The sequence below is a fragment of the Ranitomeya imitator genome, chromosome 8 (assembly GCF_032444005.1).
Source record: "Ranitomeya imitator isolate aRanImi1 chromosome 8, aRanImi1.pri, whole genome shotgun sequence".
Lineage (NCBI taxonomy): Eukaryota > Metazoa > Chordata > Amphibia > Anura > Dendrobatidae > Ranitomeya > Ranitomeya imitator.
Genome location: NC_091289.1, coordinates 101,095,209 through 101,383,566, shown reverse-complemented (window position 1 = coordinate 101,383,566; position 288,358 = coordinate 101,095,209). Strand labels below are relative to the sequence as shown.

General features: G+C 45.4%; 1 protein-coding gene across 1 annotated transcript; it reads left to right on the top strand.

Moving 5' to 3' along the window:
- Positions 1-66,026: 66,026 nt before the first annotated feature.
- On the top strand, positions 66,027-280,873 carry FAM78B (family with sequence similarity 78 member B). Its single transcript, XM_069737221.1, has 2 exons — positions 66,027-67,027; positions 278,483-280,873. Exons 1-2 carry the CDS (start codon positions 66,765-66,767, stop codon positions 279,003-279,005), a joined length of 786 nt encoding a protein of 261 aa, XP_069593322.1. The 5' UTR covers positions 66,027-66,764; the 3' UTR covers positions 279,006-280,873.
- Positions 280,874-288,358: the final 7,485 nt, after the last annotated feature.

The following is a 288,358-nucleotide window of genomic DNA, read 5'->3' as shown; positions in this document are numbered from 1 at the left end:
CAACAGTACCCCCCCCTTGAGGAGGGGTCACCGAACCCTCACGAGAACCACCAGGGCGACCAGGATGAGCCCTATGAAAAGCGCGAACCAAATCATCAGCATGAACATCCGAGGCAACCACCCAAGAATTATCCTCCTGACCATAACCCTTCCACTTGACCAAATACTGGAGTTTCCGTCTGGAAACACGAGAATCCAAGATCTTCTCCACAACATACTCCAATTCTCCCTCCACCAGCACTGGAGCAGGAGGCTCAAGAGAAGGAACAACAGGTACCTCATACTTCCGCAACAACGACCGATGAAACACATTATGAATAGCAAACGATGCCGGGAGATCCAAACGAAACGACACAGGGTTAAGAATTTCCAAGATCCTATAGGGACCGATGAACCGAGGCTTGAACTTAGGAGAAGAGACCTTCATAGGAACAAAACGAGAAGACAACCACACCAAGTCACCAACAAGAAGTCGAGGACCCACGCGGCGACGGCGATTAGCAAACTGCTGAGCCTTCTCCTGGGACAACTTCAAATTGTCCACCACATGACTCCAAATCCGATGCAACCTATCCACCACCATGTCCACTCCAGGACAATCAGAAGGTTCCACCTGACCAGAGGAAAAACGAGGATGAAACCCCGAATTACAAAAGAAAGGAGAAACCAAGGTAGCAGAACTAGCCCGATTATTAAGCGCAAACTCGGCCAGCGGCAAAAAGGTAACCCAGTCATCCTGATCAGCAGAAACAAAACACCTTAAATAAGTTTCCAAGGTCTGATTAGTTCGTTCAGTCTGGCCATTCGTCTGAGGATGGAATGCAGACGAAAAGGACAAATCAATGCCCATCTTAGCACAGAAAGTCCGCCAAAATCTAGACACAAACTGGGATCCCCTGTCAGAAACGATGTTCTCAGGAATCCCATGCAAACGAACCACATTCTGAAAAAACAGAGGGACCAACTCAGAGGAGGAAGGCAACTTAGGCAAGGGTACCAGATGAACCATTTTAGAAAAGCGATCACACACAACCCAGATGACGGACATTTTTTGAGAGACAGGGAGATCCGAAATAAAGTCCATGGAAATGTGCGTCCAAGGCCTCTTCGGGATAGGCAAAGGTGACAACAATCCACTTGCCCGAGAACAGCAAGGCTTAGCCCGAGCACAAACCTCACAAGACTGCACAAAAGAACGCACATCCCTCGACAAGGAAGGCCACCAAAAAGACCTGGCCACCAAGTCTCTAGTACCAAATATTCCAGGATGACCTGCCAACGCAGAAGAATGGACCTCGGAGATGACGCTACTGGTCCAATTATCCGGAACAAACAGGCTCTCAGGCGGACAACGATCAGGTTTAGCCACCTGAAACTCCTTCAAAGCACGTCGCAAGTCTGGGGAGACAGCAGACAAAATCACCCCATCCCTAAGGATACCAGAGGGCTCAGAATTTCCAAGGGAGTCAGGCACAAAACTCCTAGAAAGAGCATCCGCCTTCACATTCTTTGAACCTGGCAGGTATGAAACCACAAAATTGAAACGAGAGAAAAACAGTGACCAACGAGCCTGTCTAGGATTCAGACGCCTGGCAGACTCAAGGTAAATCAAATTTTTGTGATCAGTCAAGACCACCACACGATGTCTAGCACCCTCTAGCCAATGACGCCACTCCTCAAATGCCCACTTCATGGCCAAAAGTTCCCGATTACCAACATCATAATTCCGCTCAGCCGGCGAAAACTTTCTAGAAAAAAACGCGCATGGCTTCATCACTGAGCCATCGGAGCTTCTCTGTGACAAAACCGCCCCCGCTCCAATCTCGGAAGCATCAACCTCAACCTGAAAAGGGAGCGAAACATCTGGCTGACGCAACACAGGAGCAGAAGAAAACCGGCGCTTAAGTTCCTGAAAGGCCTCCACAGCCGCAGGAGACCAATTAGCAACATCAGCACCCTTCTTAGTCAAATCCGTCAAAGGCTTAACAACACTAGAAAAATTAGTTATAAAACGACGATAGAAATTAGCAAAGCCCAAGAACTTCTGTAGACTCTTAAGAGATGTAGGCTGCGTCCAGTCACAAATAGCCTGAACCTTGACGGGATCCATCTCAATAGTAGAAGGGGAAAAAATATACCCCAAGAAAGAAATCTTCTGAACTCCAAAGAGACACTTTGAGCCTTTTACAAACAAGGAATTGGCCCGCAGGACCTGAAACACCTTCCTGACCTGCTGAACATGAGACTCCCAGTCATCAGAAAAAACCAAAATATCATCCAAATACACAATCATAAATTTATCCAGATATTCACGGAAAATATCGTGCATAAAGGACTGGAAGACTGAAGGAGCATTAGAAAGTCCAAAAGGCATTACCAAATACTCAAAATGGCCCTCAGGCGTATTAAATGCGGTTTTCCACTCATCACCTTGCTTTATTCGTATAAGATTATACGCACCCCGAAGATCAATCTTAGTGAACCATTTAGCCCCCTTAATACGAGCAAACAAATCAGTCAACAATGGCAAAGGATACTGATATTTTACGGTAATCTTATTCAAAAGACGATAATCTATACAAGGCCTCAAGGAACCATCTTTCTTGGCCACGAAAAAAAAACCTGCTCCCAAAGGGACAAAGATGGACGGATATGTCCCTTTTCCAAGGACTCCTTAACATAATCCCGCATAGCAGTATGCTCTGGCACTGACAGATTGAACAAACGACCTTTAGGAAATTTACTGCCCGGAATTAAATTTATAGCACAATCGCAATCCCTGTGAGGAGGAAGCGAACTGAGCTTAGGCTCCTCAAAAACATCCCGATAGTCAGACAAAAACACAGGAATCTCAGAAGGAGTAGATGAAGCGATAAAAATCGGAGGTGCATCATCATGAACCCCCTGACAACCCCAGCTTAACACAGACACTGATTTCCAGTCAAGGACTGGATTATGAGTTTGTAACCATGGCAGACCAAGTACTAGAACATCATGCAAATTATACAGTACCAGGAAGCGAATCACCTCCTGATGAACGGGAGTCATACGCATGGTCACTTGTGTCCAGTACTGAGGTTTATTCATAGCCAAAGGTGTAGAGTCAATTCCCTTCAAAAGAATAGGGACTTCCAGAGGCTCCAGACTAAACCCACAGCGATTGGCAAATGACCAATCCATAAGACTCAGGGCAGCGCCTGAATCCACATAGGCATCGACGGAAATGGATGATAATGAACAAATCAGAGTCACAGACAGAATGAACTTAGACTGTAAAGTACTAATGGCAACAGACTTATCAACCTTTTTTGTGCGTTTAGAGCATGCTGATATAACATGAGCTGAATCACCACAATAAAAGCACAACCCTTTTTTCCGCCTATACTTTTGCCGTTCACTTCTGGACTGAATTCTATCACATTGCATTATCTCAGGTGACGGTTCAGACGACACCGCCAAATGATGCACAGGTTTGCGCTCCCGTAAACGCCGATCAATCTGAACAGCCATAGTCATAGACTCATTCAGACCAGCAGGCGCAGGGAACCCCACCATAACATCTTTAATGGCCTCAGAAAGGCCATCTCTAAACTTTGCAGCCAGAGCGCACTCATTCCACTGAGTAAGTACCGACCACCTCCGAAATTTTTGACAATAAATTTCTGCTTCATCTTGCCCCTGAGAGAGGGCCAACAAAGCTTTTTCAGCCTGAATCTCTTGGTTAGGTTCCTCATAGAGCAAACCCAATGCCAGAAAAAACGCATCTGCATTAAGCAACGCAGGGTCCCCTGGTGCCAATGCAAATGCCCAATCCTGAGGGTCACCCCGCAGGAAAGATATAATTGACTTGCTGAGCAGGGTCTCCAGAGGAGCGAGATTTCAAAGAAAGAAACAACTTGCAATTGTTCCTAAAATTCAGAAAACGAGATCTATCTCCAGAAAAAAACTCTGGGACAGGAATTCTAGGTTCAGACATAGGAGCATGTACAACAAAATCCTGTATATTTTGAACCTTAGTGGCAAGATTATTCAGGCTGGAAGCCAAACTCTGGACGTCCATGATAAACAGCTGAGATCAGAGCCATTCAAAGATTAAGAGGAGGAGGAAGTAGCCAGGCTGCAATAAGGCTAGGCAGCAAACTCTGAGGGAAAGAGAAAGGAAAAAAAAAAAAAACTTCCTCAGACTACTTATCCTCCTACTTCAGCCAATACAATTAACACTTTGTGGGCCGGTTATACTGTCATGATCCCAATGGCAGGGGATCACAAAAAGGACAAGCACAGATACAAACAAGCTCTAGGGCGATGGAACCTGAGCTGACCGCGACCCTGAACCTAACACACAAATAAAAGTAGCCGGGGAACGTGCCTACGATGATCCTAGACGTCTTGCTCCAGCCGAAGATCTAACTTCCCCTATCAGAAGAAACACAGACCTCTCTTGCCTCCAGAGAAATACCCCACAGCAAATAGCAGCCCCCCACATATAATGACGGTGAAATGAGAGGAAAGCACATACGTAGTATGAAAACAGTTTCAGCAAAATGAGGCCCGCTAAAGCTAGGTAGCAGAGGATACAAAAGTGAACTGCGCGGTCAGCGAAAAACCCTTCAAAAAACCATCCTGAAATTACTTGAACTCATGTGCCAACTCATGGTACATGAAAAGCAATTTCAGCCCACTAGAGCAACCAGCAGCAGAGAATCACATATCTGCAGGCTGGACTAAAAACCAAATTAAGCAAAACACAAAACAGGAAAATCCAAACTTAGCTTGTCCAGAAGGTTCTAGGAGCAGGGAGCAGAGGTAACAAGACACACTGGATACATTGATAACCGGCGAGGAAATGCCAGCAAAGCCAGGTTAAATAGGAAACTCCCATAAGCTGATGGAACAGGTGGAACCCAGAAACCCAGGAAAGACAAGTCACCCAGTACCATCAGTAACCACCAGAGGGAGCCCAAAAACAGAACTCACAACAGCCGCCTGTTTACTACTGTTACCAATTTTGAACTGCATTTTGACTACTTACTGATTTGGGCCTACTCACTGTGTCAGCCTCTCATTACAGTTGTCCTCCACTGAACAAAGCAATGCCGCCTGGTTAGTCCTGTTACCAATTTTGAAATGCATTTAGCCCACTTTATTATTTGGGCCTATATCTGTGTTTCCTCCTCATCCTGCCCATTGCCCAGCCAGTGCTAGATGACTCTGCTGGTACATTGACCCAGACTGCTACATTCTCCTTGCACTGTACACAGCCAGAATCTGACCCTGCTGAAAGTGAGGTTCCCCTTCCCGCATACTATACCACCTTACACGGGGGCAAAGAGGAAGGTGCAGATGAAAGTGCAGGTTCCTTCATTGGGTGGGGGGGAATACTCGTTGGCGACGTCACTGGCGCAGGGCCCCTCATAGTACGCAAAAGTGTCGCTGCCGGTGGGAGGCGCCCCCGCTGTGCAAACACACCGCCGTACTTTGAGGGTCCCTGTGCCAGTGCCAATGCGAACGAGTGGGCCCCCCCTGCTTTCTCAGGATCACAGCACTTGCAAAGTTGAAATACTTACCTCTCCCTGCTCCACTGCCGTGACGTGACATTACTTTAAGAAATGAAGGTCAGTCAGTCTGAAAAATTGGGAGAACGTTGAAAGTGTCCCCAAGTGCAGTGGCAAAACCCATCAAGCGCTACAAAGAAACTGTATCACATGAGGACCGCCCCAGGAAAGGAAGACCAAGAGTCACCTCTGCTTCTGAGGATAAGTTTATCCAAGTCACCAGCCTCAGAAATTGCAGGTTAACAGCTGCTCAGATTAGAGACCAGTTCAATGCTACTCAGAGTTCTAGCAGCAGACACATCTCTACAACAACTGTTAAGAGGAGACTTTGTGCAGCAGGCATTCATGGTAAAATAGCTGCTAGAAAACCACTGCTAAGGTCAGGCAACAAGCAGAAGAGACTTGTTTGGGCTAAAGAACACAAGGAATGGACATTAGACCAGTGGAAATCTGTGCTTTGGTCTGATGAGTCCAAATTTGAGATCTTTGGTTCCAACCACCGTGTGTTAGGGTTGACGGAACACACTGAATATATTTATTAGGGGAGATAGATGCGTTCACAACCCGGGATCCACCTGCTGCTAAGCAAGGCGGCGAAGCAAATTAGAACAAACTCTGTTACTTCACAGAGCCCATAGTAAAGAGAACGCTGTGTCCTGTTTAGCTCACAGGGGACACAGCTACTGTGTAGAGCCGACAGTGGTCATGCAGTCCAACCAACACGCAGCTCCTCTCCGGTGGAGCCCGAATTCTAATGGCTATTAGCCAGCCCTGAATTCACACATAAACTCCTCGCCGGAGGTGCCAGCATTCTAGGGGCTTATTTCAGCCGGGTCCCTGACTGCATACACACAAAACTCCTCACCGGAGGTGCCAGCATTCTAGGGGCTTATTTCAGCCGGGTCCCTAACCACACACACGACCACACTGGTGCTGAGTTCGTACATATTTGATACTAGCGCATGGCCGTGCGGTCATGAGAACCTTTTATAGCTGTAGCAACTTCAGGACCTTCCCAGAAGGACCAATGGAAGGCTGCCACAGAACTTGATCAGGTACAGGGCCTTCCTGGAGGACCAATGGAAGTTACTACAGTACCTGAGCATGTGACCCTTGATCTTCACTGAGAGATCTTACCCTGGGCATGCTCAGTGTGTGCAAAGCAGGACTTAGTCCCAGAAAAGCCTGCTCACCGCAGACCAGTGCAGGGTACAATAGCAGAGCCTGGATAGGCAGCAGTAACCCTTTGCACAGTATCAGATTCAGTGAGACGCTGGGACCGTTGTCTCCGCTGAGCAGGCTCCACTGCGGTAGATGCAGAATGGGAGACCGCAGCAGACATGGTTCGAGATTCCCGCTGTACAGCGGTGGTAACTTGACTCCTAACACCGTGTCTTTGTGCGATGCAGAAAAGGTGAACCAGATGAACTCTACATGCCTGGTTCCCACCGTGAAGCATGGAGGAGGAGGTGTGATGGTATGGGGGTGCTTTACTGGTGACACTGTTGGGGATTTATTCAAAATTGAAGGCATACTGAACCAGCATGGCTACCACAGCATTTTGCAGCGGCATGCTATTCCATGCGGCTTGCGTTTAGTTGGACCATTATCTCTTTTTCAACAGGACAAGGACCCCAAACACACCTCCAGGCTGTGTAAGGGCTATTTGACCAAGAAGGAGAGTGATGGGGCACTATGCCAGATGACCTGGCCTCCACAGTCACCAGACCTGAACCCAATCAAGATGGTTTGGGGTGAGCTGGACCGTAGAGTGAAGGCAAAAGGGCCAACAAGTGCTAAGCATCTTTTGGAACTCCTTCAAGATTGTTGGAAGACCATTCCCGGTGACTACCTCTTGAAGCTCATCAAGAGAATGCCAAGAGTGTGCAAAGCAGTCACCAAAGCAAAAGGTGGCTACTTTGAAGAACCTAGAATATAAGACATAATTTCAGTTGTTTCACACTTTTTGTTAAGTATATAATTCCACATGTGTTAATTCATAGTTTTGATGCCTTCAGTGTGAATGTACAATTTTCATAGTCATGAAAATACAGAAAAATCTTTAAATGAGAAGGTGTGTCCAAAATTTTGATCTGTACTGTACATACTATATACATACATACAACATACTACATACATACTACATACATACATACTACATACAACATACATACAACATACTATATACTACATACATACATACATAGAACATACATACAACATACTACATACATACATACAACTTGCATACAACATACTACATGCATGCTACATACATACATACAACATACTACATGCATACAACATACATACATACATACAACATACATACAGTACAACATACTACATACAGTGGGGCAAAAAAGTATTTAGTCAGTCAGCAATAGTGCAAGTTCCACCACTTAAAAAGATGAGAGGCGTCTGTAATTTACAACATAGGTAGACCTCAACTATGGGAGACAAACTGAGAAAAAAAAATCCAGAAAATCACATTGTCTGTTTTTTTTAACATTTTATTTGCATATTATGGTGGAAAATAAGTATTTGGTCAGAGACAAACAATCAAGATTCCTGGCTCTCACAGACCTGTAACTTCTTCTTTAAGAGTCTCCTCTTTCCTCCACTCATTACCTGTAGTAATGGCACCTGTTTAAACTTGTTATCAGTATAAAAAGACACCTGTGCACACCCTCAAACAGTCTGACTCCAAACTCCACTATGGTGAAGACCAAAGAGCTGTCATAGGACACCAGAAACAAAATTGTAGCCCTGCACCAGGCTGGGAAGACTGAATCTGCAATAGCCAACCAGCTTGGAGTGAAGAAATCAACAGTGGGAGCAATAATTAGAAAATGGAAGACATACAAGACCACTGATAATCTCCCTCGATCTGGGGCTCCACGCAAAATCCCACCCTGTGGGGTCAGAATGATCACAAGAACGGTGAGCAAAAATCCCAGAACCACGCGTGGGGGACCTAGTGAATGAACTGCACAGAGCTGGGACCAATGTAACAAGGCCTACCATAAGTAACACACTACGCCACCATGGACTCAGATCCTGCAGTGCCAGACGTGTACCACTGCTTAAGCCAGTACATGTCCGGGCCCGTCTGAAGTTTGCTAGAGAGCATTTGGATGATCCAGACGAGTTTTGGGAGAATGTCCTATGGTCTGATGAAACCAAACTGGAACTGTTTGGTAGAAACACAACTTGTCGTGTTTGGAGGAAAAAGAATACTGAGTTGCATCCATCAAACACCATACCTACTGTAAAGCATGGTGGTGGAAACATCATGCTTTGGGGCTGTTTCTCTGCAAAGGGGCCAGGACGACTGATCCGGGTACATGAAAGAATGAATGGGGCCATGTATCGTGAGATTTTGAGTGCAAACCTCCTTCCATCAGCAAGGGCATTGAAGATAAAACATGGCTGGGTCTTTCAACATGACAATGATCCAAAGCACACCGCCAGGGCAACGAAGAAGTGGCTTCGTAAGAAGCATTTCAAGGTCCTGGAGTGGCCTAGCCAGTCTCCAGATCTCAACCCTATAGAAAACCTTTGGAGGGAGTTGAAAGTCCGTGTTGCCAAGCGAAAAGCCAAAAACATCACTGCTCTAGAGGAGATCTGCATGGAGGAATGGGCCAACATACCAACAACAGTGTGTGGCAACCTTGTGAAGACTTACAGAAAACGTTTGACCTCTGTCATTGCCAACAAAGGATATATTACAAAGTATTGAGATGAAATTTTGTTTCTGACCAAATACTTATTTTCCACCATAATATGCAAATAAAATGTTAAAAAACAGACAATGTGATTTTCTGGATTTTTTTTCTCAGTTTGTCTCCCATAGTTGAGGTCTACCTATGATGTAAATTACAGACGCCTCTCATCTTTTTAAGTGGTGGAACTTGCACTATTGCTGACTGACTAAATACTTTTTTGCCCCACTGTACATCCATACAACATATATCCATCCATACAACATACATACAACATACATACATACTACACACATACTGCATACATACTACATACATACTACATACATACTACATACATACAAGATACATGCATACTACATACATAATACATACATACTACATACATACATACTACATACATACAACATACATACTACATACATACTGTGGGTGCTGTATGAGCTTCCCAGAGTGCGTATAGAGGCGTATGGTGGCCATAGGAATGGATGGCAATCGCAGATGTAACTGTGGTGATGAGTAAAAGTCCGGCATTATTGTGAATGGCCGGTGTATGTGTCGCAGATGAAGACACTCTGCACTGTCAGCCTGAAGTAAGGATGTTCTGGGACCTGTAGTCCTACAAATGAAGTGTGTTGTTTAACTAGGGAGGCTGGCAGGGCTAGTTCTGAGAGATGGGAGGGTCAGACTAGCCACACACACTCCCATCTAGGGGAGTGGTTACAAGCATATAATGTGACTGAGATCTGGTCACATGGGCTCTGAGTGTGGACCTGAATGGTCTGTGCTGGAAGGTCCTGGAGAGCCCCATGTGTTGGGAGTGTCATCTCCCTGAAGAGCACATGGCGGGGGCTCTGGACCTCGCACAGACCAGACTGTGGAACGGATGGAGATCCCTGTTGTACTGATCGGGGTCAGAGTGAGAATGTCAGAAGGATGCCTCTAAGGAAGAGAGGTATCCGAGAACCTGTGCAGCTGTGAAGCGATGACAGGTAACAGATGGAGATCCGTGTTGTACTGACCGGGGTCAGAGTGAAAGAAAAAGAGAGACATTGTGTCTGGGGCACCTCTGTGGCCAAGAGGTGTCCAGGAACCAGTGTAGGTTGCCAACAGGTAATGGTCTGAAAACCGTGTGTTATGCTGATCGGGATCACTGAGGTACTGTGATAAAGCTGAATATGTACAGACGGTGTTCATGCTGTTGTCAAGTTCCTGAAGATGGTGTTTATGTGGATGTGAAATAAACCTAAGAGACTGTGTTTTGTAAGAAAACCGAGCCTGTATGCGTTATTCCCGTGCCAAGCGAGTGTCCCCCTAGACCCGAAGTAAGGGAAACGCTACAATTGGTGCTCGAATGCGGGCAGAAAAACAGTCCAAGAAGCACATGTGCAGTGAGAAATTGTGTTTGTGCTGTAATGCTGTGACTCAGTGGGGTTACGAAGGTGACAAGCGTCTTGCTGTAACTCGGTGGGGTTACGAAGGTGACAAGCGTCTTGCTGTAACTCGGTGGGGTTACGAAGGTGACAAGCGTCTTGCTGTAACTCGGTGGGGTTCACGAAGGTGACAAGCGTCTTGCTGTGGATCGGCGGGTCCACGAAGTCTGCGGTGGAGCCGTACAGAGCGTTGTGGTGTGTAGCTGCAGTTGCATCAAGAGGTTCAGCAGCAGCTTGTGATCGGTAGCCGGAGGTGCCGGTGGTTTGTGACTACAGCAGGAGCTGTGGCAGTGCCAGCAGGAGCTGGAGAGGCGTTGAGAAAAAAAACATTTCGTGCAGACTCTTAAAGGGCCAGTGCAACCCAAAGTGTCCCAAATAGGGGTGCGGAAAACCTAAACAGGGATGGTTGCAAAAAAGGGTGGAGTCCAAAATGGGGCGGTAACCCAAAAGGTAGTAGTTGCCCAAAAAGGGGTTGTGACCCTAAAGGGGTGGAATCCCAAAAGGGGGCGGTTACCCGAACAAGGATGGTGGCCCAAAAAGGTGTGGAGACCCGGGGAATGCCAGTTTCCAAAAAAAGGGGCAGAGCCTCCTGAAGTTAAAGGGGTGGCGCAGACCAGTGGACCCCAGGGGCAATTGTGCTATGCAGGTCCATGCTATACTGTGAATTGCTCAGTTAATGATTTATCATGACAGTGCTCCTTTCTGTTGGATGGAGAATGTGTGATGGGACTGATAGACCCAGAGAGTAAAGTGACTTTGCTGAGAACCCCTTCTGAATGCACTGTGTCACCTGGATAGGGACAAGCGTGAATGATACAGGTGAGGGACGTTAAAGGACATTTGACAGCCTGCCTTTACATTGACATGACAGAGAAGTCCACGTACCACGATGTAAGGGTAGTCCCGTCTTACTGTACACTTTGGTAATAGGGCGAGATTTGGAAACCCTGTGGGACTGGTGAATAACAGGGAAAGTGTCTGTGGAATTAATGTGTATGAAGATTAATGCAGAGAGTGCACCCCCTATAGTTGACAGTCCTAAGTTAAGCGTGACCAAGGAAAATGGTGGACGGTCCCAACTTACGGACAGGATGTCACCTGATGTGGTAGCTAAAACGTGTGGAGCTGACACCCAGAAAGAATGTGACTTGGGGGTTCACCATACTGTGGGGTATGACACAGGCTATGCGGGTGACTGTGACTCTGAGGAAATAAGGGAGTACAGTAAAGAAGAAGCCCTTCAAGTGATGGAAGATGGCTGCCACGTTTGACCCGAAATGTGGTGACTAAAGGTCTGTTGACACAGACAGATGGTGACTTGAAGACTGGAATTCAAGACTTACATGTTGACAAACCTAGCAAGGGGGTGTGATAAGTGTTCAACCCTACGGATTTGAACAGAGGGGGGGAATATGTAGTATAGTGACCTATGTTATAGATAGGGGGCACTGTATGAGCTTCCTAGAGTGCGCATAGAGGCGTATGGTGGCCATAGGAATGGATGGCAATCGCAGATGTAACTGTGGTGATGAGTAAAAGTCTGGCATTATTGTGAATGACGTGTCTGTGTGTCGCAGAGGAGGACACTCTGCGCTGTTAGTCTGAAGTTATATTGTGTTCTGGGACCTGTAGTCCTACAAGTGAAGTGTGTTGTTTAACTAGGGAGGCTGGCAGGCTAGTTCTGAGAGATGGGAGGGTCAGACTAGCCACACCTCCACACTCCCACCCAGGGGAGTGGTTAAAAGGTATATAATGTGACCAGGATGTGGGTCACATGTTCCTGTGTTTGGATCTGAGTGGTTCAAGTGCAAGGCCCTGGAAGTCTGTGTTGGAAATCTTGGATAATAGGATTCCTGAAGAGCACATGGCGGGGCTCTGGACCTGGCACATGCCAGCCTGTGAAACGGTCTGATAACCGTAGGTAATGCTGACCAGGGTCACTGAGAACGTCTGAAGGTTACCTCTGTGGAGGAGAAGTATCCGAGAACCTGTGCGGCACCAACAGGTAACGGAAAGGGATCCGTGTTATATTGACCGGGGTCAGAGGAGAGAGACATTGTGTATGGGGCACCTCTGAGGCCAAGAGGTGTCCAGGAACCTGTGAAGGTCGTCCACAGGTAACGGATAGGGATCCGTGTGTTATGCTAACCGGGGTTAGTGACGGACTGTGGTGAAGATGAATATGTACAGATGGTGTTCAAGCTGTTACCAAGTTCTGAGGATGTGGTTTATGTGGATGTGAAATAAACCTAAGAGACTGTGTTTTGTAAGAAAACCGAGCCTGTATGCGTTGTATGTATGTAGTATATAGTATGTTGTATGTAATATGTTGTTTGTATGTATGTAGTATGTAGTATGTATGTGTTTTTTTTTTTTTTTACATTCAACACATTCGCCGGATGATGGGACTACTACTGTCCCATCATTGGCTAATGTGTCAATCACTGCCATTGTAGCAGGCATCGCCCGATGGGACTTGTAGGCCCGTACAGACCCCTGGCAGACTGCACAGACCCCCGAGAGGCCCGTACAGACCCCTGGCAGGCCGCACAGACCCCCGAGAGGCCCGTACAGACCCCTGGCAGGCCGCACAGACCCCCGAGAGGCCCGTACAGACCCCCGGCAGGCCCGCACAGACTGCCCACAGTCCCACACAGACATGCAGTCTCCACCCACGCACCGCCCACACTCTTCCCCCCCTCCGGAACAGGATGTACAAGGAAAGAAAGGGCTTATTTTCATTCTGATATTTGTGTCCCATTGACTTGCATTGGTTTCCGGTATCGGTATTGGCGATATCCGATATTTTTTGGAGTTCGGCCGATCCAATCCGATCCCGATATTTCCGAATATCAGAAGGTATCGCTCAACACTATTGATGATACTTATTATACTGGTTATTACCAGATATTCCTTCTTTTATTTTATATTACAGTGAATATCTACTTGGAATGATAATATTCTCTGCAAATCTCTTCTGAACAAGATGTAATGTCTATTACGATCTATATATATGAGGCATCGTGATTACTCGCTAATCCCGCCCCCTGCACAGTAGCTCCGCCTCCCACCACATCACCACACACAATCCCGCCCCTACCACATCACCACACATAATCACGCCCCCACCACATCACCAAACATAATCCCGCCCCACCACATCACCAAACATAATCCCGCCCCCCAACACATCACCACACATAATCCCACCCCTCACCCCATTACCACACATAATCCCGCCCCACCACATCACCAAACATAATCCCGCCCCCCCACCCCATCACCACCCATAATCTCTCCCCATCACCACCCATAATCCCGCCCCCCATCACCACCCATAATCCCACCCCCCCACCCCATCACCACCCATAATCCCGCCCCCCACCCCATCACCAAACATAATCCCGCCCCCCAACACATCACCACACATAATCCCACCCCTCACCCCATTACCACACATAATCCCGCCCCCCCACCCCATCACCACCCATAATCCCTCCCCATCACCACCCATAATCACGCCCCCCCACCCCATCACCACCCATAATCCCACCCCCCCACCCCATCACCACCCATAATACCGCCCCCCCACCCCATCACCACCCATAATCCCGCCCCCCCACCCCATCACCACCCATAATACCCCCCCACCCCATCACCACCCATAATACCGCCCCCACCCCATCACCACCCATAATCCCGCCCCCCCACCCCATCACCACCCATAATCCCACCCCCCACCCCATCACCAAACATAATCCCGCCCCCCAACACATCACCACACATAATCCCACCCCTCACCCCATTACCACACATAATCCCGCCCCCCCACCCCATCACCACCCATAATCCCTCCCCATCACCACCCATTAACCCGCCCCCCACCCCATCACCACCCATAATCACGCCCCCCACCCCATCACCACCCATAATCACGCCCCCCCACCCCATCACCACCCATAATACCGCCCCCCCACCCCATCACCACCCATAATCCCGCCCCCCCACCCCATCCCATCACCACCCATAATCCCACCCCCCACCCCATCACCACCCATAATCCCACCCCATCACCACCCATAATTGCGCCCCCCCACCCCATCACCACCCATAATCCCACCCCATCACCAAACATAATTTCATGTTAATAGCACAATTAGTGATGTGTTCAATACTTATTTCATTCGCTGTATTTCTCTGCCCCACAATAAATTTCTGTTGCCATCCATAGAAAATGTTTACTTTTCAAAGCTTCAAAGTGAAACATTACCCTCTTGTCTTCATAGAAACCAAATGTAATTATACAGTTTTCAAGCACATTATCCATGCTCTGCCAGCTGGGAATCTGACCCTTTTACTCCAGCTACATTCTCTCTCTGAAAGATGCTGGTAAGTATGTGCTGTACATGATACATCATTCTCTTATTCTCACTGTCAGCTATAAATGTGTGCTGAAGCTATGGCTGACAGCTATCTGGGACTGACAGCTCAGTTAAAGGGAACCTGTCAGCAGGAGCGTCCACCTGTGCCATTTTGATTAAAAAAAATTTTCAAACAACACTTTATGTCTAAATAAAATGAAAATACGTATAATATCCAATGTTTTTTTTAAAAACCATATTATATACAGCATGTAAACTAGGGGGCAGGTCATTGAAGGATTAGTGATCTGTCATAAGCCATACAGATGAACATGTAAGCAGAGCACCACATGAAGATCCCCCACTGGCCAACACGAAGCATGAGAATCTCATTAACTGAAAACTGCAAATAAAGATTAAACAAGAACCACAAGATGGATTTCATCAACCAATTTATCATCTTAATCAGTGTAAGGGCACCAACCTGACACTGTCCTGCTGACAGGCTCACTTTAAATAGCTGAAAAATCAAGGGAACCGGGAGCACCTTACCAGAGCTCAGCACCTCCTAGTTTCAGAATGGATGGCCAAGTTGTCAATAAACACACAGACGGCTCAGCACGCCCCTGAAGCAGACTGGCCAACTGAGCTGTCAATCACTGCAGACAGCTCAGCACTGAGGGGTGGAATCGTTACACTGTGATCCCGCCTATTCCGCAAAATATTTCTGGGGGATGGGGAAGGAGGTCCAATTTGAACTTTTGATATGGGACCTCCATGATTTCTATGGACAACTCTAGTTTGCAATGAAATGTACACAGAATTGTGGAATGTTTAGATAAAAAAATGAACGGATAGATGTTTCAGCTATTATAAATTCTAAAAATATAGAATAATGTACTGATAACCATATCCTACATAATCACTCTCCAAAGATGATTGTTAATTGTAAAGATCAATTGTGATTATGTCAAATAATAAACACAAAATATCAATACAACATATACAAAGTTATATTATCACAATCTCTTTGTATCTGGGCTGGGTAACATTCCCTTACATATATAAATACTAAAAGTTTCATGACATAATAAATTGTTCTGCTTCACATCTATTTCCAAGGGGATCCGTCCAATAACCAAATCTCCCAAATTGTGTACCTGATGCCTGCGCTGTGCAAAACGGATGTAACACGCTGGTACATTTGTAAAGAGCCCTGAAAAGCAATAATGCAGCCATACCATTTTTCATATCTGCTAGACCTGCTGGGGTGTATTCTTTCATTTTCCCTTTGGATTATTTATTATACACAGCAAGACCTATAAACCAGCAAGAAACAGGAATGTGACCAGCAAGTCATGGACAAATGGTCTGCATTGTGTCTTGAAAGGGTCGTTATTGAGAGGCTGGAATGACAGATTTGCCTCTTTACTGCTCTGAGTAGTTTCCTTTCTAAATAAAAATGTCATTTTTTTCCATTACTTGAATGAGAACGGGGAACAGAAACATTTGATGCCCAAATAATCGTGTCACTCCTCAGCTCACATTGAATATGGGATTTAGATGTGAAAAACAAAATTGTAACAAGTTAACAATCTAGATTCCCCTGATGATTGTTATTGTATTTAGTGTGTTGTAGCTGAGAAAAGACAAATTTTACTTGTACTTTTGAATTGCATCAGTCACTTTATCATTGAATGTACTGTAAAACGGGAAAGTGTGAAATTGTGAAAAAAAATCTTGTGGAACAAAAACATTATCTGAATCGTGATTCTCCAGATCAATACAATTATAGTGATACCAAACTTGTATAGAGTTTTTTTTTTTTTAAAGTCGTCAAAAAATTTCAGAAAGTTGTAAAAAGGAATTTTTGATTTGTGTCGCCATTTTCAAAGATATAACATTTTTATTTTTCCATCTATTGTGCTATCTAATGGCTTTTGTGTGCGTGACTAGCTGAAGGTTTTATTGATACCAATTTGAGGTAGATACATTTGTATCTTTTTTTGGATTTTGCTAAGGGTAGGTTGACTAGGGCGTAGGGCGTATAAAAAATCGTTCAGAGCTTCATTCAGAAAAATTAGACATTTTTTCTCTACAATGTTTTTTACAGTAGCAGTTATTAATCTACAAGGCAAATTACAGCTTCCTATGCTATAGAATTACAATGTGACCTTAAAGAACGGTTGCCATACTGTGGCTCTGTTTGGCATCTGATTCTTCATTATAAGCATCACTGAGCCAATGACATACTTTACTGTAGGTATTACTGAGCCACTGAAATGCTTCACTGTAAGCATTACTGAGCTACCGACATGCTTCACTGTAAGCAGGGTGATCTTTTCAGTATACAGTTCACTATTCCTTTTCCAGACTTACTGATTATTCGTAGGCCCCACAAATTTCAGGTTTTGTTTATCGATCCATAGAACAGAATTCCCAAACCTATGTTAAATCTTATTTACATGGTTTTTGGAACATTTGAGCCAACTTTTCTTGTGCTTTTGGGATAACGAAGATATATGTTGTAGAGTTTGGGCAGGAACACCTTCAGAGCTTAGTCACATTGCAGTGCAGTTCTTGGTGCAAGTGTTTTGCAGTCCAGGGTTTTCATCATCTGCCTCCTCAAGAATCTGGTGGCATCCTGTGATATCTTTTTATTCCTGTAATGTTTAGATAGCCTCTGGTAGTGATGCGCAAGCATGCTCGGATAAGGTGTAATCCAAGCACGCTCATGTCCTAATCGAGCATTTTTAAAGTGCAGCTAGTGATCCTTTAAAACTGAGCTTGTGAACTCTGCTTCCAGCAGTATGTCTAAGAACATTCAATAAATTTGCAATGTTTTTGTATATATTGTCTTGTTTGAGTGAGGAAATTATCTCTTGTCTTTACATCTTGACCATTCTCTTGACAACCCAATAATATTAGTGAACCATTGTGGAGCGCCTGCTAGGACACTGGGGTACCGGGGCCGGGTCCAGTGGTCATTAAAGGGGTGGTCAGTGGCAGTGACCCGGTCCGTGGCCCTGGGAGTCTAAGTTAAAGGGAAAGTCTCAAATGGGGATGTTTTAAATAAAGAATGTTCGTGATTCCAGCTGTAGTATTCAGTCAGGGATGACCGACGCTGCTTAAAGGGACACTGTCACCTGGATTTGGAGGGAACAATCTTCAGCCATGGAGGCGGGGTTTGGGGGTTTTTGATTCACCCTTTCCTTACCCGCTGGCTGCATGCTGGCTGCAATATTGGATTGAAGTTCATTCTCTGTCCTCCATAGTACATGCCTGCACAAGAAAATCTTGCACAGCGCAGGCATGTACTATGGAGGACAGAGAATGAACTTCAATCCAATATTGCAGCCAGCATGCAGCCAGCGGGTAAGGAAAGGGTGAATCAAAAACCCCAAAACCCCGCCTCCATGGCTGAAGATTGTTCCCTCCAAATCCAGGTGACAGTGTCCCTTTAAAGGGGTATAGTAGGCAAAGATGGTAGATGGTATGGTGCCAGAAAGAATTAGAGGACACAAGATTGCAGTCTCTTTACCTTTTACTGGTAGTATGCAGCCACAGTCCAGGGTACGGATCACAGGTGATGGTGAGGTTTGGCCATCGTGGAAGCGATTCAGAATCCCCCTAGCCAGGTGGGGTTGGAAGCCTTCCTTACTGTGCTGTGTTGTGGTCCTTTGCTGCCTTAGGCCTCACACAAGGTCCGCACTTTTTCTCTGTCCTATTAGCAGGACAATAATCCGTATGGTGGGCAACTCAAGCCTTTTTACAGGTGTCCCTACTTGCGGCAACTCCGGGCTCTATATGCTGCTGTGCCTTCGGATGTAATGCTAGACAGGTGACTTGAAATCTCCTGTCCGCCGGTTTCTGTTGTGGGGCATACAGTAACCCCCACAACCTCAGAATTCCAGTTTCCGATTACTTGCGCTGATTCTGGAGTGAGCCATCTCGCAGCTCCACTCCCAGTATCTTTCCTCTCCTTTGCTTCTTACAATCTGCTCTGTCCCTCTCTTCTCTTTTCAGGAGCTGCAGAACCTTGTGCCACCCACAAACTGGATCAGAGCTCCCCCTTCTGGCCTGGAGTAAGAACAGTGTTGTGTGTACGTGTCACCTGTTAAAGGGATCCTCGTCGCTTCCAAGCATGGCATCACCCTCCCAGTGAGGAAGGCAACACCACTGTGACAACCGAGCTCCTTGGTGTCACATTTGCACTTGAGGAATGGACTAAAATTCCTCAGGAACGCTATCAGAAGCAGGTTCCTAGCTATACAAAGCTCCCAACCTTCCCAGATCCAGCGAGACAGTCATGTATTTAGGCCTGTGTTCCAGGTTGTGAGACAAATGTCCCGCCCTGCCTTCATCAGGCACCAAACAGCTGAGCTCACACTGCACAGCGCTGTCCATATGACCCAACAACACTGCTAGGTGCTGTGTCCTCTGAAAAGACAGAAGCACTTTATTGCCACTTCTCTTTTGCCACGACACAGAGCTCATTGACCTTCATTTGCTGAATAGAAGCTTCAATACATGCTGCCTGCCAATTAGAGGCCAGCAACTGGTGTGCATGTGACTGGGGGTGCATGGAAGTGACATGATGCACTCCTGTCGCTTGCAGGCTTAAGTCAGCTTCTGGCTTCACAATAGGATGCAGTAGAGCAGGGGAGTGGATGGGATGTATTTATTTTTAAATACGTGAGTACACGGTGACCATACTACTACATGGATAACTATGGGCTGTGCATTATGCTTTATGGATAACTATGGGCTGTGAATTATACAGTACTTTATGGATGACTATGGGCTGTGAATTATACAGTACTTTATGGATGACTATGGGATGCATTATACTTTATGGATGACGAAGGGCTGTGCATTATACTTAATAGATGACTATGAGGGGCGCCATACTTCATGGAAAACTATGGGCAGTGCTGCACAGCCCAGAGTCCTCCATAATGTATAATGCACAGCCCATAGTCATCTATATAATATAGTACACATACCATATTCCTTCATAAAGTATAATGCACATTATACTTTATGGAGGACTATGTGCTGTGCATTATACTTTATGGAGGACTATGTGCTGTGCATTATACTTTATGGAGGACTATGGGCTGAGCATTACACTTTATGGATGACTATGAGGTGCATAATACTATATAGAGGACTATGGGCGTTCATTATACAATATGAAGGATATGGGCTGTGCATTACACTATATGGAGGACTATGGGATGTGCATTATACTATACGGAGGACTATGGGCTGTACATTATGCTTTATGTATGATTATGTGGGGCATTATACTATATGGAGGACTATGGAGGGTTCTTTATACTATATGATGGATATGTACTGTGCATTACACTATGTGGAGGACTATAGGACGTGCATTATACTATATGGAAGACAATGGGCTGTGCATTATACTATGTGAAGGATATGGGTTGTGCATTATACTAATATGGAGGTGCATTATACTATATGGAGGACTATGGACTGTTCAGTATACTATAAGGCAGGGGTCCCCAACCTGTAGCTCGGGAGCCAAATGTGGCTCGCGGTCCCATGAATTGTGGCTCACGGCTGTTTGTCAGCTTAGTGCATTAGCTCCAGGTCTAGCAAACAGGTATGAAGAGCACATCTGAAAATGATGAATTTTGTGAGCAGCTCTGCACAGAAGAGCAGATCTGGATTTACATATACTGGTCATAGGGGTTTTCAGATGATTTAAGTATGGTACGCTGGAGACAAGATGACACCACCTGTGACTGTGTCTTGGTAGTTCTTTATAGGAGAATACTGAATGGGTTGTATTGTAGGAACCCTTGGATCTTAGTATACTGCTTTGGGGTGATTGTTTTTTGTGGAAAAGCTTTGGTTACCATCATGTCTGTAATGGGGGCTTTGGTTGCCACTATTGTGAGGGGGCAGGAGCTGAATGTGGCTCACGACCCTCTCTCAAGGCTGGACGTGGCTCTCGACCTTCTGTCAGAGCCGACTGTGGCTCCCAAGGTCAGAAACGTTGGGGACCTGTGCTTAAGGTGTACTATGGGCTCTGCTTTATACTATATGGAGGACTATGGAAGTGCATTATAATTCTGCTATGATGCCCCATGACTTCTATGTCACTGGTGACTATAATGGTTTATTTGTTCTATAAATTAAAGAACAAAGGCAGAACAGGCAACATATACTAGGATGGAGGATATATATACCAGGATGGGGCCCAAGATAAGGGCATATGCCAGGATGGGATATATACCAAGATGGGGCCAGGATGAGGGACTAATATACCAGGATGGTGGGTGCATATATATACATATTCAGAATGGGGGGTCTATATCTTGCAACGTGGTCCATAAGACTCCAGTTACGTCACTTAGTACTGAGTAAATGGCCTGAGGGCAGAGAGGTGCACTGAGGAGGCGGTTTGTGAGCAAATTGAAGGGCTGAGGAAGTGGCCTGAGAGTAGAAAAGAACACTCAGGAGATAGCCTGAGGGCAGAGAGGAGTGCCCTCAGGCACCCCCATGCTTTATAGTTGGCAAGTTGTTTTTTCCTGAAATTCTGTGCTCTTTTTTTTCTTTACACATATATTTGATCATTGTGGCCAAATAGTTCTATTTCAATCTCATCAGTCCAGAGAACTTGTTTCCAAAATGCATCACGCTTGTTAAGATGCTCTTTTGCATACTTCTGATGCTGGATTTTATGGTGAGGATGCAGGAGAGGTCTTCTTTTGATGGCTCTTTCAAGAAGTCCATATTTGTACAGGTAACATAGTAACATAGTTATTAAGGTTGAAGGAAGACTTTAAGTCCATCTAGTTCAACCCATAGCCTAACCTAACATGCCCTAATATGTTGATCCAAAGGAAGGCAAAAAAAAACCCATGTAGCAAAGAGTAAGAGCCACAATGGGGAAAAAATTCCTTCCTGACTCCACAAACGGCAATCAGACTAGTTCCCTGGATCAACACCCTAACGAGGAATCTAGTATATATAACCTGTAACATTATAATTTTTAAGAAAGGCATCCAGTCCCCTCTTAAATTTAAGTAATGAATCACTCATTACAACATCATACGGCAGAGAATTCCATAGTCTCACTGCTCTTACAGTAAAGAATCCGCGTCTGTTATTATGCCTAAACCTTCTTTCCTCCAGATGTAGAGGATGCCCCCTTGTCCCTGTCTCAGGTCTGTGATTAAAAAGATCATCAGAAAGGTCTTTGTACTGTCCCCTCATATATTTATACATAAACATAAGATCACCCCTTAGCCTTCATTTTTCCAAACTAAATAGCCCCAAGTGTAATAACCTATCTTGGTATTGCTGACCCCCCAGTCCTCTAATAGCCTTGGTCGCTCTTCTCTGCACCCGCTCTAGTTCAGCTATGTCTTTCTTATACACCGGAGACCAGAACTGTGCACAGTATTCTAAGTGTGGTCGCACTAGTGACTTGTATAGAGGTAAAATTATGTTCTCCTCATGAGCATCTATGCCTCTTTTAATGCATCCCATTATTTTATTTGCCTTTGTAGCTGCTGCCTGACACTGGCCACTAAATGTGAGTTTGTCATCCACCCATACACCCAGGTCTTTTTCATTGACGGTTTTGCCCAGAGTTTTAGAATTAAGCGTATAGTTATACATCTTATTACTTCTACCCAAGTGCATGACCTTACATTTATCCCCATTAAAGCTCATTTGCCATTTATCAGCCCAAGCTTCTAGTTTACATAAATCATCCTGTAATATAAAATTGTCCTCTGTATTGATTACCCTGCAGTTTAGTGTCCTCTGCAAATATTGAAATTTCACTCTGTATGCCCCCTACAAGACCATTCATAAATATGTTAAAAAGGTGTTCATGTGTCTCTGAACAGTAGAACAATTTACCACAACTCCAGAGTCTACTAAATCTTTCTGAAGGTTTTTTGCAGTCAAGCGGGGGTTCTGATTTGCCTCTCTAGCAATCCTCACTGAAACTCACTGAAATTTTGTTTGGTCTTCTAGACTTTATTTTGACCTCCACTGTTGTGTTAACTGCCATTTCTTAATAACATTTCAAACTGAGGAAAGGTCAACTTGACAACGCTTTGCTATCTTTTTATAGCCTTCTCCTGCTTTGTGGGCCTTGATCATTTTCATTTTCAGAGTGCTAGGCAGCTGCTTAGAAGAACCCATGGCCGCTATTTTTGGCACAAGGTTAGGGGAGGCTGGGACTTTATAAAGCTGGGAAATTTGCATCACCTGGCCTTTCCTACGATGACAGTGAACAAGCCATAACCCTATCAGGCTAATTAACGTCTGAAACCTTGGTCAAAGTTATCTGAGCACACAACTTTTGCATAGGACCATTTATCTTTTTGTAATTATTAAAATGTAAAAAATGACAATATATATTTTTTGTCTAAATTACAAAAGAAATGTGTCATCTTCAACTTTAGGCCTTTTAGAGATCATTTCATCTTCAACTTGCTGTTCACAATAACAGTAATTTTGACCAGGGGTGCCCAAACTTTTACATGCCATTGTATGAAATTTTTATGACATCCAATAGCAAAATAATAATGGATTTTTATGCAGGTAGAAAATTAGAACAAACTTTTATTTCCACTGTATAAATAAGCTATAATAACGTGTACCTTTTTCTGACAAATCATCCTACAGTAATAATACTTCAAGATGATGAGGTATTAAGCGCATCTTTACGTACTAGTGTCAAGGTGAAAGTGCAGTCACTGCCATTGCCCCCACAGAACTACTGACAGAAAAGAGAACTGCACTCCTTCCAGTAAACCCTCTCAAAGTGGTATTCAAGCCTGATCATGGCACTGAACAAGGAGCAGAACCCCTTGTAACTGTCCTAGTGACATGAAGGCAAGGACTGGAGTCATTATGAAGACAACCTGGCACTAGGTCCCTAGAGCTACCTGATGTAAACATCTATAAGCACATATCACTACTACTTTGCACTAACCGTTTCCTATGCAACTTTCTATGCATGGACATAATATACCATCGTACATATGCCAGTACATTCTAATGTTAAAAATGAAAACTGAAAATACCTTTATTGGATTAAAAAGTAAACAGAATCATGTTCTGACAGAAAAAAATAAATTGCACAAAATCTTTTTAGAATATTTTTTTTTTTATTTAGCTTTCCCCCTCTTCCAATTTAATAGATATTAAACACTAACATATATGTACCCCAAACTGATTCAGTGAAAAACTAAAACCCGAAAAGATTTCATAAATGCAAAAATTAAAAGTCCCCAAATTGTGTGCAGTCCTAAGGGAAGAAAATAGCCTAAATGGGTTAATGGGGCAATGAAAAACACAAACACATGAAACAGTAAAGATAAATACATTTTATTTGTAGTTTCCCTGTAAAGAGATAAATAAATAAATCATTTTTTATTTATATAGCGCCAACATATTCCGCAGCATTTTACAATTAAGTGGGGACTAGTGTTGAGCGATACCTTCCGATATCGGAAAGTATCGGTATCGGATTGGATCGGCCGATATTCAAAAAATATCGGATATCGCCGATACCGATACCCGATCCCAATGCAAGTCAATGGGACCAAAATATCGGAATTAAAATAAACCCTTTCTTTCCTTGTAGGTTCATTCTACATGAAGGAAAACAACAAAGAATAATGCAGGATGTATTTGGGGAGGTGGCGGAGACATTAAAGTCATAGAGGTTTAGCCCAATCAAATAGAATAGCCTTATTTATTTATTTTTTTTAAAGACGTTCGTAGTGACAAAGATATTGACTATGTAATTTTTTTTTTATTTTGTCAGATATTGATGTTTCACTATTCCACGCCCTTCCCCTTTTTTTTTTTTTTTTAACTTTTCCCACACTTTCATCTTCATCATCATCATCAGCATCTTTGACATCAACTTCTTCACCTTATTCATCTTCTTCTTCATCTTCTACCTATTTTTTTTTTATTACATTCTTCATATTCATTTTATTCAACTATTATTATTCTTCCTATTCTACTTCTTCATCATATTCTCATTTGTGACAGGCATTCCCGTAGTTGTTATCTATAAAAGTTTGAAGATTACACCTTCCGTTCTGCCAGTCACAAAAGTTACATTTGTCCGCGTTCAGTTTGGCCTGCAGCATCAGGCTTTATCCAGGGGCACCACGAGGAGGAACGGACTCACCCCCATACACTGCTTAGTCTTCTTCTGCATATAATTTAGATAATCTCTTTTGCTCTGATATTAAGTGTTATGCTTAATGTTCTTCTGCTCTTTGTTCTGCAGCCTTTTGTTCTTCTGCTTCTCGGTCTTCCATGTCGTCGTCTCCAGGGTCGTCGTCTCCAGGGTCATCGTCTCCGCCGTCGTCGTCTCCGCCGTCGTCATCGGGGTGGTCTTCCGGGTCGTCGACTTTAGGGTCTTCAACTTGGAAATGTAGCAGAAGGTACAAGAAGGCTGAGAAAATGGCAAGAACCAGCTAATGGAACTGGAACTCGGATGGCTACCCGAAGGTTCAAGAGCCTATGGAACTACCGAGGACCAGCTGACGTTACTGGAACCCGGTTACTAAGCAGGAGGTACCCGTGCTAAAAAACACTACCAAGGACCGCCTGACGTTGGCGGAACTCGGATACCCAGAAGGAGGCACCTAAGCCAAAGGCTCTGCCCGGAACCAGCTGACGTTACTGGAACCAGGATGGGGAGCAGAAGGTACAAGAGCAAAAGACACTGCCGAGAACCAGCTGACGGTACTGGAACCCGGATGGGTAGCCGAAGGTCCAAGAGCCAATGGAACTACCGAGGACCAGCTGACATTACTGGAACCCGGTTACTAAGCAGGAGGTACCCGTGCCTGAAAGCACTACAAAGGACCACCTAACGTTGGTGGAACTTGGATACCCAGAAGGAGGCACCTAAGCCAAAGGCTCTGCCCGGAACCAGCTGACGGTACTGGAACCAGGATGGGGAGCAGAAGGTACAAGAGCAAAAGACACTACCGAGAACCAGCTGATGGTGCTGGAACCAGGTGGTGGACCAGAAGGTCCACAGGAGAGGAGAGAGCAGCTAGGCCGCGAGGCAGCCGCAGTTACCAAACCCCAACAGTCCTACAGGGGGAGCTTGGCCTACTGGCACTACAGAACCAGCCTTGACTACCAATTCACGCAGCCCACATAGGAAGCTCCTAAACTGGAGGCACCATGGAGTTGGCTAACCCGACCACAACACGACGGGGCAAGCATAGGCATCTCAGTGAGCTTGACACTACACGGAAACAGCTGACGGTGCTGGAACCAGGCTGGGCACGAGGGAGTACCCGTGACAAAAACACTGCAGAGAACCAGCTGGCGGTGCTGGAACCCGGATGCGTTGCCCCAGTGTGCAAGAGCCAATGGCACGACCGAGGACCAGCTGACGGTGCTGGAACCCGGTTACTAAGCTGTAGGTGCCCGCGCTTAAAAGCACTGCCAAGGACCGCCTGGCGTTGGCGGAACTCGGATACCCAGGAGGAGGCACCTAAGCCAAAGGCTCGGCCCGGAACCAGCTGACGGTGCTGGAACCAGGTGGTGGACCACAAGGTCTACAGGAGAGGAGAGAACAGCTAGGCCGCGAGGCAGCCGCAGTTACCGAACCCCAACAGTCCTACAGGGGGAGCTTGGCCTACTGGCACTACAGAACCAGCCTTGACTACCAATTCACGCAGCCCACATAGGAAGCTCCTAAACTGGAGGCACCCTGGAGTTGGCTAACTCGACCGCAACACGACGGGGCAACGCATAGGTGTCTCAGTGAGTTTGACAGTACCCGGAAACAGCTGACGGTGCTGGAACCAGGCTGGGCACGAGGGAGTACCCGTGACAAAAACACTGCTGAGAACCAGCTGGCGGTGCTGGAACCCGGATGCGTTGCCCCAGTGTGCAAGAGCCAATGGCACGACCGAGGACCAGCTGACGGTGCTGGACCGAGGTTACTAAGCTGTAGGTGCCCGCACTTAAAATCACTACCAAGGACCGCCTGACGTTGTCGGAACTCGGATACCCAGGAGGAGGCACCTAAGCCAAAGGCTCGGCCCGGAACCAGCTGACGGTGCTGGCACCAGGTGGTGGACCACAAGGTCCACAGGAGAGGAGAGAACAGCTAGGCCGCGAGGCAGCCGCAGTTACCGAACCCCAACAGTCCTACAGGGGGAGCTTGGCCTACTGGCACTACAGAACCAGCATTGACTACCAATTCACGCAGCCCACATAGGAAGCTCCTAAACTGGAGGCACCATGGAGTTGGCTAACCCGACCACAACACGACGGGGCAAGCATACGCGTCTCAGTGAGCTTGACACTACCCGGAAACAGCTGACGGTGCTGGAACCAGGCTGGGCGCGAGGGACTACCCGTGACAAAACCACTGCCGAGAACCAGCTGGCGGTGCTGGAACCCGGATGCGTTGCCTATTAAAGATTGTCTTCCTAGAGCCCCAACTAGCGGTGTTGGAGCAAAGGGTAAGCAGGGGGAGCAGAGTGTAGGCCGAAGCCTGCACTGGAGGCAGCTTTGTGTCTGCGTTGCGTTTGCAGGACACTTTGCCGGCTACACAGTGGGGGAACAGCTGGCGTTGCTGAACCCCACTGACACAATGGCGGGTGTTTTTCTCTGTGCAGCTAGCACTTCCAGGCAAAAACTAGCGGTGTTAGAGCTCAGGGGCAGCAGGAGGAGGAGAGGAGCAGAGTGTAGGCCGAAGCCTAGTTGAACCAATTTCAAAGGAAACCTTTAACCCCCCCTCAGGTGTTACAAAGTACAAGAGCCACACCTTGTGCAGTATTAATGCTGCACAAGTCAAAGGTTGCTCTATTAATTTGTCTACTTGCACACGCTGAATGAAAGACGTACACAATTTAGCCCATTCTACAGTCAAACTGTAGTGGAGGCGTGACTTGTCTTTTTAAGGAGACGCAGCACAGGTGTCCAAAATAACACCTTGGTTCTTGGCGCAGCTTCCTGAGCGTTGTTATTTGCTGTACAGGAGTCTGCGCTCTTGTGTTATCCCTTGGCAATGCCCTGTTAGCGCTGCCCGTCTTATGACCTCATTTCATGTTGGCCGGTGCGGTTAACGATGGCCATAAATCCCAGACCCACAGTGCCTTTTCATAAAGTCACACTGCGGTGCTGGGATTCGTGGCCTTGAGCAGTAAATATTTTCAACGCTCACACACGTCCTTACACCTGCTTCAGACTGGGCGGCCTCTGCTGATCCCTTCTCGCATGCCGCGGCCATGAGGCTGCATAGTCTGAAGAAGGCGGAAGGAGATGAGTGACGACAGGCGAACATATGCACTGCTCGTGCCCATAAACCACACCCTCGCTTACAAAATAAATAAGAAACCGAGGGGCGTTGTTTCGAGCAGGGCGGACGCACAGGCGCAGCCAGCTAACCAATGATGTCAAAAGACGGGAAGCGCTACCAAGGAGGGTGCTGCGTATCATTAGAAAGGAAAGTCACACCTCAGGGACAGTGGAATGGTCTCAATGAGACACGTTTTGTACGTGTTGAGTTCCACGTGGGCAATGAGAAAAAGTCAGCCACCTTGTACAAATGCAGCAGTACTGCTGTACAAGGTGGCTGTTATACATAGAAACACCTGGGGGTGGGGGGCAGGCTCCCTTCAATTTCAGTTCAGGCGCCTGCGTGGCGTTTGCAGGTCACGTTGCCGGCTACACAGCAGGGGAACAGCTGGCGGTGCTGAACCCCAATAACACATTGGCTGGTGTTTTTCTCTGTGCAGCTAGCACTTCCGGACAAAAAATAGCGGTGTTTGAGCCCAGGGTCAGCAGGAGGAGGAGAGGAGCAGAGTGTAGGCCGAAGCCTGCACTGGTGGCAGCTTTTGGTTGGTTGTGCCAGCGTGGCTTGTGCTGGTCACGATGCCTGCTACACAGCAGGGGAACAGCTGGCGGTGCTGAACCCCACTAACACATTGGCTGGTGTTTTTCTCTGTGCAGCTAGCACTTCCGGGCAAAAACTAGTGGTGTTTGAGCCCAGGGTCAGCAGGAGGAGGAGAGGAGCAGAGTGTAGGCCGAAGCCTGCACTGGTGGCAGCTTTTGGTCGGTTGTGCCAGCGTGGCTTGTGCTGGACACGATGCCGGCTACACAGCAGGGGAACAGCTGGCGGTGCTGAACCCCACTAACACATTGGCTGGTGTTTTTCTCTGTGCAGCTAGCACTTCCGGGCAAAAACTAGTGGTGTTAGAGCCCAGGGTCAGCAGGAGGAGGAGAGGAGCAGAGTGTAGGCCGAAGCCTAGTTGAACCAATTTCAAAGGTAACCTTTAATCCCCCCTCAGGTGTTGCAAGGTACAAGAGCCACACCTTGTGCAGCATTAATGCTGCACAAGTAAAAGGTTGCTCTATTAATTTTGCTCCTTGCACACGCTGAATAAAACACGTACACTATTTAGCCCATTATACTGTCAAACAGTAGTGGAGGCGTGACTTGTCTTTTTAAGGAGACGCAGCACAGGTGTCAAAATTTACACCTAGGTGCTGGGCACAGATTCCTGAGCGTTGTTATTTGCTGTACAGAAGTCTGCGCTCTTGTTATCCCTTGGCCATGCGCTGTGAGCGCTGCCTGTCTTCTGACCTCATTTCATGTTGGCCGGTGCGGTTAGCAATGGCCATGAATCCCAGACCCGCAGTGTGTTTTCAAAAATTCACACTGCGTGGCTGGGATTCGTGGCCTTGTGCAGTAAATATGTTTGCCGCTCACACATGTCCTTACACCTGCTTCAGACTGGGCGGCCTCAGCTGATCCCTTATCGCCTACCACGGCCATGAGGCCGCACAGTCTGAAGAAGGCGGAAGGAGATGAGTTAAGACAGGCGAACATATGCACTGCACATGCCCATCAATCACACCCTCGCAGCCAAAATATATGAGTCAACGAGGGGGGTTGTGTCGGGCAGGGAGGACGCACAGGCACAGGTAGCCAACCAATGATGTCAGAAGACGGGCAGCGCTACCAAGGGGGGTGCTGCGTGTCATTAAAAAGGAAAGTCACACCTCTGGGACATTGTAATGGTCTGTAATGAGACACATTTTGTACGTGTTTAATTCAACGTGGGCAAGGAGAAAAAATCAGCCACCTTGTACAAATGCAGCAGTACTGCTGTACTAGGTGGCTGTTATACATAGAAACACCTGGGGGGGGGGGGCCAGGTTCCCTTCAATTTCAGTTCAGGTGCCTGCATGGCGTTTGCAGGACACGTTGCCAGCTACACAGCAGGGGAACAGCTGGCGGTGCTGAACCCCACTGACACATTGGCTGGTGTTTTTCTCTGTGCAGCTAGCAGTTCCGGGCAAAAACTGGCGGTGTTAGAGCCCAGGGTCAGCAGGAGGAGGAGAGGAGCAAAGTGTAGGCCGAAGCCTGCACTGGTGGCAGCTTTTGGTCTGTTGTGCCAGCGTGGCTTGTGCTGGACACGATGCCGGCTACACAGCAGGGGAACAGCTGGCGGTGCTGAACCCCACTGACATATCAGCTAGTGTTTTTTCTGTGTAGACAACACTTCCAGGTGGCAACTGACAGTGTTGAAACCCAGGGAATCAAAGAGGAGCAGAGTGTAGGCCGAAGCCTGCAGTGGAGCAAGTTGAAAGGGAACCTTTAACCCCCCCCCCCCCCCCAGGCATTTGTTGCTGAATGAGGCATCTTGTACAGCAGTAATATTGCACATGGAAAATGGTGGCTCCTAAAATTATGCTCCTTGCAAACGCTGAAGTACACACTCATATAATGTGTCCCCTCACACCGTCAAACCGTCCCGGAAGTGGGACTTTCCTTTGTAATGTGACACAGCACAGCCGTCATTCCAACCCCCTTGGTGCCGTGTGCCACCTCCTCAACGTTGTTTGGTTCTGTCACGGAGCCCGCGCTGTAATATTATCCCTTGGCCATGCACGGTTAGCGGTGCCCGTCTTCTGACATCATTTAGGTGTCAGGCTGGCAGTGCCTGTGCGTCCAAGCTGCCCGAGATCCAACCTCGCAGTGTCATCTAATGTAATCCCACTGCGGGCCAGGGATCCAGGGGCATGCGCAGTGCATATCATCGCCTCTCACTCACCTCCTTCCTGCTTCTTCAGACTGTGCGGCGTCACGGCCGTGGCATGCTATTAGGGATCAGCTGACGCCGCCTAGTCTGAAAAAGCGTGAAGAAGGGGAGTGAGAGGCTAGTATATGCACTGCGCATGGCCATGGATACCAGGCCCACTGTGGGATCACATTAGACGACACTGCGAGGTGGGATTTCGGGCAGCGTGGACGCACAGGCGCAGCCAGGACGACAACAAATGATGTCAGAGGACGGGCAGCGCAAACTGTGCATGGCCAAGGGATAACATAACAGCGAAAAATAGTGAAAAACCAGCTCACCTATTAGGCATTTGTAGTGGGGAAGCCCGGATACCGTGCAGTCATCACGTGGAACGATAAGGCAAACAGGAAAAAAAAAAAAAAATCCAGCTTCCAAAAATATCAAGATTTATTGAGGATAAAATCCAAAGTCCTATGACATGGTTCACAGGAGAATGAGTAGCAGCAGGCTACGCTTCGAACAATGAGTTCTTTTTCAAAGATTTTATCCTCAATAAATCTTGATATTTTTGGAAGCTGGATTTTTTTTTTTTCCTGTTTGCCATAACATAACAGCGCCGGGTCCATGACGGAATCAAACAACGCTAAGGAGGCAGCGCACGGTGCCAAGGGGGTAGCAAAGACGGCTGTGCTGCGTCACATTACAAGGGAAAGTCCCACCTCCGGGACAGTTGGACGGTGTGAGGGGACACATTACATGAGTGTGTAGTTCAGCGTTTGCAAGGAGCATAATTTCAAGAGCGACCTTTTCCTTGTGCAGTATTAGTGCTGCACAAGGTGGCTCTTTCAGTAACAAACGCCTAGGTGGGGGGGGGGGGAGGGGACAGGTCCCCTTACATTTTAGTTGTGCCAGCGTGGCGGTCGCATGACACGTTGCCGGATACACAGCTGGGGATCAGCTGACGTTACTGAACCCCAATAACAGAGGAGCGACTGTTGACTGTGCAGACAGCACTTCCAGGCACCAACTGGCGGTGTTAGAGCCCAGGGACAGCAGGAGGAGCAGATTGGAGGTAGTGCCGCACACACAGCTGGGGATCAGCTGACGTTACTGAACCCCAATAACAGAGGAGCGACTGTTGATTGTGCAGACAGCACTTCCAGGCACCAACTGGCGGTGTTAGAGCCCAGGGACAGCAGGAGGAACAGATTGGAGGTATTGCCGCACACACAGCTGGGGATCAGCTGACGTTACTGAACCCCAATAACAGAGGAGCGACTGTTGACTGTGCAGACAGCACTTCCAGTGTCAGGTCGCCATTATCACCACCGCGGCCCCTGCTGTCCGCTTTTACTTACTGCTCCTCGGCGTCCTGGCACGCTCCTGTTCCAGCGCCGCCTTCTCTGCTCGCTCTCCCGTCTCCTGCTTCCTGTCGGGTGCGCGCGCACTAGGGTGTCCTGCGCACGCGCACTCTGCCTTCCCTGCTCCGGTCAGCCCTCTGTCTCGCTGGCAGCACTGACGTTACTAGCAGCGCTCCTGCGCGTCCACAGCGCCCTCTACTGGGAGCACTTGTATGCGCACTCTGCCTTTTTCTTTGGATACTCTTTCCCCTGCTCTCTGTGGTCCTGGAGGACCATGACCCAGAAGGTATGCTGCCACTCTGCATTTAAGGCCGCCTCTTCCTTTTGGCTGTGCCTGTCTGTCATTTGTTTTCTGGCAAATGCCTCTGGCTCCCTCGCTTCCTAGCATACCTTACGTTCTCCCTGCTGCTTGTCTCTGACTTTTCATTTCTGTGTATTATCATTAACTGTCTCTGTGCTTCCCTTGCAGCTCCAGTTCTCCTGTACCTTCGTTTCTTCCCGGTGTTCCAGATCCTCTGCCTAGTCTTTCCGCCATCGTCTCCTGCGCTTCCGTGGTCTCGTGTCTCCATCCTGTCTTCCGGTTTGTCCTTCCATTCTCTGTCTGTCTTGTCAATTCCCGTTACCCGTTCCGCTTCTCCTTCTTCGTTCTCTTTTCCGTCGTCCCTGCCCTGACCTATTCCTTTCCTTGTACTTTGGTACCGGCTGCCGTTCAGTAGTCTCCCCTGGGCCTGCTCCTAACGCTCCCTGTATAGGGGGCGGTCCACCTGGTCCACTCGTCCTGGGGAGGTTCGCTGTTTCGGTCCAGTGGGTCCACTTATCTCGCTTTCCTGGTCCCTGAGCGTAAAAGTACAGACAGGCCATGGATCCCGCTGGTACCTCTGCTTCCACCCAAAAGGAACTCTTGTTTTTACGGGAGAACCAAAGCCGGATTATGGGTTTTCTTAAATCTATGGAGTCCCATTTAGCTGCTCTTCAACCCTCCGACCCGGGGAGCGCAACCCAGCTGGCCAGTCTCCAGCAAGAGCTCGCCCAGCAACGTGATACCCAGGGCCACATACTGAGTTACATGGCTTCCGTGGATAATCGTCTGCTCGCCCTTCAAACTGCCACCTCAGCCCCTGCCCAGGCTCCGGCTTCGCACCCTCCTCCTCGTCTGGCTAGGCCGCCGCGATACGGGAGAGATCCTAAATTGTGTCGAGGTTTCCTAAACCAATGCCAGATGCACTTTGAACTTCTGCCACAACAATACCCCACTGACCGAGCTAAGGTGGCCTTTATTGTGTCTCACTTGGAGGGTGTGGCCCTGGCCTGGGTTAACCCCCTTTGGGAACGTGATGATCCTCTCGTCTGCCAACTCTCTTCTTTTCTAGAGACCTTTCGTAAGGTCTTCGATGAGCCGGGACGGTTGGCTTCTACTACCGAGTCTCTTTTTAGTCTCCGCCAGGGTACTCTTTCTGTCGGCCAGTACGCCATTCAATTTCGTACCTTGTCGTCCGAGCTGGGCTGGAACAATGAGGCTTTGGTTGGGGCCTTCTGGCGCGGTCTGTCTGGTCGAATTAAGGACGAGTTGGCGGGTAGAGACACTCCTACAATTCTGGAGGATCTGATTTCCCTGGCGACCCGCATTAACTTGCGTTTTCAGGAACGTCTCCGTGAATCGGCCAGGGAGAGGAGACCGCCTCGTCCAGTCCGATCTTCTCGCAGTCCTCCTCGCTCTCCTCAAGTCTCTCCTTCTGTGGTATCTGCTCCTGAACCTATGCAGGTGGACCGTATCAAGCCGGCGGAGCAGCGTCGTAAGGAGAGACTGGCACAGGGTCTCTGCTTTTACTGTGGCAGTGCCTCCCATCTTCTGCGTTCCTGTCCGGTGAGGCCGGGAAACGCTTCCGCCTAGGTCAGGTAAGGGAGGCTTACCTGGGTGATAGTGATTCCTCTCTACCTTTTTACTCTTTCAGTTCAGTTGCATATCGGTTCCGCTCGCTTTTCTGAAGTAGCATATGTTGATTCTGGAGCGGCTGGAAATTTTATTCAACTCGAGGCGGTCAGTAGGTTTCAAATTCCTGTCAGATCCTTGGAGTCTCCTCGGCAGTTAGCTTCAGTGGACGGTCGGCCCTTGCAGGAGACCGCTACTTTGGTCACAGAAGAAGTGGAACTGCAAATCGGAGCTTTACATCGGGAGAAGATTGCCTTCTACGTATTGCCATCTTTATCTCATACATTTCTCCTGGGTCTTCCGTGGTTAAGAATACACGAGCCAGTTTTAGATTGGCGTTCTGCTGATGTCCTCCGTTGGGGTAATTCCTGTCAAACTAAATGTCTACGTCCTGTTCTTCCTTTAAGGTCATCCATGTCTACTTCTCCTCCGGCAGGTTTGCCTTCAGCCTATCACTCCTTTGCTGATGTCTTCGATAAGAAAGAAGCGGAGAACTTGCCACCGCATCGCCCATATGACTGCCCGATCGACCTCGTTCCTGGTTCAACTCCACCCAGAGGACGAATCTATCCACTGAATCTTCTTGAGTCTCAAGCCATGTCCGAGTATGTTCAGGAGAATTTGGCCAAGGGTTTGATCCGGAAGTCCTCCTCACCCGCAGGTGCAGGTTTCTTTTTTGTTAAGAAGAAGGACGGAACCCTCCGTCCCTGCATCGACTACCGTGGTCTTAATTGTATTACTATTAAGAACAAGTATCCACTGCCTCTTATTCCTGAACTTTTTGATCGGCTACAGGGAGCTCGAATTTTTACTAAGCTGGATCTTCGCGGGGCCTACAATCTTATCCGAATTCGTTCCGGAGATGAGTGGAAGAACGCTTTCAACACCAGAGATGGTCACTACGAGTACCTCATCATGCCCTTCGGCTTATGCAATGCCCCCGCGGTATTCCAAGAATTTGTGAATGACATTTTCCGTGATCTTTTGTATTCTTGCGTGGTGGTATATCTGGACGATATTCTCGTTTATTCTCCTGACCTGTCTACTCACAGAAGGGACGTTCGTCTTGTTCTTTTGCGTCTGAGGGAGAATCGTCTATTCGCCAAGATCGAGAAATGCGCCTTTGAGCAGTCATCTCTTCCTTTCCTGGGATACATTATCTCCAACTCTGGTCTATGCATGGATCCGGAAAAGGTGTCCGCCGTGCTCAACTGGCCATGTCCTCTTGGTACCAAAGCTATCCAGCGATTCGTCGGTTTCGCGAATTACTACCGACAATTCATTCCTCACTTTTCTTCTCTAATCAAATCCATCATCTCCTTGATTCACAAGGGATCCGATCCTCACATCTGGACCCCTGAAGCTGAAGATGCCTTTCTTTCTTTGAAACAAGCCTTCTCCACAGCTCCCGTACTTCATCGTCCTGAAGTCAATAAACCTTTTATTCTCGAAGTGGATGCTTCTGCAGTAGGAGCAGGGGCAGTACTGTCTCAAGAATCCTCGTCTGGGCGATTTGTCACCTGCGGTTTCTTTTCCAAGACCTTCTCTCCTTCTGAGCGAAACTATTCTATTGGTGACAGGGAGTTATTGGCCATAAAGTTGGCTCTACAAGAGTGGAGATACCTTTTGGAGGGAGCTGTTCACCCGTTCAGGATATATACGGACCACAAGAATCTAGCTTATATTCGTTCAGCTCAGAGACTTAATCCCCGGCAAGCTAGATGGTCCCTTTTCTTTGCTCGTTTTAATTTCGAGTTACATTTTCGTCCTGGCAATAAAAATCTTAAGGCCGACGCTCTCTCCAGATCCTTTTTGCCTATCGACTCAGAGGAAGAGGCTTCGCATATTCTGGATCCCCCCAAGGTCATCATAGTAGCTCCCGTCAATCTGTCTTCGCTGCCTCCGGGCAAGACCTTCGTCTCTGAGTGCAACAGAAGGCAAGTTTTACGTTGGGGCCATGCCTCCAAGTTTGCTGGTCATGCCGGTCTTAAGAAGACGCTCTTGCTTCTTTCCCGCTACTACTGGTCGCCGACTCTTTCCCAGGATGTTCAAGATTTTGTTGCTTCTTGTCCGTCTTGTGCCAAGAACAAGATTCCTAGATGACGGCCCTCAGGACTTCTTCATCCGCTGCCAGTTCCTTCAGCTCCGTGGCAACACATTGCAATGGATTTCATCACCGATTTGCCTTGCTCTTCCAGCTGCACGGTCATCCTTGTTGTTGTGGATAGGTTCTCCAAAATGGCTCATTTTTTATCCCTTCCTGGTTTACCCTCTGCACCTGAACTGGCAAAAATTTTTGTCCGCCATATTTTTCGTATTCATGGCTTTCCTCAACATATCGTTTCGGATAGAGGAGTTCAGTTTACATCTCGGTTCTGGAGAGCGCTCTGTAAATATATGAACATCTCACTTGACTTCTCTTCTGCCTACCACCCTCACTCCAACGGTCAAGTGGAACGCACCAATCAGACTCTGGTAACTTATCTTCGTCATTTTTCCAATGCACATCACAGTGACTGGTCTGATCTTCTTCCTTGGGCAGAATTTGCATACAACAACCATCCCAGTGAATCTTCTTCCAAGTCGCCCTTCTTTATCGTCTACGGTCAACATCCTGGTGTACCTCTACTGGTTCCTCCTGTCTCGGGGGTGCCGGCGGCTGATCTTTTGTCCGGGGAGTTCTCCAGGATCTGGCAGGAGACCAAGACCGCTCTTGAATTTGCGCGAGACAGAATGAAGAGACATGCTGACAAGAGGCGCCTAGACCCTCCGTTATATCATCCCGGTGATAGGGTATGGTTATCCTCTAAATTTGCTCGCTTAACGATTCCTTCTCGTAAATTGGGTCCTCGTTATATTGGGCCTTTTGAGATTCTGACCCGTATTAATGATGTCTCCTACAAGTTAAAGCTGCCCTCCTCGCTACGCATTCCTAATTCCTTCCATGTTTCCCTTCTGAAGCCACTTGTTCTCAATCAGTTTCATGCCTCTACTGCGCCTTCTTCCCGGCCGATCTCCGCTAATGATGTTTTTGAGATTAAGGACATCCTTGCCATGAAGAGAGTGAGGGGGAGGACCTTTTTTCTGGTAGACTGGAAGGGTTTTGGTCCAGAGGAGAGATCCTGGGAGCCTCGGGAGAACATCCAAGCTCCTCGAGTTTTGGCTAGATTTCTTTCTGGTCTTAGAAAGGGGGGAGGTAAGAAGAGGAGTACTGTCAGGTCGCCATTATCACCGCCGCGGCCCCTGCTGTCCGCTTTTACTTACCGCTCCTCGGTGTCCCGGCATGCTCCTGTTCCAGCGCCGCCTTCTCTGCTCGCTCTCCCGGCTCCTGCTTCCTGTCGGGCGCGCGCGCACTAGGGTGTCCTGCGCACGCGCACTCTGCCTTCCCTGCTCCGGTCAGCCCTGTGTCTCGCTGGCAGCGCTGACGTTACTAGCAGCGCTCCTGCGCGTCCACAGCGCCCTCTACTGGGAGCACTTGTATGCGCACTCTGCCTTTTTCTTTGGACACTCTTTCCCCTGCTCTCTGTGGTCCTGGAGGACCATGACCCGGAAGGTATGCTGCCACTCTGCATTTAAGGCCGCCTCTTCCTTTTGGCTGTGCCTGTCTGTCATTTGTTTTCTGGCAAATGCCTCTGGCTCCCTCGCTTCCTAGCATACCTTACGTTCTCCCTGCTGCTTGTCTCTGACTTTTCGTTTCTGTGTATTATCATTAACTGTCTCCGTGCTTCCCTTGCAGCTCCAGTTCTCCTGTACCTTCGTTTCTTCCCGGTGTTCCAGATCCTCTGCCTAGTCTTTCCGCCATCGTCTCCTGCGCTTCCGTGGTCTCGTGTCTCCATCCTGTCTTCCAGTTTGTCCTTCCATTCTCTGTCTGTCTTGTCAGTTCCCGTTACCCGTTCCGCTTCTCCTTCTTCGTTCTCTTTTCCGTCGTCCCTGCCCTGACCTTTTCCTTTCCTTGTACTTTGGTACCGGCTGCCGTTCAGTAGTCTCCCCTGGGCCTGCTCCTAACGCTCCCTGTATAGGGGGCGGACCACCTGGTCCACTTGTCCTGGGGAGGTTCGCTGTTTCGGTCCAGTGGGTCCACTTATCTCGCTTTCCTGGTCCCTGAGCGTAACATCCGGCACCAACTGGCGGTGTTAGAGCCCAGGGACAGCAGGAGGAGCAGAGGAACAGAGTGTAGGCCGAAGCCTGATTGGAGCAAGTTGAAAGGGAACCTTTAACCTCCCCCCCCCCCCAAGACGTTTGTAGCTGAAAGAGCCATCTTTTAATTATGCTCCTTGCAAACACAGAAGTAAACACTAAGAATGTGTCCACTTATACCGTAAAACCGTCCCGGAGGTGGGAATTTCCTTCGTAATGGGACGCAGCACAGCTGTCATTCCTATCCCCTTGGTGCCGTGCGCTGCCTCCTCAGTGTTGTTTTAAGCTGTCACGGAGCCTGCGCTGTTCTGTTATCCCTTGGCCATGCCCAATTAGCGCTGCCTGTCTTCTGACATAATTTGGTGTCAGGCTGTCAGTGCCTGTGCGTCCACGCTGCTCCAGATCTCACCTCGCAGTGTCGTCTATTGTAATCCCACTGCGGGCCTTGGATCCATGGACATGCACAGTGCATATCCTCGACTCTCACTCCCCTCCTTCCCTCTTCTTCAGACTGTGCGGCGTCACGGCCGTGGCATGCTATTAGGGATCAGCTGACGGCGCACAGTCTAAAGAAGGCGGAGGGAGATGGGCGAGAGCCCGAGGTGAAGATATGCACTGCGCATGCCCATGGATCCCAGGCTCGCAGTGTGATTCAATCAGAAGACACTGCGAGGCGGGTTCTCGGGCAGCGCGGGCGCACAGGCGCTGCCATCCTGACACCAAATTATGTCAGAAGACAGGCAGCGCAAACTGGCCATGGCCAAGGGATAACAGAAGAGCGCAGGCTCCGTGACAGCTTAAAACAACGCTGAGGAGGCAGCGCATGGCACCAAGGGGGTAGGAATGACGGCTGTGCTGCGTCACATTATGAAGGAAAGTCCCAGCTCCGGGACGGTATAACGGTATCAGTGAACACATTTTATAAGTGTTAAGTTCTGCGTGTGCAAGGAGCTAAAATAAAAGAGCTACCTTTTCCTTGTGCAACATTACTGCTGCACAAGATGGCTCTTTCAGTAACAAACGCCGAGGCGGGGGGGGGAGGGGGACAGGTTCCCTTACATTTAGGTTGTTGTGCCAGCGTGGCGGTCGCAGGACACATTGCCGGCTACACAGCTGGGGATCAGCTGACGTTACTGAAACCCAATAACACTGGGTCGTATGTTTAGACTGTGCAGCCTGCACTTCTGAGCCGCAACTGGCGGTGTTGGAGCCCAGGAGTAGCAGTTCAGGTGGTAGAAAGATGAACACATCAGGAGACCTGGATGACACCCAATTACTTAATCAGGCAGAGGAGTGGCAAATTCCTGCGAGATCCAGGCCTGGTTCATTTTCAGGAAAGTAAGCCGGTCAACGTTATCGGAGGATAGTCGCATGCGACGGTCTGTTAGTACACCACCTGCGGCACTAAAGACACGTTCCGATAAGACACTAGCCGCAGGGCAAGCCAGCACCTCCAATGCATACTGGCTTAGCTCTGGCCATGTATCCAGCTTAGAGACCCAAAACTTGAACGGGGAAGAGCCGTCTGGGAGTACACTAAGAGGGCAAGCCATGTAGTCTGTCACCATCTGACGGAACCGTTGCCTCCTGCTGACTGGAGCCGCCGGTGATGGTGTAGACATTTGGGGCGGGCACACTAAAGTTTTCCACAGTTGTGCAATACTTGGCTTGCCTTGGGCAGAGGCACTGCTTCTGCTCCCTCTTTGTGCAGAGCCTCCTCCTCCACTGCCTCGATGCACTGAGCTGCTTTGTAAAGCACTAGCAGCACTCCTCTCAGTTGGACTGGAGAAGATGATGGAATTCACCAGTGTGTCGTGGTACTCCCGCATTTTACGCTCCCGTGTCAACGCCGGGATGAGGTTTTGGACATTGTCACGGTAGCGAGGATCGAGGAGGGCGTACACCCAATAATCAGGCACGTTGAGATTGTGGTCGATGCGGCGGTCATCTCTCAGGCACTGCAACATGAACTCAACCATGTGCTGCAGACTGCCAACTGGCCCAGAAACGCTGTCCCCTGCTTGAGACATGATCTCTGCCCGCTCTTCATCACCCCACCCTCGCTGTACACACTGACCACTGGACAATGGTGTAACTCCCTTCCTCTGGACTTAGCTCTTCCTCGTCCATTGACTCCTCCTCATCCTCCTCACAAAGGGTCCCCTGCCGACCCCTTTGTGAGGAACCACGTGGCGCTAACTGTCCAGAAGCTGATGGAAAAGGTGACTCCTCATCCTCCACCTCTTCCACATCATCCCTTATCCCTTGCAGGGTTTCTTGAAGCAAGCAGATAAGGGGGACAGTCATGCTGACTAGTGCATCATCTGCACTTGCCATCCGCATGGAATAATCAAAAGGACGCAAAACCTGGCAGACGTCCTTCATAGTGGCCCACTCTGTGGTTGTGAAGTCTGAGCGGCGCTCACTGCGACTTTTTTGCACCTGATGCAGCTGGTACTCCATTACTGCTTGCTGCTGCTCACACAACCACTCCAACATATGTAACGTGGAATTCCACCTGGTAGGTAGGTCACATATGATGCGATGTTCAGGAAGGCGAAACCGACGCTGCAGAGCAGCAATGCGGGATCTTGCCAAGCTGGAACGCCGCAAGTGAGCACACTCTAGGCGGGCCTTGTGCAGAAGTGCATCAAGATTCAGATAGTCCCTCAGAAAACTCTGCACAACCAAATTGAGCACATGTGCCAGACATGGGATGTGAGTGAGGTTGCCAAGGCCTAAAGCTGCCACCAGATTTCGGCCATTGTCACACACTACCATGCCTGGCTGGAGATTCGCTGGCACAAACCACACATCGCTCTCCTGCTTTAGGGCATTCCAGAGCTCCTGCGCTGTGTGGCTTCGATTCCCCAAAGAAACTAATTTCAAGACGGCCTGCTGACGTTTGGCCACGGCTGTGCTCATGTCAGTCGTAACAGGTAAACGTTCACGGGCCCATGTGGAGGTGGACTGTGATGGATCCTGCAGCGATGAATCTGAGGAACTGGTGTAAGAGGAGGAGTCAATGCGTACAGACTGGATTCCTGCAATCCTTGGAGTGGGCAGGACACGTCCTGCGCCACTCGCACGGTCTGTACCCGGCTCAACAACATTAACCCAATGGGCAGTGACGGAAAGGTATCGCCCCTGTCCATGTTGACTGGTCCACGCATCGGTGGTGAGGTGGACCTTGCTACTGACGGCGTTCAGTAGCGCATGTTTGATTTGTCCCTCCACATGCTTGTGCATGGCAGGGACAGCTTGCCTGCTGAAGTAAAAGCGGCTGGGCACCTTGTACTGTGGGACTGCCAATACCATCAAGTCACGGAAGCTGTCAGTCTCCACCAGCCTGAGAGCATTTCCAGGGACAGAAGTTTGGCAATGCCTGCATTCAGAGCCTGTGCTCGGGGGTGGTTTGCCGAGAATGCCCGCCTTTTCTCCCATGCCTGTACTACCGATGGCTGTAGACTAGGCTGGGAGTGTGAGGATGACTGGGAACGTGGTGCTGTGGGTGGAATTACACTAGGTCTCTGGACAACAGTGCCAGAGGTTCTTCCATGGCGATCCAAGGAGGAAGGCGAACCAGCTGTGCGTGAGCTGGAGGAAGAAGCAACACGAGCTGAAGAGGTGGTAGCTGCCGCTGTTGGTTGGCCTAGGTCTTCAGTGTGTTTTTGGAACTCCACCGCGTGCCTGGTCCGCACATGTTTCCACATATTTGTGGTATTGAGGTTGCTGACACTTTTACCTCTTTTTACTTTCTGATGACACAGCTTGCATTTGACAAAACAAATGTCATCTGCAACTGTGTCAAAAAAGGACCAGGCACTGCAAGTCTTGGGAGCGCCCTTTTTGGCTTTTGAAAGAGACAGGCTCCTAACTGGTGCCAAAGTGGAGGCTACAGGCTCCGCAGTCTTCCCCCTCCCTCTCCCTCTTTGGCCCGTTAGGGGAATCTCTTCCTCTGAGCTGCTCCCACCACCTTCCTGTTCCTCACGCCACGATGGGTCAAGGACCTCATCATCTCCACTACCCTCTGCCACCAACTGCTCCTCCTGGGTAGTCTCGGCAGCACAGTACGCACCAGAAAGCGGCACCTGAGTTTCATCATCAGATGCGTACTGCGCTGTGGTCACCGCAGGCACTGACCCACCCGCCTCTTCAGAGTCAGAGAGACAAAGCTGTTGGGCATCACTGCACACTGCCTCTTCTTCCATTTCTCCAATACTGCTTGGCTGGCCCCCTGTTTCCAAGCCAAGAGATTCAGAGAACAGAAGTAGAGACGGCTCCTGTCCTGGGCTCTCTGACTGCCTGGCCAATTTGGCAGGTGGTGAAGAGACAGATGGCTGCTCTCCAGTGGTCTGTGCCTGAGAGGATGTGGCACTAATTGAAGTCGATGCGTTAGCTGCCATCCATCCGACAACGGCTTCAATTTGATCTTCACGCAGCAGCGGTGCACGGTGCTCTCCGACAAAGCTGCGCATGAAGGACTGTTCCCTGCTGAAACTGGGTGATGGTGAGTCACCGATGCCCGCAGCAGGCACAGAATCACCACGTACTCTCCCTGCTCCTCTCCCTGCTCCACGCCCACGACCCTTACTCCCTGCCCTCTTCATGTTGGTTGACAGATAAAGATAAGCAGAAAAGTACTAAGGCCTTAGTGTGCTTATTCCTGAAATGCTCCTCCTAACAGGTGTAAGAAACACTAATGTTGTAAAGTGTGGACTAGACTTTATTATTGATAAAATGTGGCCTACACAAGTGTTAAGTGGTGTTTGGTGAACTTTACTTTTTTTTTGGGGGGCAGATCGGGCTACAGAGCGAGTTTAACTCACACGGAGACCGTCCAGACAGCCGTAAACGGCGCTGCAAGGCCCAAAAACCCTCCTCTAGGTTATCCTATCTAGTGTTTTTCCACTATTTAGCTGGAGACGGGTGGAAAGACACTAATAGGAATTTTTTAAATAATTTTTAAACAGGCTGCACTAGTTGAAAAAAGGACAAGTTATTTTACAGTATGAGGCAGTGACAAACCCTGAGCTGAATACAACGGGCTGTGGCTGCACACAGACTACAGGGTGAGCTGTGCTCACACGGAGACTGTGCAGACAGCCGTAAACGGCGCTGCAAGGCCCAAAAACCCTCCTCTAGGTTATCCTATCTAGTGTTTTTCCACTATTTTGCTGGAGACGGGTGGAAAGACACTAATAGGAAATTTTAAAAAAAAATTTCAACAGGCTGCACTATTTGAAAAAAGGACAAGTTATTTTACAGTATGAGGCAGTGACAAACCCTGAGCTGAATACAACCGGCTGTGGCTGCACACAGACTACAGGGCGAGCTGCGCTCACACGGAGACCGTGCAGACAGCCGTAAACGGCGCTGCAAGGCCCAAAAACCCCCCTCTAGGTTATCCTATCTAGTGTTTTTCCACTATTTGGCTGGAGACGGGTGGAAAGACACTAATAGGAAATTTTAGAAAAAATGTGCAGCAGGCTGCACTATGAGCAAAAAAGGACAATGGATAGAACTGTGTGAGGCAGTGTGAACCCCCCCTGAGCTGAATACAACCTGGTATATGGCTGCACACAGACTACAGAGTGAGCTGCACACACACACACACACACTGAGACCTTGCAGAACGCTGTTAAAACAGCGCTGCAAGGCAAGAGCAAGGTGAACTGAACAGTGAACACAGCGTTTGCTAAATTAGCCTTGGAAAAGCAAAATAAAGCAATTAGCTATCTCAACTGGCCCTCAGTTAGAACACAGCGTCCTGTCCCTAACTGAAATCACAGAAGAGTGAGCGCAAAATGGCGGCAGCGTTTTTTATAGTGCAGAGTGACATCATTTCAGCAGCCAATCACAGCCTTGCCAGTACTTACATGCCCACCATGCTAAACAGGATGTGCCCACACTTCCATTCATTCCTCATTGGCTGCTGCGTTCAGTTTGAATTCTGGGAACTTCCGATTCCGGTATCCGATACGCAGGAAGCATCGGAATTCGGTATCGGAATTCCGATACCGCAAGTATCGGCCGATACCCGATACTTGCGGTATCGGAATGCTCAACACTAGTGGGGACACGTACAAACAATAAATTCAGTACAAGTTAAGACAATTTAAACAGTGACATTAGGGGTGAGGTCCTTGCTCACAAGCTTACAATCTACAAAGAAATGGGGGGTACACAATAGGTCAAAAGTGCTTGTTATTTCAGGTCTGGCAATTATAATAAATAGGGATTTTCATATAAAGCTGCATGATCCGGTCATCAGCCCGTGTGTTTAAGTGCAATAGTCAAGTATCAAATGCAGCTGTCATGTGCATGGAGGGTGTGGAGACAGATGAATAGTAGGGTGTAGATTCAGAGTAATTTTTGGAAGGAGGGAACAGGACAAAGTTAGTTTACTGAGTAGTTGATGTGGTAGGCTTGTTTGAAGAGATGGGTTTTTAAAGCACGCTTGAATAGGTCGGCGCTAGGTATCAGTCTGATTGTCTGGGGAAGTGCATTCCAGAGAGCTGGCGCAGCACGAGAGAAGTCTTGGAGACGGAGGTGCGAGGTTCGGATTACAGGGGATGTTAGTCTTAGGTCATTTGTAGAACGGAGGGCACGTGTAGGGCGATAGACAGAGATGAGAGAGGAGATATAAGGCAGTGCAGAACTGTGGAGAGCTTTGTGGGTGAGAGAGATGAGTTTATACTGGACCCTGTAGCGAATGGGTGGTCAGTGTAATGACTGGCACAAGATGGAGGCATCGGTGAAGCGGCTGGACAGAATTATGACTCTGGCTGCAGCATTCAAGATGGATTGGAGAGGAGAAAGTTTGGTAAGAGGGAGACCGATCAGAAGAGAGTTGCAGTAGTCCAGACGAGAATGAATAAGAGCGACAATAAGAGTCTTAGCAGTTTCAATGGTGAGAAAAGGTCGGATTCTGGAGGTTTTTAAGATGCAGGTGACAAGAGCGAGTGAGTGATCGGATATAGGGAGTAAAGGAAAGTTTGGTGTCGAATATGAACCCAAGACAGCGGGCATGCTGCTTGGGAGTTATGGTTGAACCCTCAAGGGTAATTTCGATGTTGGGTAGAGTGAGGTTAGTAGAAGGGAGAAACACAAGAAGTTCCGTTTTGGAGAGATTTAGTTTCAGGTAGAGGAAGGACATGATGTTAGAGACAGCAGACAGACAATCCTTGGTATTTTGAATTGGGGTAGGGGTGATGTCGGGGGAAGAAATGTATAATTGGGTATCATCAGCATAGAGATGATACTGGAACCCAAATCTGCTGATTGTTTGTCCAATAGGGGCAGTGTATAGAGAGAAGATGAGGGGCCTAGGACTGAGCCTTGCGGAACCCCGATAGTAAGGGGACGAGGAGAGGAAGAGGAGCTGGCAAAAGATACAGTGAATGAGCGGTCAGAGAGGTAGGAGGAGAACCAGGAGAGGGCTGTGTCCTTGAGGCCTATGGAGCGGAGTATAGTGAGAAGGAGCTGGTGATCCACAGTGTCAAATGCGGCAGAGATCCAGGAGAATCAGCAGATAGCAATGACCTTTGGATTTAGCTGTTATCAGATCATTAGAGACTTTAGTGAGCGCAGTTTCAGTGGAGTGTAAAGAGCGGAAACCAGATTGTAAGGCAGGGGTGGGCAATTAATTTTGCCATGGGGCCGCATGAGAAATTGGGATGGTTTTAGAGGGCCGGACTAATATATTTAACTCATTTTCACCCAATACTGTAGTATACATATGCTATCTTTTCATAAACAAACAGACAGGGATGGCTCTGCTTTTGGAGTAATGCAGCCATGTTTTCCTAATCTTGGACAACCCCTTTAAGACTGTGTACTAAAACAGCAAATCCACCCACTGTAACATAAAAGCACTATGGATTTTCCAGTTGGGGTCTCATCACTGCTTAAAAAAGGGAAACCTACCCCCAGTGACTGGATGACAAGGTAAAATGCTTAAAGGGGCCCGTCAGCGCGTCTTTACACCTGGCAGTAGGAATATTGCTGTGGAGGAGCTTTTTGTCCCCAATAACAATACACCTTTTGAATAGCAATCCAACGGACCAATATTGAGAAATCTAGTATAGACGTCACATGCAAATCGGGCTGGACGTGCACTGGGGGCGTGTCACTGCAGCAGTATTGTCTTTTAAGTGTATTGACATGCCCACAGTGCACTTTTTGCATGATTTGCATATGGTTTCTATGCAAGATTTCTCAAGATTAGCACATTGGATCATTACAAAAAAGTCTCATTTTTTTATGGGGGGACAAGCACTGACACATTTATACCACTGCTTCCATATTTAAAAGAAAAAACATCCAGGAAGTTCCCTTTTAAAGGGGTTGGCCCGTGAAGAGCAATTATGACCCCTCTACAAGAAAAGAGCTGTCTGTCTGATCACAGGAGGGATCGTCTGCTCACAAGATCCTGTGCCCAAGTGGTGGAACACATATGTACAATGGCTATGGGGCTGACGGGAGCCCCAAGTGCTGAGGTATCTGTAACAGCCTCATAGTGTCCTGGGGGACCACCCAAACACTGAAATGGGGTCTCCGCACCCCCCGAGATCACACATGCAGCACTAGATGTACAGAGTTTGTATCTGTTTGAGCAGGAATCAGGAACCTGGCGGCGCTGCTGCATCCTCCTGCACAAGGGAACATGGCTTCTCATCAACCGCAGCTCTTCTCACACAGCACAGGGGAACATGGCTCCTCATCACCCTCAGCTCTGCAAGCACAGTTCCGACAGCGTGTGGATGAGCTCGGAGCCTTCACTCCAGCCGCCAGTGGTCCTCAGAAGCGGCTGGCCGAGCGGTGCCGGGGGCGGCTGTCAGAAGTGACAGCTAGCTGGCGGGCCGTTTAAAATCATCAGGCGGGCCGGATGCGGCCCTCGGGCCGCATCTTGCCCAGGTCTGTTGTAAGGGGTCAAGAAGAAAGTTATCTGAGAGATAGCGGATTAGACGGAAGTGGACCAAGCGTTCCAGGAGTTTAGAGATGAAGGAAAGGTTAGAGACAGGTCTGTAGTTAGCAGAGCAGTCCTGGTCCAGGGATGGCTTTTTAAGTAAAGGGGTTATAATGGCATGTTTAAATGAGGAGGTAAAGATACCTGAAGAAAGAGAGAGGTTAAATATTTTAGTCAGGTGAGTGGTGACCACTGGTGAGAGAGACTGCAGGATACGGTGCCACACAAAAGGTTGATACATAAAATGAGAATAATGGGGATAGGGGAAAATATGTGCAAGTGGGTTGAGAGCTGGCTCAGGGATAGGAAACAAAGGGTGGTTATTAATGGAGCACACTCGGACTGGGTAGCGGTTAGCAGTGGGGTACCACAGGGGTCAGTATTGGGCCCTCTTCTTTTTAACATATTTATTAATGACCTTGTAGGGGGCTGTTATGATTAGGCAATTCAGTACCACAGTGAACATAGAGGTCAGAGCACATACAGTGATCTGACAATAATCCAAAAACATAGAACGAGCTCTGAGACGTGGGAACTCTGTTGACCGCAATCCCTGATCCTCTCCAACAACACTAAAGGCAGCCGTGGATTGCGCCTAACGCTACCTATGCAACTCGGCACAGCCTGAGAAACTAGCTAGCCTGAAGATAGAAAATAAGCCTACCTTGCCTCAGAGAAATACCCCAAAGGAAAAGGCAGCCCCCGACATATAATGACTGTGAGTAAGATGAAAAGACAAACGTAGAGATGAAATAGATTTAGCAAAGTGAGGCCCGACTTTCTGAACAGAGCGAGGATAGGAAAGGTAACTTTGCGGTCAACACAAAACCCTAAAAACCACGCAAAGGGGGCAAAAAGACCCTCCGTACCGAACTAACGGCACGGAGGTACACCCTCTGCGTCCCAGAGCTTCCAGCAAACAAATAGATAAGCTGGACAGAAGAAAAGCAAACAAAATAGCAAAGGAAAACTTAGCTATGCAGAGCAGCAGGCCACAGGAACGATCCAGGAGGAAAACAAGTCCAATACTGGAACATTGACAGGAAGCCAGGATCAAAGCACTAGGTGGAGTTAAGTAGAGCAGCCCCTAACGACCTCACCACATCACCTGAGGGAGGAAACTCAGAAGCCGCAGTACCACTTCCCTCCACCAACGGAAGCTCACAGAGAGAATCAGCCGAAGTACCACTTGTGACCACAGGAGGGAGCTCTGCCACAGAATTCACAACAGGGGGCATTCAGAGTAGAATTTCAATATTTGCAGATGACACTAAACTCTGCATGGTAATCAATACAGAGGAGGACAATTTTATATTACAGGATGATTTATGTAAACTAGAAGCTTGGGCTGATAAATGGCAAATGAGCTTTAATGGGGATAAATGTAAGGTCATGCACTTGGGTAGAAGTAATAAGATGTATAATTATGTGCTTAATTCTAAAACTCTGGGCAAAACCGTCAATGAAAAAGACATGGGTGTATGGGTGGATGACAAACTCATAATCAGTGGCCAGTGTCAGGCAGCTGCTACAAAGGCAAATAAAATAATGGGATGCATTAAAAGAGGCATAGATGCTCATGAGGAGAACATAATTTTGCCTCTATACAAGTCACTAGTTCGACCACACTTAGAATACTGTGCAGTTCTGGTCTCCGGTGTATAAGAAAGACATAGCTGAACTAGAGCGGGTGCAGAGAAGAGCGACCAAGGTTATTAGAGGACTGGGGGGTCTGCAATACCAAGATAGGTTATTACACTTGGGGCTATTTAGTTTGGAAAAACGAAGACTAAGTGGTGATCTTATGTTAATGTATGAGGGGACAGTACAAAGACCTTTCTGATGATCTTTTTAATCATAGACCTGAAACAGGGACAAGGGGGCATCCTCTGCGTTTGGAGGAAAAAAGGTTTAAGCATAATAACAGACGCGGATTCTTTACTGTAAGAGCAGTGAGACTATGGAACTCTCTGCCGTATGATGTAATGAGTGATTCATTACTTAAATTTAAGAGGGGACTGGATACCTTTCTGGAAAAGTATAATGTTACAGGGTATATACACTAGATTCTTTGATAGGGCATTGATCCAGGGAACTAGTCTGATTGCCGTATGTGGAGTCGGGAAGGAATTTTTTTCCCCAATGTGGAGCTTACTCTTTGCCACATGGTTTTTTTTTGCCTTCCTCTGGATCAACATGTTAGGGCATGTTAGGTTAGGCTATGGGTTGAACTAGATGGACTTATAGTCTTCCTTCAACCTTAATAACTATGTAACTATGTAATATGTGACGGAATGGGGTCACTGTTGCAGGTTGTAGGCCGAGCAGAAGTGAGGAGCTTGGAAACTTCTTCTTCTGAAACAGGCTCAAAGATGTCTAGTGAGCTTGAGGTGTGGCAGGGAAGGGGATCTAGGCACTGAGGAGATTGCACTGAGATATTCTGATGGATGTGGTTGATTTTTTTCTAAGAAATAAGTGGCCAGATCCTCACCGCTGAGGTTGGTGATGGGAGCCTGTACTTTAGGTTTCAGGAGGGAGTTTAAGGTTTCAAAAAGTTGATTTGGGTTGTTGGATAGTGAGGTGATGAGGGTGGTGAAGTAGGATTGTTTGCCAGATAAAGGGCAGAGTTATAGGTTTTGAGAGATCTTATAAAATTAAGATATTAGTTATTTATACGGGATAAATCCCACTTTGTTCTGAAAACAATGTAGAAAAATTATTGAAAATCCAGTTACATTGAAAGGGAACCTATCACCATCAGAAATTAGATTATCTGTAGATAAAAGCAATTACATAACCCAGAAAAAAAAATAAGTGCAATGACACTTCATTAAGTAAAATACAATTAGTTTCTTAAATATATTTAAAAACATATGAACTTATTAAAAGCAGGTTGAAAGCGGGAAGCAGGATGAAACGTGCGTCGGGGCCTAGGACTCCATTATCAGGCCACATCTCAATAGGAATGTAACCAATGGATATTACTGCAGGATTGACAACTTCTCTCTGTTACCTTGGTACCTAGACCTACTATTTTATTAGTACACAGTTATTATTCACAAGGACTTGGTAAAATGGATTGAATACCAGCTATGGTTGTTGTTTTTTATCTTTGTTGCTGAAATTTCTGACTGATTTAATATTAAATTCTATCCATTACTAATTGGCATTGGCCCATTTTGCAACCGATTTCCCTTGCTCCTTACTTGGATAAAGCTAATATAGTGTTAGTTGTACACTTTTTCGGCTGTGGATTACAGCTTCTAATGCTAGTGTACCTCATCTTTGCAGGCTGAATTAGTATGCCCCATATCAGTTTATATTTTGCCTGATCAATTTGTGTCCTATTGAGGTGGCCCTGCCTTTTTAATAAGTGCTTTTCATATATTTTTAAATACGTTTAAATAAATCATTGTATTTTGCTTAGTGGAGTGTCATTGCAAATATTTTTTCCTTCTGGGTTACCCCCGTGGGATAATGTATTGCTTAAATCTATAGGGTGCATCCCTCCTGAGTTTATAGGAATTAGGATTGTTGCTAGTTGATATATAGGGTAAATCTGCAGGTAAATATATTGTTTACATGCAGTCTCGCCTGATTACTGCGGCGGCTACAGGGGTAAAATGAAGTTATACCCTCCCTGCAGCCGCTTGCTTCCAGCCACTGAGGCAGTGCAAGTTCTGTCATAGTCAACACTCACTACTCAGACTTCCAGAATGTCTGAAAGTACATAGCATTTGCAGAGGTGACAGTTTGCCATTAGTATATTGCTCATATGACATGTCATAGATGTCCAGCTGCAGGCCTTCTCCCGATGTAAGAGTAAGAAAGCTATAAATCAGGGTCTGGAGGGAAGGCTGGCTGTACCCCTGACTCTTGAATACCGAGGGCTTGACTCTTATTTATTACACACGACAGACTGATGGAATCAGTGTCAGCACTCGGGGAGGGCAGCTTCACTTTGCCCACTGGGCGCAGTTAGAAATCAGTGACTGAGCCAGTAGTTTTTGTTGTTTTTTTTAAATGGAGACCAATTTACTGGATGTGTGCCAAATACTCAAAACTGTTGTGAAGATGTCTGCAAATACTTATTTTTGGAGCCTACGGTGTCACACGTAGCGATTATAGTCAGCTTCAGTCATGGAGAAGTAAAATTAATTTTAGTTTGTGTTTCATGCACAAAACACTGCAGTCCAGTAAACTCATTCTTCCTCAGCCAGTCCACTCCAGACCTCTTGGAGCAGATCCTGGAGGTATCGGATGGAGCAGGACACATTCCTCGCTATTTATACTCTGTCAGAAGATGCTGGGAAGATTCCACCATGACTTGTAGACTTCTCAACTTCTCATTACAGTCCTCTAATCTCTAAACTCTCCATGCGCATCAGTAAAGCTGGCAAACAGCGGTCTACAGTGTAAAAGCAGTGTCCTACATGTACAGTGAATGTGACGTAATGACAACCTGCAGGGACCGGGCTCTGCCCCAGCAAACAGCAGGCAGCGCCGTAATCAAGCTTCACTGATATAGAGGTTCATCAAGACAGGAGCTTCATCCACCCAAAATATGCCGGGTAGGGATGAACTGGCTCTGCCATAGTGTTGTGCTACTTGTCCTAGTGATGAGCGAGGGGCAAAGACCCCCCTACCAATCACACTGTGCTGGCACTTTCTTAGGCTGTCCATACATGTTGGAGAAGGCACAACTGCATGTTGTTTCACTATGAGCTACAAGTTTCCTGTGTTTTTTGGCCATGCAGGTTGTTTAGCGAAACCCCTGCTCCATTCTCTTCTCTGGGTGTGATGGGGTGGTCATTTCTATAAGTCCTGTAGAAGTGAATGGAGCACCTGGCACATATTTGCACCACCGCTCCTACACAGTGGACATTGTGATCCCAATTCTTGGGTCTCAGCATTTGAACATTCTCCAGCAATCATACATTTATCATCTGTCCCATTGAGAACAACACATGTAGGGAGATGCAGATACAGCTCTGGCAAAAATTAAGAGACCACTGCAAAATGTTCAGTTTGTCTGATTTTTCTCTTTATAAGTATATTTTTGAGCAAAATGTAAATTGTTATTTTATTCTATAAACTTCTGACATGTCTCCAAATTTCCAAGCAATAAATTCTGTATTTTTTTTCTGACCTCAAACAATGCAAAGAAAACAAGTTCATAATCATTTAGATACAACAATACTAATGTTTTAACTCAGGAAGAGTTCAGAAATCAATATTTTGTGAAATAACCATGATTTTTAATCACAGCTTTCATGCGTCTTGCCATGCTTTCCACCAGTCTTTCACACTGCTTTTGGGTGACCTTATGCCACTCCTGATACCAAAATGTAAGCAGGTCTTCTGTGTTTGGTGTCTTGTGACTATCCATCATCCTCTTGATTATATTCCAGAGGTATTCAATGGGGTTCAGGTCTGGAGATTTGGCTTCCCGTGACAGGGTTTTGATGTGGTGGTCTCTTAATTTTTGCCAGAGTACACGACATCTCACTCAATTTCTCATGGGAAAACTAATTTTGGGAACGTTCCATTTCTGATGACCATCTGCAGTAAAGAAATAAAGCACTGCTGGTATCGTGGGCAAATCTTTACATTAAGGCTGCTTGCTCACAATCAGGAATTTTGGATGTAGTGTATTTTTGCTGTGTCCACAACGCTGCGTTCTACATTACGCTCTTGTCTTTTGGAACAAAGCAGATTCACCGCATCTAATGGCAATTTATTATTAGGGAAAACACACAGATGAGACTAGCGTCTCCGCTACAGAAATTGACATGCTGTGTGTGATAACCCAGTCTCCAAGTGAGTTTACGCAGCGTTAAAAAGAAGCACAGTGGGAATGGGACTTCTATAAATCCCATCCACTGAGATTGAATGTAGAACGCAGCGTTTTGGACTCAGTGAAAATACTCTGCATCCAGAACACCACTATTCCTTATCATGGGCATGTAGCCTTACAACCAGCTTTATTGGAACCTATCAGCTGAGTCATGCTTCCCAAACCTCAGGCGATATGAATCTCGGGCTCCTGCACTGCTTTACTCTCTATCTCTGCATTTCAGCAGAAAGCACAACCAGGTAACTAGTCCTAGATTCAGGTCCCTGGCGGCTTTTCCCTGCCTCCCAGCTAGTCTGACAGCTTTCCTGTTATATGTGTGTATTGGGAGATAGCGGACAGTATAGCTGAGCAAGTGAGGAGAAGCCACCGAGCACCTGACTGTTGGGCTTGTCACCTCATCCCCAGACAATCTTTCAGCTATATTTTTATGAGAGGAGCATGGATGTTTAGAATGCAGAAGCCGGCCTGTGATTCATACTGCCGAGGTTTCGGTGTCATGACTCACCTGACAGGTTCCCTTTAAATTGTCTAACGATCTGATTGAAACGATGACTGATGTACAGGGACAGCAGAAGGCAATGTGTATGACATGAAGTTGTCACAGTGAAAGGGTATGTTTCCACAAGGCGTGATCTCTGTGCTTTGGATGCAGCGGATACCCCGCTCCGCCCAAAGCGCCGCCCCCTGTTGTACGCGCGGTGATTCCAGGTGTGTTCATTGAACACCTGCGGAATCACGGCATCGTATTCATAGAATGGGTTAGACTGTGGAGACCTGGGTGTCGTAACCAGTGCCTTCCCCCTCCCATCACTCCCGTAATGAAACACACTCAGTTCTAGGTGGGTTGAACAGGTCGGTCACATTTTATTAACTAAATAAGAAGAGAAAGGCAATTACATATCGTAACGGGTGGCTCACGCCGAGCTCCTGTCCGTGATCCACAGGGGAATTGGCCCAACGAGCGGTTACGACCTTTGCCCTCCTCCGCTTCTTCCGCTGTGACTTAATAAAGATTACTATGGTTAGTTATATCCACATACGTATATACTTTTTTTTTAATATATATATATATATTGCAATAGAATTTACAAATTTACATTATCACGCCGGTTAGTATCGCCATTAGCCCTTAAAAGGGAGGGGGGGTGGGACAAAAGCTTCCAGGTGTCCGCCGGGAGGAAAAGAGGAAGTTCCCGGCCTGACACCTGGATTTAACCCCTGTAGGAGTGGGGCCATAGGACCCCTCCCCTCTAGTGACCACTGGCCGGCAGGGGGTCTCCTAATTAGTGCATCACCAAGGGGGAGTGATGCTAGGGGGGAACTGGGCACTGCCATCATTTTAATGCTGCTCTCTCTGTGTGCTCCCCAGTCAGAGGCACGCACCTTATTCAGTATCGCGCCTGCCAGACTGTGGAGACCTGGGTGTCGTAACCAGTGCCTTCCCCCTCCCATCACTCCCGTAATGAAACACACTCAGTCCTAGGTGGGTTGAACAGGTCGGTCACAGTTTATTAATTAAATAAGCAGAGAAAGGCAATTACATATCGTAACAGGCGGCTCGCGCCGAGCTCCTGTCTGTGATCGACAGGGGAATTGGCCCAACGAGCGGTTACGACATTTGCCAATCCTCCGCTTCTTCCGCCACGGCGGATCCCGTGTATTACCTACATGGGACTCCGACCCCACCCATCAATTTAGGGCCTGTTCAACCCCATCCTGTAATCCAGACAGAAAAATATCGAGGCCAATGTCCGTTAGGTGAACTCCGTCCGGTCTTAATAGTTTTGTGTTATCCCCTTGCAGCTGGTGGTGACGAATCACGATACCGCCTCTTCCTCTCACATATTTTCCAATGCGAGCATTGAATTTACTCCTTGTCTGCTCTATGGCTTTTTTATCTCTTGCTCCTTGCCATACGGCCCGAGGTATTATATCAGACGACACCAGAATTATGTTCTCGAATAGACAGCTGAACCGTTCCATATCCATTGTCATCCATTTGTACAATTCGGCCACCTTTTGTTTGCCTAGGTCATTGCCACCCGCGTGTAACACCATTATCACTGGGCGCTCTGCCCTCCTTGCTATGCCAACCATCTCATTGAACACCTGTTTCCACTGGAGGCCTCTGATACCCCTCCAGCTAACTTTTATTGCCGGGAGGCAAAGATTTGTTCCTCCTGGCCGCAGTTTGGCCCTCTTTTCGGCCCAGTATACGTAGGAATGTCCTACAACCCAAACTTCAACCCCTGTAAGAGACAACATATGTTAATTAAGCAAGTCAGGTCTTATGTATCTGGCGAAACATGCGGACTTCCAACGACCCATTCTCTGCACTTCGGCCTCTGACACTCCTGCCCTAGCTGCTTCTGTGGCCGTCCCTATCCGGAACGAATATGTTCCGTACTCCTTTGGGTTTGCGCCGGTTTTTTCCAAGCATAGCTTGAACATTGCCTGGAATTGGTACTTGGTCAGTGGGACCCGTCTGTATGAGTGAAGGAAAATCTAGCTGCGTGTCTTATTACGGAGTATCTTTTAACAATTGTTAGCGGGCAAACTGGGCCATCTGTAGAGTTAACCAGGACCCATGTGCCCCTACCGGTGGGATCGCATTTGGATTTCCTAACCCTGATGCGCAGGGCATCGCTGCATATAACTATGTCCTCATTAATTAGGCCTCCTTCCGACGCTTTTTTTGACCGCGGTAGCAATTCACTAATGCGCAGTGCTCCAAAAAAGGCGGTCGCAAAAGCTGCCAATATGAGGGCCGCCTCATATTGCAATGAGCAGACTGACGGGGATATCGAAATCAGGTCGTGCAATAGTCTCAGTGAAATGGGGCGGCGACATTCTTGGCTTGGCTTAAGCCTTTTCCAACCTTTAATGGCTTGTTTTATGCAGAAGGACTTAGTTACTTCTACCCATCACAATAATTGAAAGAAAAATGCTAGCCCCGATAATTTCCGTTGTGCCGAGGTGCCCGACGCCCCACCTTCCCTCATCCGTAATAGAAAATCAGTCGTCACCGCGCTTCGTACTCGGTCGCATTTATCAACTCGCCTACCCTGAATCATTGAGCACCACTCCTCCCAAGCCTTACCATACACCTGCCAGGCAGCTGGCGAAACGGAGGCCCGGATTAAGGGCATCAATGATTGGCCACTGTGTCCCACAAGGACAGTGGACACAGAATACCCCGGGGTTGCCCGTTGGGCTGCTGAATTCTGAAAGCCTGTCAATTGGAAAATAAGTGGGTTAATGATATTATCATCTACTTCCGCCACCACGGTGGCTCTACACCAAATATTGTTTTCTAGGCATATCAGCACTAGCCGGCGCAAGAGAGCGAGTATGGGCAAGGATGAAGAAGACATGTGATTTAGACTCCTTGCTGTTTTTGCATTTTTTGTTTGGAAACGAATGTTCATGTTTCTCAAATGATCGACCCATATCTCCAGCGCTGCTACTACCGCAAACAATTCCAATAGGGCTGGGTGTCGCCCCCACTTTGCTGTCTTCCATTGCTCCGGCCAATCAGATTTGCACCATTGTTTTTTATAAATTGCTGTAAAACCCACTTTTTTGTTCCACCCTATTGTCAGCCCTATTTCCTTGCTTGCGATCTCTCTAGCCATGACGCACGTGTGACCGTTGTACAATTGCAGGAACGTCTGCCATACTAGCAGATCTGCTTTTAGCGAACGAGTGAGCCTAATTCTATGGCCGGGCTGAGAAGCGCCTTTTGTTGCCAAAGATAGTCTGTGTGAGAATGCTCTGCCAACCGGCATTACGCGGCAGGCGAACGTCAGTAGGCCCAATAATGCCTGCATTTGCTGTAGGGTTACCTTGTTAACTTCGCGAAAGCCTTTCAACATTTGCTGGGTTTTTAGTATTTTATCCTTTGGTAAGCGGAAAACCATTGAATTGGTATCTATTTCGATGCCCAAGAAAGGCAATACATTACATGGTCCCTACGTTTTCTCCAGTGACAATGGTACACCGAATTTGTGTGAGATAGATTTGAATTTTTCTAGTAGATCGGAGCAGAGTTTAAAATTTCTGGGGCCGATGAACAGGAAATTGTCGAAGTAGTGAATTAGGGATTTGCTGCCCGTCTCGTACTGAACTACCCAATCTAGGAAGGTGCTGAATAGCTCGAAATAGTGACATGAGATGGAACATCCCATCGGGAGGCACATATCGAAGTAATAATGCTGGTCCAATTTGCAGCCCAGAAGGTGGAAACATTCGGGGTGCACGGGTAGTAAACGGAATGCCGGTTCTATGTCGGATTTGGCTAGCAGGGCGCCGGGTCCGGCTGCCAGGACTAATTCTACCGCCTTATCGAAAGACGCGTATGAGACAGAAGCTTCTTCTGGGGAAATTGCGTCGTTAACCGAATCGCCCTTTGGGTGAGATAAATGATGAATTAGTCGGTATTTACCGGGTTCCTTTTTTGGTATAATGCCTAACGGTGATATTTTAATGTTTTTGAAGGGGAGCGACTGAAAGGGGCCTGCTATTCTACCCAACTCTACCTCCTTTTCTATTTTTTGTCTAAGTATTTCAGGGAATTCGCGAGCAGATTATAGGTTATCGGATAGGGTTGGCGTTCTTGTAAACCTGAAGGGGATAAAAAACCTATCGGAGAATCCCGCTTGCAGCTGCTGTGCCGCTTTCTTCTTGGGGTAGAGATTTAGCCAGGGGGCCATCGCGGTTACGCTCATTGGGGTTCTGCCTTGTAGGCGCTTTGTATGGCTGACGAGTGCGCCTTGATGCTGGGTGTCCCAACCCCCCCCCCCCCCGCAAGTGGAGCAATCATGTCTGAATTTGCATAATGCGTGGAAACGGCAGTTTCCCTCACTGAATAACCAGCAGGCCCCGGGTTTTCGCACGACCACTGAGTTCTGACCTGCGGAGTAATTAGTTGTCATGGCTGAAAAGGGGGGCTGTTTTTGGGACAGCATCAGTCGAACCACACGTCTGTTGCTTTAACTCCCCAGCCTAGATCGGGCTGTAGGGCCAGACGCCTGCGGAACTCCTCGTCAAACCGCCGCCAGGCTGAACCGCCATGCGACTTGTACGAACTATATATGATCTCTTGATATATAAACAATTCGGAGCAGTGTTCCGGATGTTTCTTGCCCATAATACAGCCCAACACTGCGAAGGCCTAGAGCCAATTATTCATGGTTAATGCGATTTTTGATCTACTCCTATCGTAACCCCTTTTGTTAGCTTTATCCACCGTTTGTTGGTCCGCTGATAACAGCGACCATAAGTCAATATAATCGTTGCTCCAGATTTTCTGTCTAGTTTCCTGATCTATGTGAGCGCCTAGCGGGCTCATCCCGCAGAAGAAGGCGTCTTTGTGTAGATTAGCTGACTGGGGTGTTGTATTGTTCACCACTTCTTCGCTCTAGTGTGATAGTTGTAGGATTAACTCCTTTATCGCAGAGGTTAGCTCTATTTCCTTTAAGTTAATCCCGTAGCGTAACATTTCCTCGCTACCCTAGGAACACTCATCGCTGTGTGACTCTGGACGAGTGTACTCCGATCCTGGAGGAACCCCGGCTCCCGCTGATGTCGACGGGGTGATGTCACAGGACGGGGAATCTCTGGCTCCCACTACAGCGAGGGACTGGCCGATGCGCTGACTATCGTGCGTTGGAGCCTGATTACAACCACGTAGTGGCGGATTAATGGCTCTGTCTTCAGCAACTGCATGGCAGTTGTTGTGGCTGGAAGCCGCGGGGGATTGTTCTCCCCGGCCGATAGCCCTAGCATGTGCATGTGATTGAAAGGATTTGTCACGTGCACGATAACTCCTATCCGGGCTCTGCGATACTTCGGACCCCTCGGATGTTGCTGATGCCATCCTGAGGCCCGCGATCTGCGTCGGCTCCTATGGGAGCTGCGTCTGCGTCGGTGATGGAAGGGGCGTCTAGAGGGGTAGCGCGAATGGCGATGGGAGTTACCAGAGGATTGGGAGGACGTTTGGTATCTACGCCTTCGTCCGCCGTTACTAATCGGTCTAATGGGGGGATTCTAACATTATTCCGAGGGGGATTATTGGCAGTAGTCGGTCCCGTTGTGCTACTTAGAAGGGGGGGGGGCGTTAGGAGGTAACTGTATTCAATCCTATTGCTGGGATTTGACGGGGCAGCGGTTAACGGATAATCTTTATTAGGAATTTGGGCTGTGGGAGGAGGTGTAAATGTGTCCGTGTTTGATGCCATTACTGATATTTCGCAGTGATTCGTGCTGTGCAGCTGTGGACCGAACAATGCACTCTTCAGCTGCCCTGTGACCCTTACGGCCTGACCCCTGATACCCCCGTGTAGGCGTCAGTGCTGCGTCTGCCGGGGGTAGGCTGGAGGTCAGGCCTGGTGGGTTTGACCGATCAGCGTGCTCTGGGGACTGTGTGGCGTTACTGCCAGTCTTCTGATTACCCCCTGGGGGCGGCATATATGTACCCGCAGAGAAGGTAATGGAGGACTGGCCAGCGCTGGCCTCCGCATTAAGATGCGGTGACCGGAAGTGGCTTGGTCGAGCCCGAAGCAGGAAGCCGCCTGCAGCTGCTAGGCGGCGAGGCCGCCCCCTCCCCGACCTGGAGCCGCTCTGGAGCGCGGGGTAGGCGGGCGGACCGCCTTTCCCTCTGTACCTTTTGCAGCCTCACTGGAGCGATGCCTCTAGCCGCCTGGCGCAGCCCGCCGGCACACCGCCTGCAACAGGAGGGGAAAGGGGCGGCGCCGCGCGCGGCCTGGCGCGACCTGACACCACCTCCACAGGGGAACCGCCAACGTTTTTCCATCGGGTGCAGAGGGCAGCATTAGGGGTAGGTTACAGGGCAGCACTAGGAGTAGGTTATATAGGACATTAGCGGTAGGTTATATAGGATAGCACTAGCGGTAGGTTATATAGGGTAGCACTAGGGGTAGGTTATCTAGGACAGCACTAGTGGTAGGTTATATAGGGCAGCACTAGGGGTAGGTTATCTAGGGCAGCACTAAGGGTAGGTTATCTAGGACAGCACTAGCGGTAGGTTATATAGGACAGCACTAAGGGTAGGATATATAGGGCAGCACTAGGGGTAGGTTATATAGGGCAGCACTAAGGGTAGGTTATCCAGGACAGCACTAGCGGTAGGTTACTGGACAGCACTAGGGGTAGGTTATATAGGGCAGCACTAGGCGTAGGTTACATAGGACAGCACTAGGGGTAGGTTATATAGGACAGCACTAGGGGTAGGTTACAGGACAGCACTAGGGGTAGGTTATCTAGGGCAGCACTAGGGGTAGGTTATATAGGATAGCACTAGTGGTAGGTTATATAGGACAGCACTAGGGGTAGGTTACAGGGCAGCACTAGGGGTAGATTATATAGGGCAGCACTAGCGGTAGGTTATATAGGGCAGCACTTGGGGTAGGATACAGGGCAGCACTAGGGGTAGGTTATGTAGGACAGCACTAGCGGTAGGTTATATAGGGCAGCACTAGGGGTAGGTTACAGGGTAGCACTAGGGGTAGGTTATATAGAACAGCACTAGCGGTAGGTTATATAGGACAGCACTAGCGGTAGGTTATATAGGACAGCACTAGGGATAGATTATATAGGGAAGCACTAGCGGTAGGTTATATAGAACAGCAGTAGCGGTAGGTTATATAGGACAGCACTAGCGGTAGGTTATATAGGACAGCACTAGGGGTAGGTTATATAGGACAGCACTAGGGGTAGGTTATATAGGACAGCACTAGCGGTAGGTTATATAGGGCAGCACTAGCGGTAGGTTACAGGGCAGCACTAGGGGTAGGTTATATAGGGCAGCACTAGGGGTAGGTTACAGGGCAGCACTAGGGGTAGGTTATATAGGACAGCACTAGGGGTAGGTTACAGGGCAGCACTAGGGGTAGGTTATATAGGACAGCACTAGGGGTAGGTTATATAGGATAGCACTAGGGGTAGATTATACAGGGCAGCACTAGGGGTAGGTTATATAGGACAGCACTAGCGGTAGGTTACAGGGCAGCACTAGGGGTAGGTTATATAGGACAGCACTAGGGGTAGGTTATATAGGACAGCACTAGGGGTAGGTTACAGGGCAGAACTAGGGGTAGGTTATATAGGACAGCACTAGCGGTAGGTTATATAGGACAGCACTAGGGGTAGGTTATATAGGGCAGCACTAGGGGTAGGTTATATAAGACAGCACTAGGGGTAGGCTACAGGGCAGCACTAGCGGTAGGTTATATAGGACAGCACTAGCGGTAGGTTATATAGGGCAGCACTAGGGGTAGGTTATAAAGGACAGCACTAGGGGTAGGTTATATAGGACAGCACTAGCGGTAGGTTATATAGGACAGCACTAGCGGTAGGTTATATAGGACAGCACTAGGGGTAGGTTATATAGGGCAGCACTAGGGGTAGGTTATATAGGACAGCACTAGCGGTAGGTTATGTAGGACAGCACTAGGGGTAGGTTATATAGGGCAGCACTAGGGGTAGGTTATTGTTGTGAATTCTGTTGTCGAGCTCCCTCCTGTGGTCGTGAATGGTACTTCGGTGAGTTCTGTCCGTGGGCTCCCTCTGGTGGCTGTGAGTGGATCTGCTGCTTCTGAGGTTCCTTACACAGGTGACGTGGTTTATCCTTTGGTTGGCTGCTCTATTTAACTCCACTTAGATCGTTACTCCATGCCAGCTGTCATGTTTCTGCATTTGTTCAGTTCGCTCTTGGATCTTTCTCGTGACCTGTCTACTCCAGCAAAAGCTAAGTTCCTGATAGTATCTAATTTGTTCATTGTTTTCTTGTCCAGCTGGATATCATGATTTTGTCTTGCTAGCTGGAAGCTCTGGGATGCAGAGTGGCATCTCCGCACCGTTAGTCGGTGCGGAGGTCTTTTTGCACACTCTGCGTGGTCTTTTGTAGTTTTTTGTGCTGATCGCAAAGCTACCTTTCCTATCCTCTGTCTATTTAGTAAGTCTGGCCTCCCTTTGCTGAAACCTGTTTAATTTCTGCGTTTGTGACTTTCATCTTTACTCACAGTCAATATATGTGGGGGGCTGCCTTTTCCTTTGGGGAATTTCTCTGAGGCAAGGTAGGCTTTATTTTCTTTCTCTAGGGCTAGCTAGCTCTTAGGCTGTGACAAGGCGCCTAGGGAGCGTCAGGAGCGCTCCACGGCTATTTCTAGTGTGTGTGATAGGATTAGGGATTGCGGTCAGCAGAGCTCCCACATCCCAGAGCTTGTCCTGCGTGAGTTTTAACTATCAGGTCATTTCGGGTGCTCCTAACCACCAGGTCATAACAGGTTAAATAGGGCAGCACTAGGGGTAGGTTATATAGGGCAGCACTAGGGGTAGGTTATATAGGGCAGCACTAGGGGTAGGTTATATAGGGTGACACTAGGGGTAGGTTATATAGGACAGCACTAGCGGTAGGTTATATAGGGCAGCACTAGGGGTAGGTTATATAGGGCAGCACTAGCGGTAGGTTATATAGGGCAGCACTAGCGGTAGGTTATATAGGACAGCACTAGCGGTAGGTTATATAGGGCAGCACTAGGGGTAGGTTATATAGGGCAGCACTAGGAGTAGGTTATATAGGGCAGCACTAGGGGTAGGTTATATAGGACAGCACTAGCGGTAGGTTATATGGAACAGCACTAGGGGTAGGTTACAGGGCAGCACTAGGGGTAGATTATATAGGACAGCACTAGGGGTAGGTTATATAGGGCAGCACTAGGGGTAGGTTATATAGGGCAGCACTAGGGGTAGGTTATATAGGGCAGCACTAGCGGTAGGTTATATAGGACAGCACTAGCGGTAGGTTATATAGGGCAGCACTAGCGGTAGGTTATATAGGACAGCACTAGCGGTAGGTTATATAGGGCAGCACTAGGGGTAGGTTATATAGGACAGCACTAGCGGTAGGTTATATAGGGCAGCACTAGGGGTAGGTTATATAGGGCAGCACTAGCGGTAGGTTATATAGGGCAGCACTAGGGGTAGGTTATATAGGGCAGCACTAGGGGTAGGATATATAGGGCAGCACTAGGGGTAGGTTATATAGGGCAGCACTAGGGGTAGGTTATATAGGACAGCACTAGGGGTAGGTTATATAGGGCAGCACTAGCGGTAGGTTATGTAGGACAGCACTAGGGGTAGGTTATGTAGGACAGCACTAGGGGTAGGTTATGTAGGACAGCACTAGGGGTAGGTTATGTAGGGCAGCACTAGCGGTAGGTTATGTAGGGCAGCACTAGCGGTAGGTTATATAGGGCAGCACTAGCGGTAGGTTATATAGGGCAGCACTAGGGGTAGGTTATATAGGGCAGCACTAGGGGTAGGTTATATAGGGCAGCACTAGGGGTAGGTTATATAGGGCAGCACTAGGGGTAGGTTATATAGGGCAGCACTAGCGGTAGGTTATATAGGGCAGCACTAGGGGTAGGTTACAGGGCAGCACTAGCGGTAGGTTATATAGGGCAGCACTAGGGGTAGGTTATATAGGACAGCACTAGGGGTAGGTTATATAGGGCAGCACTAGCGGTAGGTTATATAGGGCAGCACTAGGGGTAGGTTATATAGGACAGCACTAGGGGTAGGTTATATAGGGCAGCACTAGCGGTAGGTTATATAGGGCAGCACTAGGGGTAGGTTATATAGGGCAGCACTAGGGGTAGGTTATATAGGGCAGCACTAGGGGTAGGTTATATAGGGCAGCACTAGGGGTAGGTTATATAGGATAGCACTAGGGGTAGGTTATATAGGGCAGCACTAGGGGTAGGTTATATAGGGCAGCACTAGCGGTAGGTTATATAGGGCAGCACTAGGGGTAGGTTATATAGGACAGCACTAGGGGTAGGTTATATAGGGCAGCACTAGCGGTAGGTTATATAGGGCAGCACTAGGGGTAGGTTATATAGGGCAGCACTAGGGGTAGGTTATATAGGGCAGCACTAGGGGTAGGTTATATAGGGCAGCACTAGGGGTAGGTTATATAGGGCAGCACTAGGGGTAGGTTATATAGGGCAGCACTAGCGGTAGGTTATATAGGGCAGCACTAGGGGTAGGTTATATAGGGCAGCACTAGGGGTAGGTTATATAGGGCAGCACTAGGGGTAGGTTATACAGGACAGCACTAGGGGTAGGTTATATAGGGCAGCACTAGCGGTAGGTTATATAGGGCAGCACTAGCGGTAGGTTATATAGGGCAGCACTAGGGGTAGGTTATATAGGGCAGCACTAGGGGTAGGTTATATAGGACAGCACTAGGGGTAGGTTATATTGGGCAGCACTAGGGGTAGGTTATATAGGATAGCACTAGGGGTAGGTTATATAGGGCAGCACTAGCGGTAGGTTATATAGGGCAGCACTAGGGGTAGGTTATATAGGGCAGCACTAGGGGTAGGTTATATAGGGCAGCACTAGGGGTAGGTTATATAGGGCAGCACTAGGGGTAGGTTATATAGGGCAGCACTAGCGGTAGGTTATATAGGGCAGCACTAGGGGTAGGTTATATAGGGCAGCACTAGGGGTAGGTTATATAGGGCAGCACTAGGGGTAGGTTATATAGGGCAGCACTAGGGGTAGGTTATATAGGACAGCACTAGGGGTAGGTTATATAGGGCAGCACTAGGGGTAGGTTATATAGGACAGCACTAGGGGTAGGTTATATAGGGCAGCACTAGCGGTAGGTTATATAGGGCAGCACTAGGGGTAGGTTATATAGGGCAGCACTAGGGGTAGGTTATATAGGACAGCACTAGGGGTAGGTTATATAGGGCAGCACTAGGGGTAGGTTATATAGGACAGCACTAGGGGTAGGTTATATAGGGCAGCACTAGGGGTAGGTTATATAGGACAGCACTAGGGGTAGGTTATATTGGGCAGCACTAGGGGTAGGTTATATAGGACAGCACTAGGGGTAGGTTATATAGGGCAGCACTAGGGGTAGGTTATATAGGACAGCACTAGGGGTAGGTTATATAGGGCAGCACTAGCGGTAGGTTATATAGGGCAGCACTAGGGGTAGGTTATATAGGGCAGCACTAGGGGTAGGTTATATAGGACAGCACTAGGGGTAGGTTATATAGGGCAGCACTAGCGGTAGGTTATATAGGGCAGCACTAGCGGTAGGTTATATAGGACAGCACTAGGGGTAGGTTATATAGGACAGCACTAGGGGTAGGTTATATAGGGCAGCACTAGGGGTAGGTTATATAGGACAGCACTAGGGGTAGGTTATATAGGGCAGCACTAGGGGTAGGTTATATAGGACAGCACTAGGGGTAGGTTATATTGGGCAGCACTAGGGGTAGGTTATATAGGACAGCACTAGGGGTAGGTTATATAGGGCAGCACTAGGGGTAGGTTATATAGGACAGCACTAGGGGTAGGTTATATAGGGCAGCACTAGCGGTAGGTTATATAGGGCAGCACTAGGGGTAGGTTATATAGGGCAGCACTAGGGGTAGGTTATATAGGGCAGCACTAGGGGTAGGTTATATAGGGCAGCACTAGCGGTAGGTGGTTATCCGACACTACTGCAGACAGGCTCCATTGACTGCATGCAGGGAGCTCCCCCTGGTGGCGGCTGATACCGACCGGTCATGTGTAGGATGCGGCAGTGTGAGGCTCAGTAGTCAGCCCCGTGCCGCACAGCCGCCTCCCGGTAACGAGGTAGCGCACTCCCGGCTCCACCAGTAATGGCCGCATGTCATGTGTCCCCGTGTACTGAGCGCGTCCTCCACACACACGACCTGCGTGTGTCAGCAGCCGGGGATTACACCTAATCTTACCGCGGCCGAGAAGGGCCAATCTGAGGCCAGTAATCGCGCTGCTGCTGCTCGGGGAGTGAGGACCGGTGAGACCCCGGAGGCGGCTGCTGGGGATGCGCTGCAGTCTCCCGCACACAGAGCCGCATCCTGCCAGCACGATCCCCGGTCCTGATGCGGTGACAGCTCCTCCTCCCCGGCTGCACACAGCGGCTGCCCGCACAGTGCAGGGCGCCGGCTCCTGCCACCTGGGACATGGCACGTCCTGGCGAGCCGGGCGGGGGGCACAGGTGGCACCGGGGATCAGCATGGCAGTGAGGAGGAGGAGGGGCGGGGAGGGGGGCCTGCATCCATCAGTGTGCGGCTGGCTAGTATTACCGCCTGCACTCTGCAGCCTCCCAGGACTACTCCTCATCATCCTCACCATCCTCCGCGGGGTGCACGGAGCACTGTCACACATGACACCGGACGCGGCGGCCGGAGCCCACTCTGCTGCCTCCATTGTTTGCCACCGCGGCGATCGCCCTGTTCCGTGGAATTGATGCCTCTGCCCTCCTGCCCCCGAGCGAAGCGGCGATCATGGGCTGTCTGCAGAGCCTCACCTGCAAGTCCCGCATCCGGAGGGAGAACATCACCGTGTATGACGTGTGTGCCACCATAGACCAGTGCCCGACCTCCATAGAGGAGAACTCGCCCATTGTCTTAAGGTACAAGACCCCGTACTTCAAAGCCTCGGCCCGGGTGGTCATGCCGCCCCTGCCCAGGAATGACACCTGGGTGGTGGGATGGATCCAAGCCTGCAACCAAATGGAGTTCTTCAACATGTACAGCGACCTGGGCATGTAAGTCAGCTGGATGGCATGTGCCAGTCACCATGTATGCTCCTACCAGGGTTATGTGACAGACAGGGACCCCGCAGCATGTGCAGCTCTGGAGGGCATGTGTGCCCCATCAGCCAGGCAGCGATACTTGGCATCTCCGGGCCAACTCTTCCCATATAGCCAAAGTTATGGTCATGGCCTCCAAAAGGTTACCAAGTGCCAACATCTGGATGTGAGAGCGAGTCTAGCAGCAGGGGTCCTACCTGTGCCCACCCAGATGATGGCGCTGGGTAATGCTACTGAAGCTGCTTGGAGATTGCCATACCTTTAGAGCTGCTCTGTTTTGTGCCTCAGTGACAGCTCCAGACTGTGGAACACCCCTTTAAGAGATGTATTGTCAGGTTGTCTAGCCATTCTGTGGTAGTGGGCCACGTGCCCTATGTGTAGACAGGGTGAGGCTGGCGTCCCCAGTGTCCCAGTGAGTGGGGTGGTACGCCGTGATCCAGCACAACGCACCTGTCTAATACCTGGACGTCTCGCTGCCCCCGTGGCAGAACAGTAGTGGGCCACATATGCCCTATGTGTAGGCAGGGTGAGGCTGGCATCGCGGTGTCCCAGTGAGTGATGGGGTGGTACGCCGTGATCCAGCAGAACGCACCTGTCTAATACCTGGACGTCTCGTGCCCCTGTGGCAGAACAGTAGTGGGCCACATGCCCTATGTGTAGACAGGGTGATGCTGGCGTCCCGGGTGTCCCAGTGAGTGGGGTGGTACACCGTGATCCAGCAGAACACACCTGTCTAATACCTGGACGTTCCGGTGCCCCCTTGGCAGAACAGTAGTGGGCCACATGCCCTATGTGTAGGCAGGGTGATGCTGGCATCCCGGGTGTCCCAGTGAGTGGGGTGGTACGCTGAGATCCAGCAGAACGCACCTGTCTAATACCTGGACGTCTTGGTGCCCCCGTGGCAGAACAGTAGTGGGCCACATGCCCTATGTGTAGGCAGGGTGAGGCGGGTGTCCCAGTGAGTGGGGTGGTACGCCGTGATCCAGCAGAACACACCTGTCTAATACCTGGACGTCTCGGTGCCCTCATGGCAGAACAGTAGTGGGCCACATGCCGTATGTGTAGGCAGGGTGAGGCGGGTGTCCCAGTGAGTGGGGTGGTACGCCGTGATCCAGCAGAACACACTTGTCTAATACCTGGACGTCTCGGTGCCCCTGTGGCAGAACAGTAGTGGGCCACATGCCCTATGTGTAGGCTGGGTGAGGCTGGTGTCCCAGTGAGTGAGGTGGTACGCCGTAATCCAGCAGAACACACCTGTCTAATACCTGGACGTCTCGGTGCCCCTGTGGCAGAACAGTAGTGGGCCACATGCCTTATGTGTAGGCAGGGTGAGGCCAGCATCTCGGGTATCCCAGTGAATGGGGTGGTTCGCCGTGATCCAGCAGAATGCACCTGTCTAATACCTGGACGTCTTGGTGCCCCCGTTGCAGAACAGTAGTGGGCCACATGCCCTATGTGTAGACAGGGTGATGCTGGCGTCCCGGGTGTCCCAGTGAGTGGGGTGGTACGCCGTGATCCAGCAGAATGTACCTGTCTAATACCTGGACGTCTTGGTGCCCCCGTGGCAGAACAGTAGTGGGCCACATGCCCTATGTGTAGACAGGGTGAGGCGGGTGTCCCAGTGAGTGGGGTGGTACGCCGTGATCCAGCAGAGCACACCTGTCTAATACCTGGACGTCTCGGTGCCCCCGTGGCAGAACAGTAGTGGGCCACATGCCCTATGTGTAGGCAGGGTGAGGCTGGTGTCCTGGGTGTCCCAGTGAGTGGGGTGGTACGCGGTGATCCAGCAGAACACACCTGTCTAATACCTGGACCTCTCGGTGCCCCTGTGGCAGAACAGTAGTGGGCCACATGCCCTATGTGTAGGCAGAAGACACAAAAGAGCATAGTAAAACCAAAAACACTCAGTTTCAAAAAATCACAGTAATCCGCAAGTGCTAGTAAAAAGATGTAAAAAACAGGGTATTTGGTTGATACGTTTTTTGCAAAAAATGTATACTAAGCTGCTCCACCAAACGTCAAGGTATACCCATATAGAGCAGTTCTAACTGATGTATGCAATCCCTATCTGATGTATTTAAAAACCTGATCATCTGTATATTACCTGTGTGAACAGGGTTCAGAAAGGAAATGTCCATGTGGACACGCTGAGTGGAACAGCTTTTGTGCAGATAGCCCACAGGAATGGTGGTGGGTAACTCCCTAGTTTTGTAGACACAAGAGAACAATTATGGACACAGGAACACATGGGCTACTTGCACAGTGAACAAGTCTGTAGGAACATGTTCACACACCACCAAGAAACTTGAAGACACAAAAGAGCATAGTAAAACCAAAAACACTCAGTTTCAAAAATCACAGTAATCGGCAAATGCTAGTAAAAAGATGTAAAAAACGGTATTTGGTTGATACCTTTTTTGCAAAAAATGTATACTAAGCTGCTCCACCAAACGTCAAGGTATACCCACAGTAGTGGGCCACATGCCCTATGTGTAGGCAGGTTGAGGCTGGTGTCCTTGGTGTCCCAGTGAGTGGGTGGTACGCCGTGATCCAGCAGAACACACTTGTCTAATACCTGGACGTCTCGGTGCCCCTGTGGCAGAACAGTAGTGGGCCACATGCCTTATGCGTAGGCAGGGTGAGGCCAGCATCTCGGGTGTCCCAGTGAATGGGGTGGTACGCCATGATCCAGCAGAACGCACCTAATACCTGGATGTCTCGGTGCCCCCGTGGCAGAACAGTAGTGGGCAACATGCCCTATGTGTAGGCAGGGTGATGCTGGTGTCCCAGTGAGTGGAGTGGTATGCTGTGATCCAGCAGAACGCACCTGTCTAATACCTGGACGTCTTGATGCCCCCGTGGCAGAACAGTAATGGGCCACATGCCCTATGTGTAGGCAGGGTGAGGCTGGTGTCTTGGGTGTCCCAGTGAGTGGGGTGATACGCCGTGATCCAGCAGAACACAACTGTCTAATACCTGGACATCTCGGTGCCCCCGTGGCAGAACAGTAGTGGGCCACATGCCCTATGTGTAGGCAGGGTGAGGCTGCTCCACTGGGTGTCCCAGTGAGTGGGGTGGTACGCCGTGATCCAGCAGAACACACCTGTCTAATACCTGGACCTCTTGGTGCCCCTGTGGCAGAACAGTAGTGGGCCACATGCCCTATGTGTAGGCAGGGTGAGACGGGTGTCAAAGTGAGTGCCCGGTGGCAGAACAGTAGTGGGTGGGCAGAGAACGCCATGTGGAATAAGTTACTGGTTCAGGTTCACCTTTATACCAGAGCTAAGAGTAACCCGCGCCACACCAGACCCTGATATATGTATGATAATAGGGCAGGGAGTCCCATCCCCTGCTGATGGTTCCCATGTGGTCAGAGGCCTAGCTGTCCGTTGTCACTGATGGGGGCCACATTTGGGCACAATATTCACTTGCTGCTAGTAGCTTTTCCTGCAGACCCTTCCCACAGAATGGCTCTTTGCTCGGCCTCATTACTGGAGAGCTGCCAGGACACCCGTCCTCCAGGTGGAGCAGAATCCAGGCCGCTGTTTCTGGAGGCCTGCATTCTGCACGTGGTGAGGACATGCTGTTGCCGGAATGCTGTTAGCGCTCCGCAATCCTTGTGGAAACATTTGGAAGATTGCTGTAGCGGACATTTCGGCGTCTCCCTGCCTGTGAGCGCCCCTGTCCTTCATTTGCTGGCTGTATGATTTACATAAAATGTCATCTCATTGGGGTCGCTGCCATCCATCTCTCACATCCAGGGAGCCGCTCTCTAGTGACCACTGCACTGGCCAGATCAGCGGCTTCTTTCTTGGTCTGAGTGTCCACCTGAAAAAAATCATATTTCAGATGAGACTCGCCTGTACAAGACTTTGGATGCTCAATGAAGAATGGATCCCATGTGGAAGAACTGCGTAGCATCCAATTTCTTTGGACACAGTGCAATTCTTTCACCTGGGAGTCAGTATTTGGTCTTGTAAATGTTAATTAGTGTTGATGTGTAAAATCTGATGCCGTACAGATAATAATCTTTATTTTTATATAGCGCTAACATATTCCGCAGCGCTTTACAGTTTTGCACACATTATCATCGCTGTCCACATTGGGGCTCACAATCTAAATTCCCTATCAGTATGTCTTTGGAATGTGGGAGGAAACCGGAGTACCCGGAGGAAACCCACACAAACACGGGGAGAACAAACAAACTCTTTGCAGATGTCGTCCTTGGTGGGATTTGAACCCAGGACTCCCGCGCTGCAAGGCTGCTGTGCTATCCACTGCACCACCGTGCTGAGAAACATCTGATATTTCTGGATCAAGTTCGGACAGTTTTTGGGTGTCTAGGAGGTGACGGACATCTCTTGTGAGAGCTGTAGTGTCAGACATGTTAGTTATCTCTCAGCACCTGTAGAAATATAATAATAAGGACTGACAATACATAGCTTTATTCTGAAATCAACATGCACTTTAAAGGGGCTATCTGGTTATTTGAAATTGATTGCCTGTACTTAAAGGGGTTGTCTGGCCTTAGGCTGCAAGTCTGCAGTCACTCTGCAGTGAGCGGTCATGTGACCACAAGTTTGCGATTTGCATAGTCCCAGCCACATTTCGACTAGACTGCAGCCTCGCTCAATACACTTGCATTGAGTAAAGCTGGATACAGTCCAGTAAGCACAAGACCGCATGTATGCAAATCTAATATTTGCGTTCACGTGTCCGCCACTGGAGAATCCTCATAGCACCCAGTGCACATTATGTGAGGATTCACAAGTCTGCAGTCACATAGAGTGACTGCAGACTTGTAGTTTTAGATGGACAACTCCTTTTAGAAAGTCCATCAATATCATATGAGTGGGCATCCAGCTCGCTACACTTACACTTACCAATCTGTTGTAAGGGGCTGTGTCCCCTTTTCATTGTTACCAGGTACATCAAGTAGTAGCTCTCAAAAAAAGTTTACTGCACCGAGCTGTTTCTTGTAGGCAATGAAGGGGGCACAGCCCCTCGAACTGCAGGCGAGGGCAAGAGAGCTATGCCATCTTTGACCAGCTGCTCAATAGGGTCTAGCTTGTCTGAAGACTGTTCAAACCAGGCACATAGAACAGGGGACACAGACTAGAGAAAGCACTGGGCACCCCATAGTAATTTGCCACTAAATCAGATGTATTCTTCAGTAACTCACAGTGATGACGTTTCGTTCAGTAACGGACCTTCATCAGAGGCAATGATGGCAGGTAGAGATGGTCTGAAGCTAGTCGGCAGCACCGTGGGCCGAGCCCTGATCACGAGACCTTTACTCTCCACATCTGTTGCTTCGTTTTCCAGAAATGATTTTGTGTTCATGTTTGCTAATGAGTTCGGCGCAGTTTTGGCCGAGCCGTTCTGCGCACCTTCTCCATCCTCCTATGGCAGGGGTGAGGAACCTCAGGCCCCCGGTCCATTTACGGCCCTCGATGACCTTTTATCAGGCCCTCGAGCAGATTCTCAGGGACCGCATTCTTGGGCAAGGGGTGTATTTTGATTACAACCAGCTCATTAATTTCTTCTTGCTCTGTTAGCACACACACACCGTGTTCACTACTGAACACTGAAGGGTATGCAATGAAAGATTACGTCCTGACACCAGTGCCACTGTCAGGATGTACTTTATGGGTGGAGTTTGTACGGCCCCCGAAGGATGGTATAAATATCCAAATGGCAGAAAAAAGATTCCCCACCCCTGTCCTATGGCTTCTGTAGAAGGTGTAAGTACGTAGATGCAAACTGAGTAGGTGGGAGTGGGCTCAGCCTGGACCATCTCATTAACTGATCCTAATAAAGAAGAACTTCTGGGAGACCCAGTAATGGAGCTGTACCCTAAGGATGCACCTACATGGGCCCCTTTATGGGGTACAAGCGTTCCTGCCTAAGCAGATTGTCGGGAGCCCAGCGAAGAACAGGGCTTACTGCCAAGAACAATATAATTTATGTGCACAGAGCAGTTGTATTAATGAATGATTGCTCTTTCTGCATGGAAGTGTGGTCAGCTTTACTAAACCATCTATCAAATGGCTGTCAATTAATGGCCGCAGGGGAGTCAGTGTATGTGCACAGAACGATCATCATTACAATTGTTCTGTGTGAATATAATACACTAGATGGTGGCCCGATTCTAACGCATCGGGTATTCTAGAATATGTATGTATGTATATAGCAGCCACATAGTATATAGCACAGGCCACGTCTTATATAGGAGTACTATGTGGCCTGTAGTATATACCATGTGGCTGCTATATACATACATACACATTGTAGAATACCCGATGCGTTAATATAGGCCACACAGTAAATAACAGCCCACGTAATATATAACACAGTCCACACAGTATATAGCAGCCACGCAGTATATAGCAGCCACGCAGTATATAACAACCCACGTAGTATGTAACACTGGCCACATAATATATAACACAGCCCACGTAATATATAGCACAGCCCACATAGTATCTAACAGTATAGAACACAGCCACGTAGTATATAACACTGCCCACGTAGTATATAGCAGCCATGTAGTATATAAGGCTACGTTCAGATTGCGTTAGTGCAATCCGTTTAGCGCCTAGCGCTAGCGGATTGCGCTAACGCACTGTGTTTTAAAGGGGTCGCGTTAACGTCCCCGCTCTCGCAGATCTCCGATCTGCGAGTGCGGGGAACGGACCGCGGGTGCGCCTCGGACGCTGCAAGCAGCGTCCGCGGCACGCCACAAAACACCGGCACATCGCTAGCGCGTGCCGAAAATGGCACGCGCTAATGATTCGCGTCCCCATTGCTGTTAATGGGCGCGCTAACGGACGCGTTGCACGGCGTTAATTTCGCTGTGCAACGCTGTCCGTTAGCACGGTCCCATTAACGCAATGGGAACCTAGCCTAACGCAGCCCACGCAGTATATAACACTGGTCATGTAATATATAGCACAGCCCACGCAGTATAGAACACAGCCCACATAGTATCTAACACTGGCCAGGTAGTATATAGCAGCCACGCGGTATCTAACACAGCCCACGTAGTATTTAGCAGTGTAAGCACCATATCCCTGTTAAAGAAAATAATTAAAATAAAAAATAGTTATATACTCACCCGGCGGGATCCAGCAAACCTTTGGCGATGCGTGCGGTTGCCGCCATCTTGCATTCCCAGGATGCATTGCAAAATTACCCAGATCACTTAGCGGTCTCGCGAGACCGCTAAGTCTTCTGGGTAATTTTGCAATGCATCTCTGGGACCGGAAGCCGGCAGCAGGCGTGAGCGCATCGTCGGACTACGGAGGGTGAGAATAGCAGGTTTTTTGTTTTTTTATTAATTTTAACATTAGATCTTTTTACTATTGATGCTGGATAGGCAGCATGAATAGTAAAAACTTGGTCACAGGGTTAATAGCGTCGGTAACGAAATGAGTTACCCGCGGCATTAACCATGTGTGAGCGGTGACCGGAGGAGAGTATGGAGCAGGCGCTGACTGCGGGGAGTATGGAGCGGGTGCCAGGCATTGACTGCGGGGAGTATCGAGCGGGCCCCGGGCACTGACTGCGGGGAGTATGGAGCGGGTGCCGGGCACTGACTGCAGGGAGTATGGAGCGGGCCCCGGGCATTGACTGCGGGGAGTATGGAGCGGGCGCAGGGCACTGACTGCAGGGGAGTAGGGAGGGACTAATCGGACTGTGGACATTGCTGATTGGTCGCGGCAGCCATGACAGGCATCTGGCGAGACCAATCAGCGACTTGGATTTCCATCACAGACAGAGGCCACGACCAATGAATATCCGGGGGCAGGACAGACAGACAGACAGACGGAAGTGACCCTTAGACAATTATATAGTAGAGGGTTATCTGCAGCACATGTCTAGTTTACACAGGGCTGTGCTGCCGAGAATGATGATTTTTAAGCCAATTTATTTATTTTTTCTCACAATGAACAAGCATTTCTGTCTTTCCTCAGGTGACTGGCGCCTGTTTAGGTCCTGTGAATGTACTGTTATGGCTATGTCCCTGACAGGGTGCTGTGCTTAGCAATTCCACTGACAAACTCCCTTTAAACATGCCGCATAGTAGTCAAATACGTGATGGATGCCACACTCATCTGTCTGTCTTCACTTACCACACATGTAGCCAGCTTTTCCCTGCCTGTACAGTAAATCAGGTTCTTTACACATAGTCTGAACAGGGATTTATTCTTAAAGGGAACCTGTCACCCCGAAATTCGCGGGTGAGCTAAGCCCACCGGCATCAGGGGCTTATCTACAGCATTCTGTAATGCTGTAGATAAGCCCCCGATGTTACCTGAAAGAGGAGAAAAAGACGTTATATTATACTCACCCAGGGGCGGTCCCGCTGCTGGTCAGGTCAAACGGGCGTCTCCGGTCCGCTGCGGCGCCTCCCATCTTCATTACAAGACGTCCTCTTCTGATCTTCAGCCACGGCTCCGGCGCAGGCGTACTTTGCTCTGCCCTGTTGAGGGCAAACAAAGTACTGCAGTGCGCAGGCGCCGGGCCTCTGACCTTTCCGGCGCCTGCGCAGTGCAGTACTATCCTCTGCCCTCAACAGGGCAGAGCAAAGTACGCCTGCGCCGGAGCTGAAGATCAGAAGAGGACGTCTTGTAATGAAGATGGGAGGCGCCGCAGCGGACCAGACGCCCATCTGACCTGACCAGCAGCAGGACCGCCCCTGGGTGAGTATAATATAACGTCTTTTTCTCCTTTTTCAGGTAACATCGGGGGCTTATCTACAGCATTACAGAATGCTGCAGATAAGCCCCTGATGCCGGTGGGCTTACCTCACCCGCAAATTTCGGGGTGACAAGTTCCCTTTAATACATGGTGACCACCAATATGTCTTTTTACTGACGTGTGGGGGCTCCCTCCTTAACCCTATCAGCACGCTGAGATCTTGATTGTGTTGTCTTGATGTTTGCTATGACAGTACATGACCAAATAATGGCCTTAAAGTCTGCCAGCTACAGAGGCCTGTTCACAAGATATCAATAAATGTCTTCATTCCTGTTATGGCATTTTGCATTAACTCCTGAAAAGCACCCGAAGGGTTAATAAACTACCTGAAAGCAATTTTGAATGTGTAGAGGGGTGCTGTTTTTAAAATGGTATCACTTTTTGGGGTTTACAATATATAGGACCCCCAAAGTCACTTCAAACCTTAATAGATCGCTAAAAATAAGTTTTGTAAATTTCCTTGAAAAAAATTAAAAATTACCGCTACATTATTAAACCTCCTAAAATGCTAAGAAAATAAAACATTTTACATATGGTGCTGATGTAAAGCCGACATGAGGGAAATGTTATTAATGTTTTTGCATGGTATGACTGTGGATTAAATTATAATCATTCAGAGTTCGAAAATTGCAAATTTTTTGAGTTTTTTTTTGTAACATTTCTGATATTTTTAAAAGTAAAAGCAGAAAATATTGACATCAACTTACCATTATCATAAAGTACAATATGTCAAAAAACACATGGCAACACAAGTCTCATTCATACTAAAATAATGACCCAACAAAATATTGTGGAATAAAATTGGCCGTGATGTTTATTCTTGGGTAACTTAAAAATATAACAGTAAACCTACCAATTGAACGATTCATATAAATAACCAAACATTCCAAGACTCCATTAACCAATCCATCCAGGAACTGGATGATTTTCCCACAATATAAACATCACGACAAAGAGAACAGCTCAAGGGAGAAAGAGTGCCTAAAATCTGCCAAGACTGGCTTTAAATACACCCGCAACAGCCCAGCATGAGACCCCCCTTTATTCCCTAATTCTTATGGGGGGGGGGGGGGGGGGCTGCCATACTCAGAATCAGTGAGATCCGTTGAAGCGTTCCAGAGTTATTACCACATAAAGTGACACTGGTCAGAATTGAAAAATTTGGCCCAGTCACTAAGGGGTTAATGGATAATCATTCAAGGAAAAGTTTAGCCAGGCATTCTCTTATTGTCCAGGGCACTCGTTCTCTCCTGGCACACGGCATCCCTGTACCATGGGGCAGACTGATGGAGACAGTGGGAGCAATGACTCGGAAAAGTCAAGGTTGAAGGGTGATGCTGACTCCTTGGCTGAGGGTTTTCTTACTATGGAAAGGGGAATTCAGGAGCTCTAGGTTAACAATCTAAGCTACCTGCAGGAAATGTTCTAAAATAAACCCTTCCCTTTAGTCCCTGACCGTCTTTATATGTTCCTGGAACTTTGGTATCAGCACGTGAGCCCTGCACCAAGTCACTGGTCAAGGGGGCCATGGGATCATCAGCGCTGGATCTTAATCTGATGTTTCCATAACAATGTTGGATCTGGTGTTTTTACTCTCTGAGGAGGAATGTGGGAACTACATATCTCCCAAATGCTGCCTCCAGCAGTCGGAAGGAGCGCTGGCCGGGAACCATTGCTCAAACAGCACATTCTGATGGCTACTGTAGAATATGTTCATTATAAGCCCATTACAATTCATGTCCTGCCCAGGTCACACTCAAGGACCACATTGTCCTACACTCTGAAGTGGTGTGACTAAGCCGTAGAATTTGTGGTGCTGCCTCTACATAGGTTTCCTTGAAGACTATCTGCCATCAGTCCTTCCGGCAGAGCTTGTACTGTAAATCTTGTCACCAGATGATCGCTCTCCGCCTGCATGCTCCTTTGCTGTCAGGGATTCCTATGACTCAGTTTGCCACCTCCATACTGCATTGAATACTTTTCCGATGTCTGCATCATCTCCCCATTACTTAAACTGTTTGACTCTTCTGGATCCATTGATGTGTCCAATTCTCCTGGCAGCAGAGATGTTCTGAGAAGTCATTAGAATTATAATTCTGGGGAATCCAAATAATCTTTAGTCCGGATTATCCAGACTGGCATTTTATACGGCTGGAGAAAGATATGCCAAAGCCTTTACCAGGAGTGCAGGGCTTAATGAATTTGCTGCATCTTTTAGCTGTAATGTGCCAACATAAGAATTGTGCCCTGGTCACCAGCTGAAATCCAGGTGCATCTCACAAAATTAGAATATCATCAAAAAGTTAGTTTATTTCAGTTCTTCAATACAAAAAGTGAAAGTCATATAGAGTCATTACAGAGTGATCTATTTCAAGTTTTTATTTCTGGTAATATAGATGATTATAGCTTACAGCCAGTGAAAACCCAAAAGTCATTATCTCAGTGAGGGCTCATACTCACTTCCGTGAAATACGGCCGAGTCTCGCATGTTAAAACCCGGCTGTGCCGCCGGCACTCAAGAGCGGAGCGTGCGGCCACATAGCAATACATGGAGCTGCACGCTCTGCTCCCAAGTGCCGGCGGCAGAGCCGGGTGTACCATGCGAGACTCGGCCGTATTTCACGCGAGTATGAGCCCTAAATTAGAATACTTTATAACACCAGCTTGAAAAAATGATTTCAAAATCTGAAATTTTGGCCTACTGATATGTATGTTCAGTAAATGCACTCAATACTTGGTCGGGGCTCCTTTGGCATCAACTACTGCATCAATGTGGCGTGGCATGGAGGCGATCAGCCTGTGGCACTGCTGAGCTGTTATGGAAGCCCAGGTTGCTTTGATAGCAGCCTTCAGGTTGTCTGCATTGTTGGGTCTGGTGTCTCTCACCTTCCTCTTGACAATATCCCATAGATTATCCATGGGGTTAAGGTTAGGTGAGTTTGCTGCCAATCAATCACAGTGATACTGTTGTTTTTAAACCAGGTATTTGTACTTTTGGCAGTGTGGACAGGTGCCAAGTCCTGCTGGAGAATGAAATTTCCAACTCTAGAAAGTTTGTCGGCAGAGGGAAGCATGAAGTGCTCTGAAATTTCCTGTAGATGGCTGAGCTGACTTTGGTCTTGATAAAACACAGTGGACCTACACCAGCAGATGACATGGCTCCCCAAACCATCACTGATTGTGGAAACTTCACACTAGATCTCATGCAGCTTGGACTGTCTGCCTCTCCACTCTTCCTCCAGAATCTGGGACCTTGATTTCCAACGTCTAGTGTGAAGTATCCACAATCAGTGATGGTTTGGGGACCCATGTCATCTGCTGGTGTAGGTCCACTGTGTTTTATCAAAACCAAAATCAGTGCAGCCGTCTACCAAGAAATTTTAGAGCACTTCATGCTCCCCTCTGCCGACAAGCTTTTTGGAGATGGAAATTTCATTCTCCAGCAGGACTTGGCACCTGTCCACACTGCCAAAAGTACCAATAAATGGTTTAAAAACAGCAGTATCACTGGGCTTGATTGGCCAGCAAACTCGCCTGACCTTAACCCCATAGAGAATCTATGGAGTATTGTCAAGAGCAAGATGAGAGACACCAGACCCAACAATGCAGACGAGGTGAAGGCTGCTATCAAAGCAACCTGGGCTTCCATAACACCTCAGCAGTGCCACAGGCTGATCGCCTCCATGCAGGGCCGCATTGATGCAGTAATTGATGCTAAAGGAGCCTCGACCAAGTATTGAGTGCATTTACTGAACATACATTTCAGTAGGCCAACATTTTGGATTTTAAAATCATTTTTCAAGCTGGTGTTATAAAGTATTCTAATCTATATATATAATTGTCTAAGGGGTACTTCCGTCTTTCTGTCCTCAACTTCCGTAACGGAAATCCCGCGTCGCTGATTGGTCTTGGCAGCTGCCTGTCATGGCTGCCGCGACCAATCAGCAATGGGCACAGTCCGATTAGTCCCTCCCTACTCCCCTGAAGTCTGTGCCCGGCGCCCGCATACTCCCCTCCAGTCACCGCTCACACAGGGTTAATGCCAGCGGTAACAGGCCACGGGTAACGCACTCCGTTATCGCTGCTATTAACCCTGTGTGTCCCCAACTTTTTACTATTGATGCTGCCTATGCAGCATCAATAGTAAAAATATGTCATGTTAAAAATAATAATAAAAAAAAAACTGCTATACTCACCCTCCGTCGTCCGACGATGCGCTTGCTAAGTCTTCTGGGTAATTTTGCAATGCATCTCTGGGAACGGAAGATGGCGGCAGGTGTGAGCGCATCGTCGGAGCTTCGTTGGATTCCAGGGGGTGGGTATATAACTATTTTTTACTTTAATTATTTTTCTTTTACAGGCATATGGTGCTCACACTGCTACATACTGCGTGGGCTGCGTTATATACTACATGGCTGCTATATACTACATGGGCAGTGTTATATACTACATGGCTGCTATATACTACATGGGTAGTGTTATATACTACATGGCTGCTATATACTACATGGGCAGTGTTATATACTACATGGCTGCTATATACTACATGGGCAGTGTTATATACTACATGGCTGCTATATACTACATGGGCAGTGTTATTTACTACATGGCTGCTATATACTACATGGGCAGTGTTATATACTACATGGCTGCTATATACTATATGGGCAGTGTTATATACTGCGTAGGCTGTGCTATATACTACATGGGCAGTGTTATATACTGTGTGGGCTGTGCTATATACTATGTGCCCTGTGTTATATACTACGTCGCCTGTGTTATATACTGCGTGGCTGCTATATAATGCGTGGGCTGTGTTATATAGTACGTGGGCTGTGTTATATACTGTTTGGGCTGTATTATATACTGTGTGGCCTGTATTAACGCATCGGGTATTCTACAATATGTATGTATGTATGTATATAGTAGCCACATAGTATATAGCACAGGCCACGTAGTAATTGTCTGCTATATACTACATGGCTCCTATATACTATGTGGCCTGTGCTACATACTATGTGGCTGCTATATACATACATACATATTCTAGAATACCCGATGTATTAGAATCGGGCCACCATCTAGTTTACTGATATAATGACACTGGGGTTTTCATTGGCTCTAAGCCATAATCATCAACATTAACAGAAATGAACACTTGAAATAGATCACTCTGTAATGACTCTATCTACTATATAATTGTCTATGGTCCACTTCCGTCTTTCTGTCTGTCTGTCTTTCTGTCTGTCTGTAACGGAAATCCCAAGTCGCTAATTGGTCAAAACAGCCATGAAAAATCAGCAACAAGCTTAGTCCGGCCGTGTAACATACGGGCCTCGGAATTCTGGGAGTTGTAGTTTGCTTACGCTCATAGGCCATGTAGTATTCTGCATTTTAACTACATTTCCCAGAGGCAGGGAGTACAGTGCGCAGAGAAAACAGAGAAGTGTCTGCATGGCTGCTATAGCGCAATAATGGTCTCCCTCTATGTCGCGGCCGTCTATGGTGGTCTTTGGCGGCTGGCCAAGAGGTAACTGGGCAGCGGAGTCCCGGAATAAGCCCCTGAAGCAGTGGACCCTCATCGTGCACCCACTGAGCAGCTTGCAGGTGAAGCTGCCATGTAACGTGCGGCTGAGACCCCAAGACCCGCTCACCTATCCGGACGTGGACCGGGTGTTCGTCATGGTGAGCGGGTGTCTTCCCTTCTCCCTGCAGAAGACACTGAGGCTCTGTATCTGTACTGCAGGTCTCTGCTGCGACCCAGTGTCTGAGCTGAGGCTGGAAACACAGCAAGGCTCAGACTCCAGTAGGTACAAGTGGCTGATGAGAGAGGGCAGGGTAAAGTGTGCAGGGTATGATGGGCAAAGTTCGGTGTGCAGGGTACGGTGGAAAAGGTACGGTGGGCAAGGTGCTGTGTGCAGGGTATGGTGGGCAAGGTACGGTGGGCAAGGTACGGTGTGCAGGGTACGGTGGGAAAGGTACTGTGGGCAAGGTGCTGTGTGCAGGGTACGGTGGGCAAGGTACGGTGTGCAGGGTACGGTGGGCAAGGTGCGGTGTGCAGGGTACGGTGGGCAAGGTACGGTGTGCAGGGTACGGTGGGCAAGGTACGGTGTGCAGGGTATGGTGGGCAAGGTGCGGTGGGCAGGGTATGGTGTGCAGGGTACGGTGGGAAAAGTTCCAGTAGGCAAGGTGCTGTGTGCAGGGTATGGTGTGCAGGGTACGATGGACAAGGTGCGGTGGGCAAGATACGGTGTGCAGGGTACGGTGGGCAAGGTGCAGTGGGCAGGCTATGGTGGGCAAGGTACGGTGTGCAGGGTACGGTGGGCAAGGTACGGTGTGCAGGGTATGGTGGGAAAGGTACGGTGGGCAAGGTGCTGTGTGCAGGGTATGGTGTGCAGGGTATGGTGGGCAAGGTGCGGTGGGCAGGGTATGGTGTGCAGGGTACGGTGGGAAAAGTTCCAGTGGGCAAGGGGCTGTGTGCAGGGTATGGTGTGCAGGGCACGATAGGCAAGGCGCGGTGGGCAAGGTATGGTGTGCAGGGTACGGTGGGCAAGGTGCTGTGTGCAGGGTATGGTGTGCAGGGTGCGGTGGGCAAGGTACGGTGGATAAGGTGCGGTGGGCAGGGTATGGTGTGCAGGGTACAATGGGCAAGGTGCGGTGGGCAAGGTACGGTGGGCAAGGTACAGTGTGCAGGGTACAGTGAGAAAGGTTTGGTGGGCAAGGTGCTGTGTGCAGGGTATGGTGTGCAGTGTATGGTGGGCAAGGTGCAGTGGGCAAGGTACGGTGGGCAGGGTATGGTGTGCAGGGTACAGTGGGAAAAGTTCCGGTGGGCAAGGTGCTGTGTGCAGGGTATGGTGTGCAGGGTACGGTGGGCAAGGTGCTGTGTGCAGGGTACGGTGGGCAAGGTATGATGTGCAGGGTACGGTGGGCAAGGTACGGTGGGTGGGCAAGGTGCTGTGTGTAGGGTATCGTGGGAAAGGTACGGTGGGCAAGGTGCGGTGGGCAAGGTACGGTGTGCAGGGTATGGTGGGCAAGGTGTGGTGGGCAGGGTATGGTGTGCAGGGTACGGTGGGAAAGGTACGGTGGGCAAGGTGCTGTGTGCAGGGTATGGTGTGCAGGGTACGATGGGCAAGGTGCAGTGGGCAGGGTACAGTGGGCAGGGTATGGTGGGAAAGGTACGGTGGGCAAGGTGTTGTGTGCCGGGTACGGTGTACAGGGTACGGTGGGCAAGGTACCGTGTGCAGGGTATGGTGGACAAGGTGCGGTGGGCAGGGTATGGTGGGAAAGGTATGGTGGGCAAGGTGCTGTGTGCAGGGTACGGTGGGCAAGGTGCGGTGGGCAGGGTTTGGTGGGAAAGGTACGGTGGGCAAGGTGCTGTGTGCCGGGTACGGTGTGCAGGGTACGGTGGGCAAGGTACGGTGTGCAGGGTACGGTGGGCAAGGTGTGGTGGGCAAGGTACGGTGTGCATGGTATGGTGGGCAAGGTGCGGTGGGCAGGGTATGGTGGGAAAGGTACGGTGGGCAAGGTGTTGTGTGCCGGGTACGGTGTACAGGGTACGGTGGGCAAGGTACCGTGTGCAGGGTATGGTGGACAAGGTGCGGTGGGCAGGGTATGGTCGGAAAGGTGCTGTGTGCAGGGTACGGTGGGCAAGGTGCGGTGGGCAGGGTATGGTGGGAAATGTACGGTGGGCAAGGTGCTGTGTGCCGGGTACGGTGTGCAGGGTACTGTGGGCAAGGTGCGGTGGGCAAGGTACGGTGTGCAGGGTACGGTGGGCAAGGTGCGGTGGGCAAGGTACGGTGTGCAGGGTATGGTGGGCAAGGTGCGGTGGGCAGGGTACGGGGTGCAGAGTACAGTGAGCCATCTCACGAGGATCTCATCTCCTGATGGTCCTACATGGGGTTCCAACCCCTGTGCAATACTAAGGAAATCCTGAAAACCTGCACTGTTGGCGGCCCTCGAGGCCTGGAGTTGGGGACCACTGCTCTAGGAGAACTGATCTGTTCTGTAATGCAGCAGTTGGCATTAATGTGGCTGTTTTTCTCATCCCCCCTTTGGCACATTTGTGCCTATCTGATGCTTTTGTGACCAGATGTGCAATGTTAGTAAAAGAGGATTACTTTTAGGATATGCCGTGTGTATCACATGGGTGAAGGCCATACCGCTGTGGTCTAAGGATGAGCAGATTCTCTCCAATCACCCCGAGACATTTGGTGAATCAAATGTGCAGTATTCTACTCTGAGGTCCAGTGCTATATACCCCTGTGTGTATGGTGGGGGTTCTGCACACCCCTCACCTGCCGCCGTGGGCACAGAGGTTAGTAGGGTGATGGTGCCCTGGGGTCACACTGTGATTACACTGAGGCAGCTATGTAGTCTGATCGCTTTACATGCGGACTGTGCTGTGGTTTGCAGTGCGGGTTTCTCTAGGTGCTCCTCCATCAATGGAATTCCCTTCAATCTGCAGTGTGTTTTCTGCGACTGTTTATTTTACTCACTTACATAGCGCCATTAATTATTATTATTTATTTATATAGCGCCATTCCATGGTGCTGTACATGAGAATGGGTTTACATACAGGGTTATATATATCGTTTACAGTAAACAAATTTACAGTGACGGACTGGTATAGAGGGGAGAGGACCCTGTCCTTACGGACTTACAGTCATTAATTCCACAGCGCTTTACAGACATCATCATCACTGTCCTCATTGGGGCTCACAATCTAGATTCCCTATTTGGAGTACTGGAGGAAATCCCTGCAAACACGGGGAGAACATATAAACTCCTTAAAGATGTTGTACTTGGTGGGATTTGAAGCCAGGACCCCAATTCCACTAAGCCACCGTGCTGCCCTATGTGTTATATGGTGGCCACTGATATGATCATCTATCTATATAATCGTCTAACGTCCACTTCCGTCTCTTTATCTGTCACGGAAATCCCGTGTCGCTGATTGGTCGTGCCTGGCCGGCCATGACCAATCAGCGACAGGCGCAGCCCGGCCGCGAATTGGCGCTGGATTTGAACCACACTTCGCTGATCGGCCAGCCGGGCGCGACCAATCAGCGATATTGGCACGAAATGTAACCCCCACTCACAGCACAACGTACGTACATACATACATACATACATATTCTAGAATACCCCATGCGTTAGAATCGGGCCACCATCTAGTATAATACATGAGTTTCACTTTTTGTATTGAAGAACTGAAATAAATTAACTTTTTGATGATATTCTAATTTTGTGAGATGCACCTGTATGTTTCTGGCATGTTTTCTGCCACTTTTATGGAATAAATTACCATGAATTTGTGATCCTTGCTTGCTTGATTATTCCTCTTGGCTAAGTTCTGCTCAGTTTGCAAATAGTTGGCCCGGACTGGCATAAAAACATCGAAAGTTGCAGAACTTTAAGCACTTTTACTTTAGAACTAGTGTCGTAAACTACTTGATTAATTGTCGTATTTGAGCCCATGAGCAGATACCAGGATTAGGAAGGAAATGTTTGCTGATCACATGGTTGTGCTGTGAAATTGCAGGCAGGACTAGCTCCGCGGGCAGTTCTGGGTGCTAGTCCCCATTGCAGACGGGTGCCAGATGGCATGCATTATTCTGGTGGGTAAAATGGGTCCGAATAGTCAGAAATGTTTCCAGTCAGTAAGCGCTGGCTATGATCAGTCCATGTACGCTCCCCGTGGGGCCCATGAGCAGCACATGGACCAGTTATGTTCTCCTGTGAACAAGTCCTTACTTGCACTGACACTTGTCCTGGGATCATCACCACATATTTGTATGAACAGGACTCCGGCCTGTGCACCAGCTCCTGGGATGCCGTAGGATGGCAGGTGGGAATGCCGCGTGGTGGCGGAGGAATGCGCCCACACTGCAGGAATGTTGCTCTGCACCATATACCGAGCAGGTGATTGCTATATCCATGGAATGCCCAGTGAGCAGTAGGGCTGTGTCCGCCTTGTGATATAGTAGGAAATGTAGCTAAAATTGGCTTGGTAAAAATAGAGAAGCTCAGATTTAAGGCACCATCATCACTCTTCAGCTAACTTGTGGTATGGGATAGATAGGAAAAATGTGACCATCTACACTATCAAGGATCATTATATGGGCTCGCTCACACCACCGTATTAATTGGACGAGTGCCATCTAATTTTTTATCAGATAACACTCAGACCACTGTTATACTATCGGGCAGTGCTGATCAACATTTTTTTTCTCATTAAGATTTTGCATGAGAAAACAAGCTCTGCATTCTGTGTAATTCGGATGAGACTCGCCCATTCAAGTTTATGGTTGGTTGAAAACATTGGATTGCACTCGGATGACATCTGAGTGCAGTCCAATTTTCGCAGACTCATAGAATGGGGAAGATGGATAAATTTTGTTCTCCTTCTTTTCCTGGCAGTGTACTACAGTTCTCTCATCTGAAAGAATCCGATCACACTTAGCTGACACTCAGATCATACTTTGATCAGAGTGCCACTAGCAGAATCGCCCCGATTCTGTCGAATGAGAGACTCTACGGTCAGGTGACCCTGGCCTATAAAGGACTATTCACATGTAATACATTTACAGAATACCCACAGGATATGTGTGCTCGCCTCAGAGAAGATCAAGACGTACGAGCGCAGCCTCCACGCTACAGACGTCTATGCAGAGCAATCCCCTGGTGTGAATCCAGCACCTAGCAGGCATTTTTGGGATATGCTGTTGATATATTTATCTAAATATATTTATCATATCTATGGGATAGGTGTTAAATGTGTAAAGACTTTGGATCTGTCCCCTAGGCCCACCACTGCTCCGAAGAACAAGGGTCTCAGTGTCTCATTTGTGAATAACTATTTCCATCAGACCCAAACGAGTGAATATGGTGGTGGTTAGACATGTACACAAATGCTCCATTGACTCAAGATTTGGGAACTGCTTCTATGGGATATATGTATCTAGTGGGGAAAAACCCTTTAATGAGAATCTCCCTTTAATGGTCTGATAATTTAGCATACGACTTAAGACATGTTCCCTTCTATACAGATCTAATACAGGCCGAAAATCTGGCTGTGTGAATCCTAATTTTGTCTAACGCTGAATTAGCGGATTCTCTGGACCACTGGATGATTGACGTTTGGTGCTGTATTCTATTACCGCTACCTTCTGTATTGTATTTCGGTGCAGCAGGAGTACGCTGCGTCACATTCACATACATTACAGAAGGAAGCAAACAGGTTTGATAACTGGTATATAAATGTAAAATATCTAAATTGTCCTATTTGTACCAGTAACATACACTCCCTGACAGGAGTTATGTCGCTTATCCATGTTATGTAAATAAAACCTGACGTTAAATTCATCCATTGGTTGTATAAATTATTCTTTTGAAAGCTGAAACCCTCCGAAATGTGGTTTAAGTTAAGAAAATAAATTGTCATCAATGCAAAAATATTGATCAGTTAATGGACACAGAATGGTCAGATTTTGGCAAGATAAAAGTTTTGTCGCCCACAGAAAGTAATGTGATATTCAAGCAAATAATTAACTTAAAATCCAAATATATGTTGCATAACATTGGTGAATGAAGTTGTGGTGCTATTAGAGTCATATTTAATATTTTGTGTGACTTCCATGAGCTTGAAGGACTGCCGCCAGCTTCCGTTCCCAGAGATGCATTGCGAGATTACCCAGATGACTTAGCAGTCTCGCTGTGGCTGCTATATACTAGGTGGCTGCTAAATACTATATGGCTGCTATATACTACGTGGCTGGGCAATATACTATGTGGCTGCTATATACTACGTGGCTGTGCTATATACTACGTGGCTGTGCTATATACTACGTCGCTGTGCTATATACTACGTGGCTGTACTATAGACTATGGGCTGTGCTATATACTACGTGGCTGCTATATACTACGTGGCTGCTATATACTATGTGGCTGTGCTATACACTGTGGCTGTGCTATATACTACGTGGCTGTACTATAGACTACGGGCTGTGCTATATACTATGTGGCTGCTATATACTTCGTGGCTGTGCTATATACTATGTGGCTGTGGTATATACTACGTGGCCGTACTATATCCTGCACCCCGAACCCCCGACATCCTGCGACCAATCAGTGACAGACGCAGTCCAGCTACGAACTGACGCGGGATTTAAACCACACTTAGCTGATTGGTCGGCCCGGCCAGCCGCGACCAATCAGCGATATTGGTACGCACAGGATTTAAACACCGCTTCAGTGATTGGTAGCTCACGGCCGGCTGCGACCAATCAGCAATATTGGCGCAGTATTTAAACACCGCTTCGGTCATTGGTCGTGGCCGGCCGGCCGCGACCAATCAGCGACAGGCGCATTCCGGCCACAAATTGGCGCCAGATATTGGCGCGGAATTTAACCCCCACTCACAGCGCGACGTACATACATACATAATACATACATACATACATACATATTCTAGAATACCCGATGCGTTAGAATCGGGCCACCATCTAGTCAGGAGATAATTATCAGGGGCCCCCTTCAAACGTTAATGTCTTCAGTCCATTTGGTGACAGTTTTCACACATACTTGAAGCACTCATGCAGACCCATTCAAATGTATGGGTCTGCGCACATGTCAGTGTGTTCTTGCGGGCCGTGTGTCTGATTGCAAAACACGTAGACATGTCCGTTTTTTTCCGACAGCCCGGTTTGCAATACGTCCCTTACACATGCATATCGATGACATCTGTATATCATCTGTGTGACACGTGTCGGCACTGGGTGCTGACTACAACAACTGTCATCCTCGTTTGGTCTCCCTGCGATCAGCAAGATCAGGTGACGCTGATAACAATTGTAGTTAGCACATTAAATCAATTTTAAAAAATGGCATGAGCTCCCCATATTTTTATTAACCAGCTGAGGGAAAGCAAACAACTGGGGGCTAATGTTATTGTTCTGGGAAGCTGCCAATATTCATTAAAGTTCCCAGCCTATTAATATCAGCTCACAGCTGTCTGTGTAGCTTTTACTGGTTGTTAAAAAGGGGGACCCAAAAAAAGACTTGGGTCCCTTTTATTTTTAATAACCAGCAAAGGCTAAATAGACATAGATATAGGCCCCCTCCCAGCCATCCCAGAAATGACCCATCCTTTAGATGCACCAATTCTGGCACTTAGCTTCGGCTCTTCTTGCTTGCCCTGGTGCTTTGATAAGCTGGGTAATGGTTTTGGGGTTGATGTCAGGTGTGTAATATTCGCTGACATCAATTCCAGAGGTTGGTAATGGAGAGGCATCTGTCAGACAATTACTAACCCCACAGTCAAAAGTAATAAACACACGCGAAAAAATCACTCCCCTAACCTTCTTTTACCCATTTATTACAATACAAAGCAAAAATATTCCAAAGTGGTCAGCCGTAAATCAGTCCCATGACAATCCCCAACTCTGATACATTAGGATGCTGTTTTGAGCGGCAATGTATTATACTAGTGATCAGAATAATACAATTTAAAGTCTAATAGAGAGACTAAGTAAAAAAAAGCTAAAGAGAATTGTAAAACTATTTAGAAAAAAAATCATAAACAAAGAACAAAAAAAGAAAAAAATATTATACCACTTAATACAGTGGGGGAAATAAGTATTTGATCCCTTGCTGATTTTGTAAGTTTGACCACTGCCAAAGACATGAACAGTCTATAATTTTAAGGGGAGGTTAATTTTAACATTGAGAGATATAATATCAAAAATAAAATCCAGAAAATCAAATTGTATAAATTATATAAATGTATTTGCATTTTGCAGTGAGAAATAAGTATTTGATCCCCTACCAACCATTAAGAGTTCTGGCTCCTACAGGCTAGGTAGACGCTCCTAATCAACTCGTTACCTGCATTAAAGACAGCTGTCTTACATAGTCACCTTTATAAAAGATTCCTGTCCACAGACTCAATGAATCAGTCAGACTCTAACCTCTACAACATGGGCAAGACCAAATAGCTTTATAAGGATGTCAGGGACAAGATCATAGACCTGCACAAAGCTGAAATCGGCTACAAAACCATAAGTAAGACGCTGGATGAGAAGGAGACAACTGTTGGTGCAATAGTAAGAAAATGGAAGAAATACAAAATGACTGTCAATCGCCATCGATCTGGGGCTCCATGCAAAATCTCACCTTGTGGGGATCCTTGATCATAAGCTGGGACCACAGTCACCATGAAAATTATTGGTAACACATTACCCCATAAAGGTTTAAAATCCTGCAGTGCCCACAAGGTCCTCCTGCTTAAGAAGGCACATGTGTAGGCCCATCTGAAGTCTGGCAATGAAAACCTGGATGATTCTGTGAGTGATTGGGAGAAGGTGCTGTGGTCAGAGGAGACAAAAATTGAAGTCTTTGGCATTAACTCAACTCCCAGTGTTTGGAGGAAGAGAAATGGTGCCTATAACCCAAAGAACACCATCCACACTGTCAAGCATGGAGGTGGAAACATTATGTTTTGGAGGTGTTTCTCTGCGATGGGCACAGGACTACTTCACCGCATCAATGGGAAAATGGATGGAGACATGCCCTCCTCCAGGACATTAAAATTGGGTCGTGGCTGGGTCTTCCAGCAAGAAAATGACCCAAAATATACAGCCAAGGCATCAAAGGAGTGGCTCAAAAACAAGCACATTAAGGTCATGGAGTGGCCCAGCTCGTCTCCTGGCCTTAATCACATAGAAAACTTATGGAGGGAGTTGAAGCTCCAAGTTGCCAAGTGACAGCCTCAAAATCTTAACAATTTAGAGATGAACTGCAAAGATAAGTGGACCAAAATTCCTCCTGACATGTGCGCAAATGTCATCATCAACTACAAAAAACATCTGAATGCTGTGCTTGCCAACAAGGGTTTTGCCACCAAGTATTAAAGGGAATCTGTCACCCCATTTTGGGCCTATGAGCTGCGGCCGCCGCCATCAAGGGCTTATCTACAGCATTCTGTAATGCTGTATATAAGCCCCCTATGTAACCTGAAAGATAATAAAAACAAGTTAGATTATACTCACCCAGGGGCGGAATAATTGTTCCCAACAAAAGCTTCAACTGAATCCACAATAAAGCAAGTTTTGTGGTAAAAATATAATTATTTTTTCCTTACTGCCCAATGGCATAAAAATCTGTGACACACTTGTGTCAATATGATCTCTGCACTCCTAGATGAATTTATTGAGAGGTATAGATTGTATAATGGGGTCACTTATGGGGGTTTCTGCTGTTCTGCACCCCTTGAGGCTCTGCCAATGTGACATATCACCCGCAAACCATAACAGCAAAATCTGTTCTCCGATATGGCGCTTCTTCACTTCTGAGCTTTGCACTGTGCCTCAAAAGTAGTTTTCAACCACGCATGGGGTATTGGCGTACTCAGGAGAAATTGTGCAACAAATTTTATGGTCCATTTTCTCCTATTATCCCTCTTGAAAATTAAAAACTTGGGACCAAAGCAACATTTTAGTGGAAACCATAGTAGTTTTCCATTAATTCAGCCCAATGTTACACAATTCTGTGAATCGTCTGAGGATTAAAAATGCTCACTACATCCCTATATGAATTCCCCAAGAGTTGTAGTTTCCAAAATGGGGTGAATTGTGGGGGTTTCTGCTGTTTTGGATGATAGGGGCTCTTCACATGTGACATGGTATCCGCTATCTATTCCAGCCAAACTTGCACTCTAGAATTCAGTTGGTGTTCCTTCCCTTTCAAGCCCTGCCGCTCAAAATAGATTTTCCCAACATTTATGGTATCAATGCTTACTTCTAGTCCTCCCATTCTGTAGATGTAATTTTTGTTTTTCTTGCCCAGATGTAGAATCTTGCATTTCTCCATGTTAAATACCATTCTATTAGTCGCTGCTTATCTAGATCCTTCTGAATCCTTTAAATGTCTTCACTAGTTTTAGCTAACCCCTGACTAAATCTTAGTCAATTGGTGGCCACTGCCCATGAAGAAAGGGCTAAGATTCCTCAGGAATGCTGGTATCTGGCTATGCATCAGGTTTTGTGCAGGTCACAACAGCCAGAGGTGTTCTTCTACATACTAAAGGTACTTATCATGACGGGGTGAATAATTCTGAGACTGCAGTAGTCAGAAAAATTGTCTTTTTAACTACATTCGGAGAAACCTCTTGTTATACTGTTTGTGCTGAGCTATTTGCATTGGTTTATTTTAAGCAGCAGAAGGATTGTACAATTTGCTAATAAACTAATTTGCAATGAGGGAGGAATAATCTGTATAGTGGAATATTGCTGTGTTGAGTCTGTCATATGATAGTATTGAATGGCTCCCTAAGGTCCCATTGACTTACATAGGGTTCCATTGAGTTCTTCATTTTGAAGCCAACAATAGTATTGTATGCTGTACTTTTTTTGCAACGAAAGTGTAATCCCAGCAGAATGTATTTACTGGGTATTTACTAATGATACCCAGTATTCAGACCCATGATTAAGGTTCCATAGGGAATCGGTGAATAGACAGAAAGCCTTTACTCTAGTCCAGGGGTGGGGAATCTTATTTTCCGAGGGCCGTCTGGATATTTAGGTCTTTCTTCGGGGGCCGTACAGATTGTGCACTGTCTCCGCCCACAAAGTATGTCCTGATGCTGCACTGGTAGCAGAACATAATCTTTCATTGCACGCTCCTCGGCGTTCAGCAGTGAACACATTACTAGCGTAACAGCAAGAAGAAATTAATGGGCCTGCAGCCGGCAAAATACAGCTGCCGGCCCAAGAATATGCCCGGGGGCTGGATAAAAGGTCATCGAGGGCCGTAAACGTCCCGGGGGCCTGAGGCTCCCCACTCCTGTTCTAGTCACGTATTGTCGGTCGTACTTTTATATTTTATATACAGATTATTATTACAATTATTATTATTATTGTGCTACACATAAAAATAATGTGAAATTTGGGAAACATCTTCCTCACACATTCAGTCTTACAGTGTCATTATTGGCCATGGTATTGTGAAAGACTCCTTCTCCCAGGTCACAAGGAGCTTCCTGGCTTTTCTTAGATTCTCGGTCCGGGTGGGACCTGCTGAGCTGTTGGATAGTGTGCGTTTTCCGAGGCTTGGCGTGTAGCTCCATGGCTCACATGCTTACCATCTTTAGCTGCAGTCATGCAGGATGCTGGTGCCAAGTAGCCGACGCTGCTGTTATTTCTGCTCTGCTATTTACGTGGCTGTGATAAAGGAGTCATCTTTAATTGCCTCTTGATTCGTGGAGTAGTAATTTCAGTGCTGGGAATGAAAGCTACACTATTGCTTTGTAGTGTCCTTTCTATGGGAGCGATACAGTAATCTGATACTAATGCTGTGGATGCGGCTTAGACTCTTTAGCTTATACCTGTATATCTGTTATGTGAGTACATGGAGTATTCTGACATTAAAGGGGTTGTTCCACTTCACTAAAAGGGAATCCCTGACTGCAGAACAATATCAGGAAGCTGCTCCCGGGGTCTGGCTTTGTCGCTGTCTACATGTCGTGTACTAGAAAACGGGAAAAAAGTGCCGTGAAATTGCAAAAAAAAGCGTTTTTTTGCTTGGCTTTTTTTGCTAGGTCCACTAAATGCTAAAACTGACCTGCCATTATGATTCTCCAGGTCATTACGAGTTCATATCAAATTCCAAAATATTCCAAAAATATTTACTTAAATATATTACGAGTTCATAGACACCAAACATGTCTAGGTTCTTCTTTATCTTAGGCTGGGTTCACATTGCGATATGGCAGTCCGTTAGATGTTACGTTACACCGCGGCATAACGCGGTGTAACGTAGTCCTCTAACGCTGCCATAGACTCCAATGTCGGACACATCGCTAGTGCACGCCCACAATGGGCTTGCTCTAGCCATGTGCCATCATTGAGTGACGGGCCCGGAGATGCGGGCCTCAGCTTTTCCGGGTCCGTGACTGCTAGCGCAGATAGAGCTAGCAGATGCTCTATCTGCGCTAGCGATGTGCCAAAGTTGGCACTTGTGTTCCAGCAGCCCGTTTAACGTATATGTTGAACGGGCTGCTGTAACGCAGTGTGAACCGGGCCTAAGTGGTGAAAAAAAATTCCAAACTTTGCTAAAAAAAAAAAAAAAAAATTCCAATACCCATAGCGTCTCCATTTTAGGTGATGAGGGTGGGTGAGGGCTTACTTTTTGCATGCTGATCTGAAGTTTTTAATGATACCATTTTGGTGCAGATACGATCTTTTGATCGCCTGTTGTTGCATTTTAATGCAATGTCGCAGCGACCAAAAAAAGTAATTCTGGCGTTTTGACTTTTTCTCTCGCTACGACATTTAGCGATCAGGTTAATCCTTTTTTTTATTGATAGATTGAGCGATTCTGAACGTGGCGATACCAAATATGTGTAGGTTTGATTTTTTTTTGTTTTATTTTGAATGGGGCGAAAGGGGGATGATTTAAACTTTTATTTTTTTCATATTTTTAAAATAATTTTTTTTTAAATTTTGGCATGCTTCAATAGTCTCCATGGGAAAATAGAAGTTTCCATAACTCGATCGGCTCTGCTACATACAGGCAATGCTTAGATCGCCTCTATGTAGTAGAATTACAGCATTGCTATGAGTGCCGACCACAGGGTGGCAATCTGGCATCAACAACCATAGAGGTCAGCAGGAGACCTCTGGTTGTTATGCCGACACACTGATGACTAGTGTTGAGCATTCTGATACTGCAAATATCGGGTATCGGCCGATATTCGCTGTATCGCAATTCCGATATCGAGTTCCGATACTTTTGCGATATCGGATACCGGAATCGGAAGTTCAAATAGTGCAATGATGCACAATAATGGAGTGTGGGCGGTGCGTGGGCGGAGACTGCGTGTGTGTGTGCGGGTGGGGTCTGTGCGGGCCTGCCGGTGTCTGTGCGTGCCTGCTGTGTGGACTGCCGGGGCTTTGTGCGTGCCTGCCGGGGCTCTGTGCAGCCTGCCGGGGATCTGTGCCTGCCTGCCAGGGGTCTGTGCGGGCTGCCGGAGGTCTGTGTGGGCTGCCGGGGCTCTGTGTGGGCTGCCGGGGCTCTGTGCAGGCTGCCGGAGCTCTGTGTTGGCCTGCTGGGGCTCTGTGCGGGCCTGCCGGGGCTCTGTGCAGGCTGCCGGGGCTCTGTGCGTGTGTGCAGGCATCGTCCGATGGGACTACAAGTCCAATCAGACTATGCCTGCTACAGTGACAGTGATTGACACATTAGCCAATGATGGGACAGTAGTAGCCCCATCATTCAGCGAATGTGTTGAATGTAAAAAAAAAATACTACATACATACTACATGCATACTGCATACATACTACATACATACTACATACATACTACATACTACATACATACATACTACATACAATACATTCATAAATTACATACAATACATACATACAGTACATAAAACATTGAGTACATACTCACCATCACTTGTCACTTTGTTCCCCAAAGCCAGTGTCATCTTTAAAAAAGATTAAAATAACAAACAATCAATATACTCCCTGTCCGCAGAAATCCACGAGTGTCCCACGACGATCTCCCATGGAGAACGGCAGAATCAGCTGATGCGACCGCTCTCCAGGGGCTCCAGGAATCCAATGACAGAGGAAGGTATCCTTCCGCACTGTATTCCTCCACCGCTTTAAAAAAATAGTCCCTAGTCTCACTTTTGGCATTGCTGTGTGAGAAATTTTCCCACGCAACAATTGCCATAAAGTGAGACTTTGAACTATAGTAACCTCAGTGATGCACTGCAGGAGCCATTGTCTCCTGTCAGTGTGTCACTGACGGTCCTATAGAGCAGTGACATCACCCGATGTCACTGTTCTATAGGGTAGATCGTCGTGGGACACTCGTTATTAATTGGACTCCGGCGGACAAGTAGTATACGGTTTATTATTTTACGTTTTTTGCAGGCGCTGAAGTATGGTAAGTATGGTTAAATGAAGAATATTAAAATACTTTTTTCCTAATGTGTGCATGTTTAATTAACCCTTTATTACTATTGGATTAATAATGGATAGGCGTATTGTTGACGCCTCTCCGTTATTAACCCGGCTTAATGTCACCTTACAATAGCAAGGTGACATTAACCCCTTATTACCCCATATCCCACCGCTACACAGGAGTGGGAAGAGAGGGGCTAAGTGCCGGAATTGGCGCATCTTACAGATGCCATTTCTGGGGCGGCTGCGGACTGGTATTTGTAGCTGGGGGGGGGGGGGGGGGGGCAAATATCCATGGCCCTTCTCTAGGCTATGAATATCAGCCCACAGCTGTCTGCGTAGCCTTTCTGGCTCTAAAATATAGGGGACCCCTCGTAATTTTTATTTTGGGGTCCCCCTATTTTAATAGCCAGTAAAGGCTACGCAGACAGCTGCGGGCTGATATTCATAGCAGGCTACAAATATTGGCCCCTGGCCGTCGGCTTTCCCCCACTGGCACAGAAAATTGCACGGGAGCCCATGTCATTTTTTAAAAAAAATTAGACGCTCATTAAGGCCTCTTTCACACTTGCGTCGGTGCAGGTCCGTCGCTATGCGTCGGGCCGACGTACCGACGCACGTTGTGAAATTTGTGCACGACGTGGGCAGCGGATGCAGTTTTTCAACGCATACGCTGCCCATTCTGAATTCCGGGGAGGAGGAGGCGAAGTTTCGGCCGCACATGCGCGGTAGAAAATGGCGGATGCGACGGACAAAAAAATGTTCACTTGAATGTTTTTTCGTGCCGACGGTCCGCCAAATACGACGGATCAGTTGCACGACGGACGCGACGCGTGGCCATCCGTCGCTAATACAAGTCTATGGGTAAAAACGCATCCTGCGAGCACATTTGCAGAATCCTTTTTTTTCCTAAAACGACGGATTGCGACAGATTGCTAAAAACGCAAGTGTGAAAGTAGTCTTAGAAACATCGGCCTTTCTATTATATATCTATGGATATATCTATCTATAGATATATTTATAGATAGATATATCTATAGATACATAGATATATCTATCCATATATCTGGCTGCTTTCACACATCAGGTTTTTGCATTAAGGCACAATCCAACAAGTTTTGAAAAAAACGGATCCGTTTTTTTCCGCCAGATCCGTTTTTTCCGCAGGATCCGTTTTTTTCCGCCAGATCCGTTTTTTCTGCCAGATCCGTTTTTTTCCACCGGATCTGTTTTTTTCCGCAGGATCTGTTTTTTTTCCACCGGATCCGTTTTTTCCCACCAGATCTGTTTTTTTCTGCAGGATTTGTTTTTTTCCACCGGATCCGTTTTTTTCCTGCCGGGTCCGTTTTTTTCTGCTGGATCCATTTTTTTCCACCGGATCCGTTTTTTCCCGCCGGATCCGTTTTTTTCCGCCGGATCCGTTTTTCTCAAAACTCGCCTGATTGTGCCTGACGGCAAAAACCTGATGTGTGAAAGCAGCCAGATATATGGATAGATACATCTATGTATCTATAGATATATCTATCTATAAATATATCTATAGATAGATATATCCATAGATATATACGTAATAGAAAGGCCGATGTTTCTAAGGCTACTTTCACACTTGCATTTTTAGCAATCCGTTGCAATCCGTCGTTTTGGGAAAAAAACGCATCTGCAAATGTGCTCGCAGGATGCGTTTTTTACCCATAGACTTGTATTAGCGATGGATTGCAACGGATGGCCACACATCGCGTCCGTCGTGCAACGGATCCATCGTGTTTTGGCGGACTATCGGCACGAGAAAGCATTCAAGTGAACGTTTTTTTGTCCGTCGCGTCCACCATTTTCTACCGCACATGCGCAGTTGAAACTCCGCCCCATCGTCCCCGGACTTCAGAGTGGGCAGCGGATGCGTTGAAAAACTGCATCAGCTCCCACGTCGTGCACAAATTTCACAACGTGCGTCGGTAGGTCGGCCCGACGCATAGCGACGGAACCGTACAGACACAAGTGTGAAAGAGGCCTTAATGAGCGTTTAAGTTAAAAAAAAAAAAAACAGAAAAAAAAACGGCGTGGGCTCCCGTGCAATTTTCTGCGCCAGAGGGGGAAAGCCGACGGCTGGGGGCCAATATTTGTAGCCTGCTATGAATATCAGCCCGCAGCTGTCTGCTTAGCCTTTACTGGCTATTAAAATAGGAGGACCCCCCCAAAAAATGACGTGGGGTCCCCCTATATTTTATAGCCAGAAAGGCTACGCAGACAGCTGTGGGCTGATATTCATAGCCTAGAGAAGGGCCATGGATATTTGCCCCCTCACTCCCCCCCGGCTACAAATACCAGTCCGCAGCCGCCCCAGAAATAGCATCTGTAAGATGCGCCAATTACGGCACTTAGCCCCTCTATTCCCACTCCCGTGTAGCGGTGGGATATGGGGTAATAAGGGGTTAATGTCACCTTGCTATTGTAAGGTGACATTAAGCCGGGTTAATAACGGAGAGGTGTCAATAAGACGCCTATCCATTATTAATCCAATAGTAATAAAGGGTTAATAAAACACGCACACATTAGGAAAAAAGCATTTTAATATTCTTCATTTAACCATACTTACCATACTTCAGCGCCTGCAAAAAACGTAAAATAATATACCATATACTACCTGTCCGCCGTAGTTCAATTAATAACGAGTGTCCCACGACCATCTCCCCTATGGAACAGTGACATTGGGTGATGTCACTGCGCTATAGGACCCTCAGTGACACACTGACAGGAGACAATGGCTGCTGCAGTGCATCACTGAGGTTACTATAGTTCAAAGTCTCACTTTATGGCAATTGCTGTGTGGGAAAATTTCTCACACAGCAATGCCAAAAGTGTTGGCAATTACAGCTTCGGAGGAATACAGTGCGGAAGGATACCTTCCTCCCGTCATTGTGTTCCTGGAGAGTGTTCACATCAGCTGATGCTGCCGTTCTCCACAGAAGATCGTCGTGGGACACTCGTGGATTTCTGCGGACAGGGAATATATTGGTTGTTTGTTATTTTAATATTTTTTACTGGTGACACTGGCTTCGGGGATCAAAATGACAAGTAATTGTGAGTGTGTACTATATGCTTAATGTACTGTATGTCTATATGTATGTATTGTATGTAATGTATGAATATACTGTATGTAGTATGTATGTAGTATGTACGTAGTATGTATGTTTTTTTTTTTTTTTATTCAGCACATTAGCCGGATGATGGGACTACTACTGTCCCATTATTGGCTAATGTGTGAATCACTGTCACTGTAGCAGGCATCGTCTGATGGAACTTGTAGTCCCATCGGACGATGCCTGCACACACGCACAGAGCCCCGGCAGTCCGCACAGAGCCCTGGCAGCCCACACAGAGCCCCGGCAGCCCACATAGAGCCCAGGCAGCCCGCACGGAGCCCTGGCAGGCCGCACAGAGCCCCAGCAGGCCCGTACAGACCACCGGCAGCCCGGACAGAGCCCCGGAAGGCCCGCACAGCCCCGGCAGGCTCGTACAGACCCCCGGCAGCCCACACATAGCCCCGGCAGCTTGCACAGAGCCCGGCAGCCCGCACAGAGCCCCTGCAGGCCGCAAAGAGCCCCGGCAGGCCCGTACAGACCCACGGCAGCCCGCACAGAGCCCCGGCAGGCCCGCACAGAGCTCCGGCAGGCTTGTACAGACCCCCCCCGGCAGCCCGCACAGAGCCCTGGCAGCCCGCACAAAGCCCCAGCAGGCCCGTACAGACCCCCGGCAGGCCCGCACAGATCCCGCCCACACACACAGACACGCACAGTGTCCGCCGACGCACCGCCCACACTTTTCCCCCCTCCGGAACAGGATGTAGAAGGACAGAAAGATCTTATTTACATTCCGATAATTGTGCCCATTGACTTGCATTGGTTTCAGGTATCGGTTTCGGCGATATCCAATATTTTTTGGATATCAGCCGATCCAATCCGATACTGATACTTTTGGATATCAGAAGGTATCGCTCAACACTACTGATGACCCCTAATCATGTGATTGGGGTCACTGGTGCGTGCATTTCCGTCCGGATGGCCTGAAGCGGTTGTTAAATGCTGCTGTCAGAATTTGACAGCGGCATTTAACTAGTTAATAGGCGGGGTGGATCGCGATTTTGCCTGCGCCTATTGCGGGCACATGTCAGCTGTTCAAAACAGCTGCTATGTCCTGGCTTTGATGCGGGCTCACCACTGGAGCCCACATCAAAGCGGGGGTTCTGCCATTGGATGTACAATCCCGTCCGATGGCAGAAAAGGGTTATGCTTGATATTTTATTGAAAGTCTCCATCCAACCCTGCATGTATTCTAATCAAAAAATGTCATCTCATCTATATGAAGAAGTGCTCTCCAGAGTAGATATGATGGATGATGCAGAGGAAATATTTCACCATACAGATGACCTGCAGAGGAAAATGCCTGTATGTGTGTGCGTGTATGTATGTGTGTATGTATTCATGTGAGTGTATGTATGTGTGTGTGTACATGCATGTGTACATACTTTTGTGTTCATGCATGCATGTATGTATGTATATATATATCTAACAGGAGAAACAAGAGTAACCAGGTACAATAGATAAAAATATATTTTATTGAAAGTTCAAAAAATATGCCAAATTACCACAAATAATCACCAAAAACAACCATAAACATGACACATCAGCAGAAAAAGAGACAGAAAAGCCAAAGAGTCACTAATTGCACCTGTCCGATTAATAACCAGTAGTATTAATCTAAGGTGCTTGTGCACTATAGAGCGTGGTAAGAGAGCTCCTCCAGCAAGTCCAGTCAAAAAAACCCCTAAGGAAGGAGAGAACTTACCACGGGCAGAGGCAAAGAGACCCCAGTACGGTGTTAGATGACCCCGGCGCGCATTTCGCGTGTTCAAACCACCGCTTTATCAAGGGGAATAAGAAAATATAGCAGCAAGGACCTTTTATGGTCACATGGGGAGTCACATGGTACAATTGAGGCCAATCAGCGCGGTTAGAAGCGGCGCATGCGCAGCGCGTCTCCCAGGTCCTGGCAGATACATCTCGGCATCATGTGTTACTGTGCACGCGCGGGGGGGGGGGAAAGGGGTATTGTCCCCGTGCGTGCGATTAAAACCAAAAGACGCGTTGATGTTCACCAGGGAGCCTGAGTAGTGGTACGCATACACACAACCACTGTGCCACCAATATAAAATCTAGATGACCATTTCAGTGCCATAATATTGCAATCAAATGGCATAGTTTATCAAAGAAACATCAATCTTAAACCTGTACTATGTAAAAGACGTCACACATATATGCCATAAGAATTTAGAAAAAAATATATATCATAATGACACAGTGCATAAATCACATGCTCAAAAATGTATAGATGTCATGAACACCGTTGGCCAATTGTGTAGGTGATAGGATGAATAATACGTCTGTAGTTCCAGCATCCGTAAAAGATCACAGAATCAGTCCCGCTGCAAAGATTATAAGGAGAGAATAAAAACCATTAAAATACAAAAAAATCACACATAAAACACTAACACCATACATGGGGGAATATGGAAACAATGGACAAATCTCAGAAGTCCCAGGAGAACGGAAGCACATTAGGGATGCATTATCACACTAGATCATAAAAAAGATGCAAATGATAATGACTAATTTAGACCCCTAGGGGTCAGAGCACAATCCATTTAGCTTCTACTTGGGCAAGAATTTTTTTATACTCACCACCCCCCCCCCCCCCCGATCCCTAGATGAATAATATAAATCCCCCTCAGCTTAAACGAAGATGGATCACTATTGTGATACTGTCTAAAGTGACAAGGGATCGTCTTGAGGAGGGTAATGGCGGTCGTTGTCTTGGCTGCACAAATGTCCCGCACAGGCTCCCGCACGCATACTCTCAGCTCTTTTGATGTGAGTCCAATATAAATTTTTGGGCAGCCGAAGGTCACATAATAGATGACATTCATGCTGCTGCACGATATTTGATGTTTAATATAGAATTGTTTCTTACCATCAGAAGAGCCGAATGTGGTGCAGCGCAGAACATTTGGGCAGTCAAGACAGCGACCGCATGGTATAGAACCAGGTATTGGGCCCCTAGAGCCAAATGGATGATTAAGAGTGGGAATATAGTGGCTACTCGCTAAGAGATCTTTAAGATTTTTTGATCTTCTTGCAGTCATAGAGGGATAGTCACCAAGAGATGTTCCCAGGGAGGGCTCAGTACTCAGAATAGGCCAATGCTTTTTAAGAGTCTCAATAAAGGACTCAGACCACTCCAGGATTGGTGAGTGCTGCCGCATTTTTTCTGTGTTCCAGTGCTTTTTAAGAATCTGTCTCATATCCTCCCATCCGTGATGAAACGTAGATATAAACCTTATTGGTCCATCTGTTATGGCTGGCAATCAGGCAACACAGCGTGCAGTAATCAGCGCACATACAGAGATCTGGCAATAACCAAAAACAATAGGACGAGCTCTGAGACGTGGAATCTCTGTAGACTGCAGTACCTGATCTATCCTCACACAACTATAAGCAGCAGTGGATTGCGCCTATCACTACCTATGCAACTCGGCACTGCCTGAGGAGCTGACTAGCCTGAAGATAGAAATACAAGCCTGACTTACCTCAGAGAAATACCCCAAAGGAATAGGCAGCCCCCCACATATAATGACTGTTAGCAAGATGAAAAGACAAACGTAGGAATGAAATAGATTCAGCAAAGTGAGGCACGATATTCTAGACAGAGCTAGGATAGCAAAGAGAACTATGCAGTCTACAAAAAACCCTAAAACGAAAACCACGCAAAGGGGCAAAAAGACCCACCGTGCCGAACTAACAGCACGGCGGTGCACCCCTTTGCTTCTCAGAGCTTCCAGCAAAAGTTAATAGCAAGCTGGACAGAAAAAACAGAAAACAAACTAGAAGCACTTATCTAGCAGAGCAGCAGGCCCAAGGAAAGATGCAGTAGCTCAGATCCAACACTGGAACATTGACAAGGAGCAAGGAAGACAGACTCAGGTGGAGCTAAATAGCAAGGCAGCCAACGAGCTCACCAAAACACCTGAGGGAGGAAGCCCAGAGACTGCAATACCACTTGTGACCACAGAAGTGAACTCAGCCACAGAATTCACAACAGTACCCCCCCCTTGAGGAGGGGTCACCGAACCCTCACCAGAACCCCCAGGCCGACCAGGATGAGCCACATGAAAGGCACGAACAAGATCTGGGGCATGGACATCAGAGGCAAAAACCCAGGAATTATCTTCCTGAGCATAACCCTTCCATTTGACCAGATACTGGAGTTTCCGTCTAGAGACACGAGAATCCAAAATCTTCTCCACAATATACTCCAATTCCCCCTCCACCAAAACAGGGGCAGGAGGCTCCACAGATGGAACCATAGGTGCCACGTATCTCCTCAACAACGACCTATGGAATACATTATGTATGGAAAAGGAGTCTGGGAGGGTCAGACGAAAAGACACCGGATTGAGAATCTCAGAAATCCTATACGGACCAATAAAACGAGGTTTAAATTTAGGAGAGGAAACCTTCATAGGAATATGACGAGAAGATAACCAAACCAGATCCCCAACACGAAGTCGGGGTCCCACACGGCGTCTGCGATTAGCGAAAAGCTGAGCCTTCTCCTGGGACAAGGTCAAATTGTCCACTACCTGAGTCCAGATCTGCTGCAACCTGTCCACCACAGAATCCACACCAGGACAGTCCGAAGACTCAACCTGTCCTGAAGAGAAACGAGGATGGAACCCAGAATTGCAGAAAAATGGAGAGACCAAGGTAGCCGAGCTGGCCCGATTATTAAGGGCGAACTCAGCCAACGGCAAAAATGACACCCAATCATCCTGGTCAGCGGAAACAAAACATCTCAGATATGTTTCCAAGGTCTGATTGGTTCGTTCGGTCTGGCCATTAGTCTGAGGATGGAAGGCCGAGGAGAAAGATAGGTCAATGCCCATCCTACCACAAAAGGCTCGCCAGAACCTCGAGACAAACTGGGAACCTCTGTCAGAAACAATATTCTCAGGAATGCCATGTAAACGAACCACATGCTGGAAGAACAAAGGCACCAAATCAGAGGAGGAAGGCAATTTAACCAAGGGCACCAGATGGACCATTTTAGAAAAGCGATCACAGACCACCCAAATGACCGACATTTTTTGAGAAACGGGAAGGTCAAAAATGAAATCCATCGAAATATGTGTCCAAGGCCTCTTCGGGACCGGCAAGGGCAAAAGCAACCCACTGGCACGTGAACAGCAGGGCTTAGCCCTAGCACAAATTCCACAGGACTGCACAAAAGCACGCACATCCCGTGACAGAGATGGCCACCAGAAGGATCTAGCAACCAACTCCCTGGTACCAAAGATTCCTGGATGACCGGCCAGCACCGAACAATGAAGTTCAGAGATAACTTTACTAGTCCACCTATCAGGGACGAACAGTTTCTCGGCCGGACAACGATCAGGTTTATTAGCCTGAAATTTCTGCAACACTCTCCGCAAATCAGGGGAGATGGCAGACACAATGACTCCTTCCTTGAGGATACTCGCCGGCTCAGATAACCCCGGAGAGTCGGGCACAAAACTCCTAGACAGAGCATCCGCCTTCACATTTTTAGAGCCCGGAAGGTATGAAATCACAAAATCAAAACGAGCAAAAAATAACGACCAACGGGCCTGTCTAGGATTCAAGCGCTTGGCAGACTCAAGATAAGTAAGGTTCTTATGATCAGTCAAAACCACCACGCGATGCTTAGCACCCTCAAGCCAATGACGCCACTCCTCGAATGCCCACTTCATGGCCAGCAACTCTCGGTTGCCCACATCATAATTACGCTCAGCAGCAGAAAATTTCCTGGAAAAGAAAGCACATGGTTTGAACACTGAGCAACCAGAACCTCTCTGTGACAAAACCGCCCCTGCACCAATCTCAGAAGCATCAACCTCGACCTGGAACGGAAGAGAAACATCAGGTTGACACAACACAGGGGCACAGCAAAAACGACGCTTCAACTCCTGAAAAGCTTCCACGGCAGCAGAAGACCAATTAACCAAATCAGCACCCTTCTTGGTCAAATCGGTCAATGGTCTGGCAATGCTAGAAAAATTACAGATGAAGCGACGATAAAAATTAGCAAAGCCCAGGAATTTCTGCAGACTTTTTAGAGATGTCGGCTGAGTCCAATCCTGGATGGCCTGAACCTTAACCGGATCCATCTCGATAGTAGAAGGGGAAAAGATGAACCCCAAAAATGAAACTTTCTGCACACCGAAGAGACACTTTGATCCCTTCACGAACAAGGAATTAGCACGCAGTACCTGGAAAACCATTCTGACTTGCTTCACATGAGACTCCCAATCATCTGAGAAGATCAAAATGTCATCCAAGTAAACAATCAATAATTTATCCAGATACTCACGGAAAATGTCATGCATAAAAGACTGAAAAACAGATGGAGCATTGGCAAGTCCGAACGGCATCACCAGATACTCAAAATGACCCTCGGGCGTATTAAATGCCGTTTTCCATTCATCTCCCTGCCTGATTCTCACCAGATTATACGCACCACGAAGATCAATCTTAGTAAACCAACTAGCCCCCTTAATCCGAGCAAACAAGTCAGAAATCAATGGCAAGGGATACTGAAACTTAACAGTGATCTTATTAAGAAGGCGGTAATCAATACACGGTCTTAGCGAACCATCCTTCTTGGCTACAAAAAAGAACCCTGCTCCCAAAGGTGACGACGATGGGCGAATATGTCCCTTCTCCAGGGACTCCTTCACATAACTGCGCATAGCGGTGTGTTCAGGTACGGACAAATTAAATAAACGACCCTTAGGGAATTTACTACCAGGAATCAAATCGATAGCACAATCACAATTCCTATGCGGAGGTAGGGCATCAGACTTGGACTCTTCAAATACATCCTGAAAGTCCGACAAGAACTCTGGGATGTCAGAAGGAATGGATGATGAAATAGACAAAAATGGAACATCACCATGTACTCCCTGACAACCCCAGCTGGTTACCGACATAGAGTTCCAATCCAATACTGGATTATGGGTTTGTAGCCATGGCAACCCCAACACGACCACATCATGCAAATTATGCAGTACCAGAAAGCGAATAACTTCCTGATGTGCAGGAGCCATGCACATGGTCAGCTGGGCCCAGTACTGAGGCTTATTCTTGGCCAAAGGTGTAGCATCAATTCCTCTCAACGGAATAGGACACCGCAAAGGCTCCAAGAAAAATCCACAACGTTTAGCATAATCCAAATCCATCAGATTCAGGGCAGCGCCTGAATCCACAAACGCCATGACAGAATACGATGACAAAGAGCACATTAAGGTAATGGACAAAAGGAATTTGGACTGTACAGTACCAATAACGGCAGAGCTATCGAACCGCCTAGTGCGTTTAGGACAATTAGAAATAGCATGAGTAGAATCACCACAATAGAAACACAGTCTGTTCAGACGTCTGTGTTCTTGCCGTTCTACTTTAGTCATAGTCCTGTCGCACTGCATAGGCTCAGGTTTACTCTCAGACAATACCGCCAGATGGTGCACAGATTTACGCTCGCGCAAGCGACGACCGATCTGAATGGCCAAGGACATAGACTCATTCAAACCAGCAGGCATAGGAAATCCCACCATTACATCCTTAAGAGCTTCAGAGAGACCCTTTCTGAACAAAGCCGCTAGTGCAGATTCATTCCACAGAGTGAGTACTGACCACTTCCTAAATTTCTGACAATATACTTCTACATCATCCTGACCCTGGCATAAAGCCAGCAGATTTTTCTCAGCCTGATCCACTGAATTAGGCTCATCGTAAAGCAATCCCAGCGCCTGGAAAAATGCATCAACATTACTCAATGCAGAATCTCCTGGTGCAAGAGAAAACGCCCAGTCCTGTGGGTCGCCGCGCAAAAAAGAAATAATAATCAAAACCTGTTGAATAGGATTACCAGAAGAATGAGGTTTCAAGGCCAAAAATAGCTTACAATTATTTCTGAAGCTCAGGAACTTAGTTCTGTCACCAAAAAACAAATCAGGAATCGGAATTCTTGGTTCTAGCATCGATTTCTGATCAATAGTATCTTGAATCTTTTGTACATTTACAACGAGATTATCCATTGAGGAGCACAGAGCCTGAATATCCATGTCCACAGCTGTGTCCTGAAGCACTCTAATGTCTAGGGGAAAAAAAAGACTGAAGACAGAGCTAAGAAAAAAAAATGATGTCAGGATTTCTTTTTTCCCTCTATTGGGAATCATTGGGAGGCTCCTTGTACTGTTATGGCTGGCAATCAGGCAACACAGCGTGCAGTAATCAGCGCACATACAGAGATCTGGCAATAACCAAAAACAATAGGACGAGCTCTGAGACGTGGAATCTCTGTAGACTGCAGTACCTGATCTATCCTCACACAACTATAAGCAGCAGTGGATTGCGCCTATCACTACCTATGCAACTCGGCACTGCCTGAGGAGCTGACTAGCCTGAAGATAGAAATACAAGCCTGACTTACCTCAGAGAAATACCCCAAAGGAATAGGCAGCCCCCCACATATAATGACTGTTAGCAAGATGAAAAGACAAACGTAGGAATGAAATAGATTCAGCAAAGTGAGGCCCGATATTCTAGACAGAGCGAGGATAGCAAAGAGAACTATGCAGTCTACAAAAAACCCTAAAACGAAAACCACGCAAAGGGGCAAAAAGACCCACCGTGCCGAACTAACAGCACGGCGGTGCACCCCTTTGCTTCTCAGAGCTTCCAGCAAAAGTTAATAGCAAGCTGGACAGAAAAAACAGAAAACAAACTAGAAGCACTTATCTAGCAGAGCAGCAGGCCCAAGGAAAGATGCAGTAGCTCAGATCCAACACTGGAACATTGACAAGGAGCAAGGAAGACAGACTCAGGTGGAGCTAAATAGCAAGGCAGCCAACGAGCTCACCAAAACACCTGAGGGAGGAAGCCCAGAGACTGCAATACCACTTGTGACCACAGAAGTGAACTCAGCCACAGAATTCACAACATCCATCTTTTACTTTACAAGGTCGGGCACTGGAAGATTTAAAAAGATCGCTCCGTGGAGTTGCCGTTGCTCTCTGATATCCCTGTTTGATGCACTGGTTAGAATAACCACGTGCCGCAAACCGGGATCTTAAATCAGAGGCCTGTTTTTCAAATTTGGCATCGGATGAACAAATCCGCCTCATCCTAAGGAACTGTCCGACCAGGACAGCCCTGATCGTGGACGGATTGTGAGCAGAGGACGCATGAATCAGAGCATTTACAGATGTCAGTTTACGATAAACATCCGTCTGGATACGTCCCGACTGATCAACCTCAAAACTGACATCCAGGAAGTTAACCCTCCTGACGTCATATGTGTATGTGAGGCGGATGTTTAAAGAGTTCTGATTCAATGTTCCCATAAACTTCCTGAGCTGCTGCGTCGTCCCGTCCCACAAGAAGAAAATATCTATGTATCTGTGCCAGCACAGCACATGGGAGGCGGCCAGTGGGCCCCCGTCGCCGTAAAGGAATCTCGCCCAGGAAGATATTTGCATACGAGGGCGCACAGGCCGCGCCCATGGCTGTGCCGCGCTTCTGTAAATAGAAATGATCTTTATAGACAAAAAAGTTGCGGATCAGGACACAGGACATAGCGCAGCAGCTCGAGGATAAATGTCACTGAGGTATTTGTGTTTGCTATGTATGTATGTATGTATGTATGCATGGTTGTGTATGTATGCTTGTGTGTATATACAGCTCTGGCAAAAATTAAGAGACAACCATTTCAAAACCCTGTCATGGGCAGCCCAATCTCCAGACCTGTACTCCATTATTGAAAACCTCTGGAATGTAATCAGGAGGATGATGGATCGTCACAAGCCATCAAACAAAGAAGAACTGCTTACATTTTTGTACCAGACGCAGTGTGAAAGACAGGTGGAAAGCATGCCAAGACGCATGGAAGCGGTGATTAAAAATCATGGTTATTCCACAAAATATTGATTTCTGAACTCTTCCTGAGTTAAAATATTAGTATTGTTGTTTCTAAATGAATATGAACTTGTTTTCTTTCCATTATTTGAGTTCTGAAAGCACTGGTTTTTTTTTGGTTTTTTTTATTTTGACCACTTCTCCTTTTCAGAAAAAAAAATACAAAATGTATTGCTTGGAATTTCGGAGACATGTTGTCAGAAGTTTATAGAATAAAAGAACAATTTACATTTTACTCAAAAGTATACCTGTAAAGAGAAAAATCAAACAAACTGAACATTTTGCAGTGGTCTCTTAATTTTTGTCAATGCTGTATGTATGTATGCATGCATGTGTGTACGTGTATGTATGTGTGTGTGTGTATGTATGTATATGAACATGCACGCATGTGTATGTGTGCGTGTTTATATGTATGTGATTTTATGTATTTGTGTATGCATGTATGCGTGTGTATGTTTGCATGTGTATGTATGTTTGTGTGTGCATGCATGTATTTATGTGCATGTATGTATGCACGTGTGTATGGGTGTGTATGTATGTGTGTACATGCATGGGTGTGTATGCATTCATGGTTATGCATAGGTATGTATGCCTGTGTATGTATGCGTGTGTATGCATGCATGTGTATGTACGTGTGTGTGTGTATGTATGCGTGTGTATGTATGCATGTGTATGTATGCATGTGTGTGTATTATGCGTGTGTATGTATGCATGTTTATGTAGGTGTGTATGCATGCATGTGTGTGTATGTATGCGTGTGTATGTATGCATGTGTATGTGTGTGTATGTATGCGTGTGTATGTGTGTGTATGTATGCATGTGTATGTATGCATATGTGTGTATTATGCGTGTGAATATATGCATGTTTATGAATGTGTGTGTATGTATGCATGTGTATGTATGCGTGTGTATGACTGCATGTGTTTGTGTGTGTATGTATGCGTGTGTATGTATGCATGGTTATGTATGTGTAGACTTGCATGGGTGTGTATGCATGTGTATGCATTCATGGGTATGTATGCCTGTGTATGTATGCATGTTTATGCATGTGTGTATATATGTGTGTGTGTTTATGCGTGTGTATGTATGCATGTTTATGTATGTGTGTATAGCAGTGTTTTGTTCAAGTTTTATCATACACAATGTTATCCTTTCTGTGGATGTGATAAAACCTCTTGTGACGTGACAGTGGAGAGTTTTGAGTGATTGTGTACACACATATGACTGCCTGCTGTATATGTGTGAAACGATGCCTGTTTAATTGACCTTTTATCGCAAAAAAAATCAGCATTTTTACCACTTAAATGGTCATACAGCGGGGCAAAAAAGTATTTAGTCAGTCAGCAATAGTGCAAGTTCCACCACTTAAAAAGATGAGAGGCGTCTGTAATTTACATCATAGGTAGACCTCAACTATGAGAGACAAACTGAGAAAAGAAAATCCAGAAAATCACATTGTCTGTTTTTTTAACATTTTATTTGCATATTATGGTGGAAAATAAGTATTTGGTCAGAAACAAAATTTAATCTCAATACTTTGTAAAATATCCTTTGTTGGCAATGACAGAGGTCAAACGTTTTCTGTAAGTCTTCACAAGGTTGCCACACACTGTTGTTGGTATGTTGGCCCATTCCTCCATGCAGATCTCCTCTAGAGCAGTGATGTTTTTGGCTTTTCGCTTGGCAACACGGACTTTCAACTCCCTCCAAAGGTTTTCTATAGGGTTGAGATCTGGAGACTGGCTAGGCCACTCCAGGACCTTGAAATGCTTCTTACGAAGCCACTCCTTCGTTGCCCTGGCGGTGTGCTTTGGATCATTGTCATGTTGAAAGACCCAGCCACGTTTCATCTTCAATGCCCTTGCTGATGGAAGGAGGTTAGCACTCAAAATCTCACGATACATTGGCCCCATTCATTCTTTCATGTACCCGGATCAGTCGTCATGGCCCCTTTGCAGAGAAACAGCCCCAAAGCATGATGTTTCCACCACCATGCTTTACAGTAGGTATGGTGTTTGATGGATGCAACTCAGTATTCTTTTTCCTCCAAACACGACAAGTTGTGTTTCTACCAAACAGTTCCAGTTTGGTTTCATCAGACCATAGGACATTCTCCCAAAACTCCTCTGGATCATGCAAATGCTCTCTAGCAAACTTCAGACGGGCCCGGACATGTACTGGCTTAAGCAGTGGGACACGTCTGGCACTGCAGGATCTGAGTCCATGGTGGCGTAGTGTGTTACTTATGGTAGGCCTTGTTACATTGGTCCCAGCTCTCTGCAGTTCATTCACTAGGTCCCCCCGCGTGGTTCTGGGATTTTTGCTCACCGTTCTTGTGATCATTCTGACCCCACGGGGTGGGATTTTGCGTGGAGCCCCAAATCGAGGGAGATTATCAGTGGTCTTGTATGTCTTCCATTTTCTAATTATTGCTCCCACTGTTGATTTCTTCACTCCAAGCTGGTTGGCTATTGCAGATTCAGTCTTCCCAGCCTGGTGCAGGGCTACAATTTTGTTTCTGGTGTCCTTCGACAGCTCTTTGGTCTTCACCATAGTGGAGTTTGGAGTCAGACTGTTTGAGGGTGTGCACAGGTGTCTTTTTATACTGATAACAAGTTTAAACAGGTGCCATTACTACAGGTAATGAGTGGAGGAAAGAGGAGACTCTTAATGAAGAAGTTACAGGTCTGTGAGAGCCAGAAATCTTGATTGTTTGTTTCTGACCAAATACTTATTTTCCACCATAATATGCAAATAAAATGTTAAAAAAACAGACAATGTGATTTTCTGGATTTTTTTTTCTCAGTTTGTCTCCCATAGTTGAGGTCTACCTATGATGTAAATTACAGACGCCTCTCATCTTTTTAAGTGGTGGAACTTGCACTATTGCTGACTGACTAAATACTTTTTTGCCCCACTGTATGTGATCCTACTGATCATTCCATTAGACTCAGTGATGGATTGGATGACCAGAGATTAAATATTTAGCTGAGCCGAGCTCCCTGCAATAAGCGGGTGTATTGTAGTGTTATTTCACTTGAAATCCCATTCCCGACCCTATAATGCCTAGGGGTTGTGCAGTTAAATGAGGGGAATTCAGGGCGGCCTTCTTGTCAGCTTGAAAGGTTATTAGAGGCAGTGGTACAGCCGGCACAAGAACATGCGCTATTTCTTCCTTGTGCATTGGCTCTGACAGGTGGTAATTTAGGACTATAATATCCCCAGCAGTATAGTTTACAGGCATGTTCTATAAATATATTGTAGCTCCAAGTTATTTATATTTCCCAATATTCCCTGTGTTATTAACACATTAGTAATCAGATGGGATTTATAGCCGTTCACCTTCCATAGGAAGTGACATGATCAGGAGCTCATCTTTCACTATCAGCATCATTTTACCAGCTTCGATGTAATTCCTGAGGGATTGTACACATTAGAGCACCACCAGCTGGACTGGACAACTAAGTACCTGATCACATTGCGTTTTTGCAGTGCATTCATGCAATCATTCAGGTGACCACTCATGAAAAATGGACTCAGACGTGTTCCTGACAGAAGCATTGAATAAAATAAACCAAATTCTAACTGTGAGACTTTGGGCTCTGTTTGCTTATCTTTCTAGCAACACCCATTTTTCCAGGCATTGTTCTTGTGCTCTCATGAAAAGATGGACACCACCAAAAAGGAGAACAAACGGAGTTCAAAGCTACATAATTTGAAGTTTTTTGGTCTCATTGTCCTTACCAGCTCCCATTTTTGGGTGGATTAAAAGGTTCCCTTGATGTAGGTTCAAGAATCTTTGTTGTGGTTCCCGTGAGGAAGAGGTCAGTTCGACCTAGAGACGCATTGGGAATAAGCTACAGTCTATTTCTATTCATCTGTGTCCTGTGAATTCCTTACCAGCAGTACAGCATACCCCATTTCTCCCTTTGATAGATATCGATGTTGGCTTAGACAACCATCAGAGCAACAGCAGCTGGGGTGTTGGGGCATTGCTATCAAAGGCTATTCAATTGCGGTGGTTTCACAGCAATACAAGGTTAGCGCAAAAAAACACAATAAAATCATGTGCTATTTTGGTGTAAGGTCCTATGTGCGCTGTTTCTGAATCACTAGTCTTTTTTCATGAATGGCTTTGTGAGGGATTATTTAGGCATAGCAAACTGACATTGGATGTTTTGAACATTTTTTATTGCATTTTTTGGGACTACTGAAAAATGGTAATACCCGTGTTTCAGTTTTTAACTATACAGCTAAATAATTTAATATTTAAAATTAGATAGATCAACAGATCGGACTGGAACAAATGCGGTGGTACCAAATATGTTTAGTTTTTATTTATTTATAAACTGGGAAAAATCAAGGAATTTTGACTTTTAGATATCCTTTTTTTATTTTTACTTTTTACCTTATTTTTAGTCCCTTTAGGGGACTTGAACTTGTGATCGCTTCTTCTATATACACTGCTCAAAAAAATAAAGTGAACACTAAAATCCCACATCCTAGATATCACTGAATGAAATATTCCATGAAATGGTCCCAGTGCTGCTCCAAAGCCCTTGTGATGTTGTTGAGGGAGGATCTAAAGTGATCCTTCACGGTTAACTCAGTGATTTCCAAATTAATCTACAGGGCGTTGCCGGCAACTGAAAATGACCAGACGGAGATGAATGTCTCTGTTTGGGGAGGATCAAGCAGATCTCTGGTTTTGTCTGACTTTTCATAGTCATAGAAATTATACTTCAACCAATCAGCATAAGAACACATTCACGGTTCTTAACCTATAAGAATGCAGGAACAGTCTGTACGTCAAAGTCTCGTAGAACAATACACCCTCAGTCTCATGTTCTGCCCAGGTTGCAACAATCAAGGTCTCATCAAGGTCTCATAACAGCTGTAAATTTTAGCCTACTAACAAAATTTATATTCAAAACAACAAAATGGAGTCGAAAAGCACAAAATGGAGAATCCTTCTTAATATGTTCCTTCACATTCCCCCCTAGATAAATTTTGTTAACTAATGTCAAGCATCAGAGGTACTATCCCAAGCTATAAGCTCGAGGGGTACTGGTCTTCACATGACTGGTGCCATGTTACCAGCCATGGCTGTTGCAGCGTACCCGTCCCCCCTGTATACTAGAATTTACGAATAACAATTATTGATAACAGTGATTGGGATCTTTTGAAGATAGCCATGCGCTTGGCTTCAACATCTTCATCAGCTAACTTTGTGAAATTGGTGTAGAGAAGAGCAGGGGTGGCAACGCTTTTGGTTTCATCATTAGTTGTCTTAGTGCAGAATTTTCTAATACATACAGAAATACACCAAAAAACAAGTTTTAGTATTACATACATGACAAAGATAAAGGCAGCGATGTGTAACAAACTTTGCAAGATTCCAGCTATCCAGTCCCCAAGTCCCTCAAACCAATTGGCTGGATTAAGAAAAGAGAAGGTGTCTGCCCACCAACTGTCCTCATTATGGTCATTGTCTTTATCATATTGATCTCTGAGTCTTTGAATGTTTTCTAACTTTAACTTTAGAGTACTATTGGGATCTATATAATGACAGCAAGCGGGTCCAATAATCTGACACATACCACCCTGTGCTGCTGTTAAGTAGTCCAGTACTACAGTATGTTGATTAGTGACTATGATAAGTTGGTTTTGGACAGCAACAGTAGTATTAAGTATATCCAATATATCCCAAATTTGATCATCTAGATAATCTGTGGCCCTAAGCAATTTATCCCATATTTGTGTAATCATAGGGTAAATGAAAATAGAACTGACAATTTTATTGGCTATACCCATCTGTACTACTAATCTTTCATGATATTGTACAAAGTTATTATTCAAGGATGTTGGGGAATTTAGGCTGTCCCATTCGGTTATCAATATTATTATATGGAAATACGAAAAACCAAAACATTATGTCCCCTTGTTTGCTACTAGTCTGTTTGACCAGCTTGCAGTGCGATGCGTGGATACACGTCGGCCTTCCTTCCAGCTTTACTGACATAGGAGTGATGAGGAGGACTTGGTAGGGACCATCATACAAGGGTTCTAGTCCGTGTTTTCTGACATAGCTTTTCACGACCATAAAACCACCAGGCTTCAAGTTGTGACAAGTGTCGGTTTCTGCTTAATCTGGAAGGGAAGAAAAAAACTAAAACATGGGTGTTAGCAAGATTTTTACGAAGCTGAATAACATATTGAACAGCACGGTCAGTTTCTCCTGACAACTACTGAGACTGGAAATTTGCAACTGAGGACCTAGCACCAAACAATATCTCATTAGGGGACAGGCCATGTTTTGCCTTAGGGGTAGTACGAATGTGGTACAGTACAATGGGTAGGAGCTCTGGCCATGGAGCCGTAGTCTCCTGCATCATTTTGGTCAATTGTCCCCTCAGTGTGCCGTTCAGCCTCTCAATTTTCCCACTAGATTGTGGATGGTACGGAGTATGGAGGGCTACAGTGGATCCAAGCATTGTCAGAACCTCCTGATACACATGAAAAGAAAACGCCGGGCCTTGGTCACTTTCAACAACTTCTGGAACACCATATCTGCATATAAGTTCCATCACCAGTTTCTTCGCTGTGGTCTTTGCAGTCATGTTGGTAACAGGGAATGCTTCTGGCCAACTGGAGAACATGTCGACAACCACCAGACAATATTCATACCTTCCAGACTTAGGCAACATGATGTGGTCCACCTGGAGCCTTTGGAAAGGATAGTCGGGCTTAGCAAGGTGCTTCGGGGGTACACGTTGAAGTTGACCGGGATTGCAGACAGATATTACATGCACGGTTGAGTGCTGTCAGGACTGTAGAAATACCTGGAGTCCAGTAGAATTTTTGTACCAGGGCTAGGGCCTGTTTTTTCCTCGATGCGTGGGCCCATGTGCCCACATGGCAATAGCAGGGTACATCCGCTTAGGGAGACACACAAGTTGGTCCTTTTTCCAGAGACCATGTCCATACATGCTCCATCAGCCTTCCACTGCGTCACTTCTTCCTTTGGGGACATTCTCTGCATCGTCATTAAACGGTCTCGCGGGGTCCGACAGAAAACCTCAGTCTGGCATAGATCATCAGGTTCCTGTAGAGTCAGTGTTTCTTGTAACTGTTTACGCTGAGAGCGTGTGGTCACCATAGCTGGTATGGTCTGTTCAACGGGTAGGAGAGCAGCAGCTTTTGCTTGCATATCCGCAAAGGTGTTACCAACAGTCTGTGGACTGTTCCTAGGACCGTGCTCCTTAACTTTGATAATAGCCACCTGGGTAGGTAATTTGATTGAGTCCGTGAGGGTTTTAACAGCTTCAGCATTCTTCACTGGAGTCCCGGCAGTAGTAATAAACCCTCGATTGGCCCATAGGGCTCCGAAATCATGAGCAATGCCAAATGCATACTGTGAGTCCGTGTATATATTAGCCCGCCTGTCTTTGGCCAGAACACATGCAGTAGACAGATCCTGAAGTTCTGCTTCTTGTCCTGACAGGGAGGGAGGGAGTGCAGCTCCGTGCAACACAGTATCTTCCGTAGTAACAGTGTATCCGGTGTGGAATCTGCTAAAATCATATCTTGAACTGTCTTTCAGGGCCTTGTAGAGAGGCTGCATTATGCGGGATGCGTCCGGTATCCACTGACACAATAAGTACATAGTCCAAGAAAACGCTGGAGTTCAGTCTCATCTTTTAGGAAAGGAAGGGAGCTGACGGCTATTTTTTTTTTTTTCTCTGTGAGGTGTCTGGCACCCTGAAGGAGACAGTGACCCAAAAATATCACTTGACCAAGGCAGAACCGAAGTTTCGAGGCCGAAACCTGACAGTTCAGATCTGCCAGATACTTGAGGAGACTAACAGTGGCAACAATGGCTTCCCGCTCTGTCCGTGCACACAACAAAAGATCATCCACATACTGAAGCAGCGTGACATAAGGATATTCTAACTGCCAGGGTAAAAGACACTCGCCCATATTTTTTGCAAACTGATTGGGAAAGGGCGTGTAGGATACACATCTCATTATGTTCATCTGCATAGGGGTTATATAACGTAAATACCATCTGACCATCATCTTGGAATTATATTCTGGAGCGGAACTGTGATAATAAATCTGCCCCCAGTAAATTTACCGGACATGAGGGAGAGATTACGAACTGAGCAGTAACTTCAGGGAAAGGTCCCACAGGGATGGGTTTTGTGAGAGTATGTTTATTCGGCCTGCCATCTACTCCAATTAAAACAAGCTCTTGGTCTGCGAATTGAATAGGGATATACGTAGGTACATCTGATGACTTGATTATGGAATTGGCCGCCCCAGTGTCTACCATAAACTTGACAAGGGTGTCCCCGACAGGAAGCGTGACGGATGAGCATGCCCCAGGCTTGGTGGAGGACATTGTGATGGCAGACCCTGGTTGGCCACCCCGTCAGTATGGGCGATTATCAGGATTTTGAGACTGTCTATAACCAGAGTATCCCCCAGAGTTCCCAGTATTCAGATTACGGGTAGAAGGGGGAACTGGAAGGTAACATCTGTCAGCAGAGGTATGACAATCTCTCTGAAAGTGACCGGGCCGGCCACAGCGCCAACACTGCAAGCGAGAATTGGCAGGGCGGGGCTGGAGAGTGAGATTCCTGGACATAGGGTTAAAAGGAATACTGGAGTAGAGAGCTGAATTCGTGTATGGTGGGAGGACTGGAGCTGAAGTCTGTTGTGTGTCCAACTGATAAGGAACCAGCTGCGACCTTGTTCCTGGGGTGGGGGCTAGAGTTGGAGTGGAAATCGCTGTGGCTACTGGTTTAACCTTTGCCTTTCCTGCTGATGCAGAACGGGCTAAGTTCTTTTGAAAACTCTTTACTATTTTTAATGCATCATCTGGAGTGGAAGTCTCAATGTCAGGTCTGACTGACATTATTGCCTCTTTCAATTCAGATTTAAGGCTCGGACGTCAAAGCTACTGCAAAAAGGTGTGAATGGACTTTATTATACAGTGAAAACCCCAGATCTTTAAACACTACCATAAGACGCCCATAAAACTTCTCGGCAGTCTCCCCCTTGTCCTGTGTGACATCTGTGAGGGAGGTAGCTTGGTCCGCTAATCTATCTTGTGCCCAAACTTTAAAGCATTACAGAAATCAACACCACTCTCATAGGTTCCCCCGTCCAAATTCACATTATAGGTTATGCCACCCTCAATAATTGGAAAATATCCCTCCCCAGCCTTCACCTGGAGTAAGTGTAACAGATCTCTCCGGGGAGTGGAATAAATCTCTCGATTCGCTGCGATTTGTCTATAGAAGGCCATGGGGGAGGTTTCTGGGTCTGGTAACTGGTTACAAAGGGTGTTTATCTGGGATGGAGAAAAGGGGGTATACTTTGGCCTGTCAGGAGTAGTTTCCACATCATCTTCTTCAAACTCTGATATCACTGACTCGGAGGCGGGAGGAGGTGGCGGTAGTACGGGCACAAGGGGCATCTGCTGCAGAAGCGGGGCAGGAGGCTCTGTTACAGTTACAAATTGTATTGCCTGATGGGCCGTTAGGTGGCTATCGAGAACAAATCGGACCTCCTCCAATTTTATGGGGTTTTCCTGTATACAGCGCTCTATTGCTGATACTATGACCATAGCGGCATCCTTCCTGGGATATTGAAAGATACCGGCAGAGATTAATGGTATGGCCATTGTACGTTGAGGCATCGTACCGGGGGGAACAGAGGAGGCATACAGGATTGCATTCTGGACAGCCTCGGTAAGTAATTGTTGGGATCTTGGGATAGTGGTAGGATTATATCGTGGTCCCACTGCATGTATCACATATTGGCACGGCAGCTGTCCTGCTCTGGTTGCTGCGACCTGTCCTGTTTCTACCTGGCCATAAGTTTGTATATACGAATTAGATTCTTCCTGTATCATGGGTCCGCCTTTCTGTGAAATCATTGCAGCCAGTCCTCCAGCATGGTGGAGTTGATTGTTTGCGGCATTTACTATGGCCCCAACATGTTGTCTTGTGAGATCCCCTGTCCCTATCCTAAAAAGAGCACATCATGGCTGTGGGGTCCAGGAATAACATTAGAATACATTTCCTGGAAATCTTCTATCTCCTCTGTATATCCTGTCTCTGACCGAGTGACTAAGGTAGGTGGGGGTGGATACTCATAACCACTCGCAATACTAGGCATAACAGGAGCTGGTGCTGGCGGTGGCCGATAATAGGTGCCGTCAGCGTTTAGCAAGGGAAAGGTGGGGGCTACGACCCCGGGTCTCCTCGCTCCACAATTGTAACAGACCTGTCTCCACTGAGAATTAGTAACTCCACATACATCACAAATCCACCCGGCAGGATCATAGGGTGGGGGCGCACTGAGTTTTGGCAACCCAGTATATATTGGTGCTTTGGGATTGATGGGCACGGAGTTTACAGTCGGGAGGAGAGTCTTGATTTCCTGGGGAGGGACCATATCATCTAACAGGGAGCCCCCCTGTTTCAGATTATTATTTTGAATTATTTGTCTTTCTAACACATTACCCTCAATCACTTTCTCAATTCCTTCCTGCACCACAAAACATTCAGCCACTTTCTCAGTCTTTGTCATAGTAGTAGACAGCTTGCCTTTTTCAACGTAACGGTAACAAAAACAACTAGAATTCACTTCCTCTTCCACTTCCACATAATCTTCATCACACAATTCATGTGCCAGACCACGGAATTCCTCAGCGTCTTTAAGCAAACCATTATCAGTTAACTTTCCCTTGTTCTTTCTGATACCTTCATCCCATAATGTAGGCTGTAGCCTCCCGCCCTTAGGAAAACCCATGATTGAGAATATTTTTCCTGCATTCCTGACAGATTTCTTTCCCCGTCTTTGAATCATGAGACTAATAGTATCAGTTCCATCACACAAATTCAAATTTTTCTTTTTCTTCCATAATGAAAACATGATTCTCCTTTAGAGCTAAATATCCTTACTTAGTCGTGCACAATACCAGAGCGGCCGTATTAGTTTGTTCCACTGGGTTTACCTGTCCCCCTCTGGGACAACCCAAAAACGCGGTACTCAGCAAAAGGAGGAGGGCGTTTCAAACTTTCCCTCCGGATACCTCTAGAAATACACATATATATCTATATATTCCTGAGTTACGCATCCTACCCATCTTCGATCACCTCACCGCGCCTGATTCTAACAGTGATCAGGAATTCAGGATATTTTGACTATAAAGAGAATTACATCACTGCTCAATCCGGGGTGTCCGTCCCTTATGAGGTACGGTTCGAGCACTGGGCTCCCAACGGAACTACACCTCTATATGATTCCACCCAAAAATCATCCCACCATCGGGGACAAACCTCAGATCCTCTTTGCAGCACAAACACAGGAAAACCACACCAAACGGTCAGTCTGGACAGTGTAACTGCCAACTTACCGTGGTTGTTGTGGGGGATGATCAGCCCCAATTTTCCAGTGCCTGTGTCCGGTCCGAGGGTCCTTTGTCTTTTTGTCCTCCGGGGGGCTGATCCAACTTCCGTGGAAATGCCTCAAGATAAGGAAATGATGCTCAGTAGTGTTTGTGGCCTCCATGTGCCTGTATGATCTCCCTACAACACCTAGGCATGCTCCTGATGAGGCGGCGAATGGTCTCGTGAGAGATCTCCTCCTAGACCTGGACTAAAGCATCCGCCAACTCCTGGACAGTCTGTGGTGCAATGTGACGTTAGTGGATGGTGCGAGACATGGTGTCCCAGATGTGTTCAATCGGATTCAGGTCTGGGGAATGGGCGGGCCAGTCTATAGCTTCAATGCCTTCATCTTGCAGGAACTGCTGACACACTCCAGCCACATGAGGTCTGGCACTGTCCTGCATTAGGAGGAACCCAGGGCCAACGGCAGCGGCATATGGTCTCACAAGGGGTCTGAGGATCTAATTTCGGTACCTAATGGCAGTCAGGCTACCTCTGGCGAGCACATGGAGGGCTGTGAGGCCCTCCAAAGAAATGCCACCCCACACCATTACTGACCCACTGCCAAACCGGTCATGCTGAAGGATGCTGCAGGCAGCAGATCGCTCTCCATGGCGTCTCCAGACTCTGTCACGTCTGTCCAGTGTGCTCAGTGTGAACCTGCTTTCATCTGTGAAAAGCACAGGGCACCAGTGGCGAATTTGCCAATCCTGGTGTTCTGTGGCAAATGCCAAGCGTCCTGCACGGTGTTGGGCTGTGAGCACAACCCCCATCTGTGAAAGTCATGCACTCAGACCATCCTCATGGAGTTGGTTTCTAACCGTTTGTGCAGACACATGCACATTTGTAGCCTGCTGGAGGTCATTTTGCAGGGCTCTGGCAGTGCTCCTCCTGTTCCTCCTTGCACAAAGGCTGAGGTAGCGGTCCTGCTGCTGGGTTGTTGCCCTCCTACGGCCCCCTCCACGTCTCCTGTTGTACTAGCCTGTCTCCTGTTAGCGCCTCCAACCTCTGGAAACTACGCTGACAGACACAGCAAACCTTGCCACAGCTCGCATTGATGTGCCATCCTGAATGAGCTGCACTATCTGAGCCACTTGTGTGGGTTGTAGAGTCCGTCTCATGCTACCACAAGTGTGAAAGCACAACCAACATTCAATAGTGACCAAAACATCAGCCAGAAAGCATTGGTACTGAGATGTGGTCTGTGGTACCCACCTGCAGAACCACTCCTTGATTGTGTCTTGATAATTGCAAATAATTTCCATCTGTTGTCTTTTCCATTTGCACAACAGAATGTGAAATTGATTGTCAAGCAGTGTTGCTCCCTAAGTGGACAGTTTGGTTTCACAGAAGTTTGATTTACTTGGAGTTATATTCTGTTGTTTAAGTGTTGCCTTTATTTTTTTGAGCAGTGTACTTTGATATCACAGTATTGTAGTACTTTGTGAAAGTGATGTTCTCCTGACTGGGTTATGATTATGAAAGAGTATAAAGAGGTGAGAGGTGGATGCCGATTATCTAACCAAAGCGGCACCTGCCTGAATCTCGATTTAACTGACAGCTGGGCTTCTTCAGCAGCAGTCAGGGTCTGTTTCAGCACCAGTTTTGGATGTTTACTTTCTAGATTCAGTGGTAAGTAGCAAACACAGCATCTAGTTGGTTGTGAGAAGGTGAGGACTTTGTCCCTCACATTCCCAACCACACTGTTGCGCGATTGCAGGGTGTCAATCTAAGCAGCGGCTTATAGACAATGCCCGCTACGTAACGGTGGCCTGTGTGGCCCTGCATAAGCAGACTTTGACAGGCCATATTTCAGTATGAAATTGACAGGTCTACATAAATTTTTAAGTTTATTAGACGATTGATAAAAGGTTAAAGTGGTCAAGTAAAAAATTTGTAAATTAGTAAAAAAAATAAAGCACAACAAAATCATTGAAAATTGTTTTGTCATTAAAAACACAATTTTTATGTAAAAACGTAATAAACAAAAAATTACACGAAATTGCTATCATGGTGTCCGGAATGATTCAAGCTATCAAAAACTCTTAAGTTGAAAAGCGTGATGTGATGGAAGCGATAACTCTTCCTGCAAAAAAACAAAACCGGATGTGACTTTGTTAGGAAAAAAAAATTGAGTTATAAATTTCATAATAAAAACAATTTCAAAACAAAACCAAATAATTTTTCATAAAATTTTTTTTTAGCATGCTAAATAAAGTAACAAGACATAAATAACCTATATAAATCTGATATCGCTGTGTTCCTCCTGACCTGAAGAATAAAGCCGTCTTATTACATTTAACACACAGTGATTTGTGTAACAAAGAAATAAAAAGGATTCTTGATCTATTTGTTCATTCTGCTTCCTAAAAGTGAGAATAAGGCTCGCTTCACATTTATTCTGTGCATTATGCTGAGCATTTATGTTAGAATTTCTGTCTACATTAGAAATAAGCATAATGCAGATGAATTCCCTGACAGAACCATCAATATATATATAATTGTCTAAGGGTCACTTCCGTCTAGTGTCTGTAACGGAAATCCCGTGTCGCTGATTAGTCGCGGCCGCTAGGCTGCGACCAATCAGAGATGGGCCCAGCACGGCTGAGAATTAGTTCCTCCCTACTTCCGTCCAGTCAGTGCGCGGCGCCCGCTCCATACTCCCCTCCAGTCAGCGCTCACACAGGGTTAATGGCAGCGCTAATGGACCGCGTTATGCTGCGGTGTAACACGCTCCGTTAACGCTGCTATTAACCCTGTGTGACCAACTTTTTACTATTGATGCTGCCAATGCAGCATCAATAGTAAAAAAATCTAATGCTAAAAATAATAAGAAAACAAAAAACCTGATATTCTCACCTTCCGTCGTCCGCTGATGCGCGCGCGGCTGCCGCCAGCTTCCGTTCCCAGAGATGCAGTGCGAAATTACCCAGAAGACTTAGCGGTCTCGCTTCGCTGGACGCTGGAGGGTGAGTATATTACTATTTTTTTTCTTAATTAGTTTTTTTTAACAGGGATATGGTGCCCACAATGCTATACACTACGTGGGCTGTGTTATGTACTGCGTGCAGGGCCAGCTCCAGGTTTTCGAGGGCCCCGGGCGAAAGAGTCTCAGTGGGCCCCTCCTTTAACACATACCCCGATTTATGATGCACAGATACGGCAGAGAAATGTATAGTACAATGCCAGATTTCACTTCTTACATGAGTGACAGCTATTGTAAATTCTGCAGTGTATATATATAGGACAGGAGGAGTGGTACTGTGCAGTGTATATATACAGGAGGAAAGGTGCTGTGCAGTGTATATATACGGGAGAGGTGCTGTGCAGTGTATACATACAGGAGGAAAGGTGCTGTGTAGTGTATATATAGGACAGGAGGAAAGGTGTAGTGTATATATACAGGAGGAGTGGTACTGTGCAGTGTATATATACAGGAGGAAAGGTGCTGTGCATTGTATATATACAGGAGGAGCGGTACTGTGCAGTGTATATATACAGGGGGAGAGGTGCTGTGCAGTGTATATATACAGGAGAGGTGCTGTGCAGTGTCTTGAGCAGGGCGTTGTTGTATCAGAAAATCTTTTCTGTTTTGAGTTTTTCTATGAAACAAAGACTTTTCTACATAAACAACGTTGTTTTGGTTTTGCGGCCCCAACAGATCTGTGCTACAAAGTAACAAGCGGCTCGGGCGGGCATTAATGAGGGACCTGATGCTGAATCATTGCCACAAACCCTAATAACCCAATTAGTGCCCCGTCATTAGAAGCTCATTAAACGCCTCCCTGTCCCGAGCAGTCATGTACAGTATGGGGGGATCCTGCAGCCCACCCCCTGACTGCTCCATACCATACACTGCCCTCTGTCGCGCTCACTATTATCCTGTGCATTTCTTTCTCCGTCATCGTTACCCCATGTTACACTTGTCACCCCCTACTACAGAGTAGCAGGGCAGCCAATGTCACCCACTCCCGGATCCTAATGGCAGCAGGAAATGTCTACTCCTCTACTGGGTTGGAACCTGATTTAATCAAGGAATAATGTGGATTTGTTGCCGGTGGCTGCAGGGGAAGCTGCTGGGACCTGGACAGAGACAACCAATGTTGCTGTGACTGCACAGTGTGACCTGGAGGAGAGAAGCTGAGACTCCGGAGCAGAAATCACCCACATGCCAGCCCTGGGCAGAGTCCCTCCAGTCACCAGCCTGGGGCCACGGGGCCCTAACGTACAGCCCACAGCTCAGTTTTATCCATGGCAGTAGCTCCCCTTCCTCCTGGCATCTGGTTAACCCCATTTATGCGGGTCGGATTGTTATCTTTAAGGTTCAGCAATAACCTTCATACAGATGGGAAGGGGTTAAGCTTCTTCCTACCCCACTGGTGCAGGTTCGCGTGGGGCATGCATGTATTCTGGGGTCCTGGGTGAGCAGGGCGGCTGCAGGTTGCAGGCTGCACCCCACCAGCTGCTCCTCCAGACATCACCCACATTTTTAGGCAGCGGAGACAGACAGCAGCAGACTGAGCCACAAGTCCAACTGCAACCACTGCTGGATACCTTTGCACTCACTCAGGCACTGGTAGCAGCTCCTCTGGAATCTGCCTGATAAGTTCAGCACTGCAGCCAGCCAGGGGCCAGAGCAGAGCAGGAGAACATGCTCTCTCCGCCCACAAACAATGTCACACTGGCTGCCTTCTCTTAACCCCTATGTGCCTGCCTGGCTGCACTGACTGAGTGAGAAGATGCTTGTGTCAGAGCTGGCACATAGGGGTTAAGAGAACGCAGCCAGCAGTGACTTTGTGGGCGGAGAGAGCATGTTCTCCTGCTCTGCTCTCCCAGCTGTATCTATGACAGCGTGAGTGGGCCCCCCTCTCACCAGGGCCCCGGCACTTGCCCGGGTGCGCCGGGTGCTGACGCCGGCCCTGACTGCGTGGCTGCTATGTACTACATAAACCAACAGAAAAAAAGCAGCATAAAGTCCAGGTAAATATGTAGAACAAACTTTATTAGTAATAATACCAGGTTTAAAAACGACAGGGGGAAATAATCCCCGTGCTGTACTCAGCACGCACCTACATGAACACGGGACAGGTTCCTACGGTAAAAATACATCCACATTGTAACCGAGACAGGTATCACAGGGAATCAAAATGACTATGCAAGTGAATAAAGTATATATATCTGAATTAGACACATTGGTCCAAATCACGGGGGGGACAGGGGTGAGGTGCCATTCTACGCCGTGATTTTTTCCATATTGACCGGTATGTATATCAGTTGCATTTACTGTGTATGCGCTTTTATATACAATCTCTTGGACCAATGTGTCTAATTCAGATATATATACTTTATTCACTTGCATAGTCATTTTGATTCCCTGTGATACCTGTCTCGGTTACAATGTGGATGTATTTTTACCGTAGGCACCTGTCCCGTGTTCATGTAGGTGCGTGCTGAGTACAGCATGGGGATTATTTCCCCCTGTCGTTTTTAAACCTGGTATTATTACTAATAAAGTTTGTTCTACATATTTACCTGGACTTTATGCTGCTTTTTTTCTGTTGGTTTTTGTCGATTTGAGTGCAGTGGTCCAATATAGTCCTTCCTTTGGTCCCATTTTTTCTGGATTGAATATACCCTATGTGGGTTGAATTATGATGCTGGTGACCTTACACTGTTCCACCTTAGTGTTCTACTTATATACTACATGGGCAATGTTATATACTGCATGGGCAGTGTTATTTACTGCGTGGGCTGTTATATACTGCTTGGCCACTGTTATATACTGTGTGGCCTGTGTTATATACTGTGTACGCTGTGTTATATACTGCGTGTCCTGTGTTATATACTGCATGGGCTGTGTTATATACTGCGTGCCCTGTGTTATATACTGCATGGGCTGTGTTATATACTGCGTGCCCTGTGTTATATACTGCATGGGCTGTGTTATATACTGTGTACCCTGTGTTATATACTGCATGGGCTGTGTTATATACTGCGTGGCTGTTATATCCTGCGTGCCCTATGTTATATACTGCGTGGCTGTGGTATATATTGTATGGCCTGTGTTATATACTGCGTGGGCTGTGCTATATATTATGTGGGCTGTGCTATATATTGCGTGGGCTGTGTTATATAATGAGTGGGCTGTGTTATATACTGCTTGGGCTGTGTTATATACTGCGTGCCCTGTGTTATATACTGCGTGGCCTGTGTTATATACTGTTGGCTGTGTTATATATTGCGTGGCCTGTGTTTATACTGCGTGGGCTGTGTTATATACTGCGTGGGCTGTGTTATATACTGCGTGTGCTGTGTTATATACTGCGTGGGCTGTGTTATATACTGCGTGTGCTGTGTTATATACTGCGTGGGCTGTGTTATATACTGCGTGGGCTGTGTTATATACTGCGTGGACTGTTATGTACTGCGTGGGCCATGTTATATACTGCGTGGCCTATGTTATATACTGCGTGGCCTGTGCTATACATTACGTGGGCTGTGTTATATACTACGTGGCTGTGTTATATACTGCGTGGCTGCTATATACTACGTGGCTCCTATATACTACGTGGCCTGTGCTATATACTATGTGGCTGCTATATACATACATACATACATACATACATATTCTAGAATACCCGATGTGTTAGAATCGGGCCACCATCTAGTTGACTATAATGATGAAGGACGGAGTCACTTTAGACCCTCTTTGACTTTAGTTCCCACAGTGTATAGTCTTTTTAGGAATATACAAAAGTGTGGTCGACCATTCTTCTGTTCACACCTATAAAGATGAGACATTGCCGGTATAGTGGTCAGACAGAGTCCAGAGTCACTCCATGTGTGATCCAAATGAATAATGATTTTTGATGATTTACGTCTAAATCTCGATGTAATTGTTCATCATAGAGCACAAGATAAACGTGAACATAGCGTTAAAAGAAAACAAAAAATGTTATGTTACCCAAAATGGTGCCAATAAAAACTTCCAACTCATCCCACAAAAATCAAGTCCACAATTATGACCATCACCTATCAATGCAAAATTTGTGGTTTCTGTGATACTGGTAGCACAAAGGCTCTATAAAAGCGACATAGCTCCTTCTAAAAAATATCCCCCAAAATCAACTCTCTCAAAGCCAAGCAGCCCTCCTCCTTTTTGAGCCTAAATCACAATTTATGGAGAGTGTGTCTCTGGAAGCACAAGCTGGGCAATAAAATAGAATATTTTCAATTTTCATTCTGCAACGTTCACTGGCTTTTTTATGGAAAACATTTGCATCCAAGAAATAGTCGCCGCACCCATAGATGAATTTCAAGAGGGGTGTCATTTCCAAAATAGGGTTACTTTGTGCGGTTTCCTGCTGTTCTGGCTCTTCAGGGGCTCTGCAAATGGCACATGCAAACTTTCCCAGCGAAATCTACCCTCCAAAAGTCAAACATTGTTCCTTCTCTTTTGTGTCGTGTGCATAAACAGTAATTTATGACTATGTATGGAAAGAATAAAAGAAAGGAAAAGCGCACCTTGCTCAGATCATACTAGCAAGAACTGAACAGTGTAGGAAGTTCTCACCTGATCCAGTTGTGCAAGAGCAGGCACAACACTATTATAGGAAGATTAGGGGGGAAATGTCTACTCCATCCAAATGGCTGCTGCTCGACTCCATGAAATCCAAATGGAAATCTAAGGAAGGGGAATAAAAAGGTGTTGGTTTGGGATAGCGCTGCCACTGGTATGAATAGGTTTAAAACTTGGGGAATTGTATAAAAACTTTATTTATTGCTACTCATTTCGGAGCCGGTCTAGCTCCTTCATCAGGCTAGTGTACGTACATGATTTTATAGTCTCCTATAGAATGTTTGACAGTTGAATTCAACACATGATTGGTTGGCAAATCAACTGCCACTTGGGTTGTGCGCCGCCTTGGTAGCAGCAGGAAATAGAATAAAAACACAAATTTAAAGAGCATACACTGAAAATCCTCTTTGTCCAGGTGCACAAAAGCTTAATGAGATTTTAGGAATTTTGGGGGGGATTTTTTTTATTTTTCCAATTGTATTATTAATTTTTTTAAATTAATTTTATTTGTGTTGATCCCCTTCTTGGAAAGGTACCACTGGTGAACCACCACAAAAAGAACAAGAAATAATAATATTTACCGTAATCTATCTAATCATGTCTTAAGTCACAATGAGGTCCAAGTATTGAACAGAGAACTTTCTTTTTGCGAAAGCGAGCCCCTTTGACATATTTTTTTTTACGTCAATTCCTTTGTCAGAAAGCTAACGCTCAACAGACATTTTCTAATAAAAGAAAAACAATAAATTCAAGGGCATCCAATTCCTCATCCACCCAGACGGACACAGATATATCTGCTCAATATGTAGATGTCAGACTGAAATCTCAATTCTATCCATTACACCACAAAGGGAGCTACATTGAAAACTTCCATGATTTGGTACTAAAGGAAATGAGGAACATGCCCAACAAGCTAGAGAGGGATAACCTCACCAAAGGCGAATGGACAGCCATGGTTTCACTTCAGAGCAATCCGCACATCACCTTGAGGGCAAAAGACAAGGGAGAGAGGTGTTCATTATGAATAGGGAAGCTTCCTAGAAAAAGGGTACAGAATTTTAAATGACAAACACTATTATGCAAAATGAATTCCATTGTGAATATTTGTCTCTAATAGAGAGAGCTAATTGTAACAATCTTCTAAGTAAAAAAGAAAAAAGATTTTTAATTGTTAAACAATGCCAGTTACCTTTTTGCAGACTGATCGCTTGGAAAGCATAGCAAAGTAGGGTCATTGCAATGCTTTATAAACTTTCAGCGCTACACTGACAGACAAACTTGCTACACCATGATCTGAGCATGCTGTAGCAAGTTTGGGTCACGATATTGGGTCACCATGGCAACTATCAGGTGCCCGCAATGATGTAGTGTGGGTGCCGATCGGTGGGCAAAGGGGGCTCCCTCCCACCTCATGCCTGCTAAATGCGTCAGGAGGTCGAAACCGCGTTTTTAAGCAGTGAAACGCACGTCAGGCTGTTCCCTACCCCCATTGTCATGATCCAGGCCGGGTTTTGTTTCTTGTTATTCTTTCCCCAGTCTGGTCATGTGGGAGTTAACCCTCTCTGTTTCGTTCTGGGTTCTGTGTGGATATTTCAGTCTGCTGTGGCCTGCAGGCCAATGTCAGTGATAGTTCATGCTTCCAGGCTAGAGCAGCTGACCCCCTTGATACCATGTTTGTCCTCTGCCCATTTACTCTGTTCCCGTGACCTCCCTTTGCTGCTTTCCCGCTTGTCTTAGTGTTCGCTCCCTGTTCTTGGTCCTTTTGTTATGTGACCCGGCTTGTCTTCTGACCTGTTTTACTGTCTCTCGTCTCGGTTATATCTGTATCCGTCTGGCTCTGACTTCTGGCTCGTATTTGACCACATGCATTGCTGTGACCTCTGGTACTTCTTGTCCTGACAGTTTCTGACTCGGCTCATCTGACCACTCTTTCGCCACCAGGTGGCGCTAGCGCTGCTGCTCGATGGTATTACGCTGTGTGTGCAACCTCTCTTCCCTCACCAGCATCCCCTGGTGGAGGTTGGCTATACTGCACTGCAGCAGCATTACATCTGTTCTTGCATACACCATGACTATGGCTAATATACATTTTACTGCTAATATTGCTTGAATCTGTTTTTAGCATTAACCCCTTAAGCCCTGAGAGTGGTTTGCACGGTAATGACCGGGCTAATTTTTACAATTCTGACCACTGTCCCTTTATGAGGTTATAAATCTGGAACGCTTTAACGGATCCCGGTGATTCTGACACTGTTTTCTCGAGACATATTGTACTTCATGTTAATGGTAAAATTTATTTGATATTACCTGCGTTTATTTGTGAAAAAAATGAAAATTTGGCAAAAATTTTAAAAATTTCGCAATTTTCCAACTTTGAATTTTTATGCCCTTAAATCACAGAGATATGTCACACAAAATACTTAATAAGTAACATTTCCCACATTTCTACTTTACATCAGCACAATTTTGGAAAACATTTTTTTATTTTTGTTAGGGAGTTATAAAATTTGACCAGCAATTTCTCATTTTTACAACACCATTTTTTTTTAGGGACCACATCACATTTGAAGTCATTTTGAGGGGTCTATATGATAGAAAATAACCAAGTTGTGACACCATTCTAAAAACTGCTCCGCTCAAGGTGCTCAAAACCACATTCAAGAAGTTTATTAACCCTTCTGGTGCTTCACAGGAATTTTTGGAATGTTTAAAAAGAAATGAACATTACATTTTTTTCACCAAAAATGTATTTCAGCTCCAATTTGTTTTATTTTACAAAGAGTAACAGGAGAGAATGGACCCCAAAAGTTGTTGTACAATTTGTCCTGAGTACCCCGATACCCCATATGTGGGGGGTAAACCACTGTTTGGGCGCATGGCAGAGCTCGGAAGGGAAGGAGTGCCATTTGACTTTTCAATGCAAAATTGGCTGGAATTGAGATGGGACGCCATGTTGCTTTTGGAGAGCCACTGATGTGCCTAAACATTTAAATCCCCCACAATTGACACCATTTTGGAAAGTAGACCCCCTAAGGATCTTATCTAGATGTGTTGTGAGAGCTTTGAACCCCCTAGTGTTTCATTACAGTTTATGACGCAGAGCCATGAAAATACAAAATTCTTTTTTTATCCACAAAAATTATTTTTTAGCCCCCAGTTTTGTATTTTCCCAAGGGTAACAGGAGAAATTGGACCCCAAAAGTTGTGCAATTTGTCCTGAGTATGTTGATACCCCATATGTGGGGGGGTAACCACCGTTTGGGCACATGGCAGAGCTGGGAAGGGAAGGAGCGCCATTTGACTTAGAAGCGCCATGCAGACTTAGATGGAATTGTCTGCAGGTGTCACGTTGCATTTGCAGAGCCCCTGAGGTACCTAAACAGTAGAAACCCCCCGAAGTGACCCCATATTGGAACCTAGACCCCCTAAAAAACTTATCTAGATGTGTTGTGAGAACTTTGAACCCCCAAGTATTTCACTACAGGTTATAACGCAGAGCCGTGAAAATTAAAAATCATTTTTGTCCCACAAAAATGTTTTTTTAGACCACCAAATTTTTATTTTCCCAAGGGTAACAAGAGAAATTGGACATCTGAAGTTGTTGTCCAATTTGTCCTGAGTACGCTGATACCCCATATGTTGGGGTAAACCCCTGTTTGGGCACACAGGAGAGCTCGGAAGGGAAGGAGCACTGTTTTACTTTTTCAATGCAGAATTGGCTGGAATTGAGATCGGACGCCGTGTCGCGTTTGGAGTGCCCCTGATGTGCCTAAACAATGGAAACCCCCAATTCTAACTGAAACCCTAACCCAAATACACCCCTAATCCAAACCACACCCCTAACCCCAAACCTAACCACACTCCTAACTCCAACACACCCCTAACCCTAATCCCAACCATAACCCTAACCACACCCCTAACCCTGACGCACCTCTAACCCTAATCCCAACCGTAAATGTAATCCAAACCCCAACCCTAACCCTAGCCCTAACCCTAATGTGAAAATGGAAATAAATACATTTTTTAATATTTTTTCTTTTTTCGTAACTAACGGGGAGCTATCACACACTAAAAGATGCTTTTTATTGCAAAAAATATTTTTTTGCATTGCCACATTTTGAGAGCTATAATTTTTCCATATTTTGGTCCACAGAGCTATGTGAGGTCTTGTTTTTTGCGGGACGAGTTGTCGTTTTTATTGGTAACATTTTCGGGCACGTGACATTTTTTGATCACTTTTTATTTCGATTTTTGTGAGGCAGTATGACCAAAAACCAGCCATTCATGAATTTCTTTTGGGGGAGGGGTTTATACCGTTCCGCGTTTGGTAAAATGGATAAAGCAGTTTTATTCTTCGGGTCAGTACGAAAACAGCGATACCTCATTTAGATTTTTTTTATGTTTTGGCGCTTTTATACGATAAATCTATTTTATAGAAAAAAGAATTATTTTTGCATTGCTTTTTTCTGAGGACTATAACTTTTTTATTTTTTCACTGATGACGCTGTATGGTGGCTTTTTGCGGGACAAGATGACGTTTTCAGCGGTTCCACGGTTATTTATATCTGTCTTTTTGATCTCGAGCTATTCCACTTCTTGTTCGGCGGTATGATAATAAAGGGTTGTTTTTTGCCTCGTTTTTTTTCTTTTTTTTAACGGTGTTCACTAAAGGGGTTAACTAGTGGGACAGTTTTATAGGTCGGTTCGTTACGGATGCGGCGATACTAAATATGTGTACTTTTATTGTTTTTTTTATTCAGATAAAGGAATGTATTTATTGGAACAATATATTTTTTTATTTATTTAGGAATTTTTTATTCATTTATTTTTTTTCACATATAATTTTTTTTTTTTAAACTTTTTTACTTTGCCCCAGGGAGGGGGGCATCACATTATACTGACAGACCGCTGATCTGACACTTTGCTGTGCACTGTGTCAGATCAGCAATCACACAGGCACAGCAGGGAGGCTTCCTGGCGACTGTTCTGAGAAGCTGCTGGTAAGCCACCTCCCTGCAGGACCTGGATGCAGCCCCGCGGCCATTTTGGATCCGGGCCTGCAGGGAGGAGGAGGTAGGAGACCCTCAGAGCAACGCGATCACATCACGTTGCTCCGTGGGTCTCAGGGAAGCACGCATGGAGCCCCCTCCCTGCCCAATGCTTCCCTATACCGCCGGAACACTGCGATCATGTTTGATCGCAGTGTGCCGGGGGTTAATGTGCCGGGGGCGGTCCGTGACCGCTCCTGGCACATTGTGCCGGATGTGAGCTGCGAAAGTCAGCTGACACCTGGCCGCGATCGGCCGCGCTCCCCCCGTGAGCGCGGCTGATCGCACTGGACGTACTATCCCGTCACTGGGAATTAAGTCCCAGGTCACATTGATGGGATAGTACGTCCAATCGGATTAAGGGGTTAATACACAGTGAATGTTTAGTATAGCTATCTACTTGTGGTGGTGTTTTGTATCTACAGTATTATCATCAGTGGCGTAACTACCGCGGTCGCAGCGGTCGCCAGTGCGACCGGGCCCGGCAGGTCAGGGGCCCGGGCCCGGCAGGCAGGCTCGGACTGGCAGTGCCTCCCCCCGCTCCAGGGCCTCCCCCCCCTTCCCCGCCGCCGCCGCCGCTGCCTTGAATACTCACCCTGCTCCAAAAATGGTCTCGGCGTCTGCACTGCAGCTCGTTCCTGCTTGAGCGGTCATGTGACACCGCTCATTAAGATCATGAATATGCGCATATTCATGATCTTAATGAACGGTGTCACATGACCGCTCAAGCAGGAAGAAGGTGCTGCGCCGGCGCCGCCGTCTGGAGTCGGGACAGAGCGCGAGGGATGTCGGCACGGCCGTGCAGTGGGAAGACAGGTGAGTATGAGGAACGGGGGAACGGGGGAACGGGGGGGGGGGGATGAAGGAGGACATAAGCCGGCGCGCCGAGCAGGAGCGGAGAGCTAAGCCTGCATACAGGGGGGAATATGAGCCATGCAGGGGGGAATATGAGCCATGCAGGGGGGGATATGAGCCATGCAGGGGGGAATATGAGCCATGCAGGGGGGAATATGAGCCATGCAGGGGGGAATATGAGCCATGCAGGGGGGAATATGAGCCATGCATACAGGAGGGGTAATATGAGCTATGTATATGGGATAGGAGGGAGATGAGCCATGCATACAGGAGGGGGGTCATTATACAGTATTGAGCATCATGTGTGGCCGTTATACAGTATGCAGCATCATGTGTGGCCATTATTCTATGGGGGTTACATTGAGTTGTATGGCAGGGCTGCAGGGGGGGGGCCCCATTTGGAAGTTCGCACCGGGGCCCCTAACTTTGTAGTTACGCCACTGATTATCATCTTACTACTCTGCATGCTGTTTATGTGGACTATTGATTTAACACACAATAGAGATGTTGTTCTAGGTAATTATGCATAATCTTATTATTATGTGTGTTAGCTATTTATTATATCTACTAGATGGTGGCCCGATTCTAACGCATTGGGTATTCTAGAATATGTATGTATGTATGTATATAGCAGCCACATAGTGTATAGCACAGGCCACGTACCAAACAGTATATAACACAGCCCACGCAGTATATAACATTGCCCACGTAGTATATAACACTGCCCACGTAGTATATAGCACAGTCCATGCAGTATATAACACAGCCCATGCAGTATATAACACAGGCCACGCAGTATATAACACTGCCTATGTAATATATAGTACAGCTCACGCAGTATATAACACGCCACATAGTATATCACACAGCTCACGCGGTATCTAACACTAGCCACGTGGTATATAGCTGCCACGCGGTATATAACACAGCCCACGTAGTATATAGCAGTGTGGGCACCATATCTCTGTTAAAAAAAATAATTACATTAACCACTTAGTGACGGAGCCAAATTTTTTAAATCTGACCAGTGTCACTTTATGTGGTAATAACTCTGCAACGCTTCAACAAATCCCAGTGATTTTGAGAATGTTTTTTCGCTACACATTATACTTTATGATAATGGTAAATTTAGGTCAATATGTTTTGTGTTTATTTATTAAAAAAAATCAAAAATTTGAGAAAAATGTTAAAAAATTAGCAATTTTCAAACTTTGAATGATTATCCCTTTAATCCAGATGGCCATACCACAGCAAACCATTAATAAATAACATTTCCCACATGTCTGCTTTACATCAGCACCATTTGTAAAATGTTATTTTATTTTGTTAGCATTTTAGGAGGATTAAAAATGTAGCAGCAATTTTCCATTTTTTCAAGGAAATTTACAACATTTATTTTTTTTAGGGACTTATCCATGTTTGAAGTGACTTTAGGGGTCTCATATATTGGGAAACCCCAAACGTGATACCATTTTAAAAACAGCACCCCCAGACATATTGAAAACTGCAGTCAGGTAGTTTATTAACTCTTCAGGTGCTTTACAGGAATTAATGCAAAGTGTCATGATGGAATGAAAATGTGCATTTTTACCACCTACTGTAAATGTCTCTAACTTCTGAACAGATTACTACAGCAATCAGACTCTAAGGCCGCTATTTGGTCATGAATTGCCATGGTAAACATCAGGACCACAAAATCAAGATCTGGGGGCACCAATTTGGTTAAATCGGAAGCCCCCACACTCTGTTAACCATTTATAATGATGTAGTCACTATTGACAGCAGCATCTATGGGGTTAAACAGAGTTGGACGGTGCAAACACTGATCGTGTCTGATGCAGCAAGTTGTCAGCTATAGTGGACAGCCGAAAGCTACTGGATAGGCACCTGCATGGGGAGGCTATTCTCTTATATCTCAGGTCAGTTAAAAGACGTATTGGCTGTCATTAAGGGGTTAAAAAATAGTTCTATACTCACCCTTCGGCGTCCAGCGAAGTTGTCCCGATGCGGGCGCGGCTGCCGCCAGCTTCCGTTCCCAGGATGCATTGCGAAATTACCCAGATGACTTAGTGGTCTTGCGAGACCGCTAAGTATTCTGGGTAATTTCGCAATGCATCTCTGGGAACGGAAGCTGGCGGCAGCCGCGCGCACCTCGGCAGACGACGGAAGGTGAGAATAGCAGGTTTTTTGTTTTTTTTATTATTTTTAACATTATATCTTTTTACTATTGATGCTGCGTAGGCAGCATCAATAGTAAAAAGTTGGTCACACAGGGTTAATAGCAGCGTTAACGGAGTGCGTTACTCCCGGCATAACGTGGTCCGTTAACGCTGTCATTAACCCTGTGTGAGCGCTGACTGGAGGGGCGTATGGAGCGGGCGCCGGGCACTGATTGGACGAAAGTAGGGAGGGACTAATTCTCGGTCGGACTGTGGCCGTCGCTGATTGGTCGCGGCAGCAGGACAGGCAGCTGGCGAGACCAATCGCGACGCGGGATTTCCGTGACGGAAGTTGCAGACAGACAGACGGAAGTACCCCTTAGACAAATTATATAGATGATTGTTTACATACTCAGGACAATGCACGCCTACAGTATATAATAGTGAGGTGAATTGATTTAATTGCTATTATTTATTCATGTGGTTGCCTTTTAGGTATACCAGTGTATGTATTATTATGAATTAATATATTTTTGTATCATTTGGATCCCATTATCTCTTTTTGGACTCAATAGGTTCTTATATGTTCTTATATATGAGGGGATTACATTTATTTTAGAGGACTATTAAATGTTATATAGTGATATTACTTTGCTAGGTGAAGAGAATGGGGCATCAGACTGTGCTGCTCGCCTGTCAGGATAATGTACCGGAGAAGTCCAAGTAGATGTAATAGAGAATAGACTTTATTTCTATGCGTTTCGTGGTGATCACACCACTTCCTCAGGACAGACTAGTTCTCCAATGTTGGCTCTAAACACAATATGTGGTTGAAGATGGTTCCTGTAGGTGACAAGGACACGTTTTCAGAACACTTTGCATGTGTCATGTCTTCATGCTTTCATTATGTGCAGTAAATGTAGCAATTATACACAGGCTGTTTGATTATTTTCATCTAATTTCCATGTATTTTGGTGTGCTGAAAACGAAAAAAATATTGAAAAAAATCCTGGACGTCAGGATTTGCCACAAAATGCAAAATTCTCTTCAAATTTAGTATATTTTTCTCAATATACTAAATTTGAAGAGAATTTTTCTCAGTTTTTGTTATTTTTTTTTTCTCTTAGGGTTTTGAAAGTCAAAATTACTATTAATGAATTCACATCAATGCATTGAAGATATACAAAGCCAAAAAATATAACTTTAAAAGAAAAGAACTTTCAGAGTGAGCTAATGAAACCAGCATCAACATGTTGCAAGCTGAACGAGGAGGCTCTGACATGCTCCGGCTTGATTCAATTGTTTTATCTTGGTTCTCGCCTGTTCACATTTTTTCATCTCAGTTCGTTTTAGCTCGTCATATTCAACCGTGTTTCCCAAAATTAGCATTATGGCTCAGCGGAAGTATATTAATTCAGAGGCGTAGCTAGAGCTTTTGCCGCCCGGGGCTGTTCCCGAGTTTGGCGCCCCCCCCCCCCCAGCAGAAATAAGACCTCAGATGAACAAGTTAAATTGTTTCGCCGGTGAATGTTACCATCACATGATCGGGACTGCAAAAAAAACCAAGTTCTGCTCACCTAACCGCGCTCCTGCTCTCTCCACGCAGCTGAAACGTGCACTCGCCGGCGACTGACAATGATGTCAGACGCCGGCGACATGCACACTGGGACTGACGTCAGCTGCCAGCCTCAGATTGGCTGGCGGCTGTTAACTATTGACGTGCGGGCGCGTCAATAGCGTTAAACAGCTGCAGAGCCGGCCGCGGCCCGGTGACCCACCCCCAGGGCTGGCTCCAGGTTTTTGAGGGCCCCGGGCAAAAGAGTCTCAGTGGGTCCCCCCTTTAACACATACCACGATTCATGATGCCCAGATACGGCAGAGAAATCTAGGTATAGTACAATGCCAGATTTCACTTCTAACATGAGTGACAGCTATTGCAAATTCTACAGTGTATATATACAGGATAGGAGGAGTGGTACTGTGCAGTGTATATATACAGGAGGAGTGGTACTGTGCAGTGTATATATACAGGACAGGAGGAGTGGTACTGTGCAGTGTGTATATACAGGGGGAGTGGTACTGTGCAGTGTATATATACAGGACAGGAGGAGTGGTACTGTGCAGTGTGTATATACAGGGGGAGTGGTACTGTGCAGTGTGTATATACAGGAGGAGAGGTACTGTGCAGTGTGTATATACAGGAGGAGAGGTACTGTGCGGTGTATATATACAGGGGAGAGGTACTGTGCGGAGTATATATAGAGGGGAGTGGTACTGTGCGGTGTATATATACAGGGGAGAGGTACTGTGCGGAGTATATATAGAGGGGGGTGGTACTGTGCATTGTATATATACAGGGGAGTGATGGTACTGTGCAGTGTATATATACAGGACAGGAGGAGTGGTACTGTGCAGTGTATATATACAGGAGGAGTGGTACTGTGCAGTGTATATATACAGGACAGGAGGAGTGGTACTGTGCAGTGTGTATATACAGGGGGAGTGGTACTGTGCAGTGTGTATATACAGGAGGAGAGGTACTGTGCGGTGTATATATACAGGGGAGAGGTACTGTGCGGAGTATATATAGAGGGGAGTGGTACTGTGCGGTGTATATATACAGGGGAGAGGTACTGTGCGGAGTATATATAGAGGGGGGTGGTACTGTGCATTGTATATATACAGGGGAGTGATGGTACTGTGCAGTGTATATATACAGGACAGGAGGAGCAGTACTGTGCAGTGTATATATACAGGGCAGGAGGAGCGGTACTGTGCAGTGTGTATATACAGGACAGGAGGAGCGGTACTGTGCAGTGTATATATACAGGACAGGAGGAGCAGTACTGTGCAGTGTATATATACAGGACAGGAGAAGTGGTACTGTGCAGTGTATATATACAGGGGAGTGATGGTACTGTGCAGTGTATATATACAGGACAGGAGGAGCGGTACTGTGCGGTGTATATATACAGGGGGAGTGGTACTGTGCAGAGTATATATACAGGACAGGAGAAGTGGTACTGTGCAGTGTATATATACAGGGGAGTGATAGTACTGTGCAGTGTATATATGCAGGACATGGGGAGTGGTACTGTGCAGTGTATATATACAAGGGGAGTGGTACTGTGCAGTGTATATATACAGGGGAGTGATGGTACTGTACAGTGTATATATACAGGACAGGAGGAGTGGTACTGTGCAGTGTATATATACAGGGGAGTGATGGTACTGTGCAGTGTATATATACAGGACAGGAGGAGCGGTACTGTGTGGTGTATATATACAGGACAGGAGGAGTGGTACTGTGCAGTGTATATATACAGGACAGGAGGAATGGTACTGTGCAGTGTATATATACAGGACAGGAGGAGCGGTACTGTGCAGTGTATATATACAGGACAGGAGGAGCGGTACTGTGCATTGTATATATACAGGACAGGAGGAGTGGTACTGTGCAGTGTATATATACAGGACAGGGGGAGTGGTACTGTGCAGTGTATATATACAGGACAGGAGGAGCGGTACTGTGCATTGTATATATACAGGACAGGAGGAGTGGTACTGTGCAGTGTATATATACAGGACAGGAGGAGTGGTACTGTGCAGTGTATATATACAGGACAGGAGGAATGGTACTGTGCAGTGTATATATACAGGACAGGAGGAGCGGTATTGTGCAGTGTATATATACAGGACAGGAGGAGCGGTACTGTGCATTGTATATATACAGGACAGGAGGAGTGGTACTGTGCAGTGTATATATACAGGACAGGAGAAGTGGTACTGTGCAGTGTATATATACAGGACAGGAGGAGCGGTACTGTGCGGTGTATATATACAGGACAGGAGAAGTGGTACTGTGCAGTGTATATATACAGGACAGGAGAAGTGATACTGTGCAGTGTATATATACAGGACAGGAGGAGTGGTACTGTGCATTGCATATATACAGGACAGGAGGAGTGGTACTGTGCAGTGTATATATACAGGACAGGAGGAGTGGTACTGTGCAGTGTATATATACAGGACAGGAGGAGTGGTACTGTGCATTGTATATATACAGGGGAGTGATGGTAGTGTGCAGTGTATATATACAGGGGAGTGATGGTAGTGTGCAGTGTATATATACAGGGGAGTGATGGTAGTGTGCAGTGTATATATACAGGACAGGAGGAGCGGTACTGTGCAGTGTATATATACAGGAGGAGCGGTACTGTGCAGTGTATATATACAGGGCAGTTGTACTGTGCAGTGTATATATACAGGGCAGTTGTACTGTGCAGTGTATATATACAGGGCAGTGGTACTGTGCAGTGTATATATACAGGGCAGTGGTACTGTGCAGTGTATATATACAGGGCAGTGGTACTGTGCAGTGTATATATACAGGAGGAGTGGTACTGTGCAGTGTATATATACAGGACAGGAGGAGCGGTACTGTGCAGTGTATATATACAGGGCAGTGGTACTGTGCAGTGTATATATACAGGGCAGTGGTACTGTGCAGTGTATATATACAGGGCAGTGGTCCTGTGCAGTGTATATATACAGGGCAGTAGTACTGTGCAGTGTATATATACAGGGCAGTGGTCCTGTGCAGTGTATATATACAGGGCAGTGGTCCTGTGCAGTGTATATATACAGGGCAGTGGTACTGTGCAGTGTATATATACAGGGCAGTGGTCCTGTGCAGTGTATATATACAGGGCAGTGGTACTGTGCAGTGTATATATACAGGGCAGTGGTACTGTGCAGTGTATATATACAGGGCAGTGGTACTGTGCAGTGTATATATACAGGGCAGTGGTCCTGTGCAGTGTATATATACAGGGCAGTGGTACTGTGCAGTGCATATATACAGGGCAGTGGTACTGTGCAGTGTATATATACAGGGCAATAGTACTGTGCAGTGTATATATACAGGGCAGCGGTACTGTGCAGTGTATATATACAGGGCAGTTGTACTGTGCAGTGTGTATATACAGGGCAGTTGTACTGTGCAGTGTATATATACAGGGCAGTGGTACTGTGCAGTGTATATATACAGGGCAGTAGTACTGTGCAGTGTATATATACAGGGCAGTGGTACTGTGCAGTGTATATATACAGGGCAGTGGTCCTGTGCAGTGTATTTATACAGGACAGTGGTACTGTGCAGTGTATATATACAGGGCAGTGGTCCTGTGCAGTGTATATATACAGGGCAGTGGTACTGTGCAGTGTATATATACAGGGCAGTGGTACTGTGCAGTGTATATATACAGGGCAGTGGTCCTGTGCAGTGTATATATACAGGGCAGTGGTACTTTGCAGTGTATATATACAGGGCAGTGGTACTGTGCAGTGTATATATACAGGGCAGTGGTACTGTGCAGTGTATATATACAGGGCAGCGGTACTGTGCAGTGTATATATACAGGGCAGTTGTACTGTGCAGTGTATATATACAGGGCAGTTGTACTGTGCAGTGTATATATACAGGAGGAGCGGTACTGTGCAGTGTATATATACAGGGCAGTTGTACTGTGCAGTGTATATATACAGGGCAGTGGTACTGTGCAGTGTATATATACAGGACAGGAGGAGTGGTACTGTGCAGTGTATATATACAGGACAGGGGGAGTGGTACTGTGCAGTGTATATATACAGGACAGGAGGAGTGGTACTGTGCAGTGTATATATACAGGACAGGAGGAGTGGTACTGTGCAGTGTATATATACAGGACAGGAGGAGTGGTACTGTAAAGTGTATATATACAGGACAGGAGGAGTGGTACTGTGCAGTGTATATATACAGGACAGGGGGAGTGGTACTGTGCAGTGTATATATACAGGGCAGCGGTACTGTGCAGTGTATATATACAGGGCAGTTGTACTGTGCAGTGTATATATACAGGGCAGTTGTACTGTGCAGTGTATATATACAGGGCAGTTGTACTGTGCAGTGTATATATACAGGAGGAGCGGTACTGTGCAGTGTATATATACAGGAGGAGTGGTACTGTGCAGTGTATATATACAGGGCAGTGGTACTGTGCAGTGTATATATACAGGAGGAGTGGTACTGTGCAGTGTATATATACAGGGCAGTTGTACTGTGCAGTGTATATATACAGGGCAGTGGTACTGTGCAGTGTATATATACAGGGCAGTGGTACTGTGCAGTGTATATATACAGGACAGGAGGAGTGGTACTGTGCAGTGTATATATACAGGACAGGAGTAGTGGTACTGTGCAGTGTATATATACAGGGCAGTGGTACTGTGCAGTGTATATATACAGGACAGGGGGAGTGGTACTGTGCAGTGTGTATATACAGGACAGGAGGAGTGGTACTGTGCAGTGTATATATACAGGACAGGAGGAGTGGTACTGTGCAGTGTATATATACAGGGCAGTGGTACTGTGCAGTGTATATATACAGGGCAGTGGTACTGTGCAGTGTATATATACAGGGCAGTGGTACTGTGCAGTGTATATATACAGGGCAGTGGTACTGTGCAGTGTATATATTTCAGCAGCGGCCCAGGCCCCCAGCACCTGTCCTGTATATATATTATATATACTGTCATACAGGCTGTATAGATACAGTATATACATATACAGGACGGGTGCTGGGGGCCTGGGCGGCTGCTGAAGTATATAATATACAGTATATCAGCTGTGGCCGCCCCAGGTCACCCAGACTGTCAGAATAGAGAATACCTCAGGGCGGCAAGGAGGAGCTCCTCCTGAATCTGCCTGTCCTGATTAAGTTCAGCAGCCAGAGAGGGGTGGGCGGGAGAGCAGAGCAGGAGAACTCTCCGCCCACAAACAATGTCATGCTGGCTGCGTTCTTAACCCTTATGTGCCTGCAGTGCCTGGCCCTGCACTGACTGAAAAGATGCTTGTGCCAGCAGGGCTAGATGCCCGCCCCCCGCATTGTGCCGCCCGGGGCGGCCCGCCCCCCCCCCCCCCCCTCACCCCCCTTCCTACGCCACTGTATTAATTCGCCTGACAGGTTCTGTTACATTTGTGGTGAATATCCTCAAAAACATTGGTGGTTTGCATTTAAAGAGGTCGTAGAGAAATTTTTAGGCAATAACAAAGACCCTGACTACAAAAACATTGTCGGCCGAATGCTGGAAGCATTTCAAGCTTTAGGTTGCCTGATGAGTTTGAAGGTGCATTTCCTCCATTCCCACCTTGACAACTTTCCTGAAAATTTGGGAGCTGTGAGTGAAGAGCAAGGTGAATGATTCCACCAGGACATTAAAGAGATGGAAAGAAGGTACCGGGGAAGATGGAGCATTACAATGATGGCAGACTACTGTTGGACGCTTCAGAGAGACATTCCAGATACTACTCACAAGCGTAAATGTACCAAGAGAAGCCTCACAGGGAAGAAGAATTGATTTTAGTGTGTGTTAGTGAGCTCATTGCAGTTAAAAAATGATTTTCATGAAACATTTGTAGTAAAAAATTAATTTTATGGGTCTATTTTCATTTATTTTGAGGTATTGTCTTATTTAACATAGTTACTTAAATTGTCAGAAAACGTGATGTCCTATGACAAAACGGAGGTAATTTTCTGCCTTTAAACAATTCTGGACTGCCCATATGATGCTGTCATGTGTGTGGAAAATGCTGATAGTTTTTTTTTTTGCAACATCAGAGTTAATTAGAGACACACCTGTGGATGTTTTTTAATGCACACCTGAAACACACTGATTCTTTGTGTATTATCACGGGAAAGTCTCAAGAAATCATTCAAGATATCAGAAAGAGAATTGTGGACTTGCACAAGTCTGGCTCATCTTTGGGTACAATTTCAAGATACCTGAAGGTGCCTTGTTCATCTGTACAAACAATTATAAGCAAGTACAAACAAGATGGGAATGTCCAGCCAAAACATGGCTCAGGAAGGAGGCAAATTTATTCTGATTTCATGTCATGTATTGAGAAAAACATGCATATGTGTCTTTTTATATAGCGTATGTAAACTTCTGTTTTCAACTGCATATATATACAGTGGGGCAAAAAAGTATTTAGTCAGTCAGCAATAGTGCAAGTTCCACCACTTAAAAAGATGAGAGGCGTCTGTAATTTACATCATAGGTAGACCTCAACTATGGGAGACAAACTGAGAAAAAAAAATCCAGAAAATCACATTGTCTGTTTTTTTTAACATTTTATTTGCATATTATGGTGGAAAATAAGTATTTGGTCAGAAACAAACAATCAAGATTTCTGGCTCTCACAGACCTGTAACTTCTTCTTTAAGAGTCTCCTCTTTCCTCCACTCATTACCTGTAGTAATGGCACCTGTTTAAACTTGTTATCAGTATAAAAAGACACCTGTGCACACCCTCAAACAGTCTGACTCCAAACTCCACTATGGTGAAGACGAAAGAGCTGTCAAAGGACACCAGAAACAAAATTGTAGCCCTGCACCAGGCTGGGAAGACTGAATCTGCAATAGCCAACCAGCTTGGAGTGAAGAAATCAACAGTGGGAGCAATAATTAGAAAATGGAAGACATACAAGACCACTGATAATCTCCCTCGATCTGGGGCTCCACGCAAAATCCCACCCCGTGGGGTCAGAATGATCACAAGAACGGTGAGCAAAAATCCCAGAACCACGCGGGGGGACCTAGTGAATGAACTGCAGAGAGCTGGGACTAATGTAACAAGGCCTACCATAAGTAACACACTACGCCACCATGGACTCAGATCCTGCAGTGCCAGACGTGTCCCACTGCTTAAGCCACTACATGTCCGGGCCCGTCTGAAGTTTGCTAGAGAGCATTTGGATGATCCAGAGGAGTTTTGGGAGAATGTCCTATGGTCTGATGAAACCAAACTGGAACTGTTTGGTAGAAACACAACTTGTCGTGTTTGGAGGAAAAAGAATACTGAGTTGCATCCATCAAACACCATACCTACTGTAAAGCATGGTGGTGGAAACATCATGCTTTGGGGCTGTTTCTCTGCAAAGGGGCCAGGACGACTGATCCGGGTACATGAAAGAATGAATGTGGCCATGTATCGTGAGATTTTGAGTGCAAACCTCCTTCCATCAGCAAGGGCATTGAAGATGAAACGTGGCTGGGTCTTTCAACATGACAATGATCCAAAGCACACCGCCAGGGCAACGAAGGAGTGGCTTCGTAAGAAGCATTTCAAGGTCCTGGAGTGGCCTAGCCAGTCTCCAGATCTCAACCCTATAGAAAACCTTTGGAGGGAGTTGAAAGTCCGTGTTGCCAAGCGAAAAGCCAAAAACATCACTGCTCTAGAGGAGATCTGCATGGAGGAATGGGCCAACATACCAACAACAGTGTGTGGCAACCTTGTGAAGACTTACAGAAAACGTTTGACCTCTGTCATTGCCAACAAAGGATATATTACAAAGTATTGAGATGAAATTTTGTTTCTGACCAAATACTTATTTTCCACCATAATATGCAAATAAAATGTTAAAAAAACAGACAATGTGATTTTCTGGATTTTTTTTTCTCAGTTTGTCTCCCATAGTTGAGGTCTACCTATGATGTAAATTACAGACGCCTCTCATCTTTTTAAGTGGTGGAACTTGCACTATTGCTGACTGACTAAATACTTTTTTGCCCCACTGTATATACATATATATATATATATATATATATATATGTGTGTGTGTATGGTCGATCCAGATAGAAGCCAGCCATAGGAGACAATAGGAGGGTGCTACTTGTTACTAGAGCATATTGTTGCTATGCTGTTACATTTTCTAGTTGGTATGTTTACCTGTTGCTATGACGGAGGAGTTAGCAGGCTTATCACTGATCCTTTACAGCAGGTCCCTCGCTTTATGTTATTTCTACATCTTTTACAGATCAGGACAGTGATATGAGATTCTCCCAGAGTTCACAGATAGTTAAAGGTCAAGATCTGTGTTAATGAGCGTCACGGCGGGGTGCTCGCTCGCTCACTTGCTGGCAGATTGTTACAGTCTCAGGATATGTGTTCTGTTCTGTGTCAGATGCATTCCCATAGTGACGCCGCGCTTACTGTCTTCATCCTCAGGGTTGACGCCATAGTAGTAGTAACCACAGCATTTATTAGAATTAAGAGTCAACCTCTAAGAACGGGCCCGGAGGCTGGAATATTTCCTGTTCCTTGTATGGGCGCGATCCTCTTAAGTAGATGGTCGTCCGCTCCCACCAAAATCGCTGTACTCTAATGTCTGTGGCTGGGGTGTACTATCAGCACGATTCACGACTTGTTCATAGGCCTTTTATAAATAGTTTTAATAAAGATTTCAATGAAAATATTGGTTTATTCTGATAGATTATATAAAATGTAAGCTTTCAGATGGAAAAATTTGTATCCAAAAAAGGCCTGGGTTTCTAAACAACAGCTCACTGGTGTTCATGTGCTGTGTTCAAGTGTTGGTAGTCACACAGGCTCAGCAACAGTCAACTGGTGGCATCTTCATGCTCCCAGGTGGTGGATGGTTTCCTGCTCTCACAGGCCATCCAATTTAGTGATGGGCAGTCTGGCTCTTTTTAGTGATCTGAATCACTTTGCTCCACTCACCAACTAGAGCCGGCCCTTTAGGGTCCTAAATAGATCTCTATTAAAGATGTATTAACCACAGGTGAACACACATTTAAGATGACATTTAAGTCACCTGGTCCCAGTGAGGCCAGGGCATTAACATTATTCCCTTGTCCATGACTGGCCTAACCCTGATCCTGAATCCTAGAACAGCGTACATGACCCCTGTGGTCGGCAGCTGCAGTACCAGGTTCTGCCCAGGAGTGGTATCAGGCGCTACCTGCCGCACAAGCCTGACCTCACCACTAGAGGCTCTAGTAAACACCAAGGTAGCTGCTTAGTTGTGCCCCTACCTGGGTAGGCCCAGCCCTGTAGCATTGAGGGTTCACATGCGCCACAGTTTGACGTAACAGTCTTCTCAGCCCAGCCATGGTCACAACATTGTTTGGGTGTGTGGACAGGTGTCTTTTATACAGGTAATGAGTTCAAAGAGGTACAATAATAGAGGTAATGAGTGCAGAGCAGGAGGGCTTCTTAACCCCTTAGCGACCGCCGATACGCCTTTTAACGGCGGCCGCTAAGGGTACTTAAACCACAGCGCCGTTAATTAACGGCGCTGTGGAAAAAGTGTATAGCGCCCCCCACAGGCCGATTTTCTCCGGGGTCTCGGCTGCCGAGGGTAGCCGAGACCCCAGAGAACATGATTCGGGGGGTTTTTAACCCTCCCCGCATTTGCGATCGCCGGTAATTAACCGTTTACCGGCGATCGCAAAAAAAAAAAAAAAAGCGATCTCTTTTTAATTTCCCTGTCCTCCGATGTGATCGCACATCGGAGGACAGAGAAAAGGGGTCCCAGGTGGCCCCCCAATACTCACCTAGCTCCCCCGATGCTCCTCGTGTCTCCCGGTGGGCGCCGCCATCTTCAAAATGGCGGGCGCATGCGCAGTGCGCCCGCCGGCCGGCACCGGGAGAATCTTTGGGGTCTCGGCTGCCTGGGGTAGCCGAGACCCCAAAGAGCATGATCGGGGGTCGGTTTTAGCGACCCCTGTTTTGCGATCGCCGGTAATTAACTGTTTACCGGCGACCGCAAAAAAAAAAAAAAAAAAAAAAAAAGTAAAGTGTAATTCTCTGTCCTCTGATGTGATCGCACATCAGAGGACAGAGAAATAGGGGGATTCGGGGACCCTAGCATACTCACCTAGGTCCCTGGATCCTCTTGCTGCTCCTCCTGGCCGCCGGCAGAAGAACATGGCGGACGCATGCCCAGTGCGCCCGCCATCTGTCTCCATCTGCCGGCCGGCAGGAGAACAGCGGTTAGGGCTAAAATTAGGGTTAGGGTTAGGGGTAGGGTTAGGGGTAGGGTTAGGGGTAGGGTTAGGGGTAGGGTTAGGGGTAGGGTTAGGGGTAGGGTAGGGGTAGGGTTAGGGTTAGGGCTAGGGTTAGGTTAGGGGTAGGGTTAGGGTTAGGGGTAGGGTTAGGGGTAGGGTTAGGGGTAGGGTAGGGTTAGGGCTAGGGTTAGGTTAGGGGTAGGGTTACGGCTAGGGTTAGGTTAGGGGTAGGGTTAGGTTAGGGTTAGGGGTAGGGTTACGGCTAGGGTTAGGTTAGGGGTAGGGTTAGGTTAGGGGTAGGGTTAGGTTAGGGTTAGGGGTAGGGTTAGGGTTAGGGGTAGGGTTAGGGGTAGGGCTAGGGTTAGGGCTAGGGTTGGGGCTAGGGTTGGGGCTAAATTTAGGGTTAGGGTTGGGGCTAAATTTAGGGTTAGGGTTGGGGCTAAATTTAGGGTTAGGCTTCTTTCACACTTACGTCGGTACGGGGCCGTCGCAATGCGTCGGCCCGACATACCGACGCACGTTGTGAAAATTGTGCACAACGTGGGCAGCAGCTGTAGTTTTTCAACGCATCCGCTGCCCAATCTATGTCCTGGGGAGGAGGGGGCGGAGTTACGGCCACGCATGCGCGGTCAGAAATGGCGGATGCGACGTACAAAAAAACGTTTCATTGAACGTTTTTTTGTGCCGACGCTCCGCCAAAACACAACTGATCCAGTGCACGACGGACGCGACGTGTGGCCATCCGTCACGATCCGTCGGCAATACTATGGGCAAAAAACGCATCTTGCGGGCACATTTGCAGGATCCGTTTCTTGTCCAAAACGACGGATTGCGACGGAATGCCAAACAACGCAAGTGTGAAAGTAGCCTTAGGGCTAGGGTTAGGGTTGGGGCTAAAGTTAGGGCTAGGGTTGGGGCTAAAGTTAGGGTTAGAGCTGGGATTAGGTTTAGGGTTTGGATTAGGGTTGGTATTAGGGTTAGGGTTGGCATTAGGGTTACGCTTGGGATTAGGGTTAGGTTTGGGATTAGGGTTAAGGTTAGGGTTGTGATTAGGGGTGTATTGGGATTAGGGTTAGGTTTGAGGTTAGGGTTGAGATTAGGATTAGGGGTGTGTTGGATTTAGGGTTTTGATTAGGGTTATGGTTAGGGTTGACATTAGGGTTGTTTTGGGGTAAGGGTTGTGATTATGGTTAGGGTTAGTGATTAGGATTATGGATCAGGTTGGGATTAGGGTTAGGGGTTGGAGCTAGAATTGGGGGGTTTCCACTGTTTAGGTACATCAGGGGGTCTCCAAACACGACAGCCAATTTTGCGCTCAAAAAGTCAAATGGTGCTCCCTCCCTTCTGAGCTCTGCCGTGCGCCCAAACAGTGGGTTACCCCCACATATGGGGCATCAGCGTACTCGGGATAAATTGGACAACAACTTCTGGGGTCCAATTTCTCTTGTTGTAAAAACTTGGGGGCTACAAAATCTTTTTTGTGAAAAAAAAAAATATTTTTTATTTTCACGACTCTGCATTCTAAACTTCTGTGAAGCACGTGGGCATTCAAAGTTCTCACCACACATCTAGATAAGTTCCTTGGGGGTCTAGTTTCCAAAATGGGGTCACTTGTGGAGGGTTTCTACTGGTTAGGTACATCAGGGGCTCTGCAAACGCAACATAATACCCGCAGACCATTCTATCAAAGTCTGCATTCCAAAACGGCGCTCCTTCCTTCCGAGCTCTGCCGTGCGCCCAAACAGTGGTTTACCCCCACATATGGGGTACCAGCATACTCAAGACAAATTGGACAACAACTTTTGGGGTCCAATTTCTCTTGTTACCCTTGTAAAAATAAAAACTTGGGGGCTACAATATCTTTTTTGTGGAAAAAAAAAATATTTTTTATTTTCACGGCTCTGCATTATAAACTTCTGTGAAGCACTTGGGCATTCAAGGTTCTCACCACACATCTAGATAAGTTCCATGGGGGGTCTAGTTTCCAAAATGGGGTCACTTGTGGGGGATTTCTACTGTTTAGGCACATCAGGGGCTCTCCAAACGCGACATGGCGTCCGATCTCAATTCCAGCCAATTCTACATTGAAAAAGTAAAACGGCACTCCTTCTCTTCCAAGCTCTGCGGTGCGCCCTAACAGTGGTTTACCCCCACATATTGGGTATCAGCGTACTCAGGAGAAATTGCACAACAACTTTTGTGGTCTAATTTCTCCTGTTACCCTTGTGAAAATAAAAATTTGTGGGCAAAAAGATCATTTTTGTAGAAAAAATGCGATTTTTTTTTTTCACGGCTCTACGTTATAAACTTCTGTGAAGCACATGGGGGTTCAAAGTGCTCGCCACACATCTAGATAAGTTCCTTAAGGGGTCTAGTTTCCAAAATGGTGTCACTTGTGGGGGGTTTCCACTGTTTAGGCACATCAGGGGCTCTCCAAACGCGACATGGCGTCCAATCTCAATTCCAAATACTTATTTCATGCAATAAAATGCTAATTAATTATGTAAAAATCATACAATGTGATTTATTGTTTTTTTTATTTTTAGATAATGTCTCTCACAGTTGAAGTGTACGTACCATAAAAATGACAGACCTCTCCATTCTTTGTAGGTAGGAAAACTTGCAAAATGGGCAGTTTATCAAATACTTATTTTGCCCACTGTACCTATTCTATCTATTGTATTCTAATGGGTCATGCTATGAATTTACTATACTTGGCTGATAAAATGTCTGGTTTTCTAGGAGCTGGGTGCATAAAATTCGGATGGTGTCCCAAATCGACTCACTTAAGTCCAATGGACGACAAAACGACCAACAACGGGGATGGAAATGGGGAGAGGAAGGCCATACTGATAGGGAATGATGGATGGGACACCTCCTGAGCTCCAACCTGAGCCTGTCCCTGAATTTCCCTAACACCCTAAGAGGGTACTTCCCCCCCCCCACCGTGATCACAAACCTCGTCCATCGCTGTCACCTCGCACTGCCCTGGCTAGTGCACTGGCCAGCAAAGGAAGCTAGCCTCACTACTGCAGTTGGTACAACACGGGGTGGTGACAAACATGAAATAGACAAGGTATAAACACAACACTTAGTTTTCAAGCTGCTGCTGCAAACTCCACTCAGCAGAGGATACAAAACCAGGACCCCAAACAGCTGATACATGCTAACACCAGAGAGCACATCACTCATCGGCTGGACTCCAGAGAAACTCTATCACCCTCAGGTGTCCATTTAAAGAATGATGGGAGTGGTCACCACCCACATCAGCTGACCTAGCAACTCTGCAGTTGCAGCAGGCTTCCAGCAAGTGAAACTGACATTAACCCCTGCTGGCCTGAAAGGAAAAAATGCTACATTTAAATTATAGTGGAACCTGCTCTGCCACGCATCCAAAAATGGATTGTGACAGATGGCATATGCATGGTCGGTGAGTCGTGCAATTTTTTTCTCGCACCCATTGACTTGCATTAGCGAGTCTCGTCTTATATATGCGGCCACTTGCAGCATGCTGCAATGTTTTTCTCAGTCCAATCCGAGTTGAGGAAAAATGGCAAATGAGTACTGAATCATTGTCCGCTGCGGTTTCCATGGGAAAGCCTCCCTGCCTCTGTTTACATGAATCCAAAATAAAGGATAATGTATGGGGGATGGTAAGTGCCATGCGTTCTTACACATGGTGAATTTATATATGCGGCCACTCGCAGCATGCTGCAATTGTTTTCTGAGTCCGATCTGAGCTGAGAAAAAAAATGGCAAATAAGCACTGAATCATTGAATCACTGTATAGCATTAGAGTGCAATCCATTTTTTTTATCAGATTGCACCCATCCATTTTTAACGCAGATGAGTATGAGCCCTTACTCTGCCTGTTGCTGGCTGCAGAATCCATTAACAGTGTCGGCCACGCTGTCTTTACTTTATCAGATGTGTTGGAGATATGTGTTTGTGCCACTTACTATTATATGGGTATGACAGGTTCTCCTCCTGCTTTTGTTAGTGCAGCTTTCCTCTCAGACAGCATGGCTGTTGATAGAGGAGCATGTGACCAGATCTATCCATACGCCTTGTCCAATTAAAAACCACCTCTAATGGGAAAACTGCTTTTCTATTGGAGGAGGCTGATGGACAGGTCTGGTCACATGTTCCTCCAAAGACAGCCATGTTATGGACAGGAGAGCAGTGTAGTCTGAGAGGAAAACTGCACTAAGAAGAGCAGGAGGAGAACCTGTTTATCTATAATATAACGCTGGGAGCGTCACTCTGTCCGAAGCCTTTATAGACTGCGCAGGCGCAAGCGCCGTCGCAGTCTGGCCCCCACAGAGTGACGCTCCCAGGAGATCGCGGTATGCGTAAGCACTGAACGCATACCGCGATCTCCACCGGAGAGTCAGGGACCGTGGACGCGCCAGGAGGGAGGGTAAGTATATTCACCTGTCCTCCGTTCCAGCGCTGCGTGCGGCTCCGTCTCCCGGCTCCTCTGCTGTGACAGAGTCCAGTCACAGGCAGAGGAGCCGGAGTGTGTGTTCAAGAAAATGGCGCCGGAAAGCGCGGACTGCGCAGGCGCCGATTCCTGCTGCCGGAATCGGCGCCTGCGCAGTCCGCGCTTTCCGGTGCCATTTTCTTGAAGACACACTCCGGCTCCACTGCAGGTGTGTCTTCAAGAAAATGGCGCCGGAGAGCGCGGACTGCGCAGGCGCCGATTCCTGCTGCCGGAATCGGCGCCTGCGCAGTCCGCGCTTTCCGGCGCCATTTTCTTGAAGACACACCTGCAGTAGAGCCGGACGATAGGTGAGTATGGTATTTTTTTTTTTAATATGGCAGCAGCATACGGGGGCATACACACTGGAGCGTCTTATGGGGGGCATATAATAGAATAGTGGCGCAGGATGGGAGCAGCACATGACAGAACGGGCGCAGGATGGCAGCAGCACATGACAGAACGGGCGCAGGATGGCAGCAGCACATGACAGAACGGGCGCAGGATGGCAGCAGCACATGACAGAACGGGCGCAGGATGGCAGCAGCACATGACAGAACGGGCGCAGGATGGCAGCAGCACATGACAGAACGGGCGCAGGATGGCAGCAGCGCATGACATAACGGGCGCAGGATGGGAGCAGCACATGACAGAACGGGCACAGGATGGCAGCAGCGCATGACATAACGGGCGCAGGATGGCAGCAGGATGGGAGCAGCACATGACAGAACGGGCGCAGGATGGCAGCAGCGCATGACAGAACGGGCGCAGGATGGCAGCAGCGCATGACAGAACGGGCGCAGGATGGCAGCAGCGCATGACAGAACGGGCGCAGGATGGCAGCAGCACATGACAGAACGGGCACAGGATGGCAGCAGCACATGACAGAACGGGCGCAGGATGGCAGCAGCACATGACAGAACGGGCGCAGGATGGCAGCAGCACATGATGGAGACCATATACCAATATAAATGCTCGCCACCCGGGCGTAGAACGGGTTCAATAGCTAGTACCTATATAATAGTAAGTGCCACAAAATCATGTCCTTAACACATCTGTTAATGTAAAGTGACAACCCCCTTTAAACTTTAATTTGTAGAAGGTGTGCCTGACCTAATTTTGTGTTTGGATAACACTTTTAGCCACCATCTAAGATCAATTATTATGGATTTTTTTAATGAAAATTTTATTTTTTAACAAAAATTTCATGAAATTGGTTTTCTGTATAAAGTCATGAGTGAAATTTTGACTATGTGCTAGATGTCGACTTTCAGCAAATATGGAGTTTAAATTAGATTTTTTATTTCGCAATTTATACAGCTTTGGCTAAATTAAGAGACCACTGCATCAAAACCCTGCCATGGGCAGCCCAATCTGCAGACCTGAGCCCCATTGAAAACCTCTGGAATGTAATCAAGAGGATGATGGATAGTCAAAAGCCATCAAACACAGAAGAACTGCTTACATTTTTGCACCAGGAGTAGTGTGAAGGACTGGTGAAAAGCATGCCAAGACGCATGAAAGCTGTGATTAAAAATCATGGTTATTCCACAAAATATTGATTTCTGAACTCCTCCTTAAATAAACATTAGTGTTGCTGTTTCTAAATGATCATGAACTTGTTTTCTTTGCATTATTTGATGTCTGAAAGCACTGTTTTTTTAATTTTTACCATTTTTCTTTGTCAGAAAAAAAAATACAAAATGTATTGCTTGGGAATTCAAAGACATGTTGTCAGAAGTTTATAGAATAGAAGAACAATTTACATTTTACTCAAAAATATACCTATAAAGAGAAAAATCAGACAAACTGAACATTTTGCTGTGATCTCTTAATTTTTTCCAGAGTTGTATTTGTACTTGTGAAATGTGCATTTTTCAATTTATGTTAACATTTTTTATGGAATAAAACGTTTAAAAAAAAATCTGAAGAAATGTCATAGACTATGTGTGCAGGGGCATTAGACAAGTGGGTATTCGTCGCCTGGGTACTTAATGAATGGAGCTAAAAGCTGTCTCTGACTTGAACTTCATCATTTCATTTACACCTCCGCCATATGAAAATGATGTATCTACAGTATGAAACGTGGCAACTTGTATCTGTGTGGACTGTTGTGTCACCCATGGGCCTTGTGCCCATGACAGGCTTGTATTTATATTACGTACTCCTGCTGACCTATACAGGTCCTCACTCATCAGATGACAAGCTGTGCAGTCTGCAGGAATTGCCTATCAATTACTCAGCCTTACAATTGATTTCTCAATCGTGTAGTAGTGCTGCGTCAGACCTCGTTTTACAGGAATTCCTTATATAGCTGTTTGCTGTCTGAGCCTAGGGCTAAATAGCAAAGAGCTTTCACCTGACACATCTCCTACCATCAGTAGAGTACATGACCTCGGCACAGCAAGATATTCATGCTATGTTCTCATCAGACATCCAGGTCAGCAGAAAACACAGCTGAGGTGTCTATTTGGTTTCACAACTAACAAACTATTGAGACAATGCAGTGTTATACCAGACATACACATTATATGGCTGTTGGCAGAATAATTTTTTGGCAGATTGTTCAACTGACAGCTATCTCCGCTTGCTCTTCTATAAACAGGAGCAATCTTTCAATCAATTGCGCCTGTGTTGTCTATGAGAAAGTCGTCGCCAGACATGTCTGGTAAAAGTTTACCTTCGGAAGATCAAAGTGAATGGCAGTCTGAAATTGGACATGCCCGATCAACATCTCCCTCTACAATCAGCTGTCCGAGTCCCCCTAAACATTAGACTAATGTTCGGTTAACATTAGTTTAATGTGTGTGGGGGCCTTTACTTGGGTCATAATACAACAAGTCACAGGATATGACAAAGGCAAAGACAATATGTAGGCCCTTTGCAGTCCAGTGGGCCCCGTACCTCTTGGGCCTCTGTACGGCTTCACAGATTGCACCGATGGTATGTCCACACCTGAAATAAACCCAGAGATTCCCTCATTACCTTGCACATTCAAATACATTTTGAAAAGATTATGCATAAAAGTGATGAGCCACTCTATATCCATTGGCAAGAACAGTCGAATGTTCAAAGATAGGTTGGAAAGGTGTATTCCAATCTTTCTAATTGGTTTAAACCCTAAGTGAAAAAGTATAAAAAAAATTGACATTAGGGCTCATGCAGATGTCTATGTAGCATTGTCAGAGCATGGACCACAATGCATGGACTGGCCAGGGGTCTTCTGACCTAAGTGTGGCAGCCTCATAGAATTGTATGAAGCCATCACACTCTGATTGGGAGCCCCGTGGCCAGTCCATGGATTGCGGTTGTATGTGCAGGTGTTGCTGGATATCTACATGAGCCCCTAGGGTGTCTGCATAACCTAAAGAAGGACCAGGGTCGGCCATTAATAATCTAATGTCTTTGTCATAGACAAGTGCAAATTTTCATGTAGACTTCCTTATTGCCCCAACTTAAGTCCGTTCACATCGGCGTTAATGACTTGTTGTATTCCAACAATGAGGAAGAGCAATGAGAGTAAAACCACTGATGGGCAGAGTTACAGAATACCTACGATTATACACATTGTATCAAACCCTTATCATTGTGTTTATCTGTGTACTTTCAAGTTTTAGTGGCAAGAACAAAGATAAAGGTTTCACTTACAAGTGAGTCCAGAGTTATGTTACAGAGGCGTTCTCTTACTGAAATTAGACAACAGAGTGAGTTGTAGAAGTGACATCGTGGCCCCGATTCATCATTGCTGTATCATGTTGTCTGGAGTAACTCACTCTTCATTTTTTTTTTTTTTTTTATCTCAACTGCTCTGCTTATCCAGGTGTTTTAGACAGAATTATGAAATGCCAGTTTTTCCAAATGTCAAATTTTTATGGCTCATCTCACTCCAGTCTCTGCCTCCTAAGGTTTTTGGTGGAGTTTTTACTTTGATACAGTTGAAGACTTATGAACGACAATTTAAAGGAGCATTTTTTTAATTTTGTGACAAATTCATGAACCTTCTATTCTCCATTTGATGAGCTTGACACAAAAAATCTCCTCCTGCCTGTTGGTACCTTTGGATCTTTTGATTTATAGGCCCGGTGTTACCCTTATGAAAATGCTAAATTTGGAGCTAAAAAAGATTTTTGTGGGAAAAATTAGATTTTTTTTATTTCCACGGCTCTACGTTATAAACTCCTGTGAAGCACCTGTGGGTTCAAGGTGCTCAATACACACCTAGATAAGTTCCCTAAAGAGTCTAGTTTCCAAAATGGAGTCACTTGTTGGGGTTTTTCACTGTTTAGGCACATCAGCGGCTCTCCAAATGCGACACGGCAACCGCTAATTATTCCAAAAAAATTTACATTCAAAAAGTCAAATGTCGCTCCTTTCCTTCTAAGCTCCCAAACAGTTGTTTTCTTTCACATATTGGGTATCTGCGTACTCAGGAGAAATTGCACAACAAATTGTTTGGAGCAATTTCTCCTGTTACCCTTATGAAAATGCAAAATTTGGAACTAAAAAAGATTTATGTGGGAAATATGTGATTTTTCTCTTTCCCCCATGGCGGCACCATGGAGAGGGGGAATCCACCCATCAAAGACAGGAAACCTACAGATAAAAAGGGCGGTACCTTTCTGCCGCATCAGTTGGTTTCCTGTCCCTGATGAGGAACCTATAGTCGACACAAGGAACATACCTGAGGATCATTGTGGGATGCCAGGCCCGGCCAGACTGATCCAGGCAGCGGGGGTTCCCTGCCTTGGCTGGCTCTGGGGTCAGTGAGCCTTCAGGGTGTGCAGGGAGAGGTGGCAGAGAGGAGGATTACCGCATGCTGCCTCTCCCAGAATCTTCTCCAGAGCTGCCACCAACGCTGAGGATCCGGCAGTTCGCGCACGTGCGGCATGGGCGTGCCCCTATGATGCAAGCAGAAGCTGTGGTGCATAACTGGGTAATCCAGTTGGGGCGCACATGGAGGCGCTGAAATGCATGACTGCGTAATCCAGTCGGAACAGGCATGCATCGTATCACCAAGTCACCTCCTCATGAAAGGATAATTATAGTAATAAGGGGCAGGCGGCTGGGGGAGGTGCCAGGAGCATATTTATACAACAGAAAGCACTAAGAGAAGTGCTTCTAATTGAGTTCTGGCAGCTTCCCCCTAGCCATGAGCCAGGCTCTGCAGGTCCGGTCACCTCAGCAGCGGCAAAAGGGGAAATAATCAGAATGGGACCCTTCCCATCGCCAGAAACGTGGTAACAGTGGAAGTGGGCATTCGGGCGGATCATCCCAGCGCAGCAAGGACTCCAGTGTGACACTGAGTGCAAGTGAGAATCCATCTACAAGAATGGTTTCTCCTCCAAACCCGGTACCCCTTGTTCTAAGTAAGAATGGTAAGTGATCTACGTGAAAGCCCACCTTATAATTAGGGTCCCTCTGTTCTTTTTTTTAGGGAAGGAAAAGTGCGGGCAAAACTAAGCATAGGATCTGTGCACTTTGTACTGAAGAGTTACCCACTACGTGGGAAAAAAGACTCTGCAGCTCCTGCATGGAACAGACAATTTGTGAAAAGACCCCGGGAGTTGCCTCAGATCTTAGGTCTTTAATTAAAACTCAGCTAGAAAATACCTACAGATCCCTTCAGGATGGGGGGGGAAAGGCGCAAAACCAGAGACAGGTCCTCTGAAACCGGATCTAGTAGTACAGAGAGTGAGGGAAGGGACTCTGATACATCCAGTTCATCATCATCATCGTCTTCCGGGGGTAGGAGTGGTCGCAGCTGTATTCCTTTAGAGGAAACAGCTTCGTCAAGGCGGTCAGAGCCACCATGGGACTGGTAGACCCTCGCCACAAAAAATTAGTACTGGACATTATGTTCGTTGGGCTAGAGCAAAAAAAAAAGAGATCTTTTCCCCTAAATGAGAAAATCCAATAACTTTTTAAAAAGGAGTAGAAAAAAAGCAGAAAGCATGGGCCTTCTATCCTTGAAAAGGAAATATCCATGTCACGATTCGAATGGCGAGTGACCTGGGACCAGGGGGCTCCTTTCCTGGCCCTAACACTAGGGGGCACCCTAGCTCGCCCTGTTCCCTGGGATACTTCAGATGGTGGGGCCTCCGCCCTTTCCCTGTGCTGTGACTAGCGGTGGATTCAGCGTCTCTGCCTGCCACGCCGGCACGCTGCCCTGCTTTGGCTCCTCTAATTTGATGACTACATTAAATCACAAACAAGCTCTGCTTAAGTTGAGTGCCAAGACTAGACCCATCCCCTCTCAGAGTACTCCTCCTTGGGATTTAAACTTGGTCCTTACAGCCCTAACCAAATCTCCTTTTGAACCCCTGACAGAGGCTTCACTGAGAATCCTGTCCCTTAAAACATCACTTCTAATAGCTTTCACATCAGCTCGTAGGGTCACTGACATTCAGGAATTGTCGGCCAGCTCTCCCTTCACACAAATCTTAGAGGATAGGGTTATTCTTAAGACTGCACATGTAAAGAGAAAGCCAGCTCACCTAGTACTTGAAGTCCAGCTTGCACGGTACCAGGTGGATCCATACCAGATAATATGCTCAAAGAAAAAAAAAAAGGTTGTTGTTCCAGCGTCTGGTAAAATAGTTCTTTCTTTATTTTAAGTCCATTCATAATTACAAAGGTTGCATAGACAGAGCAAGGGAGCAAGACGCGTTTCAAACGCTCACTTGCATTGTTTCTCATAGCTGGATCTAGTCTCTTCTTCAGACCTTACCTTTGGTAAAAGGGTTCTGGATGCGGTAGTCCCTCCCTAATGTACAATCTCTGCAATTCCCTCTGTGGTGCCGTCATGGAGGAAGGAGTAAGATATAGTTACTTAGCGGTAATGGGATTTCTCAGAGCCCATGACGGCACCAGTAAGTTTCCTCCCTTCTGGTGTGGGTGTACACACTTATTTACATTAATTTTATTACTTATATGTAGTCACACAGTGTTTCTATTAAGCTTCATAGTAATGTTAAATATTATGTTAAGGATCTGGAGGACCTCTCATGCTCTGTAAACAGCTGATGCAGGAGAGAGGTACCGCGCTTTTTATCTGTAAGTTTCCTGTCCTTGATAGGCGGATCCCCTCTCTCTGTGGTGTCGTCATGGGCTCTGAGAAATCCTGTTACCTGTAAGTAACTACGTCTTTATTTATTTTTGCGGCTTAATATTATAAACTTCTGTGAAGCACCTGTGGGTTCAAGGTGCTCAATACATATCTAGATAAGTTTCCAAAGGGGTCTATTTTCCAAAATTATGGCACTTTTTGGGTGTTTCCACTGTTTATGCACATCAGGGCTCTCGAAACATGACATGGCATCCGCTAATTATGCCAGCTCCTTTCCTTCCGAGCCCTGCTGTGTGCCCAAACAGTAGATTTCCCCCACATATGGGGTATCGACATGCTCAGGAAAAAATGCACAACAAATTGTGTGGTCCATTTTTTCCTGTTACCCTTGCGAAAGTAAAAAGAATTAGGTCTAAAAGAAAATTTTTGTGAAAGAAAAATAAATGTTTATTTTTTCTTACCACATTCCGAAAATTCCTGTGAAGCACTTGAAGAGTTAATAAACTTCTTGAATGTGATTGTGAGTACCTTGAAGGGAACAGTTTTTAGACTGGTGTCACTTTTTGGTATTTTCTGTCATATAGGCCCCTCAAAGTCACTTCAAATGTGAGGTGGTCCCTAGGAAAAATGGTTTTGCAAATTTTGTTGTAAAAATCAGAAATCGCTGGTTAACTTTTAACCTTTATAACTTCCTATCAAAAAAGAAATGTTTTAAAAATTGTGCTGATGTAAAGTAGATATGTGGGAAATGTTATGTATTAGCTATTTTGTTCGATATGACTCTCTGATTTAAGGGCATAAAAATTAAAACTTTAAAAATTGCGAAATTTTCGCCAAATTTCTGTTTTTTTCACAAATAAATGCAAGTTATATCAAAGAAATTTTACCACTATCATAAAGTACAATATGTCACAAGACTCAGTGGGATCCATTGAAGAGTTCCAGAGTTATGACCTTATAAAGTGACCTTGGTCAGAATTATAAAAATTGGCCTGGAAAACATGCTTCTGGGTGAAGGGGTTCAAGCATGACACACCAAACAGAAACAAAAAACACAGTGTCAAATACACAATACTAATCACTGGCATGAGTAGTCTGTGTTCTCAAGGACTAGCAGACTGCGGGTTATTGGATTACATACAGGCCACCTAGGGATTGATCTTGTTACTATGTATAAATGAATCCATCGGACTCCCGAAGCATTCTCTTTTACTGAGTATAACCAGCCATCCTCTATGTTGGAGGAACAAGATGTTAGGTGCTATTAGCATTTATGATGTGAGCAGTTATTGTCCCGTCTACCATTGTGATAAAATATATTTTTGGCTTTCATTCATAAATAATATTATATGAGCAGTTTTCAGTACTAGAAAATTTTAATAGTGGTGATTGGAAGGCATCCGCCATTGATGTTTTTAGAGTGCTCGAATCATCAATGCAAACCTTTTATCAAAGGAAGCTGTCAATACAAAGCAGCGATTGGTCATAATATCCTTCACAGCGGTAATATAGAATTACATACTAGCCCTTCATATGAATGAGTAAGCATGTGAGAGGTACTTAAATCAGGACCTGCACAATCACTGGGCGGTCACCTTCATCTGGGCGGCACTGTGCCCTGGAATCGTAATGGAGCCCAGTTTATTACACCGTTGGTATCTTATTTACGGTACTTCCCATATTGCCTGTAAAATCATTACCAGCCATCCCAAAATGCTGGTCCTGCACAGTACAGAATGGTTTCTCATGATAGTCGTGATAATGACCTCCAGCCAGAGGCGTAGCTAGGGTTTTGGTTCAAGGGGGGGGGGGGGGGGCGAAGCTTCTGAGTGGGCCCCTAACCATGTAACCTTGATTACAATTCGGTGATGCGCCCTAATAGTGGAGGAGAACCAACATGGATATTACCACCATACGGTCAGTGGTAAATACAGTCCTACAGAACATATAAGAGATCACAGCACAGTTACAGATAATGTCTTACCGCTGATGTTCTCTGATGGAGTCGTTTACTTTTCCCGTCTTTTCCATCTGGCCCAGACCGACATGACAACTTCTTCCAGCCAGGACTCGGCTGCAGAGATTACAACAAAGACACATTTCACTTCTCATATTCCAACCCCATCATCATCTATTCCCAACCTGCACAAACTCCTCATCCTGCTGATATCTCAATAATGAGCCGCTGCTGCCGTATGTGTCCCTATTACTACAACTGATACCCCAATACTGAGCCGCTGCTATTGTATGTGTCCCTATTACTGCACCTGATACCCCAATACTGAGCCGCTGCTGCCGTATGTGTCCTTATTACTACAACTGATACCCCAATACTGAGCCGCTGCTGCCGTATGTGTCCCTATTACTGCACCTGATACCCCAATACTGAGCCGCTGCTGCCGTATGTGTCCCTATTACTACAACTGATACCCCAATACTGAGCCGCTGCTGCCGTATGTGTCCCTATTACTGCACCTGATACCCCAATACTGAGCCGCTGCTGCCGTATGTGTCCCTATTACTGCACCTGATACCCCAATACTGAGCCGCTGCTGCCGTATGTGTCCCTATTACTGCACCTGCTGTGTAAATTCTAAAGCACCCGCTCTATAATATAGTAATGCCAGGTTCAAGTGCCCTAGAAAACACTGCCCATATTTTGCCCCCTAGAAAGTATTATTGCCCTGTGTGCCCCTTTGATAGTCACAGTAACCCGAGTTCCCATATAACAATAATTGCACACTTTAAATGTAATAATGTCCCGAGTCTCCCCCTGTACAGCTCCCCTATACACAGTATGATGCTCTCATATACACAGTATAATGCTCTCTCACTGTATAGTACCACCCACACAGTATAATGACCCCTTAGTAGACTCCAAACTGTTTGATGGCTCCAACACTGTATGATGGCCCCATAGATAACCTCCATATAGTATAATGTGCCAAATAGTCCTCAATATAGTACAAGACAGTATCCCTATAGGCAGACCCTGTAGTATAAGGCAGTACCCCTATAGGCAGACCCTGTAGTATAAAGCAGTACCCCTATAGGCAGACCCTGTGGTATAAGGCAGCACCCCCCCATGGGCAGATCCTGTAGTGTATAAGGCAGCCCCCTATAGTCAGATCCTGTAGTGTATAAGGCAGCAGCCCCCCATAGTCAGATCCTGTAGTGTATTAGGCAGCAGCCCCCCCATAGTCAGATCCTGTAGTGTATTAGGCAGCAGCCCCCCACAGTCAGATCCTGTAGTGCATTAGGCAACAGCCCCCCATAGGCAGATCCTGTAGTGTATTAGGCAGCAGCCCCCCCATAGTCAGATCCTGTAGTGTATAAGGCAGCCCCCCCATAGTCAGATCCTGTAGTGTATTAGGCAGCAGCCCCCCATATTCAGATCCTGTAGTGTATTAGGCAGCAGCCCCCACCCATAGTCAGATCCTGTAGTGTATTAGGCAGCAGCCCCCCCATAGTCAGATACTGTAGTGTATTAGGCAGCAGCCCCCCAGATTCATATCCTGTAGTGTATTAGGCAGCCCCCCCCATAGTCAGATCCTGTAGTGTATTAGGCAGCAGCCCCCCATATTCAGATCCTGTAGTGTATTAGGCAGCAGCCCCCACCCATAGTCAGATCCTGTAGTGTATTAGGCAGCAGCCCCCCAGATTCATATCCTGTAGTGTATTAGGCAGCAGCCCCCCATATTCAGATCCTGTAGTGTATTAGGCAGCATCCCCCCATAGTCAGATCCTGTAGTGTATTAGGCAGCAGCCCCCCCATAGTCAGATCCTGTAGTGTATTAGGCAGCAGCCCCCAGATTCAGATCCTGTACTGTATTAGGCAGCATCCCCCCATAGTCAGATCCTGTAGAGTATTAGGCAGCAGCCCCCACCCATAGTCAGATCTTGTAGTGCAATAGGCAGCAGCCCCCCATAGGCAGATCCTGTAGTGTATAAGGCAGCCCCCCATAGTCAGATCCTGTAGTGTATAAGGCAGCAGCCCCCCCATAGGCAGATACTGTAGTGTATAAGGCAGACCCCCCATAGTCAGATCCTGTAGTGTATTAGGCAGCAGCCCCCCATAGTCAGATCCTGTAGTGTATTAGGCAGCAGCCCCCCCCCATAGTCAGATCCTGTAGTGTATTAGGCAGCCCCCCATAGTCAGATCCTGTAGTGTATTAGACAGCGGCCCCCCATAGTCAGATCCTGTAGTGTATTAGGCAGCAGCCCCCCCCATAGTCAGATCCTGTAGTGTATTAAGCAGCCCCCCCATAGTCAGATCCTGTAGTGTATTAGACAGCGGCCCCCCCATAGTCAGATCCTGTAGTGTATTAGACAGCGGCCCCCCCATAGTCAGATCCTGTAGTGTATTAGGCAGCCCCCCATAGTCAGATCCTGTAGTATATTAGGCAGCAGTCCCCCCATAGTCAGATCCTGTAGTATATTAGGCAGCCCCCATAGTCAGATCCTGTAGTGTATTAGGCAGCCCCCCATAGTCAGATCCTGTAGTGTATAAGGCAGCAGCCCCCCCATAGTCAGATCCTGTAGTATATTAGGCAGCCCCCATAGTCAGATCCTGTAGTGTATTAGGCAGCCCCCCATAGTCAGATCCTGTAGTGTATAAGGCAGCAGCCCCCCCATAGTCAGATCCTGTAGTATATTAGGCAGCAGCCCCCCCATAGTCAGATCCTGTAGTGTATAAGGCAGCAGCCCCCCCCATAGTCAGATCCTGTAGTATATTAGGCAGCAGCCCCCCATAGTCAGATCCTGTAGTGTATTAGGCAGCAGCCCCCCATAGTCAGATCCTGTAGTGTATTAGGCAGCCCCTATAAAAAAAAAAACCACAATACTCACCTCTCTTCCTCCTTGTTCCAGCGGTGCTCCCTGCTCCCACTTTTGTCCTGACAGCAAGCGCAGGGCGGTGATGTCACCGCGCCCACTGTCAGTGTCGGCGTCTGCGAGTGACGTCAGACGCCGACAGGGGAATGATGGGGGAAGGAGCGCAGAGCTCCTTCCCTCATCAATGCGGTGAGCTGTATCGGCTAGTTGCCGCTCACCATGCGATGATGGCGGGGGGCCCACTGCTAGCACCGGGCCCCCGCCTGCTCAGGGCCCCCATAGCAGCAGAGCAGGGAGATTGATTCTCCCTGCTCTCATAGAAGGTAACTGTATTGGCGCGCTGCGCGTGCTGATGCAGTTACAGTAGCGTAGCTCCGGGTGGGCCCCCTCAGTGCGCGGGGCCTGGGGCGCCCGCACCCTCTGCTCCCCGGTAGCTACGCTACTGCCTCCAGCATTTTTATTTTTGTCTGAAACAGTTTTATTTAGTCTCAGCACCCAGTGCATGAAGAGTGCGAGTATCATGGTGTTATTTGCCTGTCCTGGCTCAGGCACTGGCTCTTGGTTCTTTCACCTTTGGCCAATGCCTTCTGTGTAAGTCAGCGCTGACTTACTATCTTTGACATAATCACCCATCACATTTAAGACCTAATCAGCTAGCTAGCCAGTGCTGTTTCAGTATTCAGTAAACCTGTACTTCAAAAGTCTGCCCCACATTTCTCTCAGCTGGATTATCATCTCTTCAACAAACTCCTACATGTTCATCATCTATCTGCACTTACTTCCTGGCTCAGTCCTGCAGTGAACCATTTGTCTGCTACAGAGTAACAAACTATTTTCTACTAATACTGGTGCTGTTCACACTACAAGGCTGCTGTAACAGTATGCAAGGCTAGTTTCACATTTGCGTTTAAAAACGCAGCGTTTAAAACGCATCTGCAGGTGTTAAAAAAAAGCATGTAAACGCGTACAAACGCTGCGTTTTTTAGACGCATGCGGTAAAAAAACGCCGCGTTTTTACGCGTTTACATGCGTTTTTTCCTGTGTTTGCGTTTTTGATACGCATGATGAGAAATTTCACAAGAGAAAAATCAAGATCCAGACACCGCCAATGGGACTACAGAGGGCGTGTGACATGACTCTGTGGACCAAAATATGGAAAAATTGTAGCTCTCAAAATGTGGCAACGCAAAAAAAATTTTTGGGAACAAAAAGCGTCTTTAGTGTGTGACAGCTGCCAATCATAAAAATCAACTAGAAAACCCACTATAAATAGAAATGGCTAGGGTTAGGATTAGGGTTAGGGTTTGGATCCCTAGGGTTAGGGGTAGGGTTAGGGTTAGGATCCCTAGGGTTAGGGCTAGGGTTAGGGTTTGGATCCCTAGGGTTAGGGGTAGGGTTAGGGCTAGGGTTAGGGTTAGGATCCCTAGGGTTAGGGTTTGGATCCCTAGGGTTAGGGGTAGGGTTAGGGTTAGGATCCCTAGGGTTAGGGTTAGGGGCTAAGGTTAGGGTTAGGGTTTGGATCCCTAGGGTTAGGGCTAGGGTTAGGGTTAGGGTTTGGATCCCTAGGGTTAGGTTAGGGTTTGGATCCCTTTATCACCTTGATGGTGAGGGGTGGCTTATCAGTGTGTAGACTTGTTTTTTCTATTGAAACGCATGCGTTTAAAAACGCAACCAAACGCATGTGCTTAAAAACGCATGCGTTTACATAGACAGCAATACTTTTTTTGCCGCAAAAAACGCCTCTAGAAATTACTACATGTTGCATTTCTGCAAAAAAAGCAAGCATAGAAACAACGCATGCGTCGTCAAACGCGGCCAAACACGTACAAAAAAACGCATGCGTTTTTAATGTTAAATATAGGGGAAAAAAACGCATGCGTTTATATGCGTTTAAACGCAGCGGCAAAAAACGCAAATGTGAAACCAGCCTAATCAAGCAAGAATTCAGCTTGCCTGTACATCACTGCTGCCTGGTGTTAACCACTTGTTTCATGATTGCCTATAACTCTGACATTGACCATACATTTTCTTTGTATTTTAGGCAAAAAGATCTGAAACCTTGATCAAAGCTATCTGAGCACACAAATCTGCAAGGGTGCCCAAACTCTTTCATTTTCCAATTTTTCTTTTTGTAATTTTTAAAATGTAAAATATGAAAATATATATTTGTTTCTGCCTAAAATGCAAAGGAAATGTGTCATCTTTAACTTTAGATGTTTTAGAGATCATTTCATCTTCAACTTGCGTAACTGTTCACAATAACAGTACGGTAATTTTGACCAGGGGTGCCCACACGTTTACATACCACTGTACAAGGGGCGTTCATTAAAGATTTTCCCTGACCCACTTCCTGTGGACTGAGAGCAATGAAACTTGGCACAGTTATTAGTCCTTCTCTGCATAGGTGCCACCTAGGGACACACACTTCTCCCATCACATTAAGCAACTATGAATACCTCAATTGTAGAAGTCGACAGGTTGCTCCAAAAGCAACGTTGTGACTTTGGAAATCAGAGTCTCATCATCTGGAAAATGCTTGCCCATCAAAAATAACTTCATTGTTGGAAAGAGGTGGAAGTTCTATGGTACGAGGTCAGGTGAATAAGGGAAATGCAGCAGAATTTCAAAGCCACAGGAGCATGCTTCCATTTGGGCAACATGTGAGTTGTGAACTGGTGCATTGTTTTGCATAAGGCGGACACCTTTGGTGAGTATGGTAAGTCTCTTGGTTTTGATGGCCTCCCAAAATTTCAGCAGCAGTGAAGAATAGGATGTCCCAGTGATCTTGGCACCCTTTGCTAGGAAATCCATCAATGCTACTCCCAAAATACTGTGAGCATGACCTTGCCTGCCGAGGGTTAGGCACGTTCCTTCTTTAGAGGCGGTGAATCATGATGCTTCCGTTCCATCAACTGGACTTTCGTCTCAGGATCATAATGATGGACCCAGCTTTCATCCTGTGTGATCAGTCTGTTGAAAAAGTCCTCTTGATTTACATGGCACATCGGCAATAGAACCTCAGAGCATTCAACTCGTTCCTGCTTCTGGAAAGGTGTGAGACTGGGGTCGCCCTTGAATTGGGGCTGTTTGCACCGAAGTCTGGCCACATTTGAATTGACGATGCCAGTTCTTAACTACATTATATAATGGGGAGTCACCATCATAAACCTCTTTCATCTCATCGAACATCTCCTCTGATGTGCAGCCTTTCAAATAAAGGAACTTGATGACTTCTCTGTATTCCACTGGGTCCATTATCAAACCTCACACCACTTCAGCACCTGTAAAATCAAGACCGTTATCAGTTCTGAGCTGCAAATTGGCACACAACCTATAGAGACTTATATCATTATGCATGTGCAGTTTCAGCATCCTGTGATAAATAAAAGTGAGTCAAGGGAAATCTTTAATGAACGCCCCTGCTATGTCTGCTGATAAAAGTTAATAGCTAAGTTGTATTCTGTTTGCTGCAAGTAAAGAGCAGACTATACATCTACAGCTCCTGACTTATCCACACTTCATGTATATATCCACACTTGTTGCCGACAGCCCTTGCTGACTCATCTGCCACCTGGCAAGTTCTGCCTGGTGTGCCATTGCCTCCTGCCTTGAGGTTGTCATTATAGACCAGACACCTTGACAAAGAATAAAGCTATAAAGACAATTACACAATGGCAAGAGTTGAGGGAGTACAATTAAGTGACACATTCCTTTGACATAATTAGGTCAAGAAAATTATTTGCTCCTATGATTGCTGCTATATAATATGACAAAACTATTAACTTCCATATTTATCATTAATGAGCTTATTTTTAATTGGTACAGGTTTTTACTTACTCTTGTATTGTGACCTAAAAGGATTGAGTATCTGCTTGATCAATGAGAACCATGTATAGTATCACAAAGAATTCACTTTACTGAAGGCATATATAAGATGTCTGCCTTGAATGTGACATTGTGTATCATCTTCAGCGTTAATTATCTCTCTACGTAGGCATTACTGCTGTGTGCAGAATACTAACCCTTGGACATATTGTGTGCTGGCAGATTGCCATGTCGGCACGCAGCATGTATATTTCATGTGTGTCCTCCCTCTAGCAGATGATGTAACATGGATCGCTTTCTGCTACTATTGATCTGGAGACATTAGCTCTCCTAATTTGTGGATTATATGAAATGTATATACATTAAGCAGGAGTTTAATAAGGACTAAGCAGTATGAGGTTAGACGTTTCAGGCCACTCACAATGGCTGGGTCACATTTAGCTTGCTCCCTTGTATAACCCTGAGCAGCTGCCTGTCATGGTCTCCAATGTACACTATCATTAGATCTACATATTAGGAAGGGGAGGATCCGTTTCTTTGTCCCCCGTCGTTCTTACTGCTCGTGAGGACAATTACTGCTTAATCATTCAGCATTTGGATTCCACTTGAAAGGTCCTGCAGTAAAGATGAATACATGGGGGGTAAATCACATCCATCTCTATGTCATCTTGGGCTATATTCACACTGGCGTTCATCTACAGCTCTGGCAAAAATTAAGAGACCACTGCAAAATTTTGATTTTGTCTGATTTTTCTCTTTATAGGTATATTTTTGAGCAAAATGTAAAGTTGTTATTTTATTCTATAAATTACTAACAACATGTCTCCGAAGTTCCAAGCAATACATTTTGTATTTATTTTCTGAAAATGAAAAATGGTCAACATAACAAAAAGATGCATTGCTTGCAGATCTCAAATAATACAAAAAAGGTTCATAATCATTTAGAAACAACAATACTAATGTATTAACTCAGGAAGAGTTCTGAAATCAATATTTTGTGGAATAACCATGATTTTTAATCACAGCTTTCATGTGTCTTGGCATGCTTTCCACCAGTCTTTCACACTGCTTTTGAGTGACCTTATGCCACCCTGGTACAACAATTTAAATAGTTCTACTTGGTTTGATGGCTTGTGACCATCCATCTTCCTCTTGATTATATTCCAGAGGTTTTTGATGGGATTCAGGTCTGGAGATTGGGCTGCCCATGACAGGGATTTGATGTGGTAGTCCTTCATCCACACCTTGATTGACCTAGGTGTGTGGCATGGTGCATTGTCCTGCTGGAAAAAAACAGTCCTCTGAGTTGGGGTACATTGCTTGAGCAGAAGGAATCAACTGTTTTTCCAGGATACCCTTTGATGTTGATTTCTGAACTCTTCCTGCCTTACAACATTGGTATTGTTGTTTCTAAATGATTATGAACTTGTTTTCTTTGTATTATTTGAGGTCTGAAAGCACTGGTATTTTTTTTAATTTTGACCTTTTCTCCTTTTCAGAAAAAAATGCAAAATTTATTGCTTGGAAATTCGAAGACATGTTGTCAGTAGTGTTGAGCATTCCGATACTGCAAATATCGGGTATCGGCTGATATTCGCTGTATCGAAATTCCGATACCGAGTTCTGATATCGGATACCAGAATCGGAAGTTCCCATAGTCCAATGATGCACTATAATGGAGTGTGGGTGGTGTGTGGACGGAGACTGCGTGTGTGTGTGCGGGGTCTGTGCGTGACCGTGCGGGGTCTGTGCGGGCCTGCCGGGGGTCTGTACAGGCCTCTCGGGGGTCAGTGCGTGCCTGCCGGGGCTCTGTGCGGGCTGCTGGGGGTCTGTACGGGCCTCTCGGGGGTCTGTGTGTGCCTGCCGGGGGTCTGTGAGGGCTGACTGGGGTCTGTGTGGGCTGATTTCCGCCAGATCTGTTTTTTTCCACCGAATCCCTTTTTTTCCACCAGATCCGTTTTTTTCCACCGGATCCGTTTTTTCAAAACTCGCTGAATTGTGCCTGATGGCAAAAACCTGATGTCTACATGGATATTGGCCCCCCTGGCTACAAATACCAGTCTGCAGCACCCCAGAAATGGCGCATCTGTAAGATGCGCCAATTCCGGCACTTAGCCCCTCTCTTCCCACTCCCGTGTAGCAATGGGATATGGGGTAATAAGGGGTTAATGTCACCTTGCTATTGTAAGGTGACATTTAACCGATTTCATAACGGAGAGGCGTCAATAAGACGCCTATCCATTATTAATCCAATAGTAATAAAGGGTTAATAAAACACGCACATTAGGAAAAAAGTATTTTAATATTCCTCATTTAACCATACTTACCATACTTCAGCGCCTGCAAAAAACAAAAAAATAAACCGTATACTACCTGTCCGCCGTAGTCCAATTAATAACGAGTGTCCCACGACGATCTCCCCTATAGAACATTGACATCGGGTGATGTCACTGCTCTATAGGACCCTCAGTGACACACTGACAGGAGACAATGGCTCCTGCAGTGCATCACTGAGGTTACTATAGTTCAAAGTCTCACTTTATGTAAATTGCTGCGTGAGAAAATTTCTCACACAGCAATGCCAAAAGGGAGACAAGGGACTATTTTTTTTACAGCTGTGGAGGAATACAGTGCGGAAGGATACCTTCCTCCCATCATTGTGTTCCTGGAGCCCCTGGAGAGCAGTCGCATCAGCTGATGCTGCCGTTCTCCACGGGAGATTGTCGTGGGACACTCGTGGATTTCTGCGGATCAGGGAGTATATTGGTTGTTTGTTATTTTAATTTTTTTACAGGTGACACTGGCTTCGGGGATCAAAATGACAAGTAATGGTGAGTATGTAACCTATGTTTAATGTACTGTATGTCTGTATGTATTGTATGTAATCTATGAATGTATTGTATGTAATGTATGAATGTACTGTATGTAGTATGTATGTATGTAGTATGTATGTTTATTTTTTTTTTTTTACATTCAACACATTAGCCGGATAATGGGACTACTACTGTCCCATCATTGGCTAATGTGTCAATCACTGTCACTGTAGCAGGCATCGGATGATGCCTGCACACACGCACAGCCCCCCAGCAGCCCACACAGACCCCCGGCAACCCGCACAGACCCCCTGGCAGCCCGCACAGACCCCCTGGCAGGCCCATACAGACCCCCGGCAGGCCCGCACAGACCCCCGGCAGCACGCAAAGACCCCCGGCAGGCACGCAAAGACCCCCGGCAGGCACGCACAGACCCCTGGCAGCGCACACAGACCCCCGGCAGGCCCGTACAGACCCCCGGCAGCCCGCACTGACCCCCGGCAGCCCGCACAGACTCTCAGCAGGCACACGCAGACCCCCGGCAGCCCACACAGACCCCCGAGAGGCCCGTACAAATCCCCGGCAGGCCCGCACAGACCCTGCCCGCACACAGACACACACAGTGTCCGCCCACGCACCACCCACACTCTTCCCCCTCCGGAACAGGATGTAGAAGGACAGAAAGGGCTTATTTACATTCCGATATTTGTGTCCCATTGACTTGCATTGGTATCGGGTATCGGTATCGGCGATATCCAATATTTTTGGGATATCAGCCAATCCAATCCGATACCGATACTTCTGGATATCGGAAGGTATCGCTCAACACTAGTTGTCCAAAGTTTATAGAATAAAAGAGCAATTAACATTTTACTCAAAAATATACCTAGGAATAGAAAAATCAGACAAACTGAACATTTTGCAGTGGTCTCTTAATTTTTGCCAGAGCTGTATAAGAGAAGCCATGGTCTTGTGACAGATGCATTATATTTCAGATCCAGAGTGACAGTGAGATTCTATAGTTTCATAATGGGGTGGTAGCTTCCACTACAGATGTGAGCATAGCCCGATAGCTTTAGTGTTTGGGCAATGATTTTGATCACAGGGTTGATATCACAGTGCTATTCATATGGAGACAGATGTTACGTCTGTTAACTTTTTTCTAGCACAGCATAAAAATGTATATTAGCAAACAGAACTGAAATAATCACTGTTTTTATTCTGCAATAGGCATCAGTATCATTAGTCAGCTGCCTCTTCCAGGACCTGGCACTGAGCCTCTGCCAATCAACAATTCACATTTATTTTCTCGCCTGCACCAGCATTAGAATTACTGTAATCTGATCAGAATCATATCTTCTAAATGAAACCAAGCTGGGTGCAGCATTCAGGAGGCAGCACTGTTACCGCCTGGGAGCAGCATGGAAAGTGTGCAAGGCAGGAGTCGCTATGGGGGAGTAGTGAGTGACAGTAGGAGGAAAGATCACAGACCCTGTTACTGGTATCTGTGTGTACCCTGCAGGGGGGCTTTTCTTCATGTTATCACCTCTTACCAATCAGGGAGGGTATGTGACCTCTAATTTCTACTATTTCTAGTAAAGGTACCGTCACATTAAGCGACGCTGCAGCGATCTAGACAACGATGTCGATCGTTGCAGCGTCGTTGTTTGGTCGCTGGAGAGCTGTCACACAGACAGCTCTCCAGCGACCAACGATGCCGAAGTCCCCGGATAACCAGGGTAAACATCGAGTTACTAAGCGCAGGGCTGCACTAAGTAACCCGATGTTTACCCTGGTTACCATTGTAAAAGTAAAAAAAATAAACACTACATACTTACATTCCAGTGTCTGGTCACGTCCCTCGCCTTCAGCTTCCCGCACTGACTGAGCGCCGGCCGTAAAGCACAGCGGTGACGTCACCGCTGTGCTTTGATTTACGGCTGGCCGACGCTCACAGTCAGTGCGGGAAGCTGAAGGCGAGGGACGTGACCAGACACCGGAATGTAAGTATCAATAAACATACTGATCAGCTAACCAGTTATTAAACTGCACGCTAAATCAAGGAGTGTTTAAATTTTTTTTATAAAAAGTTAAAGCTTTATTAAACAAACAAATACAGAAAATACAAAATATAAAAGCAATGCCTCAAAACCATAAGTCAAATGGCAGGTAGGCGTAGGACAGGTATAAATACTAGCAGGGGAGCAATAGATAAAAAATAACCATTCCTGAAAAGATCAAATCCTCTTGAGCAACAGAGCATGCTGAGAAAATACTTCTCAAATAGTTGTATATAGCTATCCAAATCAAGCTCAAACCGCATGCTCCGTTGTTCAAAAAAACCAGGCAAATCCCGTCATGTGCAACATAAGGTGCTGTCAAATCTATGCACTTTGAAAATATAGTCTATTTCATGCACACACCCGTTATAAAATTACCAGTTGCTACAATACAAGAGATCCAAAGTTTCGATTATATACAGGTTTTTCAATTTGCGCACATGCTCATTAGAATGTTGGGGTCAGTTGCATGAATCTAAAAAAAGGCACACTAATTGAAATTTAGTCTAATGGGAAATAGTTGATGTAACATAGTAGCAACAATTATTGTGTATAATATTACGGCTTCATTGTATTAAGTCAAAAAGTTAAATCATATATAAAACAGAAACAATACTATCATACAAAGACCAAAGTGCACCTTTTAAGCAACTTGAACCACATTCAATATCGGTCAGGTTATGCATATTATATAGGGTGTAGCACAACAGAACGTCCACCACAGATCGTCCACCTACCAATCTAGACCGACTTGATGTTTATGCATATCACACCCTGCATGTACATGTACGTAACAGTACACAGGATAAAGAAACCCAATGGTACATATTACCACTGGAATGCGGTGCTCCCCGCTGAACATCCACGTGGCACGCCGATTCCTGCTGAACCCCGACGCGCGTTTCGCGATAGCTTCCTCCTGGGGGCGTGTCTATGGGGAGGCGTCATAGAGCTTTTAAGGAGCCGAGAACCAATGCGGTTACTGATGTAGACTTCCACCTGGGATGTGGCCGCCGCTGTGTTCAGTGGTTTTTCTGTAGCGGGCGGATTCTGTATATATGACGGGACGAATATCTCCGCCCTCCTGGTACCGCATTGGTTCTCGGCTCCTTAAAAGCTCTATGACGCCTCCCCATAGACACGCCCCCAGGAGGAAGCTATCGCGAAACGCGCGTCGGGGTTCGGCAGGAATCGGCGTGCCACGTGGATGTTCAGCGGGGAGCACCGCATTCCAGGGGTAATATGTACCATTGGGTTTCTTTATCCTGTGCACTGTTACGTACATGTACATGCAGGGTGTGATATGCATAAACATCAAGTCGGTCTAGATTGGTAGGTGGACGATCTGTGGTGGACGTTCTGTTGTGCTACACCCTATATAATATGCATAACCTGACCGATATTGAATGTGGTTCAAGTTGCTTAAAAGGTGCACTTTGGTCTTTGTATGATAGTATTGTTTCTGTTTTATATATGATTTAACTTTTTGACTTAATACAATGAAGCCGTAATATTATACACAATAATTGTTGCTACTATGTTACATCAACTATTTCCCATTAGACTAAATTTCAATTAGTGTGCCTTTTTTTAGATTCATGCAACTGACCCCAACATTCTAATGAGCATGTGCGCAAATTGAAAAACCTGTATATAATCGAAACTTTGGATCTCTTGTATTGTAGCAACTGGTAATTTTATAACGGGTGTGTGCATGAAATAGACTATATTTTCAAAGTGCATAGATTTGACAGCACCTTATGTTGCACATGACGGGATTTGCCTGGTTTTTTTGAACAACGGAGCATGCGGTTTGAGCTTGATTTGGATAGCTATATACAACTATTTGAGAAGTATTTTCTCAGCATGCTCTGTTGCTCAAGAGGATTTGATCTTTTCAGGAATGGTTATTTTTTATCTATTGCTCCCCTGCTAGTATTTATACCTGTCCTACGCCTACCTGCCATTTGACTTATGGTTTTGAGGCATTGCTTTTATATTTTGTATTTTCTGTATTTGTTTGTTTAATAAAGCTTTAACTTTTTATAAAAAAAATTTAAACACTCCTTGATTTAGCGTGCAGTTTAATAACTGGTTAGCTGATCAGTATGTTTATTGATTGAGTAGGGTGTTACCCACCCCTTGGATAGGGTAATGGGTCAGGGTTATATGTTGACACCGGAATGTAAGTATGTAGTGTTTTTTTTTTTTTTACATTTACAATGGTAACCAGGGTAAACATCGGGTGACTAAGTGCGGCCCTGCGCTTAGTAACCTGATGTTTACCCTGGTTACCAGTGAAGACATCGCTGTATCGGCGTCACACACGCCGATTCAGCGATGTCTGCGGGAGATCCAGCGACAAAATAAAGTTCTGGACTTTCCCCAGCGACCAACGATCTCCCAGCAGGGGCATGATCGTTGGTCGCTGTCACGCATAACAATTTCGTTAACGATATCGTTCCTACGTCACAGAAAGCAACGATATCGTTAACGATATCGTTATGTGTGACGGTACCTTTAAGAGCTAAAAGGTAAGAAGTTAAACATTTAATCACCTCCGAGGGCAGCATGGTGGCTCAGTGGTTAGCACTGTTACTAGGAAGCGCTGAGGTCCTGGGTTCAAATCCCACTAAAGACAACGTCTGCAAGGAGTTTGTATGTTCCTCTGATTTCCTCCCACACTCCAAAGACAAACTGATAGGTAATGTAGCTTGTGAGCCTCATGGGCACAGTGATGTTGATATCTGTGCTATATAAACAAAGCATAACCACTTCTTACTTTCAAAAACTAGATGGGGTATGATATGACGTTTTTTATTTAAAAATTTAGGTTTAATTGGTTATTCAAAGTGTGAAAATTGTCCCGTCAGCAAAGAGGTTAAACTTCAGTTCCATACGTTGTAGTTGATAGCGCATAAGATTTTCTTTTAGGCCGGTTTCACACGTCAGTGGCTCCGGTATGTGAGGATAATTCCGGTACCGATTTTTCCGGTACCGGAATTATCTGGACGTGTGAGACTGCCCTAATATGAACTGATTTAAGGAAATGTACCCATATTCCGGCTGTCTCACCTACAAGACAAGGTTTTAACATATTTAAAGCATGATCTTGTTGACCTGTTACTTTCTGGTTCTGGATTAGACACCACTGATTTCTGTAAATGTTGCTATAACAAAATATTTCATACTAGTGACTGGATGGTTAACACAAAGGACCTTTCACTAGTTTTAGCATGTTAAGCTGGACACATCATGGATAGTGGCTGCAGAGCGGAATACAGTGTTTGTTTATTTTAAATTTCTCACCTCCATTGTGGAGATATTTGCTTGTAAAGTTTAGGTTATCATTTATGATGAACTCAAAGGAGTGTGTACTTTTCCCCTGCATGACATTGATCAATCATAAACAGGAGGTGTCAGATGTAGGAAAATTGAACATGCCCCTAGATAATCATAGAAGTGTGTAACATATGTATTGATAGACAGCCATTCTCTCAGCCCTGCCCTCTACAGCTACATAAAATAGAACTGAGTGTGATTACAAACACCTCTACTTTCCATCAGCAGTCAGTATGGGGGGCAGGAGACATACTGACTGCTGTGAGAGGAAAGCTGGAAGTGTATGTAACCATGCTCGGCTCTGCTGTATCATCCTCATCCCACACTGACTTCCCTGTAAAGAGATCTGCAGGTGAATGTAATCACAGTCACAATTAGGGTTGAGCGAAACGGGTCGTTCATTTTCAAAAGTCTCCGACTTTTGGCAAAGTCGGGTTTCATGAAACCCGATCCGACCCCTGTGCGGGGTCGGCCATGCGGTACGCGACTTTCGCGCCAAAGTCGCGTTTCAATGACGCGAAAAGCGCCATTTCTCAGCCAATGAAGGTAAACGCAGAGTGTGGGCAGCGTGATGACATAGGTCCTGGTCCCCACCATCTTAGAGAAGGGCATTGCAGTGATTGGCTTGCTGTCTGCGGCGTCACAGGGGCTATAAAGGGGCGTTCCCGCCGACCGCCATGTTACTGCTGCTGATCTGAGCTTAGGGAGAGGTTGCTGCCGCTTCGTCAGAAGCAGGGATAGCGTTAGGCAGGGTCCATTAACCACCAAACCGCTTGTGCTGTAGCGATTTCCACTGCCCAACACCACCTTCGGTGTGCAGGGACAGTGGAAGCTACATTTTTTTTTTTCCCCCTCAGCGCTGTAGCTCATTGGGCTGCCCTAGAAGGCTCCCTGATAGCTGCATTGCTGTGTGTACGCCGCTGTGCAAACCAACTGCTTTTTTCAAAGCACAAATCCTCTTGTTCCTTCCTTTCTGCACAGCTATCTTTTTGGTTTGTACACACTTTTTATTTAATTTGTGCATCAGTCCACTCCTTATTGCTGCCTGCCATACCTGGCTGAGATTACTGCAGGGAGATAGTAATTGAAGGACACTCCCTGTTTTTTTTTTTTTTTTGTGGGAGATTAAGATTGACATTTCTGCTAGAGTGCCATCCCTGTCTGTGTCATCTCTCACTCAGTGGGCCATAGAAAGCCTATTTATTTTTTTGCTTGATTTGGGTTATAAAATCTACCTGAAAAAATCACTACATCAATCAGTGGGAGAAAAATATTGGCCTCAGGGCTTGTGTGCCACTCTTGACTCCTGTGTGCATCATCACTCACTCAGTGGGCCATAGCAAGCCTATTTATTTTTTTGCTTGATTTTGGTTCTAAAATCTACCTGAAAAAATCACTACATCAATCAGTGGGAGAAAAATATTGGCCTCAGGGCTTGTGTGCCACTCCTGACTCCTGTGTGCATCATCACTCACTCAGTGGGCCATAGAAAGCCCTTTTTTTTTTTTTTTTTTTTGCTTTATTTGGGTTCTAAATTCTACCTGAAAAAATCAATAAATCAATCAGTGGGAGATTAATATTGGCCTTTGGGCTTGTGTGCCAGTCCTAAGCGTGCCATCTCTCTCTCTCAGATAGTGGGCCATAGAAAGCCTATTTATTTTTATTTTTTTTTAATGGGTTTATAAATTTTCCCTGGAAAAAAAAAAAAAAGTGGGTGATTAATATTGGCCTCTGGGCTTGTGTGCCAGTCCTGAGCGTGCCATCTCTCTCACAAATAGTGGGCCATAGAAAGCCTATTTATTTATTTTTTTTTGGTTTTATAAATTCTCCCTTAAAAAAAAAGGGAGATTAATATTGGCCTTTGGGCTTGTGTGCCAGTCCTAAGCGTGCCATCTCTCTCTCTCAGATAGTGGGCCATAGAAAGCCTATTTATTTATTTTTTTTTAATGGGTTTATAAATTTTCCCTGGAAAAAAAAAAAAAAGTGGGAGATTAATATTGGCCTCTGGGCTTGTGTGCCAGTCCTGAGCGTGCCATCTCTCTCACAAATAGTGGGCCATAGAAAGCCTATTTATTTATTTTTTTTTTTGTTTTATAAATTCTCCCTTAAAAAAAAAGGGAGATTAATATTGTCCTTTGGGCTTGTGTGCCAGTCCTAAGCGTGCCATCTCTCTCTGTCTCTCAGATAGTGGGCCATAGAAAGCCTATTTATTATTTTTTTTATTGGGTTTATAAATTTTCCCTGGAACAAAAAAAAAAAAGTGGGAGATAAATATTGGCCTCTGGGCTTGTGTGCCACTCCTGACTCCTGTGTGCGTCATCTCTCACTCAGTGGGCCATAGAAAGCCTTTTTTTGTTTTATTTGTTTTCTAAATTCTCCCTGAAAAAATCATTTTATTTTCTTTGGTTTCTAAATTCTTCCTGAAAAAATCATTTTATTCTTTTTTTTTTTTTTCCTAAAGTCTCCCTGAAAAAAAAAAAAAAAAAAAAACAAATCAGTGGGAGATTAATATTGCCCTTTCTGTTTGTGTGCCAGTCTTGACTCCTGGGTGTGCCATCTCTCTCTCTCTCTCCAATTGTGGGCCATAGAAAGCCTATTATTTTTTTTAGCTTGATTTGGGTTCCAAAATCTACCTGAAAAAATCACTACATCAATCAGTGGGAGATAAATATTGGCCTCTGGGCTTGTGTGCCACTCCTGACTCCTGTGTGCGTCATCTCTCACTCAGTGGGCCATAGAAAGCCTTTTTTTGTTTTATTTGTTTTCTAAATTCTCCCTGAAAAAATCATTTTATTTTATTTGGTTTCTAAATTCTTCCTCAAAAAATCATTTTATTCTATTTTTTTTTTTTCCTAAAGTCTCCCTGAAAAAAAAAAAAAAAAACCAAATCAGTGGGAGATTAATATTGCCCTTTCTGCTTGTGTGCCAGTCTTGACTCCTGGGTGTGCCATCTCTCTCTCTCTCTCTCCAATTGTGGGCCACAGAAAGCCTATTATTTTTTTTTAGCTTGATTTGGGTTCCAAAATCTACCTGAAAAAATCACTACATCAATCAGTGGGAGATAAATATTGGCCTCTGGGCTTGTGTGCCACTCCTGACTCCTGTGTGCGTCATCTCTCACTCAGTGGGCCATAGAAAGCCTTTTTTTGTTTTATTTGTTTTCTAAATTCTCCCTGAAAAAATCATTTTATTTTATTTGGTTTCTAAATTCTTCCTGAAAAAATCATTTTATTCTATTATTTTTTTTTCCTAAAGTCTCCCTTAAAAAAAAAAAAAATCAAATCAGTGGGAGATTAATATTTACATTTGTGCTTCAGAGACAGTCCTGCGTGTGTGGCATCTCTCTCATTTGTTGCCACCAACAACAGAGTGTGTAACATTGTGCCTGATTTTCGTTGTGGTCTCACTCACCTGTAAAGGGGTAGCTAAATCATACTGAAGTTATAGCTCACCGTGTAATTTGTGTGACAGCAACAAATACCGTTAGTTTGTTTACGTTTTTAAAACAATGAGGAAGTATGGTGGAAGAGGTCGTGGCCGGGGGCGTTCATTGTCAGCTGGTAATGAGGGTAGTGGTAGTGGTGGAGCATCAGCTGGTCGTGGGAAAAAAAATATTGCACCTAAGTCTGGAGCTGTGGAGCCAGGTTCGTCGTCTGGCTACACAAGGCCTCGAACGCTCCCTTTTCTGGGAGTAGGAAAACCGCTTTTAAAGCCGGAGCAGCAAGAGCAAGTTTTGGCTTATCTTGCTGACTCAGCCTCTAGCTCTTTTGCCTCCTCTCGTGAAACTGGTAAATGTCAAAGCAGCGCGTCGATAGTGGATGTTCACGGTCAGGGACAAGTCGCTTCCTTGTCCTCTTCAGCAAAAACAACAACAGAGAAGAATGCAGCAGGCGACACAACGGGTTACTCCATGGAGCTCTTTACACATACCGTCCCTGGCTTAGAAAGTGAAGCAGTTAACAGTCCATGCCCATTACAAGTTGAATCTGACATGGAGTGCACTGATGCACAGCCACAGCCAGACTACTATGCTGGTCCTTTGACTCAGACCACAACATTGCCCTCGCAGGGTGCTGATCAAGAATCAGACCCTGATGAGACTATGTTGCCCCATCACGAACGCTATACCACCGACCGACACGGTGACACAGACGAAGTTGCACACGAGCTACAAGAAGAGGTAATAGATGACCCAGTTCTTGACCCCGATTGGCAGCCATTGGGGGAACAGGGTGCAGGCGGCAGCAGTTCTGAAGCGGGGGAGGAGGGGCCGCAGCAGGCATCAAAATCGCTACAGGTTCCATCTGCCGGGCCCGTATCTTGCCCAAAACGCGTGGCAAAGCCAAAACCTGTTGGAGGACAGCGTGGCCATCCGGTTAAAGCTCAGTCTGCAATGCCTGAAAAGGTATCCGATGCTAGAAAGAGTGCAGTCTGGCATTTTTTTAAACAACATCCAATTGATCAGCGCAAAGTCATCTGTCAAAAATGTTCAACTACCTTAAGCAGAGGACAGAATCTGAAAAGTCTCAATACAAGTTGCATGCATAGACATTTAACCACCATGCATTTGCAAGCCTGGACTAACTACCAAACGTCCCTTAAGGTTGTAGCACCCTCGGCCAATGAAGCTAGTCAGCAACGCAACATCCCTTCCGGCAGTGTAGGGCCACCATTTTCCGCACCACCTGCAGTATCTGTACAGGTTTCTTTGCCAGGCCAAAGCAGTCAGGGTCAGGGAATCACCAGTTTCGTGGTAGGAAACACTGCATCTAGGGCACCGGTGGCAACAATACCATCTCCCACCGTCTCTCAGTCTGCCATGTCCACCGTCACCCCCGCTAGTTCCACGATCTCCAGCTCTCCAGTCCAGCTCACCCTACATGAGACTATGGTTAGAAAAAGGAAGTACTTAGCCTCGCATCCGCGTACACAGGGTTTGAACGCACACATAGCTAGACTAATCTCGTTAGAGATGATGCCCTACCGGTTAGTTGAAAGCGAAGCTTTCAAAGCCCTGATGGACTACGCTGTACCACGCTACGAGCTACCCAGTCGACACTTTTTTTCCAGAAAAGCCATCCCAGCCCTCCACCAGCATGTTAAAGAGCGCATCGTCCATGCACTCAGGCAATCTGTGAGCACAAAGGTGCACCTGACAACAGATGCATGGACCAGTAGGCATGGCCAGGGACGTTACGTGTCCATCACGGCACACTGGGTAAATGTGGTGGATGCAGGGTCCACAGGGGACAGCAAGTTTGGGACAGTTCTGCCTAGCCCACGGTCTAGGAAACAATTGGCTGTAGCCGTTCGCACCCCCTCCTCCTCCTCTTCGTCCTCCTGCAGAAGCGAGAGCTCGTCCACAGACCGCGGTCGCACAACCACTCCATCCGCAGCTGCCACTGTTGCACACCAGGTCTCCCATTATGGGGCAGCTACTGGCAAACGTCAGCAGGCTGTATTGGCTATGAAGTGTTTGGGCGACAACAGACACACCGCGGAAGTTCTGTCCGAGTTCTTGCAGAAAGAAACGCAGTCGTGGCTGGGCACTGTAGATCTTGAGGCAGGCAAGGTAGTGAGTGATAACGGAAGGAATTTCATGGCTGCCATCTCCCTTTCCCAACTGAAACACATTCCTTGCCTGGCTCACACCTTAAACCTGGTGGTGCAGTGCTTCCTGAAAAGTTATCCGGGGTTATCCGACCTGCTCCTCAAAGTGCGTGGACTTTGCTCACATATCCGCCGTTCGCCCGTACACTCCAGCCGTATGCAGACCTATCAGCGTTCTTTGAACCTTCCCCAGCATCGCCTAATCATAGACGTTGCAACAAGGTGGAACTCAACACTGCACATGCTTCAGAGACTGTGTGAACAGAGGCGGGCTGTTATGTTTTTGTGGGAGGATACACATACACGGGCAGGCAGTAGGATGGCAGACATGGAGTTGTCAGGTGTGCAGTGGTCGAAGATTCAAGACATGTGCCAAGTCCTTCAGTGTTTTGAGGAATGCACACGGCTGGTTAGTGCAGACAACGCCATAATAAGCATGAGCATCCCCCTAATGCGTCTGCTGATGCAAAGTTTGACGCACATAAAGGATCAGGCGTCTGCAGCTGAGGAAGAGGAAAGCCTTGATGACAGTCAGCCATTGTCTGGCCAGGGCAGTGTACAGGACGAGGTAGCGGGCGAAGAGGAGGAGGAGGACGAGGAGGATGATGGGGATGATTATATTTTTAATGAGGAAGCTTTTCCGGGGCCACTGGAAATTGGTGGCGCGGCAAGGCCGGGTTCTGGTTTTTTGAGGGACACAAGTGACATGGATTTGCCTGAAACTGCCCCTCAACCAAGCACAACCGCAGATTTGAGAACTGGAACTTTGGCCCACATGGCGGATTATGCCTTACGTATCCTCAAAAGGGACACACGCATAACTAAAATGATGAATGATGACGATTACTGGTTGGCCTGCCTCCTTGATCCTCGCTATAAAGGCAAATTGCAAAATATAATGCCACATGAGAACTTGGAACTAATATTAGCAACCAAACAATCAACTCTTGTTGACCGTTTGCTTCTGGCATTCCCTGCACACAGCGCCCGTGATCGTTCTCACACGAGCTGCAGGGGCCAGCAGACCAGAGGAGTTAGAGGGGCAGAAATCAGAAGTGGCGTTGGCCAGAGGGGTTTTCTGACCAGGTTGTGGAGTGATTTTGCTATGACCGCAGACAGGACAGGTACTGCAGCATCAATTCAAAGTGACAGGAGACAACATTTGTCCAGTATGGTTACAAACTATTTTTCATCCCTTATCGATGTTCTCCCTCAACCGTCATTCCCATTTGATTACTGGGCATCAAAATTAGACACCTGGCCAGAATTGGCAGAATATGCATTGCAGGAGCTTGCTTGCCCGGCAGCTAGTGTCCTATCAGAAAGAGTATTCAGTGCTGCAGGTTCAATACTAACAGAAAAAAGGACTCGTCTGGCTACCCAAAATGTAGATGATCTAACCTTCATTAAAATGAACCACAACTGGATTTCAAAATCTTTTGCCCCACCTTGCCCGGCTGACACCTAGCTTTCCTATGAAAAGGTCTTGCCTGTGGACTATTCTGAATGCCTTTTCCAATCTCGTAATTTTCTGCACCTGATTGTCCAGCATATGACATGTTTACACCTCACTAAATGGCCAAACTCCCCACACGGGGCCGTGGTATCGACACTTGGCGACAGCACCCGTGAGAGTGCAGTTTGTCTGAAGAGGTGGGTGAGCCCGCTTTTGGTCGACGGCACTGCCACTGGGTCCCTCCTAGTACAATAAAGTGTCTCTGGCGGTGGTGGTGCGCACCCAACGTCAGACACACCGTTGTAATATGAGGGGCCCTGGGCCTGTACCGCCGGCCACAAGACAGTTTCCCCCCACCCCAGCTCAAACAGTGCTCTACCACTTGCAAAATTATCTCACAGCTCCACCAATGTTTAGTCTATGCGCTGACATCCTTCAATGCCTGCCACTGACAATACCATTGTATTGACATTTTTGTTATGTTAGGCCTTCGATGCCTGTCTGTGGTCACTCCTTCCACTAGGCCTCCACTGACCACACCACTGCTGCCCGTGTACCCCTGTAACCAATTTAAAATTGCCTACAGCCATGTGTTATTATTTTAGGCCTTCGATGCCTGTCTGCGGTCACTCCTTCCACTAGGCTTCCACTGACCACACCACTGCTGCCCGTGTACCCCTGGAACCAATTTAAAATTGCCTACAGCCATGTGTTATTATTTTAGGCCTTCGATGCCTGTCTGCGGTCACTCCTTCCACTAGGCCTCCACTGACCACACCACTGCTGCCCGTGTACCCCTGGAACCAATTTAAAATTGCCTACAGCCATGTGTTATTATTTTAGGCCTTCGATGCCTGTCTGCGGTGACTCCTTCCACTAGGCCTCCACTGACCACACCACTGCTGCCCGTGTACCCCTGGAACCAATTTAAAATTGCCTACAGCCATGTGTTATTATTTTAGGCCTTCGATGCCTGTCTGCGGTCACTCCTTCCACTAGGCCTCCACTGACCACACCACTGCTGCCCGTGTACCCCTGGAACCAACATCAGAAAATATAAAAATAAGTATTTTGCTTATAAAAAAGAAAATACTGGAGAGATATCAAATGCAGACATTTTAACATTAAAAACAAACACATACAACAAAAATCTGGTACAGTACTAAAAATGGCCACCAGCTACAATAACTTTCTCCTGCAAGTAGTTAACTGAAAGGTTTTTTCAATTTTAAACACAGATATGGCATCCACCGAGTGTTGTCCTGTCGCGTCTTCTTTATATTATTGCCAAGAAGATGCAAAACAATGAAAATAATAAAATCATTATTTACCAAAAAAATAGAGTAAGTCAAAACCACATTGCAAATAAACATTCATTACAAATAAAGAAGCAGGGCGCGTCCGAGGGTGAGTATATACCTAATAAGAATATAATCACCCTCGGACGCGCCCTGCTTCTTTCCGACAGCCTTCCTTCCTAAGAATCAGCCCTTCCGTGGTGTAGAGAGAGGGTTTGTTACACTCCAAGGTGTTCCCCAGGTTGCCTTTCCTGAGCTTCGATCTTCCGGCTCTCGTTTAGTAGTTGTTGGAAACTACGCTGCATTAGGCCTACAAATTGGGTATGGGGTGTAGAGAGATGGTGTGTTACACTCCAAGGTGTTCCCCAGGTTTCCTCTCCATTGCTTCGATCTTCCGGCTCTCGTTTAGTAGTTGTTGGAAACTACGCTGCATTAGGCCTACAAATTGGGTATGGGGTGTAGAGAGATGGTGTGTTACACGCCAAGGTGTTCCCCAGGTTTCCTCTCCATTGCTTCGATCTTCCGGCTCTCGTTTAGTAGTTGTTGGAAACTACGCTGCATTGGGCCTACAAATTGGGTATGGGGTGTAGAGAGATGGTGTGTTCCACTCCAAGGTGTTCTCCAGGTTGCCTTTCCTGAGCTTCGATCTTCCGGCTCTCGTTTAGTAGTTGTTGGAAACTACGCTGCATTAGGCCTACAAATTGGGTATGGGGTGTAGAGAGATGGTGTGTTCCACTGTAGAGAGATGGTGTGTTCCACTCCAAGGTGTTCCCCAGGTTTCCTCTCCAATGCTTCGATCATCATGCTCTCGTTTAGTAGTTGTTGGAAACTACGCTGCATTAGGCCTACAAATTGCGTATGGGGTGTAGAGAGATGGTGTGTTACACTCCAAGGTGTTCCCCAGGTTTCCTCTCCATTGCTTCGATCTTCCGGCTCTCGTTTAGTAGTTGTTGGAAACTACGCTGCATTAGGCCTACAAATTGGGTATGGGGTGTAGAGAGATGGTGTGTTACACTCCAAGGTGTTCCCCAGGTTTCCTCTCCATTGCTTCGATCTTCCGGCTCTCGTTTAGTAGTTGTTGGAAACTACGCTGCATTAGGCCTACAAATTGGGTATGGGGTGTAGAGAGATGGTGTGTTACACTCCAAGGTGTTCCCCAGGTTTCCTCTCCATTGCTTCGATCTTCCGGCTCTCGTTTAGTAGTTGTTGGAAACTATGCTGCATTAGGCCTACAAATTGGGTATGGGGTGTAGAGAGATGGTGTGTTACACTCCAAGGTGTTCCCCAGGTTTCCTCTCCATTGCTTCGATCTTCCGGCTCTCGTTTAGTAGTTGTTGGAAACTACGCTGCATTAGGCCTACAAATTGGGTATGGGGTGTAGAGAGATGGTGTGTTCCACTGTAGAGAGATGGTGTGTTCCACTCCAAGGTGTTCCCCAGGTTTCCTCGCCAATGCTTCGATCATCATGCTCTCGTTTAGTAGTTGTTGGAAACTACGCTGCATTAGACCTACAAATTGGGTATGGGGTGTAGAGAGATGGTGTGTTCCACTCCAAGGTGTTCTCCAGGTTGCCTTTCCTGAACTTCTATCTTCAGGCTCTCTTTAAATTGTGGTTAAACGGAACAACTGCATTTGGCGTACTAGTTGGTTTGGGGCCTACTATCGGTGTCTGCCGCTCCTTGCTGTTCTCCTGGTTTCCTGTCCTGAAATTCCGTTTTCAGGCGCTCGTTAAGTAGTTGTTAATGTTAGACTGCATTTGGCCTACTAGTTGGGTTGGGGCCTACTATCGGTGTCTGCCACTCCTTGCTGTTCTCCTCCACTGAACAAAGTTGTGCCGCCTGTTTACTACTGTTGCCAATTTTGAACTGCATTTCGACTACTTACTGATTTGGGCCTACTCTCTGTGTCAGCCTCTCATTCCAGTTGTCCTCCACTGCAATGCCCCCTGATTAGTCCTGTGTTACCAATTTTGAACTGCATTTAGCCCACTTTATTCTTTGGGCCTATATCTGTGTTTCCTCCTCATCCTGCCCATTGCCCAGCCAGTGATAGATGAGTCTGCTGGTACATTGACCCATAACGCAACATTTCCCGTGCACGCTACACTGCAAGATTGTGACCCTGCTGAAAGTCAGGTCCCCCTTCCCGCATACCATACCACCTTACACGGGGACAAACAGGAAGGTGCAGATGAAAGTGCAGGTTCCTTCATCAGGTGGGGGGAGGAATACTAGTTGGCGACGTCACTGGCACAGGGCCTCTCATGGTACGCAAAAGTGTTGCTGCCGGTGGGAGGCGCCCCCGCCGTGCAAACACACCGCTGTACTTTGAGGGGCCCTGTGCCAGTGCCAATGCCAACGAGTGGGCCCCCCCTGCTTGCTCAGGTTCACAGCACTTGCAAAGTTGAAATACTTACCTCTCCCTGCTCCACTGCCGTGACGTGGTCCAGATTTCCTGGGCCCACTAATTACTTGAACCAGCCCTACCCACCACAACTTTAGCCAAATGACCCCCAATTTCAAATGCCTTCCAATTATTATAAGGTAAATTACGCTTGACAAGCTTCATTAAGAAGAATGGATGGTTTTGACATTAAAATGGGCACTCTAGGTGTTTTCCTGGCCCCCACTCACTGCCGACTATGCTGCCCCATTGACTTGCATTGGGTTTCGTGTTTCGGTCGATCCCGACTTTACGTCATAATCGGCCGATTTCACTCGACCCGACTTTTGAGATAGTCGGGTTTCGCGAAACCCGGCTCGACTCTAAAAAGGTCAAGGTCGCTCAACTCTAGTCACAATGATATATTCCAAAAAGTACACTGCCCCAGAGACGAATCTTGGAAACGCACTAAATTATAACTTGAACTTCAAAAGTTAATATCTCTGCAACATAGAGGAGAATTTAAGCAATAAAACTATGTTTTACTCAGCCATATAGCCTCTATCCCATGATGTGGCCAGCTAGACTTGCTCAAACAGGTGAAAGGTGTTCATTAAATCTGTGACTTCAGTTTATAATAATGCTGCATATACAATTTTGCATTGAAAATATAAGCAATGCTAAACTCTTTGGGCCAATTCATCAAGATAACTCATATCCCATGTGAAGTGCATTTCTATTGGAGGAAACTGATGGACAAATCTGGTCACATGTCTGCCACCAGCAGCCATTGTATGGACAGGTCTAGTCACATGCTCCCCCAACAGCAGCCATTGTATGGACAGGTCTGGTCACATGTCCTCCACCAGCAGCCATTGTATGGACAGGTCTGATCTCATGCTCCTCCACCAGCAGCCGTTGTATGGACCGGTCTGGTCACATTTCCTCCACCAGCAGTCATTGTATGGACAGGTCTGGTCACATGTCCTCCACCAGCAGTTATTGTATGGACAGGTCTGGTCACATGTCCTCCACCAGCAGTCATTGTACGGAGAGGTCTGGTCACATGTCCTCCACCAGCAGTCATTGTACGGAGAGGTCTGGTCACATGTCCTCCACCAGCAACCATTGTAGTGACAGGTCTGGTCACATGTCCTCCACCAGCAGCCATTGTATGGACAGGTCTGGTCACATGTCCTCCACCAGCAGCCATTGTATGGACAGGTCTGGTCATATGTCCTCCACCAGCAGCCATTGTAGTGACAGGTCTGGTCACATGTCCTCCACCAGCAGCCATTGTATGGACAGGTCTGGTCATATGTCCTCCACCAGCAACCATTGTAGTGACAGGTCTGGTCACATGTCCTCCACCAGCAGCCACTGTATGGACATGTCAGGTCACATGTCCTCCACCAGCAGCCATTGTAGTGACAGGTCTGGTCACATGTCCTCCACCAGCAGCCATTGTATGGACAGGTCTGGTCACATGTCCTCTACCACCAGCCATTGTATGGACAGGTCTGATCTCATGCTCCTTCACCAGCAGCCATTGTATGGACAGAATAGTCAATAAGTCCCTAAATGTAACCACAATGGCACTTCAACAATGCATACCACAGAATAGACTTACTAATAGAGTAGTCAAAAGAAGCGAACCATAATGTTAAAACCATCAATATTTATTTAAACTTTAAAAAAAAAAACATGCGACAAAAAACATGATCATACAAAAACATCCAATAGCAGGGGCTCCTGAGAGTATGATGGCTAACCTAATCAAAGATGGTAAATATGCAGCTCTGCTGTAACACTGAAATAGTGGCCAGTGATATAGAGGATATTAATCCATTCTATAACGCAGTGTTCCCCAAATCCAGTCCTCAAGAGCCACCAACAGGGCGTGTTTTAAGGATTTCCTTAGTATGGCCCAGGTGATGGAATTGTTGCCTATCTAGATGATGGAATTCTCACCTGGACAATACTAAGAAAATCTTGAAAACATGACCCGTTGGTGGCTCTTGAGGACCGAACTTGGGGAGCACTGCTATAACGGGTAGTATGTTTTCAAATATACCTATATACTATATAAAAAAAACAACCTAGAGCTGAAAGATCACACACTGGCACGTGTCCTTGCAATATAAATTAACGCAGTCCCAATACTCAGGGCATAGCCACCAATTTAAATCTTGTGGGAGGTACCGTATTTTTCGGACTATAAGACGCACCGGACTATAAGGCGCACCCAGGTTTTAGAGGTGGAAAATAGGGAAAAAAAATATTTGAAGCTAAAAAATGTGGTAAAATATTTAATAACATAAATGACATACTATTATATGTGGTGTTATTATATATAATAGTATGTTATTATGTTTGAAGCTGCGGGACAAGTGTGGTGTCTGTACAGTACTATATGAAGATGCTGGAGGTTGAGTATAAGAATGGGGGCACAGGGCTTATATTTAAGGCACCACTCCAGCACTGCAAAATAACACTGGAGTGCTGCTTTAAAATCCCATTTGAGAACTATAACTCCCAGCATGTCCTGCAGATCCTATGACATGCTGGGAGTTATAGTTCACCAAAGGAGTGGCAGAGTGCTTTATTGTGTTTTGTAAAGACTAACCTCTTAAATGTGGCAGCCAGCCACACTATGGTGAGGTTAAAGCTGGAGCATCCCATTACTGTGCACAGAGCAGTCCCTCTTTCATTTCCATAGCACAGGTTATGAGGAAGCTGCAGTGGAGACTGGAGAGCCTGAAGGACCTGTGATGATGTCAAGAAGAGGGAGGGCTCTGAGCTGCCATGTGATGCTCCAGCCCGCCCACTCCTGACATCATCACAGGTCCTCCTGCACAGAACTCAGCGTCCAGCCCAGGCATAGCAGGCAGGTATGCAGCCATCTCCTCTCTCCCTTGGCCCCTGCTGCTGCCTCCTCTCCCCCAGACACACAGACCTGCCCAGCTGCTGCAGGAATCAGCGCTGGAGAAGCCATGTGTGTCCCTGCTTAAGCATTTGCTGCTCCCGGCTCACCGCTCAGCTGATAGGTGGGCGGGGAGCCGCTAATGAATATTCACTGCACTTAATCGTCGGGAGCACATGGTTTCTCCAGCGCTGATTCTGGGCAGCGGGGACATCCTGAAGTGGGATAACAGTGCGATCCCACTCACTGCTGCCTCCCTCCCCACATGCTACATCCGTACAATAAGACGCACCCACACTTTCCTCCCAAATTTGGAGGAAAAAAAGTGCGTCTTATGGTCAGAAAAATACGGTAATAGATAAAAGTGAAAATAGCATATATTATGTACCTAAGGAAACTATCACTCACAGTGGTAGTGATGCATAGTTTCTGATGGGGTGTGTGAAATCACCGTTATATTACCTTTCAAGGTGCTGCACAGCAACAGTGCCAGTATGGATGCCAAGACCCTCCTCACCCCAACGCACGTTTTGCCCTGGCTTCTTCCGGGGGCGTGGTTAAATAAATATTGATGGTTTGCTATTCTGTGGTTATGCATTGTATGGACAGGTCTGGCCACATGTCCTCCACCAGCAGCCATTGCATAGACAGGTCTGGTCACATGCTCCTCTACCAGAAGCCATTATATGGACAGGTCTAGTCATATGCTCCGGTCACATGTCCTCCACCAGCAGCCATTGTACGGACAGGTCTGACTATATGTACTCCACCATCAGCCATTGTAGGGACAGAAAAAACACAAAAATTGAGCTTGGATTAAGTTGGTATACATGCAGTACATAAACGCATGTTTACATTGGCAATAAAGCATACAAAATGTACAAGAAGCAAAATGAGCAAAAACCCTGCTGTAACTAAATAAGTAAAAAGCAAAAGTGCATTTAAATAACACAGGGTTCTTAGTAATACTGTTTTTGATCAAAAATAGCATAAAAGCCATCAAAGTTCCCCATATTGGGACAGAACCTACACTAATATTAAAAACCTTACCATGTGTCAAAGTTTACCTCAGTGTGCGAATAAGGGCAGACAAAAGGACTGGGTCCCTATCAATGGACACCAGTCTGGGGAAGCTTTTAAATGCAATTACTAGCTCAGGAAAAAGAGGCCACGCTCCGGCTTGCTTATTTTTGATTAAAAAAAACAGTGTTACTAAGAACCTTGAGTTATGTAAATGCACTTTTGCTTTTTACTTATTTAGTTACAGCAGGATTTTTGCTAATTTTGTTTCTTGTAGGTTTTGTGTTCATTGTAGGGACAGGTCTGGTCACATGCTCCTTCACCAGCAGCCATTGTATGGTCAGGTCTGGTCACATACTCCTTTACCAGCAGCCATTGTATGGTCAGGTCTGGTCACATGCTCCTTCACCAGCATTGACTATGGACAGGTCTGGTCACATGTCCTACACCAGCAGTCATTGTACGGACAGGTCTGGTCACAAGTCCTCCACCAGCAACCATTGTATGGACAGGTGTGGTCACATGCTCCTTCACCAGCAGCCATTGTATGGACAGGTTTGTTCACAAGTCCTCCACCAGCAGCCATTGTATGGACAAGTCTGGTCACATGTCCTCCAGCAGCAGCCATTGTATGGACAGAAGGCTTGAGAATTCTGTGACTGTGGCTTAGCTAAGAAGTGCAGGGCAGGAGTAGAACCTGTAATATATAAACCATATTTTTCAGACCATAAGATGCACTTTTTTTCCTCCAAATTTGGGAGGAAAGTGTGGGGTGCGTCTTATGGTCCAAATGTAGCATGTGGGGAGGTGGAGTGGGATCGCACTGGGATACCACTTGAAGGAGGCAGGAAAATGTCCCAGCTGCAGGAATCCGGCGCTGGGGAAACCACGTGGTCCCGAAGCTTAAAGTGAAGGAATATTCATTAGCCGCTTCCCCGCCCACCTGTCAGCACCGAGCAATGAGCGGGGGAGCAGCAAATGAATATTCCTTCACTTAAACAGCGGACCTACATGGTTTCCCCAGCTGCCTGATTCCTGCAGCGGCTGGGGAGATCATGCGTCTGGTGGAGGAGGGGGCAGGAGCAGGGTGCCACAGGAGGGATCGCCGCATACCTGCTCTGCTGAGTGCTCCCATTTAGGACCTGTGTGAGATCATAAAGAGGGCGGACTGGAGCATCACATGACAGCACAGAGCTCTCCCTCTTCACTATGTCATCAGGCCCTGCAGACACTGTACTGAAAACAATGCAGCTTCCTTGGTTGTGATGCTCCAGCCCATTACCTGTCACCACAGCGTGGCTGGCTGCAGGACCTGCACAGCCTATACAAGTTAGTATTAAATAAAAGTTTATTAATTACAACACATAAAAATGCACTCTGCCACTCCTGTGATGAACTATAACTCCCAGCATATCATAGGATCTACAAGACATGCTGGGAGTTATAGTTCTCTCATGGGATCTTAAAGCAGCACGCCAGTGTTATTTTTCAGTGCTGGAGTGGTGCTTTAAATATAAGCCATGTGCCCCCAATCTTATACTCACCCCCCAGTGTCTTCATATAGTACTGTACAGACACCACACAGGTCCCGCAGCACCATCTTCTACCCGTAGCTTCCAACATAATAACATACTATTATGTATAATAACACCACATATAATAGTATGTTATCTATGTTATTAAATATTTTACCTCATTTTTTGCTTCAAATATTTTTTCCTTATTTTCCACCTCTAAAACCTATGTGCGTCTTATAGTCTGAAAAATACGGTACCGTATATTCGTAAGTGCTACAAAATGATGTCCCCAACACATCTTTTAATATAAAAGCGCCAATCCCTTTAAGACAGAATTTCTGCCATTAAATCCATTCTGATAATATAATTATCCCTATAGAAACCTGCGTTTAAGCATCCTATTTTTAGAGTATTACTTCTTTGTAAAGAAGAAATGGAAATATAGGAAAATTGTTAATGTTAGTCAGATATCTTGTGTGTTCAGTTGATCTTTATTTCTTTCAGTTACTTAATCTACGCTCTCAGTTACCAATAGAAGGATGGATGTACTTATGATGAGAGCTTTCTTTTTTCCACATTACCTATGGCTTTATTGTAGACTAATGTCCAGGGAAAATCAGAGCAATTGTGTTATTCACACACAAATAATTTGTGTTACATCCAGTGTGTGCAGTGAGTGGTAAAAGCTTAATCTCATTGGGACCAAGTTCTATATATGGAGCTGCACCTGTCAGACAATGAAGGGGACACATTGCTTGCAGCCCACAGCACCTGCACATCTAAATCTGCTGGGCTGCTGAGGGTCCTAAGAGCAGTCCAGGTGTGGACAATGATGGCTTGGGGCCCCTGTGCAAGAAATGTGTCTGCCACCCCCCCTCCCCCCCTCCTTTCATGGCAACAAAGCTCTATACTGTATATACAGCTCTGGCAAAAATTAAGAGACCACCGTATCAAAACCCTGTCATGGGCAGCCCAATTTCCAGACCTGAACCCCATTGAAATCCTCTGAAATGTAATCAAGAGGATGATGGAGAGTCACAACCATCAAACAAAGAAGAACTGCTTACATTTATGCGCCAGAAGCCGTTTGAAAGACTAGGGGAAAGCATGCCAAGAAGCATTAAATCTGTGATTAAAAATCATGGTTATTCCACAAAATATTGATCTCTGAACTCTTCCTGGGTTAAAACATTATTATTGTTGTTTCTAAATGATTATGAACTTGTTTTCTTTGCACTATTTGAGGTCTGAAAGCACTGGTATATTTTTAAAAAATTAGATTTTTTCTCCTTTTCAGAAAAAAAAATACAAAATTTATTGCTTGGAAATTCAGAGCCATGTTGTCAGAAGTTTATAGAATAGAACAATTTACATTTTACTCAAAAATATACCTATAAAGAGAAAAATTAGACAAACTGACAATTTTGCAGTGGTCTCTTAATTTTTGCCATAGCTGTATATATATATATATATATATATATATATATAGCCCCACACACACATGCGTATATATACATATTACATAGTCTCCTTTATTATGTATATTGCCATCCCTTATTACACAGTGCTCTCTCTTATTATGTACAGCATCGTTCCTTACATATGGGATTATATAGAGCACTGTTCTTTATTACATACTGTCCTGTCTTGTTATATGTATAAAGCAATGATGGCTGATGGAGCATGGGAAAGCTTCTTTTCTAATGGAGGAGCTGATGGACTGGTTGTCTTGTCACTGGCTGCTCCATCAGCAGTCATTATATCTCACAAGAGAGGGGCGCTGTGAATAACAAAAATAACATGAAGACACTATGTAAGAGACAGTATTGTACATAACAGCAGAGGAGGCTATATAATAAGGGACGGCACCATATATAACTAGAGAGGATGGTACGTAATAAGGGATGGTGTTATATATAATTAAAGAGGAAACTGTAGCTAAGGACTGTGTTATACATAATAAATGAGTACACTATATACTAAGGGACTGTGTTATACATAATAAGTGAATACACTATATACTATGGGACTGTGATATACTTAATAAGTGAGTACACTATATTCTAAGGGACTGTGCTATACACAATGAGACTACATCCCTGTATCTGTGTGCAGTGTTGGTGTGCTCCCCGCTTTTACAGATGCATTGAGCATGTCCTATTCTGGTCCTCAAAATCGGATCAGAAAAGAACATTCTCTGACACTCACAGATCTCATTCTCAGATCCATGGTTATCATGTTCATGTATGTGTGAATGTACCTATAAAACTCTATGAGTCCGTGTGCCATCCGATAAAAAAATCTGGAAGCACACGGACATTTCCCATTTCACACAAATGTGAGAATGTAGAATAAGGGATTTTACAGATAACATTATCACACCACATCACGCAGTGCAGGTACAGAATAATGTCTACATCCAGGCACTTACCGCTGACGTCTCGTCTGATTAGAGCCTTTTTCTCCTGTTTCTTCTCCATCTGTTCAGACCCTCCTGTCAACATCTCCCAGCCACAATTCATCTTGTCATGATGATCTTTATTAATATAAACTAAAAGCACCACCATATATTGAGGCTGAGAGCATTGTGTGCCAGCTCTCCCAAAATGACAAAGAGGTGTAAGTTCAACAGGACCGCTCCAAATAAATAACAACAGAAAAGAAAAATAGAGCAAAAATGTCCCAAACAACATCATAGAAGTATAAAAAGATTCATTTATTAAGAAAATCACATACAAAAGTCATTTAAATATACAAATTATATATCAAAGAAATTTGACCAGAGGAGAACTGCAGATATGCGGGACTGAAGGAGAGCAATACAATACACCCCTGGGAAGCAAATGTGTAAAAATATAGAAAGAAAGATCTACTGGCTTTTAACAATTAAAACAACCCATAATACCACAGTGGGTTATAAGCCAGTTCAGACCAAAAATAAATCCAAGAGTATGCTTACCCATTATTAGTCAGGGGAATGTCCCCCCCTCGCCCCACAGTCCCTGACGCACGTTGAAAATCCCCTTTTGAAAAAGCTGAAATGCGAAACGCGCGTCAGGGGCTGTGGGGCGAGGCAGGGACGTTCCCCTGACTAATAATGGGTAAGCATACTCTTGGATTTATTTTTGGTCTGAACTGGCTTATAACCCACTGTGGTATTATGGGTTGTTTTAATTGTTAAAAGCCAGTAGATCCTTCTTTCTATATTTTTACACATTTGCTTCCCAGGGGTGTATTGTATTGTTCTCCCTCAGGCCCTCATATCTGCAGATCTCCTCCGGTCAAATTTCCTTGATATATAATTTGTATATTTAAATTACTTTTTGTATGTGATTTTCTTAATAAATGAATCTTTTTATACTTCTATGATGTTGTTTGGGACATTTTTGCTCTATTTTTCTTTTTTGTTGGTCATGATGATCTTTGCAGCCCTGAAAATGTCAAATACAATGTATACATACATGTGTCTTCCCCCGAATACAGATATGTACCCCACCATTAGTATACTATTAGCCACGCACCATTAAAAATATAAAGTGTTAAGCAGCATTGTGCCCCATTAACTATAATCTCTAACTAGCAATAATACAAATTATTCAGCCTGTGACTCTCCCCAATTAACTGTAAGGCTATATGCACGCTGAATATTTTCAATGATTTACAGTACAGGAAAAGAGAATGAGATGTATGAAGTCTCATGCACATGCTATTTTTTTCCTTACAGATTTGCAGCAGATTAAAATCTGCAATAATGTCAATTCTTACATCGTATTTCACACGTACTAGTGGGAAAAAATACGTAACAAAAGCATGGCAAAAATGTGGAAAAAAGTAATGTATTTTACTAAACTTTCTTTTTTCCTGCCAACACATTAGGATATGCACATTGCCAGTAAAACTATTTTTATTTATTTATTAATTCATTATAAATATAGCATTAAAGAAATGTAAACAAAGTGAACTGCTAACCAAGCCTAAGTCCATTATAAGTCCCCCTTCCTCCCATCCCAATCTCCCACATCCCTCATTGTCCTCCTCCCCCGAGCATCCCATCATTGTCTTCTTCCCCACTTCCATCATTGCCATCTCCATCACATCCATAATTGCCCTCTCCATCCCTCATCATTGCTGTCTCCATAACCTTCATCATTGCCCTCTCCACCACCCCAATCATTACCCTGCCCCATCACCTCCATCATTGACCTGTCCACCACCCCATCATTGCCCTTTCCACCACCCCTATCATTGCCCTTTCCACCACCTCCATTATTGCCTTCTCCCCTCCCCCATCATTGCCCTTTCTACCACCTCTATCATTGTTTTCTCCCTGACCACCCCATCATTGCCCTTTCCTCCACCTCTATCATTGCTTTCTTCCCCACCACCCCAGCATTGCCCTTTCCTCCACCTCCGTCATTGCCTTCTCCACCACCATCCCATCATTGCCCTTTCCACCACCTCTATCATTGATTTCTCCCCCACCAACCCTAACATTGCCATTTCCACCACCTCTATAATTGTTTTCTACTCCCACCCCTCATCATTGCCCTCTCCAACACACACACACACACACCTCTCCGCACATACAAACATGACAAACACACACCACTCACCTCTCTGCATGTTCCCCGCAGCATCGTTGTCACTGGCAGTTTTCTATCTGACACAGAAGTTCACTGAATGCTGAAGTCATCCAGCCCTGCTGCTGTGTCAGACAGGAAGCGCAGGCAGGAAGGATGGATCCCTGCAGCTCCGCTCTGCTGCCATTTTCTCCTGTAGGCAGCGGACATGCAGGGATTGCTCCCTGCCTACCGCACATGAGGACAATCTGGACAGTGGCCCCCTCAGAGCCTCAGGGACAGATAAACAGGCCACATTGCTCTCAGTGTTAGCCACCCTGCAGGGTCCGCCCTCCGCCTCTGGGCCCCAGTGCAGCCACATCAGCTGCACATGCGGTATATCCTCCCCTGGAGCAGTCCATTACCTTAAAATCTTGCATAAACTATTAAGAGGCAATTGTTCTAACAGTAGTCACTTGAGGGCTATGGAAGCCTGAGCTCTTGACCTATTCTCTGAATTTACACTTCCCTTTGCTCTTTTTCCTTGATCTTTATTCCCTTCCCATGTTTGTGCATGTGCATGCAAATCCTTGTATTCGGCTTGATTGGTTTAGTATAAAAGGGACATTGGCTAAAGTAGAAATACCCAATAGACAGCTCACAGCCACGCTGGGAGGCAGCAGTGCAGTCTTCTAGCTATTTTTTTGCTTATATAGCACGAGCATAATCCGGAGTGCTGCACTCATTGTAATCTCTCACGGAAGTCCCTGTCCTTGGGGGAGTTTACCACCCAATCTCTATACAGGTCCTTCTAAAAAAATTAGCATATAGTGTTAAATTTCATTATTTACCATAATGTAATGATTACAATTAAACTTTCATATATTATAGATTCATTATCCACCAACTGAAATTTGTCAGGTCTTTTATTGTTTTAATACTGATGATTTTGGCATACAACTCCTGATAACCCAAAAAACCTGTCTCAATAAATTAGCATATTTCACCCATCCAATCAAATAAAAGTGTTTTTAATAACAAACAAAAAAACCAACAAATAATAATGTTCAGTTATGCACTCAATACTTGGTCGGGAATCCTTTGGCAGAAATGACTGCTTCAATGCGGCGTGGCATGGAGGCAATCAGCCTGTGACACTGCTGAGATGTTATGGAGGCCCAGGATGCTTCAATAGCGGCCTTAAGCTCATCCAGAGTGTTGGGTCTTGCGTCTCTCAACTTTCTCTTCACAATATCCCACATATTCTCTATGGGGTTCAGGTCAGGAGAGTTGGCAGGCCAATTGAGCACAGTAATACCATGGTCAGTAAACCATTTACCAGTGGTTTTGGCACTGTGAGCAGGTGCCAGGTCGTGCTGAAAAATGAAATCTTCATCTCCATAAAGCATTTCAGCCGATGGAAGCATGAAGTGCTCCAAAATCTCCTGATAGCTAGCTGCATTGACCCTGCCCTTGATGAAACACAGTGGACCAACACCAGCAGCTGACATGGCACCCCACACCATCACTGACTGTGGGTACTTGACACTGGACTTCAGGCATTTTGGCATTTCCTTCTCCCCAGTCTTCCTCCAGACTCTGGCACCTTGATTTCCGAATGACATGCAAAATTTGCTTTCATCAGAAAAAAGTACTTGGGACCACTTAGCAACAGTCCAGTGCTGCTTCTCTGTAGCCCAGGTCAGGCGCCTCTGCCGCTGTTTATGGTTCAAATGTGGCTTTACCTGGGGAATGCGGCACCTGTAGCCCATTTCCTGCACACGCCTGTGCACGGTGGCTCTGGATGTTTCCACACCAGACTCAGTCCACTGCTTCCTCAGGTTCCCCAAGGTCTGGAATCGGTCCTTCTCCACAATCTTCCTCAGGGTCCGGTCTCCTCTTCTCGTTGTACAGCGTTTTCTGCCACATTGTTTCCTTCCAACAGACTTACCATTGAGGTGCCTTGATACAGCACTCTGGGAACAGCCTATTTGTTGAGAAATTTCTTTCTGGGTCTTACCCTCTTGCTTGAGGGTGTCAATGATGGCCTTCTTGACATCTGTCAGGTCGCTAGTCTTACCCATGATGGGGGTTTTGAGTAATGAACCAGGCAGGGAGTTTATAAAAGCCTCAGGTATCTTTTGCATGTGTTTAGAGTTAATTAGTTGATTCAGAAGATTAGGGTAATAGGTCGTTTAGAGAACCTTTTCTTGATATGCTAATTTATTGAGACAGGTTTTTTGGGTTATCAGGAGTTGTATGCCAAAATCATCAGTATTAAAACAATAAAAGACCTGACAAATTTCAGTTGGTGGATAATGAATCTATAATATATGAAAGTTTAATTGTAATCATTACATTATGGTAAATAATGAAATTTAACACTATATGCTAATTTTTTGAGAAGGACCTGTATATCAGACACGTTTGTCGACTAGGGCTATTTCCAAGTAAAGTCTTGCAGTAGCCGAAGTTAATGGGATCTGTCATTAGATTCCTACTGCTTGATCCTCACTCTGCATGAGTCAGACATTGGCTACATGATTACATCCAGTTGTGTTTTACTCAGAAATGCTGCTGTCCAAGGACTACGGAGAGAGACCCGACTAGTCTAGCACACTTAAGGTACCTTCACACATAACGATATTGTTAACGATATCGTTGCTTTTTGTGACGTAGCAACGATATCGTTAATGAAATCGTTATGTGTGACAGCGACCAACGATCAGGCCCCTGCTGGGAGATCGTTGGTCGCTGAATAAAGTCCAGAACTTTATTTCGTCGCTGGACTCCTGCTGACATCGCTGGATCGGTGTGTGTGACACCGATCCAGCGATGTCTTCACTGGTAACCAGGGTAAACATCGGGTAACTAAGCGCAGGGCCGCGCTTAGTAACCCGATGTTTACCCTGGTTACCATCCTAAAAGTAAAAAAAAACAAACGCTACATACTTACCTACAGCCGTCTGTCCTCCAGCGCTGTGCTCTGCACTCCTCCTGTACTGTCTGTGAGCGTTGGTCAGCCGGAAAGCAGAGCGGTGACGTCACCGCTCTGCTTTCCGGCCGCTGTGCTCACAGACAGTGCAGGAGGAGAGCAGAGCACAGCGCTGGAGGACAGACGGCTGTAGGTAAGTATGTACTGTTTGTTTTTTTTTACTTTTAGGATGGTAACCAGGGTAAACATCGGGTTACTAAGCGCAGCCCTGCGCTTAGTTACCCGATGTTTACCCTGGTTACCGGCATCGTTGGTCGCTGGAGAGCGGTCTGTGTGACAGCTCTCCAGCGACCAAACAGCGACGCTGCAGCGATCCGGATCGTTGTCGGTATCGCTGCAGCGTCGCTAAATGTGAAGGGGCCTTTAGGAGAGACCTGTCAATCAATTGGAGCAGGGCAAGGAGGAGTCGGCTGGGGACTCGACTAGTCCAATGAGGTCCCCGGCTGGCTTCTATCCACCACACCTCCTCCTCTTCTTGATAGGCACGTCTCTTCCATGTGTGTATATAGGGAGATAATTGGATGGCCGAATCTGGATGGGGGCTGGACCAGACTCCTCAGGTCTCTCCCTATAGTCACCAGCTTGATCTTCAAACTGTTTCCTTTGAAACACTACAGTGTTTCAGAGAACGGTAAATCATACTTGGCTGCAATTGCACAACCTAACTGATTCATGCTGCTGTTCAGTCAAATGTAATGACAGGTTTCCTTTAGGAATGGAGTAAATCAGAAGGGGAAGGAACCAAGTTATATGGCGCTTGAACTCAAAATAACCGAGGATCCAGAGGTTTGAGTCAACTGAATCTTTAATTGTTAAAATACTGTAACATGGAATTGCTAGAGAATGTGAAAAAGATTCAAAACATTATAAAAACACAACACATTTTGGCTAGCCAGCCTTCATCAAGTGTATATCTTAGGATGCAGGCAGCAGAATGTTCTTCACGGTGACTTCAGACTGTCACATCTGTCACATGTGCTCAGTGTGAACCTTCTCTCATCTGTGAAGAGCACAAGGTACCAATGTCAAATCTGCCAATGTTGGTGTTCTCTGGCAAATGCCAATCATTCTGCACGGTGTTGCGCTGTAAGCACAACACCCACTCATGGACGTTATGCCCTCATACCACCCTCATGCAGTCTGTTTCTGACAGTTTGTGCAGACACATGGATGTTAGTGGCCTGCTGGAGGTCATTTTGCAGGGCTCTGGCAGTGCTCCTCCTGTTCCTCCTTGCACAAAGAAGGAGGTAGTGGTACTGCTGATGGGTTGTTGCTCTCCTACGGCCCCCTCCACAACTCCTGGTGTACTGACCTGTCTCCTGGTACCTGCTCCGCTCTGGACACTGATGACAGACACAGCTATCCTTCTTGCCACAACTCGCATTGATGTGCCATCCCGGATGAGCAACTTCTGTGGGTTGTAGACACCACCATATGCTACTGTACAGTACCTCTAGGAGTGAGAGCAATGACAAAATGCAAGTGACCAAAACAGCCAAAAGAATGAGAAAAGAGAAATGATCTGTGGTCACCCCCTGCAGAACCACTCCTTTTTAGGGGTTGTCTTGCTAATTGCTTATCATTTCTACCTCTTGTCTGTTCCATTTGTACAACAGCAGGAGAAATTGATTCGCAATCAGTGTTGCCTCATAACTGGACAGGTTGATTTCACAGAAGTGTGATTAACTTAGAGTTACATTTTGTTGTTTAAGTGTTCCCTTTATTTTTTGAGCAGTGTATGTCTTTTATAAAAACATGGATAAAAAATAATAACAGATTGGTATATATTCCAGGAGCAAATCAAGTATGAATATTAACAATCCAACAAGGAAAATGACAGTTGTATTTTGATCATCTGATCATATATGTGTATATTTTTATACTGCCAAAGGGGTTTGTATATTTCTAAATTTTGTAATTGTATAAATCTAGGAGTCGGAAACAGTGCGCACAATAGGGTGATGCCCTATGGAAGGATAGGCACAAATCCAATGTAGGTATAAACTAAAATAGTTGCTGCTGCTCCGTGGCTGGTGGATAAGGTCTCCAGGAGATATTGGATCCAGTTGGATAAACACGTGGGTGGGCTGCGCTGCTGAGGTGAATCAATTCTTCAGAAAAGATGATGAGGAAAAGAAAAGGTTTTTTATTCACAACACGTTTCTACGCTGTAGCACCATCTTTTTCAAGTGAAAAAACATGACAAGAGATGGCCCAAAATGGATTCCAATTACATACAGTAGGGGAAATACGTTTTTGATCCCTTGATGATTTTGTAAGATTGCCCACTGACAAAGACATGAACAGTATAATTTTAAGGGTAGGTTACTTTTAGGCTATGTGCACACGTTCAGGAATTCATGCAGAAAATTCCTGTGAAAATCCGGACATTTCTGCCAGATTTCCACATGAAATCCGCATGCGTTTTTTGCACGGTTTTGACACGTTTTTTGCAAGTTTTTTGCACGTTTTTTCCCGGACATTTCCCAATGCATTAGACAGTGGGAAATCCGCGAAAAAAACGCAAAATTAATGAACAGGTTCATTATTTTTCCGCAATGCGTTTTTCATGCGGAAAAACGCACATCATGTGCACAGAAATTGCGGATTCCATTATAAATGATGGGATGCTTAATGTATGCAGATTATTTGCGGTTTTATAGCGTTTTTATAGAGCAAAAACGCTAAAAAACCGCAAATAATCTGCAACGTGTGCACATAGCCTTAACATTGAGAGATAGAATATCAAAAATAAAATCCAGAAAATCACATTGTGTAAATTATATAAATTTCTTTGCATTTTGCAGTGAGAAATAAGTATTTGATCTCTCTGGCAAACGAGACTTAATACTTGGTGGCAAAACCCTTGTTGGCAAGCACAGCAGTCAGACGTTTTTTGTAGTTGATGATGAGGTTTGCGCACATATCAGGAGGAATTTGTAGATCTTTGTAGATCATCTCTAAATCATTAAGATTTTGACGCTGTCACTTGGCAACTCAGAGCTTCAACTTCCTCCATAAGTTTTCTATGGGATTAAGGTCTGGAGACTGGCTAGGCCACTCCATGACCTTAATGTGCTTCTTTTTGAGCCACTCCTTTGTTGCCTTGGCTGTACATTTTGGGTCATTATCTTGCTGGAAGACCCAGCCACGACCCATTTTTAATGTCCTGGCGGAGGGCAGGACGTTGTCACTCAGGATTTTACGGTACATGGCTCCATCCATTCTCCCATCGATTTGGTGAAGTAGTCCTGAGTCCATAGCAGAGAAACACCCCTAAAACATGTTTTCACCTCCATGCTTGACAGTGGGGATGGTGTTCTTTGGGTCATAGGCAGCATTTCTCTTCCTCCAAAGACGGCACCTTCTCCCAATCACTCACAGAATCATCCAGGTGTTCATTGCCAGACTTCAGACAGGCCTGCACATGTGTCTTCTTGAGCAGGGGGACCTTGCGGGCACTGCAGGATTGTAAACCTTTATGGTGTAATGTGTTAGCAATGGTTTTCTTGATGACTGTAGTCCCAGCTGCCTTGAGATCATTAACAAGTTCCTCCTGTGTAGTTTTAGGCTGATCTCTCACCTTCCTCATGATCAAGGATACCCCATGAGGTGAAATTTTGCATGGTGCCCCAGATCGATGTCAATTGATAGTCATTTTGTATTTCTTTCATTTTCTTAATATTGCACCGACAGTTGTCTCCTTCTCACCCAGCGTCTTACTTATGGTTTTGTATTTCATTTGCATTTCAACTTTGTGCAGGTCTATGATATTTTCCCTGACATCCTTATAAAGCTCTTTGGTCTTGCCCATGTTGTAAAGGTTAGAGTCTGACTGATTAATTGAGTCTGTGGACAGGAGTCTTTTAGGCTGTGTGCACACGATGCAGATTTGGTGCAGAATTTTCTGCATAAAATCTGCACTAAATCTGCATCTCCTGGCAGAATCCGCAGGTGCGTTTTTTATGCGTTTTTTGTGCAGATTTTACCAATGGATTTCTATAATGGAGGGGTGCAGAAACGCTGCAGAACTGCACAAAAGAAGTGACATGCACCTCTTTGAAATTTGCAGCGTTTCTGCGCAGATTTTTCTGCACCATGTGCACAGCTTTTTTTTCACATTGATTTACACTGTATTGTAATCACAGTGCAGTTGTGCAGCGTTTCTGCTGCAGAAAAATCTGCTGCAGTTCTGCACTAAATCTGCATCGTGTGCACATACCCTCAAGGTGACTATGTAAGATAGCTGTCTTTAATGCAGGTAGCAAGTTGATTAGAAGTGTCTAACTTGTCTATAGGAGCCAGAACTCTTAATGGTTGGTAGGGGATCAAATACTTATTTCTTAGTGCAAAATGCAAATACATTTATATACCGTAATTTATACAATGTGACTTTCTGGATTTTCTTTTTGATATTCTATCTCTCAATGTTAAAGGGAATCTGTCACCCCAAAAATCGTATATGAGCTAAGGCCACGGCATCAGGGGCTTATCTACAGCATTCTGTAATGCTGTAGATAAGCCTCCGATGTAACCTGAAAGGTAAGAAAAACAAGTTACCGTATATTATACTCACCCAGAGGTGGTTCCAGTTCTTTTCGGTTCCGATGGGCATCGCAGTCCGGCGCCTCCTAGCTTCATACGCTGACGTCCTCTTCTTGTCTTCTTGCCGGGGCTCCGGCGCTGGCATACTTTATCTCTCCTGTTGAGGGCAGGGCAAAGTACTGCAGTGCGCAGGCGCCGGGCATCTCTGACCTATCCTGGCGCCTGCACACTGCAGTACTTTGCTCTGCCCTCAACAGGAAAGAAAAGACAAGAGGAAAAGGTGATACAAAAAAGGAACTATACATATGAAAAAGGACAGAAAGTGTGGGCGAGAAAGGAGTGAAAAGAGAATTATTTTCTCAAAGAGAATTTCTTTTCTTTCTTTTTTTGCAAATGGGTGAGATCTATTCGGGAAAGGTGGTCTATTTTGCATAGGTATATACTTTTGAAAACAAAAAGAGGGTTAAAGAGGGGGACAAAAATGGGGATTCAAATTTGCATAAATCCGAATTTATGAGAAAAAAATATTAAAGCAATGGATAGTTTAAAATCAAGAATATTAAAACTAAAAGAGAATAAGATAAATTGGATGCAAGACCATGTGCATATTCATTATTTGGAATAAGACATATGTGATATATAGAATTGAATTAAAAATAGGGATATTAATGCAGTGTATATTAAAATGAAAATCAGAACGGTATTAAAATACATAGGAAAGGTGATTAGTGACCCAATGGCGTGACTGTGCAGATAAAAAATATTGTGTGAACATAAATAGAATACAATAAATAATTAAATAAAAATCTCAGAAATTTCATTGAGTCCATGGGGTCTCATATATACAGTATATACAGGATGTACATTGGATATACATCCTGTATATGCAATATACAGGTGCTTCTCACAAAATTAGAATATCATGAAAAAGTTAATGTATTTCAGTTCTTCATTACAAAAAAGTAAAACTCACATATTATATAGAGTCATTACAAACAGAGTGATCCATTTCAAGTGTTTATTTCTGTTAATGTTGATGATTATGGCTTACAGCCAATGAAAACCCAAAAGTCATTATCTCAGTAAATTAGAACTGTTTTGTGATAAAGTCTTAGTTTTCTGATAAGCGCGCTTGATAAGTCCTTTGGGGTAACTTTGCCTATGAATACACTAATGCAGGATATTGGCTTGTGATTCAAAATCAACCTCATTGCTGCAGTTCAGTTTTATCCATTGAATCTTTTTAAAAGGGACTCTCTCAAGTGGTGAGAGAGTGGTCAGACAAGCCGAGTCAAAAAACAGAGGCAGAAGTGCTAAAGGGATCAAAAGTACACGTGGTCAGGAACAAGCTAGGAGGTTCAGCAACGGTCAGGAGCGGATCAGACAAAGTCAGAAGACAGAAGCAAGTCCGAATACAAGCCAAGTCAGAAACCAGAGAATCAAACCGACAAACAGGGAAACGTTGGGAAAAGGGCAGACAGAGGGAGTCAACAGACATGGGGCAAGTCAGGGATCACAGCAGGACAAATCAAGGGCTACCAGAGTCAGGTTCACACGCCGAAGCAGAACTATAGCTGACACCGCCAGCAGGATGCATAGGAGCTAAATAGCAAATCTGAACCCAAGAATGAGGCAGAGCAAAGTTAAAAAGAAAAAAAAAGCATGAACCGCACATCCCAAAATCATACGTTGATCTAAAGCCGCTAGGAAAAAATTTATATAACTGAACATGAGGTTTTCAGTTTAACATTCTGATCAGACTGTATGAAGCCCACTGCCACGTCACGGCATACCTTGTAGTGGGTCCTACCGCCCTAATGGAGCGGAGCCATGCGGCGCCCACCGCCACAGCGCGAAACGCACCAGCAGGGCAGACGGCCTGTTGCCCCACAGCACCCATGCTGCAAGACTGAGTCCACATGACTCCAGACCGCGCCGCCCCACCATCACAAAGCCACAGCAACAATGGCCGCCACACAGCACCAACACCAAAATGAAAGGAGCACTGAAACTCACCTTCCTCCAGCTCTTCAGTGAGAGCAAAAATGGGCTAGACCCCTTACTTTGCAGTCTCCTGCTAATAAAAATCACCTGTGCCAAATGGGAGGAGTGCTGGTCCAAGAAGAAGACTAGAACATGCTTTGCAAAAAAGAAAAAAAAGAGCATGAACCGCACATCCCAAAATCATACATTGATCTAAAGCCGCTAGGCTTTAGTCATGGGTGCTCAGTCTCGCAGCATGGGTGCTGTGGGGCAACAGGCCGTCCGCCCTGCTAGTGCATTGCCGCTGTGGTGGTGGTCGCCGCACGTCTCCGCACCGTTAGGGCGGTAGGACCCACTACGAGGTTTGCTGTGACGTGGCAGTGGGCTTCATACAGTCTGATCAGAATGTTAAACTGAAAACCTCATATTCAGTTATATAAATCTTTGCCTAGCAGCTTTAGATCAACTTATGATTTTTGGAGGTGCGGTTCTTGTCCTTTTTTTTCCTTTTTGTGCAGCGCAAAGTTAACCCTTGACATGATCTGCCTGGAAAAAGGGCAGACAGGATTAAACCCTGGAATGGATGATGACACAATTGTTGTCCAGCTAGTGACTACAGACGCGTCATACTTGTCGCAGCTAGTGTAGGGTGGTTCATTCATTACCACCTATGGACACAGGTACATGGGGGATGGGTAATGGGGGAAGTGCAATTCACTTTTTGATAGGCTTGTCAATCTGTCCACCCCCCGGCCAACTCAAACAATAGTGAAAATTATAAATAGGCATTATGGACTATAACAGATATATACCTGATGAAGGTTGGATAGCTGAAACGCGCTGTTTTTTTAAATATTTTGAACCTTTTTCAAATTCTCTAGCAATGACATGTTAGAGTATTTTAACAATAAAAGATTCAGTTGACTCACACCTCTGGATCCTCGGTCACATTGAGTGGAAGCTCCCTATAGCTTAGTTCCTTCTGATTTATTTCCTGCACATTGTAACCCTTCCAGGGAATTGTCCACGTTGTCAGCAAACCACCACTAAGGATCTTCACTGGAGATTCCTTCCTTCCAGATTTGTGCCTGCTTGCACAACTCTTCAAGGTCAGGAAAACTTCTCTCACCATTTTATGGTTACTCTACTTTTAATACTATGCTAGATTGCTCTCCCGCATTTCCTTCCCAGGTTACACCCTATTACCTTTAAGAATAAAGAAGATTCACCATCTAAAATGGCAATTACAAATATGAACACTCTGGAGTGGGGAAATGTTTGGCTAAAACTCCCACAATAGGTCATAAAACCTTTCCAGAATCATAAAACCACCTAGGGCACGAGCATTACAGCGGAAAAGTACTTATGGATGTGCCTGAGAATGGATGGGATGAGTAATGACAATGTACAATACACAAATGCACGGACGGCGTTCCCTGCTGAGAGCGTGCACGTGTGTGAGTACATCTATATATATGGTAATTGTGTGTGTCTATATTCGTATGTGTGTATGTATATGTGTCTGTTTAGGTGTACATGTATATACACACACACACATATATATATATATGCACCAACAGGACCACATTTCCTGCGTCTGTGCCTTTTTGCATCCATCTGTCTGTAGCTTCCCACCTCCATCACCGCCATCCAAGGCAAGGATTCATCTTCTGTCTCAGATATTAAGGCGCTTATAGCCGGGATATTGGACAGCAGCAAGAATTCCAAGCATTTTCAGCATTTGGCCAGCTCCTGTGCCACCAGCTGACTATGACAGGGGGTGGGGGAAACAGTGAGAAAAAGCACAGTAAGTAGTAACTCTTTCCTTCCTCAGTGTACAGCAGGCACAAAATCTGTTATTTCTGCTCATTAGCCGGGCTGCCTGTCACATTCCTTTATGACGGCTGTAATATTTTCAAACTTTTTTCAAATACCATCAAATTGCGCACGTAAATTAGGCTGATAGGACGGGGTTATCAGAGACTGGGCTGTGCCTGATTAGATTTTTTGGTCTATTTAGTGCTATTGTAAATATTGGAATTTTTTTTACATTCTTTCCTGTATTTCCGTACAATTTCCTAAGCTGTGATGTTTAAGAAGATAAGATGTAATGATGACTACATAGAGACAAACTAAAGGAAAATACTTGCCTAAATGTTGGCTGCCACTAATATAATCACTTATTTGTCACTTGTTCTATGAATCACCTGTATTAATGGATCTTGGCCTCTCTTCTCCCCGGAAAAGGAAATCCAAATTCTATCCCTGGTTTAAAAAAAAACATAAAAATGGATCCAGCAAAAAAACGGATCTGTTGCATCAGTTTTTCACATTTTTCGCCGGATCCGTTTTTTTAAAAATTCTACGGATCCTACCTGAAGTCAAAAAACTGATCTGGGAAAGTAGCCTTATGCTGCTTTCACACATCAGTTTTTTGCCATCAGGCACAATCTGCCGAATGTTGAAACAAATGGATCCGTCGCAGATTGTGAAAAACTGATGCAACGGATCTGTTTTTTCGCCGGATCCGACTAGCTGATCCGGCTAATTGGATCCTAAAAAAATTTGAGCATGTTCAGTTAAAAAAACGGAATCTGTCGCCATAGGGTTACACAGTAGCAAACGATGGACAGCGACGAATCCATCGCTGTCCGTTTTTTCAACGGACACAAAAAACATTACTATGTCCATTTTTTCCGGCCACCGGAAAACCAATTTTCGACGGATCCGGCAAAAAACGGATGAAATGTGAGGTCATCCGTTGCTAATACAAGTCTATGAGAAAAAAACGGATTCGGCGGCAAATTTTGCTGGACCCAATTTTTTCAAAATTCGCCAGATTAAGACTGACGGCAAAAAACTGATGTGTGAAAGCAGCCTTACTGCCATGGGCGTGAGTAAGGACTGATGCTGTATGAAACAGGTCGCCTAGGCCAGTGTTTCCCAAACTCCGGTCCTCACGGCCCCCAGGATTTCTTTAGTATTGCACAGGCGATGGAATTATTATTATGGCTTCAGAAATTGCCAAAGGTTCTCTCACTTGTACAATACTAAGGTAATCCTGAAAACATGATGTGTTGGGGCCATGAGGAAGGGGTTGGGAAACACTGGCCCAGACCATACACATGAGCGATTTTCGTATGGTTTGAATGTTTTTTCGTTCTGTCTTCTTGCGCGGTACTGATTCCTCCATCCCTCCTCCGTACATATGAGTGATTGGTATAACTGATGGGGAGAGGGGAGTAACTTCTGCCAGACTCCATGGAGAATAGAAGGATCTGGAGCTGCAATGTAACAATTCTTCTCTCTCCTGACACGGACCTGTGCACTATGGTAGTCTCTGACTACTGTCTATGTGGGATTGTCGTCTTGTTGATACTACAGTGGCAATAACTTGGTTCCTTTAGTATGGTTACATCAACGAAAGTCTTAGTTCATGGAATGTGTCCTGTGATATCCTCATTTCTTTGCATTCGCGACAAGGGGGATTCTATTACTGGACACCACCTCTTATAGGGAATCTGTCACGATCCGTCCATACAGGCACTTGATAATCCAGTATTTTATTCCAGAGAAATCCATGTTTTTCTTAATATGTAAATTAGCTGATAAGATCTATGGGCCGGACATAGTTCTCCCTGAGAATCTGCCTCCAGAGATTATTTTACATGAAAAGAGGCAGGGCCGGCATCAGTCTTCAGTGAAGACAAGTGCCAGGGCCCGGAGCAGGCGGGGAAGGGCACACTCGCTGTTGGGGGTCAGGGCCCCGCTACTTGCAATACTTACCCCTCCCGCTCCAAGCCGAGGTCAGGATGCTGGTCTTCTGAATGGCCATGCATTTAGGAGTCTGTGTATATCACTGGATTTCTGAAAGTTTGTTATCTCGGCTTTGGGAAAATGGCCGCCACGATCTCTTCTGCGCACGCGCGGCTTCCCGCGGCCATTTTCCTGAAGCCCCGTGCAGCAGAGCACTCCATCTGCGCACGCGCGGCCCCAGGAAGATGGCCGCCCCCACCGATGACAGGGGGTAACAGCGCAGATCGTGCGCTGCTTCTTCACGTGCGCGCAGTGGATTCGTCACTGCGACATGCGCACACCACTACGCCACCAACGGAAAGCTGGGGAAGAAAAGAGCGATGTCACCACGCCCACCTGACCTGACCTGCCTGATTGACAGGCGAAAACGGCGACTTTGGTAATGTATTTCTCAGCATAGGTGGGGAATCAGGGTACACTACATACACTATAGTAACGCACAGCGCAGGCCCTATTTAACAGTATTTATATCTCAATCTGAAAAAACGGGGTGACAGGTTCCCTTTAATTGACCAAATAAACATGAAAATGACAGGTTCTGTTTAAATGTGTGTACCATGAGGACAAGTTCTTAGAGAATGTACTAGATATTGTGTACAGTCTTTCTCTTAGAATCAGTTTATGTTAAATGTCTCATCTGTAATTTTAGAATTTTGCTGGCACTGTGCGGAGAGCAGAGAAGAACTTGGCAGCAGTCATGCCATGCCGTTCGCCATCTCAGCCTACATTCACAGAATTTTCTTCAAATAAATGAAGGTGGAAAACCTCTGTAACTTTTTGAATGTCAATTATTTGCCACAGGGGCGGACATATCATTGGTGCAACCTGTGCAGCCGCAGAGGGACCCCAGAAGTAAGGGGGCCCATTTCCACCTCAAAAGTAGGAGAAACTTTACATTATGATGAGCCATTGGACTGGAAAGGGCCCATATACTGTTCTTGCACAAGGGCCCTTTTCTGTTTGCATCCACTAGCAAAGTTCCTTAAAGGGAATCTGTCACCCCTGTAAGCTATTACTATGGGTGTACAGGTAATAGAATGGTAAATAGTCTTGCCTGTATGCCTCATAGCTGCAGTGTAGGATGTTGAGAAATTGAGTTTTAATCTTTTATGTTAATGATTTCTTCCAGGCTCCGGAGCGTGCGCTGCCTGGAAAAAATCCCTGACTCCTCTTTTCATTACAATACCACCCCCCTCCCATTCACTTGACACTGACCTGTGACATACAGTTGTGGCGTTGTAATCCCACACCTGCACCCTGCACTATTATCCGTACATTATCCGCGCGTCTATGGGCAGTGTCTTCGTCCATCAACTGCGCAGGCACTGGCGAGTCACTGCGCAGTAGCGCTGTAGAAATAGCATAAAAGCATCCCATGGGTGACAAATTCCCTTTAATGCTAACACGGTTAAATACGACAATATGACACATGGAGCTGTCATGTGTCGTAGAGCTTTTTGTTAGTGATATGAGGATTGTGGAGACACGGGGATCAACGGGAGCTCTAGTCTGCTAGCTGAAACCGCCTGGACCAGGGCCCATCCCACCCAATGCCCGCTCTCCTTATACCATGAGCATAATACTACTCAAACAACACAGCGTGAGGGTAAACCAGTGTAGCAATACTTTATTGAACTACAACACAGACAAATAACACATAGAACAGTTCTAGCAAAATACCAAAGATGGTGCAAAATTACAGAGTCTCGCCCTTCCGCTGACTCTCTGGGATAAGAGCAGCTGTGACTTCAGAGCTTCCAGGGCCAACTACCCCCACCTATGGCTTACACAGAGAGGAGTTACTGACAGGCTTAGGAAGCTATCAGTCCATTGAGGTACAAGGCCAGGTGAGCAGCCATTCACAACCTGGCTTCCCCGAACATCTCCATGGAGCTAGGTGACCGGTGGGTCCCAATCTTAACTTTCCCAAATGTATCAATGGGGCTCAGGTGATTGATGGGTCCACATCCTGACTACCCCAAACATATCCATGGGTTCAGTAATGGTCAATGGAGCAGATCTGTATTCTATCAGTCTGGGCTGTGTTCCCCTAAGCTGGCATTCTGTAGAATGTCAAATCTTTGTCCCTTGTGATGGAGCCATGATCTGGCAGCTATCCTGTAGAGAGTTCCTGGCTGTGGTTTTGTAAAGATTCTCTGGTTCTTTGGATCTGTGGATTTCTTGCCTGTCTGGATGTATATTATTAGAGGCATAGCCCACTTATATATCTCATAACTGTTGTCCTTCAAACCAGCATCCAGAGGTCAAGAGGAACTTGCGTTATTTGACTATTCAATTTGCATAGATATTACTCCTTTTACTGTTTTTCAAGTCAACAAGCTTGCTGTCCTGGACAATGTGTAATCGGCATATCAGCAAACATCATTGTTCAATTACTCCGTGTCTCTGTCATCCAGGATAACAGCACAATAAAACAAACACATAAATTCAAAAGTCAGCATATACATAACAGTCTATTCCTCCTGGCTTACTAAAAATGGATGTCTGGTAAATTAAGATAAAATGTTGTGTCGTAACAGAGATTTTTGGAGAAATAGTCTCAGGACACACTTTTTAAAGTCTCTGTCTGGCTGAGATTTGCAAAAATCAGTTTCACTAGAATGGGCAGTTGGTACCTAATTGGACACAGAAAGCATAGAGACACTTGGTTGGCCAGCCAGTTCATCTTCGATGTATCCTGCCATTCCTCCACATAAAATTGCCAGTAATGCCTTCTTGTTCCACTAGACCTCACAAGCCAAGATTCGAAATGTAATGGTGCTTTGTGCTATAGGTTTTAGAAACGGTGACCTGAGGTCAGCTTTACCTGTTGGAGCTCCTGCTTTTAACTAAAATACAAACTATTTATGTTGGACCTACCACAGATTTTTCTGACAGGCTTAAAGGAGTTGTCTGTAAAGTGAGAGCTGCTTTGCTGATCAGCTGATTTAAACAGCCCTATCATACAGGGCCTGGGTTATCCTGATGAGGCAGCTCCTTTAGGAAGGGCTTAGATCCACTATTGGAGAGTAGAAAGGACAAATCACTAAAGATAGTGCTCTAGTTCTACGATGTGAATCCAAACTCCAATCCGGACTACACGACTGAATGCGGTGCCAGGTAGTTGTGTTTCTATGGACTCAGTAGTAAAATGGTAAATGAATGAGATATTCTCTTGTCCAGTTTCAATAATTGTTCCATAGCGAGACAGCAACACTCAGAAGCTCCTCGTATCTCCCATCACTTAGCTGGTTGCTGAAGGCGTTATAAATAAATAAAAGAAAAATAATCTAGAAAATTGCTATATTTCCTGTTAGCACTGCTAATAAATCATACTGTCAGGGAGTGAACAAAAAGAGCGCGAAGAAAAGCACTAGAAAGGCAGAGCATGACAACACCATGGAGCTGTGCATTGTGATACATGGTGCAAATCTGTGCACACCGCGAGCAGCGTGTCCTCAGATGCCCTCAGTCATTACCAGGCTGCATGTGATGCTGTGCCTCCCCAGTGACTGCTGTGTCCTGTCTGGGCAGCACGTCAGATTAGAGGGAAGCCTGCGCGACTGCCCAGCACAATCCAGTGTTCCTCATAATGATGATATCAAGCTGCCTGAGGTGAGGGGACTCCTACCTGCATTTCTCAGAACCATAAAGCAGGATTAGTAGATGCTGAACACTACAGCTAGTCCAAGTCACACTCTAGATCCCCGCACTGTCAGAGCCACATGCATCTGGACAAGATGGCCGACTCCTGTGTCCTACAATTATGTGTTACAATCACCTCATGGTTGTCTCATCCTTTGAAAATGACTACAGAAAAGTTCCACCTGATCTTTCCCTCTTGAAATGAGAGAGATCTCCCAGATTTTCATGTGAAGTCCACAACCGCTCTGCTGTGGATGTGAAAGGCGGCGGCAAATCTGTCCTCTTGCTTTCCAAAGCGTCCATGCTAGGCTTCGTTGCCACAATGAGGATTTGGTGAATTTTTGATGCTGCAAATTTCAGCAGCATTACTGCACCTTAATTAGGTTACATGTGTTTTTTCATTGCTTTTTTAGTGCATTTTTATATGTGTTTTTATCACTTTTATCGCTATCGCTATGATCATGTGACCACAGGGGGCAGGGCTTAGCGTCCTGCTGCTGGAGATGAGTGCAGGATTCTACAGGGAACCTGAAGTAGAGGAGAGGGGATCTCAGGTCGGACAGGCGGGGGTCATACACGTAGAGGGCGGCGCGGTACAGACAGGGCGAGCAGAGAATAGTCAGGACGTAAGCAAGCAGGGCAGTACAGGAGGGACAGGCAGAACTCTAAACAGGGCAGAACCAGATCAGAACCAGACAAGCATAAAGTAGAATGGGCACAGGTACAACAGGGTCACACACACGCGGCCAAGGAATGAGCAAACAATGAGGCTATAAGAAGCCTCCCAGAATCCCATAGTGATGCCGTCCAGATTAACCTCTGAACTGCCTAATCCCACAAACTATGCAGATCATGACAAGTATAGATAAATTGATATAATAATGGATATAGATAGATAGTATATAGATAGATATGGATAAGATATATAATTTGTGCAATGCAAGTGTCACTCAGGCTAGGTTCACATTAGCGTTTCTGTGCGCAGCGTATCATCTGCATGTGCAAACGCATGTTTATGCAGCATTTTTTATCCGCATGAAGGCAAAAAAACGCTGCGTGTGCATGCATTTGCGTTGTTTATGTGCATGCGTACGGTATTTCCCAATGGGCGTGGCTTCTGGTATTTCTATATATATAGACCTTGCACAGATGAAATCCTCTTCTTTTGATGCTGTATCCTGCTGCAAGATGGATCTTACTGTTACTGTACATCTTTTAACCCTTTCGCTCCAGAGCCTGTTTTCACCTTCCTGACCTGGCCAATTTTTTCAATTCTGACCAGTGTCACTTGATGTGGTAATTAGGGTTGAGCGAAACGGGTCGTTCATTTTCAAAAGTCGCCGACTTTTGGCTAAGTCAGGTTTCATGAAACCCGATCCGACCCCTGTGCGGGGTCGGCCATGCGGTACGCGACTTTCGCGCCAAAGTCGCGTTTCAATGACGCGAAAAGCGCCATTTCTCAGCCAATGAAGGTAAACGCAGAGTGTGGGCAGCGTGATGACATAGGTCCTGGTCCCCACCATCTTAGAGAAGGGCATTGCAGTGATTGGCTTGCTGTCTGCGGCGTCACAGGGGCTATAAAGGGGCGTTCCCGCCGACCGCCATCTTACTGCTGCTGATCTGAGCTTAGGGAGCGGTTGCTGCCGCTTCGTCAGAAGCAGGGATAGCGTTAAGCAGGGTCCATTAACCACCAAACCGCTTGTGCTGTAGCGATTTGCACTGTCCAACACCACCTTTGGTGTGCAGGGATAGTGGAAGCTACATTTTTTTTCCTCAGCGCTGTAGCTCATTGGGCTGCCCTAGAAGGCTCCCTGATAGCTGCATTGCTGTGTGTACGCCGCTGTGCAAACCAACTGCTTTTTTCAAAGCACAAATCCTCTTGTTCCTTCCTTTCTGCACAGCTATCTTGTTTGTTTGTCCACACTTTTTATTTAATTTGTACATCAGTCCACTCCTTATTGCTGCCTGCCATACCTGGCTGAGATTACTGCAGGGAGATAGTAATTGAAGGACAGTTCCTTTTTTTTTTTTTTTTTTTTTTTGTGGGAGATTAAGATTGGCATTTCTGCTAGAGTGCCATCCCTGTCTGTGCCATCTCTCACTCAGTGGGCCATAGAAAGCCTATTTATTTTTTTGCTTGATTTGGGTTCTAAAATCTACCTGAAAAAATCACTACATCAATCAGTGGGAGAAAAATATTGGCCTCAGGGCTTTTGTGCCACTCCTGACTCCTGTGTGTGCCATCTCTCAGTCAGTGGGCCATAGAAAGCCTATTTATTTTTTTGCTTGATTTGGGTTCCAAAATCTACCTGAAAAAATCACTACATCAATCAGTGGGAGAAAAATATTGGCCTCAGGGCTTGTGTGCCACTCCTGACTCCTGTGTGCATCATCACTCACTCAGTGGGCCATAGAAAGCCTATTTTTTTTTTTGCTTTATTTGGGTTCTAAATTCTACCTGAAAAAATCAATAAATCAATCAGTGGGAGATTAATATTGGCCTTTGGGCTTGTGTGCCAGTCCTAAGCGTGCCATCTCTCTCACAAATAGTGGGCCATAGAAAGCCTATTTATTTATTTTTTTTTGGTTTTATAAATTCTCCCTGAAAAAAAAAGGGAGATTAATATTTGCCTTTGGGCTTGTGTGCCAGTCCTAAGCGTGCCATCTCTCTCTCTCAGATAGTGGGCCATAGAAAGCCTATTTATTATTTTTTTTATTGGGTTTATAAATTTTCCCTGAAAAAAAAAAAAAAAAAGTGGGAGATTAATATTGGCCTCTGGGCTAGTGTGCCAGTCCTGAGCGTGCCATCTCTCTCACAAATAGTGGGCCATAGAAAGCCTTTTTTTTTTTTTTTTTTGGTTTTATAAATTCTCCCTGAAAAAAAAAAGGGAGATTAATATTGGCCTTTGGGCTTGTGTGCCAGTCCTAAGCGTGCCATCTCTCTCTCTCTCAGATAGTGGGCCATAGAAAGCCTATTTATTATTTTTTTTATTGGGTTTATAAATTTTCCCTGAAAAAAAAAAAAAGTGGGAGATTAATATTGGCCTTTGGGCTTGTGTGCCAGTCCTAAGCGTGCCATCTCTCTCTCTCAGATAGTGGGCCAAAGAAAGCCTATTTATTATTTTTTTTATTGGGTTTATAAATTTTCCCTGAAAAAAAAAAAAAAGGGAGATTAATATTGGCCTTGGGCTTGTGTGCCAGTCCTAAGCGTGCCATCTCTCTCTCTCAGATAGTGAGCCATAGAAAGCCTATTTATTTTTTTGGTTGATTTGGGTTCTAAATTCTACCTGAAAAAATCAATAAATCAATCAGTGGGAGATAAATATTGGCCTCTGGGCTTGTGTGCCACTCCTGACTCCTGTGTGTGCCATCTCTCACTCAGTGGGCCATAGAAAGCCTATTTATTTTTTTACTTGATTTGGGTTCTAAATTCTACCTGAAAAAATCACTACATCAATCATTGGGAGAAAAATATTGGCCTCTGGGCTTGTGTGCCACTCCTGACTCCTGTGTGCGTCATCTCTCACTCAGTGGGCCATAGAAAGCCTATTTTTTGTTTTATTTGTTTTCTAAATTCTCCCTGAAAAAATCATTTTATTTTATTTGGTTTCTAAATTCTTCCTGAAAAAATCATTTTATTCTATTATTTTTTTTTTCTAACGTCTCCCTGAAAAAAAAAAAAAACAGTGGGAGATTAATATTGCCCTTTCTGCTTGTGTGCCAGTCTTGACTCCTGGGTGTGCCATCTCTCTCTCTCCAATTGTGGGCCATAGAAAGCCTATTATTTTTTTTCCTTGATTTGGGTTCCAAAATCTACCTGAAAAAATCACTACATCAATCATTGGGAGAAAAATATTGGCCTCTGGGCTTGTGTGCCACTCCTGACTCCTGTGTGCGTCATCTCTCACTCAGTGGGCCATAGAAAGCCTATTTTTTGTTTTATTTGTTTTCTAAATTCTCCCTGAAAAAATCATTTTATTTTATTTGGTTTCTAAATTCTTTTTGAAAAAATCATTTTATTCTATTATTTTTTTTTTCTAAAGTCTCCCTGAAAAAAAAAAAAATCAGTGGGAGATTAATATTGCCCTTTCTGCTTGTGTGCCAGTCTTGACTCCTGCGTGTGCCATCTCTCTCTCTCTCTCTCCAATTGTGGGCCATAGAAAGCCTATTATTTTTTTTGCTTGATTTGGGTTCCAAAATCTACCTGAAAAAATCACTACATCAATCATTGGGAGAAAAATATTGGCCTCTGGGCTTGTGTGCCACTCCTGACTCCTGTGTGCGTCATCTCTCACTCAGTGGGCCATAGAAAGCCTATTTTTTGTTTTATTTGTTTTCTAAATTCTCCCTGAAAAAATCATTTTATTTTATTTGGTTTCTAAATTCTTTTTGAAAAAATCATTTTATTCTATTATTTTTTTTTTCTTAAGTCTCCCTGAAAAAAAAAAAAATCAGTGGGAGATTAATATTGCCCTTTCTGCTTGTGTGCCAGTCTTGACTCCTGGGTGTGCCATCTCTGTCTCTCTCTCTCCAATTGTGGGCCATAGAAAGCCTATTATTTTTTTTGCTTGATTTGAGTTCCAAAATCTACCTGAAAAAATCACTACATTAATCATTGGGAGAAAAATATTGGCCTCTGGGCTTGTGTGCCACTCCTGACTCCTGTGTGCATCATCTCTCACTCAGTGGGCCATAGAAAGCCTATTTTTTGTTTTATTTGTTTTCTAAATTCTCCCTGAAAAAATCATTTTGTTTTATTTGGTTTCTAAATTCTTCCTGAAAAAATCATTTTATTTTATTTTGTTTCTAAAGTCTCCCTGAAAAAAAATAAAAAAAATAAAAAAAAACAGTGGGAGATTAATATTTACATTTGTGCTTCAGTGACAGTCCTGCGTGTGTGGCATCTCTCTCATTTGGTGCCACCAAAAACAGAGTGTGTAACATTGTCCCTGATTTTCGTTGTGGTCTCACCCACCTGTAAAGGGGTAGCTAAATCATACTGAAGTTATAGCTCACCGTGTAAGTTGTGTGACAGCAACAAATACCGTTAGTTTGGTTATGTTTTTAAAACAATGAGGAAGTCTGGTGGAAGAGGTCGTGGCCGGGGGCGTTCATTGTCAGCTGGTAATGAGGGTAGTTGTAGTGGTGGAGCATCAGGTGGTCGTGGGAAAAAAAATATTGCACCTAAGTCTGGAGCTGTGGAGCCAGGTTCGTCGTCTGGCTACACAAGGCCTCGAACGCTCCCTTTTCTGGGAGTAGGAAAACCGCTTTTAAAGCCGGAGCAGCAAGAGCAAGTTTTGGCTTATCTTGCTGACTCAGCCTCTAGCTCTTTTGCCTCCTCTCGTGAAACTGGTAAATGTAAAAGCAGCGCGTCGTTAGTGAATGTTCACGGTCAGGGACAAGTCGCTTCCTTGTCCTCTTCAGCAAAAACAACAGAGAAGAATGCAGCAGGCGACACAACGGGTTACTCCATGGAGCTCTTTACACATACCGTCCCTGGCTTAGAAAGTGAAGCAGTTAACAGTCCATGCCCATTACAAGTTGAATCTGACATGGAGTGCACTGATGCACAGCCACAGCCAGACTACTATGCTGGTCCTTTGACTCAGACCACAACATTGCCCTCTCAGGGTAATGATCAAGAATCAGACCCTGATGAGACTATGTTGCCCCATCACGAACGCTATACCACCGACCGACACGGTGACACAGACGAAGTTGCACACGAGCTATAAGAAGAGGTAATAGATGACCCAGTTCTTGACCCCGATTGGCAGCCATTGGGGGAACAGGGTGCAGGTGGCAGCAGTTCTGAAGCGGAGGAGGAGGGGCCGCAGCAGGCATCAACATCGCAACAGGTTCCATCTGCTGGGCCCGTATCTTGCCCAAAACGCGTGGCAAAGCCAAAACCTGTTGGAGGACAGCGTGGCCATCCGGTTAAAGCTCAGTCTGCAATGCCTGAAAAGGTATCCGATGCTAGAAAGAGTGCAGTCTGGCATTTTTTTAAACAACATCCAATTGATCAGCGCAAAGTCATCTGTCAAAAATGTTCAACTACCTTAAGCAGAGGGCAGAATCTGAAAAGTCTCAATACAAGTTGCATGCATAGACATTTAACCACCATGCATTTGCAAGCTTGGACTAACTACCAAACGTCCCTTATGGTTGTAGCACCCTCGGCCAATGAAGCTAGTCATCAACGCAACATCCCTTCCGGCAGTGTAGGGCCACCATTTTCCGCACCACCTGCAGTATCTGTGCAGGTTTCTTTGCCAGGCCAAAGCAGTCAGGGTCAGGGAATCACCAGTTTCATAGTAGGAAACACTGCATCTAGGGCACCGGCGGCAACAATACCATCTCCCACCATCTCTCAGTCTGCCATGTCCACCGGCACCCCCGCTAGTTCCACGATCTCCAGCTCTCCAGTCCAGCTCACCCTACATGAGACTATGGTTAGAAAAAGGAAGTACTTAGCCTCACATCCGCGTACACAGGGTTTGATCGCCCACATAGCTAGACTAATCTCGTTAGAGATGATGCCCTACCGGTTAGTTGAAAGCGAAGCTTTCAAAGCCCTGATGGACTACGCTGTACCACGCTACGAGCTACCCAGTCGACACTTTTTTTCCAGAAAAGCCATCCCAGCCCTCCACCAGCATGTTAAAGAGCGCATCGTCCATGCACTCAGGCAATCTGTGAGCACAAAGGTGCACCTGACAACAGATGCATGGACCAGTAGGCATGGCCAGGGACGTTACGTGTCCATCACGGCACACTGGGTGAATGTTGTGGATGCAGGGTCCACAGGGGACAGCAATTTTGGGACAGTTCTGCCTAGCCCACGGTCTAGGAAACAGTTGGCTGTAGCCGTTCGCACCCCCTCCTCCTCCTCCTCGTCCTCCTGCAGAAGCGAGAGCTCGTCCACAGACCGCAGTCGCACAACCACTCCATCCGCAGCTGCCACTGTTGCACACCAGGTCTCCCATTATGGGGCAGCTACTGGCAAACGTCAGCAGGCTGTATTGGCTATGAAGTGTTTGGGCAACAACAGACACACCGCGGAAGTTCTGTCCGAGTTCTTGCAGAAAGAAACGCAGTCGTGGCTGGGCACTGTATATCTTGAGGCAGGCAAGGTAGTGAGTGATAACGGAAGGAATTTCATGGCTGCCATCTCCCTTTCCCAACTGAAACACATTCCTTGCCTGGCTCACACCTTAAACCTGGTGGTGCAGTGCTTCCTGAAAAGTTATCCGGGGTTATCCGACCTGCTCCTCAAAGTGCGTGGACTTTGCTCACATATCCGCCGTTCGCCCATACACTCCAGCCGTATGCAGACCTATCAGCGTTCTTTGAACCTTCCCCAGCATCGCCTAATCATAGACGTTGCAACAAGGTGGAACTCAACACTGCACATGCTTCAGAGACTGTGCGAACAGAGGCGGGCTGTTATATTTTTGTGGGAGGATACACATACACGGGCAGGCAGTAGGATGGCAGACATGGAGTTGTCAGGTGTGCAATGGTCGAAGATTCAAGACATGTGTCAAGTCCTTCAGTGTTTTGAGGAATGCACACGGCTGGTTAGTGCAGACAACGCCATAATAAGCATGAGCATCCCCCTAATGCGTCTGCTGATGCAAAGTTTGACGCACATAAAGGATCAGGCGTCTGCAGCTGAGGAAGAGGAAAGCCTTGATGACAGTCAGCCATTGTCTGGCCAGGGCAGTGTACAGGACGAGGTAGCGGGCGAAGAGGAGGAGGAGGACGAGGAGGATGATGGGGATGATTATATTTTTAATGAGGAAGCTTTTCCGGGGCCACTGGAAGTTGGTGGCGCGGCAAGGCCGGGTTCTGGTTTTTTGAGGGACACAAGTGATGTGGATTTGCCTGAAACTGCCCCTCAACCAAGCACAACCGCAGATTTGAGAACTGGAACTTTGGCCCACATGGCGGATTATGCCTTACGTATCCTCAAAAGGGACACACGCATTACTAAAATGATGAACGATGACGATTACTGGTTGGCCTGCCTCCTTGATCCTCGCTATAAAGGCAAATTGCAAAATATAATGCCACATGAGAACTTGGAACTAATATTAGCAACCAAACAATCAACTCTTGTTGACCGTTTGCTTCTGGCATTCCCTGCACACAGCGCCCGTGATCGTTCTCACACGAGCTGCAGGGGCCAGCAGACCAGAGGTGTTAGAGGGGCAGAAATCAGAAGTGGCGTTGGCCAGAGGGGTTTTCTGACCAGGTTGTGGAGTGATTTTGCTATGACCGCAGACAGGACAGGTACTGCAGCATCAATTCAAAGTGACAGGAGACAACATTTGTCCAGTATGGTTACAAACTATTTTTCATCCCTTATCGACGTTCTTCCTCAACCGTCATTCCCATTTGATTACTGGGCATCCAAATTAGACACCTGGCCAGAATTGGCAGAATATGCATTGCAGGAGCTTGCTTGCCCGGCAGCTAGTGTCCTATCAGAAAGAGTATTCAGTGCTGCAGGTTCAATACTAACAGAAAAAAGGACTCGTCTGGCTACCCAAAATGTAGATGATCTAACCTTCATTAAAATGAACCAAAACTGGATTTCGAAATCTTTTGCCCCACCTTGCCCGGCTGACACCTAGCTTTCCTATGAAAAGGTCTTGCCTGTGGACTATTATGAATGACTTTTCCAATATCGTAATTTGCTGCACCTGATTGTCCAGCATACGACATGTTTACACCTCCCTAAATGGCCAAACTCCCCACACGGGGCCGTGGTATCGCCACTTGGCGCCAGCACCCGTGAGAGTGCTGTTTTTTTCTGAAGAGGTGGGTGTGCCCGCTTTTGGTCGACGGCACTGCCACTGGGTCCCTCATAGTACAATAAAGTGTCTCTGGCGGTGGTGGTGCGCACCCAACGTCAGACACACCGTTGTAATATGAGGGGCCCTGGGCCTGTACCACCGGCCACAAGACAGTTTCCCCCCCAGCTCAAACAGTGCTCTACCACTTTCAAAATTATCTCTCACAGCTACACCAATGTTTAGTCTATGCGCTGACATCCTTCAATGCCTGGCACTGACAATACCATTGTATTGACATTTTTGTTATGTTAGGCCTTCGAAGCCTGTCTGCGGTCCCTCCTTCCACTAGGCCTCCACTGACCATTGTACTGCTGCCCGTGTACCCCTGGAACCAATTTTAAATTGCCAACAGCCCAATTTTGTTATGTTAGGCCTTCGAAGCCTGTCTGCAGTCCCTTCTTTCTACTACTACTACACTGACCAGACCACTGCTGCCCGTGTACCCCTGGAACCAATGTTAAATTGCCTGCACCCCTATTTTTGTTATGTTAGGCCTTCGAAGTCTGTCTGCGGTCCCTCCTTCCACTAGTCCTCCACTGACCATTGTACTGCTGCCCGTGTACCCCTGGAACCAATTTTAAATTGCCAACAGCCCAATTTTGTTATGTTAGGCCTTCGAAGCCTGTCTGCAGTCCCTTCTTTCTACTACTACTACACTGACCAGACCACTGCTGCCCATGTACCCCTGGAACCAATGTTAAATTGCCTGCACCCCTATTTGTGTTATGTTAGGCCTTCGAAGCCTGTCTGCGGTCCCTCCTTCCACTAGGCCTCCACTGACCATTGTACTGCTGCCCGTGTACCCCTGGAACCAATTTTAAATTGCCAACAGCCCAATTTTGTTATGCTAGGCCTTCGAAGCCTGTCTGCAGTCCCTTCTTTCTACTACTCCTACACTGACCAGACCACTGCTGCCCGTGTACCCCTGGAACCAATGTTAAATTGCCTGCACCCCTATTTTTGTTATGTTAGGCCTTCGAAGCCTGTCTGCGGTCCCTCCTTCCACTAGGCCTCCACTGACCATTGTACTGCTGCCCGTGTACCCCTTGAACCAATTGTAAATTGCCAACAGCCCTATTTTTTTATGTTAGGCCTTCGAAGCCTGTCTGCGGTCCCTCCTTCCACTTGGCCTCCACTGACCATTGTACTGCTGCCCGTGTACCCCTGGAACCAATGTAAAAGTGCCTACAGCCTGTCCAATTTGTTATGTTAGGCCTTCGAAGCCTGTCTGCGGTCCCTTCTTTCTACTACAACTACACTGACCAGACCACTGCCGCCCGTGTACCCCTGTAACCTATTTTAAAGTGCATACAACCAATTTTTATTCTCTATTTTACAATTATAAAGCCCAGATGGACTACGCTGTACCACGGTAAGAGCTACCCAGTCGTCACTTCTTTTGCGAGAAAAGCCATCCCAGCACTACAGCATCATGTAAAAATCTGCATTGTCCATGCTCTCTGGCTATCTAATAGTAGAAAGGTGCACCTGACAACAGATGCATGGACCAGTAGGCATGTCCACGAAAGGTTAGATGTCCATTACGGCGCACTGGGTTAATGTTGTGGATGCATGGTCCACAGGGGACAGCCTACAAAGTCTGTCTGCAGTCCCAAATATAAATTGTCCTCCGCTTACCACACCAATGCTGCCTGTGTACCCCTGGAACATTTCATAAACTCCATTGACCAAAATTTGGGGTTTACAGCCTACTACCAGTGTCTGCCGCTCCAAGGTGTTCCCCGGGTTGCCTTTTCTGAGCTTTGATCTTCAGGCTCTTCTTAAGTAGTTGTTGAAAACAACACTGCATTCGGCCTACAAGTTGGGTCTGGGGTGTAGAGATGGTGTGTTCCACTCCAAGGTGTTCCCCAGGTTTCCTCGCCATTGCTGCGATCTTAATGCTCTCGTTTAGTAGTTGTTGGAAACTGCAGTGCATTAGGCCTACAAATTGGGTATGGGGTGTAGAGAGATGGTGTGTTCCACTCCAAGGTGTTCCCCAGGTTTCCTCGCCATTGCTGCGATCTTAATGCTCTCGTTTAGTAGTTGTTGGAAACTACAGTGCATTAGGCCTACAAATTGGGTATGGGGTGTAGAGAGATGGTGTGTTCCACTCCAAGGTGTTCCCCAGGTTTCCTCGCCATTGCTTTGATCTTCCTGCTCTCGTTTAGTAGTTGTTGGAAACTACACTGCATTAGGCCTACAAATTGGGTATGGGGTGTAGAGAGATGGTGTGTTACACTCCAAGGTGTTCCCCAGGTTTCATCCACATTGCTTCGGTCTTCCGACTCTCGTTTAGTAGTTGTTGGAAACTACAGTGCATTAGGCCTACAAATTGGGTATGGGGTGTAGAGAGATGGTGTGTTCCACTCCAAGGTGTTCCCCAGGTTTCCTCGCCATTGCTGCGATCTTAATGCTCTCGTGTAGTAGTTGTTGGAAACTACAGTGCATTAGGCCTACAAATTGGGTATGGGGTGTAGAGAGATGGTGTGTTCCACTCCAAGGTGTTCCCCAGGTTTCCTCGCCATTGCTTCGATCTTCCTGCTCTCGTTTAGTAGTTGTTGGAAACTACACTGCATTAGGCCTACAAATTGGGTATGGGGTGTAGATAGATGGTGTGTTACACTCCAAGGTGTTCCCCAGGTTTCCTCTCCATTGCTTCGATCTTCCTGCTCTCGTTTAGTAGTTATTGGAAACTACAGTGCATTAGGCCTACAAATTGGGTATGGGGTGTAGAGAGATGGTGTGTTACACTCCAAGGTGTTCCCCAGGTTTCATCCACATTGCTTCAGTCTTCCGACTCTCGTTTAGTAGTTGTTGGAAACTACACTGCATTAGGCCTACAAATTGGGCATGGGGTGTAGAGAGATGGTGTGTTCCACTCCAAGGTGTTCCCCAGGTTTCCTCGCCATTGCTGCAATCTTAATGCTCTCGTTTAGTAGTTGTTGGAAACTACAGTGCATTAGGCCTACAAATTGGGTATGGGGTGTAGAGAGATGGTGTGTTCCACTCCAAGGTGTTCCCCAGGTTTCCTCGCCATTGCTTCGATCTTCCTGCTCTCGTTTAGTAGTTGTTGGAAACTACACTGCATTAGGCCTACAAATTGGGTATGGGGTGTAGAGAGATGGTGTGTTACACTACAAGGTGTTCTCCAGGTTGCCTTTCCTGAGCTTCTATGTTCAGGCTCTCATTAAATTGTGGTTAAATGGAACAACTGCATTTGGCGTACTAGTTGGGTTGGGGCCTACTATCGGTGTCTGCCACTCCTTGCTGTTCTCCTGGTTTCCTGTCCTGAAATTCCATTTTCAGGCTCTCGTTAAGTAGTTGTTAATGTTAGACTGCATTTGGCCTACTAGTTGGGTTGGGGCCTACTATCGGTGTCTGCCACTCCTTGCTGTTCTCCTCCACTGAACAAAGCTGTGCCGCCTGTTTACTACGGTTGCCAATTTTGAACTGCATTTCGACTACTTACTGATTTGGGCCTACTCTCTGTGTCAGCCTCTCATTCCAGTTGTCCTCCACTGCAATGCCCCCTGGTTAGTCCTGTGTTACCAATTTTGAACTGCATTTAGCCCACTTTATTCTTTGGGCCTATATCTGTGTTTCCTCCTCATCCTGCCCATTGCCCAGCCAGTGATAGATGAGTCTGCTGGTACATTGACCCATAACGCTAAATTCCCCGTGCATGCTACACAGCAAGATTGTGACCCTGCTGAAAGTCAGGTTCCTCTTCCCGCATACCATACCACCTTACACGGGGACAAAGAGGAAGGTGCAGATGAAAGTGCAGGTTCCTTCATTAGGTGGGGGGAGGAATACTAGTTGGCGACGTCACTGGCACAGGGCCTCTTATAGTACGCAAAAGTGTTGCTGCCGGTGGGAGGCGCCCCCGCCGTGCAAACACACCGCTGTACTTTGAGGGGCCCTGTGCCAGTGCCAGTGCCAACGAGTGGGCCCCCCCTGCTTGCTCAGGATCACAGCACTTGCAAAGTTGAAATACTTTCCTCTCCCTGCTCCACTGCCGTGACGCGTTCCAGATTTCCTGGGCCCACTAATTACTTGAACCAGCCCTACCCCCCACAACTTTAGCCAAATGACCCCCAATTTCAAATGCCTTCCAATTATTATAAGCTAAATTACGATTGACAAGCTTCAGTAAAAAGAATGGATGTTTTTGCCATTAAAATGGGCAGTGTAGGTGTTTTCCTGGCCTCCACTCACTGCCGACTATGCTCCCCCATTGACTTGCATTGGGTTTCGTGTTTCGGGCGATACCCGACTTTTCGCGATAATCGGCCGATTCCACTCGACTCGACTTCTAAGATAGTCGGGTTTCGCGAAACACGACTCGACTCTAAAAAGGTCAAGGTCGCTCAACCCTAGTGGTAATAACTCTGAGACTGTTTTTTTGAGACATATTGTGCTTCATGTTAGTGGTAAATATTTTGGGGGTTTATTTGTAAAATATCAGAATTTTGGTAAAAATTTAACAATTTTCAAACTTTTAAATTTTATGCCTTTAAACCAGAGAGTTGTACCACACAAAATTGGTACAGTAAGAAATAACATTTTCCACATGTCTATTCTACATGTTAATCATTTTTTAAACATTTTTTTTCTGTTAGGAAGTTGGAAGGGTTAAACGTTGATCAGCAATTTCTTATTTTTCCAACAAAACTTAAAATACCAATTTTTGGGGGACCACATCACATTTGAAGTGACTCTTGAAGTGCCTTTGTGACAAAAAATACCCAAAAGTGACATCATTTTAAAAGCTGCACCCCTCAAGGTGTTCAAAACCACATCCAAGAAGTCTATTAACCCTTCAGGTGCTTCACAGGAATCTAAGTAATATAGATGGAAAAAATTATTGCCCATAAAAGTTACTTTGGCCCCAAATTTTGTACTTTCACGCAGGTAACAGGAGAAAATGGACCATACAATTTGGTTTGTGGCAAGGTCCTTGCCACGAACTCGGACACCCTGGAAACCCGCACTTCCGAAGATACAAGTATCTCTTGATAAAGGCTTGAGAAAACCGAAACGCTGATTTATGTACCTGTCTTACTTGAATCATTTTGGTTACTGAGTGTTGAAATAAATTGCGTTATTTTTTTCTTGGACTTTAGGTGTGGCTGAGTTTTTGTGTGTATATATATATGGTAATTTTTCTCCAGAGCACCCACTACAGTGAGCACCCCCTATATTTTCTAAATACGTCATAAGTAGTCGAAAATTACTTTTGAGCCACAGTGCAAAGATCAGAAGGGAAGGAGCGCCATACTGGATTGCAGATTTTTCTGTTATGGTTTACGGGTGCCATGATCCACTGGAAGAGCCCCTGAAGTTCCAGAGCAGTAGAACCCCCCAAAAGTGACCCCATTTAACAAACTACTCCCCTCAATGAATTTAAAGGTGTAGTGATGATATTGACACCAGTTTGTCACAAAATGTGATATCATTGGGCAGTGAAGATAACATGATTATAATTTTACCACAAAAATTTTGTTTTAGCTTTAGATTTTACATTTTCTCAAGAGTAAATGGGTAAAAATGGCACCAAACTTTGACATACAATTGATGCTGAACATGGTAACACCCCATATGTGGCCGTATAGTACAGCATAGCCACCCAACGAGAGTTGTGAGGGAAGGAGCGCTATTTGACTCTTAGAGAACAAATATTTTTAGAGTCATGACAGCTCTGACCGCAACCATTTTTCTGATCTATTATGGAACAAATATTTGTAAGAAAATTTGCGGACTCCATATGCAGATGATTTGTATTTAGCCACGTTGAAATCAGACCTTTATTCCCACGGACAGAGAACGGACTCTGCAGAATCCACCAGAGCCGATGAGAATCCTTTTTCATCCCGTCCAACTTCATTACAGTGTAATTCTCCTCTCTGACATGGTTTTTACATTTCTACATTCCACCAGGCATGGATCCTCTTTTACTTCTCTCTTTATTCACATTCTGCCTAACAAATTACTATTATTATTGTACAGTAGATTGTAAAGTCACATTCTTTGAGTTTAGAATAGTCATTTAGTAGAAAAAGACACTGTCCTTGAAATCCTTTAATATATAAAAATGTGTACTTTTATATTAAACATTTCACTGGGTAACCGCAACAGAGAGGAGCCAGAAGACCGCAGCGTCAGAAGCACTTCACCTTTTTAAATGGTGTTAATTTCTTTTGGCAGAACAGGGGTTAATCGGCCATGTTGGAAACTCAGGGAGTCTGAGCTCTCAGCTGCGCTCGATTAGCCATTCCCAACTCTTTTATAATTTGGGTCCTAATTGAAACCCATGTCAGAGCTAGCTTATGCTACATGGCTTGGAGGAGAGGTGTTTATATAAGAAGGAGTTTGGAGGAGTTATCTGTGACTGTTGTGTGGGTTTGTAAGTGTGATAATTTCCTTCCCTTCTCTTATTTTAGTTTATCCCCATCTTCCACTCCCTGATGCATTCCTCTATTATATGTGAGTGAATATTTGTATGCCTGGCATTTTCATTTGTCCTTGTTCATGTTGCCTTGATCATCAGGTTGGTGTACTGCGGTGCATGGTAGCGCCCGTCTTCCCTGGGTGGGGAAGAGAACCCACGGAGGGCTGATACAGGAGATAAGGCAAGGGTTGCGGCCCCAGTATCTTCACCTTCAGAAGTATCCCCGGATTAGGGCAAGCGAGGGCGTCCCCTAGTGTTAGGGACAGGGAAGAAGCCCCTGGTCTTGGGTCACCCGACAGCTGAGTCATGACATTAGCTCTGACCGCAACCATTTTTTCTGATCTATTATGGAACAAATATCTGTAGAAAAGTTTGCAGACTCTATATGCAGAGCCCTTAGTGCCAGACAGTAGAATAGCCCCTCAAGTGACCACATTTTGGAAATTGCCCCCTCTGGGTGTACTGATGATTTTTACTGCTTGTGTGTTTTCCAGAAGCAAGCAGCAATGGGTGTTGCTGAGTGAAAGTCTGCCATTGTAGTACCCATTCATTGTAGTGCCCAGTATGTTATGCCCAGCCTGTACTTTAGAAGAGACATGGACCCCATAACTTAAACGGGCTCTAATCGCTACAGAAATACCAAACCCGTGGATGCTAAATGTGGTTTAGGAACACTGTAAGGCGCAAAAAGGAGAGGGAGCATTTGGATTTGGGAGAGCAGAATTTGCTGGATTTCTTTTGGGGGGTGAGGAGCCATAGTGCTTTTTCAGAGCCTTTGTGCTACCAGTAACATGGAATTCCCCTATATTTCTATTAACAGATCACAGACCTGAGTGGGGACTTGGTAGCATTTTGGGATACAGAACATTTCAGATCACATTTATCCTGGGTTCTACGCTGAGCACTTCCATCTAAATCTCAGAGTGGCATGATTCAGATGAAACACCTGAAAGATCCATTCACTATAATAAAGCAGCAGAGTTACTCTGGACTCTACTTGGCCTCTGTTTGGTTTTGTCCTTCTTTTCAGATGTGCACAAAACTGTGGCAGACCATTTTTATATGCATGCCTAAAAAGACGGACACTGCCGGATCATAGGCCAGACTGAATCCATAGTGCCTCCATCTGCCTCATTATAGGGAATCTACTCAATCGCATATTTCAGAGATTTACAAAGAAACCCCGGTGTAGAGCACAGTATGAATGTGAGCTGAGCCTTACTGCAATCTTTGGGAGGCAGAATGAACAAATTATCAACAGGTGAAGAATTGGTTTTATTTATTATTTATGCCATTCCTCATGCAGTATAAGTGTTTAGGCAACTTTATTCTTCGGGTCGGTGCGACCCAAAGACGGTGCAATATCAGATTTATATAGTTTTTTTGTGTGTGTGTGTTTGGCTGCTTCCACACACTAAAAGACACTTTTTATACAAAAAAAAATTTTTGCATCCCCATAGTTTGAGAGCTATAATTTTTCTGTATTTCTGCTGTAAGTCATGTGAGGGCTTGTTTATCGCAGGGCGAGTTGACATTTTTATTGGTACCACTTTCAGACACATGACATTTTTTGATCGCTTTCTATTCAGATTTTTGGACTGTAGAATGGACAGAAATCAGTAATTCTGGATCTGTCTTTCAATGTTTTTTTTATGCCGTGTACCATGAAGTAAAAGTGGTAACGCAGATTTATTCTTGGGGTACAATACAGCGATAACACATTTCTATTTTTTTATGTTTTGCTACTTTTACACAATAAAAACTATTTTATAGAAAAAAGAATTGTTTTTGCATTGATAAATTCTGAGAGCTATAGTTTTTTATTTCTCCACTGATAGACCTGTATGGCAGCTTGTTTTTTTGCGGGAGAAGATGTTGTTTTCAGCGGTACCATTTTTATTTACGTTTGTGTTTTTTATCTAATTTTATGCAACGTTTTTATGGTTTTTTAAGGTGTTCACTTCAGGAGTTAACTACTGTGAAAATTTGGTAGATCGGGTCATTCCGGACATGGTGATAACAAATATATATACTTTTTTTTATTTTTGTTTTTACATAACTACGGTATATTTATTTATTGGTTCCATAGGCTTTGCCAACACTTCCAGGTCAACTAGCACTGCATGAGACGCGAAAAAGCGGTAATTAGACTGTATGGACTATCTCCCCAGCCACTTCCAGTGAATATGATGGAGCTGCAATACCAGACACTGATAATGCACTATTTTGTTATTATGATTATTCTTAGTTTAATGTTTTTATATTAGTTAGAATTCTTTTTTTCAGTTTTAGTTCTTGCAACTGGCACCTCAAACCTATTATAATTCTTTTTATTACCTGTATATTTTTCCTTTTGGAACCTGCCTTAGTTGCATGAACCCACATCCCTGATAATGTGACATCTGTTCACAAAGGCACTTCTGCCTTATGTATTGTCACTGCTTGATTCTCTATGCAGCCGCTGTTCAATAGCGCAATGTTTTTATGGGATAAAGAGGAGCAAGGTCGTTAACTGTCACTATAATAGCACTGTAGGTGATCGTTAAAGGGTTACACATATCGCCCATTGGGAGGACTAGCCGCATTGTCAGATTTAGTAAAATGCCTATTACATAAATATAAATTATATTACCTTTTTATTTGAAATCATTTTAGGAATGGATCACTGAGATGAGCATACACAAAGGGCTTGTGATTTGTCACAATTCGGTGCTATTCTCACTTGTTGGTTTGCAGCCTCGATGGTTTGTATTTAGCCACATTGAAATCAAACCTTTATTCCCAGGGACAGAGAAAGTACTCTGCAGAATCCACCAGAGCCGATGAGAATCCTTACTCATCCCATCCACCTTCATTGCAGTGTAAGGGTATGTTTCCACCGTCCGTAATGACGGCGCTTTGGACGGAGGGAAAACTCACTCTGCCCAAAGCGCCGCCCCCTTCTGTACGGGCGGTGATTCATAGGGTCCTGTGATTTACCTTGCAGCAACGGAGCGTTGCCGACAGGTAAACAGACATGCTGGAGTCTAAAAAGATGTGCTGCGTGTCCATAAACGCAGGCCCGCTGGGTGCGTGTTCGCACGCATAGTGGAGACGAGATTTCATAAAATCCCCTCCACTATGCTGTAACATCTGGATGCTGCGGGTTGAATGCTGCGGTTGTACAGAGTGTGCAATCCGCAGCTATTCCGGATGTTATCCTGAACGTGGACACATATCCTAATTCTTCTGACTACATTCCACCAGGCATGGATCCTCTTTTACTTCTCTCTTCATTCACATTCTGTCTCACAAATGACTATTATTATTTTACAGTAGATTGTAAAGTCACATTCTTTGTGTTTAGAATAGTCATTTAGTAGAAAAAGACACAGTCCTTGAAATCCTTTAATATATGAAAATTTGTACTTTTATATTAAACATTTCACAGGTATACCACAACCGAGAGGAGACAGAAGACCGCAGCATCTGATTACTCCTACTCCTGCACTGAAAAGAAGCGCTTCACCTTCTTTTCTCAGAGCTAGCTTATGCTGCATGGCTTCGAGGGGAGGTGTTTATATGAGGAGTTTGGAGGAGTTATCTGTGACGTGTGTGAGTTTGTAAGTGTGATAATTCCCTTCCCTTCTCTTACTCTGGTTTATCCCCATCCTCCACTCCCCGATGCATTCCTCTGCTATATGTGAGTGAATATTTGTATGCCTGTTATTTTCATTTACCTTTGTTAGTGTTGCCTTGTTCATTGGGTTGGTGTACTGCGGTGCACGGTAGCGCCCCTCTTCCCTGGGTGGGGGAAGTGAACAGACGGAGGGCTGGTATAGGAGATAAGGCAAGGGTGGCAGCCCGGGCATTTTCACCTTCAGAATTATCACGGGGAATAAGGCGAGCTGTGGCACCCCCTAGTATTAGGGACAGGGAAGGAGCCCCTGGTAACAGGTCACAGGACAGCTGAATCGTGACAAAACAGTTACCATACCATTGCAAGAAATACAGCAATCAACAAAGATCTTTCCTAAAGACAAAGGTTACCTTCGTAACAGAACTGATTTTAGTGACAAACGCCCCATTTTCAGATGACTGTCAATGGTTTTCAGCTCATATGTCCAGTGATAGCCATTGAAAATGGTTCCAATAAATAAAAAACTGGATCATTTTCACATTGATAAAAAATTTAAAGACAGAACAACACTACTTCATCACCAATGAATGAGCCTCCATGGGGACGTGTGTGCCTTGTTCCACCACTTTGAATACTCCACCATAATGGCCAGCACTGATGATGCCATCATGAGATTTATTATACCACTTACATTCCTGCTGGAAAAAAACTATTCAGGATGGATGAGGTGGTGGCACAGGAGGAAGAGGAGCAGGGCCAATTCATACCGTTATCAGGCTCAAAGGGTTGGTTACTGTCCCAACAGCGGCCAGGTACTCAACTGTACAGCTAGGGGACAGTTTGGAAGGAGGAACAACCGTGTTCACAGCAGGGTGGCACTCAGAGTAGCTCACGGGCATCACTGGAGCATGGCTGGGTGGATATAGAGTACCTAGAAGATAAACCTCGCAGCAAGGAAAGCTTGTCGTTGCCTCTGGGCAGCATGACAGACATGAGCCAATACATGATTCTGTTCCTGCGCAATGACCGCTGTAAGACTCATGCTGGTGTGGTAGATGGAGGCAGGTATATCTCGCCCAGGTGTTTGTCCTATGTGAATTAGGCCACTCAGTATCTTCAGGGTGCTAATGGGTTAATGATTGCAGGAATAAAAGATGACCAGCTGGGTGTTTCCAGTGTCTGCCTGGGGCACACAGATTGCCTGCCTGTGTGAGACAAACGTGAGTGAAGAGCTCTGCTCAAGATCTGTATGATGTTAGCTGGGTGGGAGAAGCCCCCCCAGTTGTTGAGATAGCAACGTATTTGTTTAGTTAGTGCCGGACAGGCTAGGGTTTATTTTTATGTTTTGTTTTTTGTGTTGCTTTCACGTTAATAAATCTGACCTGAGGTCAGCCTGCTCAGAAACCTGCTGTACGCCTCAGATTCAATGCACAAACCACGTGTCCTTTGACCCCAGCAAAGGCGATCCCAGAGTGTTTTGTCACATTGTGGTGGAGAACGCGGGCATACCGTGGCACAGGCGACAGCATGGAAGACGTGGTGAAAGCCTTAGTACAGTCCACTGCCGTACAGCAGCAGGCCACTGCCGCACAGCACGAAGCTAATCGCTTGATGGCCGCACAGCTGAAGGAGTTACTGGACATGACGGTTGCAGACCGCCAACTTCTCCAACAGGTGGCGCAGCGCCTGGTGAGCATGCCTGACGCTGACCCGGAAGCAGAGTCCAGAAGGATCCATGTGAGTCGATACTGGCAAAAGCTGACTGCAGAAGATGACGTCGAGGCATATCTGACAACTTTTGAGCGGACGGCATTGAGAGAGAAGTGGCCGAAGGCACGATGGGCCGATTTGATTGCCCCATTTCTCTCCGGCGAGGCCCAAAAAGCTTACCATGATTTGGACCCGGAGGTCGCTCAGGACTTTGAGAAGCTGAAAGCTGAGATCCTGGCCCGGCTGGGTGTGACGACGGCTGTCCGTGCACAGAGGGTACATCAGTGGACATACCAGCAAAATAAGCCAGTGCGGTCTCAGATGTTCGACCTGATCTACTTGACAAAGAAATGGCTGCAACCCGAGGTACTGACAATACCCGAAATAATCCAGCGGGTTGTCCTGGACAAGTACCTGAGAGTACTACCCCCAGCGCTGAAAAGGTGGGTAAGCCAAGGAAATCCCACGACAGCGGATCAACTTGTGGAGTTGGTCGAGCGTTATTCCGTGGCAGAAGGACTTCCCGACGACACCGCCAAACCCCGGACTGTGCCTCCTCCTCGTGGATCCGGTAAGACTGTTCCAGGGACCACGGGTGAAGGAAAATCGCTTAAAACTGTGGGGGAGGAGTCCGGGACTGCTCGCACTCCGAGACCAAGAGTATTGGATGGTGGTCTCAGTAGGGGACCTGTTAGGTGTTTCCGCTGCCATGAGAAGGGTCATGTTTCTGCGAACTGTCCTGTTACCGCTGAACCCATGCAGTGCGACGTTATAGACTCTAGAAAACGCATGTCTTTAGTTACACAGCTAGTGAGTGTGAATGCGGGTCAAAATGATACAGTGAAACACCTGTGTGAATTATCTGTTGATGGGAAAAATGTTGTGGCATTACTAGACTCTGGAAGTGTGGTGACTCTGGTGAAAGCTAGTCTGGTGGCACTTCCGTCTGGTCCGTCTGACAAGTTTTCTGTGACGTGTGTGCATGGTGACACCCGCTCGTACTTAACAGCGGTCATATGGATTTCTACTCCCTATGGGTCAGTGCAGCACAAAGTGGGACTCGTTCCCGCATTGTTACATGATGTAATCCTGGGCAGGGATTTTCCCTATTTCTGGCAGTTGTGGGAGAATCAGTTACTCCTTCACGGTAGCTGTACCTGTGAATCTTCTCCCATGCCATCTGGAGGTCCCGAGTCCCTAGAGGAGACCCCACAGGAAGATGTTGCTGGGGAGGTTAGTGAATCTAACCTTCAGTACCCCTTCTCCGTCATGGCGGGGGAAACAGAGGAAACTGAGGAACCTCAGCGAGAGGCGGAGGCAGACAGCCATCCGGCACCCTGCCTGCCAGATTTGGGAGTCCAGGTGGATGACTTCCACAGCGAGCAAATGAAAGATCCTACCCTGACTCCGGCTAGGAAAAATGTAAAAATGATAGATGGGGTACCCGTAGAACCTGACACTAGGCTAGCGTACCCGTATATGGTTCTTGAAAATGATTTGCTCTACCAGGTAGAAAAAAAAGGGGAAGACACAGTGCAACGGTTAGTGGTACCCAAACCTTATCGGCGGAAGGTACTGGATTTGGCCCACGGACATATAATGGGGGGACATCTGGGGGTACAGAAAACCACAGAAAGGATATTGCATTGTTTTGTGTGGCCTGGAATACATTGTGATGTGCGTAACTATTGTGAGTCCTGTCCAGAGTGCCAAATCGCGGCCCCTAAATCTCAGTTCCGTAGCCCTTTGGTACCCCTTCCTATCATCGGGGTCCATTTTGAGAGAATTGGGATGGATTTGGTTGGGCCCCTTCCCCGATCCGCACGTGGGCACCAACATATCCTCGTCATCGTGGACTATGCCACTCGTTACCCGGAAGCCGTCCCTTTGCGTAACACAGCTACCAAGACGATCGCCAAGGAATTGGTACAAGTGTTTAGTCGGGTGGGAATTCCAAAACAGATACTCACCGACCAGGGGACTCCCTTTATGTCGAGGGTAATGAAGGAGCTCTGCAGGCTCTTACAAATAGACCCGTTGCGTACGTCTGTCTATCACCCTCAAACAGATGGCCTGGTTGAGCGCTTCAACAAAACCTTAAAACAGATGCTCCGGAAGGCGATAGACAAAGATGGGAAGAACTGGGATTACTTGTTACCCTATTTGCTGTTTGCCATTAGGGAAGTTCCCCAGTCTTCCACAGGATTTTCGCCTTTCGAACTGTTGTACGCCCGTCGTCCCCGGGGACTGCTGGACGTCGCAAAAGAAACCTGGGAAGGTCAAGTCACTCCCTTTAAAACGGTGATCGACCATGTAACACAAATGCAGGATCGTATTGCCGCTTTCATGCCCATTGTTAGGGACCATATGTTACAGGCCCAGGGAGCCCAGAGGCAAAGTTATGATAGAGGCGCTAAGGTCCGTACATTTGCACCCGGCGATAGGGTGTTGGTCCTAATCCCTACGGTGGATAGTAAATTCCTGGCGAAATGGCAGGGCCCATTTGAGGTCCGAGAAAGAGTTGGGGAAGTGAACTATAAAGTGTACCAGCCGGGTAAGAGAAAACCGGAACAGATTTATCATGTGAATCTGATAAAATCCTGGAAAGACCGCTCTGCCCTAACGGCGGATCTGCCCCGTCCGGTTTGTTCACCTACTGTACCAGAGGTGCAGGTTGCTGAGACTCTCTCAGAACGACAAAAATCTGAGGTTAAGCAATTTTTGTTACAGAACCGACAGTTTTTCTCCGAAAAACCTGGCCGGACGAAGTTGGTGAAACATGAGATTGTCACAGAGCCTGGCGTCACTGTTCATGTGAAGCCCTACCGGATTCCGGAAGCCCGCCGTGAAGCCGTCTCCCGGGAAGTGATGGCAATGTTGGACTTAGGAGTCATTGAGGAGTCACACAGCGCCTGGTCCAGTCCAATTGTGTTGATACCTAAACCGGATGGCTCCATCCGGTTTTGTAATGACTTTAGGAAACTGAATGCAGTTTCTAAATTTGATGCGTACCCTATGCCCCGGGTCGATGAGTTGATCGACCGGCTTGGTAAAGCCCGATACATTACGACCCTGGATTTAACAAAGGGGTACTGGCAGATTCCTCTGGCCGAGGCGGCCAGAGAGAAGACGGCATTTGCTACACCGGAAGGTCTGTTCCAGTATGTCTATATGCCGTTTGGACTTCACGGAGCTCCCGCAACGTTCCAGAGATTGATGGATCGAGTCTTGAGGCCTCACAGACAGTACGCTTCTGCCTACCTGGATGACATCGTAATTTACAGCATGGACTGGGAAACTCATCTCCAGAAGGTACAAGCCGTGATTGATGACCTGCGAGATGCAGGTTTAACGGCAAACCCCAAGAAATGCCACATCGGGCTTGAAGAAGCCCGATACTTGGGCTACGTGATTGGCCGAGGAGTGGTTAAACCCCAGATCGACAAAATACAGGCAATTCAGGGCTGGCCACAACCAGTGAACAAGAAACAAGTGCAGGCTTTCCTGGGGATTGCCGGCTATTATCGCCGGTTCATACCCAATTTTGCAGCCATGGCTACTCCCTTGACGGATCTTACCAAGGGGAAGGGTTCCGTCATGGTAAAATGGACCTCAGCTGCTGAAGAGGCCTTCCACAGCCTGAAACGGGCGTTGTGCTCTCAGCCCGTACTAGTGACTCCTGATTTCAGCAGCGAGTTTGTGGTACAAACTGATGCCTCTGATACTGGTGTCGGAGCTGTACTTTCCCAGGTGAGGGACGGAGTCGAACACCCGGTCCTCTATCTCAGTCGGAAACTGAATGTACATGAGCAGAGGTATGCCGTGGTTGAAAAAGAGTGCCTAGCCATTAAATGGGCTCTCGACTCCCTCAAGTATTACCTGGCTGGTAGGAAGTTTAGGCTGGTCACAGACCATGCCCCTCTCAAGTGGATGCACCTCCACAAGGACCGTAATAGTCGGGTAACCAGGTGGTTCCTTGCCCTGCAGGCTTACTCTTTTACGGTGGAGCACCGACCTGGGGTGCAGATGGGGAACGCCGATGCCCTATACCGAGTGCACTGTTTCAAAAGTGTTCTTGCTCGACCGGAGTGGTCTGAGCAAGGGGGGGGATATGTAAGACTCATGCTGGTGTGGTAGATGGAGGCAGGTATATCTCGCCCAGGTGTTTGTCCTATGTGAATTAGGCCACTCAGTATCTTCAGGGTGCTAATGGGTTAATGATTGCAGGAATAAAAGATGACCAGCTGGGTGTTTCCAGTGTCTGCCTGGGGCACACAGATTGCCTGCCTGTGTGAGACAAACGTGAGTGAAGAGCTCTGCTCAAGATCTGTATGATGTTAGCTGGGTGGGAGAAGCCCCCCCAGTTGTTGAGATAGCAACGTATTTGTTTAGTTAGTGCCGGACAGGCTAGGGTTTATTTTTATGTTTTGTTTTTTGTGTTGCTTTCACGTTAATAAATCTGACCTGAGGTCAGCCTGCTCAGAAACCTGCTGTACGCCTCAGATTCAATGCACAAACCACGTGTCCTTTGACCCCAGCAAAGGCGATCCCAGAGTGTTTTGTCACACCGCCGAGTTGCCCGTATTGTTACAAGTGCAGATTGCTGGTTGGCCACCCTGGTGGATCCCCTCTACAAGGACAACATACCATCATAACTTACGTCACTGGAACGTAATCGCAAAATGCTTAAATACAAGCACATGCTGGTAGACAAACCACTGATGGCCTCCACACCTGACAGTGGGGACTCAGTGGAAAAACAAGACAGAGGAGGAAGTTGCCAATGCAGCTGGGGCACCACCACCTCAAAAGGCAGGCTTAGCATGGTCGAAATTTGGCAAATCTTTGAGCACGTCACAACATCTGGCACCACCATCTGATACGGTCCATATTAGCAGAAGGAAGCATTACAAAAACATAGTGGAAGAGTACTTGTCCACATGTCTCCACGTACTATCTGATGGATCTGCCCCATTTACTGTAACTTCTGGGTCTCCAAATTGGACACATGGCCTGAGCATCCACCTGTCCACATTCAACGTGGGACAGCTAACATTTCTTAAAATGAACCAGGTGTGGATCCCACAGGACTTGTCAATACCTTTGGATGACTTGATACTATACCACCTGCACCCAGCCAGTCTTCAACTCTATTTGCCATTCTTTTCATTTGGATCCTTCCTCCCCAAATAAAAACCCAATAAATTGTGTTTGCTATCTCCTTTCAGCCTCTTCCACCTACACCGCCACGTCCACCTCCTCCTCTAGTTGGACCTCTGGTTCATTCTATGTTCTTTTAAGTCAGTTCCCTAAAAACACAAAAAAAAACAAAGAGAAAAAAATATACAAAAAAAAAATTTGTTTTATGTCAGTTCCATAAAAGAACACACTGAAATAAAAATAACAAAATAACGCAAAAAACAGTGTTGGATTACACCTCCCTTGCTTCTTTCAGCTATTACGCCACTTCCACCTCTTCCTCCACTTGGACCTATGCCTTCTGGCTCTAGATTGCTAGTTTTAGTTTTCTCAATGCTAGGTTGTTTAAAGTCAGTTTCATATAAAAGAATTAAAAAACTGAAAAAAGAAAAAAAAATACAAAAAACAGTGTTGGATTACTCATCCCTTGCCTCTTGCACCTATTGCACCTATACCGCCACGTTTACCTCTTCCTCCAGTCGTACGTTCCCCCCTTGCTAGTTTTAGTTTTGTTAATTCTAGGTTGTTTTAAGTCAGTTTCATTAAAAACATTAAAGAAAATTAAAAAAACACTGAAAAAAAATGAAAAATAAATAAAATAACAGTGTTGAATTACCATATTTTTCAGACTATAAGACACAATTTTTCCTCCAAAAACGTGGAGGAAAATGGGTGGTGCATCTTATAGTCTGGGGAGCTGCAGCAGCGGAGCAGCGGGTCACGGGAGGCAGGAGCTGGCTGCTGCCGCTAACACTTGTGCTAACTCCTGTGCCCGCTGCTAAAGAAAAATGAATATTCACTGCATTCCATGCCCATGGGAATGGAAAGCAGTGAATATTCATTTCTCTTTAACCCCTTAACCCCCAAGGGTGGTTTGCACATTAATGACTGGGCCACTTTTTACAATTCTGACCACTGTCCTTTTATGAGGTTATAGCTCTGGAACGCTTCAACGGATCCTGATTATTCTGACACTATTTTCTCATGACATATTGTCCTTAATGATAGTGGTAAAATTTATTTGATATTACCTGTGTTTATTTGTGAAAAAAACGGAAATTTGGCAAAAATTTAGAAAATTCGCAATTTTCCAACTTTGAATGTTTGTGCCCTTAGATCACAGAGATATGCCACACAAAATACTTAATAAGTAACATTTCCCACATGTCTACCTTACATCAGCACAATTTTGGAACCAAAATTTTGTTAGGTAGTTACAGTATAAGGGTTAAAAGTTGACCAGCAATTTCTTATTTTTACAACACCATTTTTTTTAGGCACCACATCACATTTTAAGTCACTTTGAGGGGTCTATATGATAGAAAATACCCACGTGTGACACAATTCTAAAAACTGCACATCTCAAGGTGCTCAAAACCACATTCAAGAAGTTTATTAACCCTTCAGGTGTTTCACGGGAATTTTTGGAATGTTTAAAAAAAAAACCGAACATTAAATTTTTTGTCACAAAAAATTTACTTCAGCTCCAATTTGTTTTATTTTACCAAGTGTAGCAGGAGAAATTGGACCTCAAAAGTTGTTGTACAATTTGTTCTGACTATGCTGATACCCCTTATGTGGGGGTTAACCACTATTTGGGCGCATGGCAGAGCTTGGAAGGGAAGGAGCACCGTTTGACTTTTCAATGCAAAATTGACTGGAATTGAGATAGGATGCCATGTTGCGTTTGGAAAGCCCCTGATGTGCCTAAACATTTAAACTCCCCACAAGTGACACCATTTTGGAAAGCAGACCCCCAAAGGAACTTATCTAGATGTGTGGTGAGCACTTTGAACCTCCAAGTGTTTCACTACAGTTTATAAGCATAGCCGTGAAAATAAAAAAACATTTTTTTCCCCAAAAATTATTTTTTAGCCCCCAGTTTTGTATTTTCCCAAAGGTAACAGGAGAAATTGGACCCCAAAAGTTGTTGTCCAATTTGTCCTGAGTACGCTGATAACCCATATGTGGGGGGAACCACCTTTTGGGTGCATGGCAGAGCTAGAAACTCCCCACAAGTGACCCCATATTGGAAAGTAGACCACCCAAGGAACTTATCTATATGTGTTGTGAGAACTTTGAACCCCCAAGTGTTTCACTAAAGTTTATAACGCAGAGCCGTGCAAATAAAAAATATTTTTTTTCCACAAAAATTATTTTTTAGCCCCCAGTTTTGTATTTTCCCATGGGCAACAGGAGAAATTGGACCCCAAAAGTTGTTGTCCAATTTGTCCTGAGTAAGCTGATACCCCATGTGTTGGAGTAAACCCCTGTTTGGGCGCATGGGAGAGCTCGGAAGGGAAGGAGCACTGTTTTACTTTTTCAACGCAGAATTGGCTGGAATTGAGATCGGACGCTATGTCACGTTTGCAGAGCCCATGATGTGCCTAAACAGTGGAAACTGTTGTGAATTCTGTGGCAGAGTTCACTCCTGTGGTCACAAGTGGTACTTCGGCTGATTCTCTCTGGGATCTTCCGTTTGTGGAGGAAAGTGGTACTGCAGCTTCTGAGTTTCCTCCCTCATGTGATCTGGTGAGCTCGTTAGCTTCTTCTCTACTTAACTCCACCTGATGCTTTGATCCATGCTTCCTGTCAATGTTCCAGTGTTGGACTTGTTTTTTCCCTGGATCATTCCTGTGGCCTGCTGCTCTGCAAAGCTAAGTTTTGCTTATGTTATTTTGTTGCTATTTTTCAGTCCAGCTTGCTTTATTGGTTTTTCTCGCCTGCTGGAAGCTCTGAGACGCAGAGGGACCACCTCCGTACCGTTAGTCGGTGCGGAGGGTCTTTTTGTCCCCTCTGTGTGGTTATTTATAGGTTTTTGTGCTGACCGCAAAGTTATCTTCCCTATCCTCGTTCTGTTCAGCTAGTCGGGCCTCACTTTGCTAAATCTGTTTCATCTCTATGTTTGTGTTTTCATCTTACTCACAGTCATTATATGTGGGGGGCTGCCTTTTCCTTTGGGGAATTTCTCTGAGGCAAGGTAGGCTTATTTTTCTATCTTCAGGACTAGCTAGTTTCTCAGGCTGTGACGAGGCGCCTAGGTTCTGGTCAGGAGCGCTCCACGGCTACCTTTAGTGTGGTTTGATAGGATTAGGGATTGCGGTCTGCAGAGTTCCCACGTCTCAGAGCTCGTTCTATTATTTTGGGTTATTGTCAGATCACTGTATGCGCTCTGACCTCCATGTCCATTGTGATTCTGAATTGCCTTTCATAACAGTACAGGAAGCCAAAAGTGCTAATGATTCTCAATAGAGGGAAAAAAGAAGTTCTGAGACCATTTTTTTTTCTTTGCACTGTGTTTTGTCTTTTTTTTCCCCTAGACATTTGGGTGGTTCAGGACACAGGTGTAGCAATGGATATTAAAGGTCTGTCTTCATGTGTGGATCAGCTCACGGCAAGAGTTCAAAATATTCAAGATTTTGTGGTTCAGAATTCTTTGCTAGAACCGAGAATTCCTATTCCAGATTTGTTTTTTGGAGATAGAACTAAATTTCTGAGTTTCAAAAATAATTGTAAACTATTTCTGGCTTTGAAACCTCGCTCTTCTGGTGACCCAATTCAACAGGTTAGGATCGTCATTTCTTTTTTGCGCGGCGACCCTCAGGACTGGGCGTTTTCTCTTGCGTCAGGAGATCCTGCATTGAGTAATATCGATGCGTTTTTCCTGGCGCTTGGGTTGCTGTACGATGAGCCTAATTCAGTGGATCAGGCAGAAAAAAATTTGCTGGCTCTTTGTCAGGCTCAGGATGAGATAGAGGTATATTGTCAGAAATTTAGAAAGTGGTCAGTGCTCACTCAATGGAATGAATCTGCGCTGGCAGCAATATTCAGAAAGGGTCTCTCTGAAGCCCTTAAGGATGTCATGGTGGGATTTCCTATGCCTGCTGGTTTGAATGAGTCTATGTCTTTGGCCATTCAGATCGGTCGACGCTTGCGTGAGCGTAAATCTGTGCACCATTTGGCGGTATTACCTGAGTTTAAACCTGAGCCTATGCAGTGTGATAGGACCTTGACCAGAGTTGAACGGCAAGAACATAGACGTCTGAATGGTCTGTGTTTCTACTGTGGTGATTCCACTCATGCTATCTCTGATTGTCCTAAGCGCACTAAGCGGTTCGCTAGGTCTGCCACCATTGGTACTGTACAGTCAAAATTTCTTCTGTCCGTTACCTTGATCTGCTCTTTGTCATCATATTCCGTCATGGCATTTGTGGATTCAGGCGCTGCCCTGAATTTGATAGACTTGGAATATGCTAAGCGTTGTGGGTTTTTCTTGGAACCCTTGCAGTGTCCTATTCCATTGAGAGGAATTGATGCTACGCCTTTGGCCAAGAATAAGCCTCAATACTGGACCCAGCTGACCATGTGCATGGCTCCTGCACATCAGGAGGTTATTCGCTTTCTGGTGTTGCATAATCTGCATGATGTAGTCGTGTTGGGGTTGCCATGGCTACAAGCCCATAATCCAGTATTAGATTGGAAATTCATGTCGGTGTCCAGCTGGGGTTGTCAGGGGGTACATGGTGATGTTCCATTTCTGTCAATTTCGTCATCCACCCCTTCTGAGGTCCCAGAGTTCTTGTCTGATTACCGGGATGTATTTGATGAGCCCAAGTCCAATACCCTACCTCCGCATAGGGATTGTGATTGTGCTATCAATTTGATTCCTGGTAGTAAATTCCCAAAAGGTCGATTGTTTAATTTGTCCGTGCCTGAGCACACCGCTATGCGCAGTTATATGAAGGAATCCCTGGAGAAGGGGCATATTCGCCCGTCATCGTCGCCATTAGGAGCAGGGCTCTTTTTTGTAGCCAAGAAGGATGGTTCGCTGAGACCTTGTATAGATTACCGCCTTCTTAATAAGATCACGGTTAAATTTCAGTACCCCTTGCCATTGTTATCTGATCTGTTTGATCGGATTAAGGGGGCTAGTTGGTTCACAAAGATAGATCTTCGTGGTGCGTATAATCTGGTGCGAATTAAGCAAGGCGATGAATGGAAAACTGCATTTAATACGCCCGAGGGTCATTTTGAGTATCTCGTGATGCCGTTCGGACTTGCCAATGCTCCATCAGTGTTTCAGTCCTTTATGCATGACATCTTCCGAGAGTACCTGGATAAATTCCTGATTGTGTACTTGGATGACATTTTGATCTTCTCGGATGATTGGGAGTCTCATGTGAAGCAGGTCAGAACGGTTTTTCAGGTCCTGCGTGCTAATTCTTTGTTTGTGAAGGGATCAAAGTGTCTCTTTGGTGTGCAGAAGGTTTCATTTTTGGGGTTCATCTTTTCCCCTTCTACTATCGAGATGGATCCTGTTAAGGTCCAAGCCATCCATGATTGGACTCAGCCGACATCTCTGAAAAGTCTGCAAAAGTTCCTGGGCTTTGCTAATTTTTATCGTCGCTTCATCTGCAATTTTTCTAGTATTGCTAAACCATTGACCGATTTGACCAAGAAGGGTGCTGATGTGGTCAATTGGTCTTCTGCTGCTGTGGAAGCTTTTCAAGAGTTGAAGCGTCGTTTTTCTTCTGCCCCTGTGTTGTGTCAACCAGATGTTTCTCTTCCGTTCCAGGTCGAGGTTGATGCTTCTGAGATTGGAGCAGGGGCTGTTTTGTCACAGAGAGGTTCTGGTTGCTCAGTGATGAAACCATGCGCTTTCTTTTCCAGGAAGTTTTCGCCTGCTGAGCGAAATTATGATGTGGGCAACCGAGAGTTGCTGGCCATGAAGTGGCCATTCGAGGAGTGACGTCATTGGCTTGAAGGAGCTAAGCATCGCGTGGTGGTATTGACTGATCATAAGAACTTGACTTATCTCGAGTCTGCCAAGCGCTTGAATCCTAGACAAGCTCGTTGGTCGTTGTTTTTTGCCCGTTTTGACTTTGTGATTTCGTACTTTCCGGGCTCTAAAAATGTGAAGGCGGATGCTCTGTCTAGGAGTTTTGTACCTGACTCTCCGGGTTTATCTGAGCCGGCGGGTATCCTCAAGGAAGGAGTAATTGTGTCTGCCATCTCCCCTGATTTGCGGCGGGTGCTGCAAAAATTTCAGGCTAATAAACCTGATCGTTGCCCAGCGGAGAAACTGTTTGTCCCTGATAGGTGGACGAATAGAGTTATCTCTGAACTTCATTGTTCGGTGTTGGCTGGTCATCCTGGAATCTTTGGTACCAGAGAGTTAGTGGCTAGATCCTTTTGGTGGCCCTCTCTGTCACGGGATGTGCGTACTTTTGTGCAGTCCTGTGGGATTTGTGCTCGGGCTAAGCCCTGCTGTTCTCGTGCCAGTGGGTTGCTTTTGCCCTTGCCGGTCCCGAAGAGGCCTTGGACACATATCTCTATGGATTTTATTTCTGACCTTCCCGTTTCTCAAAAGATGTCAGTCATTTGGGTGGTCTGTGATCGCTTTTCTAAGATGGTCCATCTGGTACCCTTGTCTAAATTGCCTTCCTCCTCTGATTTGGTGCCATTGTTCTTCCAGCATGTGGTTCGTTTGCATGGCATTCCAGAGAATATTGTTTCTGACAGAGGTTCCCAGTTTGTTTCGAGGTTTTGGCGAGCCTTTTGTGGTAGGATGGGCATTGACTTGTCTTTTTCCTCGGCTTTCCATCCTCAGACTAATGGCCAGACCGAGCGAACCAATCAGACCTTGGAAACATATCTGAGGTGCTTTGTTTCTGCTGATCAGGATGACTGGGTGTCCTTTTTGCCTTTGGCTGAGTTCGCCCTTAATAATCGGGCCAGCTCGGCTACCTTGGTTTCACCGTTTTTCTGCAATTCTGGGTTCCATCCTCGTTTCTCCTCTGGACAGGTTGAGTCTTCGGACTGTCCTGGTGTGGATACTGTGGTGGACAGGTTGCAGCAGATTTGGACTCAGGTAGTGGACAATTTGACCTTGTCCCAGGAGAAGGCTCAACTTTTCGCTAATCGCAGACGCCGTGTGGGTCCCCGACTTCGTGTTGGGGATCTGGTTTGGTTATCTTCTCGTCATATTCCTATGAAGGTTTCCTCTCCTAAGTTTAAACCTCGTTTTATTGGTCCATATAGGACTTCTGAGGTTCTTAATCCTGTGTCTTTTCGTCTGACCCTTCCAGATTCTTTTTCCATACATTACGTATTCCATAGGTCATTGTTGCGGAGATACGTGGCACCTATGGTTCCATCTGTTGAGCCTCCTGCCCCGGTTTTGGTGGAGGGGGAATTGGAGTATATTGTGGAGAAGATTTTGGATTCTCGTGTTTCAAGACGGAAACTCCAGTATCTGGTTAAATGGAAGGGTTATGCTCAGGAAGATAATTCCTGGGTTTTTGCCTCTGATGTCCATGCTCCCGATCTTGTTCGTGCCTTTCATGTGGCTCATCCTGGTCGGCCAGGGGGCTCTAGTGAGGGTTCGGTGACCCCTCCTCAAGGGGGGGTACTGTTGTGAATTCTGTGGCAGAGTTCACTCCTGTGGTCACAAGTGGTACTTCGGCTGATTCTCTCTGGGATCTTCCGTTTGTGGAGGAAAGTGGTACTGCAGCTTCTGAGTTTCCTCCCTCAGGTGATCTGGTGAGCTTGTTAGCTTCTTCTCTACTTAACTCCACCTGATGCTTTGATCCATGCTTCCTGTCAATGTTCCAGTGTTGGACTTGTTTTTTCCCTGGATCATTCCTGTGGCCTGCTGCTCTGCAAAGCTAAGTTTTGCTTATGTTATTTTGTTGCTATTTTTCAGTCCAGCTTGCTTTATTGGTTTTTCTCACCTGCTGGAAGCTCTGAGACGCAGAGGGACCACCTCCGTACCGTTAGTCGGTGCGGAGGGTCTTTTTGTCCCCTCTGCGTGGTTATTTATAGGTTTTTGTGCTGACCGCAAAGTTATCTTCCCTATCCTCGTTCTGTTCAGCTAGTCGGGCCTCACTTTGCTAAATCTGTTTCATCTCTATGTTTGTGTTTTCATCTTACTCACAGTCATTATATGTGGGGGGCTGCCTTTTCCTTTGGGGAATTTCTCTGAGGCAAGGTAGGCTTATTTTTCTATCTTCAGGACTAGCTAGTTTCTCAGGCTGTGACGAGGCGCCTAGGTTCTGGTCAGGAGCGCTCCACGGCTACCTTTAGTGTGGTTTGATAGGATTAGGGATTGCGGTCTGCAGAGTTCCCACGTCTCAGAGCTCGTTCTATTATTTTGGGTTATTGTCAGATCACTGTATGTGCTCTGACCTCCATGTCCATTGTGATTCTGAATTGCCTTTCATAACATGAAACCCCCAATTCTAATTGAAACCCTAACCCAAACACACCCCTAACCCTAATCCCAGCTCTAACCATAACCCTAACCGCACCCCTAACCCAAACATGCCTCTAACCCTAATCCCAACCACATCCCTAACCCCAACACACCCCTAGCGCCAACGCACCCCTAACCCTAATCCCAACCCTAACTACACCCCTTACTCCAACACACCCCTAACCCTAATCCCAACCATAACCCTAACCACACCCCTATCCCTAATCCTAACTGTAAATGTAATCCAAACCCTAACTTTAGCCCCAACCGTAACCCTAACTTTAGCCCCACCCCTAAGCCTAACTTTAGCCCCAACCCTAATCTTAACTTTAGCCCCAACCCTAACTTTAGCCCAACCCTAAACCTAACTTTAGTCCCAACCCTAACCTTAACTTTAGCCCCAACCCTAACCCTAACTTTAGCTCCAACCCTAACTGTAGCCCCAACCCTAACCCTAACTTTAGCCTCAACCCTAACCCTAACTGTATCCCCGAACCTAACTGTAGCCCCAACCCTAACTGGAGCCCCAACCCTAACTGGAGCCCCAACCCTAACTGTAGCCCTAACCCTAACTTTAGCCACAACCCTAACTGTAGCCCCAACCCTAACATTAGCCCAACCCTAACCCTAATTTTAGCCCCAACCCTAACCCTATCCCTAATGGGAAAATGGAAATAAATACATTTTTAGAATTTTATTATTTTTCCCTAACAAAGGGGGTGATGAAGGGGGGTTTGATTTACTTTTATAGCGGGTTTTTTAGCGGATTTTTATGATTGGCAGCTGTCACACACTAAAAAACGCTTTCTATTGCAAAAAATAGTTTTTGCATCTCCACATTTTGAGAGCTATAATTTTTCCATATTTTGGTCCACAGAGTCATGTGAGGTCTTGTTTTTTGCGGGACGAGTTGACGTTTTTATTGGTACAATTTCCCGGCACGTGACATTTTTTGATCGCTTTTTATTCTGATTTTTGTGAGGCAGAATGACCAAAAACCAGCTATTCATGAATTTCTTTTGGGGGGCGTTTATACCGTTCCACGTTTGGTAAAATTGATAAAGCAGTTTTATTCTTCAGATCAGTACGATTACAGTGATACCTCATTTATATGTTTTTTATGGTTTGGCGCTTTTATACGATAAAAACTATTTTATATTAAAAATAATTATTTTTGCATCGCATTATTCTGAGGACTATAACTTTTTCAATTTTTTGCTGATGATGCTGTATGGTGGCTCGTTTTTTGTGGGACAAGATGACGTTTTCAGTGGTACCATAGTTATTTATATTCGTCTTTTTGATCGCGTGCTATTCCACTTTTTGTTTGGCGGTATGATAATAAAGCATTTTTTGCTTCGTTTTTTTTACTGAAGGGGTTAACTAGTGGGACAGTTTTATAGGTCAGGTCGTTACGGACGCGGGGATACTAAATATGTGTACTTTATTTTTTTAATTTATTTAGATAAAGAAATGTATTTTTTGGAACAATATTTTATTTTTCTTTATTTAGGATTTTTTTTTTTTACACATGTAAATATATATTTTTTTACTTTATAAAATTGCCCCGGGGGGACATCACAGTATAGTGTCAGATCCCTGATCTGACACTTTGCAATAAACTGTGTCAGATCAGCGATCTGACAGGCGCTGCAGGGAGGCTTGCCGGCACCTGCTCTGAGGAGGCGCTTGTAGGCCACCTCCCTGCAGGACCCGGAAGCAGCCCCGTGGCCATTTTGGATCCAGGGCCTGCAGGGAGGAGATGCTCGGTACAACGCGATCACATCACATCGCGTTGTACCGAGTGTCTCGGGAAAGCACACAGGGAGCCCCTTCCCTGCGCGATGCTTCCTTATGCCGCCGGAATGCTGCGATCATGTTCCGGGAGTTAATGTGACGGGAGCGGTCCGTGACTGCTCCTGGCACATAGTGCCGGATGTCAGCGGTAACAATCAGCTGACACACGGCGGCGATCGGCCACGCCCCCCCCAGGAGTGTGGCCGATCGCCTATGACGTACAATGCTGTGCAAATTAATTGGGACAAAGTAAAAAAAAACATATTTTTGAATATTTAATAATAAAATGTTATAATGCACTGTTACATACTAATTCTCAAAATTACCTTTTTCCACTGGCTAGTTGACCAAGATTTATTTATTATATATTAAAACTGGTTTGAATCACTGACTCGTAAGCAACTTACGATTTTACTTAAAAAATGCTTTGTCCCAATTCATTTGCACAGCACTCTACCATCCTGTCTCTGGGAATTAAGTCCCAGATCACCTCGATGGGATAGTACATCATACGGGATTAAGGGGTTAATAGCGGACACTCTGTTAGCCTCAGCAGCCGGCTTCCTGCAGCTACTGGGCATTTGCGTGTGCTCACTACTTAAGTGAATATTCTTTCCCTTTAGTAGTGGGCACCTGTGAATACCTGGCAGCGGCAGGAAGCTGACGGCTGCGGCTGACATTGTGCGTGCTATTAAAGAGCAATGAATATTCACTGCTCTCCACGCACATAGTCCCGGCGTGGGGAGCAGTGAGTATTCCAGCAGCTGTCCTTTGGCTTGTAAGCAGTGCATGCTGTCCCTGCCATGCGCTGGTTACAAGCATAAAGCATCTGCTAGCATCAGAACAAGATGTTGGGAGAAAGCACAGCAAGGTAAGTATAATGGTTTATGTTTTTGTTTAAGGTTTTTCTGATGGGGCCATACATACCAGGATGGGGATGGGGGCCAATCATACCAGGATAAGGATGGATGGGGTCATGCATATCAGGATACCAGGATAGGGATGATGGCCCTGCATACCAGAATAGCGATGAGGGGGCCATGCATACCAGGATAGAGATGAGGAGGCCGTGCATACCAGGATGGAGATGGGGGCCCTGCATACCAGGATGGAGATGGGGGCCCTGCATACCAGGATAGGAATGAAGGGGCAAAGCATACCAGGATAGGGATGAGGGGGACCATGCCTACTAGGATAGGGTAAGGGTGACATGCCTGCCAGGCTAGGAAATGGACCATGTATACCAGGATAGGGATGAGGAGGCCATGCATACCAGGATAGGGATGATGGCCCTGCATACCAGAATAGGGATGAGGGGGCCTTGCATACCAGGATAGGGATGAGGAGGCCGTGCATACAAGTATGGAGATGGGGGCCCTGCATACCAGGATGGGGATGAGGAGGCTGTGCATACCAGGATGGAGATGGGGGCCCTGCATACCAGGATGGGAATGAGGAGACCGTGCATACCAGAATGGAGATGGGGGCCCTGCATACCAGGATGGAGATGGGGGCCCCGCATACCAGGATGGAGATGGGGCCCTGCATACTGGGATAGGAATGAAGGCGCCATGAATACCAGGATAGGGATGAGGGGCCATGCATACCAGGATAGGGATGAGGCCATGCATACCAAGATAATGTTGGGGAGGCTATGCATACCTGGATATGGATGAGAGGGCCATGCATACCAGGATAGTTATGGGGGCCGTGCATGCCAGGATAGGGATGAGGAGGCCATACATACCAGGATAGGGATGAGGAGGCTGTGCATACCAGGATGGGGATGGGGGCCTGCATACCAGGATAGGGATAAGGGTGACATGCCTGCCAGGATAGGAAACGGGCCATGCATACCAGGATAGGGATGAGGAGGCCATGCATACCAGGATAGGGATGAGGCCATGCATACCAAGATAATGTTGAGGAGGCTATGCATACCTGGATATGGATGAGAGGGCCATGCATACCAGGATAGTTATGGGGCCGTGCATACCAGGATAGGGATGAGGAGGCCATACATACCAGGATAGGGATGAGGAGGCCGTGCATACAAGGATGGAGATGGGGGCCTGCATACCAGGATGGAGATGGGGGCCCTGCATACCAGGATAGGAATGAGGGGGCCATGCATACCAGGATAGGGATGAGGGGCCATGCATACCAGAATAGGGATAAGGGTGACATGCTTGCCAGGCTAAGAAACAGGCCATGCATACCAGGATAGGGATGAGGAGGGCATGCATACCAGGATAGGGATGAGGAGGGCATGCATACCAGGATAGGGATGAGGCCATGCATACCAAGATAAGGTTGAGGAGGCCATGCATATCTGGATATGGATGAGAGGGCCGTGCATACCAGGATAGTTATGGGGGCCCTGCATACCAGGATAGGGATGAGGCCATGCATACCAAGATAAGGTTGAGGAGGTCATGCATACCTGGATAGTTATGGGAGCTATTCATACCAGGATAAGGATGAGGGGGCCATGCATATCAGGATGGGAGTTTGGGCTATACATACCAGAGTAGGGATGAGGGCGCAATGCATATCACGATAGGGATGGGAGCCATGCATACCAGGATAGGGATGAGGAGGCCATGCATACCAGGATAATGATATGGGGGGCATGCATACCAGGGTAGGAATGAGGGGGCAATGCATACCACGATAGGTATGAGTTATCCATGCATACCAGTATAGGGATGAGGGGGTCATACATACCAGGGTAGGGATGAGGGGGCCATGCAAACCAGGATAGGGATGAGGGGGCCATGTATACCAGGAACTGGGATGAGGGGGCCATACATACCAGGATGGGGATGAGGGGACCCGATATACACGGATAGGGGATATTAGTACAGAATTCACCACATTTTTTGCTTCAATTTTTTTCTAATATCCTCCTCTAAAACCTAGGTGTGTCTTATGGTCCGGTGTGTTTTATAGTCCGAAAAATATGGTACTCCTCCCTTGCCTCTTCCACCTGTACGACCACATACACTTCTTCCTGCACTTGGACCTACGCCTCCTAATTCTAGATTGATAGTTTTAGTGTCCTAAATTGTAGGTTGTTTTAGTTCTATAAAATAAAAAAATGAAAATAAATTGAAATGAAAAAAAAAAGAAAAAAAAACAGAACAGAAAGCAGTGTTGTTTACTCCACTGTTGCCTCTTGCACCTACACCGCCACATCCATCTCCTAATCCACATAGACCTGTTCCTCCTGGTTCAAGATTATTATTATTTATTTCTGCTCTGCTTAGTGTAGGGACGCAGCCGTAGTGAGGGATAGTATTAGATTTTGTGTGTGTGCAGTTTTCCAAAAACTCTCTTTTTGTGTAGTATGCACCCGTGTCTCTGATATTCTATGCATCTAATAGTACTGTGGGTAAGAAGAACAAATGTTTCTACTCTTTTGTACCTACTGTATGTCTGATAGTACTGTGGGTAAGGACAAATGTTTCTACTTTTATACACCTATGTCTGATAGTACTGTGGGTAAGAACAATTTTTTCTACAGTACTCTTATGCATCTACAGTTGTGCTCAAAAGTTTACATACCCTGGCAGAATGTTTGCTTTCTTGGCCTTTTTTCAGAGAATATGAATGATAACACCAAAACCTTTTCACCATTCATAGTTAGTGGATTGGTGAAGCCATTTATTCTCAAACTGCTGTGTTTTCTCTTTTTAAATCATAATGACAACCGAAAACATCCAAATGACTCTGATTAAAAGTTCACATACCCCATTTCTTAATGTTATGTATTGCCCCCTCTAGCATCAATGACAGCTTGAAGTCTTTTGTGGTAGTTGTGGATGAGGTTCTTTATTTTCTCAGATGGTAAAGCTACCCACTTTTTTTGGCAAAAAGCCTCCAGTTCCTGTAAATTCCTGGGCTGTCTAGCATGAGCTGCGTGCGTGAGATCTCCCCAGAGTGGCTCAATGATATTGAGGCCAAGAGACTGAGATGGCCACTCTAGAACCTTCACTTTGTTCTGCTGTAGACAATGTCAGGGCGACTTGGCCTTGTGTTTTGGATCCAGGCTGATGAGTGCAAATTTGCCTCCATTATTTGCTGATAACGTGCTGTATTTATCTTTCCTTCAACTTTGACCAAGTTTCCTGTGCCTTTGTAGCTCACACATCCCCAGTAGGAATGGTGTTCCTTTCATCATAGGCCTTGTTGACCTCTCTCCAAATGTAACTTTATGGTTGTGGCCAAAATGTTCAATTTTGGTCTCATCACTCCAAATTATCTTGTTCCAGAAGTTTTGAGGCTTGTCTCTGTGCCTTTTTGCGTATTGTAGGCAAGATACTTTGTGGTATTTGGGCAGGAATTGCTCTCTTCTGGAGACTCGACCATGCAGGCCATTTTTCTTCAAGTGCCTCCTTACTGTGCATCTTGAAACAGCCACACCGCTAGTTTTCAGAGAGTCCTGTACTTCAGCTGATGTTATTTGTGGGTTTTTCTTTGCATCTCGAACAATTTTCCTGGCAGTTGTAAATGACATTTTTGTTGGTCTACCTGACCGTGATTTTGTTTTTACAGAGCTCCTGATTTTCCATTTGTTAATCACAGTTTGAGCGCTGCTGACTTCTTGGCCATTGTCAGCTGTGCTGCTGGAAAAAAAAATAGACATACAGTATCTCCGTCTGTTTTGCATGGACACATGGTTTGTGTAAAAACAAGGACATGTGCAGAACACCATAGGATATAATAGGAACATGTGGTATCTGTGAAAAAAATGGATGCCAAACATACAAGAAACACAGAAATGTGAAGGGGGCCTCATGTTCCCATGTCCAGATGTCACAGTTTTTATCGGTATCAGTATTTAAAAAAAAAAAAAAAGGATCTGTTACAAATCGAGAAAATCAGATTTGGCTTTTGTTATGGGTCTGTTTATGTTCCATTTGTAATGTCTGTTTTACAGGAGGGGTCTGCGTTCTGAGCATGCACAGCGTTTAAAAATCAAATTAGTTGATGGATGATATAACATTTGACCATGCGTTATGATTAGGGATGAGGGTATGTAGACCAGTAGAAAAAAGAGCAATAGGGTCTTAACTAGTGTTGAGCATTCCAATACTGCAACATCGGGTATCGGCTGATATTCGCGGTATCGGAGTTCCGATACTTTTACAATATCGAATACCGGAATCGGAAGTTTCCATAATGCAGTGAGCCAGTTGAGGATCCTAAGAAGTGTGGGCACATCCTGTTAGGCAGCCATGTTAACTAATGGCATGGCTGTGATTGGCTGCTGAAATAATGCACTATAATGGAGTGTCTGCGTGTGCGGGCGGGGTCTGTGTGTGACCGTGGGGTGTCTGTGCGGGCCTGCCGGGGGTCTGTGCAGGCCTGCCGGGGGTCTGTGCAGGCCTGCCGGGGGTTGTGTGTGTGTGCAGGCATTGTCCGATGGGACTACAAGTCCCATCGGGCTATGCCTGCTGCAGTGACAGTGATTGACACATTAGCCAATGATGGGACAGTAGTAGTCCCATCATTCGGCTAATGTGTTGAATGTAAAAAAAAACAAACAAACATACATACTACATACTACATGCAACATACTACATACATACTACATACTACATAAATACTACACACATACAACATACATACTACATACATACTACATACATACAACATACATATATACAACATACATACATACTACATACATACTACATACATACATACAACATGCAACATACATACAACATACATACATGCAACATACTACATACATACTACATACATGCATACAACATACTACATACATACTACATACATGCAACATACATACTACATACATACACACTACATACATACAACATACTACATACATACAACATACATACAACAAACATACATACTACATACATACAACATACTACGTACATACTACATACATACAACATACTACATACATACTACATACATACAACATACATACAACATGCAACATACATACAACATACATACATGCAACATACTACATACATACTACATACATACATACAACATACTACATACATACTACATACATGCAACATACATACTACATATATACTACATACATACAACATACTACATACATATAACATACATACAACAAACATACATACTACATACATACAACATACTACGTACATACAACATACATACAACATACTACATACATACTACATACATAACACATACATACTACATACATACAACATACATACTACATACATACAACATACTACATACATACTACATACATATTACATACAATACATTCATACATTACATACAATACATACATATAGACATACAGTACATATAATATAGAGTACATACTCACCATGACTTGTCACTTTGTTCCCCAAAGTCAGTGTCATCTGTAAAAAATATTAAAATAACAAACAATATACTCCCTGATCCGCAGAAATCTACGAGTGTCCCACGACGATCTTCTGTGGAGAACAGCAGCATCAGCTGATGTGACTGCTCTCTAGGGGCTCCAGGAATACAATGACAGGAGGAAGTTATCCTTCTGCACTGTATTCCTCCGCCACTGTAAAAAATAGTCCCTAGTCCCACTTTTGGCATTGCTGTGTGAGAAATTTCCCACACAGCAATTGCCATAAAGTGAGACCAGTGAACTAAGGTAACCTCTCAGTGATGCACTGCAGGAGCTATTGTCTCCTGTCAGTGTGTCACTCAAGGTCCTATAGAGCAGTGACATCACCCGATGTCACTGTTCTATAGGGGAGATCGTCATGGGACACTCGTTATTAATTGGACTGCGTCGGACAGAGAATATACGGTTTATTATTTTACGTTTTTGCAGGCGCTGAAGTATGGTAAGTATGGTGAAATTAAGAATATTTAAATACTTTTTTCTGGCTGTGTCTTTATTTTGTTTTTAACTCTTTCACTACTCTAGGATTAATAATGGATAGGCGTCTTATTTACGCCTCTCCGTTATTAACCCGGCTTAATGTCACCTTACAATAGCAAGTTGACATTAACCCCTTATTACCCCATATCCCACCGCTACACAGGAGTGGGAAGAGAGGGGCTAAGTGCCGGAATTTGTGCATCCTACAGATGCGACATTTCTGGGGCGGCTGCAGACTGGTAGTTGTAGCCGGGGGGCAATATCCATGGCCCTTCTCTAGGCTATGAATATCAGCCCGCAGCTGTCTGCGTAGCCGTTCTGGCTATAAAATATAGGGGGACCCCACATCATTTTTTTTTGGGGGGTCCCCCTATTTTAATAGCCAGTAAAGGCTACGCAGACAGTTGCGGGCTGATATTCATAGCCTGGGAGGGGCCATGGGTATTACCCCTTTCCAGGCTACAAATATTGGCCCCGGCCGTCGGCTTTCCCCCTCTGGTGCAGAAAATTGTGCGGGAGCCCACGTCGTTTTTTTTCCCCATTTTTTTCTTTATGTTCATTTATCAACGGCCTATCTATGGATATATCTATCTATAGATATATCTATAGATACATAGATGTTTCTATCCATATATCTATCTGGCCAATTTCACATATCAGGTTTTTGCCGTCAGGCACAATCCAGCGAGTTTTGAAAAAAAATGATCCGTTTTTTTTCTGCTGGATCCGTTTTTTCTCATAGAGTGATATTAGCGCCGGATTGCGCCTAATGGCCACATGTTTCATCAGTTTTTTGCCAGATCCTTCAAAAAAGCTGTTTCCGCTGGACGGGAAAAACACATACTGAGGAACGGTTTTTCTGCCCGGCGTAAAAACTGTCCCTGATCATGTTCTCCAGGGTCTCAGCTACTCCCGGTAGCTGAGACCCCAAATATTTTGTTATGATGTGGGGCACTATACCCTTATTTCTCAGCGCCGTTTAAAAGTGGCGCTGAGGAATAAGTATCCTTAACTAAAATGGTTGAAAACTCATAAAGATAGTGCATGCCGTGACAGTATGTTTTTATTTTTCCAACTCCCAGAACTCTGTGAAATTTAAGTGTGATAAATGTGCCCCGTGTATCACACGTGCATATTATACTACAGTGTCACATACCCAGTGTCTGTGGTTACTAGAAGCGCTTTGCTCCTCTCTGCAATGTGACTGGCTGCCTATAAATGAGGTGATAGATGGCATTATTTGCAAAACTGTAGCATTTATGGTGTCAGATTATTACTTGTTTGTACTGAGATAAACAGGCAAAAATACTCTTGTGCAAAATAGCTTGTAAAGGGAAAATGTCATGCTTCACCATGGTACATAGGAGAAAAAAAAGAGATGGAAATTGTAACTCAAAAGGATAATAGTCATTGAAGCACAAACTTTCTATAGCACATATTTAATAAACCCATCCATCACTGCCTAGTCAGCTCATATTACTATCAAAATGGCCTGCTGACTGCTTGTTCTATCCATTTATTCCAGGGTCAGCAGTGTAACCTTCAAAAGAAAGCGCTTACCACATACTGGATCATCATTTGGGCTTATTACCAGATTCATGAAACCATGGTGCTGTCAGAGAAGAAAATCCTAATAGTAGGAATACTTCCACAATGTGAGCTTGTCCGCCGAAATAATGATGTGGTCCGTCCGATCACATCAGCTCTGGTTACTTGTCACAGAGTCCGCTGTCAGGGAACAACTAATTGGTCAGTGGCCTCTAAATCTGGGCCTTTATATTTATAGACCTCCGATCTTCTTACTGAATGCCCCTTCCTTCTAAGCTCAGACATTCCTGATTTTGGGTAAGGGGGAATACAGAATGGAGACTAGATCACTGTAACGTGAGTCTAACATGAGACAGGGCATAGCTCTCGTACTGTTAATAAAGGGGTTTTCTTTTTTTTTTTGCTTAAATACATGTATTTTGAGATGAAAAATCATTTTTGCATTTGGAATTCATTCAATTTTTTTGCTTTATTTCCCTCTATAGCCTATGTGCTTCACTATCTGTTACTGGCTGCAGAATGAATTAACTGAGGACCTGTCAGTGAGCTCATTGTAGCTCTTTTATCCCTCATTTTTTCACCTTCTATCAGCTGATTTATGGCTGTAGACTACATAAAGTTGAATGCGAAGGGAAATAAAGAGCCTATAAAAGCAAAACGATGCAGCATTTTCAATGAAACCCAATTGCAAAAATTATTATTAGCCTGATATTTATGTCTTTGGGAGACAAAGAGTCCGGTGAATGGCAGTAGTACGGGACAAGAGTTGAAGCTGTAACTGTATCTGTTGCTCTCATACTATGGACTGTGAATTCCAAAGGCTACATGCTGCGTCTGGACGTGTTACTTGCGTCATGTAATCTGCGTAGTGGTGGGCACTTTGGACATTCAGAATCCCTGTGCTAATATGAGTAGATGGGACCAACATGTGCAGGATTCTTTTAGGTTTTAGAGAAATATAAAATTATTGTTGAAAACTAAGAATTGAAGTACATCTAAGCTGTAGTAGAAATGCAAACACTGCTATGTACTGAAAACTATTGGTCAGGGAAACTCCTCGGTCTCACATACAGCGATGGTGTCACATACATGTGCAGCGCCCCAGAGACCTGGTCGTTGCAGTATGGCCCCAAGGCGAGTAGCGGTACATCCGATGGCTCTAAAGAGTTCTCCTGACCAGGTATCACCAGAACACATTACACTTCACACTCCGGCCACTAGGGGGAGCAAAAGGCTTTATTTATTGGGCCACTCCTCACACTGGTAAAACTAGGGGCTGGGGAGTAAGTTAGTCAGAAGCTGACTGGGTTGGAACCAGGCAACATCCCGTGGCAGGGGGTGTTGCGGGGAGAAGACACAGGGGGGTCCCTGTCAGGCGTGGGAACCTGGCAGGTGCCTAGCGAACAGAACAGAACATTACGGAACCGCGCCTGCACACCTTGCGGCGGTATCCTAAGAAAGAGACAAGAGGGGAAGAATATTGTGGAACAGTGTAAACGAGATCAGCACAAAGGAGAGCCAGTAAGAGTCGTGCCGAGAGAGGAAGGCAACATCTTACTGAGGCGCGTAGTCGGTGGCCGGATCACCGTAGGAGTAACTGACTTCATGCATTACTTCAAATTCCGCTGGACAGTCAATTATAGGTTGGCTGTCTACCTTCTACACCTACGAAGACATAGGGGGCAACATTGGGAGAGGGGCGTCTCTAGGGTCCCGGAAGACCTCCAAGCCTTCCCGTCAAACGGGTGGCGTCCTAGCCATACTACATCTGGGGGACGTTAGAAACTAGCAACATCTGGAACCAAAGAACGAGAGAGAGAAAGCTGTAGAGAACGAACGAAGGAGAACAGCAGTTGTGAGGACTATTCCGAATGCTCAGCAGGATAGGACTACAACACACAGGCGCTATTGGTAGGCAACGATTTCCATCTGCGAGGGAAACTCTGGATGTGCCCATCGGACCGGCCGGTCTCTGATAGCCCGGTTGAATGCGCTCTGGACTGAGTGTACTGAAGCCTTCAGTAAAAGGTAAAGAGACTGCAACCCTGTGTCCTCGTTATTGCCTGCACCTCACACCATCACCATCCACCTTACTGGGAAGCCCTGGGGACATACTTCACCTGTGGGAAGGTATACCATCCGGCTGCCATTCCATCACCCCAACGGACTCCACGGCAGCATCGGTCACCCTGACCGAACACCACAGGTGGCGTCACGAACTCCTGACAGACTGTACTACCACCTTCATTGGACACCCTTTAGCAGGGTCACGACCGGGTCCAGCCACCGTGACAACCGCATAACCGAACCAGAGAGGCCCGGTACCGAAACGTCGTGGCCCTGTGTCTGGGGGCGCTCCAAATGCATGTAAAGGAATGGAGTCGCTGCCCGTAAACTATACAGGAGTGATACTGGTAATGGTTATTAGGACACTCACATACCAAAATTATGTAATAAGGTCAAAACCAAACCAGGAATTCAAGATGGATGTAGACTATCCAAACCATGGTATTAGGCGACATATGAGAAGATTGATGGTCGCTGAATAGCCTGTTTAGACAGGCCAGCTGTATTTCCATATGCGCAGATCGATCAGTAAGGCTGGGTTCACATTAGCGTTTCTGTGCGCAGTGTATGATCCGCATAGATATGCATGCGTCACATGCGTACATATCTTTAACATGGTGTACGCAGGGACATACGCATGCGGCGGTGACCGGCGAATGCAACATGTTGCATTTTTTTGAGGAGTCAAATATTGCACAATCATGCTCACGCAGATGAGTGCGTAAAAAAAAAATGCATTACTGTCTATGTGAACGCATTGGTAATCAATGACATGCGTACACATGCGTTCGATATGCATGCATACTTTAGACTGCGCATGTCCAGGAAATGAAGTCACCAACTCCACCATGCGCATAAAAAAACGCAAACGCATGCACACACAGCTGTTTTTTTGCGTCATGCGTAAGATGATGTGGAGGCGTAAGCAGGCATTTGCATGCGTTTTGGCATGCGATTGTGCATGCAGATGATACTCTATACACAGAAACGCTAATGTGAACCTAGCCTAACACAATCATTCTGTGCGGACACACTGTCATTTTTCTTGGCAGCATATGTTCTCTTTACACAGGATAATGTGCAGCCTGAAATGATGATTTTTAAGCAGGCCAAAATATTATTCCACCTGATGGACGATCGTTTTCCTTGTTCGTCAGTTGACTGACAGCCTGTTAACACTGACCAATTATCGGGAAATGAGCTTTCATAGGTGCACTCAAGGCCGGCGTTAGAGGCAGGCAGACCAGGCAGCAGCCTAGGGCCCACGCTCCTCCAGGGGCCCCCAGCCACTAATAGTGCCACACCATGCAGCTGCTATGGGGCCCCTGAGTAACAGGGGCCTGGTGCCGCACCCCCCGTCGCGCATTCAACTCATAGATGTCAACACAGTTGAAAGCAGTGATGGACGAGAAAGCATCATGTGATGCTCCCTATCCCATCACTCCCCCTCAGCCTCTGACTCAGCGTGTGCCAGCAGGGGAGCTGATGAGACACTGAGACACTCTGCAGAAGTCATAGCAGCAGGGGAATGAGGAGGAGAGGTAAGTATCGTGTGTGTATGCATTATTGTGTGTGTGTATTTGTGTGTGTGATGGGGGGACTGCACTATACTGTCTGTGGTTGACTGCATTATACTGTGTTTGGGGGGCTGCACTATACTGTGTGTGTGTTTGTGGGGGGGCTGAATTATCTTGTGTGTGTGGGAGGGCTGCAATATACTCTGAGGGGGCTTATTTATACTCTGCGGGGCTGCATTATACTTTGAGGGCGCTGATTTAGACTCTTAGAGGGCTGCATTATACTGTGTGTTGGGGTCTGCATTATACTGTGAGGGGTTTACATTATACTCTGAGGGGGGTTGCATTATGCTCTGAGAGGACTACATTATACTCTGAAGGGGCTGCATGATAGTCTGAAGGGGGCTGCATTATACTCTGAGGGGGGCTGCATTATGCTCTGTGGGGACTACATTATGCTCTATGAGGGGGGCTGGTGTGAATGCAACCTTAGTACAAAGGGATTAAATAAAGTGTGATATATTGTTTGAAATAAAAATTCCTCCAATGTTCTAGCAGTTGCGGTCCCATGTGGAACACACTGATAAGACTATTAACTGTTGAGGACAGTTTTTGGGGTCACTCTGCTGGAATTGTTTCTGATGGTCCTTTTTGACATTGTATATGGTGTCTATGGGTTATGTCTGGTAAGGGAGCTCAGGACCATTGAAGTGAATAGAACTGACCTGTAATACCAGACACAACTGTGGATAGTATCCCTATTTCTAGAGGACAGCCGTACCTTTCCCACCTCATACAACCCCTTTATAATTGACATAGAGCTATTACAGTTGTATAACTGAGCACTGTGCTGAATGAAACACTGCATCCTTGGGTTTCATGGCAAAAGTTTTCATCTTTTAGCCTGTATTGTAAGATTTATGTTGCTCGGTTTAATGGATGACAAAGATGTCACATTAAAGTGATTTTTGTGTGCTTGTCTATTTCAATGTTTTATACTTCAGCATCTGATTATTGAGAAAAGGGTCAAATCGGAATCCAATTCTTTACTATGTTGCCAAAATTCGCTTTAGACCCGAATCCATGTCTTATCAAATGGGTCAATTGGTACTTTGTTATTCAAAAAGATGATCCTCAACATTTCAAAGTGCATTAAGCAAGACTGTGTAAGATCAGGGATACATTTTTTACTTGTAATTCATGTACCAGAGACAGTATTAAAGGGATCCTGTCAGCAGGATTGTGCACAGTAACCTACAGACAGTGTCAGGTCGGCGCCGTTATACTGATTACAATGAGCCCTGGGTTGATGAATTCTGTCTTGTGGTTGTTGTTTAATCTTTATTTTCAGCTTTTAGTTAATGATATGCTCGTGCCCCGGGGCGGCATGTGGTGGGTCTTCATGTGGTGCTCTGATTAGGTATTCATAATGCAGACTGCTGACAGGTCACTGATCCCTCACTGACCCGCCCCCTAGTTTACATAATGAATATTCTATACAATGATAATGCAGCAGGCAGGTGCTGCAGCATGATCAGATGTAAAATGTGCATATAATTCAATTATTTGATGCTGTAAGTAAATTCATTTAAAAAAATGTCTCAAAATGGCAGTAGCAGCTATTGGCGATAAGATGGCACCGCCGACTCCTGTGCAGTAGCATCTATCAGATCGCAGGCACTGTTGGCAACATTTTGAGACACTTTTTTTAATGATTTTATTTATAGCATCAAATAAAAGAATTGTATACACATTTTACATGTGATCATGCTGCAGCCCAGGCAGTATATAGAATATACATTATGTAAAAAAGGGGACAAGTCAGTGACCTGTCAGAAGCCATACAGATGAATAGCTTATCAGGGCACCACATGCAGACCGCCCAAACCCCCTCTCCCCCCCCCCCCCCACAGGCCGCCCCGGAGCACAAGCATATCATTAACACAAAACTGAAAATAAAGATTACACAATAACCACAAGATGGACTTGAACAACCAAGGTATAATTGTAATCAGTATAACGGCGGCAGCCTGACACTGTCTGCAAGTTACTGTGCACAATCCTGCTGACAGGTTCCCTTTAACTCTGCTAAAGTGCAATTTCTGAAAGGGTGTAAATGTAGTAGATTATAGACAGTTATTTATTTGGTGAAAACAATTCTGAAGCTATTAAAACAATTTCTAAAATTAAATATTACATTTTAATTTTTTGTAGGTATACCAGCTAGAAACTATAACAGATTCTTGGTTTATCGCTTTGTTTGGTAATTCTGGACAAATATTTTCAAGTTTGCATAAAAGCAGTATCATATATGTATGTTAGCTAGTATCAATTATACTTCTATAAGAGAATCGTCCTCACTTGCACCATCAGTAAAAATAATTGACTTGATTTCAAATTCTACGGTCCCTGTCACTCCTTTTAACCACTGTTATGATTCGCTCGGAAAAATAGGTAACACACTAAAAACTGCAACTGACCCTGCAAGTTACTGTACAGACTAGAGATCCTGACCCCACAGTCCCTAGTGGTTCCTGTGTGAGCTGAGATAGTGCTAACCACAGACTAGAAGATGGTGGCAAAGACCGATGCTGCCTGAAAGCCATTGAGCGCTTCAATTTACTCCTAAAGCGCCAGAGGTCAGAGCAGAGTGCAAGTTACCTACAGAAGGGAAAGTGTGCTGAAATAGAAAGCGATCCTAGAGTGAGTAAAACAAAATAAAGGTATACGTATGTACTGTTAGAGGATGTGCTCCCTACTTCCTAAAAAGAAACAGAAGATAGGTGCAAGGTAATAAACATAAACACCAGAGCGATAAACCCTAGATGGTCTTTCACTGACTGGCTTAAAAGACAGCAGTATGGCTGGACAACCACATGAGACTATATCAGCAGGAAATACCAGCTGGTGGAAAGTATATAAAGCCGCACCTGAAAGGTGACAGGGCAGGCAAATGAGTAAGTGAAAACACCTGTTACCCTAAAAAGACTGAAGCAAGGATAACAGAAACTAAACACCCAGAGAAAAGGTTTATCTGCTGTAGCTCGGCGAACAGAGAAGCCAAGCACAGGCTCAAAGGTTTGAACCCTGACACATGGCAACCATAGTTAATAGAAGTGACGTAAGAAGGGACATGTGCAGAGTAATGTTGTTTTGACATTGCTGTGCACAGTTTGTTTTATTGGCCATTGTTGTGTGTGCACGTACCCTTGGACAGTTTTTCAGTTTTCCTAAATTTGCTCCTGTACACATGTCCTTGTATTCTCGGCGGAATATCTAGGTATGCATGGGGTCTGGCAAAGTCCATTTTTCAATGCACAGATCCTGTACGACTTCGTTCTCAAGGAGCCCAGTAGTAGGTTTCTTACTGACACACTCTTTCAAAGCTCACTCAATAGTTAAAATATGCTTCGTGCTTCCATGCTGTGATATGAGATCCTCGCTGTGCTAATTGAGTAAGATTGTGTGCAGGTGGATATGCTGGCGTGTATAAATAGCGGTGGAGAACACAGAGTTGATCCAACACTTGATTAGACAGCAAGGAGGGGGTCCTGTTTACTGGATACTTAGAAGAAAAGATATGACAGCACAGACATTAATCAAGAGACAAGGGAGTCATTAACTTATCAGAGCTTTTGTAGGTGAGCAGGTTAAACTGTCTTACAATAATCAGTAGAAGCCATTTAAAGTGTAGTCTTTTTAGCTACCCAAGGGTTTCCTGGATTATAATTGAGTCACAGGAAAGTCAAAGCCATTGATATCAACAAATGTGGCCAACAGTTTAATGTGTTCGCGAGCATTGGACATTTTATTGCCTGGAAAAAAAAATATTGATCCTGCAATGTCTAATTTCGAGCTGCTGATTGGATTGTCTCCCGGAGATAAGCGAACACCAGACATGTCTGGCGATGGCTCTATGATGGAAAACACTGGAAAGCTTGGCCGAAAAAGTACTTCTATTTGTGGGAGAGAAGGCTGTTGGACCAAGAATCGGCCCAACCATGTTCTTGGATCCTGAGCAGTGCCTAAAGCAGCGCCTCTATGACTGAAAGCCTGATGCTGCCATGAGGGATAAAGTTAATTTCCTCACTGTTGCAGGGCTTTCAGTGTAGCAGTCACATGGCTTCTGAACCCTTGAAACTGTAGATTAATAACTTATTTGCAGGTTTATAACAATTTTTGACCTTACAGCTTCTCTTTAAAGGGAATCTGTCAGCATGTGTTTGCTATAAAATCTGAGACAAGCATGTAGGGGCAGATGCATATGGTTGGGGTATAGTGAGTAGTCTGCCTGTTCTAAACATTATAATACCATGGCCTGCAGCATCTTCAGTGATGTAGGGGCAGATGCATATGATTGGGGTATAGTGAGTAGTCTGCCTGTTCTAAACATAATACCATGGCCTGCAGCATCTTCAGTGATGTAGGGGCAGATGCATATGATTGGGGTATAGTGAGTAGTCTGCATGTTCTAAACATCATACCATGGCCTGCAGCATCTTCAAACTTGTCTCCTATTGAGCACATTTGGGACATCATTGGCCAGCAATTGCAAAGGTAGCTGCCAACGCATGATCTAGATGATTTGTGTGTCCAAGTGCATTCAGCATGGCAGAACATTCTCCTGAAAACCATTAATAACTTAATTTATAGCCGGCAATGTGTTCAAGTTCGGCCATTTCTGCCTGTGGAGCTCATACTCGTAACTGAATAAATTGAGATGTTTTGAAAATTTCTTTCCATGTATTCATCATTTGCAGATCTTTAACATGTCTGTCCATTCTGTGATTTCCAGACTTCCACATATTTTCCTTTGTTGATTTTGCAATTTCAATGTTGAGGAATGTGTGTGATTAGTAATTGTCCTCCAAATCATATACAGTGGGGAAAATAAGTATTTGATGCATTGTCGATTTTGAAAAACATTAGTGATGAGCGAGTATACTCGTTGCTCGGGTGGTCTCCGAGTATTTGTAAGTGCTCGGAGATTTAGTTTTCGTTCCGGTAGCTGAATGATTTACAGCGGGTAGACAGCTTGAATACATGTGGGGATTCCCTAGCAACCAGGCAACCCCCACATGTATTCAGGCTGTATTGCAGCTGCAAATCATGCAGCTACGGTAACAAAAACGAAACCTCTGAGCACTTACAAATACTCGGAGACCACCCGAGCAATGAGTATACTCGCTCATCACTAGAAAACATATAAATTGCAGAACAGAACACCATTTAATCTAATTTAAATATATACATCCACTTATGTAAAGTCCATGTAAAAGTTAAATCCTTCCAAAACCTGAACTGTATTAATAATAGCATCTAAAATATTGTTGGGCCTCATACCTTGGGGCTGGCATATTTGTACAGTAATAAAAACATTCAGCATTTCTTTCTCCCTGATCATCAGTTTCTGTTGTTTTATCACGCATTGATCAGAATACTCTTTAAATTGAAAAGTGAAATAAACAGCATCTTTCTGGTGCATGTCACTGAAGGATTTTAGTGCGGAAACACTAAAATGATAGTTTGTAACATTTGATAAATGACTTGACCTGTAACGTCAATTGATTTACCCACATCTTGTAGTACTAGATTCAATAGAATCTCTAATTCTCATGAAAGAATATGCAGCATACTTCTACTAGCCACAGTTGGAAAATCTGGAAATACAGCTCTGGCAAAAATTAACCCCTTTACCCACAAGGGTGGTTTGCACGTTAATGACCGGGCCAATTTTTACAATTCTGACCACTGTCCCCTTATGAGGTTATAACTCTGGAACACTTCAACGGATCCTGATGATTTTGACACTGTTTTCTCGTGTCATATTGTACTTCATGATAGTGGTCAAATTTATGTGATATTACTTGCGTTTATTTGTGAAAAAATGGAAATTTGGCAAAAATGTTGAGATATGTCACACAAAATACTTAATAAGTAACATTTCCCACATCTCTACTTTACATCAGCACAATTTCGGAACCAAAATTATTTTTTTGTTAGGGAGTTATAAGGGTTAAAAGTTGACCAGAAATTTCTCATTTTTACAACACCATTTTTTTTAGGGACCACATCACATTTGAAGTCACTTTGAGGGGTCTATATGATAGAAAATACCCATTCTGAAAACTGCACTGCTCAAGGTGCTCAAAACCACATTCAAGAAGTTTATTAACCCTTCATATGTTTCACAGGAATTTTTGGAATGTTTAACAAAAAATGAACATTTAACTTTTCTTCACAAAAAAATTTACTTCAGCTCCAATTTGTTTTATTTTACCAAGGGTAACAGGAGAAATTGGACCCCAAAAGTTGTTGTGCAATTTGTCCTGAGTACGCTGATACCCCATATGTGGGGGTAAACCACTGTTTGGGCGCATGGCAGAGCTCGGAAGGGAAGGAGCGCCATTTGACTTTTCAATGCAAAATTGACTGGAATTGAGATAGGACGCCATGTCGTGTTTGGAGTGACACCATTTTGGAAAGTAGACCCCCTAAGGAACTTATCTAGATGTGTGGTGAGCAACTTGACACACCAAGTTCTGACCACAGAAGTTTATATTATAGAGCCATAAAAATAAAAAATCATATTTTTTCACAAAAATGATTTTTCGCCCCCAATTTTTTATTTTCTCAAGGGTAACAGAAGAAATTGGACCGCAAAAGTTGTTATGCAATTTGTCCTGAGTACGTTGATACCCCATATGTGGGGGTAAACCACTATTTGGGGGCATGGCAGAGCTCAGAAGGGAATGAGCTCCATTTGACTTTCAATGCAAAATTGGCTGGAATTGAGATCGGATGCCATGTCGTGTTTGGAGAGCCCCTGATGTGCCTAAACAGTGGAAACCCCCCAATTCTAACTGAAACCCTAACCCAAACACACCCCTAACCCTAATCCCAACCTTAACCATAACCCTAACCACACCCCTAACCCTAATCCCAACCCTAACCATAACCCTAACCACACCCTAACCCGCACATGCCCCTAACTCTAACCCCAACCATATGCCTAACCCCAACACACCCCTAACCCTAATCCCAACCCTAACCACACCCCTAACTCCAACACACCCCGAACCCTAGTCCCAACCATAACCCTAACCACACCCGTAACCCTGACACACCCCTAATCCCAACCGTAAATTTAATCCAAACCCTATCCCTAACTTTAGCCCCATCCCTAACTTTAGCCCCATCCCTAACTTTAGCCACCCTAACTTTAGCCCCAACCCTAACTTTAGCCCCAACATAACCCTAACTTTAGACCCAACCCTAACTTTAGCCCCAACCCTAATGGGAAAATGGAAATAAATACTTTTTTTTAATTTTATTATTTTTCCCTAACTAAGGGGGTGATGAAGGGGGGTTTATATACTATTTATAGCAGGTTTTTTAGCGGATTTTTATGATTGGCAGCTGTCACACACTAAAAGATGCTTTTTATTGCAAAAAATTGTTTTTAAGAGCTATAATTATTCCATATTTTGGTCCACAGAGTCATGTGAGACCTTGTTTTTTGTGGGACGAGTTGATATTTTTATTGGTACCATTTTTGGCACGTGACATTTTTGATCGCTTTTTATTCCGATTTTTGTGAGGCAGAATCACCAAAAATCAGCAATTCATGAATTTCTTTTGGGGAGGGCATTTATACCGTTCCATGTTTGGTAAAATTGATAAAGCAGTTTTATTTTTCGGGTCAGTACGATTACAGCGATACCTCATTTATATCATTTTTTTATGTCTTGGCGCTTTTATACGATAAAACTTATTTTATGTAAAAAATTATTATTTTGCATCGCTTTATTCTGGGGACTATAACTTTTTAATTTTTTTGCTGATGAAGCTGTATGGCAGCTCGTTTTTTGCGGAACAAGATGACGTTTTCAGTGGTATCATGTGTTTTTGTATCCTTTTTGATCGCGTGTTATTCCACATTTTGTTCGGCGGTATGATAATAAAGCATTGTTTTTTTGTTTTTTTTAATGGTGTTCACTGAAGGGGTTAACTAGTGGGACAGTTTTATAGGTCGGGTCGTTATGGACGCGGCAATACTAAATATGTGTACTTTTATTGTTTTTTTTTTATTTAGATAAAGAAATGTTTTTATTGGAACAATATTTTTTTTTTACCTGTTTACTTTGTCCCGGGGGAGATATGACTATATAGTGTCAGATCGCTGATCTGACACTTTGCAGTGCACTGTGTCGGATCAGCGATCTGACAGGCACTGCAGGGAGGCTTGCTGGCGCCTGCTCTGAGCAGGCGCTTGCAAGCCACCTCCCTTCAGGACCCAGAAGGCCCCCCAAGGCCATTTTGGATCCAGGGCCTGCATTGAGGAGGAGGTAGGAGACCCTCGGAGCAACGCGATCACATTGCATTGCTCCGAGGGTCTCAGGGAAGCACGCAGGGAGCCCCCTCCCTGCGCAATGCTTTCCTATGTCGTCGGAACGCTGCGATCATGTTTGATCGCAGTGTTCCAGGGAATAATGTGCCAGGAGCAGTCCGTGTCCACTCCTGGCACATAGTGCCGGATGTCAGCTTTGATAGTCAGCTGACACCCGACCGCGATCGACCGCGCTCCCCCCGTGATCTCGGGTGATCGGTGATGACGTACTATCCCGTCGGTGGTCATACGGGCCCATACCACCTCGATGGGATAGTACATCATATGTCAGAAAGGAGTTAAGAGACCACCACATCAAAACCCTGACATGGCCAGCCCAATCTCCAGACCTGAACCCCATTGAAATCCTCTGGCATGTAATCAAGAGGAAGATGGATCGTCACAAGCCATCAAACAAAGAAGAACTGCTTAAATTTTTGCACCAGAAGCAGTGTGAAAGACAGGTGGAAAGCATGCCAAAACGCATGAAAGCTGTGATTAAAAATCATGGTTTTTCCACAAAATATTGATTTCTGAACTCTTCCTGAGTTAAAACATTAGTATTTTTGTTTCGAAATGATTATGAACTTGTTTTATTTGCATAATTTGAGGTCTGAAAGCACTTTTTAAAAAACATTTGACCATTTTTCATTGTCAGAAAAAAAATGCAAAAATTATTGCTTCGAAATTCGGAGACATGTTGTCAGAAGTGTATAGAATAAAAGGACATTTTACATTTTACTCAAACATATACAGTACCTATAAAGAGAAAAAACAGACAAACTGAACATTTTGCAGTGGTCTCTTAATTTTTGCCAGAGCTGTATGAACCAGACATGGCAGTCATGACATTGGGCCATATTCATCAAGATTAGCGCTTTGTATTACAGTATTTATAAAGACTGTGCTGGAGTAAGATGCTCTATTTTTGTTATGTTATGCACTTAAAGGGCCACTGTCACCCCCCTCAAGCCGTTATAAACAAAAAGGGCCACCTTGTGCAGCAGTAATGCTGCAGTCTAACAAGGTGGCTCTTTTAGTTTTTGTTTCTGTGATTCCCACAATAAATGTATTTATAATTCTGCTGAAATACCTATCTTTGTCCATGGAGGCGGGACTGAAGCCTCCTCTTAGAAGGCAGAAGAGCAGAGCGCAGGCGTCAGAATTCACACAATAACAGCGCTGAGGGGGCGGCGAAAATCTACACAAGAGATGACTGACTGCAGTTGGGCGCTTCTAAGAGGAGGCTTCAGACCCGCCTCCATGGACAAAGACAGGTATTTCAGCGAAATTATAAATACATTTATTGTGGGAATAACAGAAACAAAAACTAAAAGAGCCACCTTGTTAGACTGCAGCATTACTGCTGCACAAGGTGGCTCTTTTAGTTTATAACGGCTGTAGGGGGGTGACAGTGGCCCTTTAATATAGTTGGCACATCTTTGGGCAGCCATACACCTTTTAAAATTGTAATTTTGCAGTAGAAATTATGATGAATTAGTCCACTGTATACGCCCTATTTGCTAAGATCATCCCACAAAAAATTTGGCATGGCTTGCATAGTATACACTAAAAGTAACAATGTTCGTGAAACTGCAAGTCAGGATTCTTTCACACTAGCGTCGGTACGAGGCCGTCGCCATGCGGCGGCCTGAAGTACTGACGCAAACTGCGAAAAAAATGAACAACGGGGGCAGTGGATACGGTTTTACAACGCATCCGCTGCCCCATTGTAAGGTCCGGGGAGGAAGGGGCGGAGTTTCGGCCATGCATGCGCGGTCGGAAATGGCGGACACGACGCACAAAAAAAGTTACATACAACGTTTTCTATGCCGACAGTCCGCCAAAACACGACGCATCCGTCGCATGACGGATGCGACGTGTGGCCATACGTCGCAATGCGTCGCTAATGCAAGTCTATGGAGAAAAAAACGCATCCTGCGGGCAACTTTGCAGGATGCGTTTTTCTCCAAAATGACGCATTGCGACGTACGTCACACGACGCTAGTGTGAAAGTAGCCTTACACAAACATTTTATGACTTTTTAAGCCTGTTTACACCAAATTTCTGGCACTTACTGTTTGATGATTCAGCATCATTGTTCTTTTCCTATAAAAAAAAACTGGATGAAGCTATAGAACCTATACTTGGAGCTCTTTTGGAAACAAACTAAAATTCTGAGCTAATGATGTTTCTATGGATATCGACTTTTTCTAAAATGTTATAATATATTTTATTATTCCTGTAATTTGCTAAAACTGATTGCTATAAATGGTCAAAAATATCACATTTGTTCTATTTCTTGGATTTATTTTTATCCTTCCTATTGTTTAACACATCGTTCCTATTCAATTTTCCAATGTTCTATATTGCCAGTCTGAAAACTATCTCCGAGTATCTGCCCTTATGCAGCCTATAATAGAGGAGATCTATTTTTTTTCTTTTTACAGATCTGTTTCTTCTGTGTAATTTTTATTTAGTTTGGTAATTTCACTGCAGGAAATATTCTTAATGACTTGTGTAGGGTGACATGAAGAGGTATATGATATGACGCTCCCTGCCATTCTTATCCTATAAGATAAAGTTTCTACTCCATTGTCCACAGCCTTCAAAGTCATATCTAGAAAAGAAATGTCATATTTTTCATGATTAGCTGTCAGATATAATGGTCATAAACTCTTAATGTAAATGTAAGAGAGTCTTGTTTTTGCCTTGTTCTGGCTCTCATAAACTTGAATTATAGAATGTTAGAGTTGGAAAGGACCTTCAGGGTCATCGTGTCCAAGCCCCTGCTCAATGCAGGATTCACTAAACCATCTCAGACAGATGTCTGTCCAGCCTGTTTGAAGACTTACATTGAAGTTCCACTCATTGATCACCCTCACCGTCAAAATTTTTTTTTTAATATCTAATCTGTATCTTCTCCCTGTCAGTTTAATTTCATTGCTTTTTGTGTTTCCATGTGCAAATGAGAATAAGAATAATCTGTCTACACGGTGACATCCCTTCAGATATTTGTAGATAACTATTAAGTCTCCTCTTTTGATAGCATAACATTCTCAGAATCTTTAACGGTTCCTGGTATGACATACTTTTCAGTCCACTCATCATCCTAGTAACTCTTCTCTGAAATTGCTCCAGTTTTTCAATGTCTTTTTTTTAAATGTGGTGCCCAGAACTGAACATAGTATTCCAGATAAGGCCTGATCAAGGAGAAGTAGTGGGGGATAACTACTTCACGTGGTCTAGACTCTATGCTTCTCTTAATACATCCTAGAAGTGTGTTTTTTGCTGCTGCATCACACTGTTGACTCATGTAGGTCATGATCCAGTCCAGGGTTTGTTTCTGATTATTATCTCCCTGGGATGGTCATAAGGGGGTTAATCTCCCTTGCCTCATTTTGGATTCAGGAGATGTCACCGTGCACTCTCCCGGACCCTCAGTCAAGCTTCCTGACACCTTTGCTGGTGAGAGGGATAAGTTTTGTACGTTTAGGGAGAGTTGCAAATTGTTGTTTTAACATAGACCTTGATCCTCTGGGGATGAGAGTCAATGGGTAGGAATAATTATTTCCTTACTCTGGGAAGGTCCCCAATCTTGGGCTTTCTCATTGTCCCCCTCTGCCGCTGAACGAATGTCGGTGGATAGGTTTTTTTGAGGCCCTAGGACTTATCTATGATGAACCATACCTCTCCGGAAAGGAATTACGATGTGGGTAACCGGGATTTACTAGTCATTTAATTGGCTTTTGAAGAATGGAGGTATTTTTTGGAGGGGGCTATCCATCAAATCACGGTCATCACGGACCACAAGAACCTGTCTTATATTGAGTTGGCCAAACGTTTAACCCCGAGGCAAGTGAGGTGGTCACTTTTTTTTCTTGATTTCAGTTTTCCATCACTTTTAGGCCTGGATCCAAGAATGCGAAGGAGGATGCCTTATCACGCAGCTTGGATCCAATATCTCCTCCTGAACCTCCTTCCTTCATTCTTCAGCACGGAGTGGTTGTGGCTGGAGTTTCCTCAACATTACATTGTGTGCAGAATTATTAGGCAAGTTGTATTTTGATCACATGATACTTTTTATACATGTTGTCCTACTCTAAGCTGTTCCGGCTTGATAGCCAACTACCAATTAAGTAAATCAGGTGATGTGCATCTCTGTAATGAGGAGGGGTGTTGTCTAATGACATCAAAACCCTATATAAGGTGCGCTTAATTATTAGGCAACTTCCTTTCCTTTGGCAAAATGGGTCAGAAGAGAGATTTTTGATGGGCTCTGAAAAGTCCAAAATTGTGAGATGTCTTGCAGAGGGATGCAGCAGTTTTGAAATTGCCAAACTTTTGAAGCGTGAACACCGAACAATCAAGCGTTTCATGGCAAATAGCCAACAGGGTCGCAAGAAGCGTTTGGGCAAAAAAGGCACAAAATAACTGCCCATGAATTGAGGAAAATCAAGCGTGAAGCTGCCAAGATGCCATTTGCCACCAGTTTTGCCATATTTCAGAGCTGCAATGTTACTGGAGTAACAAAAAGCACAAGGTGTGCGATACTCAGGGACATGGCCAAGGTAAGGAAGGCTGAAAATGACCACCTTTGAACAAGAAACAAAAGATAAAACGTCAAGACTGGGCCAAGAAATATCTTAAGACTGACTTTTCAAAGGTTTTATGGACAGATGAAATGAGAGTGGCTCTTGATGGGCCAGAGGCTGGATCAGTAAAGGGCAGAGCGCTCCACTCCGACTTAGACACCAGCAAGGTGGAGGTTGGGTACTGGTATGGGCTGGTATCATCAAAGATGAACTTGTGGGACTTTTTCGGATTGAGGATGGAGTGAAGCTCAACTCCCAGACCTACAAGGGACAAATACCACCGCACCATGACCAAATCGCATATTACGACCACATGGTGACCAATAATACCACATACAAGGAACAAATACCACCACACCATGACCAGATCACATATTATCACCACATAGTGATCGAATACTACAATACTGATCATTAATTAAAAAAAAACACAATACTAATGTCATTATACACAGGAGATCTGTACTTAGCATACAGTGTCCGTGTACAGTTAATACAGTGATCACCTGTGATATTATACACATTATATGCCAGATGAAGAAAAAAAGGGACCGTGTCGCCCTGCACAGTAACAGGACCTCTCCTCCCCCACATTGAAAACAGTATCCTCAAAAATAATATCCTTCAATTGGCCCCAACAGTAATAATATCCCACATTCTGTACCCCACGTCTTCCCATTCTGCCTCATGTCTCTTCATACTGCTCCCATAATGCACCCCATAGTCATATATAGTATAATGCAGCCCCATATAGGTATAATGCACTCCTATAGCAGTATAATGCAGCCCCATAGCAGTGTAATGCAGCCCCATAGTGGTATAATACACTCCCATAGGAGTATAATGCACCTCCATAGGGGAATAATGCACCCCCATTGGGTATAATGCACCCAATAGTGATGTAATGCAGCCCCATAGTAGTATATTTCACCCCATAGTATACTGCAGCCCCACAGTAGTATAATGCACCCCATAATATATTGCACCCCCATAGTGGTATAATGCACCCCCATAGGGGTATAATGCAGCCCCATAGGGGTATAATGCACCCCATAATATAATGCAGCCCCATAGTAGTATAATGCACACCATAATATAATGCACCCCAAAATGGTATAATGCACCACCATAATGGTATAATGCATGACCATAGGGGTATAATGCACCCCCATAGTATAATGCACCCCTATAGATGTATAATGCAGCCCCATAGTAGTATAATGCACCCCCATAGTATAATGCATTCCATAGTATAATACACCTTCATAAGGGTATAATGCACCCACATAGTATAATACACCCCTATAGATGAATAATGCAGCCCCATAGTATAATGCAGCCCAGTAGTAGTATAATTCACCCAATAGTATACTGCACCCCATAATATATTGCACCTCCATAATGGTATAATGCACCCCCATAGGGGTATAATGCACCTCATAGTATAATGCAGCCCCATATTACTATAATGCACCCATAATATAATGCACCCCCAAAGTAGTATAATGCACCACCATAGGGGTATAATGCACCCTCATAGTATAATGCACCCCTATAGATGTATAATGCAGCCCCATAATATAATGCAGTATCATAGTAGTATAGTGCACCTCATAGTATAATGCACCCCTATAGATGTATAATGCAGCCCCAGAGTATAATGCAGCCCCATAGTAATATAATGCACCCCCATAGTATAATGCACCCTCATAGGGGTATAATGCACCTACACCTTAGTGCGGCATTACAAAAAAATAAAAGTTTCTCCTTACCTGGCCAAGATCCAGCGGAGTCATTCGCTTGATACATCTGAGGCGCGGACCTTCGTTCCAGCATATTACAGTGACGGCGACGTGCCCACTAATGTCATTTTCTGTTCATCGGACCCCATATGCCAGTAAGGGCAGTAATTTCATGATGGCGGCCCTGGTCCCTTGTCCCTTTTTTCATTTTCCTTTGATCATGAAATCATAAGGTGTAGTCCACCTGAACATGTGCTTGTAAGGGTCGCATAAATGAAACCAGTTTTAACATATTTCACACATCTCAGGTAGTAACATACAATGTAGGGATTTTTTCATTTGGTGTAAGGTTGTAAATGATTTCGGGAGTTTACAGAACTAATACAATTTTCCATCTTCAATGATTTTCCATATGACATCCAACTTGGAGTAAACATCATATGTTCAGACAATTTGCTGATTTATCTGTTCGACTAGAATTTAGCTTTGATTCACTTGCCTTCATTTTATACCCAAGGACCACCAAGTCCCTTTAACCTTTTTAATTTTTTTTGTAATTGATCTGCCACTTTATCTAGTTCTTGTTGTAGTCCTTGAGAAAAGTGGGTAATTGCTTTGTAACCAGATACCTTTGGGTTTCACTTTAGTCTGAGGTCAAGGAGGACTTCCCAGAGTTTGCACTCAATCGATTTCTCAAAATATCAGCCAGTTGTCTACCTGAGACCCTGACTAGCTATCTTCTCAAAAAAGAGGTTTTGATAATCTTGAGTTAGCACCTTACTTAGACAGTGCCCAAAAGGAGTGTCTCCGTCATGTTGTCAAAAGCTTCGGCCATGTGGGAGTCATTGTCTGAACCTTGAGTATTTCTGCTTTCTGTGATGAACATTAAAAACAGATCACCTGGAGTTTAGGGTGCATTACATAAGCAAGCATCATTTACAGAATGTCACATTGGGTTGGAGCAGAGTTTTGGTGCAAAGTATCCATCACGGTACTCACACACATGAGAATTGGTGCCACCTGTTCATGTTTTTTATATTTCAATTTTTATGTAGAAGTGAGCAACAGCCACACACAAACAATTAAATAAGATTGTGCTTTATGCGTGTAGGTCCGATGATCATAGTTACTACTGCCAGAATGTAAACTGTGTCTTTAGGTCAGGACTGAGCAGCAGGATATGTCTGTCTTTTTCTCAATACAGATAACAATGCTGGCAGGACTGTCCATACATATTATATTGTGATATGCTTTTTCTACCTAGTATAAGGGAGAAGGTATAGGATATTGCTCCCGACCCTTTACACCAATCAGCTGCTTGTAGAAGCAGCTAGAACTGTCCATGCGATGAAAGGGGCAACACGAGTGTCTGGGAGTTTGAGAATCAATAGAGCCGGCTACTAGCATTTGCCCTTCCGATTCATGTGTTAAGAAGCGGGGCATCAGCTAAATGATCACGGAGATGGTCTATCTGCTTCTTGCCCTATATAATGCTTTCTGTAACAAGAGGAAGGGTGAGCAATTTAGCTTTCTGTCATAGGCAATAGGGACAGAACTCAACACTGGATATGTTACCATGAACCCATTCACTAACCTAGACTACCAGGATTGTTACCATTAAGCTCTTCACTTACCTAGACCACCATGGTCCTTACTGTGAAGCTCTTTACTATCCTAGGCCACTAGGGATATTACTATAAGCTTCTTTATCCCTCACAAAATGCATAGGTGTAAAGCAGACTGTGGGACTAACTGCACATTTCTGCATCATAGTAACAGTGTGTCTGGAGTGAATTATATTTTCCTCAATTGATAATGTATATTTTTCTATCTCCCTAGGTCAAGCTGGGAACTCCCTGATTTAAGAGAAGGACGGGTAAAAGCCATTAGTGATTCAGATGGAGTAAGCTACCCTTGGTATGGAAACACCACTGAAACTGTGACCTTGATGGGTCCCACAAACAAAATTTCCAGGTTCTCCGTCAGCATGAATGACAACTTCTACCCCAGTGTGACGTGGGCAGTACCAGTGAGTGAAAGCAATGTCCCCATGCTCACCAGAATTAAAAGAGACCAAAGTTTCACTACTTGGTTGGTAGCTATGAACGCAAACACCAAGGAGAAGATCATTCTACAAACAATAAAATGGAGGATGAGGGTAGATATAGAGGTAGATCCCACTCAATTACTGGGTAAACGGGCCAGATTGGTGGGTAGGACTCAGCAGGAGCAGCCAAGGATTTTAAGCCGGATGGAGCCAGTCCCACCAAATGCGCTAGTAAAGCCTAATGCTAATGATGCACAGGTGCTAATGTGGAGGCCGAAAAGAGGACAGCCGGTTATAGTTATTCCTCCTAAGTAGGACTGAATGGAGTATAAGAATGAGAAGAGGAAAACCGGGAATTTTCAAGCTACTTCTTAGCCTCGAGGACAATGCATGGGGATGACAAAGCTGAAACAATTCTTTGCAGTGATTATTTATTGTGCCCATTTTTGGATGTGCACATAGATTTTATACAGTTTATTTATTTGAATAAACTCGAAAGGCTTTTGCCATAACTGTTTCATAGTGCCTGTGGCCAAACAGAAGTAAAAACAGATGCTCAGTTAATGACTTTATTATCAGTTAAACTTATGTATGCGGTGCTGTTTGCATTTAAGAATCACTTTGGTTGAATGCAGTTCCAGGCAATTTCTTAAGAATGGGACGACTAGTGTAACAGAGCAATTTATGTTGCCTATCCAATACAATGCGAAATTAAAATTTGGATGCAAAAATCTGATGTTTCAGTCTTAAAAATTCAGCGATTGAACCGAAGATGCCATAACCTATTAAATATAGTATTGACTGAGTTGCTAGTATTTTATTAAATGATCCACATTTGCAGCATAAGTTCTCTTTTGAATTGCATTTTTCAGTTAACATTGAGATATAGCCTATAAAACAACATCATGTGTCAATACAGAGCTGGCTCTGGTGATTTATAGTAAAAAAAAGCCTTCCCCAGAATGCAGTGCTGTGAGTTGTGCATTATAATAGCCAAAGCTGTTAGCAGTGTACCTGTCAACAAGAAAAATGTAAATGCAGGTCTGTATAACACCTGATGCCAGTGATCCAGCCATAGGCTTTACAATGGCACACTACAGAATGGTAGATCTTCAGTGTGTTGCTGTATGGTACTCTATACAGTATTAAATTGTATTCTCTTAATGGGAGCAATGTTTCTAGGGAAAAATGTATCTAGAATCCACCACCTGATCAAAATCTATTTCTATTGGATAAATATAGGAACTCATAGATGTCTACAAGTGCTATATTATGTCTCCATACAACTTAATAATAATCACAATTTTAATTTCATGTTTTATGAAATAACAGTTCAAGCAGAGATTAGAAAATGTGTCATATCTTATTAGAGAAGAACACCTCTTTACTGACTTATTATCCACTTCTTTTTTTCCCCCATTGATGATAAGTCTTTTACAAATCTCTCCACTCAGTCAACAAATTTTTCTTAAGTGAGGGATCAAATTACAGCTGCTGGGAATATGCTAAAAAGAGAGTCCAAAACCACTGAAGGCCTAAAGAGGAAAAAATGACCACAAACGGTCTTATTCCTGAAGATGCCGTTACACGTTATGGATTGTATGGAGCTGTAATATAGACATGTGCATGAGTCCTACTAATACAGCCTGCTACTTGGGATTAGTACAGTATCCAAAAGGCAATGTAATTGGAAAGTGATTTCACTTTTACTTAGATGGTCTTTATATGTAGGAGGATGCTCACAAGTCACCATAAACTTTGTAGCAGCTCTATAAGATTATTCTGTAAATATCCCATATGGTTAGACCCTTGTAGATACAGAGCAAGGTGGAATGATAAACCCATAACAATCTGTTGTTGTCCACCTTGATATTTGGATGCTTTCCGTTGTTGCTGGTTTGCATCTCTCAATCCAAAAAAGAAGTTCCAGAAAATGACACTGTACCTTTACAAAATGCCTTCTTTTTATGCCCCTGATTTTTGGGAAAAGTTGCCTTAAACAGGAGGCTTAATTTAATTTATTTTGTTATAGGCAGATTATTTAAAACGAGTAAAACTATGAGTGCAATGTATGATGCTCACAAGCAAAAAAGACAAACAGGATTTTTTTTAATATCACTGTGGAACAAATGTGGGTGTTGATTTCTAAGCAACATGAAAACAAATTTCTTTTGTTAAACTTTAAATAAAAAAACTTAAAAAAAAGTGTCCTATTTGCAGCAATCATTAATCATTCCTCTCTCCTCCAAGTACAGTGGGGGAAATAAGTATTTGACCCCTTGCTGATTTTGTAAGTTTGTCCACTGACAAAGACATGAACAGTTTGTTATTTTAAGGGTAGGTTAATTTTAACATCGAGAGATATAATATAAAAAATAAAATCCAGAAAATCACATTGTATAAATTAAATAAATGTATTTGCATTTCACACTGAGAAATAAGTATTTGATCCTCTACGAACTATTAAGAGTTCTGGCTACTATAGACCAGTCAGACACTCCTAATAAACACGTTACCTACACTAAAGACAGCAGTCTTGCATAGTCACCTTTATTAGAAGGAGTCATGCTCACCACATAGAAAAAAACCATAGAGCAATCACAACAGAGAATGTAATCATATAATGTTTTATTATTAATAGTATACCATACAAAAATAACATCAATAATAAGGGATAAAAAAATATATATATATGTGTAAAATTGTATATAAAAAAATATATGAATATAGCAGTGCCTGTGGCTATCTGGTGGCCCAATAATATAAGTTAAGTGTCCATATAGTATGCCAAACGGCCCTTTAGAATCAAACCAACTGTGCTGGTAAAATGAAAAGGGGGCAAAAGGGGGAAGTAGGTGTGGGAATATTATAATATGCTTATGTGCAATATAAATATGGTGTATAACAAAGTTGTGCACAAACCTAGATAATAAAAACCAAGTGAGGTAAAAAGGGGGCCGATATAAGGACCATATAGGAGGACACTTACTTTGTATAAATGGTATATATAATTCCGGGAACCACCAGCAGCTCTCCAGGGCACCCCGACGCGCGTTTCGGACGCACTGTTCCTTCGTCAGGGGGTAACATTAAACTAAACTAGGGGTTTTTAAAGGGATATTTTTTTTTATCCCTTATTATTGATGTTATTTTTGTATGGTCTACTATTAATAATAAATAAAACATTATATGATTACATTCTCTGTTGTGATTGCTCTATGGTTTTTTTCTATGTGGTGAGCATGACTCCTTCTAATTAACGTAGTGCTTCACTACACCACTGGCACTCTGGGTGTTCTCAGGGTATACATCTATATGGATTATTAATTATTTTATCCTTTGTATTTTATACATGTAAACTGTTTTTACCCTGTTAACATTAGTGTGTTTTACTAACTATAGTCACCTTTATAAAAGACTCCTGTCCACAGATTCAATTAATCAGTCAGACTCTAACCTCTACAACATGGGCAAGACCAAAAAGCTTTATAAGGATGTCAGGGACAAAATCATAGACCACACAAAGCTGGAATGGGCTACAAAATCATAAGTAAGACGCTGGGTGAGAATGAGACAACTGTTGGTGTAATAGTAAGAAAATGGAAGAAATACAAAATGACTGTCAATTGACGTTGATTTTGGGCACCATGCAAAATCTCACCTCGTGGGGTTTCCTTGATTATGAGGAAGGTGATAGACCAGCCTCAAAATACATGTGGGGAACTTGTTAATGATCTCAAGGCAGCTGGGACCACAGTCACCAAGAAAACCATAGGTAACAGGTTTAAAATCCTGTAGTGCCCGCAAGGTGTCCCTGCTCAAGAAGGCATATGTGCAAGCCCATCTGAAGTTTGTTAATGAACACCTCAGTGATTTTGTGAGTGATTGGGAGAAGGTGCTGTGGTCAGATGAGACAAAAATTGGCATTTACTCAACTCGCCATGTTTGGAGGAAGAGAAATGCTGCATATGGCCCAAAGAATACCATCCCCACTTCACTCCTTCACTCCACCGGGACATAAAAAATGGGTTGAGTCATCCAGGAAGACAGTGACCCAAATCATACAGCCAAGGCAACAAAGGAGTGGCTCAAAAAGAAGCACATTAAGGTCATGGAGTGGCCTAGCTAGTCTCCATACCTTAATCCCATAGAAAATTTATGGAAGGAGTTGAAGCTCCGAGTTGCCAAGCGAAAGCCTCAAAATCATAACGATTTAGAGATGACCTGCAAAGAGGAGTGGACCAAAATTCCTCCTTACATGTGCGTAAAACTCATCTTCAACTACAAAAAAGTCTGACTGCTGTGTTTGCCAACAGGGGTTTTGCCACCAAGTATTAAGTCTTGTTTGCCAGAGGTATCAAATACTTATTTCTCACTGCAAAATGCATATAAATTTATATAATTTATACAATGTGATTTTCTGGATTTTATTTTTAATATTCTATTTCTCAATGTTAAAATTAACCTACCCTTAAAATTATAGACTGCTCATGTCTTTGTCAGTGGGCAAACGTACAAAATCAGCAAGTGATCAAATACTTATTTCCCCCACTGTATATTGTCCAATGTAATTCACTTGTCACTGATTATCATCGGCATAGCACTTCGTGAAATATGAAATCAGAGGCTTACAGAAGTACAGTACTGCCCCCCAAAAATCTATGGGTTATAGGTCCATGTAAATTGGAAGTTATACAGTATGGCAAAACCTTGTCTTAACAGCTGACCTGCTAATTTTCAACTAGCATTATAAGCATTTAATTCTAAAGGTAGGTTTTTCAATGGTGAGCTCTAGTGATGAGCGAGCACTAAAATGCTTGGATGCTCATTACTCGAACTGAGCAATTTTTAAATCTCGGATGCTCATCTTGAGCAAAGAGTATAATGGAAGTCAATGGGAAATCAAAGCATTTTTCTAGCACACCCTACATGGAGGTCTGGGGGGCAGTAAAAATGTTGAAATGGATGGAAAAGGTTCTGAATTGAAGGAGAACAGAATGGGAAATACCCCTGGAAGCATCTCTGACTCTGAAATTGCTGCTGAGAACAACAGTGTCACATTTTTGCTCCACTTTAACCCTTTCACCCTGAACCTTTTTTCATCTTCCTGACCAGGCCAATTTTTTCAAGTCTGACCACTGTCACTTTCTGAGGTAATCACTCTGGAATGCTTCAATGGATCCCACTGATTCTGAGATTGTTTTTTCATGACATATTGTACTTCATGGCAGTGGTAAAGTTTCTTTGATGTGACTTACATTTATTTGTGAAAAAATTGGAAATTTGGTGAAAATTTTGAACATTTTGCAATTTTCAAAGTTTTAATTTTCATGCCCTTAAATGAAAGATTCATGTCACATAAAATAGTTAATAAATAATATTTTCCACTTTCTATTTTACATCTGCACAATTTTTGAAACATAATTTTTTTGCTAGGAAGTTATAAGGGTTAAACATTGACCAGCAATTTCTCATTTTTACAACAAAATTTACAAAGCCATTTTTTTATGGACCACATCACATTTGAAGTGACTTTGAGGGGCATACATGACAGCATATACCAAAAAGTGACAATGTTTTAAAAATTTCACCCCTCAAGGTGCTCAAAACCACATTAGAGAAGTTTGTTAACCCTCTAGGTGCTTCACGCGAATTAATACATTTGTGGAGGGAAAAAATAAATATCTAAGTTTTTTTCACAAAAATGTTCATTTAGACTGAATTGTTTTTACTTTCAAAAGGTTAAGGCTAAGTGCACACGTTGCAGAATTGCCGTGGAAATTTCCACGGCAATTCTGGAACTCCTGCCGCGGGTATATCGCATGCGGAATTGGCATGCATATTCCCGCAGAAAACTAGCGTTTTACAAGCATAATTAGCTTGCAGAATGCTAGCGTTTTCCAAGCGATCTGTAGCATCGCTTGGAAAACTGTGACAGGTTGGTCACACTTGTCAAATACAGTGTTTGACAAGTGTGACCAACTTTTTACTATTGATGCAGCCTATGCCGCATCAATAGTAAAAGATAGAATGTTAAAAATAATTAAAAAAATGGTTATACTCACCTTCTGACGTCCCGATCTCCTCAGCGGCTTCCGTTCCTATAGATAGTGTGTGTGCAGGACCTTCGATGACGTCGCGGTCAAGTGACCGCGACGTCATTGCAGGTCCTTCACACACACCATCTATAGGAACGGAAGCGGCCGCGTGCACCGTTGAGAGGCAGGAGGACTCCGGGGCCATCAGAAGGTGAGTATGTCACGATTTTTTATTTTAATTCTTTTTTACCAATTATATGGTGCCCAGTCCATGGAGGAAAGTCTCCTCTCCTCCACCCTGGGTACCAATCGCACATGATCTGCTTACTTCCCGCATGGTGGGCATAGCCCCATGCGGGAAGTAAGCAGATCAATGCATTCCTAGGTGTGCGGAATCCCCGCGATTCTGCAAATTTAATGAACATGCTGCATTTTTTTCTGGAATGCGATTCGGCTCAGGAAAAAGATACAGCATGTGCACAAAAAATGCGGATTACATTATATTTAATAGGATGCTTAATCTGGGCATTTTTTTCGCGGTTTTATAGCGAAAAACCTCTAAAAAAACGCGAAAAATCTGCTACGTGTGCACACAGCCTTAAAGGAAAAAATGGACCATAAAATTTGTTGTGTAATTTCTCATGAGCACACTGATACCACATATGTGGGGAGAAACCATTGTTTGTGCACATGGCAGGGCTCTGAAGGGAAGGAGCACCATTTGACATTTGAATGTAAGATTTGCTGGAATAGTTAACGGATGCCATGTCGGGTTTGGAGTTAAGAAAAAAACGTAAGCACTACTGTAGTTGGTGCCCAAGTAGGTTCCCAAACCATCAATAAGTAGTAAATAAACTTGGCACTCAACTGATGAAGATAAAGATATTTTTAATGAAGAAAGAAATATGCAAATACATAAATGAAAACCAAAAAGAAAAACAGGAAAAATAAAGTATATACATCAAAATGATTGGTCAAAATACAAAGCAACATGCACATATGCAGTAATATCTCCAATATTATAAGTGAACATATAACTTTAACCTAATGCAAGGAAAGATAAGGGATGGAGCAAAAAGGGGATAAGAAGAGAGGAATGGAGGAGGCCTACCCGACTGCTATGTGGATGGCAGACTAGTAGAGCAGTATGGTATTCCGTACTTAATATGTATATACCCTGTCAAAAGACATATGTTGTTAGTATGGTCCCTTTCCTTGCATTAGAATGCTCACACGCATATTTACTACTTATATCGAGCTTGGAGGACCCCTGATGTGGAAACCCCTCCACAAGTGACACTATTTTTAGAAACTAAGCCCCTCAGGGAACTTATCTAGATGTGTGGTGAGCACCTTGAAAACCCCAGGTACTTCACAGAAGTTTATAATTACTTTGAGCTGTGAAAATAAAAAAAAACAAAATTTTCACACAAAAATGTCTTTTAGCCCCAAATTTTGCATTTTCATAAGAGTAACAGGAGAAATTGCACCATACAATATGTTGTGCAATTTCAGAAAACATATGAAAAAACCAGAGCTTTTAAATTCCAAAACATAACCAAAAATGCTACAAAAAAATAAATAAACTAGTGTAAGGCAAGAAAGGGGTGTATAAAAATGTATAACTTTATTATAGTACAAATATTAAAGCCAAACACACAAGTACAAAACATAAAAACAAAACAAAAAAAAAAGAAAAAACAAAACTGGACAGGTCTACAGAATGATGATACAAACTGGCAGGCGCCGGCAATCCAATAGAACAGAGGCGCTCACAAACGCGCGTTTCGCTGCTGCTTTTTCAAGGGGCAGTGTGATAGTGTGCCAAACCAGAGCCTTATATAGTCCCATGTGCAATCCTAAACCAAGCACCTGTGTGGAGCGGAACAAAAAAAGAAAAGAAAAAGCCCCCCCCCCGGCCGCGTCTGACGAGCGCATGTGGGCGGAGCCTACATCGCCCAATCATACAGGCCGGCGTCATGAAGCGGGGAGTGCTGGGAAAGTTCCCATAGAAACTGTAAAGACACCGCAACATGCAGACGCCGCCGTGGATGAGAGGGGGAGGAAGCGCCAGCGCACATGCGCTACCCGCGCCGGATCACAGGTACCCATGGAGACAGGGGACTCACCACATAATGAAGACGCCGCCATAGGTGAAAGGGAGAGGACGCACAAACGCGCATACATTGCCGGCACCGGATCACAGGTACAAGGGCGGTGACAAAGAGTTTGCTTGTAACATAATATAAGCCGCAGGGCGCGGCAAAGAAAGGTAAACAAAAAACAGACAGAGGTAAATGGGGACCAGAGGCTATAAAAACACAGACACTGTGCAATGTAGCCGATACATGAATATAAATACATGAAAAGGAAACTCCAAAATGCCAAATATATATAGTAAGTAATAAATGTATATCAAAAATACATGGCACAGGAAAAAAAAAAAAATCAATACAGCATAATAATACAATAACAATGATCCAAAGTTCAGGATGCAATGTCGACTCCAATGATATATCACCGATGAAAGATATCTAAGCTATCGGGTCCATCAGTCACCTATAGGGCAGCACATGGTATAAAGGCTTATGGTATCCAGTATTAGAAACACATTATTAGAAGAAATAGAAACACAAAAACACACTAAATTAAAATAAATTAAAACATGAACTCCAAGGGTTAATGAACAACACCGTCGCAAAGGGAACTCCCGAAAAGACGCACCAACTATAAAAATGGCGAGAAACTAATGTTCTCATTTAGCCCAGAGGGGGCTATGGTGTCCAAAGTATGTTGTGCAATTTCTCCTGAATATGCTGATACCCAATATGTGGAGGAAAACTACTGTTTTTGGCACTCGAAAGAGCACCACTTGATTTTTTGAACGCAAAATTTGCTGGAATAATTAGCAGAAGCCATGTCATGTTTGGAGAGTCCCTTATGTGCCTAAACAGTGGAAACCCTCAAAAGTGACACCATTTTGGAAATTAGACCCTCAAGTCTAGGGTGGTGAGCACCTTAAACACGCAGATGCTTCATAGAAGTTTAGACAAAAATGATTTTCAGCCTCAAATTTTGCATTTTCACAAGGGTAACATGAAAAAATGGATCTCCAAAATTTGTTGTGCAATTTGTCCTAAGTACACCGATACTCCATAGGTGGTGGAAAACTACTTTTGAGCACAGTACAAAGTTCAGAAGGGAAGAAGCGCCATATTGCAAATTTTGCCTGACTGGTTTGATAATGCCATGTCACATTGGTAGAAACCCTGAGGTGCCAAACCAGCAGAATCCCCCATAAATTACCCCATTTTACAATTTTACAAGCTACACCTCTCAATTAATTAATCTAGGGGTGCAGTGATCATATTGACACCGCAGGTGTGTCACAGAACTTTATACCATTGGGCACTGAAGAAAAAATAATTACATTTTTACCAAGATTGCGTGTTAGCCCCAGATTTTACATTTTCATACTGGGAAATGGGTAAAAATGTCATCAAAATTTGGCCGAAATTTCTACTGAATGTAGTTATACCCCATATATGGCTGTAAGTAGTAAGGAGCACCCAGCTCTCGTCAACACGCCCACTTCCGGTTTTTGACAGGTGCCCCGCCCCTTTTTGACAC

What these genes read in the sequence shown, in the direction of transcription:
- FAM78B (XM_069737221.1), top strand. Translation starts at nt 66,765, where the DNA reads ATGGGCTGTCTGCAGAGCCTCACCTGCAAGTCCCGCATCCGGAGGGAG. An exon ending in ATGTACAGCGACCTGGGCAT is followed by an intron (nt 67,028 to 278,482) that starts GTAAGTCAGCTG and finishes CTATCTCCCTAG; the next exon opens with GTCAAGCTGGGAACTCCCTG.